At 44.9% G+C, this 219,278-nt stretch overlaps 2 protein-coding genes, 1 long non-coding RNA gene and 1 pseudogene across 11 annotated transcripts in view; 2 read left to right on the top strand and 2 right to left on the bottom strand.

Annotated features, from left to right (window-relative positions):
- Window positions 1-20,872: 20,872 nt before the first annotated feature.
- Window positions 20,873-108,555, bottom strand: ALPK2 (alpha kinase 2). 4 transcript variants are annotated; one of them, XM_067698950.1, is made up of 10 exons: window positions 106,976-108,555; window positions 67,318-70,690; window positions 64,308-64,455; window positions 59,444-59,571; window positions 59,308-59,343; window positions 55,030-55,304; window positions 53,447-53,535; window positions 41,773-41,990; window positions 36,258-36,306; window positions 20,873-21,660 (listed from the first exon to the last, which is right to left on the bottom strand). In XM_067698950.1, exons 1-10 carry the CDS (start codon window positions 108,350-108,352, stop codon window positions 21,447-21,449), a joined length of 5,907 nt encoding a protein of 1,968 aa, XP_067555051.1. In that variant the 5' UTR covers window positions 108,353-108,555; the 3' UTR covers window positions 20,873-21,446. The 4 variants fall into 4 exon arrangements, with proteins under 4 accessions (XP_067555051.1, XP_067555054.1, XP_067555053.1 ...); XM_067698953.1 differs by lacking the exon at window positions 20,873-21,660 and adding an exon at window positions 21,677-24,585; XM_067698952.1 differs by lacking the exon at window positions 20,873-21,660 and adding an exon at window positions 25,404-27,096.
- On the top strand, window positions 106,838-121,231 carry LOC137203250 (uncharacterized). 2 transcript variants are annotated; one of them, XR_010933006.1, is made up of 5 exons: window positions 106,838-107,016; window positions 108,545-108,753; window positions 110,808-110,916; window positions 114,444-114,495; window positions 116,171-121,231. It is a non-coding gene; the product is annotated as an uncharacterized lncRNA (long non-coding RNA). The 2 variants fall into 2 exon arrangements; XR_010933007.1 differs by lacking the exon at window positions 106,838-107,016 and having other exon boundaries at window positions 108,614-108,753; window positions 116,171-119,861; window positions 120,142-121,231.
- Window positions 121,232-174,912: 53,681 nt separating this feature from the next.
- The window catches only part of MALT1 (MALT1 paracaspase), a 57,684-nt gene continuing 13,318 nt past the window's right edge, over window positions 174,913-219,278 (top strand). The window contains exons 1-12 of one of the 5 annotated variants that reach the window (XM_067698945.1): window positions 174,913-175,347; window positions 184,868-185,034; window positions 194,043-194,164; window positions 198,403-198,562; window positions 200,005-200,183; window positions 200,600-200,696; window positions 201,288-201,320; window positions 204,214-204,240; window positions 205,990-206,022; window positions 209,647-209,850; window positions 217,574-217,751; window positions 218,891-218,965. In XM_067698945.1, coding sequence (XP_067555046.1) covers window positions 175,073-175,347; window positions 184,868-185,034; window positions 194,043-194,164; window positions 198,403-198,562; window positions 200,005-200,183; window positions 200,600-200,696; window positions 201,288-201,320; window positions 204,214-204,240; window positions 205,990-206,022; window positions 209,647-209,850; window positions 217,574-217,751; window positions 218,891-218,965 — 1,550 coding nt within the window. In that variant the 5' untranslated portion in view covers window positions 174,913-175,072. Of the gene's footprint in view, window positions 175,348-182,962; window positions 183,578-184,867; window positions 185,035-194,042; window positions 194,165-198,402; window positions 198,563-200,004; window positions 200,184-200,599; window positions 200,697-201,287; window positions 201,321-204,213; window positions 204,241-205,989; window positions 206,023-209,646; window positions 209,851-217,573; window positions 217,752-218,890; window positions 218,966-219,278 lie in introns of those variants that run through there. The other 4 variants (XM_067698949.1, XM_067698946.1, XM_067698947.1 and 1 more) reach the window with 4 other exon arrangements.
- Window positions 182,647-183,770, bottom strand: LOC137203248 (histone H3-like centromeric protein A pseudogene; annotated as a pseudogene).

Genomic DNA, 219,278 nt, shown 5'->3' with positions numbered 1-219,278 from the left:
AAGAGAAAGAACTGTTTACTTTAAAACCCTGGATCCCATAAAGGGAGCGGGGAAAGGCCTAAACCCCACAGAAGCTCAGGGCTGGCGCCCATGGCCACCCCCATACAGCCAGGAGAGGGGAGAACAGAAGGCACCATCCCACTGGCAGAGAAGGGGCCCTGGGCCCGGAGAAGACATGAGGTGACTGGAAGGTAGGTGCCTCCCCACACACATTCCAGTATCTTCCAACTCCCCTGTGTGATTTAGGCTGTTCCTCTGGGGGGCCGCTGACTTTGAGAAGTGAGGGTGAGCTGCCACCCAGGTGTTTACAAACACCCAGCAGCACCTAAGCAATGTGACATGTTACACACACCACAATGGAATCTGTCTGCCACGATTATTCTGCATCTTCAGAGAGCCTAAGAAAACTGGAGACTCTCCTAAAGATGCTTCTCCCCCCAGTGGAGGGAAAGGAGAAGGTGAAGGAGGGGGGAGGAGTCTAGGGCCTGGAGGTGGCATGGCCATGGAGTGGCCATATATGAAGCCATTTCCTGTTTTATGATGGTCTGATTTAACAGTAACACCAAGGACTTCAAACAAGATTCCACCCGTAGGATACCTGGAATTAGGAGGTTTGTTTGCCCAGAAGTCCTTCCCTTCCCCCTGTTTCAGGGCAAGCACAACCGCAGGGCTCCCTACATGTTGTTTCTCAACTTCTAAAACTCCAACATTGGAGCTCTTCCTCTGTCCAACTGGTATTGCTCCCTGGACAGCACTGGAAATAGCTGGACACCTGCATAGAAATGAAACTGGCTCCTAGGAACCCCCAGGCCTCAGCAGTTCTCTTTGAAAAGAGTCTATGAAGACCTCAACTTGGCTGAGAATTTGCTCAGTGATCCCCTCTCACCTCTGGTTGGCGATAACGGGCGTAATGGACACACGCATAAACTTTCCTGATTTCCCCTCTAGATGGATTTCAATGAGAAAAGAAATGCTTCCTTGCTCCCTATGGAAAAGAACATTCTATTTTAAAATTTCCATGTGCTTTCAAAATGACAAGACTCAGGCATATGCAACTGATTTCTTTTGTCTTCTAGACTATAATAGTCTAAAAGAATCAAATTGACGTCTTTAACACATCTATTTGAAATGACAGGAAATGTGGATTTGGAATTAAAAAAAAGCATCTCCATTTATCATTTGCTTTTTAAGAATCTTTCTTAGGTGCTGAAGGGTTAGGTTTGCAGCAAAGTGACACCTTCACGGTCCTCAAGACACTCTTTTCTCAGCCCTCTGGAGTTGGCCCTAGAATGTTCCCAGACCCTGGGAAATAAAATGTGAAAGCAAAGACAGGCCGCTCGTGCCCATATCTGACCTGAGAAAGCAGAGGGAGTTTTGTGATATTCCTGGTGCTTGTGAATCTCAGACATCTTACAGGGAGGTGTGATGCACGCAGAATGCTTACAGGTTGGTGAATTCACTAGAGGATTGGGCTTTGTAAAGGCTTTCTTCTCAGTGAACTCCCCTTTCCTGCCCCCTCCCCATTTATGAAAAGAAATGCCCAACTTTAAAAAGAGTAAATCCAGCCTTGCCTGTTTTTCATACCCATGAACTCAATGGGAAAACTGCAATCTGAATTGACCACAGCAGCTAGAAATGTCTAGAGATTCTGTCCAGGTTGGGAAGGTGAGGGAAGGGAGCCTGGGACACTGCACAGAAGTTTCATTTTAATAAAGAGCCATTTAGGAATGCCTGGTACTCAACCTCTCTCAGGAAGTAAGGCTCAAAGAGAGACAGTGGGAGATTTGTGTAGCTGAGATCAGAGGAGAGAAATTAAACACGATCCCCCAAGGCCTTTTCCAGCTGTGGAAAACCGCTGGCATTTGCACATCACCCTGAATTAATTTCCAACCTCTTTATCTTTAAGGATTAATTTTTTCACAGGAAATAACAGGTGTAATTATTTCCCAACCAGCTTATAAACTTTCTGAGTTTTTTTTTATTAGCTGGAGCTATTTAAGTTCAGTTGTTAAATCTGAAAATATGAAAGATTGTTTTACACCTGCAGAATGAGAAGTGACTATTTAAATTTTTTAAACTATATCCAAGTAGATCCTGGCATTAACACTTCCAATTTTTTTTTATTAGTGACATATTATTGGATGGCATTTGAAAAAAATGAAAACATTCTACTTGCCCATTTAAACTGCTTTGCAGGTTGACAGAATTCAACCGCTCCTGCAGAAACCATCAAAGAAGTAATAAAAGATGATGGCTCTTATATTTTTAAATTGTTCACAATCCAGGAACACAATAGGCACTCAATAAATGTGTCTGATTGATGCCATGATACCATAAAATAATTGTACTGCCTAATAAAGCATTTTGCTAATAATTTGCTAGGAAATTAGCCTGTGGCCCATCTCTCAGCCCAGCGCTAACTTTTCAAGCTTGTTGACAAGCAGAGTAGGAAGAGGGTAAATTCTAACCCCCCAGTTTCAGAAGAATGTTTTGCAAGAAGGAATTTTTATTAGGAAATCCACACCAAAAAAAACTTCTTAAAAATGTTTACATTCTAATTATTTTTCTCATTACAAAACTATTACATTAATTATAGAATGAATAAATGCAGAGAAGCAAAAGGAAAAAACAAAGCCATAATTCCATGGTTAATAGTTGATGTTTCTGCCCTAGGCATGTATGCCTTTTTTCACAGAAGGGGGCTCATACTGTGGATATAGTTTTGTAAACTACTTCTTCATTCGATAACATCTCTTGAATCTCTTTCCAAGTCAATAAGCATTTTTCTACAACATCACCTTAAATGACTAGCGTGGACTATGAATATATCACACTTCCCCTATAATTGGACATTTAAGTTGTTTGCAATTCTTACTGTTATAAACGATGCCTCTCTGGACAACCTTATAGGTAAACTTTCTACAAATGGGTAGAAAAGAAAATCTTTTCTACAAATTCAAGGACTTTTTCCTTGCCATGAATATCCCGGACCAAAGAAATAGAGGTTTATTTGGAGGAGGATTTTGGTAAAGATTTACCATTAACACATTAACTACCTCCTCTCTTTTCTTCTTTCCCCTGTTTACTCTTCCTTCCCTTTTCTGTCTTTTGCAGGTTAACGAAAGCTTCAGGATTTCAAGGCATACAAGGCCCACGTGGAGAAGTGCAGGAGGGCTCAAACATTGCTATGAGCTTCTGAAGTGAAATGACCCCAGGCGCGTGACCGATAGAGAGCTCTCCAAGCGTGTCCTACCAGGACCTTTGTCACTAGTGAATTGATCACCTCCCGATGATTCTTTCCAACTGAGTTAAGAGATTTCTGGAGCCTCTCGCCATGGTCAGAACATCCCAAGAGTGACCAAGAACGGGGGCTTTCTGTTCTAGTCCCTTGGGCAAAGACAAAGCAGATGAGCCCGGCTAAGTTGTTAGGAGGCGCTGTAGGGAAGGGAAGAACCAGGGATGGTTAATCACACGAGTGTGTCCCCTGCGGCTGCACCCAGCGTGCCAGGGGTTTGCGGTAGCAAAGGGGGCCAGCTGGAACTCTAGAGCTGGTATTCGGTGTGAGTCTTGCCAAATGCCCAGGGGAAAATTCCCCCTGAAGACAGCAGGTCTAAGAGTGAGACAGGTAGCGCTTTCCTGCCACCTTGCACCCTGAAAAGGCGAGCCAGGGTCACAGACAGGAACCAAAGGAGGTCAGTCTCTTCGTAGGAAGATGAGCAATCAACACAGTGAAAAAGAAAAGAAAAAACAAAGAAAGTGTGATGTTTTACACCTAAAATGAATATGCTAGATATCTCGATAAAACCGGAGAGAAAAAAAGAGGCGGGGTCAACACTCCAACCCCGCGGAAGCTGAGTGGCTTCCGTGGTGCGCTCTCAACCGACAGTCCAGGTTGAAGAGGGTTGTTTCACGGTCTGCGTGTGAATAAGGGACATTTTTACTGAAAAAAAAGGCAGAAGGATTCATTTTCAAGTTAAGAATGGGCCCATTTTACGGCCGAAGCAATGCTCTGGTTAACAACTCAGTTATCTTGGGGAAAGAGTAAACTGGCCTCCATCCCTCTCCATTTCCAGCATTTTGGGGAAAAGAAAGGCTGAGATAAAATGCTTTATTTGCTCTCATGCTCCACTGTGGGCAGCAGATCATACATCAGTCAGAAACTTTTTTTTTTTTTTTTAAACAAGAAATCAAGTAAACCAGAAGGGATTTATGCACAGGAGGCTCCCTTTTGCTAGAAAAGGAGTATTATTAACAAAAAAATGGAATGGTTCCCCTCTCTCCATTTTCCTCCTGTCCTTCCCTCCTCTCATCTATCACCCGCTACTGCAGTGGGAAACCACTGCGGTGAGTAAGATGTGACATCTGAGCCCCGCTGGATGCCTCTGTATCCAACAGCTGTTACTGAGAGTGGATTACAGCTCGTCTAAATGGTAGGTTCCCATGCAAAAGAATTGTTCTTAGACTGCAGAACTGACCACAGTTACTGATGATGGGTTGGGATAGATCATGAGGAGAGAGTCAGCGAGGATCAATGAATCCAGTCATGTTATTACAGTTTATAATGTGGGCTTCCACTAAGTATTTGTTTCCTAAAATTGATTCCCTCTGGGGATTCTTTCTCTCTTAGCCCATTTATTTATTTATTTATTTATTTATTTATTTATTTATTTATTTATTTATTTATTTATTTATTTATTTATTTATTTTTGCGGTACGCGGGCCTCTCACTGCTGCGGCCTCTCCCGCTGCAGAGCACAGGCTCCGGACGCGCAGGCTCAGCGGCCATGGCTCACGGGCCCAGCCGCTCCGCGGCATGTGGGATCCTGCCAGACCGGGGCACGAACCCATGTCCCCTGCATCGGCAGGTGGACTCGCAACCACTGTGCCACCAGGGAAGCCCCTCTTAGCCCTTTTAGAAAATTGCTGCAAACAGATTTCTCCTTCATTTCTAGAGGAAGTCTTCCTTCCTGTTGCTGGGAGGACATTGTGGGTGGTAGCAGACCACAAGGCAGTGGGTCCCTTTATTAGCCTGTCTGTTCCAGAGCACAGAAGTCCGACATCTTTGTTTCTTTCCATTGCTCAAGATGCTCCGACCCGTTATCCCTCTTTTTCTTTGCTCAGGTCTCTCTGTGGAGCTGGCGAGGCTCTCTGGTGATGCTCAGTGGCTATGGTGGAATGTGCAGGTGAAATTAACACTTTCACGGCTACCGATTTTCCTTAACAGAGCTGTGGAGTGTGACAATGGTGTTTGTGTCCAAACCATCAAACGCCATTATCACACTAAATAGCTACTGTTAGGCCATCCTTCCGCTCACTAAATGCCTTGACATCTGTTTGGTAGGGGCAAGAAGGTTCATCTTATAGCAGTGCTCCCAGGCCTGTGTAATTACTGAGGAAATTCTGGTCCTTTTGTGCTCATAACCAATATGTCATCTGAATGTTGCCTCTCATATGCTGTTGTTAAATAATTTAGCTGATGATGAATTTTCTTGTCTTCCTGAGTCAATAAAAAGATTGCAGCGTCCCCCAGAGCGCCCAGCACAAGGCTAGGCATGTGGTAATTGTTCAACCCATGCTTATGGAAAACTAAAACCGGTTTATATCTAGGTTTCGTAAAACCCATGCTTATAGGTAAAAAATTAAGTTGTGGGGGTCTTCTACTTGTCATCATAAAAAGACAACTTCTTAATAAACTTATACGTGGCCTAACTGACCTATCAGAAATTCTAGAACATGTTTGATTTCTACTGATTTTAATCAATTACCAGGCTGATTACTGAATTTGTATACAAGGTCCTTCTTCCTTATGTTTCGATGAATTTCCATCAGGAAATTATACATGAACTGTGTGTGGCCTGTCATAGCAAATCCAAACATTTTAAACCCAATGCAGCTTCTGGGACACTTGGACCAGCCGGGTGGTCTGGTTTGAAACACATTCTTTCTCTGAGAGGTGTTTAAAGTAAGAAGTAGGTTCTGTTTATGCTGGGCTAAAACTTCTCTCCCGTGACTTGGCTAAATGAACTAGTATATGTTTAATCAAAATGAAAGGATTGGAGGGACCATCAGAGGCCAGTTCATTCAACCCTTCATTTATCAAATAAGTTGTGTGTCGAGGGGCTACCACGTGCCAGGTGCTGCCCTAGGCACTGGGGATACTTTTGCGTTAAGCGTGTCTGATATCTCCAGGAATGGGCGTTCACTGGCTCACACTCCGCCTGGCACCATTCTGATTGTTCCAGTTACATTTATTAGGGAATCAAACGAGCAAAACTTTGCAAAATAATTCCAAGTCCCTTGCTGGAAAAGACCACGTGAGTGCAGTCCACATGCCTATGATACACGGTAAAGGTCCTGAGAAGCTTCCATCTGGGGAAGAGGAGGGCCATTCCTGCCTGGCCTGCGCCTCCTTCCCCTCCCATGTCCTCCCTCCTGGCATCACCCACGCTCGAGAGGAGACCCAGATGCCCCTGAAATAATTAATCCACTGACATTCCTTTCTTGTGTTTTTCTGGAGTGCACGCTAATGGAAGGAGAGTTGATAGAGGGTTCTACTGTTACACAAATCACCCCCATGCACACCGTTTCACTTGACCCAGAAAAGGCAGGGCAGAGATGCCCGGATCGGGGCTCCTTCCAAAGACAGCAGACTAAGAGTGGTCTGGTCATGCCAACCACAACTGAACGTGGGTCTCCTAAATCTAAGGTTCTATCGTTTACCTGGGTCCTTCCCTGGCCCGGTTATTCCACAGAACCTCATGCTTCACGACTGAGGCTGTGTAGAAACTGGGTTAATCCTACCAGCATTGGATCAATATCCCCAGGCCCCCATCTGCTTTGTCAAGGGATTCTGAGGGAAGCGTGTAGAATAGGAGAGGGATGAGTCATAGGATAATCTTTCCCTGAGAGTACTCTTAATGCAGGGAAAGCCAAATACTGTGAAACTCTGGAACGGTGAAGTGAAAGAGAAGGGAAGGGAAGGCACATCTAAGCAGTAGCTTGGAAGCAGGAAGGGAGTGGCCAAACTACGAGGACACGGACCAGCCAACTCAGTGACCCAGCCAACTGCTGCAGCGTCGGCTGACGCAGAGCCGCAGGCTCTGAATCATTCCCAGGCTCAGCGACAGCTCAAGGATGGCCTCACGCATTCCTCCTCCCTCCCACTCACCCTGAGATTCTGCTCGGATGGAATTAAACAGGGAGCCGAGAAAAAGGGCATTCTGTATCTTTTCTACTAGGTTGACTCACGTAAGAGCTTATTACGATTCCTGCCTGGGTCCGTGCTGCATTCAGGGTTAGGGACCCGTTCTTTCTGCAGATCTACAGGTAAGGAACACACATTGTGAAGCCGTGTCTACCAGTCCCACCGCTCCGATCTCTGATCACAGCATCCCTCGCTAGCCCAGCCTGCATCTCTCCAACTCCCCCTGGGAGTATTACTGCTGGTTGTCTGCAATAAGCATTTCTGGGGACACTTACTGACTCCGAATGTGGTTTGCAAGATGAAAGCGTTCACTAGGAAGTGCTGTTAAAATCACATGCAACCTGGGAGGCAACAGAGAACCCAGGCAGCCACGTTAAGATGTTTTCTTCCACTCGAGACAGGCCTTACTTTGTGACCCATGCCAGTGAGGACCTGTGGATCCTTTCACCTTAGAACAGCGTGTACCTTGAATGTGACAGTTGTCACTCAGGGCCTGTCCAGTGTTCCATCCATCCCCAAAGGAGGTTCCGTGAACAGCACAGCGGCTTCATGTGTACATGGCTAGTCTACACCTTTTTCCTGGATGCTTCTTAAATCTGTGTTTTCTTCTTTGTATACTTCCTCGAATCAGAAGACAATAGATTGTTAGAACTGGAAACCAGTTTCCTCTTTGTTCCGATGAGGAAACTGAAGCCCAAAAAGGTTAAGGAACATGGCCAAGGCTGTCCCATCAGTCTGCGCCCAAGGTGGACCCAGGCCTCGCCACTTCATCCTGGTGGTCGTCTGTTGAGGGTCACCGCGAAGGGTGGGCACAAAAGGAAGTCAAACAGTGCTTGCTGGCTGAGTGACTAGATGCCCCGTAAAGTCCCCTGCCCTTTTGTTCATCTGAGAAGTGTCTCCTTCCGGTTTCAAGGGGACGCTCCCTAATTTGGTATTCTAGACTTTGGTGGATGGGTCCGTGATTACATGCTCTCCTTTCCCTGCATCATCCACCATCCACTGGACAGATGTGGGTTGTGTGATGACTTTGTGTCTGGTATTGTCCTGGGCTCTGGGGACACAGAGGAGGAGACCAGGTCCCTTCCCCAAGTTGCTCTCAGTCCAGGAGTTGGATAGTCACCTAAACAAAGACATTGAGGCCTCGGGGAAGTAGATGGCATCATAGAGCCATAGTCAGGGTGCCCACAGACTTTAATTATGCCCTTTATTTCTTTTCAGATGAAGAAACACTGAATCTTTGAGTAATTTTTTTATTACTGTTGGGAAACTAATCGCTCTTGTTTATTTTGATGATTCAGTTGCCAACAGGTTGTAGACTGAGGGCACTCTGTTGAATCTGGGGGCAAAGCTGTAACGGGAAGATCTCGTAGCTTTTACTTTGCCACTTGCTGGCTGCATGAGCAGCGTGGGATCTGTGGAGGGGCCTTAGGAGGAGTTAGGGGCTGGATTAGAATGCTTTTCAGGTATGTGTGTGAAGAATTTTTCTTTCTCACAGGCGCTAGGGAAGCTGTGAACTGGTTCTTTCACAGTGCAGGATGGGTTCACGTCACAGCACCCCGTCATTAGGCCATTTCCTCCCTTCCTGCCTCTTTCCCTATCATGAAAAGCCAACCCCAGAGCCACCAGTTGGATGCCTTACTGCCCCTCTGTTTCCCCTCCCTTGGTGCAGCTCAAGGAAGCTGTTGGGTGCAAAGCCATGGCAGGAGCCCCCAGGGCCTGTGGGGAGGTAGAAGGAGTCCCCAGGGCCTGTGGGGACATCTACTTTCTTTAATATTCAAGCTTCCTTCCAAGCTTTCCGAAGGAAAAGGAAGGGTTTCAAGCCACATACAAGTTCACCAAAATGTAGTTGGCTAACGAAGATTCATTCCAAAGGTCTGGTCATAAGATAACCTGATTTAGAAAGCAGGCCACCATATGTGTTCCACAGAAATGGTTTACGTGATGCAAATTTATCACGTACTGAGAATATTTAAACACTGTGCATAGGATACACCAAGATGAGGAAGACATTCATTCAACCGACATTCAACCATGTGTTCCTACTATGTGTCAGGTGTTAAGCTACTCACTGAGAATTCAAAAATAAGATATTCTCCCCAGAGTACAGTGTATAGAATATGCAGTCTAGTGAGGATGCAGGCAAATGAATAAGAGAAGAGCTGAGCTGCAGATTCTTTGAAGTAGATACCGGATAACACGGGGGCGGGAAGGAAGAAACGCCATCTGTGGTGTGACAGAAAGGCATGAATAAGAATAAGAGACAGCACTCTGGGCCTTCAGGCAGCCACCCAATTAAAGAGAAATTCAGTCGTGACCTTGGCAAGTGAAGAGTAGATGTTTTCACCTCAATAGAGGTTGAGTTACCTTCGCGTTTCCAAAGCATTCCCCAGCAATTCCCTCCAGAGGGCAATGGAACTACGAACCTGGAATGTATCTGGTGGGGAGTTCCCCTCTCAAAAATACAGCCGAGTGTCTTTAATCGTTCTGAGATAATTTAGAAGTTTGAGTTTATTTGAAAAATAAACGTATAAGAAAATAACAGCCACACAGCTACAGAGAAAAGATCACCTTTTAAGCAAAAGAAGCACATCGTGCTATCTGGCAGGTGACTGGGGGAGAGGCGGGTTGTGCTGAGTGTGCATGTGTGCTTGTGTGAGTGTGTGTGTGGTGCACGTGTATGTGAAGAATTTTAATTTCTCCAAAAAGCCAGGTAAAATGCCTTTTACATCTTATTCAACTGGGACTTTTTCTTTCTTTCTGGAACCAGGGAAAAGCCAGTGCTATGATCTCAACTAAAGTGCTCAAGTGAGCATCCGCCTGTGCCCAGGGCTCTCAGCCCGGGGCCCCTCTCTTCTTGGGATACTGCCCCCTAGAGGTAGGGTGTGCCCCTGCATATCACAACTGCAGTGGTTTGAAAGGATTTCAAGTGCATTATCTGAGTATTCCAAACTCATTCATTAAGAGCTTCCACTGACAGCAGAATCTAGCTTTAATTTTGATAAAGTAAGTTTTCAAAGGCCTGAGGGGGAGGGGGAGAGGAGTGGAATAACTTGTTCTGTTGAGTGTCTGTGGACCCATTAAATATGCCAGACAAGAACCAGTCTTGCTCCACCTGGAGAAAGTCTCTTCCTTTTCACGTTTCTGGCACATTTAGCCCAGTCAAGACCTAATTAAAGTCCTTCTCATTTCTTAAGGCTGCCCGTCTTCCGGGCAGCACGTCCTGTCTGGTTTCCCACGTGGCTCTCAATAGTGGCTGGATACAAAGAAGCGAGACCTTCTCGTCCACCCTTTGGATGTGTGGCTACGGTATTTACGGTCCCTCTCCCTGCACCCTAACAACCCGTACCTGAGACTTTTCTGGTCCCTCCTATGTCTCTGCGTGAGCTCAGGCTCTCAGATGGGATCCTTTGCTCAGCAATTACAGTGAGTGATGTGCTGGGCTGCATAAGGCATGGAAAGGGCCCTGTATTCATCCCCAAGAAAGTGGCTACACATCACAATCCCAAAATGTAGGTAGTGTGTTAGGAAATTTTGATTGCAAGAAGCAGTTTTTTCTTAGATCATCTCAAGTGACTCATTCTTACAAATTTCACATCTTACAAATCCTTGTATATTTCTCAAGTACCTACTTTGTGCAAGGCACTGAGCTGGGGAAGGTTTTTTCGGAAGGGGCCTCATGGCAGGAAGGAGACAGGAATCACACGGGAGCCCCCAAACAGTCATAAGTCGAGGCCTCGTGTTAAGTGGACAGTCAGGATTCATGAGCACGCCAGAGTCTGGGATGTCTGGTCGCTCCCCAGACTGTAGAAATAGATCAAGTCTCAACCATGACGGTGATTCATTTGCTCCATCGTTCTGCTCTTCCTGCTGCCTTATCTGCCTCCATCCTTGCCTACAGCCCTGCTCACCTGGAACTACTGCTGACTCATGCTCTACAAACACTGGGCTCTCATGGCCCTGCTACTTCATGGCCTCTGCTTGCCTGCCTCCTTGGGGTGACTTTGCAGTTTCCTCATGTGCTATCAAGTGACTTCTCCCTCCCTGTGTCTCCAGTTTGAATCCCTGAGCCAGAGAACTGGTTATATTACCATTGGGGCAGCCTTCACTCCAAGCCAGGACATAGGCTGCTGGTCAAACTTTGGGGCAGAAAAAACAAAGGGCGTGTATGAGAAAGTCTAACGCAGAGAGCAATATGTAACCTTCACTCTGAGTAGGAGCTATCCATTCTCCAGGTGAAAAGGCAGGGGAAGAATTCTCAGGATAAAGGGACAGCATGTGTCAAGTCTTCAAGTGGGTGGAGTCTGGAACAGCCACAGAACCCAGACCCAGCTAGTATGGCAGGAACATGGTGACCTGCAGGGGATGAGGCTAGAGAGGTGGGCAGGGGCTGGCATCAGGATGGAGGGGAAACATAGGAGGAGGGAAAGCGTGAGTAGCCATGACTTTCACTGATGGGTCCTCAAGACCAGGGGTTGATAACTTACAGCCTGTGGGTCAAATCCAGACTGCCACCTGTTTTTGTGTGAACTAAGCATGGTTTTTGTATTTTTAAATTATTGGGGGGAAAATCAAAAGAAGATTATTTCATGACATGTGAGATATATATGAAATTCAAATTTCAGTGTCCATAAATAAAGTTTTCTTGGAATTCATCAACCATCCCCATTTGCCACACTATCTCAGCTGAGCACTGAAACTCTTAGATCCTGGAAAACCCCTATGTCCCAGGCAAGTTGGGATGGCTGGTCACCTGGAACACAGCCAGTTTCATTCATGTACATACTGTGGAAGGCTGCTTTCAAGCTCCAGAGGCAGAGTGGAGTAGTTATGACAGAGGCCATACGGTCCGCAAAGCCTAAAATATTTACTATCTGGCCATTTACAGAAAAAGTTTGCTGACCCCACCTCAAGATCAAGGAAGAGTGGATAATTTACCTGATAACACAGGAGAATATGACTGATTGTTACTCCCATGAGAGTGTTGACCATGTTTCTCCACTGGGAGCCGATTCATTTTAGAAAAGCTAAATTAGATCATGTTACTTCCCTGTTCAAGATCCTTCAGTGGCTTCTCATCACACTGGGAACAAAACCCAAGGATCCCATACCTCCCTTCAGACAGACCTCGTCTCCTACTGCCCCTCCCCTTGCTCATCCTTGCCACGCCCATCAGCGTGCTGATCCTCAAACATGCCAAGTGTGCTCCTGCCCCAGGACCTTTGCACTTGCTGTTCCCTCTATCCAGAAACTTTCTCCCAGACATATGCATACTTCACTCCTTCAGGTTATTCTTGTATATATTCAAAGTTGTCCTTTCAGTGAAACCTTCCCCCTCATTGTAGCACTCTTCACCTGACATCACTTGTTTATTTTCTGTGTCCACACCGTGTCCACACTGTGTCAGGCATGTGAGGACAGGGACCCTGCTATATCCCCAGCTCACACATGGTGGGTTTGTGATAAATATTTGTTGGATACGTGAATGATTGGTAAAGCCAAGAACTGCATGCATGTCTCCAGGGACATGTCCCCATTTATTGGACCATATAATTGCTAATCAATATTTCATTTTGGCCAACATCGTCCTGTTACAATTATGTGGCTGCCTGTCTCTGTCATCCACTGGCCTCTTTTCCTGACAAACACCTTGTCTTTAATCATCTGAACACCTGCTCTGTGGATATCTCATGCCAGATGCCAGCCTGAGATGTTGCCATTTCTCTTGCCCTAAGGATGGATGCATTAAATCCCAGGTCCAGGGATGGAATCAGGGTGATCCTTCAACCTCCTGAAACTGACAATGACATTTTACGCATAGATGCACTTTTCTAGGGTGAGGGTCCAGAACTGTCATCCAACGCTCGCGAGGGTCCCCGACCCCCAGGAGGCTGAGGGGCTCTGATTTTAATCAACAACAGTCCATCTGCCTAAATATACGCCAAGCTCTCTAGTCTGTGTTTCAGGCCCTCCTGTGGGGGCACCTCTGCTCTCCGATATCTTGTGATCGATACCTGTGTTCTTAGTCCTCAGCTGGTTCCACTGGGATGTTCTCTTTGCATCTCCGGAAAGATCTGCCTTCTGCCACGTTCTGAAACCGGGTGAAGAACCAGCCGGCTCCGCCGAGGCTCTTGGGCCCCCCCTAGTGGCTGCTCCACGGAGGCCATTTTCCTCCAGGCAGTGAAGAGCTCTGCGCTGAGCCACGCACACCACGTCGTGGACCAGAGAAACTCTTGCGAGGAGAGCTGCTGGCCAGGCTCTGGCAGAATGGCTTCAAGGCGCTTGTTCACGAACATACTCTGTCAAATATCTGTGCTGCGAGATTCATGTCCTGCCAAGGTTCCCTGCCCATTTCCCAGAGTAACTGAGCGGAGGCCACGCAGCTGTGGAGGCAGAGACTCGGGCTCCTGATGGGGAGGTACTCCGAGGGCACCCAGGAGCGGTCCTTTCTAAGAGGAGCTCGCGGGGGCGGGGGGACACCCTAGAGTATTTACTGTGTATCCGTAAATGGTGTAAATATATGCATGTAGTTATACGAACTGTGGCGATTCTTTTAAGCTGTTATGCAATACAGATAAAAGGATAAAGATAGAACAGACTAAAGTTATTTGGTGAAACATCTTGTAAGCACCCTGGAAAGTTCAATGTTGACTAGTGGAGAGACCCACCCAGTGAGGTGTCTCTGTCTCAAAGACAGTAAACATGCCCGAGGCACTGAGACCAGAGGCACCGAAAGCCAGCTTGAGGGTAGTGACAGCGGGACCCCAGCAAAATGGGGGCAGGGGGCAACAAAGATGGTCTGGGGGCCTCTTCTGCACATCCCTTCTTTGCTTTGATATTCTTCCTGGAGGTTGCTAGGGCTCAGATAAGCGAGGGCTTTAGTGCTTAAAATGACTGTCCAGGGGATTGGAACTCTAGAGGCGAAATGGTGAGGGCAGAGCGCAGGAAAACAGAGTACCATCCCATTTGGTTCACTACATCCTCTGGGGTAGAGGTGGTTTTTCTTCCTTATCTCAAGCTCATCATTGGGAGGGAGGCTGAAGGAAGATGACTCATGGCTGCAGGACCACATCTAATTTAAACCCTCCTTCTGCTGCAGTGAAGGGTTTGATTTATTGGTTTCCTGTAACACAGACCTGGAAACAATAGCAAAGACCCTATCGATCTTCAAGACTGTATCACAAGGCACTGTTAGCAAGATGTGTAAATGCAGACATAAAGACAAAACAGGACCCCCTCCTGGGAAGCTGCAGCAGTGCCAAGTGAATCAGTAATCGAGGGCGAACTTTTCTGTGGTCTGTTGATTCTGAGAAACAGCTGGACTACCTGCAAACAGCGGCTGCCTCTGTTGAATTTCATCTGCCAGGATTTCCCCACCTCAGCCAATTGCTACCCTGCCTGCTCTCCTTCCGGGTGGAGATGACCTGTATGCAGGGTTGGTCCCTGCCCTGTAGAGCCCTGGGAAGAGCTGCCTCGAGAAGGAAGTTGCTGGATGCTAGAATGGAACAACCTAATTTGGTTTCTGCCTCGCCCTTGTGTCCCCCCTCTCTCTCTGGGTCCCTCCAGGCTGCCTGTGACTTGCTTCTGAGCCCTTTAGAAGCGATGTCTTTCCGGTTTCCCGGTGCCCTCCCCTGCTTCCCTCCTCTCTGCTCCTCCCCCTGACTCCTTCCCGGGCAAGCACTATACTCTCCGTATTCTAGCTGCTCAAGCTGTGTCTGTGCTAAGCCTTCAGCGCCTTATAAATCCACAAAAACAAGCCGGTCTCTGAACAATCAGCAAAGCCCCTGCCTCCATCATGCCCCCAGCCTGCTCCTCCTTTCTCCCTATTCAAAGGAAACCTCCTTTCTCCCTATTCAAAGGAAACCTCCTGTGTTTTCAGGCACATTCGCTTATTGTCACCCAGTGGTGCTCCTTTTCTGCTTGCTTCTGAACCCTGGCCCTTGAGATTCTCCCCCATGGGGCTACCTTCCTTTCTTCTCTCTGTCCATCCATCACTTCTTTTTATGCCCTGCTCAAAATTCACTTCTTCCAGAAAGAAGGAAGATGAAAGAGGAACTGGTGGTTGGAAGGGCTACTGATCAAAGCTGTGCTTATCTAAAAACAGCAAGAAGATAATGCAGCTGGGCTCTTCAGCAATTCCTGGACTGTCTTTAGGCAGCAAATGCTCCTCGATGCTTGAAAGGGAGGGTTTTTAAGAGACATGCAGCAAAATTATTAAAACTTTGATTTGCTCAGCCCCCTTAATAGAGGGACCGTATAGCCTGGGACCAATCAAACATTGTAAAATGACTTGAAAACTGAAGCCTGAAAAAAATGCATTACATCAATCTACTGTATGGCATGATTTCTTCTCATTTTCCTCTTTTCTGAGTATCAATGATAAGGAAAAATATAGTTTATTTACGGTTGTAGGTCATCTTTAGGTGATGTTTTATTGTACGATTTTTGCCCTCGTGAATGGTAGAATGATTCATGAAACGCACTCCTTTATTAGGAGTGAGATATAGATATTTATAGATAAATAACTTCTCCAAGCTAAGAAGTATATAAAAGCTTGGAAGTTGTAATGATTCATATTTATTGAAAGCCACCCTTGGTCAGTTATTTTTATATGTAAATTAATTCTCATATCTTTGCAAGTTAGGTATAATTACTCATTTTGTAACCAAGCTGGACCCTACTGTGTTCTCTGCCTCTTGTTTATAGAAAGACCTTAGCCTCCTAAGCCTTCCCTGAGTTCCAAAGAGCAAATTTAGTCAGAGAAGGGAAAAATGCAGAAACCAAGGAAAACAGTGAAGCAAGACAAAATAGGAGTTTAGTCATAAAACAAAGAATTTTAGTTCCTCTTCAGGGGCCATAATATTCTGAGCCATATCCTTGAGCTGTTTTGCAGATACTGAAATCCCCACCAGGTGGAGGATATTAACTGCATGCTGACCTCAAGCACATAGACCCAGAGTGGCTGGAACCAGGAAGTTGATGATGTTGACTCTCGATTACCTCACCACCAACCAATCAGAAAAATGTCCACGAGCTGAGCATGCACCCCACGACTCTCCCTCAATCTGTCTTTAAAAACCTTTGCCTGAAATCCACCAGGGAGTTCAGGTCTTTTGAGCATCAGCTGCTTGTACTCCTTGCTTGGCAACTGCAATGAACACTGCACTTTCCTTTATCACAACCCAGTGTCAGTAGATTGGCTTTACCACAGGAGGGCAAAAGAACGCAAGTTTGATTCAGTGACAATTTATCAGATGAGGGAGTTGGGTTCAGAGAGATGAGGTCACTCCCAACTCCTTTATTAACAAGTGGTATTGGAATAGGTTTGTAGCAATCAGATTCTCTTAAGAGATAAGAGTTCAATGGATGTGATGCAGATGGAGATGTTGACGAGGCTATTACGTAGATGGGTCTGGAGTTCAGAGAGATAATTTGGGAATTGTCAGTGTATAAATATGCTTGGCTGTGACACTCCTCACTTTCACAGCTGACCCGCTGCACAACTCAAGGGGGCAACAGTCCCATTTCTCCTGTGTGAAAGACAAGGACACAATTTGGGTTGAATTGTCCCTGCAAAAACTCATACGGTGAAGTCCTAACCCCCAAGGACCTCAGAATGTGACCTGTGTTGGAGATAGGGCCTTTACAGAGGTGATCAAGTCAAAACAAAGGTCATTAGGAAGGGTCCTGATCCAGTATGACTGGTGTCCTTATCATAAGAAGGGAAAATGTGGACCCAGACACGCACCTGGGGAGAACTCCACGTGAAGATTGGACTCATGCTGCCACAGGTCAAGGAACTACCAGAAGCTAAGAAAGGGGCTGCAACAGAGCTTCCTCTATCACCGTGAGAGGGAGCATGGCCCTGCCAACACCTCGAGCTGGGTCTTCCAGCCTCCAGAAGCATAAGACAATCGATTTCTGTTGTTTAAGCCACACAGTTTGTGGTACCTTGTCACAGCGGCCCCAGGAAACTAATACAGACACCAAAGAAAGTATTGTGGACAACGTAACTCTGGGAAGCAACCACTACCTTACCATTCATGTAGAGGTAGACGGAGAAAGAGCAAGGGATGGGCTGGAGAGGAAGATGGAGGTGAGACATCCCATCAGAATTGCTTCTGGTGCTAAAATGAAAGTTTGCCTCCCTAAGAAGCTGACAGACTGGTTTTTCTTAGTATCTGATGAAGACATGTAATGTTTGAAAAAAGCCTCTGAGATGATTTCTACCTTGGTCCATGTGGGCCTCTCATAAAAAGTAGAATTTTAAAAATTCTTGATCCTGTGGTACCATTTGCAGTTTAAATATTTGTTCACTGCATCTGTCAAGTTGAAGTCTGTGCTCACATGACCACACAGATGAACCTGGCGGTCCATCTTGCCTCTCAGCTCTTATAGAACAGTCTAGAACAAGCCAGTTCTCAGAGGATTTCAGAGCTGCTACAGCAGAGAGTTGGAAAACATACCCTTTGCTGGAAGGCAGAAGAGGGTTTTGTGTCTCTTTGATTTTTTAGAACTATTGAAGCCCAAGTGGCGTCTGCAGATCTAAATGGGGGAGAAATGCCCACCTGTTCACATTTGCACACACTGGGCCAGCAGAGCAGAGCGTACACAAAGGAAGCGAGCCAGGACCGGGCCGAGGCCAGCTCCTCCCATCTGCAAACAGTTGAACACATGCCCGACACACACACAAAACAGGATGTATATTTAGAAGAGAGAACACTGTATAATTAGAAAATCATTGTTACTTCTTTGGGCACTCTTTTTAATAAGAATCTATTGAAACCCTTTGCTATTAGGACGCTTATCAGAAGCACGGCTGGGGAGGCGCTGATACAACAAGATAATGTGAAATAGTCACACGATCCCAAACCAGACGTCTCCAGAGCAGGACGCCACTGGCAAGAAGTCCTCATCTCTGCCTTCCTCATTAGTGATAAACCTGCTGTTGGAAACACCAGCCCATTTTCATGAGGTGTCACCTGCCCTTCACGGAGCTCCGCCTGGAGCCCTTTAGGCAACGGAGGTGCTTGCATGCATGTGACAACCCTGCAGGCATCAGGCACCTAATCTCCAGCTGGACCCACCAGGCTGTCCCAGCTCCATCCCGGGTTGAGTGTCTGTTGTGTTTATAGACCGCCTAGCACCTCACACTTCCAGAGGCAGATGGGAAAAACCATAGGAACTGGATGTGGTGCAAAGTGAGCTAGAACAATGGCAACGGGTGTGGGCATTTCTGAGACCCCAGAGAAACTCCTTTGGTGTAAGAGCTCACGGCACACTCAGCCTGTTAGTTGACGGTGTGAGGAAAACTGCCATTCATCTCAGAACAGAAGGTCAAGGTTTGGGTGGCTGGACGGATGGCCAGACAGCCCCACAAAGGCCATCCCTGGGAGCACTGGCTGCGACAAATCCGACTGTGGGCACCCCTTCTGTCCCTGGTCCTCCAAATGTTTATAAACAGATGAAATCAGATTATTATAAACAATAAGGGCACTTTGAAAAATAAGCTAAGCATCTGTAAAAGGAGGCAGGGGCAGCTCCCTCCAAGCCACCCTGTGGGCTGCCTGCAGAATGCCAAATCCGGGAGAAAATCCTTTCCTTTCCACTGTCTCTCCAAGTCCAAATTCAAAGCCAGCTCGGGGTGGGTGGGGGCAGGAGGGTTACAGGATGACTTTGACTTTTCATTTTGTACCTTTCAATAATTTTTGTGAACACTTGTGTTGATTTGTTTTCTTTTTTGCGGTACGCGGGCCTCTCACTGCTGCGGCCTCCCCCACCGCGGAGCACAGCCTCCGGACGCACAGGCCCAGCGGCCACGGGCCACGGGCCCAGCCGCTCCGCAGCACGCGGGATCCTCCCGGACCGGGGTTATGAACCCATGACTCCCACATCGGCAGGCGGACTCCCAACCACTGCGCAACCAGGGAAGCCCGTGTTGATATTTTTATAATTACAAATTATTACCAAAGAGAGGGTCTTTGGTCCCACCCACATTGATGTATATACACTAATTCCAATCAAAATGTGCCCTGCGCTTTGTTCTTATGGAACTTTCTAGAGCTCCACTGCCAAATACATCTGCAGGATCTCTGCAGGGAAAGCAGGCTACAGGCTGCCTCATAGAAAAAATGAGCATTTTGTCATCTGTAGCTGGGGGAGTCATTTCAGAAGAAAAGCTGGAGATGACAGATTTTCTGAAAAGATGAGCTGTGAGTGGCTGAAGAGTTTTCTCCTTCAAATCTCTTTTCAAAACAAACATCACATCACGTCCTCTTCTTTATCTAAACCCCACGCCCGTGGAGAGCAGTATTCTCAAGCGGAAGCAGCCAGGACTCTCCTGTGGAAGCCTGCTGCCTCGGAGGGACTGCGCACGGTGACCACCCCGTACTGTGAGCGCTGCTGCCCTGTTTCTTTGTCTCCAAGTTGCTCCCTCCCAGAACTGAAGCAGCTGGATGTCTCCTCCAGCCGACTGCTGTTTGAACTCTAGGCCTAGTCAGTCCCCTCAACATTTCAGGCCCTCTCTCCCTGTGATCTAGACACCCCTCCTAAGTGTGGTCCCAGGCCAGCACGCAGATCCCCTGGGAGCGTGATGGAAATGCAGAGTCTCAGGCCCCACCCCCGACCCACCGAATCAGAGCCTGCATTTTCACAAGATCCCAGGAGGTTCGTGTCCACTTTCAGTTTGAGGAGCCCCCTCAGAGGAGGCCTAATAATCCTCCCTGGTCAGGGAGTAGTTGAAGCTCTTTAAAAACAACCAGCTATCTGAAAAGGCTACATCCTGTAGGTTTCCTCCTTTGCGCCCTTCTGGAAAAAAGCAAAACTATGGAGGCAGTAGAACAACCGGTGGCTACCAGGAGTTGGGTCTCCAGGGAAGGAGGGAGAAATCGGTGGAACACAGGGGATTTTTAGGGCAGCAAAACGACCGTGGGTGACGCTGTGATGGTGGATACATGTCATTGTATGTGTGCCAAAACCCAGACAGTGTGAGCACAAAGAGTGGACTGAAATGTAAACTGTGGACTTTAATGAATCATAATGTGTCAATACTGGCTCCTCAGTGATAAGAAATGTATCACACTAACGTCAGATGCGAATAATAGGGGGACATATGGAATGGCGGTAAGGGGCCATATGGGAACTCTTTGTACTTGCCACTCATTTTTTGGTACACGTAAAACTGCTCTAAAAAATAGTCTATTACTTAGACAATAACAACAACACACTGTTGGGGCTTGAGATGTTCTTGTATTTTGGGGTGCGTGAAACAGTCGCTGAGCTGTCCTTACAGCGTTTCCTCTTGCCCAATGTGAACTGCTGTGGCCATTCTGCTCCACAGCTGGGCAGGACCCAGACTGGTAGGAAGGAGACCCCTTTGGAATGGGTGGATGGGACCAGGAGCCTGTGAGCTTGTGTGTCCCAGCCAGGATTTGTACGCATCTTCCAGAGTAATCCTACATGGGGCAGCCCTAGGTTTAGGGAGCTTGGATTTAGAGAGCAAAGTAGGAAGTGGATCACACTGGAAGCAGTGCTTATAAGAATGGGGAAAAACACAGATGCAAATATTCTGTACTCCGGGAGACGTATCAGGAAATTACTAATCCTGGAGGAATGTGAAATAGGGCACAAATTCTAAAGAAAAGTGTCTGTGCTAATACATGCATCTTACACTTTTTGTCTAAAGATGAATTTAATTAAACAGAACATTCTAACCAGATATGTGAGTAATGATGGGAAGTGGCCTGACGTTTCGGAAGCCCCCCTCCAGCTACAATAGCATAATCGACTCTAGTGCGACAGATAGACCCAATGACGGAATTCACGTTTTCTGTTGATATAGTAGCTGGATGTCCAGAAATTCTGAGGTTAGGAATGGGGGTAGGGAAGACTGGGGCTGTGGACAGACCCTGCTCAGGACCAAGTCCGTAACGAGACAGCCACGTGCAAATACACAAACAGACGCATAATGTGAGGTTGGTACAAAGGCTAACGGTAGAGACAAAGATGGACTTCTTTGAGACTGACAATGGATTCAGTCTCTCCATAAGCCTGCCCACAAATCCTGCTCCGAAATCATCTCAGTGAAGACAGCAGGTGACGGCTTTGGAAGCAGCTCGGAGCACAGGCAGCTGGGAATAAGGATCGTCAGCTCTCTGCAGGCTACGTGTTCCCTCCAGGGTGTTTTCAAATTTCTACCCACAAGGCTGTGTGCTGCCAGCCGGTGACCGTTAGTTAACAGGAGATGTTAGGTTTTCTTTCCTGCTGGGGTCCCAGATGCTGTCTTCCTCACGGTTGTGCAGTTTGGCTGAATTTTGCTTTTCCCAATGCTTGGCTTCTTCTGTTTCTGGCTGTTTTGAAGCGACTTCAGCCCCAGCATTTTACAATACTTGTTACACTGGTGTAGCGCTTTAAACTGATCAATGAAGGTCATGGAACAGTTGCCTTTAAATCCTTTGTACCTGTGGGTTTGGGTGGAGGGAAACAATTTTTTTTTTTTTTTTTAAACAGGACCCTTCACCAATATTCAAAGAAACGTTTCAGCGGGGAAACTAATGGTGTGTGAAAATATATTTATTCCTACTTTAGGCAAGAATGGCCAAATGGTTGACATAACTACTGATAGAAGAAACAAAACCTGTGGATTGAAGTAAAGGCAAAGACCAACTGGCATGAAGTAAAGACCAAAGATTATGATCAGACAAATGTTCTAGGGGTTGACAGTTCTGCCATGTCAGCATTTTATAGCTTTTTTTTTTTTTTAGTCATAGTGACTAGTGCTGGACCATCTCCATAAAAATTAGAAGATCTCTTGGTGATCTGAAAGCCATCCCATCCCATCCAGAGGTTCTGAATAAAGAAATCTAGAACTTTGGGGCTGGAAGAAGTTGAGTTTAGACCCTTCCACTTATCATTGAAGGAGTTTGAGAGGCTGAGAGGCTGAGAGGCTGAGAGGCTGTGCGGCCAGCCTAAGACAGCAAAGCAAGTGGGTGTGAGAGAAGAGACCAGGGTGCAGCCCTCTGCGTCTCCCTCCTACAGAAGGGCTCTCTCCTGTGACAGTGCATCCTCTCCTCAGGAGGAGAAGAATCTGGGCCTTTGTCTCTGGTAGGCTCCTGGAGGGACCCTGCTGACCTGCCTGGAGTGGTCTCAGGGGCTGTTCCTTTGGGTTGGGACATTTCATATTCAAATCGTCAATGGCTGTGTTTTCACATCTCGATCGATCATGGGAGGTAAGTGTCCTCCTGAATGGACAAGTCCCCATGCCCCCAAATCTCCAAAATCCAGCAAGAGAGCTGGTGAAGGGTTGCCGAGAGGATGACGATGAGGAAATGCACACAAACCACCTAGATCAGCGCACGACGTACAGTGGGTGACGTTCAATTAACGCTGGTCAGGCTGTGTTACAGTTGTCAAGGTTATAATTGGTGCAGCCGGTAGGGGCTTCCTGTGGAAGGGACGCTGAAGCTGAGATTGAAGGATATGGGATTTGCCTGGTAAAGAGGATAGGCAGGGGTGTGGATGGCATATGAGACCATCGACATAATTTTCAGGGCCCAGTGCAAAACAAAAACATGGGTTCCTTGGGCAATAATTATTAAGACTTTCAAGATGACAAGAGCAGAACATGCATTAAATGAAGCCCAGGCCCATCTGAGTGTGGGGCCTTATGTGACCACACAGCCTGCCTGCCTAGGAAACTGGTCCTGCTGGGTGTGAGTTCTGCTGCATTTGATTAATAGGGCCAAACGCTAATTGGCAAAAGGAAGTCTGCAATGCTGGCGTTGCGCTGAATCTGTAGCTAACGTGATTCAAGAAATTGGGCCTCCTTCATTTGCTGGTAGAAACCATAAAGGCCAACAGACCTGAATTGAATAAACTGGGACTTGTGCGCTTTTCCCTAGGAAACCCAAGCTGGGTTTTAGGCTGTTAAGGGCCTGAAAGATTTCTTTCATCTCTGAAGCCAAAGCCTCAGTGAGCAGCTCCATCCTGACGTGTTTGTTACAAATCCAGCCTGCCTCTTCCTCCTCCTTGAAGGGAAACGGCTCTTCCCCCTCTCCCTGGGAGCCCACAGTACATTTTCTTGTGAAAAGTGACTCCGTTTTTAAAAGCCAAACTCCCTCGTTGAAGAAAAAGTCAGCCCAAGACAGGTGTTGACTCTAGCAGGGTAGAAAGAAATGCCACTGCCAATCATGTCATCTTTACATTTCTATCTTCTTCTGTAGGAGGTCATGAGAATGGCTGAAATAGCCTGCCTGCATTTCCTTGTTGTCTGAGCACGCCCTGGAGGGATGCGAGGCCACTTGGACCTGTGATTGTCAGATGGAATGGAAAGCCTAATCCCATCCTCCTGCCAGGGAGGCCCCACTTGTCTCACACCATTCCTGAGCTTCTCAAACTAGGATGATCAAAGGCAGCCTCCCTATAGAAGCACATTGGAAACTAGTCAAGGTCATCTGTCTAAAGCTGCCTTGAGGCTTGTAGACGTTCAGGCAACACCTAGTCTCAGCAGAGAAGAATCACTCGTTGCACTGCAACCTCCCAGAAAATTTGCTAATTGCTTCTTAAGCCCAGCCTGGCAGTCAAGTGTATAATGCTGCGTAACAAATGGTCCCTTACATAATGGTTCCCACCTTCTGAAATGGGAATGGCTGAGTTTGGGACAAAGGAGCAGGACTTCTGGGCAGCCCAGCTGGGTGGAGACCAGATCTCTTCCTAGGAATCTAGCACCTTCTTTAGACTCCTCCGGGAAAGCCAGAGTAGGCAGCAGAGACTGGGGCCGATTTTACTACAGAAGGCCGCACACAGATAGGGCAAGGCCCTAGAGTGAAGGCAGCTTTGCTCAGTCAAGGAGCCCCTGACTCAGCCCCTGGCTTCCTTCAAGCCCCAGCTCGAGTGCATTTCTGTGGAGCCTCCCCCCTCTCACACCATGAGAAGAAATCTCTCCAGCATCTTCCCTGTATCCTTGTGAGAACTACACCCACTTCTCAGAATTCAGGGTATGCCTTCCCGTGCACAGACTGATCTCCCCCAGGGCACTACTTTATGTCCAAATACCTGTCTAGGGAGGCTTTTCCATAAAGGTCAAGGGAAGAAGTGAATGCATGCCGGCCCCATCCTCAGAGCTGCCTCACCTCGGCCCAGAGCATCTCCAGATCACACTGCTAAGCTTCCTTTTCTCTCTCTGTCTAATTTTGGACTCTCAAATGGGCCTCCCAGGCAATATGGAACATCCCTCCCCAGCTATCTCAGGTGTAGACTATTTTTGCTACCTAGCATCTGCAGAATTAAAAATCTTTCTCCTTTCTCAATTTGGTCTCTTCTCAGCCAGGGCTGCTGGGCTTCTATTTGATCTCTTATTCTCTCAAACTCACAGACATTGCTGCTGCCTGGGAAGAAAATAGGGCAACATCGTTTGTGTTCCTAGATCAGTTAACCCAGAGTTTTTCCAAAGGACACAAGTTCAACTACACCAAGTGCTCGTACACCCAAGAAATGAAAAATCCAGGCTCTCCTGCTTGTGGTCCACCTTGCTTGCCACGTGTGCCATCTGCCACCCTCAGGATTGGAGGGGACCACAAATTTGAAGCATCATGACATCTCTCCAGCAAGGTCCCCATTGCAGACACTCGCCATTGTTGTTCTTGTTGGATGAATGTATTGGGTCGAATAGTGTCTCCCCCAAAAGTCATGTCCTTCCCAGAACCTCAGAATGTGGCCTTATTTGGAAATAGTGTCATTGCAGATGTCATTAAGATGAGGTCATACTGGAGTAGAGCGGGCCCTTAATCCATAAGGGCATCTTACTGGTGTCTGTGTAAGAAGAGGAGAGGATATAGACACACAGGGAGAATAGCACGTGACAACAGAGGCAGAGATGGGAGCCGTAATCTACAAGTCAAGGAACGCTGAGGATGGCAACGACCTCTGGAACGTAGGAGAGAGGAGGGGACACATTCTCCCTCAGAGCCTCCAGGAGACACTGACTCTGCTGCCTGACTCTGGACTTTCAGCCTCCAGAACTGGGAAAGGACACATTTCTATTAAGCTACCCGGTTTTGTGATCATTCAATTTGGAAGCCCAAGGAATCTAATACCATGGGAGAAAATAACCTTGTATTTGAGAACTTTCTCACACATTTCCATTTTTAGAAAGCTTAGTTCTATTGAATTTTATTAACGGAATCTTTGTATCCTTATCCTCAAATTAGTATAATTTTCTAGCCCATCGCTTTAAATCATCCATCTTCTCTCACAATCTCCAAGCACGGAACAATAAACTTATTCTACTGAACGTCATCCAGCAGAGTATTTTCGTAAATATCTTGCCCCTTGGATGGGCGTGGGGCATACACATCACGCAGGGGCCTTGCTAAAGTGCTGGCTTGGAGTGAGTAGGTCTGGGGTGGGGTCTGAGATGCTGCATTTCTAACAAGCTCTGAACCCATGCAGATGCAGGGACCCCCCTTGGAGTAGCAAGGAGACTAAAGTGTGAATGATCTCACAGCATCCTTCTTTGACTTCAGAAACCTCTTTAAATCGGAAAACGGATCTCTTTCCTTCTTGACGTTTGTGTCACACAACTTTGTAAAATCACTGTCACAATCCACTTCAGGAGGAGCCAGGAGGCTATCTTTACATCCTGCCTTCGCTCCACACAGACTTATTCAGCTTTTCACCATTTAGTATTATGTGGGCTGCGGGTCTGTCACAAATGGCTTTTATTATGGTGAGATACGTTCCCTCTATACCCACTTTTTTCTGCATCTATAGAGACGATCATGTAGGTTTTGTCTTTTCTTTTGTTGATGTGGTGTATCACACTGATTGATTTGCTTATGTTGAACCATCCTTGTGACCCTGGAATGAATCCAACTTGATCATGGTATATGGTCCTTTTTTTTTTTTTTTAATGGTCCTTTTTATGTGTTGTTGGATTCTGTTGGCTAATATTTTGTTGAGGATTACACAGATTTATTCAAAATGTGTTGGAAACCGTGCTAGGCTGACTTCTTGCTTAAAAGCGAGTCCCCTTGGGCTTCCCTGGTGGCGCAGTGGTTGAGAGTCCGCCTGCCGATGCAGGGGACACGGGTTCGTGCCCCGGTCCCAGAGGATCCCACGTGCCGCGGAGCGGCTGGGCCCGTGAGCCGTGGCCGCTGAGCCTGCGCGTCCGGAGCCTGTGCTCCGCAACGGGAGAGGCCACAACAGTGAGACGCCCGCATACCGCAAAAAAAAAAAAAAAAAAGCGAGTCCTGTTTCCTCTCCTGCTGATAATGGATGGCACGGCCTTTCAGACTCACAGGAAAACCACCACTTGACAGCAATGGTCGGCTTCTCCCTCAGCTTAGCACAGATTCCCTGTGCAATTTGCTGCCTCCAAACACGCCCAGAGAGGGGAGGGGGTGGAGCAAAGCTGCAGAAAACTCCCACCTCTGGCTGCGTGGAAGAAATCGAGGTTCTTGTCTGGCTTAATAAAGGACTCGTTTAAAGAAAACTCGTGAGACAAGAAAAACCTATAGAAAGTCCCCACACATTGGTAACCCTTTTAGAAGCAAGCCAGAAACTATTTATAACAGAGGTTTTAGTCTGAGATGCTTTCTAAAGAAAATTTTAATTTATGAGGAACGGCTAGAAGGACTTGGAATTCAGGTTGAGGATGGCGGGGAGGAATTGAAAGAAACCCCCTAGTTTGGGGAGGGGGTGGGCGTGTGCCGTGTCTGTGTGCAAAATAAAGCCGGGGCTGAATTTAGGAACAGGTAGAATCGATTGTCACCTATGTGGAAAAGAAAGGGCGCTAAGGGAGCTGCCCGCTCTGGAACCATCTAGTAATTCCTGCCATTCCATCAATATCTCCATTTCTTCATGTTTGTTCATTCATTTCTTCATTCACTGGGCACCAGCTGTATGGCAGACATCGTAGGGGGATTAAAAAGGATTAATAATGTACGTGGCTCTTTTCCAGAAAGCTGGCATCTTGCAGGGGAAACGGACACGTAAACAAATAATTACATTATGCTGTGATAAAGGGCTCCAGTAACCCAGGGATGTGATTTTTTTCCCCACTGCCTGGTGGGTTCTAAGGATGTTTCATGGAGGAATAATGGCTCTGGGATTATGTGGCAGGGGTAACAGCATGGACAAAAGTTCAGAGGATGTTCTGAGCAGACCAGGCGTCCTGAGGAGAGACGAGGCCAGAGGCCGTTTGTGGAAGGTTCATAAGCCATGCTGTCATTTCTCTTGTGGGTACTCAGTGTTTCCCAAAATACGTTCCAAGGAACAAGAGCCCCATAAGATGCTTTGAAAAAAATAATAATTCTGTGTTGTAAATACTGTGAAAAATGCTATATAATCGCTCTCCTTGCCCCCTTGGGGTTCAAAATACACACCGGCTCTTGAAAGACCCTGTGAAGTCTCACACGGAGGAAACCTCCTACACTTATTCAAGCCAGGTCTCCCAGATTATTTGACAACAGCCATCTTGTTTTCACACGACCACTTTGCAAGCTGCTACCGTAAGAGTCACTGGGCCTTCTGGGGGGGACGATGTACCGTAACCAAATCCGTCGCCCAGAGAAGTTGTATTCTGCTCCCGTCTCCAAGCTGACCTTGGAGGTCCCCTCTAGACAGGGGGCCTCAGCCCCCAAACACCATGGGAAGCCCGGTCCAGCCAGCACCACCCACCCCGGCCTCCCCATCGCCAGGGCCTCCTGGTGGTCGTCTTTGCTTCTCGCCTTGTCCGGGGCGCATGCCACGGCCACCCCGGGTGTCAGTCAGATCACGGTCACACAACGGCTCAGAAGGCTCCACCTCCCTTAGAACAAAGCCTGGCCCCTTCGCATGGCTGCCAGCCTCTCTGTCCTTCTCGAGGCCGCCACAGCCCCTGCCCTCAGGCCTCCGTTAAGCAGGAGCCACAGTGTCTCCATGGAAACAAGCCCTGGCACTTTCTTCCCTACACCCACCCAGGCTGGGAGAAAGCCGGAGCGCAGCGGCACGCCCACGGTCTGGTTCTTGGTTTCTGCCAGCAAGGCCATTCCAGCAGCCCTGCACACTTGCCAGCCTTCTGCTCTGACGCCTTCTGAAGGCGCCCCAAATCCAGGGGGGCCTCTGTGATGTGAGCCCTAGGACGAGGGAGCAGAGAGGGGCCCCGGGGAGAAGAGGGGGCCCCAGATGTCTACTATGGGTCCGTTCTTGAGGCCGGGAGGCCCGTCCCCGTGGCTGTGCGGGAAGCATGCGGTCCTCGCCTTAATATCTGAAATGGAATCTGAAGCTGGGACCCAAGAGAGCCAAGGAGGGGATACGGGGGACAAGACTGCATGAAACAGGCAGTCTGAGACTGAGCTGCTGTCCCGGGCCACAGAGCTCCGACCCCCAAAGCCCCATCCTCATTCCACCTGCGTATGGGGAGCCCCTTCAGGGCCACAGGGCCCGGAAGGTAAGGCGAGAGCATCAGCCTCGTCAGAAGAGCACCTGCTCCGACGTCCAGGGTGCGGGGAGGGTGGCGTGGAGGCCGCCCTGGACAAGCCCTGAAACCCTCAGGCAGGGGCCTCTCCTCTGAAACGGACTCTATTCAGCCCCGCAGTCTGTACCCCTACGGGTTCCTTCTCTCCGGCCTTTTTAGACGCACACACAGGCCCCCCATGCCTTTTTCTAGTGGCATCTCCCTCTTCAATCCCGGTAACCTGGAGCCCCACCACTGCACTTTGTGTAGACCTTCCTGAAGCCACTGTAGCTTTTTTCCAGACAAGTCTGGCCTTCACCCAGCCCTATCCTCTCAGGCGCTCGCCCTCCTGCTGTCTACCAGCCTGTCCTGCAGGGGGCGGTCTCGAGTCCATCAATCTTTCGAGATCTTTCAGTTCAGACGTGTCTCTGAATCTGGAAGACAAACGACTAGGGGCCTGGCTGTGTCCCTCTGGTTCTGGGCATGGACCGGGCAGGGGGGTAAATAGTGAGTAGTGTCGGGGAAGTGGGAGGAAGCCCATGGCTCCAACTCCAGTCACTTCAACAGAACTGTCTTTTGTGAGACTTTGGACAGGAGGCCAAGAGACTGCCATGTTATTCCCGCTCTGTGGACAGGCTGGGTCCTGGCTGACTCTTGGGCCCAGGAGACTCTGAACACCCACTAGGAGCATTGCCAGTAGTGCCAACCTCGCCAAAATTGTGAAGAGAATAAAGTGTTCCCATCGTGGGCCTCCACATCTCCTTGACGGCAAAGACTGGCCAATAAACCAGCCACTGGCCAAGTAGCTCTGCTACATAATGTCTTGATCGGATTTAAATGAGATGCCCGCTGCCTTCCAGGGTAGGTGACAGCAGTGGCAGAATGGGAAGGCTGATATTTGGGGTGTGAAAGTGCCTTTATTAGGTCCCTTAGGCCTGTGAGACTGGTCCCCTAGAGCCTGGTGTTGGTGAGACAGCTAGAACATCCGGGATCCACAGCGACACGGGCCTGCTGTGCAAAGCACTGAAAGGATGTCAGGAAATTCTGTTCCAAATCCCTTTGTTTTCTCCCCTCCTGGAAGATTCATGCGTTGCATTAAATGGTCGCCCAGAGTCACCACACACACACACACACACACACACACACACACACAGCACACGGCCCCGTGTGCACACGGGCACACCCCCGAGCCTATTCTCAGGGTGTGTTTCTTGAATATTAGATCCCATTTCCTTCCACCCACAAGTATGTTTCGCCCCTTCCCTTCCAGGCAGGGTGGTGTCTCGGGATGGTGCCTGGGTTAAGCCTCCCAGGTGGCGGCCGCCGCTCTGTCTGCTCACAGCACACAGGGCTCCGTGGTGGGCTGCTCTTAGCATGGATGGCTGATCCTTTTTCTGGAACTCAGCTGACTGAATGTGGGAGGCTGTGTTCATTTTTCCTGTTTCATGGCTCATAGGACATCACGCTGATGCCAGGAGAGCCTGCTTTCTTGAGGCAGTTGTCCTCACTGTGCGCCTGCCTTGATATTCGGGCCCTATCACCTCACATGTGCCGCTCAGCGAGAACAAGCCATTCGTGAGTCTCTGCAGGGTCTCCTGAATTTGGTCTCCACATCAGGGATGCCTGACACATGCCACGTATCCTATGCATGACTGTTCTTTCTTCCAAAGGTAGAGCCACGATGCTGGCTGGCAGCCTGGTGGCCACAGGGAGGGGTTCCTCTGTGGTTATTCATATCGATCCTATTTTTGGTTCAATGCTTACAGACTGGGAAGAAATCTGCTCAGGGTACTTTTCTTTGTTTTTCACCAACATGAAGTGGGCTTTTCGGGGGAGAGATTACAGAAGACAAAAGCGTTGGCTCTGGTGCCCTCTGGTGGCTGAATCGCAATATCACCATCTCCCCAGAAACTCAACTGCTGGCTGGGGACAGGTGTGTGTGTTTGCAGGATCCACTGTGACATGTGCAGCTCTGCTCCCCAACAAGTGTTGGTATACACTGATTTTAGTTTGATTAGGTTAAATTTCCAAGTCTTCGGGCATGGAATTAGTCATTTTTTCCTCCTCTCCCTTCAGAGAACTCTAAATGCTCAAGCGATTTCAAATCAGAAATATGTTCGACAGTGCCGTTAGTATCTTGGGTCTGCCTAGAAAATGTATTATTCGATGTTGAAGCGATCCTATTTGCCACACTTTGTAACATGAAGTTTTGGTACGCAACACTGCCGAAGGATTGTAGGTATTGGGGTACAGCATTCTTTTTTTTTTTTTTTTTTTGCGGTACACGGGCCTCTCACTGTTGTGGCCTCTCCTGTTGCAGAGCACAAGCTCCGGACGCACAGGCTCAGCGGCCATGGCTCACGGGCCCAGCCGCTCCGCGGTATGTGGGATCTTCCCGGACCGGGGCACGAGCCCGTGTCCCCTGCATCGGCAGGCGGACTCTCAACCACTGCGCCACCAGGGAAGCCCTGGGATACAGCATTCTTATCGCTGGCTCACAGGACAATACGCCATGCTTCAGTTTTAAGGCTCATACCACCAGGTAAAGTTGCATTAAAATGAATAAGTCATGACGGTCCCCTATTTTCTTTTATAAGATTATAAATAGCTTACCCTTCAAATAGTATTATGACTTCACTAAACAAGAGAACAAGCCAGGTCCCATTTACTGGGGCGTCCGCAGTCAAACATAGGGTTCAGGTTGAGGCACAGGGAATATTTTCTTTACATGAAAATAAGTGGCTCCTCTTCCTGAAGAAGATCCTGACCACTGCCAGCCAAAAAGGGTGGACCCTAAATTTGGGAGATTTTCTTCTTCCTGGTTTAAATTTATTATCATCATTGTTAATAATTATTAAAGTAAGTCATACCTGCCTCCTCACTGTTTCTCCTGTCCATACCTGGTGTTCTTTTTCATGCGATTAAAAGAACATGTGTAGGGCTTCCCTGGTGGCGCAGTGGTTGAGGGTCCGCCTGCTGATGCGGGGGACGCGGGTTCGTGCCCCGGTTCGGGAGGATCCCACGTGCCGCGGAGCGGCTGGGCCCGTGAGCCGTGGCCGCTGAGCCTGCGCGTCCGGAGCCTGTGCTCCGCGGCGGGAGAGGCCACAACAGTGAGAGGCCCGCGTACCAGAAAAAAAAAAAAAAAAGTACCTAAAAAAAAGAACATGTGTAATGCTGCCTACATGGAGCGCTGCTTCTTAGGACGGGGGCACCTGTTCCCTAGGCTTCCGGAGACCGGGCCACTCTCCCTCTCCAGCACGGATGAAGGACGCCTGCGCAGGCTGCTCGCTAAGAATTAAGAGAAGGGGCTCAGTGCTCAACCACCAATCTCCTCTCCTGCTGTCTGGAAACCCTGTGGCATCTGCCAGGCTCCCCAGTCTTTCCTTCCCCTGCTCGAGGTTGCTTCCCACCTGGACTTCTTTGCCTGTCTGTAAGCTGCCTTTGCACTTGAACCCTTTGCAAGTCTCTCCCATTGCCTGGTCTCCATTCTGCAGCTTTGACTTTCACTCGAGTTTCTTCAGTGGCACCCCGCCTCCTGTCCCTCGGGGCCCCGTACCCCATGTAGGGCTGTGCCTATAAGCAGGCTGCCGCCTTTCCCTGCACCTCTGCTCCTCACGTGGCAAGTAAGAAGGTGGGATGGACCCAGCCCCCAGGGGCTTCCGAAGACATCTCCCAGACCCCGACCCTTGTCCTCTGGTCAAAGAAGCTTCCCCTTTTATCAGTTTTTGGAGGAAAAAGAAAAAAATGTGACTTCAAATAAAAGTTTTTTAAAAACACAATGGACAAGATGATCTAATACTCCTAATATCTAATCTTTCTCAGACACTTCAGAATTTCCTTCTCTCCCACCCCCTCCTTGGGAGGGAGGCAGTAAGTAACACTTAATAGACAACAGTGTGCACTGCCCTCCAGCTACCAGCTCTAATGGGTGCTGGGCAGCTGTCCCAGGCCAGATAAGTCACATTAAAGCTGAGAACAAAACCAAAGGGATTGGATTTCTTTTTTAAATTAGGAGGAGAAAAAATATGGTCTGGGTTCCTGGAAGCCGTTAAGATGCTTTTAAAAGATATCTTAAATCATCACTCTTATGCTTGCCTTAGTTTCTGAAACTTCTTGGGCAGGTTTCTTCTTTGTTTTGGTAGACAGTTGTTCCAAATAATGGTATGGAATTTGCCTACCCTGGGGTCAGGCTGGGGCATGGGTTGGGGGGAAGGTATTTATGAAGCATGTACTGAGCTTCAGGGACTGGATGCAGATGAACTGGGGGAATCTTTTTTTTTTTTTTGCGGTACGCGGGCCTCTCACTGTTGTGGCCTCTCCCGTTGCGGAGCACAGGCTCTGGACACGCAGGCTCAGTGGCCATGGCTCACGGGCCCAGCCGCTCCGCGGCATGTGGGATCTTCCCGGACCGGGGCACGAACCCATGTCCCCTGCATCGGCAGGCGGACTCTCAACCACTGCGCCACCAGGGAAGCCCGAACTGGGGGAATCTTCAAGACAACCCCATGTCCCCATTCTGTAGATCAGTGGCTTTGAGAATGTCAGGTCTCATGTCCACAGAGCTGGTAAGATAAGAACCCAGCACTCAAACCAGGTCTGGATGAGGCCTGAATTTTTAATGTTCTGCAAATATGGAGCCTGTAAAGGAAAGCTTTAACTTGGGAATTTTTTCTGGGGTCCAGGAAAAGTCCTTCGTAAATAGGGGTACCATATATTTTCTCAATGGGGAAACTTATCCAGGACAAATGAGTAACTAGACAGGACGCTAGGATGGCAGGCATGAAATAGTACTGTCCTGGGCAAATCAGGCTGTACTGTCACCCTTTTCATCACATGGGCCAAATTCCTATGACACCAAGAAGAAAGGCTACCACCAGAAGAATCAGAAGTAAGTGGCAGGACCAAGAACTGAACCCAAGTCTTCTTCTAAAAGCCCTGTTCTCCTCACTACATCATACTCCCCTCCTGATGTGCTCTCTTCACAAGCCCAAGGCCATGACCCAATTCCCTGACCCATATGACAGGGCTCCGGTCAGCAAGGGGGATGGAGTGTGGAGATAGGAAAATACAATTTTGTGTTGGAACTGAGCAGATTTTGAGAAGGAAAATATGCCAACTGCATCTTAGTTCTAAAACCAAATTAGAAGCTTTTGCGTAGTTGGTGAGAACTTCATGAATCAGACTTATTGATCTGTAGGTTAAAAGAGAGTGGTCCCCTTTCCACTTTTTTCAAATCCCTCTACTTTTCTCCATCCTCCATACACTAATTGAAAATTAGTGTACTTATTAAAGCACTGCTGATGCCAATGGTCTGAAATAACCAGAAAGCTCAAGTAAATAAGTTGTTCCCAGCTGTAGGAGAGTGAGCTATATTAACCATGCTATTTTATTGTCCGTGTTTCTGACACTTTGACATCCGGGGCTTTGCTGGCCCTGGAGAGACTCCCCTTCCCAGGGTTAGCCAATTCCTAGAGATAGTAAATGACTGGCCTTCTAGAATGCCTTTCATATGCCAACTAAGCAATCTGCAGCCCACTCCCACCATCTCCTCTACTGGGGTCTCACACTCTGGGCCACTATCCACCCGCCCTAATCACCCCAGGGCAGGTACCAGATGAGCCCAGACAACCGGACACCTCAGAGCCTGCTGGAACTTTTCAAACAAGTCAATTCCAAGCTTGCTTACCCAGCCCCACCTATTCCTTCCCTCCAAAACCACAGTAAAAGCTCTCATCCATGTTTTCCCCTCACTCCTTCTGCCTCCTGACTGACCCTGGTGCTTCCCCATGTGGCCCCCCATGGCCTGGCAAGCCCCCTCATCTTGGGAACTGTGAACAACTCTTTTCAGTGGCAATTGTCTCCTGACCTGTCAGCTTCATCATATCTGAACCACAAGAAAGCCTATTTTAATTGAAGTATAGTTGATGTACAATATTACATGTTACAGGTGTACAATACAGTGATTCACACTTTTTAAAGATTATGCTCCATTTATAGTTATTATAAAATATTGGCTATATTCCCCATGTTGCACAATATATCCTTGTAGCTTTTTTTTTTTTTTGCGGTATGCGGGCCTCTCACTGTTGTGGCCTCTCCCGTTGCGGAGCACAGGCTCCAGACACGCAGGCTCAGCGGCCATGGCTCACGGGCCCAGCCGCTCCGCGGCATGTGGGATCTTCCCAGACCGGGGCACGAACCCGTCTCCCCTGCATCGGCAGGCGGACTCTCAACCACTGCGCCACCAGGGAAGCCCTTGTAGCTTATTTTATACCTAATAGATTGTACCACTTAATCCCCTACCCCTATTCTGCCCCTCCCCCTTCTCTCCCCCCACTGGTAACCACTAGTTTGTTCTCTATATCTGTGAGTCTGCTTCTTTTTTGTTATATTCACTAGTTTGTTGCACTTTTTGGATTCCACGTATAAGTGATACACAACGTCTTTCTGACTTATTTCACTTAGCATAATGCCAAGTCCATCCATGTTGCTGCAAATGGCAAAATTTCAATCTTTTTTTATGGTTGAGTAGTATTCCTTCGTGTATATATATACCACATCTTCTTTACCCATTCATCTGTTGATGGACACTTAGGTTGCTTCCATATCTTGGCAACTGTAAATAATGCTGCTATGAACATTGGGGTGCATGTATCTTTTGGAATTAGCGGTTTTAATTTTTTTGGATATATACCCAGCAGTGGAATTTCTGAGACATATGGTAGTTCTATTTTTAGTTTGAGAAAACTCCATACTAAAATCTCCATTTTAAAACACACACCATCCCTTCTAAAAGTCACTTGCTTGCCCCCCCCCCACCCATTTCTTCCTCCTTACAAATGGTCCTAGTACATGGGAAGAGCAGCAGTGGGAGAAAGCATGGTAGTTCCAACCTGGAGCTTTATTTTCACAAAGAACCTCAAATAGCCTGCTCTCTCCTCATTAGTGGTCCAGCAAAGCAGTGAGAAGAGACAGTTTGTTCAAGAGATACCCCAGTAAAATGTTATCTTAGTGCTCTCCGGGCACACCCCACAGTGAGCAAAGCAACTCCCTATGCTAAATTAGGAAATCAATACCACTGACAACAGCCATAGTCACTAATCACAGCCCTTCCATAGCCATTTGCCCCTGTAATCAATCATCAACATGGGAGTCTGGGAGCCGCCTAAAATACTTTTGAGTGAAAAGTATGGGGAAAATACATTAGAAATATGCAAATTGAGTTCACTCAGTTGCAAAAATAGAATTTTAAAAGAAGCTTCTAATAGTGAAGATATTAAATATAGAAAAACAGAATATTCCTAGTTAAAAGGAGTCCCAATAATGCTGGCATTTCCCACCCCCCCCAACCATGGGCCACCTGTTAGCAATCAATCTTGAAATGTGTTCAGAGTCCTTATTTGTTTCAAAGTTAGGAAACAAATGTGTTTCCCTGGGAGGACAAAGTCCATGAATATTTTAGGTAAGTGAGAGAAGTGAACTGAATTCATCCCGAGAACATCTGTCTTTCACAGTTAGGACAAGAAATCCCCTCTGCCCACATCAGCCTAACAGCATCTGCCCGGTAGGTGTTTGGAAACCCAGAGGTGAGTGATGTGCCCTTGATTTTTTTCTTCTACTCACCCTTTAGCCAATGTTGCTATGCCAACGTCAGTCAACTTCATTCCTACACCTATGGGAAGAGAGAGCAAAGACGAGATTTGTGTTACACGGGTCTCCTCAGAAAAGAGGGACCATCTATTCACAGGGAGGGGTAGCGTCAGCCCCATCATCATTTCCCTTCCTGCATAAACACATACTTTCCTCCTTGTTTCCATCAGCAGAAGCCGACAGCCTTTCAGACGTGCATCCTGCTTTACGGGAGCACAGTGGGCAAGGCAGGCTTCTGAGGCAGCCGGCCAGGGGAGCAAGGGGCGGGGCCTGCTGCCTCACAACACATGCCCTTTACAGCTCCGGAAACGAAAGTGCTGTCCTCTGCCTGCCTGGACCACTGCCTCTGCTGGAGGAGGGAGGCCTGTCACTTGTCCCAGGAGTTCTCTCCCCAGAAACGCTCTGATTTGGGCTTAGGCCTGTTCTGTGTTCTTCATCAAAAGCGGAAGCCCTTGTACAACAGTGAGAGAGTTCAAGGTGGCCTTTGTTCAGTTCAAGGCCAAACTCCAGACACACAATTGCCCATCTCCAGAAAGATGGCATTCCGGTTCAGGACTGACGGTTTTCTGGGTCGGCTTTAGACCCAGGGAAGCACTACTGAGTTATGTGCAGACTTTTAACCATCAGCCTGGAGATGTCACGCGCGGTCTGACCTTTTGATGCTTATCCCAACCTCTCTCCATTAAGCCATTGGAAGTTGCGGGAGGAGGGGCGGGACACCCAATCAACAAAACAGCTGCCTGAGCTTCCCACGCTGGTCCCTAAACAAGCCATAGGCATCCCTGGTAGAATCCCAAGCACTCAGGAGTCCTTTTGCTTCTCCCCTCGCAGCAGGAGCAGATGGGACGGTGGCTAAGGAACCAGGGATTCAAAGAGAATGAAAGTCCTACTGTCTCGCAAGGTGGGGAAGGGCAAGGTTGCTGTCACCTTCTGCAATCGAAAAGCGCCATCCTTTCTCACCCAGGTCTGGAAGAAGGCAATCGTCTCTGATGCCCAGAGCGTGGACAGCCCCCGGCCTTTCCAGAATCTCCTTGCCAGACCAGCTACCGTTTCTGCTCCTGCCTCTCTAGGGTCGTGGCTGTAGGTACTAGCTCCGACGCTGTGGACTGCTGCCTTAATCTCACCCATGCCATCTAGTGACCGGCCTTTTACGGCAGGGCATGGGGTCCATGGTGCTACGCCACCTGAGCCTCGCCTCCTCTTCTCTGGACCCCGACTCTTGTCCCACCCGGGCCAGGCTGTGGTCACTATATTCCCCAAGGCCAGCCGGCGACTTGCTCACTGAAGGGCCTGGCGGCCCAGAAGCCAGTCTGGGCTGTGGACGAAGGAACCAGCATCCCTGGCAAAAGCCAACCCTGGGGGTCAGGCCTGATGGCAACCTAGTTCCATGGGTCTCCCTCATATGAGCACTGTTTTCTGAGGCTCAGAAAAGGGCAGCTAGGGACTTCCCTGGTGGCGCAGCGGTTAAGAATCCGCCTGCCAATGCAGGGGACATGGGTTCGAGCCCTGATCCAGGATGATCCCACGTGCCGCAGAGCAACTAAGCCCCTGCGCCACAACTACTGAGCCTGCGCACCTAGAGCCCGTGCTCCGCAACTAGAGAAGCTACTGCAATGAGAAGCCCGTGCTCCTCAAAGAGTAGCCCCACTCCCCGAAACTAGAGAAAGCCCACGTGCAGCAATGAAGATCCAATGCAGCCAAAAATAAATAAAATTAAATTACAAAAAAGAAAAGGACAGCTAAAGCGTTAATTTTCTGATTCAGCAATGTCTGCCTGGAGTGAGGCAAAAATACATGTCATGCTGTTGTTCAGACAGAAGCAAAGAGCCCTGCTTTTCTGCAGGGCACCTGGGAGCTAAATTAGACACAGCACTTTGGGGGAGCCAGTAAGCATTTTAAAAGCTTTCACAGTTGGCAACTAATTCATCTCATTCTTTCAAAGCTGCTAACAACTAAAGCACATGTGGAAATGCTTCACGTAGTTTTTATGACAGGAACTGGGCTTAAAAAAAAAAAAACGACTCCAAACTGCAAAAGCCCTCTTTGGACATCTTGTTTCGTGGAAAAGTTGTGCTTAAAAAGTACAGCTCTAAGCCGCATAGAAGTCCAATTTTCAAGAGCCATTTGGCAAAAGGTCCTTGAGCTTGGGAATTGCTTTTCCTCAATTCTCACAATTACCAGCTGTCATTGATGTTTGGAAAAGTAGAATTTGATTTTCAAAAGGAAACTTCTCTCTTGGTTTTCTAGTTTGCCAGCAATTCAGCAAAGGTTACTAAGGGTCTCTATAGGATAATAATTTAGATTATAGTGTGCAGCTATTAAACCAAGTTGGGGATAATAGTCATCTACAGGTTGTTTCTGATAGAAGGTAGGAAGACGGCAGTATTACAGTTTGTTCTCCAGAACTTGAGTTCTTGGGTTATTTGGGTGACAGCTTCTTAGGAAGCCCAGTGGTCTCTGGTGTGTGCAGATCTTAGGGCCAAATCACAGGCTCACCTTTCACCCCACTGACCTGCAGGACTCGCCACAATCTCATCAACAAGCCGAGGCAACCAGGGAGAGAATAACTTAAGAGTCTGAGAAAGTGAGACTTGAGCTTGGGTTTGTTTGGGATTTTTAAATCCTAATTCCAGTGTCTTAGTAAAATTATAAAACGTGGGGATCGCTTAGAGAATGGATGTGTTATCTTGTGCCACAGTGATGATGACAATAGTAAGATCCTTCCCAGCAGCAGCAGAGAGTAAATAAACACCCTTAGGAAACACCATGCCATCACTTTCAACCACACACGTCATTTACGTCATTACGTCATTCCACTACAGCTGTTTACTAGTGACTGGAAGCAAAATTAACCGTACGTGAAGCTCCCGAGTGTTGCTTTTCAGTAGATGAACTGTATTTAATGCAAAATTAACTCTGAAGGAGGAAAGATGGGGAAGTCTCAACAGTTGCACAGTCTAATTAACATAGCTGTCTGTTTAAGACCGTATTGTCTGTGTGTGGCAGCAAAGTCTCTTCAAAAGTGAGTAGGGCTTCCCTGGTGGCACAGTGATTGAGAGTCCGCCTGCCGATGCAGGGGACGTGGGTTCGTGCCCCGGTCCGGGAAGACCCCACATGCCGCGGAGCGGCTGGGCCCGTGAGCCATGGCCCCGAGCCTGCGCGTCCGGAACCTGTGCTCCGCAACGGGAGAGGCCACAACAGTGAGAGGCCCGCGTACCGCAAAAAAAAAAAAAAAAAAAAAAAAAAAACAACACGTGAGTGGCTATGTCTGGCTTCAACTTGCAGATCAGCCTCCCCTGCGAGTCTATAACATTGCACTTCCCAGCTGACCTCAGAGGAGTCCCTCACAGGAGCCTTTGACATTAAGGGATACTTGGAAATCTTGCAAATTTGTAAATTTGAGTTTTAGTGGAAAGAGTTTGGGGTTCAGAGTCAGAAGCAGTGTTGGAGTCTTGGACCCCTCTTCTTCTGAGTGAGCTGGGGATTAGATCATTATCTCCCAGCCTCTGTTTTCTCATCTGTAAAATGGGGATCATAACATCTCTTTGGCAGGGTTATTATGAAGATTAAACAAAAAATAGGGAAAAATGAGTGCAGACAAAAACTGGTGAAAACCACGTAAGGTCTGTAGTCTTGTTAATTACATCGTGCCGATGTGAGTCTCCTGGTTTTGATAGTGTACTGTAGGTATGTAAGGTGTTATCGTTAGGCAAAGCTGGGTGAAGGGTACATGGGGACCCCTCTGTACGTTTTTGCAATCTCTCATGCCTATGGTTATTTCAAAAGTTTTTTAAAATAGGGAACTCTTACTATGTGTCCATGCTGCGCTAAATGTCTTGCTATCTCATTTCATCCTCCCAACCACCCCACGTGGAAATTACTGAGGCACAGAGAGGTAAGTGGTTTGCCCAAGGCTAACAGCTAGAAAGTGGAGGTGCAGGAAATAGAACCCACGGGCATCCTTGCTCTTCACCACCATGATGTATAGAGCTTGGGATTCTTATACGTGACAATGTCTGACATTAGTAGGTACTCAATTATAGTTCAGATCTTTTTCTTAAAGCATTATTATTTGGAAAGGAAAAGGAATAGGAAAGCCCCTGTGGCAGAAGCTGTTGGGACCCTGCGCATCACCCTCACCCTCACCCCTTCCATGCACACAGCTCTAAGTCCAGGTACCACCACCAGCATCTCTTGGCTGAGAACATGCTCTGATAACAGGCACCTGCTTTGCTCAGCGTGGCTTGCCCATGTGCTGGTGGCAAACGCAGGGGAGTTAACACCCCCATCTAGAACAGCCTGCTGCTGGTAAGTAAAGGGAGTTGGAGTATAAATACCCCTGCTCCCTCACTCCTTGGGTGTGCTAATTCTGAGAAGTGTGTTCTGCCCAGCCTCCCCCAGTTTCCCAGGCAGGCATGAGCTTCAGTAACACAGTGGTAACCGGGTATAAGGTACCCTATTGACTTTCTTTCCCTTCCCTGCCACACTCCCTCAGTCTCCTACCAGTGTTTCCTGGGATCCCCTCCCAAATATTTGCACTTGAACATTTGCGTGCAATAAAGGATTAACCTTGCCTAAATAAAGGATTCGTTTTTTGCCCAACTTTTTGGAGGTGACTGCTAAGCTCTGATAAGAGTGTCCAAAGAGGCTAGAGGCAGAGGTCAGTCTCACGAGCAGGCAGTGACGGCTCCCTAATAAAATCTCTGAACACCAAGTCTCAGGGGAGCTCTCCTGGTTGGCAGTGCTCCCACATCACTGAGGGGGCAAGCACTGTCCCCACGGCTTCACCAGGAGGGGACAAGTGGGAATTCCCACCTGGTCTCTCCTGGACTCTTTCCCGTGTGTCTCTTCCCTTCGTTGATTTGAGTCTGTATCTTGTCACTATAATAAACCGTAACCATGAACATAAGAGCTTTCCTGAGTTCCCTGAGTCCTCCCAGGAAATTAAGGAACTTGAGGGTGGTCTTGGGGAAACTGCAACTTTGTCTCCGGGCTGTCTCTGTGGGAAACCTAATTATGACATCCCTACTTCATACACCAAATGTATTCCCCAGAATGCGGGTATAAACTGACAACATGCTGTAGATCCGCCAGCAGAGCCTGCAATCTAAAGCAGCTGTGAAAGGCCCTTCGCCTGTTAAGAGTGAATCTTACATTTTAATTTATCTTTTGGTACATCTGGATTTTCACGTGTGCGTCTGGATTTGTGCCTATTGAGGATACGGAGCGCCAGTTTTTGGTTACCTGTTGTAATGGGAAGGTGTTGCTAGAATGAATTATTAAAATGTACTTTGTTACTCCATTGAGTTGGTCGTTTAGGGCTCCTTTGTTGCTTTGTTTCTGATGAGACATTAGTAACACTTTCTGCTGGTGAAGGTGCTTATAGTCTGTACCCAGCAGACCTCTCCCTCTGCCCGCCCGCACCCCCCACCAGGAACATCCCAGGCCCACAGCATCCCTGGAGCCCAGGCCAAGCCGCTCTCCTCACCCTGCATGTCTGTGACCAGGAGGCAGCCACTTGTTTTCTGGTAGACCCAGTGCTGGAAGGTGCAACATTTCTGACCAGCCTCCGATTCTCTTCTCAAGAAGTTTATCTCCTTCCCATCCCTGATGGAATACTTCACAAATTCTCCAATCAGCTCTTCCTCCACTGTTGCGTATGGGATATTGTTCTCAGGTCGATGGATAAGGAAAATAGGAATGATCCTGGAAGGGAAGAGAACATGGGCACACATCGTGTTCTCAGATGGGAATAAAGATGGCGGGGATATTCTATCCTGACCTGGAGGAGTAGGGAGCTGCAGGATAAATCCCTGGGTTCCATCAGCTGTAGACTAAAAATTCCCCCAAAGATTGTTCAGTGGATAAAAGGATGTGTTCCTTTTATTTGTTCCTAGAGTTGGTGAGAAACTCCTCCTTGGGATGGAGTTTGATTGCTCATGTAGCAATGAATGCCTTCATTATAGGCATACCTCAGTGACCCATTGGTCAGGTGACTAATATATCCATCCATCCAGCATCTATCCGCCCTTCCATCCAGCCTTCCTTTCAGTCAACAAATATTCATTCAGTGGCTTCTATGTGTCTTCCAGACACTGTTCCAGAAAACAGCAGTAAAGAAAAGAGGCTCTGCTCTCAAGGATCTTACATTTAAATGAAGGAGACAGACCATAAACAAGCGTCTAGTGCCCTGTGCTATATGAAGAAAACTAAAGCAGTGGAGAGGAGAGAGGTAGCACAGGGTGTGGAGGAGGGGTTGCGATTTTACTTAGGGAGGTCAGAGAAGGCCTTGATCGTAAAGGATATTTGAGCAGAGACCTGTAGGAGGTGGGCACGGAGAGAGCCATGAGGACGTCTATGGAAGGAACATTGCAAGTAGAAGGAACAGCAAAGGGAAGAGGCCCTGGGCAGGAGCATGTGGGGCGTGTTCGAACAGCAGCGAGGGGCCGATGTGGCTGGAGAGCATCAAGCAAGGGGAGCGTGGTGGTTTGCGTGAGGATGGGAGAAAACGGGGAGCTGGACCTTGGGGAGTCTGGGCCACTTGAGAAACTTTGCCCTTTGTACTGAGCAGGAACAGAAGCCACTGGAGGGTTCTGGATACAGGAGTGACGTGATCAAACTTGCATGTGACAGGGATCACCCTGCCACCCTGCGTGGTATGGAGTGTGAAAGGGCAGACGCGGGACACAGGGAGGAGGCCACGTGAGAACGATGGCAGCTGGAGGTGGAGAGGTGATCAGATCCTGCACTGACCCATTCACCGTCACACCACCCTAGATGATTATCCCCAACCTGCTCCTCTCTCCTCAGACCGCCCACGCCTTCTCCCCAGCCTCACTCTCAGATGAGGACCTTGCTTCCTGTTGGACTGTGAAAACTGAAACAATGAGAAATTCTCACAGCTACACCCACCACGTGCTCCTGCCTCCCAAGGTCAGTGCCCATGTCCTCTGCCCGCCCACCATCTACTGCGGAGGAGCCCTCCTTGCTGCTACCTGAACCATCTCTCCGCTGGTGCCCTGGATCCCAACCCCTCCCTGATGCTCAAGGATATCGTTCCAGTGACAGCTCCCCACTCTCTCTTCCACCAGGGTTTCCCCCTACAGACTCATTCCCAACGGCAACAGGGAGTAATACCTCTACTCAGCCTGTGGACCTCATAGCCCACCCCCACTACCGACTCACCGTTTACGTCAAAACCCAAATCAGTTGTAGACTCACTGTCTCCAATCCCTTCCCTCCCGTTCAGTCTTGAATCCACTCAAAGTGACTTTCCTGCTTAAAGAAGCCTCGGTCAAGGGCACCACAAGCACCATGTTGCTGAGGCTAATTGTCCCTTCTCAGCCCTCATCTCACTCGCCCTCAATGGCACTGGACACTGGATCTCTCACTTCTTTTTAAGACACTTTCCCGTGGCTTCCAGAAACTCACTTCCTCTTGGTTTTCTTTCTGCTTCACTGGCTACTTCCTGTCTCCTTTCCTGGTTCCTCATTTCTCCCCAACCTTTACACCCTGGCACAGCTCTTCTCACTCTGCACACTTTCCCTACTGACCCTCCTTGTTTTAAATACAGTTTATATGTCGGCAGTTTCCACATTTATATCTCCAGCCCAGACCTCGCCCCTTAACTCCCAACTCACATCTCCAGCTGCCTACTCTCCATCTACACTTGATGTCTAAAAGCCGTCTCAAATTTAACATGGCAGGACTTCCCTGCCCTGGCACAGTGGTTAAGGATCTGCCTGCCAATGCAGGGGACACAGGTTCAAGACCTGGTCCAGGAAGATCCCACATGCCGCAGAGCAACTAAGCCTGCAAGCCACAACTACTGAGCCCACGTGCCGCAACTACTGAGCCCACGTGCCGCAACTACTGAGCCTACGTGCCACAACTACTGAGCCTACGTGCCACAACTACTGAAGCCCACGCAACTAGAGCCCATGCAACAAGAGAAGCCACCGCAATGAGAAGCCCGCGCACCACAACGAAGAGTAGCCCCCGCTCGCTGCAACTAGAGAAAGCCCACGCACAGCAACAAAGGCCCAACGCAGCAAAAAAAGAAAGAAAAAAAAAATTTAACACGGCTAAAACTGAACTAGTCATTTGCCTCCACCTCAACGTCTGTAGAGTTGATTGGCAACTCTACCTTTGCATTCTTTCCCTTCAACAAAAATCTGCTGAATAGCTTGTGCCAGGATCTCAAAGATTCAGGGGAGGGGAGACGAGAGACACAGTCCCTGCTTTCCAAGGGCAGTCGTTGGGGAGGTGCCCAGAGGAGGGACATCTAACCCCCAACTCCCAGCTAATAAAGACAGTCAGCAGCCAGGTGTGTGTGGCCTGAGTTGTGAAGACTAAGGAGGGATAAGCTGGCAGAGTGGGAGGCAAGAGGGAGAAGCCATCCAACAACTCCACGCCTGTGCTTGGTACCCACAGCTCAGGCTCCCTCCATCCGCACCCGCACAAGCCAGTCCGAGTCCCACGTCCTGGTCCTCTCTGCACCCTACCTGGCCTGGCCTGAGGCTTCCCTGACGCTTCTGAGTTCCACCAAGTGATGCTCTGCCTCCCCCCCACCCCTTCCCAGATGCAGTTAGTCCAGCACTGAACAGATCTGGTGTCACAACTGCCCGTTCCCTTTTGTCACCAGGTGAGGAATAAATTGCATGAGAGCTTGTGAAATGGTATACATGAACCCACCTCACCCACTACTCACCGCAGGAAAATACGTGTACAGCAGGGTCAGCACCCTGTTACCTAGGGACCAGCTCCAGTCAGATGCCTGTTTTCATACAGCCCACAAGAATGGTTTTTACAGATGAACATTTGCAATTGATTGGCTTTTAGGGAACACTAACTCTGAACCCCAAATGTAAGCAAAGTTACTTTAAAAAGTTAGCAAAATGCCACTTAAAAAGAAAGAATTCCATTCTTCTATTCGGAAATCTGTATAATTCATCAATAAAGATTTGTAGCTACTGGTTTTCTTTACTGTTACATAAGCATGTACGTAATAGCGTTGATTTTGCCTATGGACCTACACAGCCTAAAATAGTTACTATCTGGCCCTTTGCAGAAAGCGTTTGCCAACCCCTGGTCTCAAGTTTTGTCTTCTGTAGGTGAATTCTTTTGTTTCTTCTCTCTGCCTCAAGGTCACAAACATGTTCTTGTCTCCCCATCTTAAAAACAACCAGCACCACCCTTCCTTTGGGGGGACTTTGACCTTAGATTTCATTCTGATTTTCCTTGTTTCCTTCACTTCTTGAAAGGAGCGCCTCCATTTGTATCCATGGCCTCAGTTCCAATTCCCTCTTTGACCCATTACCCCTCATCTTCCAAAGTCCCCGCCTGCTGTGGTCATCCATTCTGATGGCCTCTGATTATTCCCCAGGACCCTTCCGCAGCATCTGACAGTGTGTGTTTAATTTTTATTGGCGTATAGTTGGCTTACAACACTGCGTTAGTTTCTGTTGCACAGCAAAGTGGATCAGTTATACATATACATATATCCACTCTCTTTAGATTCTTTTCCCATAGAGGCCATAATAGAGTATTGACTAGAGTTCCCTGTCCAATACGGTACGTCATTAAATAGATAACTAATAAGCTTCTGACAGTGTTGACCCCTTTTGCCCTCCAGAATCACCCTCGTGCCTGGACTCTGGGGACAGTGTCCCCTCCTGGCTCTTGTTGCACTGACGTTGCCCCTGAGCATTTGCCGGCCCCTACTCAGCACTGACTCCGAGCCCTGCATGTTCGTGTTTCTCCAGCTTCCATCCTTGGTCCTTCCCTCCCCTTGTTCTATGCACTCTACGCAGGTAAGCCCACCACTTGCACGTTGCTGTGATCTTTCGTCTGCAGATGCCCAGCAAACCAGCGCACTGCCTCCCTTCTCTTTCCGCTCCAGGCTTAGATGATTGAATTGCTGCAGTCTGATGGGCCACAGAGACCACACACCTCAGACTCGGCCCACGCAAAAGTATTCACCTCGCCTTACACCTACGTGAGTCTTCTCCCTGCCTATACTGTCTTCAAGTGGTGGCATTGTCTACCCAGTCTCCCAAGTTCAGAGTCAACCTTCTCTCCCTTTTTACTCCTTCCATGAAGTCTGGTTAAACACACCTACCTACCGAATGTCACGCAAGCCCATTCTTTCCTCTCAAACTCCCCATGGCCATGGCTTAGTTCCACTGTCACTGCCTCTTTCTTGGGCAACAGAAACAACTTTCAGACTGGCCTCACCACGTCCAGCCTCTGGGCCTTGTCCTTGGACATCCATTGCTGACGGACAGATAGCTCTAAGAGCCACATCCGCACAGAGGATTTTTAGGGCAATGAAACTACTCTGTATGATACATTACAGTTATCATACGTTATAGTATCATTAGACATTTGTCCAAACCCACAGAATGTACAACCCTAATGTACACTGTGGACTTAGGGTGACAATGATGTGTCAATGTAGATTCAATTATAACAGACGTTCCCGTCTGTTGGGGGATGTTGGTAATGGGGGAGGCTGTGTATGTGTGGAGCCTGAGTGGATATGGGAAATCTGTCCCCTCCATTCAATTTTGCTGTGAACCTAAAACTATTCCAAAGATTAAACTCTATTAAAAACAACAGGGGCTTCCCTGGTGGCGCAGTGGTTGAGAGTCCGCCTGCCGATGCAGGGGACACGGGTTCGTGCCCCAGTCCGGGAAGATCCCACGTGCCACTGAGCGGCTGGGCCCGTGAGCCATGGCCGCTGAGCCTGCACGTCCGGAGCCTGTGCTCCGCAACGGGAGAGGCCGCGACAGTGAGAGGCCCGCATACCGAAAAACAACAACAAGAACAACAACGTGTCTGCTGCGTTGCTCAAGGCTCCCCTGCTGAAAGCTTCTGGTTAGCCCCTGTCTCCCTCTCGCCTCGACGCTCGTTAGCTGAGCATTGAAGGTTCTTTGCATTCTGACCCCCAACCTGCCTCTGGCCTCTTTCTCTGCCCCCCTTTTTTCTACCCTGCCAGTACTCTAGATTTACTGAGCATTTTCCATCTCCTTGAAAACCTTCTTTCACAGCTCTTCATTTCTTTCTTTGAACACGCTGTTCCCTTTGCTGGCAGTTCTCCACCCTTGCTCTCCATCTGGCAAACTCCTACTCATTCTTCAACACCCTCCTCCTCCTGGGAGGTTTTCCAGACCCCCTACCTCCTTCATGTCCCCATAACTCCTTGCACTTCATGCCAGCACACTGGGTTTTTGTTTTTTGGGGCTTTTTGTTTTTGTTTTTTGTTTTTTTTTTGCAGTATGCGGGCCTCTCACTGTTGTGGCCTCTCCCGTTGTGGAGCACAGGCTCCGGATGCGCAGGATCAGCGGCCATGGCTCACGGGTCCAGCCGCTCCACGGCATGTGGGATCTTCCCGGACCGGGGCACGAACCCGTGTCCCCTGCATCGGCAGGTGGACTCTCAACCACTGCGCCACCAGGGAAGCCCCAGCACACTGGGTTTTGTCCTGCATGCCTTGCACTCCCACTGGCTGTGAGGCGCAAGAACCTATTGCGTTTTCTTTGTATTCGTTAAGTGCCCATCACCTAGCGTGGAACAAAGCCTGGCGCGTGGTACATGCACAGTGTTTGGCAAAAATGAATGAATGTTTATATAGGACAAAGTTTCTCAGTCTCAGCATTATTGAACTTTGGGGCCAGATAATTCCTCACTGTGGGGCTGTCCTGTGCATTGTAGGATGTTTAGCAACACCTCTGGCCGCTTCTCACTAGAGGCCAGTAGCACCCCTCCCAGTCACAACCATTAAACTGATACAGGATCTGATCTGACAGACTTGTAGATAGTCGGAGAAGAGGTCACCTAGTTAACTGTTGATCACACAGATGTCATTTTCAAGGACTTAAAGTAGAAATCATGATAGCCACCCCAAGGAAAAGGTAAGATGCTGATTTTTTGATGTTCATGAATGTAAAAAATATTTTTAATACAGATTATTTGTCAAATGGGTAAACAAATAGGTGTAAGTCCCTAATGCAGGCCCCTAACTACTGTCGATATATTTAAAGGCTCAGAAAGTAGGCTTCTGGAAGGGTCTAAGTGCCACACACACGCACAAAAAAACATTAATGGTGTGACAGTCACCTGCGTCCAGTGATGGTCACCTGGGTTGGGGAGGGGAATGGCTGGTGCCAGTTCTCTTAGTAAAACCACACAGAGCCCTATCATGAAAAGGCCTCAGAAGTGGCCCAGGTTTTGCGTCAGAATGTCTACGGGTAAAGATATAGAACAATTCTGCAACACTCAGCAACCAAATCCAAGCTTAGGAAAAGTCATGGGGGCAGCAGGGCCGGTGGCCTCCTTTCTCCCTTCAAAAATACTACCACAGACACTACCATCATTTCTCTCTCTGTGGGGACGTGAGTCCCCTTTTCCAGTGAGATGAGGGTGAGGCTTGAGTTGGGCACCCCGGCCGGGTCTGCACTCACACCACAGGGCGCCGCCTGCTTCCCCAGGGGTGAGAACAGAGCAGAGCGGATTCTCCCAGAGCGTGGAGAGCATCCGGGCCTGTGCTGTTTCCACCCACATCCTGCCTCCTCCTGGGAGTTCAGCTGGAGGCTACACACAGGTGTCTGAGTCAAAGATTGCTGGGAAAACATTTTTATATTAAACAGACAAAGAGGGAAGAATACAAAATTCAAGTGAATTTTAAAGACACAAAAGGTAACATTTCAAAGAAACGACTCTGCAGGCAGATTACTTCAGATTAAGCCCCCAGAGCTTTTGAAGGGAACATATTTATCCTCCTCTGCCATTTACGAGTATTTCCTTGAGAAAATGTGAGGAGGATGCCTCCTTTCCCGCCCCATCTCTCTCGGGAGCATTTCTGGACCAGGACAATGTCCTTTGAGACACCAAGTGGCCAACCCTTCAAACACCAACGTTCTCTGATTACTAATCACGGCGGGAGTCATTTTAAGCACTATTTCTACTTCTAGGATGAAAGCGTTTGTGTCTTCTTTTATCAAAGAAATGTCAAGTATTAGCCAGTGGGCTGGTGGGCCCACCTGGGGCAGAGGGCCCTTCCCAGCACCCCTGAAATCAGCCTGGGGTGTCCCCAGCCTCCCTCTGACAACTTGGTCATTTCTGCAGGATTTGGGGCATCCAGGTTGCCTCCTGAGGACGCCCTGAAGACAGCTGGCCACTGACCCTGCCGCAGGGCAAAAGGGTGTTCAGGGTTGACCTGGGTTCTTATTCGTTCCGTAGCCCTAAAAACCAGAGATGGAGCTGGCCGTGATTCAGGGTGGTAACTAGGCATGGTCCCTGCCCAGGGGGATCCTTTGCATGAAGAACGCTGACTCTACTGTCATTCACAAATTCAAAACCGGAAGCTGCCGGAATGCGGAGGGTTTTCTCTTCTAGACCCACCCGCCCAGAAAAGGGAAGCGTAGGGCCAGCTTTGCGGTCTGGAAATAAACACATCCCCACCCCTGGCAGGCCAACCACCCAGCCTCGCGCCCTGGATCTGCAGAGGAGCCTGAGGCATGGCGGGGAACCCGCTGGCCGCCCTCCCTTGGCTCGCCGCTTGGGAGCCCTTTCCCCTCACTGGCTGCCTCCGTGCAGGGATCAAGCTGAGGCCCTCCCCGCTTTGTTCTGCCCCTCCCCTTACAGCCATCTGCCAAGTGGCCACGTCTCCGTGGCCCTGCACGTCCTCCCTGCTCAGCGGAGCATCTAGAGGCTGACGGGTGGGCGTCCGAATCATCCCCACCCCTCCAGAGACACACGCGCCCCCCCCCCCCGTGCCCTCTCCTCTCAAACCCCGCTCACTTACACCTTTGCTAACGTGGTTTCAGGCACAGAGGCCTTTGAGGAAGCCGCGTGGACCTTAGGCCAGGGGCCGTTTCAGAAGTAAGGAGAGTCCTCGTGCTCAGAAAGGAAGTCAAGTTTGGTAAAACGGAGAGAGCAAACGAACAGGAGAGGAACTCCAGAGTCACAGAAAGCACATGCAAGCTGCAAATTCAAATCGACGTCAGCAGAAGCGGCAGAGGGACGGGGGCTTCTGCTGAACCAAATACACAGGCAGACTCGGCGAAGGGGACCCAAAGAAATGATCTGTGAAAAATGACAAAGCTTCCTGTCCACAAAAGATGCCACAGTGTTGTGACAGCCTAAGACCTCAGAAGAAGACACCCATACCTCCCTTACCTTCTAACCTGCCGCCCCCCCCCCCCCCCCCCACGCCGTCAGCCTGATTCACCAAGACGTTTTGCAGGCTTGGCACCAGCGATTACCACCGAGAACCAGAGGCCGGAAGTGAGACGGACAGAAGCAGCCCTGTGAGCTGTTCACCTTCCTCCAAAAGCATTCCTGCCACAGCAGAAGAGGCCAGGATCCTATCAGCATGCCGAAGACAAAAGATAGACAAGGGGGAGCTGCCTCTGGAAAGTGCTGATAAAAAGATGTCTTTTGATGGGACCAATTCTCCTAAAGTGGCTGCTCCTCCTGAGGAGGGGGCACCCGCCCTTGAAGACCTACTGCTCTCCTTGAGGGAGTTAATACAATCGTGTCAACTGCTGACACAGAGGCTGTGCTTGCTTCCTGGAGCAGAACTGTAGCCGGGCCGAGAAGACAGACTCAGCGGAATCACAGGAGGCCGGTGTGGTCAGGTGGTGCGTGGTCCACGGGCGAAGTCTCCCCGCTCCCCCACTAGGGCTGGGCTGGGCTCATTACAGTTTCATGCCGGACAGGCTTAGGTTCTTGAAAAACCGAGGAGGGGCTCTGCACTCTTCTCCCTTCCTGCCGGCAATTTTCCACCCAACACCTGGGGGAACCACATGCTGCGCCCTGAGTGTGTTCGTAGGAATCAAGCATTAGCGAAAAGCCCGCGGTGAGGCTACACCACCCGGAAAAAGGGTTCAGCTATAATGATAGTTAACGACAGAGAAGTGACTACAGTCCACTCCGTGGTGCCCCTTGACAGCAGAACTGTGGGCCGCTCCACACGCTCCACGCTTCCTGCTTACAGGGGGACACAGCCTGGCCGTTGCATGGGGGAAAAAAAGCCTGTGAACTACCTGACAGGAAGCCACGGTGGAAGTGGCTCTCTCTGCAAAGAGCCCCGGCCCTAAGAGGGCAGAGAAGGAAGGAGATGAGACATTTTACAAATATGAACTCACTGAATGGAATTAATTTACCTGAAAGGGCCTCCGATAAGTTTCTACACTGGGGAAGACGGCGCTTATAGACAAAACTTGAAACTTGGTTATGTTCACCTTAACCAATATTCAAACCTATCATCGCCAGGAATGGTTCAAACAGAAATGTGTCTTCTGATGTGACACAGTATATCACTGACAATCTTCTTGCCAAAAAGATGTAATATGCATCGCTTCACAAGGAAGCAATCAGTCCTGATTATACCTGTTGTCCCGGCATAATTAAGAGACCCCCTTGTTTGGCGTAGCAGTCTCTTAGACATAGCTATATGTAAATATTCAGAGCTATGCACTTAAGATGTCTATTTTTACTTTAAGTTTTATACATAATTTTTTAAGTGTCCTGGAATGAATGGTAAGTTACAGTTCCTCTAGTAAAAAGGGTGGTTTTGGAATAATTGGGGAAATTTTAATATAGATTGGATATTAGGTGATACTATAGCAATGTTAAATGTGTTGGTTTTGATAGCTATTGTGGTTATATAGGAATATGTACACAGAATCTACAGAAAGAATATTGAATTAACTATTAACAATTGGTCAATGAGGTGCAAAATATACAGGTGTTATACCAACTTTTGTTTCAAAAGTTTTTAAAGTTAAAAAAAAAAAAAAGAATGCTGTGTGTTTCCAGTATAGGATCCTGATTTTGGTTCGGTGAACATGGAATCAGGCACAGATGCCCTTTTTTGGACCCTTATTCCTCCATGTACTGTCCTCGTCCATGAGTTCACAAATCCTCCCACAGTAAGGAAGGAAACGTACTTGGATACCAAAACATCCTCATCTGTCTCCAGGGCGGTGACAGATTTACTCGGAAGCTGATTAAGCCCTTGTCCTTCACCCGCACAGACCCTTTCCAAGTCCCCGGACACGTCTTGATATTCATAATTGTGTTCTTTTCCTTAGAAAAGCCCCCAAGTTGTGTAATGAGTCAAGCTGCACAAAGCTTGGGTGTGCCCCTGCGGGAGGGCGCTGTGGCTCCACGCCTGGTGGACAGATTACGGGTGGATTCTTCCTCCTCAAGGAGGAACTGAAGAGGACAGAGCAGGAAGAGGGGGCTAGAGAAACAAGAACAGGACGAGTTCTCATGACAACCCAGTCCAGATTGCCGTCTTAGCGTACTTAACAGAAACGCAATTGAAAGTGGTTTTCTTTGCATTATGTTAATTTTTCTTGAAGTTGCTGAGAACTGTTTGTATACTAAGTATGTTAAGCATTTCTTGGAGAAGAACAGCAAGCATTAGACTTTATACATGGTGTGTCCAACATACCACCTCAGGGTTGTTTTTTTTTTCCATTTCGTGAGTTAACAGAGATAATGCAGACAAGAGTCCCTTCCTTCTTTCCTCTCCTTTCCCAGTTTCTACTCATATGTAAATGACTGGTCTGTCTGAAGTTTCCACCGTGCACTGGCACAGCCTTTTCTCTTCCCCTTTATGATCTCAACCAGATAAGCAGATCAGTAAATACAAGCTCCAGACACCCCAACATATGCTTGTGCCAATCGATATTTAGTCAACGAGTGGATAAAAGTCAGTGTAGTTTACCTCTGTAGGGTTCCAGGAATCGGGTACTATGCTCCTATGTTCCTGATCTCCCAGCTCATTCTTCCCTGACACACCACCATATTTATTTTCATCACAGGACTCCTGTTCTATTTGTTTATGGTTTAGACAATGTAATACCCATGAGAGTAGATACATTTTCTATTTAACATGGTATATGCATTTATTTAATTATTCCATCCATACACACATTTACTGAAATATCTAGCAAGTCTTTTTCTGCAAGCCTCTGGTGACTCAGTGAAGAACAGGATAGCAGCTGTGTGTGCCCTCTTAGAGCTTACAGACAGACAACAGTTGAAATGTGTGTCCTACTGTTTCTCCTCACCCTCTCATCCCTCAGTGCCCCGCAAGTCCCGCAACAAATTAGAGGAGGGGGGGCACAAGGGGGAATCATACTCACTCTGGCACATCTCCAAAGCCTTCCAGAGGCTGTGCTTCAGCGGCGTAGATCTTGGCGTAGTATCTGGCGGTATTCTGAACGTAGCACTCCTAGATCACCCAAGTACATGGGAAAGCCCAGTGATTAGAAGAAATTCAGAGAGCATTGCCCGGTAAGGCTCAAATTTCCCAATATAGGTTAAGCCAATGGATTTCCAAACCCATCCCTTCGTTGGGGGCACAGAAACAACAGTGAATGTAGCCTACAGTTGGCCACTTGCAGAGGAGCTCTGAGATCTGAAGGAACCATCCGGGTGAAGGTCAAGTGGTCTCTAGGGCTAGGTGTCCCTGAACTATGAAATTTCTAGAACCCGCATGGCTGAAGTTCACCCCTGAGCTAAGGGGACTGGTCCCTGGGCAGGATGTCAGATAGAGCACGGGAACTGTTGGATTTCCCATGAGCTACCCCATCTGAGGTTCTTCTTCAAAGGTGTAACTTGAGCTATAAGCAATGAACAGCTTGCCAAGATTGTTGGCTTAGAAAAGCCCTACAGAGTGGAAAGCAGAATCCAGTTTGCTTTTCCTAAGTGGGAGGCTGGAGTCTGGGGGATTTTCCATGACTGGGCCAGATGGTAGTTGAAATGGAAGGAATATTCAGTGAAAGAGAAGAACAAAGGAGGAGAAAGGAGTACAATTGCCAAAGCCTGTGCTCAGAGAAGAGGGGTTGCCTTCATGAGTACTAAGTCCCACACGGCATTGCCACATCTGAGATGACCGTGGAGGGACAGTGTTTGAGAGCACCCAAGAGACTCATCTGAGTCTAGCTTATTCGTTTTATAGGTTAAAAAAAAAATTCAGAACGCACCTAGTTTGTGAAAGAGCTAGACCCAGCTCTCCTGAAAGCTTGGCCAGCGCTGGCATGGAGTGAAAAGCATGGATGGGGTGGGGGAGGGCTGGTGATGCAGGGGGAGAAGATCGTGTTTTCCTCCCTCCCCTCTTGCCTCAAGGGTCCTACGACTCAGTAACACAGGAGGGAACTTAGGTAGAGACTTGGGTCAATCTCCCTTCATAGCTGATGGGTGGACATTGAACCTAACTCAGGAAGGCAGGAAACAGGACAAATGTTAACCCTTCTGAATATTCCCACCCTCCTTCCTTTTCCCTAAAACAAACCGAAACACTCCAGAAACTACCGCTGATTTTGGCTGTCCTTGAGATCCCTGGGAATCCTGGCATCCACTGTAATTTGGACACCCCACTTCCCATGTCATTCTGAGTCCAGGTAGATTCAAACCCCTAGGGGTCTGATGGGGCTTCCTAGGAAGGCTTCCTAGAAGTGATCCCAGCCCAGGTAGGAACTGGTGAGACGCCCCCAGACATAGACTAGTCCCAACTGGCTGGCACGAGGCCAAGAAATCATTCAGAGGCTGAGATGTGATCTCCAGCATTTAGCCTCAATCTAGTGACTCCCTCATAAACATGCCCCAGAGGGAGAGAGACACCCTCTTGGAGACACCCCCATCGATTCTGAGTCTGATTTTCATCTCAGGGTATCATGGGTCCGTCTCACACCTCAAGCAGCACTTTCAGGCCAGTTGGACCCACCTGGGCGGCGAGTTTGTAGTTCCTCTGAATGAGCTCATCATTGTTTCTGGTCCCGTAGGCAACGGCGTTGTGCACCTTGAGCACACAGGTGTGGCCGGGCTTGAAGACTGGCGTGAGGCCCTGCATCACTTTGCTGCGGAAGGCTTTCCGGTGGACCCCTTCCCCAAAGTGCAACTCCTCCGTGGCGATCTGACCGCGCAGACGGCCCCCGAAGTAGCTGTCGCTGAGGAAGTCTCCTCCGAAGATGAGTTGGCTGAATTCAATCTCTTCGTATACTAAAGATATAACACAACTTCCGTTGGACAGGAACATCCCCCAATCCGGCTCCTTGGCTAGCGAGCATTCCCACACAGGGACAATGACAAGGTTGGCCTACAGAATCTAGGAGGGGGAACCACGCTAACTCCCAACAGAGGCATAGCTCGAAGGGGAGATGGTTCACTGAGGATGTAGAAGATGGAGGTGAGGCCCCAGTGGATCGGAGGAGAGGGGAACAGACGTGGATTGGATGAGGGGGGAACAGAACTGGGGAGCCCAGGAAAGGAACTGTAGACAGACCCAGAAAACGTGAACAGAATCATGCAAGGTGATTCAAGGCAAGTTGAAAAGACAGATGAAATGTAGAAGAGGGAGGAGGTACCAGTTGTAAGACTGATCTGCTAGATCATTGATCTGCTGATCAATGTTTCCCAATCTTTTTTTTTCCATTGTTGACTTCTGCAAGGATTCTTTTTAGTCTTTTCCCCCCCAGTTGCTCCACAGAAAATTTTAATACCACAGATGTACTGTGTATCTGGTATGGCTATCTGTGCTTAACACACAAAAATAAGTTTTCTTTTGCCTCCCCAAGACCCAGTTTTGTCCTCTTGGAGGTGATACTGCCTCTGTTAAAGAATGACTGTGGTAGTCATAAGAAATAAGTGGGAAAAAACCAAAACAAGTAAAAAGAACTCCCTCTGAAGGGAAGTTGAAAAAAGGTAGAATCATTCTGGATCTACTTGTAAAAAGTACTGAGTTTTCTATCAGCTGTTTGAGTTGATTCTGCATGTGTTTCAGATGACAATCAATTCGATCAGAACGTTGCGTTTTACACTAGAGATGACCAAGTCAGACTTCTGATTGGCTGAGAGAAGAAAATAAGATGGCTTTCAATGAAATAAGATTGTTTAGATTGTAAAAAAGCCACCTTCCACTCCTCAAAAGTCGATGAAAACTCATCTTTCTGAGATAGACATCATCGATCTGGTTGTGTGAAAATCCCACTTCACCTTTCTATTTAGAATATTTAGCAAAATGTTTTTCTCTTTGAAAAATATTTTCCAATCATATGTTTTAAGGGCAGCCTATGACCAATGGGATTAGTTAAAAGTATAAGGGAACAGACTGTTCTTAAAGAGTATTGATTAGTGTCTAGACCTAGTTATTGTCAGAAAGAAAGGAGGCAGGTAGGGGATTTTCAAATAGAAAAAGGAGGTGAAAGTGTCAGTGAAAGAGTATTCAGAGAGTTGCTCCAAGGCAACTCTTTCACAAGGGCTAGCAGAATGCCCCTGAAGACTAACCTATTTGGGGTTTAGAGAGAATGGGGGCAGAGGAACAGGCAAGCAGGTAGGTAAATGGGACATTTTCCCACATAAATTTTAAAGGAGATAGGATGAAATCTGTGAAAGAGCTAAGTAATAGAACGAGAAAATTATAGAGAAGAGTATAGTTTAAGTTAAATTTTAGAATTAGGTAATGAAATGGAGAGGGAATGCTACTTATACAACCCAAATCTTAATTCTAGTTACATGATTGATGAACAATTTTGCCCCCAAGACCTCTGAGAGAATACAGGAAATGCTTTATGTATGTACACCAGAGCCCAGTAAATCGGAGCTATGTTTACCACATTGTTTTCCTTCAAAAGTCCCAACGTTTCTAAAATTCAATTGTTCTTGAAAGTTAAAAGTTTGTGTATTTTAAAATTCAAATTTAATTAACTAAAGACAAAAGTTGTTCCAGACTCTCTGCTTAGTAATAGAAAGGAACATTTTTTGTGCCATACTGTATAGGGATGGGCGTATGTGTGGGGATGAGTAATTTTCCCTAAGAAAAAATACACGACATGCATGCACTCCACCATCCTCGATAATCCTGTCCATAATTTCCAGAAATGTCCACTTAACCAGGATAAAACAATGCAAGAAAAATACATCTTAGAATTTTTCTTTGAAAGCCACGCGTGCCACCATTAAGTTGTGCTTTATTTGAATCATTCATTTGGGGCTTTTATTAGACTTTTAGTTAGTGATCAATTTGTAAAATGTTATGTTCCTCCTCTAGAGATTTAAATAAAATATTAGTGAGAGATTCCTCCAGATAAGAAAGGTGATAAAGCAGTCATTTGAAACTTCTTCATCTGAAGGTACCTGGAAAGGCAGAGGAAGGTATGGCCTCCCAGCCCAGTGAGCCATTGAAACTGGACCCACAGTCTCATGGAGAAGCAGCTGGCAGAAGGTGATGTCTTCAGGGTCTAGACCCCAACCCAATAGTGGGAGTCACAGGGCTACAATAGCGGTGACCAGCACCTCATCCTTACCGGGGTCTCATTCCTGACTGGTAAAGCCTTGAGAAACGAGTCTCTGCAAACCTAAATTAACCAGGTCAGAGCAAGAATCTGGGATGGGATGCCAAGTGATGCTACGCAGCTGATGAAACAGAGAAACCTTCCTTCTGAAGGTCATTTTGGTTTTTGATATAAGAAAGGACATTCTTTTGCATATTTAGATTCTTGGGGGGATGGGGACAGATATAGGGAGGGATTTTAAATTACACAAGTACATGACACACTAAAGATGTGTAACATTTGAATGGTTTGTGAAGAGTTGGTATTTAAGTCTGTTGTTTTGGATAAATATCACAGTATTTGCTAGACCATTTCTAAGTCGAGATCCCAGCTCCTCGCCTTTAATTACTGGACGTTACTGCATCCTGATGAGCTGTACTGTCTTGTTTTCACAGAGGTTTCAGGGTTTTTATTTGCCTTAAAAGAAAATCAGCACATACAGTGTACACTAGCCGTTTAAACTTGGCCATGATGAGAGTATCTGCACCACAGAAATTGGAAAACTGTACAAATCAGGGCCTCCCCAACCCCCTGGCAGGTTGTTAAAAGTTTGGCAGCAGATCACTGGGTGCGGATGGGCTCGTGTGTTGGCGATGGATAATTTTCCCCAAGAGGAAATACATGACCAGCATGGACTCAGTGGGTGGCCCAGAGGCAGCCTGAACGTTCAAGGACAGCTGGTAGCTTATTGCTACACCAGGAGTGCACAAGTGCCAAAGGAAAGCACAAAAATCCATCTCCCGTTTCCACTAGGATGCAAACGAATGCACTTATTCTCCTAGACACCTGACTCTTTGGGAATCTGCTCAGCTAGTCGAACTGAAAAGTAAAACAGCTGGAGAAACAAAACATGCCATGTGATGTAGAGAACAAACGCAGGGACACCAAGGGGGGAGAGCGGGCGGGGGGTGAGGGTGTGGGATGAATTGGGAGATTGGGATTGACATGTATACACGGATGTGTATAAAACTGATGACTAGGGCTTCCCTGGTGGCGCAGTGGTTGGGAGTCCGCCTGCCGATGCAGGGGACACGGGTTCGTGCCCCGGACCGGGAGGATCCCACATGCCGCGGAGCGGCTGGGCCCGTGAGCCATGGCCGCTGAGCCTGCGCGTCCGGAGCCTGTGCTCTGCGATGGGAGGGGCCACAGCGGTGAGAGGCCCGCGTAACGCAAAAAAAAACAAACAAAAAAAACAAAAAAAAACAAAACTGATGACTAATAAGAACCTGCTGTATAAAAAAAAAAATTCAAAAACAAAGATAAGAGATAACAAGTGTTGGTGAGAATGTGGAGAAAAGGAAACCCTTAAAACAAACAAACAAACATGCTGTGTACGTGCCAGAGGCTGAAAAACCCCGTGCAGATGGGCTGGATGCAAGTCTGCTGCTCCACAGGGAAAGCCTAACCCCAAAAGTGCCCCCCGCCCCCTCGCCAACACGGTCCCAACTGCACAGTCTGATCTCTTTAATAATTCACTTCTGGACCTCTGGGGCCTAACACACTCATCACAGGCCCTGTAGTCAGGTTGAAATAGCTTATGAATTCGTTTCCCAGGCATTCCTGAGCTCTCTCCTACTTGGTTCAGAGTCGACGGGAAGGTTGCTTCTACCATTGCCTATTTCATGCTTTAGGATGCACCCGTTTCCTCTGACGTCCAGCTCAGGTTAGCTTACCTTTAACATCTGGGTGACTTGAAAGTTGTTTGAGAACTGGAAGATGACAGAGAAGAGAACGCCTTCAGTACAAAGCAGCATTCTGAACTGGTAGGGGCTAGCGGTTTTCACTGGAAACGGCAAAGCTGAGGTTTACCTTCTGTGGTGAGGTGAAATTCCGTAGCCACTTTCCCGTAACCGTTCTTGATACAGCAAGAATAGAGGCCCTGGTCCTTCTGACTGGCTTGAAGGATGGCCAAGGACACAGTGGAGCTGTCTCCTGCTCTGCAGTGGGGGACATGAACGTGGGCACGCATCATCATTCTGAAGTTGCACTTTTCTAACAGGAGAAAGAAACGAACGCTTCCCTGCCCTCGTGAGGTCAGCCAACGGGCTGGCTGAAAGACAAGATTGGGATCAGCTGTTAAAGCTAACTTATTTGTAGGAGACGATCGGCGTGGTTTTGCTTCACACCCTCACTTCATTATGCAATATGAATGCACGGAAACACCTGGGAGGTTTGACTGCCATTAGTAGAGCAGAGAATGGAAAATGTGAATCCTGGGGGCTTTCGTTAACATTTCTGCTCAGAATTCCTCAGTTGTGTTACTAATCCAGGTGTCCTGGGCTCAAAGGAAACCTGAAAGTTCCAAACCCAGACACAGTAGAGACAACAGAAAGGGGGTCTTTGTTGTATATAAGGACTCATGGGCTGGAGACTTTAATAGTGTGCTCCCCTGGCAAAGACCATCCATCCATCTGCCCACCCAATCTCACGTTCCAGGACTGTGCTCTAAACAGAAAAACGTGGTGGTGACAATGATGATGGTCATGGCTCATGTGTATTGAGCACTTGGTACGTGTCAGGCATTGTGCCCATCACTTTAAGGACTATTCCATGCCATCCTTGGAGCAATCTAACAAATACTATTACTGTCCGCAGTTCACAGAAGAGGAAACAGAGGCACAGTGAGATTAAGCAAGGGGCCTAAGGTCACACAGCTGATGAGAGTAGACTCAGGACTTAAACCAGATAACCTGACTCTGGAACCCTCCTCTTGACTGTGATAAGCTGCTTCCAAGTGATTTGTGATTCCTGCCCTCAAATCGGGGACAATTGAGATTAGAGTTAAAGCCACAATCTTTGTTCCAAAGTCTCAAACAGAAAATTTACTTTGCAGTCAAAAAAATACTCAAATATTATTCTAGTTTTGTTCTATACGGTGAATTTTGTTAGACATTCACCAAGGTCACGTGTGCGCAGTGTACGTTTTGGTTCATTTCACAATTCAACAGCAAAATCCATTCATCTCAGTTGGCAGAGCCAACAGAAGTCTTCGTTATCGTTCAGCTTTTCAGTAGACTTCAAGCCTCCGATGTACACATGCCTCTTCTGGAATGGACCCGTGGCTTAAAACACAGTCCACTAAATCATAATACTTCCTCCAAGCACATCCTGAATGTATGGTTGAAAGTGGATGTGAACAAGCCCAGTTATAAGGGGAAGACTTCCTGGACAGGCTGCCAAATACTAAGTCACCGGGGGGAGGGGCGGGGGGCGTGCCGTATCCTCCTCTAGCGGCCTGTTGATCAGCACAGCGCTTGTGTCCCTGAAAGGGGCAGTCGAGGCTGGCGGCTGAACTAGAATGGTCCCGTGACAAGTTCCTTCCGGCCAAGAAGTCCTGACGCTTGGCACAGAATCTCGGTGGCCTTTTTCTGTCTTGGCCCACAGAGGCCTTCTTCTATGAGGGGCAGCTGAGGAGTCACAAAGACCTGGATTCAAATCCTGAGCTGAGCTCTGGTCTCTCGCCCTCAGTTTCCTCGTCTGGGAAAGAGGAAAGAGCAAGATCCCCTCCTGGGTGTGCATGAGTAGCAACTGACACCTGGCACGTGAAGCCTGACTGAGGGGTCTAGTCTGGGGAGTGGCCATGAGCCATCAGCGGGGGTCAGCTGCTGTGTGCCCAGTACCGGGGGATCTGGTGATGGGGAAAAAGGCACAGTCTTCACCCGTGAGGGTCTTCCAGTCTGGGAGGAGATAGACACACAGAAAATACCCATATAAACTGTGAGAAGTGAAAAGAAGTGGTCTTGCACCTTTTTGAATCAATAGGGGGAAAGCTCGGTTTCATATTCTTTTACCCTGTAAGGGACACAGGTTTTTGCTTTTAGGGGGAGGAACGGCCAAATGCACAAAGGGCCAAACGGGAGTGGAGCGTAGCTGGGGAGACAAGTGCAAGCAAAAGAAGCTCCAAGTGTGACCAGAGTTAACACAGCCAAGAACTCAATCGGCCGGAGGGGAAGGGCATCTAAACTGGGGGCTTCTCAGAAGAGCCCAGAATCCATCAGCAGCCCCAGGGAGCAGGGGTGAGGACTGCCAGCACCCAGTGCCCACCTTCCAACCTGGGTGGAGACGTCCTTCCAACGGCCAACCAAGGAGAACCTGCCTCTGATGGCAGTCAGCTCTTCCCTCCCTGCTTGTCCGGCAGCAATGATGTGATCTGTGCTCAGCTTTCAGCCAATCCACTCCATGGGGACAGTGGCCCTTTCTAACGCCCAGGCCACTCCCAAGCACCTCTCTCCCCAGAGTGGAGAATGGGTTCCTGGTTACCAAGGAGGTGCTGACGGCCAAGGTAGCACTGAAGGGTGCCAGCTTGAGATCTTCTTGGAGCCATTGCACAAGCTACCACTTTCTTCTTGGTTTCCTCAGAGAACATTCACCTTGTCCTAGCCACAAGCACGTGTCCTGACACCTAATTTCCAAAATTTAGCCTATTAAGGAAAAGTATCCTAAACCTGGGGACAAAGGCGAAAGGATGATTGTCCTTTGTGTGTCACTGGTTAATGGGCTCACCCAAGGAGAAGTTAGTTATAGCAGATGCTCCTCTGTCGGACTTTGCTATTTACTCTTTAAACATCTTTGTAAGATGTTACAGAAAAACCCGAATGAACTTTTTGGTCAACCCAATAGAACCCACCCAGTTATAACTTCTCCTGGACAGAAACCTACAAAAGATAACTCCCAAGGTTTATTACCTGTTGAACATTAACAAGTTTCGTATCCATTTGCAAACATTCCAGCATTCTTTTGCCAGATTAACTGTATAAATCCATTCCTCAGATGTTCCTTTAAACAGCTTTCCCATCTTACTCATTATTTAATGAGTTAGAGAAGGAAGACCTTTGTTACATGTTCCTGTTACATTTGTTTGACAGATCAACTTTTTGATAACTATATCTTGACAAGGCAGTGAGAGATTTCTTGGAGGGACATGTAAAGGAAACATGCAGGGCTTCCCTGGTGGCGCAGTGGTTGAGAGTCCGCCTGCCGATGCAGGGGACACGGGTTCGTGCCCCGGTCCGGGAGGATCCCACATGCCGCGGAGCGGCTGGGCCCGTGAGCCATGGCCGCTGAGCCTGCGCGTCCGGAGCCTGTGCTCCGCAATGGGAGAGGCCACAGCAGTGAGAGGCCCGCGTACCGCAAAAAAAAAAAAAAAAAGGAAACATGCAACCGGAATTAGGGGTGAAAATTTGATAACGTTTGAAAATCCCCCTGAAATATAAATGACTTAATATCAAAGGAGTTATGACTCCCAAATCTCCAGTGGTTGCACCGGGAGGGCACATGGGTGCGCCTACGCCAGACAGCGTTACCCAGAAGAATGAAGCCAACCTCCCCAAGAACTTAAAGGCCTGGGCCACGTGTCATTAGTAGGTGGCGTGCCTACTGAGGTCACACACTTTCTAGAGGGAGGCTAGGTTCTCTAAAGACACCTCAGATGGAAAAGGGACCTGAAAGATTCAAGTGCCAATTTTCAGCTTAGATCAAGAGCAAAAAACGCTGGTTCATTTTCTTGGCTGACGGCTACGGAAAGTACTTTAAATGAATAATTAGCACTTTTTTTTTTTAAATAAAGCTCTAGGGAACCACCTTGATTTTTAAAATAATCAAGCCATTTATTCTTCATTGTGATTCTTAAGCCTTGCATAAGACAAGCAGGGTAATGACGGCCTTTTAGGTAAAGCAGCTTTATTACAACCATAGTTATAGGAGATGATAACTAGATAACTAGTTGGCTTTCTGGCGTGATGTCACAGACAGGAAACTATAGCTCAAGTCTCCCATCGTTGCATTTGGAACAATTGCCAGATGTGTTCCAAGCAGACATTTGATTTAATTTTACAGGAAACTGATTTCTCTCACTTTTTCAGCCTGTGATAAGATTAGTGGGTTAAGAACACCTCCCGTGACTCAGGGAGCTGTACTAGGACCTCCTTTGGCAGAAAGGAGCTTCTGAGAGTTGTCTGAGTTAGGCTGGTTTCCATCGAACCAGGGCATCTGTTTCTAGAATGAGTCACACCTCCTCAGGTGCAAAAGACAAAGCTTGATTCGTCAGTTCACTCGAGCAAGGATTTATTGCTGGAAAAGCCTCTTGAGGAAGGTTCATTCCACACGGGGTATCCTTGGCAATGATGCTCAGTCATCTCTCCTCTCCTCCCCTTCAGCTCCTCTAACCTATGGCCCCAGCTGTAAACTGGTTTTCCCATCTTAGAGAGGGCAGCTTACCACCCTGGGTAGGTGCCACTTTTCTGTAATCTCACGGATTGTTTTTTCCTTTTGATTTACCTTCTTAGCTCTTTGTTAGGTTAATGGGAATTTATGAGAACAGCAAAATGCACAGGCATATAAAAGAGAGCTCTTTAATCTTGGGACCACAGAACCTCAGACTAGATGATTGGACAGGTTCCCCTGATTTTTAAAAATGTGATGAAAGGTTTGTGCCTTCCTAAGGCCACCAAACGTGATGGTAGCCGAGGCAAGGCAAGAACGCTTCACCGTCCTCCCTGTCCAGGTATCTGTCCTTTTGTTACTTACTCTTCTTGGATACTTTGGGTGTGGAGTTTCTGCTTCAATCTTCCTTTTACTTCCTATAATTTACTATTTTCCTTTAGAACCATGTTGTGAAATAAACAACCAACTGTGAAAAGTAACCGGGGGGTGGGGGTGGGGGTGGATAGCGCACCTTCTCTGCACTTGGGCTATCGACTTTGAATCTTTCATCCACCAGATAGTAGAATCTTCATGAATCTCTGCAAACTGGCAGCTTAATTTTACATTTCCAGAGTGGTCGGGGAACATCTCAGCCTGGATCTTTTTCAGTAATACTGGAGCTGGAAACAAGAAACTTGTAGGTCAGTGTTCTTATAAGAATTGCAGAGAGCCTTAGGGTGGGCAAGAGACTTTCCCATTTTATCACATTTAATTCTCACTACAATCCCAAGAGACAGGGATAATAATCATTACCCTCCGTTTGGTGGGTGAGGGAATCTGGTGTCTGAGGGGAGACGGTACTTTCCTCAACAGATAGAAAATGAACAAGTCAGTAACAGGAAACTCCCACTTTTCATCACTTAAAATTCCTGAGTGAGGTCTGCAATGCACGAAGTGAAACAGAACTTGAAACTTTAAAAAAATTGACGGGAGGGATGGGGGTTGTAGATACCAAGTCTATAGGACCTGGGCCAAATAAAGATGCTTTTAGATGACTACCAGATGATCCAGGTCAAAAGTAAAGCTGGGGGTTAGGAAGTGGAATAAAATTTGGACTAGCCGAGTGATGTGGCTAAGCCCCCAGGTGTAAAAGGCAACAACAGTAAGTCATTTGCTGAAGAATATTCATCCGTCTTTCCCCTTGATCACAGTTATCTTTGCAGAAAGATATCGGACATCACTGCAATCCATTAGGAGATCAATTTCATTAGCGAAAGAGAACTGTCTACTTGAATGAAATAGGAGCAATACACAATTCCCAGGGGTTAGGCTGAGCTTTTTTAAATAAGGGACGAGAGGGTGGCACACCAGGTAAACGTGTAATTACTCAGGGCAGCCACTGGGCGGCAGCCTAGACAAGAGGAGGATGGCTGACACAGCCAGGTGGTCAGAATAATTTGGCAGGTAGAGGTTACTGGAAACGTGGTGTTGGTCTATTTCACACTGAGTTTCAAAATTACACAGCTTTGGTAACAAAATGTTATAGAATCCACAGCCAAGCCCAAAGTCATCAATACCGATGCTTTGTTTGCTCTGCTGCCGCAGATGCCACTACTGTGAAATCGTTCATGTGTTAAATGTGCCTCCCATCTCTTGGCAACAGACTTGGCTTGGATATCAGTGCGTATTGAAAAGCTTGTTTTCTTCCCAGGAAGTAATAATGGGGCGCTTGGGTAACAAATTTTTGCATTAGAGAGTAGCTCAGGGTACTAACAATATTATGGGAGAAAGATTAAATATACCAAGTCCTTACTGCCGGCAAAACTCATTTCACTTCATCTGGCCCTACCTAGCTACCGGTGCTAGGTGCTCTGGCCCACGGTGTCAAGCTCTTTCTCTAGAGTCTTGACCAAGCCCACTGCCCCACCTGGGACATATTTCCTCAAGGGCCCTTCCTGGGTGATTTGCTGACACCTAAGAGTTCCTAAGGCTGCCAACCCTGTCCACAACCCGTTGTAAGTTCTGAAGACAAAACTGGGGGAGGGGAATTCAGGGAAAGGCATAAAATGGGCAGAACTAAATGAGGGTCTAGGCTAGGAAGCTGGCTTGGTCAGGAGGCCTCAGGGCTTTGGGAAAGGACACCTGTCCGTGTGGGATGGAGGGAAAAAACAAAACAAAACAGAGGGAGCTAAAATGAGGCTCGAGAGGGAAGCTAGGTTTCTCTGCGGTGTATATTCTGCCCAAGTGTTGAGGGCAAAGGATAGAGAAGCCCCCTGTGACTATAAAGCTTTGCTTGTACTAAGCTTTGAATGTGGAAAAAAAGTTTACTCAAGTTCTATTTCTTTCAGAGTTATCCAAGTCATCCCTAACATCCCAACACACACACACTCCTAACTCCTCCCCACCCCACCCCCAGAAGGCTGTGCTCCCTGTGGCTGCAGCCCTTCATGCCTGGAGACGCAACTCCGGAGATCAAATCCTCCAACGGCACCTGGATGGTCCTTTCTCCCACGGAAACAGACAAGAATTCCAAATTAAGATTTTTTTCCTCTGGGCTGAAACCACTTGAGATCTCTTGAAAACATGGTTTCATTCTCTCTAAATATGTTTTAAAACTCGGAAAGCAGTTTTGTGTTTGATCTTTTCAGCAGCAGGGGCTGTGGGCCCGTTTGCTGAGGTCTGGGAACACAGTAAGCACTGGGGTAAGAGGAAAAGCCTCTCCCCCGGGGTTAAGGAGGGCCGCAGCGCTCTGCTCCAGCTCAGGCAGGCACGTTACCTGGCTGCAGTCTCTTCTGACTTCTGCCAGGTTTCATGGGAAGGGAAAGAGCTCAGGAAGAAGAGGCTGAAATCTGGGTGATGGGACGGAGTTTGGCATTGACTCGGTTCCCCAGGTGAAGCAGAATTGACTGCAGTTACCGGGGCTCTGAGCCTCAAGTGGTCTGAAACCTGGAACAAAGACCCAGGGGGGACTTCCCGCTCAAAGCGGAGGGCAAGTTGGAAAGAAAGTTTATACTCAAATTTGGAAGAAAACCCAACATCCAATCAGCCACTTCAAATAAAAAAAAAAAAAGATTAAAAGGAGGCTGCTGGACTGTACCTAAATGTTTTTCTGTCTATTTAATTACACTAATTAGCTACACTGATTAATGCTTCTGTTTCTTTTAAAAAAATTTTTGAAGGATAATTAAACAGAAAGGCGTAGTAATCACGCTCCCTCAGTTAAGCATACCTACAAGGCAGCCTATATCAGTGGTCCTCCCAGCACATCACCCAAGAACTCGTTAGAAACGCACTTTCTCCGGAATCAGGAACTCTGGGGTTGCGCCCAGCAACCTGTCTTAACAAGTCCTCTGGGGGATCCTGAGGCCGCTCAAGTTTGAGACCCAAGGGCCTACATGCCAGGCCACTGGTCACAGCCATACCATCCGACGCCCCCCTAGTGGACACACACCTTAACTGCAAGGGCTCAGGTGGACACACGAACTTGACATCAGGTCAACAAACCCAAACGTTAACAATGATAGGAAGCAACACAGCCTCACCTGTCCCTTCGCTTTTGCGAGGTGGTCTTTTGGAGTCTTTTTTCTCATCTGTGCGTGATACCGATGTTTCGAGTTCAGGACTCTTTTTAAGAAAGATCGAGTTCTTTCTGGCGTTTTCTTTCTCTTCCAATCTCAGCCTCAGGGTGGCCACCCTGGACAGAATTTTCTTCTTTACTCCCTCAGCTACGTGTCCACTCCCTGGGGTTTCTTGCTTCCCCTTGACCTCCTCTGACCCAGTCACTGCTGGAGGGACCCTGGGGAGGCAGCCAGCTTGGGCCACCACAGGGAGGACCTTCTCCTCCCTTGACATTTTCCCACGGCCAAGGGTGGAGCCCTGCTGGCAGGGGTCCTGCAGCATCTTAGGAACTTTCTCTGATGCACATTCTCTGGACATGAGTGTTGCTGCTGGGGAGCCAGATGTGCTTGTGGGTTTGGTTTCCCCAACTGGGGGCTCCTCTATTTTATGTTCCTCAATTTTGTGGCTTCTTGAAAAGCCTGTGATGCTTTCCTCAAGAGATGAAGTAAAAAGCCCCCAAGTGAGACCACTAGAAGGGGGCACATGTTTCCCACACCCACTCTCAATAGCTCCCCTTTCCTTTAAGTCAGAAAACGCACACTGATGGTTTCTGGGCTCCACTAAATCGTTCTCAGGGAGGTCATGACTTTGACTTGTGGAGCCGTGAGTATCAACTCCAGAGGCGGGAGTCACTCTTGCAAGACCGCTAGAAAGAGGTAAAGTGGGGGAAACGAATTCTGCTTTGTTATTTTTACTTTGTTCAGCCTCTGCTAAGCGCCTCTCACTGCCCTCTTGTATTTGGCTTCTGCCGCGTCCCGTTGGAGTCGTTTCCCCACCTTTGACAGGACCCGGGACAGGCAAAATGGCAGAGCGTACGTCCCCCTTCGCTCCGTCACGTTGGCTTTGTCTCGCCCCCTCTCCCCCACTGTGCCCTTGGTCTCGGCTGATGGTGTTTTCTCTTGGAATGGCTTCCCCACTTTGCTGGGGGCACGGAACTTGAAAGATGGATGGTTGGACCTCTACTCTCTGGCCCAAGTTTCCATCATTCAATTTACTCTCCACTCTGATGGCCCCCAGTGTGGATTCAGAAGGCTCTGGTGTTTCCACCCTGGCCCACTCCACACTTGTTTCATCAGTGGGATCTACAGAGGACTCTAAGATTTCAGGGCAGGTCAGGAACTGTTTAAAGAAGGAAGGGCGATCCATCTTGAGTTGGCTTTCCTCTTGGTTTTGACTTGCACTCTTAACATTTTCCTTCCTTCCAGTTCTGGAAGCCTCTGATAGCAAGTCTGTGACACATAATTCTTTTTCATCTACAGGGTCCACAGAGGACTCCGGGAGTCTGGGTTGGCTCAAACACTGGGAGGAAAGACAACTCCAGTTTGCATGGCCAGCTAGGTCTTCACTTTTGTGGATTTCTCTGTTATTAGCAATTGCTGAGCCGGACTCAGCCTGAGGACTGCAGGCTGATGCTGTCTCAGAGGGGTCCAGTTCAGGCACGGCAGCATCAGTCTTTAGAACGTCAGATACAGCCCAGACCCTACCAGGGATGAGACCAGGTTGTGACTCCTTGCACTTAGAATCTGTCAGTTGTCTTGGTGGCCAGGTTTCTGAAATGGAAGCCTCTAGAGTTATAATCTTCACCCGTTTACCTGCTTCCCAATATCCTGGACCGCTCTCTTTAGGCTCCCCCAGAAGGGTATTAGAGGGAGACGGAACATTACTCAGAGCCTGGCTATCATCTTCCGTTATAGATTCAGCCACCATGGGCACACGAGTCCCCAAGCCCGAGCTCTGTTGCCTTCCCTCCCTGGAGTTGGCCGATGAGTGGTCCAAGAGTACCAGGTTTATCTCCCCTGGTACAGCAGACGTCATGGGCAAGCTTTCTTGGAAATTTTCGTCAAGAGAACCCTGCTGGACACTCTGTGCTGTTTCACTTCCTTTTTCTTGGAAATTCTCTTCAAGGCTCCTGGTGTCTGCTCTGCCCACGGTCTGGCTCTTTCCAAACTGGTTATCAATCTGAAGAGGGGCATTGCTACAGAAATCCTCTCCCTCTGGGAGCTGAGGAACGTGGACGTGGATTCCTGGTCCACTGGGAGCCATGCACACTAGCCCTTTTGAAGATGCAGTTGTAGAACCATTTAAAATATGACCCAATTGTGCGTTGGAAGGAAGTTGAGAAAAATTGTCATCTGGTGCCCAAGTTGAGCTCTCATCAGGGCCACCTACATGGCTGTTCCCAGCAACTGAAACAGGGAGGTATTTGGGTGGTTGGCCTTTGGTGGCAATGGTAACAGTGGATGTGTCCCCACTCTCCCCAGTCACCTCAAAACACTCAAGATTAGCAATTAATGTTGTTGGCTTCTCCTGAGGAAACTTCGCTGTTGAACTATGACTGGCCAGTGTGTCTGCAGTGACCGGGGCACTGGAGCTAGAGCTCTCGTCACCACCTTCTTTAGACCATTCCAAAGAGTCATTCTCAGAAGACAGAGGCTGTCTTTCCTCGAGCCCACCTGAGTGACTGGGGCTCAGCACCCCCTGACCAGCCTTTACCATGGAGGCCAACATGGAGGTGGAACCCTCCACCTTGGAGAGATTTTCCCCAGTGGCACCTGTACTGGCTTTCTGTGAAATGTTCCAGATGAGAGCACTGATAAAAAGAGGGAACACTGCAGAGGTTCTCTCATTGCTGCTTCCGTATGTAGACTGTGGAGGCTCAGAACCTTGTGTCTGAGAAAGAATATCCAGTGCCTTGTCATCCGAAGAACACAGATCAGATGCTTTGCTTTGACCTGCCAGCTCGAAGTCCACGGAGCAAATTTCTTGAGGCAAATATTTACCAGCTGGGGCTCCAACAGGAGAGCTCACAGTATCACACGCTTCTTGGTCACCTGCTTCAGGACGGCCTAGCACACACGCTGTTACTCTGTCTCTTGGCCCAGCACACGCAGTTTCCAAGGTGGGGACGGTATGTACAAATTCAGGGGAAGCAAGAGAGGGAGCCCGGGGCTCCCCGGGGTCAGCGCTGTTCTCCTGGGGGAGACGCGCCGACGGCTCACAGCGGGGCATATTTTCACTATTGGCTTCTGGGATGCTCAGCTCACACCCTAGGTCTCCCCAGGGACATCCAGGTGTGCTGTCTTCTCCATCTTGGTTTTCTTCGTGCCGTGGGCCTTGGGTACACCTTTCTACCTCCAGGTGTTGGGCCAATGATGCATTTTTCGCGTCGATGCCTCCTAAATTGGAGAAGGAATCTATTGTGGTCATAGTAAACGCGGACTCCTCCCCAGTAGGCTCTGAGAAAGCTGGCATTCGGCTGAGAGAGATTTGCTCCCTGACTGTTTCCTGAATTTGCACCTAGAAGATGAAAAGCGATATTAGTAGAACTGTTCCTGGGAGATCCCACAACAGGGCATAACTGCAATCCCAAGAGTGTTAATCCTCGATGACTATAATCTCAGACAATGAGAAGGAATGATTGAGATCTAAACACAAATCCCCAAACTCTAGCTATTAGAGACACCCTGAAGAAAAGTTTAAGCAACTGTATGTTCCAGGGGGTCTTGGTCAAATTCCCCATTAAAAGCAAAAGGCCTCCTGACAATCATGTAATGATTTCTTGCCCATCTCGCAGGAAAAAAAGATGGAATTACATGTTAAATTACATGTTAACTTCTTTGACCGTCACAAGAGCTTGTGAATCTTTTCAGAAGGAAATTTCACATAACCATAACAAAACATGCAGTGCTGGGCTTCCCTGGTGGCGCAGTGGTTGAGAGTCCGCCTGCCGATGCAGGGGACGCGGGTTCGTGCCCCGGTCCGGGAAGATCCCACATGCCGCGGAGCGGCTGGGCCCGTGAGCCATGGACACTGGGCCTGCGCATCCGGAGCCTGTGTTCCGCAACGGGAGAGGCCACAACAGTGAGAGGCCCGTGTACCGCAAAAAAAAAAAAAAAAATATGCAGTGCTTGTAAAGCAGCAATGAGCACACTTTGTCCCCCGAGTAGGCCATCTTGCTGGTTAATTACTAAAGAGGCATGTCTTTTGAATCCACCTCTAATGAAGTAATGGAGTTGTGATTGGCCTTCAGCACTGCCAATCATTTCCGCCCCAGGAAGGTTATAAAATCCTGACGTGCCTCACCCACTTTAAGACAGATGCCCTGCGGCAGGCAAACCATATCCACAAGACGTAGGGGGTTCAGGACTTCTTGGGTTTGGGGGAAGAGATATACAGACGGGGGAAGAGATATACAGACAGGGGAAGAGAAAGTGAGGAAAGGGGGAGGACAGAATAAATCTCACTTTCCGAGGAGTGAACCCATCATGGTACTATCTGACTGTCCTGCGACACTGGATATTGTTCAAAGAAGTAAACTCAGTCTAAATTCTTGCCTCTTGAAACTTTTAGCTCATTGATTATTTCGAAACATATCAGAATTATGCCCAGCCAAGAGAAGGGACTCGCTGATCTGGGGCAAGCACCTCCTTCTTTGCCCCCAGGACTCCTGCTTTGAAGCAGCCCCGTTCAAACGTGCGGGAATCGATGACTGGGCTTACAGAGGGGAGGAGAGTCTCTCCCCCAGCGCACGACAACGTAGAGCTGAAGTACACGTAGCTCCAGGGTCCTGACGCTTATTCCCATCAATCACGTGTGAAAATCAGTCAATCCCTTTACACACCGGCAGTAGGAAACAGGACAACAGTGTACCACTCCTGTTTCCACACTCCCCAAGGCTGCCTGCAGCCAACGATTCACCTCTCCTTTTCTCCTGCAAGGTACCCTGATGTTCATTTAACTCATCTGGTTGACATAAAAGTGCTGAATAAGAAATTTAGTTTCCTGTGCTATAAATTCCGTGAGTGCTAGGACCATTCATCAATTCAAATATTTATTGAATACCTCCAACGTGCTAGAAAGTATCCCAGGTGATGGGATACAATACAGGCAAAATGCCCATCTGCAGGGAGCTCCCATTCTAGGCTGTTTAAGGCCCGGTACAGTGGTTGGCACCTAGCAGGGGCTCCATAAACACTTCTTGAAAGAATCAGTAAATGAATGAACACCACGCATGAGTCAGATCTACTCAACTTCCCCCATTAAACCTCTAAATTTGAAAGGGTTTGAGCTTTCATCTGCTTCTGTCTTCGGGACAACTCTCTTTCAAGAGACTTCTAGCCACAAGCAGAAGAACTACTGGTTCACATCCTGTGTTTCTAAAGGGACTCTATATATTTTTTTCCATCATATGAAAATGGAAGAGGGAAAAGAAATATCTGGTAAATAAGTTTTGTTTTTGTTTTTTTAAGTGTCCAGAACTTTAATGTGTTCATGGTTTCCCCTCTATACCTGAACATCTATAACGTGTAGAGAATGTTCTTTTCGTTTGCTAATTTGGGTTTTTTGTTTTGTTTTGTTTTTTTGAGCTATAGCACAAATCTACTGAACTATTAAAAGCATAGAAAGCATAGGGCTTCCCTGGTGGCGCAGTGGTTGAGAGTCCGCCAGCCGATGCAGGAGACACGGGTTCGTGCCGCGGAGCAGCTGGGCCCGTGGGCCATGGCCACTGAGCCTGCGCGTCCGGAGCCTGTGCTCCGCAACGGGAGAGGCCACAACAGTGAGAGGCCCGCATACCGCAAAAAAAATCATAAAAGCATAGAAAGCATGGGTAGCTTCCTGGTCATGATTTGAGAGGTGTAGGGAGATTATCTGATCGAAAACACCAGGACCCTCTCCTGAGCCTTCCTCCCTGCCTGAGCTTCCACTACCTATGTCAGCCCTTTAAGATCTTGTCATCATCACAACATCAGTGCCCGACATTTAAGGACTAGCTGCCACGTGTAGAATTCTCTGCCAGGTACTGGACAATTTTTTCCAAAGGGCTCCAGTCAAAAAGCCACTGTGTTACTAACTGGGACGCTACCCACCCATTATTGCTAACTAGCGTATCAGAGTTGTAGGCTGATACACCTGGAGAGGATGAAACACAGGAGAAGTAAGCTTTGCTTAGGGTGGTTTGGTCATTGGGATATATCCTAACCATGGTGTATCATGCCTTGACTTACAGGAGAGTCCTGTTCTTACTAAGGTAGACTGATTCCTCCCCTCTCTACCTTTTAAACTAAAATCCTACTTTAAAATAGCCTGGTGAAGCTCCACACATAAAGAATTATGGCGAATCCTTGACCATGTAAAATTCATCCACTTGAGTATTTACTGAGCACCTACTATATACCAAGCTGTTCTAAGGACTGGAGAAGCCTCAATGGACATAGAAGACTGCTGGCCTTTTGGAAGTTAGGTTCAAGCAAGCAGCCATACAAATTGGTTCACTGCTGATGTGAAACTCCATAAAATGTGATTGTAACCAATGGACGTTCTCAAAGCAGAGCTTTTCACAGTCCAGTGCATACTTGCTGAGGCTCACAGCATTGGTTCCAAGGGCAGCCTCCTCGGAGGCCAACTCAGAGAAAGGGAAACCACAGGCTCACACCTTTCAAATGAGTCAGACCTTTCTTTCAGCGGGAGATCTCTTAGTTAAGTCATTATGAAAGAACTCCAGCAAACGATTCTCCTGCTGCTCAGCTATTCTCATCACGGAGTGAGTGGTGAGACTCAGGTGCTTTTGTTATGTAGGAAAATTATCCTCATTCAGGTGAGGGGGAGGAGAGTTTAGGGCTCTTGTCGGAAACCCATCGTGGTGTGTGGACTCAGGACTGGCCGCCTGGGCTTCAGCTTAATCACGTATTGCATTCGTGACCCCATGTAACCTCTTTTTTTTTTTTTTTTCTTTTTTTTTGCGGTACGCGGGCCTCTCAGTGTTGTGGCCTCTCCCGTTGCGGAGCACAGGCTCCGGACGCGCAGGCTCAGCAGCCATGGCTCACGGGCCCAGCTGCTCCGCGGCATGTGGGATCTACCCGGACCGGGGCACAAACCCGTGTCCCCTGCATCGGCAGGCGGACTCTCAACCACTGCGCCACCAGGGAAGCCCTCCATGTAACTTCTTTGGCCTCTCTGACCCTCCGTCTCTTCCTCTAAGGCTAACCACACGCACGTCAGCACCATCCTGTCGAGTGCCTGGCACTCGCTGACATTCGTTTCCCTTGTTCTGTGAGCCCCGCACTGGATCTTATCCATCAAGTGGAAGAGAAGGAATCAGTGGTGACCTTCCTTTTACTCCTGGAGCAGGACTGTTTGTTAAATTCCATCCATTTGGCCATTAGCACAACTTGTCAAGAACTGCTGTTTATCTTCCCCCACACACACACCTTGTCTCTTCAGCTGGATTATAAGCCATCTGAGAAGAGGGATCTTATCTCATACCACTTTCTATTGTTAGTCACTGAAATTAGTGTCATGCACTTCGTGGCATCCAGGACACTCCCTCTAATGATGAAGATAACCCTGCACATCATGGGGTGGGTGAAGAGACAACACACCTTCCACGGGATCCACGGGAGACACAATTAGGAGCAGAATTTCTTGGAAAGGCTAACAGCTGGAAACAATGTGGTTGTAAAATCAGGCATGTTGGATAGAGGAGGGGTTGGAGACGGTTGTGCAAGCAAAGTTTCAAGCTTCACGCTGCTTTCAAAACCAGCTTTGGAAGTGTTACTCTTTGGTCTACCCCTCCCGCTGCTGGTACTCATTCATGTTTATTCACTCAGTAATAGAGTCCTTACTATGTGCTAAGGTTCTAAAAAATTCAGCAAAGAATAACAAGTCCTGCCCTCAGAGCTAGTGAGGAAGCTGATAAAGAAGCAGTCATGGGCTTCCCTGGTGGTGCAGTGGTTGAGGGTCCGCCTGCCGATGCAGGGGACACTGGTCCGTGCCCCGCTCCAGGAAGATCCCACATGCCGCGGAGCGGCTGCACCCGTGAGCCATGGCCGCTGAGCCTGTGCGTCCGGAGCCTGTGCTCCACAATGGGAGAGGCCACAGCAGTGAGAGGCCCGCGTACCGCAAAAAAAAAAAAAAAAAAAAAGATCCCTGCAGTGCAAAAAGCAGAGGGTGCTCTCTTAGGTAACAGTTCTTAGATAATTCTCGGACAGTCCAGTGCGGTCTCAGGAGACCTCTCTACTGATGAGAGCGCGCAGGTGTGGCAGACGTTGCTGATCCTCGACCCCCTCCTCCCTTGCCACCTCCAACTAGAGGAGGTTGGAAAACCACGTATGCTCCCAGCCTCCTGCATAGCCATTAGTCAGTTCTGGCTAATGATGTAAGGGGAATTCCACTAGGGAGCTTCCGGAGAAGCTTTGCTTTCCTTATATAGAAGGCACAGACACGGTAGGTACCTTGCCTACCCCCTTCCTTCTTCCTGTGACGAACTTGTGATGCCTGGTGCTGCAGCAATCAACTTGCAGTCACAAGGCAACCAGCACGAGAATGAAAAGCCCACTACAGCTGGTGGGGCAGAAAGGATGGACTTGGGAGCTGGTAGGTATCCTCAAGCCACTGGATCAACACCGAGGGCCTTCTACCCCTAGACTTCTTGTGAAGGGAACAACAAAAGTCCATATGTTTGAGGCCGCTGGTAGTTGGTTATTCTGCTAACAGCATCTAAAAGCTTTCCTACTGGATGCTAGAGGAAAGGATATGGCTGAAGGGTGAAGGAAAGGGCACATGAGATTCACCTGGAGCCCTTCGACAGGCAGGGATCAGCGTGAAGGACAGTGTCACAGAGGGCACCGGGTGTGGCTCCTGGACAGGGTGCTGGGGAGCTGGTCAAAATGACAAGGGATCGATAGGGCCTGGGGCAAGGTGAACGTGAAGTAGAAGGTGGGCGGTGGGAGGATGGGGAAATGTGAAAAGATGGATCAAAGGAGAGGCCATGGTTCTAAAGGCCACATTCAACCGCCCAGAGCCAGAAGAGGTAAGCCCGTCAGCTCCTGGCTTCAGCTGGGCAGTCTTGCCATAGACCGCCATGTCCTCCCGTGGGACAATTTAACTCCTGTTTCTTTTTAGATGTTCCTTATCTGGACTCGATGCAAATAGCACCATGTCCCTCGATGGTTATCTATACATCAGTCTCCCCCTGGGGTTCCAGGAATCTTTAAATGGGAGTTCCCCCACTCCCCAGCCAGCCTGGGCTGGCTGCAGCCTCGCCCACTGGCTAACCTTTCCTAAGTGTCTGCTGAGCCCTCACTACGGGGCACAGCGTCATTTGTCATTCGATAGAGCAAATCCATACCACCTGGGGCTGGGAAACTGAAAATAGCCTGGTCTCCAGCCAAGGAAAGCTTAAAGGCAAACTAGAACATTTCAAGAACTTGAGTTTATTTTTAGGAGTTGCTGGGATGCCCAGAAAGGAGCTTCACTGAAGGCTTTGAATGTTAAAGGAACACAAAGTGGACACACGTCTAAAGTCCCCAATCCTGGGAATTCCCTGGCAGTCCAGCGGTTAGGACTCTGCGCTTTCACTGCCGAGGGCACGGGTTCGATCCCTGGTTGGGGAACTAAGATCCCACAAGCAGCGTGGCACAGCCAAAAAAATAAAAAAAAATCCCCAAACCCTGAAACCCCCTCCTCACTTGACCAACCCTTCTTCATTCAAGACCCTCCTGGGAGGCATGAAATCTTCAGCCGGCTGGGGTTATAATCCTGCCTGATTTCCTGGGAAAGAAAGAGTTTGTAAAACACCAATTTGATTTCTTGGGAGAGGACTGGGTTTCCATGACGAATACCATTTCCTAGAGCTAAGGGGCTCCGTGCACCAGCGCAATCTTTGCCTGGTAACATGGTGAGCCAGAGTCCCAGAGCCCAAGCCAGAAGCTTGTGTTTTTGTGCCTCTCAGGTGACGTAAGTCTCAGCACCACTACTAGTGATAATCACCAAGCCCTGTGTAGCCCTTAACACCCAGCAGGCACTGCTCTAAGCGCTTTACAGGCGTTAATACGGTTAATGTTTGCAAAATGGTATAGACATGTATGACTTTGGGACTTAGGGTTGTGTAACGTTAAGGAGAAATACCAGCTATTCTAACACATAAGACCATTTCATGGTAAACTCCCAAGTACAGTGGTCCACAAAAGCAACTGTCTTCCTCTCCCATATGGGCATCTTTGTTTTCCTGCATCTGAGAGTTTGCTGGGCGATGAGAGGAGAGCCTTGATTTCCACATATGCAGCTAGGAGCTATGCCAACGTAAGAAAAGTGGAATTGGGAAGGCTAATGATTTTTCTTGAATACCACCATGCATTTCTGAGCACTCTTCGTGTTTCTTGCTATGTCCCAAACAGACTGGCACTTGGATGACGAGGTGAAAGGCAAGTGGAGCAGGGTGATGGATGGAGCAGGGGGCCTCAGAAAAGCCAGGTGTTTATCCTGGATGCACTGCCTCATGGGAAATGGCTTTGGTGAAGTCACTGGATCTGAGGCTGTTTCTTCCACAGTAAAATGAGGGTTGGAGAGTACCTCTTGGCCCTCCCTAGCTTTGGTGTTCTATGACCTGCTGCCATGGAAACAATACAAACATTGAAGTGAGGCTTAAACCTCACCTTCCACTTAGAGCAGCTTTTAACTCCTAAGGCTTCTAGATCTACCTCGACTACCTATGAGGGTTGTTAGGGGAAAGGACACATACGTAGAGTGATTCAGGACAAGCCAGTGGCGGCCCCAGGGAGGATCAGGAAAGAGGCAGAGTGGGCTGGAGAACGCTCCCCGATCCCTAGCTCGTCTCTCCTCTATGTACTAAGTGCCCCATCTTTTGAGTGGGCTGCACTGTGTCCGCATATGGGCCCTGAATCGATCCTGCAGCGTTCTAGAGGCCCACAGACCTAGCACACGGCAATGAAAACCGTCACGGCCACACAAGGGAAGCCCAGCAGCTGTCAGCCTCTAAATGTGCTACATCCTTTCTGGCGCTGAGAAAAATGATGGCTTCGTTCAGCCCGAAAGTCTCGTTTTCCCCACAGTCTTTCAAAGAATCAAGAGCTTCCAGACCCGCTTGAGCCCCTCGATTCCCTCCTCCAGGCCCCTGAGGCCACGGAGGGAATCCCAGCTGTGGGTTCTGAGCTAGGAACATACCCAGCTGTGGCATTATTCCCACAGACCAAACTTCTCTGCAGATTTCGGACTAGGTAACAAGGAGGGGCGGGGGGAGGGGTGGTGTTAAACCTTAGGTTCCAGAAGAACATTCGCAAAAATCCGTCTCCCTTTACAGTTTCTAGAATGTGTGAGCAAAACCAAAACCTGGTAGCAGTTACCGTACTCCCCTGACAATAATACATGGTACAGCGCCAGTTCTTGTAAACTTTAGAAACAGGAAATACTTGTCATGGTTACTATACTACTTGCCTATTCAGCGAGGCTTCAGAGTGTACAGGGGTGATGCTACTTGGCACTTGGAACAGCTGAACATGAGCAGAGAGCAGGTTGCCTGTCCTGGACGGCCATTGCCAAAAATGAAAAAATGTAGGACTGGGGCTTGAAGAGTCCCTTATAGGCCATGTACTTCAAGTAAGCAGCAGGACAGCTACAGGTCCTTAGGTTAGGCTTCTGGTTAAACAGAAAATATCCCCCAAAAGAGCACAGTTCTAGGAGGGCAGCCGGCAGTTACCCAGCCGGCTGTAACAGTTACCCGATTAGAATCAGAGACAGCTTCTTCAGCAGGAGACGCAAAGTTCCCTGGACAGTGAGATCCATGAGGGGAGGACAGGGTTAGTCTTACTCATCGTGGTGCAAGGCACATAGTAGGTGCTCAAAAATAGGTCAAAGGAGTGGACATCCAACCAGTCTGTTCTTGGTCCCGTGTCCCTTTGCCGACAGAGGCAGGGAGGGTTTGTCCATCCCTTCAGAGTCTGGTTCTCGTCTAATTCTATCGAGACATTGATCTTCTACCCGCTAACCTGCCCGAGGGTCCTGTGCTTTGGTTAATATGTACTTGCCGCTAAACTAACTCTTCTTCACCGCTAACGACTTGGTGCTGTGTTGGCCTCAATCTTCAGATTGAAATGGAAGCCACCTGTTCTCTTTTGAGAAGTGTCTCTTATTTCATCTATGAGAAAATGAGGTTCCCAATACAATCCCCAAAGGAGACATCAGCATGGTTGTACCACGGACACCAGGCACTGAAAATGGGGGGAACAGGGTTGTGAATTTACAACATGCAACCAAAGGGTTAAGTTTAAACACCTGTACTTTAAAGATGAAGGCAGTCAGAGGCGAGGTGGGAATGGGGAGGGCCAGGTGCAGATTAGAAATTCAGGAACCTCTTTTGATGGAGCCGTCAGAAATCAACTTTCCCCTTGTAGACAGAAAAAGAATGATTCACCAAGAAGCTTCTGGAGGGCTTACCTGGTGGCGCAGTGGTTGAGAGTCCGCCTGCCGATGCAGGGGACACGGGTTCGTGCCCCGGTCCGGGAAGATCCCACATGTCGCGGAGCGGCTGGGCCCGTGAGCCATGGCCGCCGAGCCTGCGCGTCCGGAGCCTGTGCTCCGTCCGCAACGGGAGAGGCCACAGCAGTGAGAGGCCCGCGTACCGGGGGGGGGGGGGGGGGAAGAAGCTTCTGGAAAGCTGAAGTTATTGGGGGAAAGACTTTAAAAACAAAGAAAATGTCTAGGACTCACTGATTTGGAGCTAGAAAGCAAAAATATACTGAGCTGGTATTTGTACTTGTGGCGAAGATTCACACATAGGCCTTCGTGTGTGCGTGAGCAAACGCATTCCCTTCATGCTTTTTCTCTGGCACTGATCGTGTCTTCCTCATAAGCCCCCAGTCATGTACCGGTTTGGGGGATGAGTGGAGAACAGTTCTCTCTAAGCTGCCTCTGGTAGGTGGGTGGGGACTGGCTAGGCCCCGTGTCCCAGAAGGGAAGCAGGGAAACAGCTCCCGTCCTCACGGTTTCCCTCGGTTTGTTCTAACCCAACCCCGAGGTTAGGGGAACTCGAGTTGGGATTACGTGCCCCCATGAGCCCCGACTCCGTCAGCCCTTTTGTCCCAGCATCTGAGGGCCGGGTCCCCTCGTCCACACCCTCACACACTCCCGATTTCCGATTGTGCAGGTAAGACTCTGTTCTAAGAAGAAAGGAACTTAGAAAACTCAGTAAAGCCTGACTTTAAAGATTACTGCCCTGCTTAAATGAAAATAAAGCCAAACACCTGTTTTTTATCTGTTTGCTTTCCTCTGTACAACTCTAATCACCATCCCCATGTCATCCCCAAGGCACCCCCCTCCCCCCAGTCCCGAGATGCTTTGGAAGAAAATTGAGGCATAAGTGGAGAGACAAGAATTTTTTCTGGTAATTCCCTGTACCCACCGTTGGTAACTAGGGCTTTTTCCTAGGACTTCGGAAATAAATTACTACAAACTGGTTAACTTAACAGAGCACACATTCCCTTAGTTCTGGAGGCCAGAGTCTGGAATCAGGGTGTCCCCAGAAAAGAATCTTTGTCTTTGGACCTCAACTAATGACATCTGCACGGAATCTAATCTTTCTCACGTTCTGAGGTTCCAGGTGCATATGAACTTGGGGGACGCTTTTCAATCCACTACAGCAACCCACTTTTCCCCAGGCTTCCCCTCTGGCCCTCCTTCCCCGCAGCCTGCCATCAACGGAGGATAAAACTCAGTACAACGGGGAGTCCATCCCTTGCCCCTGCTCCGCTCTTGCTATTGAACCAAATTCCCTCGCCCAAAGCCCAAGCAGCCATAAACGCCCAGCCCCCCAGTTTGTGGAAGTTTCTCCGTGGGGCAGCCTAGCGAGGAGACCGCGGAACAAGCCTCAGAGCTACCTCGCCGGAGGCCAGGGGCTCAGGATATTTATGAGATTGAAGCAGGGCGGCCTGAGGCACGGGGAGGGTGGGGAAAGGTGATTGGAAATAAGAAAAAGGTGAGACACTTGTTCTCTCCACGTTCAAAAATGGAGGCTCTTCGCACGATCTGAGGGTGGAGTTTTCGGCCCTCTGACGTCAAAAGGTCACTGAGCGGACACTCGCGCATGCCCAGTTGGAGGGTGGGTGGTCCTAACCAGTCTCAACCAGCTCAGCTCCAACTAGACACAGCTGCCTCCAAGTTCCTGGAAAACATCTTACTGTTTATGCTACGTGCCGGTTGGAGGACTTCCCCGGTGGCGCAGTGGTTAAGAATCCGCCTGCTAACGCTAGGCGACCAGGGTTCCAGCCCTGGTCTGAGAAGATCCCCCATGCCACGGAGCAGCTAAGCCCGTGCGCCACAACTACTGAAGCCTGTGTGCCTAGAGCCTGTGCTCTGCAATGAGAATCCCGCGCAACCCAACGAAGAGTAGCCCCTGCTTCCCGCAACTAGAGAAAGCCTGCGCGCAGAAACGAAGACCCAACGCAGCCAAAAATAAATAAAGTTTTTTAAAAGTGCCGCTTGGAAGCCATGAAAGTCTTTTGTAGCAACAGTGAAAACAACCTTGATTGGTGAAGGCAGGTGAACTGGACTTGACTGACAATTACCCACGGCTTCACCCTCCGGGAGGCTGGGGTTCTAGAGCCCAGCCTTCCAGACCCCGTAATTAGCATCAACCACTTCGGACTGTTCTTGGAGGGACCTGTCTGTGCCGGAGCCCCAGGCTCTCCCATCTGTGATGGAGAGGCAGTGACTGGGGAGTCCCGTATATTTGTTGCCAGATTTAGACCCTGAACTAGAAATTTAGGAGATGAAGGGGTAAACAGTTTTCCTGATGGTTATTTTCCCACCCAACGCTATCAGTTTGATGGTAAATGCGAAAGCACTTGTTTTTAAACCATCACTTTAAAAAAAGGCCCGAAATCGCAAGGCAGTATCAAAATACCTGTGCTGACTCAGAAAGATAATTTTTCAAGCGTCAGCAGAGAGGGGAACTTACAGAATTTGCAACTTTACCTCCTGCCCTGCCCCTACGCTCAGCTCTATAAATACAGTGGAGGCCGTAAATTGGAGGGGGTGGGGGAATACGACTTCTCCCCCTTCTGTCTTGCCTCTGTACGTAGATTTAATTCAGTTCGACAAATAATATTGACAGGCACTGTGTTTGTTCTTAGCATTTACAGATGAATTAGACCCAGTGCCTGTCTCCACGTAGCTCACAGAGTAACAGCCCAGCTGGGCTTACAAACAGCTAAAATATACAGTGAATGCTAGCAGAGAGATTAGGAATAAAATGTTATGGGAGAGATTAAGTTTCCTTCAGGGAGAGGAGAAGGGACAAGGGTAGCAGAGAAAGATCCAGAATCTGCTGCCTGTGCATTTACATTTATTAATTCCTTCATTCCTTTATTCAACAGAGAATCGTGGAAAGCTCTGTACGTGCCAGGCCTCACCCTACCTGCTGGGGAAATCCTATCACCAGAAAAGATTCTGTCTTCTTAGAACCTGAATTCTGTGTAAGGAGGTAGACAAAGCCAAGGAGGTCAGAAGATACTCTACAAGGAGAGATGATGGAGGAAACAGCATGAACAAAGGCACTGGGGCATCCAAAGTGCCCATTTATCTGGAATGACTAGGATTTGGGAAGGGTGGGAGCAGGGAGACAGCTGAAGGAGCCCACAGTCTTGTTCTGGAGACTCCTACACATGGCACAGATTTATGCCTATAACAAGAGGGTCCATCCAAGTTTGACAGGGGCTAGGAAAGTGATGTTGTCATTGGTCTGAACAAGGGAATGATATTCCCAGATTTAGGTTTCAGGAAGATTGTTGCAGTAACATGACAGTATCTTAGAAGAGAAAGACAGTGGTCCAAGGAGTCTATTGCAGTGGTCTAGATAAAATTATGAAGACTGGGCTACAGTGGTGGCTGAAGGATGGAGTGTGTTGTGGATGGAATTGTGTCCTCCAAAAAGATATGTTCAAGTTGTAACCCCTGGCACCTGTGTATCTAACCTTATTGGAAAATAGAGTCTTTATAGATGTAATCAAGTTAAGATGAGGTCACACTGGATTTGAATGGATCTCAATCCAATGACTGGTATCTTTATAAGAGGGAAATTTGGACACAGAGACACACAGGGAAAATACCATGTGACCATATAGGCAGAGATTGGAGAGATGCAGCTACAAGGATGGCCAGCAGCCATCAGAAGCCAGGAGAGAGGCATGGAATGGCTTCTCCCTCAGAGAGAGCCTCCAGGAGGAACCAGCCTTGCCAAAACCTTGATCTCAGACCTCTGACCATCAGAACTGTGAGAGAATAAGTTTCTGTTGTTTTAAGCCCCCCAGGGTGACAATTTGTTATGGCAGCTCATGGAAACCAATAGGGAGAGGAAGATTCCGACTCAGGAGACACTGTAGAAGGAAAATTGACAGGATTGGGGGACTGGTTAGATGTAGGGATTGAAGATGAGGAGGACATCAAGGACCATTCTCGGGCTTCCAGCTCAGGGAATTGCGTTATAAGCTCTTGTGGGACTGACACACCTGTTTGCTGGAATACTTGATACACTAAGTAGGTGCTTAATAAATATGCATTAAATAACAAGTGTTGGCAAGGATGTGGAGAAAAGGGAACACTTGTTGGTGGGAATGTAAATTGTTTCAGCCACTATGGAAAACAGTATGAAGGTTCCTCAAAATTTTAAAAATAGAACTACCATAGGATCCAGCTAGTCCATTTCTGGGTGTTTATCTGAAGAAAATGAAAACACTAATTTGCAAAGATACATGCACCCCAATGTTCATAATAGTATTATTTACAATAGCTAAGATATAAAAGCAGCCTAAGTGTCTATCAACAGATGAATGGATAAAGAAGTGGTTTATACACACACACACACACACACACACACACACACACACACATATATATATAGTGGAATACTACCCAGCCATGAAAAGGAATGAAACATTGCCATTGGCAACAACATGGATGGATCTGGAAGGCATTATGCTTAGTTAAATATGTTAGACAAAGACAGACAAACACTGTATGTTTTCACCTATATGTGGAATCTAAAAAAATAAAACAAATGAACAAATACAACATAACAGAAACAGACTCACAGAAAGAACAAACTAGTGGTTCCCAAAGGAGAGAAGGGTGGGGGGAGAGGCAAAATAGGTGAAGGGGATTAAGAGGCACAAACTACTAGGTATAAAATAAATAAGTTACAAGGATGTAATGTACAGCACAGGAAATAGAGTCAATATCTTATAATAAATTGGTATGGAGTATAATGTATAAAAATATCAATTGACTATGTTGTACACCTGAAACTAAAATAATATTGGGAGTCCACTATACTTCAATAAAATAAATAAATAAAACATGAGTTAGCTCAGCTACCATCTTTGGGCTCGAACAGAGCCCCTGTACAACTTAGTTATTTGTGTCGAAATTGTGCAGGGGGGATGGAGATAAGGTGAAGGCAGTGTGCCCGGGGCTGCCAGGAGGAGCAGGGTGGGCACGGAATCGTGGCGGTGCGTCTGGGGAGGTACATTGGACATCGCAGCGAATGGAGTGTGATGGGCCCCACGGTTCATCTCTCTCTCTCTGTGTCACCACAGGCCACATCCTGACCTCTGCTCCTCCAGCCCCGATGAGAAGACCGACTGCAACATCTCAGACTGCTCCTCTTCCCACCTGGTGTGGGGCTCCCTCCCCTGCAACCTGCCAGGTGTCCCCAGACTCCAGTCCTCTTGAGGATCGTGCCTGGGGTCCTCAGGACCAGTGTCCCTGCCGCCTCCACTGGTCCTTCGGATCAGCCACGGGCCAAGAAGCTTCTCGGCCCCCCTTTTCCCGGAAGTGCGGAGACTCTCCAAGGATCTGCCTGGGGAGGGGCGTGGTTAACTAGCCTGGTCCATCCCACATTTGTAGAACGCCAGCTCCACACACGATGCGAGGCCCGCAGTGCGTCATCTCAGCAAGGGACGGGTCAAGAGGATGGGAACTTTGAAGGACCACAGAAAATAGGAGGTTTGAGCTGATCTGAGCCTTTCTGCGGAGAAGATATTCAAAATCTAGGAAGGGGGATGACACCGGAAGCGCCCCAGGAGAAGCCGGCTGCTCCTTTCCCTGTTTCTTCCCTGCCTTCAGGATTCCTGCCCTTGCCCTTCGCGATGAAGGTAACCGAGGAGAGAAACTGGGGCGTAAGGGAGCGTAAGGGGTGGCGGCAATTTGCTCGGGCTCGGGGTCCCCCCTGCTGCTTTGTACCTTTGACTTTCTCTGAGTTCAAATCCATCAGTATCTTTTCAAGCCAATCCTCTGCGTTCCTGGATCCTCTGAAAAGGGCAGCACAGTAACAATTACGAAGGTCAGGTTAGGACATGGAATTAGCGCATTCATCAGCTCAGAACCCTCTCGCCCTCCTTCAGTCTCTGTGCTGACACTCCTACCCCATGAGTTCCCTTGCGAGAAGAACCGCCACTCGGAAATCTGAGATGGGGAGATGGAGAGGACGCAGCAAGACCCTGACAGATGTGGGACACTTCTCACTCCCCTTCCTATCACCTCGCTGTTGAAGGAATCTTACTCCATGGTTGCTTTTCTCCTTGTATCACCTTCGTGCTCTCTCCCCAGTCAAGCAGATGGATAGGTCATTCCTCACCGCCTCAGGGCGGGACGTGGTGAGGGAAGAACAAAACCAGCCTGTATTCTAGACTCTGAGCTCCTGGGCATCAAAATGCCTAAAATGTCAGGGGGATTTAGAGGATTTTCAGAACAGTTAGAAGATTCAGAGAGGCCTGACCCCCTTCCTAAAGCATCACCCCTCCCTCTCTGTCCTGCCTTGTCTGTCTCTATAGCACCATCACTGCTGATGATACAGGTACCTCTGTTTATTGTCTGTCCCCCCACTAGAAGGTAAGCACCCTGGGTTGGGGCGGGGGACTTCACTTGGCTCACTGTTGCATCCCTGGCACGTAGAAAGAGGTCTAACATAGAGTGGGTGTTCAATTAGTATTTGCTGGATGAACAGAGTATTTTGAGCAGAGACAGACTTCCCCTGGTGAGAGAGATCTGCTGGCCTGGGAGCAAAGGAGAGGAAGGAGGCACCTGGTGTGTCTCTGCTCCCAGCTTCCAGGAGAGAAGGGCAGTGCTCTTGCCAGAGAGGTAGCAAGAGCCCCGGCAGACAGCGCTGCGTGGAATCTCCCAAGATGGGCCATCAGGCCCCTGGTGTGGCACAGAAAAAGCAGGAGACCTGAGGCTGCATGGCCCAGGGTAATGGCCACCTCTCAGCAGTGACCTCAGTGGACCAACAGCACCAGGACAGTATATGGACAGATGTCACAACCCTGCAGAACAGGGCAGGAGGACCTCCACAGACTCAGGTGAACGTTTCCCGCAGTCTGCATATGTGTGGCTCAAAATGGGAGAGTTATGGTAATTTCCTTATAGTAATGGGGAGCTGGGCTTGATTCCAGCCACCTGTTTGTGAGGCCCCTGGGTCTTGTTGGACACACGTGCCTATACCCCTTCTGTTAGTGACGTGAAGAGAGGTGGAAGGACAGGGGAAGGACCATGTGGTTATTGTATATACGTGGAAAGCACATGAAATTTCAGACTAGTGGAGTTTTTTTTGGGTGGGGGGAGGGTGCAGGTGTCCAAAGCTATTTTGAGCACAGCAGGAACATTCTGTTATTTGCCCAGCAGGGAGCTGGGTCTCTTCCCACTCTGCAGGTCAGTGATACGGGCCCCCAGAGGCTCCAGCCCCCACCTTCTTAATATTCGCATCTATATACACCAGCTTCCAGCCAATCTGGACCTTGCCGTCCCCTAACATGTCCCTCTGAGCCAAATTCACGCTCTCCTATTGGCACTCTTCATTATGGCTAATTACCGTAGACCTTCATGTGTTCAGTAAAAACTGGTTAGGTCAGAGCCTTTTCCTGTAAACTCTTTTTAGCAATTAGATTCACTCACTATATGGATTCGAAGGGAATTCACCTGAATTCCTTTACCATATGTGTGAAAGTTCACATTTTCAGGAGCCCAGCAATGAGCTGAGGTTAGTGGACCGGCAGTGAGGCTAGTGAATCGCATCTGGGTACCCACGAAGGCTGAGTACAACCAGTTTCTGGTTAACATCATGATTTTTTTCCTCTTCGTTAATGTGTGATATCACAAAAGAGCAAAGATAAGCACCGTGGAATTCAGGCCCATGCCCAGCTGTCTCAAGGGAAGGAATCTCACCTATGACTTTGAAAAGCACCGTTTTTACCAATATTATCTACTCATTGAATTGTTCCTATAGAGTCTACCCGCTCTGGAAAAGTCCTCGCCAACCAGGTGGTAAGTATTGTATCAGTTATCGTCTGGTGAGAGTCGAAGCCAGCCTTGTTCTGTATTCCCAGAGGATGGGAAGGATAGAACCTTCACCATCTCAGCCATGATGCTCAGTGCCCAATTTGGAGGAAAATATCTGATCCCCTTGAGAACTGGTCTGATACTGACCCAGTTACTGGTGTGTGTTCTAACTATGAATAGGAAGGCTATGGGCTTATTGTTTTTTAACTATCTACTTTTTAAACCAATCACTAATTTATTTGAACAGGTGATACATACACAGCACAAAATTCACACGGTATCTGGTGAAAGGGTGTAGAGTGACAAATAAGTCTTCCTCCTACCCCTTCACGAAGTCCCCTTCCCCAGAGGCAACCACCGTTATCAGAGTTTATTTTAGTTCTAAAGAGAGTTAAGGGGCTCAGCCCGAAAATGGAATTAGGAAGCTGTGTAATGTCGTGATTAGGGCTTGGAATCAGGCCAACTCTGTTCAAAGGCTGGCTGTACCACATCCCGACCCAGAGCCCAGACACCAGCAGGATTTATCCCCTTGGATTGTTGAGATAATTAAATGGGCAAAACACAGCCCCAGGCACGTATTTACATTCAATAAACATCAGCTATTCTAAGCGACTGGGCGACTGAGCTTGGAGGAGGAGGGCCGAAGGGATGGGCGGGGCACGTTGACTACTCTGTGGGGAAAGCCTTCAGCCTTCACTACTCTAAGTGCGGTCGCTGGAAATCCCTGGGAGTTTGTTAGAAATGCACGATCCCAGGCCTTCCCCAGACCTGCCCAATGAGAAGCTGCTGTCAGACAGGGTCGGCAGGTGACGTGCATGTGTGTTACAGTTTGGGAAGCACTGCCCTATGCAAGCCCAGGAATCCTTGAGGGAATGCGCCGTAGAATCCCTGCCTCTGGGGAGCCAATGATGCTGTTTCTCCCCCTTCAGACTAGGAGCCTCTTAGACTTCTCAGGATGAAAATTCAGGAGAAAAACACGTTTAAGGGAAAAGCCACTTCCCCTCCCAATCCCCAGCTTTCTTTTCCACATCCGATTTCCCAAGCCCGGTCACCTGTGACCTCCAATGCGGCTAGAATGTGTCCTCTCTTGTCCTGTAGCTTGATAGCAACCCGATAGAGGGTTTGGGGGCAGGGTGGCATGTTGTTTTCCGAGTGATACAAGAGACACAGTGGAGCCTGCCCAACGAGCTGCAGGGCTGCCAGGATGCCAACTGGGACGTGAAGGTCCTGGCAGTGGGGGGCTGCCTCAGTTAGGGCTTGTCATTAGAAACAAGGTCTGCATGGGGTGAGGGGTGGAAGGCTGGAGGGGCTCAGGGGGTGACAATCACTGCTGTTTGCCACATGTTCCAACAAGGAGTATATGACATACAGGAAGCAGCCCTTTCCTTAAAATAGCATTACGTACTATGATGGTGGTTACATGTCATTACACACTTGTCCAAACCCATTGAACGTACACCACCAAGAGTGAACCCGAAAGTCAACTATGGACTTTGGGTGTTAACCACGTGTCAGTGTAGGTTCATCGGTTGTAACAAATGTACCTCTCTGGGTGAGGAATGTTAACAGTTGAGGAGGGCAGGGGGTAAATGGGAAATCTCAATACCTTCCCCTCAATTTTGCTGTGAACCTAAAACTACTCCAAAAAAGAAATTCTATGTTTTAAAAAAGAGAGAGAAAATTACATCTTGTCACTGGATCAGCTGTAGAAGAGAAAAGAAAACCAAAGTTGAGGCCTCGGGCAGTGTGCTTTTTAAAAATCACCATTACAACAGAAATAACTTAGAGCTGGGCTGTCCAGTCCAGAAGACTTTAGCCATATGTGGCTAGTGAGCTCCTGAAGCATGTGTGGTGCAACTAAGGAACTGAACTTAAGTTTTTATTTAACTTTAGTTAATTTGCATGTAAAATTTTTAACGACACGTGATTCAGTTAGGAAAAAATTTAAGTAGGTTCAGAACAGTTTGGGTATGTGAATCCACTCTTTCAACTGTTAATTTCATGAAATCTCAATACAGATCATGTATTTCCAATAAGTAGTTAGCATACAAATTGACTGTAAACTACACACCAGATTTTGAAGACTTATAACCAAAGAAAAGTAAAATATCCCGTTAATAACTTGTATATGGATTGCATGTTGAGATAATATTTTGGTTACACTGAGTTACTAAAATATAATATTAAAGTTTACTTCACCTGTGTCTTTGAACATTTTTAACAATGTGGCTTCCAAAATAAATTAAAATGACATACCCGGCTTACCCACATACACTGCTGGTGGGAAGGGAAAACGGTGCAGCTTCTTTGAAAAACAGTATATATTTCCCCAAAGGTTAGACATACAGTTACCCAGCAATTCTACTCCTAGCTATTTACCCAAGAGAATTGAAAACATATGTCCACACAAAAACGTGTCCACGAATGTTCACAGCAGCATTATCCATAATAGCTACAAAGTGGAAACAGCCCAAATGCCTATCAACCGATGAATGGACAAAAATAGGTACGGTAGATCCATAGAACATAATATTATTCAGCCACGCAACGGAATGAAGTATTGATAGATGCTCTAACATGAATGAGCCTTGAGAATATTATGCTAATTGGAAAAAGGCAGACAAAAATCACATATTGTATGATTCCATTTACAGGCAGACCTCAGAGATATTGCGGGTTCAGTTCCAGACCACTGCAATAAAGCAAATATCACAATAAAGCAAGCCACATGAATTTTTGGTTTCCCAGTGCACATAAAAGTTATGTTTACACTATACTGTTGTCTATTAAGTGTGTGGTAACATTATATCTAAAAAAAAAAATGCACATAACTAAATTCAAAAAGACTTCAGGGCTTCCCTGGTGGCACAGTGGTTAAGAATTCGCTTGCCAATGCAGGGGACACGGGTTCAAGCCCTGGTCCGGGAAGATCCCACATGCCACAGAACAACTAAGCCCGTGCGCCACAACTACTGAGCCTGCGCTCTAGAGCCCGTGAACCACAACTACTGAAGCCAGCGAGCCACAACTACTGACGCCCGTGCGCCTAGAGCCCGTGCTCCCCAACAAGAGAAGCCACCACAGTGAGAAGCCCGCGTGCAGCAACGAAGACCCAATGCAGCCAAAAATTAATTAATTAATTAAAAAAAAACAAAACACTTCATTGCTAAACAATGCTAACTACCATCTGAGCCTTCAGCGAGTCATAGTAGTAACAACAAAGATCCCTGATCACAGATCACCATAACAAATATAATAATAATGAAAAACTTTGAAATATTGCGAGAATTACCAAAATGTGACACAGAACCATGAAGTGAGCAATTGCTGTTGGGAAAATCATGCTAATAGACTTGCTCAATTCAGGGTTGCCACAAACCTTCAATTTGTAAAAAATAAAATAAAATAAAAACCAGTATCTGCAAAGCACAATAAAGCGATGCACAATAAAACAAGGTGTGCCTGTATATGAAATGTCCAGAACAGGCAAATCTATAGAGACAGAAAATGGAGTTTGCCAAGCGATGGTGGAGAGGATAGGAAGTGACTATTCATGGGTATGGGGTTTCTTTGGGGGACGATGAAAATATTCTGGAATTAAATCGTGGCAATGGTGGCACAGCTTATGAACATACTTACACAAAGTTACATATGTGGCTTGCATGATATTTCCACTGGACAGCACTGATTTAGGTGAAATAACAGCTTCTTTCCCAGCTGTCACTGGTGAGGGTACAGAGCTTAGCCAGAGCTAATCAACATGGGGTGATTTATGTTGCACCCCCCCACCCCCCAGGGGACATTGGGCGCTGCCTGGAGACATTCTTGGTTGCCAGCTGCGGTAGAGATGAGAGGTAGAGGTTGCTACTGGCCAGAGACGCTGCTAAACATCCTACAATGCACAGGACAGCTGCACATAATAAAGGATTATCCAGCCCAAATGTCAGCAGCATCAAGTTTGGGAAACCCTGCACCAGAAGCTGCTCAGAGTTTCCCAGCCTCCTTTGCACCATCCCAGCCTCTCTGACTGCCCTGCGGTCAGAAGGTATGTTCTGGGCATGACCTTCCCAGGACACTTTCTCCTGGAGTCCATCCACTTCACAGGCATTCTCAGGCCAGGAGCTCCTCTGGACACCAGTGTGGAGACGGAGACATTCTAGGCATCCTAATTCCAGAGTGGATTAGATGTGGAGTCCATGACTCTGTCCTTTCTCCCTGAGGCTCCCTGAGTTCCAAAATGTTATACTTTATTTATTTATTTTTATTTTATTGTTTTTTTATTTTTCTTTTATTTTATATTTTATTTATTTTATTGTTATTATTTTTTTGGCCACGCAGCTTGTGGGATCCTAGTTCCCCAACCAGGGATCGGACCCCAGCCCCCTGCAGTGGAAGTGCCGAGTCCTAACCACTGGACCGCCAGGGAATTCCCAACATACTTTAGATGAAGCTGGCCTTGTTCTGGGTAGAATTACCATTTTTCTTGTTGTTTTCTCTTCTGTGTCAGCTTTTGAAGCCAAAAACATCTAGAATTTGCATAGTGTGTGTCATAAATGGGTTCCTTCTCTGATGTCTGAAGTAAAAACCTAAGGAATATCCTGACTTGCTCTGAAGTGCTTTGTTTTAAAAATTATCCTTTCTGTCTGCATTAGTTTTTTGTTTGTTTGTTTGTTTGTTTTTTGCGGTACGCGGGCCTCTCACTGTTGTGGCCTCTCCCATTGCGGAGCACAGGCTCCAGACGCACAGGCTCAGCGGCCATGGCTCACGGGCCCAACCGCTCCACTGCACATGGGATCTTCCAGGACTGGGGCACGAACCCGTGTCCCCTGCATCGGCAGGTGGACTCTCAACCACTGCGCCACCAGGGAGGCCCTGCATTAGTTTTTTATGGCTGCTGTAACTAATGACCACAAACTTAGTCACTTAAAAGATACGAATTGATTATCTTACAGTTCTGGAAGTCAGAAGTCAGACATGGATCTCCCTGGGCTAAAATCAAGTTAGCGGCAGGGCTGCATTCCTTCCGGAAGCTCCAGAGAAGAAATCCCTTGCCTTTTCCAGCTTCTAGAGGCTGCCCGCTTTCCTTAGCTCATGCCCCATTCCTCCATCTCCAAAGCCAGCAGCACAGCATCTTCCAATCTCTCTCTGACTCTTCTCCCTCCCTCTCTCTCTTAGAAGGACTTCTGTGATTACATTTGGACCCCTGGGAAATCCAGGGTAGTCCCCCATCTCAAAACCTTTAACTTATTCACATTTGCGAAGTCCCTTTTGCCATGTAAGGTAACATATCCACGGGTTCTGGGGACTAGGGCTTGGACCTAATCTTTCGGGGGCATTGTTCTGCCTACCACACTGTCAACTGAACCTGGGCAATCTGCTGGGTGGTCCCTCGGCCAGCATCCTCATGCCACAGGGAGAAGAAATTGGAGCGTGTTTGCTTTTCCAGAATTGTGGAATTTTCCCAATCAGAGTTTTGAGGTAGTTAAAATGCTGACTTTCCAGATCCTAATTCTCAGTGACTTGTGCCCCAAAATGGTCAGTGATAGACTTAGAAACTATGTGTTATAGGCTGAATTATTTCCCCACCCGCAAATTCATGTGTTGAAGCTCAGAATGTGACCGTATTTGGAAACAGGGCCTTTAAAGAGGTGAATAAGGTAAAGTAAGGTCCTTAGAGTGGCCCTTAACCCAATATGACTGGTGTCATTATAAGAGGGGATTAGGATATAGACAGACAGCAGACACGTGCACCCACAGAGAGATGACCGCACGCATGCCCAGTGAGAAGGCAGCCACCTCAAGCCAAGGAGAAAGGCCTGAGAACTAGCCAGCTCTGCTGACCCCTTGACCTTGCCCTTCTAGCCTCCAGAACTTTGAGAAAATAAATTTCTGTTGTTTAAACCATTCAGTCTGTGGTATTTTATGATGGCAACCCTAGTAAACTAAAACACGACTTTTCCATATTTATACCTTCGTATCATTTGAAATGAATGATCACTATTCAAATCTATACATATTATTTTGGTTGACAATGTTTCTGGAGTGCTTGTCACGCTTGCTGGATTGATATCCCCTTTTGTACATGGGCCTTTCAGATCACAGGGCAATGTTCAATTCAACATTTATTGAGCTCTTCTAACGACCAGGTACTGTGTTCTCAGTAAGGCTCACCACTGACCACAGGGAATTCACAGTCCAGCAGGGCAGATGAATCAGGATAGTGTGGATCTAATCCAGTGTGATGGACAGGAGAGGCTCTAAATGAAGAGCTGTAGGACTAAGCAGACGGAGTGACCCGGGGGCAGTTGAGCCCAGGTGATTGAGGAGCTAGGGGGCAGGCAGAATCCAAATCTGCCTTGGGGACAATTAGATAATTTCATAAACAATCTGGATTTTGGAGCCAATTAATGGGGTTCTTTTTCCTGAATGATCCTGGCTCTTTTCTCAAACTTCGGTGGCCCTCAGCAGTAGCAGCAGCAGTTTCAATTTGTGGTGTGTTGACCTGATTGCCTTAGGGAATCTGAATTCCATTTTTCCCACTTGAAATAAACGTGCCATGTTCCTGTTAATTAACATCTTTGAGCCTTGTGGGCAGCCTCACACTATTATTACAAGGATTGAAGGAAATAGCAAATGCGGGGCATTCGTTCAGTACTAGGAACATGAAGACAGACACTCAATAAAGGGCGATTATTTTTGTGGATGAGGAGACACTTCTGTTTCTCCCCACAGGCAGTGCAAACTTTTGACCAAGTATAGAAGCTGGGATGATGATCTAAAAGTGTACCTCCAAGTCAATGTCATCTTTTAACTACACAACTGACTGACATGGCTTATTCCTTATTGCTTAGTTTGGGTAACAATTCCATTTCAGAAAAATGCCTTAGGACAGTGTCATATACGTGCCATGCAATGAACACAAAAATATCAATATCACCATTCATAAGAACACAGCTTCCCAGTGAATAGGGTAACCTCTGGTATAAATTAGATACAAATAGAAGCTATTTTAAACCATAGGGATGATTGTTAGTAATTTACGATATTAGTGTACCAAATAGCTCCCAAATTACCTGGGGCTGTGAATTCTGAGGGTGACTTTATATCTTAGTCAGCTTAGACTGCTCTAACAAAATACCATAGACTGGGTGGCTTAAACACCAGAATTTTTTTTTTTTAACATCTTTATTGGAATATAATTGCTTTACAATGGTGTGTTAGTTACTGCTGTATAACAAAGTGAATCAGCTATACGTACACATATATCCCCATATCCCCTCCCTCTTGTGTCTCCCTCCCACCCTCCCTAATCCCACCCCTATAGGTGGTCACAAAGCACCGAGCTGATCTCCCTGTGCTATGCAGCTGCTTCCCACTAGCTATCGGTTTTACGTTTGGTAGTGTATATATGTCCATGCCACTCTCTCACTTTGTCACAGCTTACCCTTCCCCCTCCCCATATCCTCAGGTCCATTCTCTAGTAGGTCTGCGTCTTTATTCCTGTCCTGCCCCTAGGTTCTTCATGACCTTTTATTTTTTTTCTTAGATTCCATACACATGTGTTAGCATACAGTATTTGTTTTTCTCTTTCTGACTTACTTCACTCTGTATGACAGACTCTAGGTCCATCCACCTCACTACAAATAACTCAATTTCGTTTCTTTGTATGGCTGAGTAATATTCTATTGTATATATATAAACACCAGAATTTTATTTCTCATAGGTCTGGAGAACCAGCTCGGTTCCTGGTGAGAGCTCTCTTTCTGGCATGCATACAGTACAGCTGCCTCCCCATGGTCTCTCCTCTTTTTCTTATAAGATCACTAATCCCACTGTGGGGGGGGGGGGGTCCACCCTCATGAACTCATCTAAACCTAATTACCTCGAACATTGTCAGATTTATCCATTTTTCTTTCCCTTTATGCTTAGACAGACTTTCCTCACCTAGAGATCCACATTTCCTTCCATTTTATTTGATATTTTTTTGGTAGCTGATATATTTTTTTGGTATTTTTTTGAATTAAGGACTCACAGGACTTTAGTGCCTGGGAAACAGATCTTCTTGTTGAATCCCTTCAGTTCACACTGAGGAAAGAGGCCTCAAGAGGAGGAGAAATGACACAGGATGTGCAGCTGGTCACTGGCAGAACCAGGACTAGAATCGAGGATTCCTAGGCCCCAGTCTGTTTTCCTTTCAAAAACACTAGTTTTACTCTATGGCATATATCACAGAAAGATCCTTTTTGACCCACTTCCTATAGTAATGACAATAAAAACAAATGGGACCTAATGAAACTTAAAAGCTTTTGCACAGCAAAGGAAACCATAAACAAGATGAAAAGACAACACTCAGAATGGGAGAAAATACTTGCAAGTGAAGCAACTGACAAAGGATTAATCTCCAAAATATACAAGCAGCTCATGCATCTCAATATCAAAAAAACAAACAACCCAATCCAAAAATGGGCGGGAGACCTAAATAGACATTTCTCCAAAGAAGACACACAGATGGCCAAGAGGCACATGAAAAGATGCTCAACATCACTAATTATTAGAGAAATGCAAATAAAAACCACAATGAGGTATCACCTCACACCAGTCAGAATGGGCATCAACAAAAAATCTACAAACAATAAATGCTGGAGAGGGTGTGGAGAAAAGAGAACCCTCTTGCACTGTTGGTGGGAATGTAAATTGATACAGCCACTATGGAGAACAGTATGGAGGTTCCTTAAAAAACTAAAAATAGAATTACCATATGACCCAGCAATCCCACTACTGGGCATATACCCTGAGAAAACCATGATTCAAAAAGAGTCATGTACCAAAATGTTCATTGCAGTTCTATTTACAGTAGCCGGGACATGGAGGCAACCTAAGTGTCCATCGACAGATGAATGGATAAAGATGTGGCACATACATACAATGGAATATTACTCAGCCATAAAAAGAAACAAAATTGAGTTATTTGTAGTGAGGTGGACGGACCTAGAGTCTGTCATACAGATTGAAGTAAGTCAGAAAGAGAAAAACAAATACTGTATGCTAACACATATATATGGAATCTAAAACTTTTTAAAAAAATGGTTCTGATGAACCTGGGGGCAGGACAGGAACAAAGACACAGACATAGAGAATGGACTTGAGGACACGGGGAGGGGGAAGGGTAAGCTGGGACGAAGTGAGAGAGTGGCATGGACATATATACACTACCAAATGTAAAATAGATAGCTAGTGGGAAGCAGCTGCATAGCACAGGGAGATCAGCTCGGTGCTTTGTGACCACCTAGAGGGGTGGGATAGGGAGGGTGGGAGGCTCAAGAGGGAGGGAATATGGGGATATATGTATACATATAGCTGATTCACTTTGTTATACAGCAAAAACTAACACACCACTGTAAAGCAATTATACTCCAATAAAGATGTTAAAAAAATTAAAATTAAGTTAAATTCAAAAAACCACTAGTTTTCAATAATGCAGGTAATAAATGAATACAGTTTCCTTTTAAAATGTTACATTACTAATCACCCTTCTGAATGCAATATTCCTATTTCCCTCCCTGGAGTTAGTCACCATTATCATTTTGGTGTGTATCCTTCCAGACTTAAAAAAAATAATTTTATGTCTATATATATGTACGTATAAGAACATACACTATTCTGGATTAGTCTGGAGGGCATGAATGGTATCATGGATCATGCTGCACTATACCTTTCTCTTTATATTATGTTTTGAGATGCCCATCATCTGAACAGGCCACATTTTATTTAGCTGTTTCTGCATAAATGTTTCCTTAGACTAACAATTCTGCAAAACATATTATGGTACACAGCCCTCCTGGGGCCCGTGTGTAAGCTCTTCTTGAGAGTAGATACCGAAAAGTGACACTGCTGCCCTTCTTCGTGTTAAAAAGATACCACCAAGTTACATTCTTGCTGGCAATGAACCCATTTCTCCATAATCTCAATAACTTCATGTTATCATCCTTTAAATCTTTTGTCTGTCTGATGGGTGAAAATGTTACATCTTTTAAATTTATATTTTCCTAATTACTCACAAGATTGTACATCTTCTCATATGTTTAATATCCACTTAGATTCTCTCTTCTATGAACTTCATATTTATTTACTTTTACCTTTTTTAAAATTCAGTTGTTAAGGGTACTTTTCTTATCTATTTGTTTTTTATATGCCTTGGAAATTAATCTTTGTCTCTTACATGTTTGACATATTTTTCCTGGTGCGTCACTTTCATTTAATTTTGTTCATAGTGTTTTTTGTTATATAAAATTTTTAATTTGATGTAATCAAAACTGTCACATTTTTTCTTTGTTTTTGATGTTGTTGTTGATGTTCTTTACATCCCAAGAATATCTTGTGGCTTTCAAGGTCATAAAAATAGTTTCCAATACTTTTTCCAGTAGTTTATAGTTTGGGTTTTTTATATTTAACTCAAAGACCCATCTGGGGCTTCCCTGGCGGTGCAGTGGTTAAGAATCCGCCTGCCAATGCAGGGGACGCGGGTTCGAGTTCTGGTCCAGGAAGATCCCACATGCTGTGGAGCAACTAAGCCCATGAGCCACAACTACTGAGCCTACACTCTAGAGCCCATGAGCCACAACTACCGAAGCCCTCCCGCCACAACTACTGAAGCCCGTGCACCTAGAGCCCGTGCTCCGCAACGAGAAGCCACCGCAATGAGAAGCCCGTGCACCGCAACAAAGAACAGCCCCCGCTCGCCACAAAAGAAAGCCCGTGTGCAGCAACAAAGACCCAATGCAGCCAAAAATAAATAAATTAATTAATTAATTAATTAATTTTAAAAAGATCCATCTGGAGTTTATTTGAGGTCCATTGGTCTTATTTTTTTTCCCCACACGGATGGCTAGTTGTGTCAACTTTGAAGATTTTGCTTCTTCCCTAAAACTTGGCTATTTCTATCTTAAACCAAATTCCAATATATTCTTAGGTCTGATTCTGTTCTCTCAACTCACTTTGGTTTATCTACTTATCTGTTTGGGACCACTACCGCACTGTTCTGATTACCACAGCTTTAGCGTTCGTATTGATAGATGGTTGGGTAACCCAATATTTTTTCGGTCCCTTTTCAGTGAAGCAAGTTCACTTTCAATCATAGCAAAAAAAAAAAAAAAAAAAAGACCAATAAGGCATGTCTCTGGCACTCAGCTCCCACCCAAGGCAGTGATGAGAGATTTGCTACAGGGACTAAAACTCATCCTCGCAGCCCAAGGACCCTCCTCTCACCAGCCTCTCCTGCTGCCACCCAGATTCTTGTCCCGTCCCTACTCCTCAAAATAAAACTCAGCTGTAGATGGTACACCTGTTTTGGATTAGTTACAATAAATCAGGATCTGTATTTATTTCAGTGGCTGGACAGGTGAAGCCCAAGCTGCATTTATAGCAAGCCAACTAGAAAGCAGACAAAAATCCAAGTCATGAGGTTTTTGTCCTCTTAGGGCAAAGGGGTTACACTTGACAAGCCCTAAACTTCCCGTGGTTTCCAAAATCCTGCGATTCTTTACAGGAACGCCTCAAGTTGTAGTAGTCACACCAGGTCTCATTCTAGTTAAGCCCATGGCATAAATTCTGCTCAGGAGAATCACTTAAAGGGATCACTTAATTAAATCACTTAATTAATTAAGAATCACTTAATTAAAGGTGCAGATACAACAAGTCTTGGGTACAATTCAGAGATCTGTATCTTTAAACAAGCACCTTAGCAGGTGATTCCCAGTGCAAATCATCCCGGCCCCCACTTGGAGGCAGTGCCCTGAGGCCTTGGAGCCCCTGAGCAGCAGGCCTTTGTGCCCCCACAGCACAGGGGGGACTCTGTAACACGTGTTCTGTAATGAGGTAGCCCGATGAAATCAGTTACTAGGGAACGACATCAGTATAACGTAGATGCTGCGTTGGCTCATGGGCAATTTTTCCTAGGCTAAGGGCCCCTGAATAGCTGGAGTAAACTATAGAATCTTGAGCAGGAAAGGGAATAGCCTTTAACTCAGCTTTTGCATTGGCAGCAGGGACCCTTTGTAGTCATATTTTAATAAAATTAAAACTGAAGCCTGGGGGGTGGGGGAGGGATGGACTGAGGAACTAGGGCTGGGAGATGCCAACTATTACACATAGAATGGATAAACAGCAAGGTCCTACTGTATAGCACAGGGAACTATATTCAATCTCTTGTGAGAACTATAATGGGACAGAATCTGAAAAAAATATAGGTATAACTGAGTCACTTTGCTGTACAGCAGAAATGAACACAACATTGTAAATCAATTAGACTTCAATTAAAAAATAAATTAAAAAAAAATGAAGCCTGCCCCAGTGCTCCTAAGAGGCACCCTCCAGGCCTGGGTCACTTGAAGGCATGCGGCACCTCCCAGGCCCAGCTTCACAGACGGCTCCGCAGAGACCCATTTCTGTTTTCGCATCTCAGCCTCCAGCTGCTCTGACTAAAGGGCTGCCAGCACTTCCACTCAATGACCTTGTGTATATTTAATCTCTGCTGTGGCGGCCCTCAGGCAACCTGAGCCGCCTCCCTGGGTGGTCCAAGTGAACTTCTTGCATTCATTTTTTGCTTTTGTCTCTAGTTTTTAAATGGCCTGTTTATGAAGTAACCTGCGGGGAATACTATTTTCCCCAGAAGCTGTGGGGACTGTGACTTTGCAGAATATGAGGTGTTGCGGGAATGCATATACCGTACCAGAGCAGAAACAGCTTACACGTGGAGAACGCCCACTACCTTGATTTGAAAAGTAGTATTGAATAACCTGGCGCTTTGTTCCTTGGCTAAGATTGCAGAAAATCAGGTGCGAGGGGCTCCAGTATCCTTGAGGGAGCGCTTTCGTGAGGGGTACAACCTCTCAGGAAAGGTGGCCCTGCTCTGCCGGTGTGGGACCTGGAACCCCCAGGGTGACACTTGCATTCCACTCCCTGAGGGCCTTAGAACCACCAAAACCAGGACCTCTGGGGGTGGGGCTTGGGCACCTGTATATTTAGAAAACCAGGGATGGTTCTAAAGCACAGCCAAGATTCTCAATCTTAGAGGTTCAGAGAATCATTTGGGAGCTTTTAAAACCCTCAGTGCCCAAGCCACACTGCAGACAAATTACATCAGAATCTTGTAGGGGGAGTGAGGGATGGGGGCGGTACTCAAGCATCAGAATGGTTTAAGGTCCCAGGTGATCCCAGGTACAGCAGGGTTGAGACCATTGCCTTAGGGTCTCAGTGGGAAAGATCTCTTCTTGCAGACCAGGACTTTTGGAACGTTAGTGTGCATACAAATCTCCTAAGAATTGGGCTAAAATTGCAAATTCTGATTCAGCAAGACTGGGGCGGGGCTTGAGATTTTGCATTCTGCCAAGCTGGTCTGCAGACCACAAGGTGAGTAGCAAGGCTGTAGGTACTAACGAGCTTCCGTTGATTTTTTTTTTTTTAACATCGTTATTGGAGTATAATTGCTTTACAATGGTGTGTTAGTTTCTGCTTTATAACAAAGTGAATCAGCTATACATATACATATACCCTCATATCTCTTCCCTCTTGCATCTCCCTCCCTCCCACCCTCCCTATCCCACCCCTCTAGGTGGTCACAAAGCACCAAGCTGATCTCCCTGTGCTATGCGGCTGCTTCCCACTAGCTATCGGTTTTACATTTGGTAGTGTATGTATGTCCATGCCACTCTCTCACTTTGTCCCAGCTTACCCTTCCCCCTCCCCATATCCTCAAGTCCATTCTCTAGTAGGTCTGCATCTTTATTCGCGTCCTGCCCCTAGGTTCTTCATGACCTTTTTTTTTTTTTTTAGATTCCATATATGTGTTAGCATACAGTATTTGTTTTTCTCTTTCTGACTTACTTCACTCTGTATGACAGACTCTAGGTCTATCACCTCACTACAAATAACTCAATTTCGTTTCTTTCTATGGCTGACTCATATTCCATTGTATATATGTGCCACATCTTCTTTATCCATTCATCTGTCGATGGGCGTTTAGGTGGCTTCCATGTCTCAGCTATTGTAAATAGTGCTGCAGTGAACATTGTGGTACATGACTCTTTTTGAATTTTGGTTTTCTCAGGGTATATGCCCAGTAGTGGGATTGCTGGGTCGTATGGTAGTTCTATTTGTAGTTTTTTAAGGAATCTCCATACTGTTCTCCGTAGTGGCTGTATCAACGTACATTCCCGCCAGCAGTGCAGGAGGGTTCCCTTTCCTCCACACCGTCTCCAGCATTTACTGTTTGCAGATTTTTTGATGATGGCCGGCCGTTGATTATTTAATACCGACTGAGTACAACACCTGCAGTGAGCAGTAATCATGCAGGTCCAGGATGGTAATGGGTTTAGGCAGAAGTGGCACAGTGGGCTTTGTGATTAAAAACAAAACAAACGTTTGTGTTACTCCCTGGGTCAGCCGTGGAGTAGTGCTGACAAGAGGCGTGACTGCCACGTTCTGAGAGATGAGTGATTATAAACTTCGGCCCTTCCCATCATCAGCAGAGAGCTGGCTTACCCGCCTTCCTGAGTCAGTGCTAACAGTTGTTATTTGGGGTGATGCATTTTATTATGCAGATGAATTCGAATCTCAGATGGTTCTGTCCCAGATATGAAAACTATACTGCAAGACGGTTTAGATTATCAGCTTATATCTTCCTATGCTTTAAAAGAATTTTACTGGAGACCTGTGTCTGCCTGTCACTGGGTGGCCATGCACATTTCAAGCTGCCGTATACCGTGTTATTACACTGCCTGCCTAGCTACTCGGCTGCACTTAAATGAACTTTCCTACCACATTTATCACATGAGCCTACACAAGTGACACATTTCTATAAATCTTACTACACACACATACATACACACATACAGAAGCACAAGTAAAACTGGGAAAATCTGAATAAGATCAACAGATGGTATCAATGTCAATGTCTTGGTTGTGAAAAGTATGCTATAGTTTTGCCAAATGTTACCATCGGGGGAAGCTGGGCACAGTGTACAGCGCTCTCTCTGTCTCATTTCTTACAACTATATGTGCACGTACAATATCTCATTAAAAATTTCAATTAAAAAAAGGTATTAAATCCTCTTGTAGCCAGCCAAAAGGAGGCTGATATGGGGAGAAAGGACATATGGATTAAGAAGGTAAATAATAAATTGAAAAATGAAAACACTTATGAAATGTTAACTGCATAATAGGTACTGTGCTGAGCATTTAATCCGTACAACACTCTGTGAGGTGGTGGCGGTTGTTATTATTATTGTTATTAGTATTATTTTGTTTTAGATGAGGAAACTGGGGCTGGGAGAGCTTAAGTAGTTTTTCCCAGGGCACAGAGTCAGAAAGCAGTAGGGCAGGAACCAAACTCAGGTCCAGAGCTCACCACACTATACAAAGAATGAGGACAAGCATGCTGTTTCTCTGGAAGGAGAAATCATAGTTAGGGATGAGGAAAGTGCTTCAGGGGAAGTACAGTTTGAAGGACCTGCACCTTGGCCTTGAAGGAGTAGGTGAGCTGAGCTAGCAACAAGCTGAGTGATGGCGTTCCAGACCAGAAGATGGAAAAAACACATTCTGAGAAAAGTCTTCCTTTTCCAGGTAAGGTAGCCAGCGTGTACGTCTGCTTTGCCTCTCAGAGGTAAACAGAAGCAATATTGTGGAGGGTCTTGAATGCTAGGGGGATGTGGTAAGATCTTCCTGGATCTAGTTAGCAATTTGTGAGAGCTGATAAGCCACCAACAAGGCCAAGGTTGTATCTGAATTACCAGCATTCACAAGGAAGCCGAATGCAAAGTGTGGTCAGTTTAGCATAAACCAATCCATCCCCAGGGCCAGAAGAGCAATGGGTAGCAATTTCCTAGTAGAAAGGTGGTATATGAGGGGAACCAAGGAATGTACTTATGACAATGAAGGCCATAAAGTAGTTGAGACCAATGAATATTAGAATCATACATGACTATACCTGGAATTCGCAGCAAAAGCAATTCTAAGAGGGAAGTTTATAGCAATACAATCTTACCTCAGGAAACAAAAGTCTCAAACAACCTAGCCTTACACCTAAAGCAACTAGAGAAAGAAGAACAAACAAAACCTAATGTTAGTAGAAGGAAAGGAATCATAAAGATCAGAGCAGAAATAAATAGAATAGAGATGAAGAAAACAATAGCAAAGATGAGTGAAACTAAAAGCTGGTTCTTTGAGAAGATAAACAAAATTGACAAACCTTTAGCCAGACTCATCAAGAAAAAAAGGGAGAGGACTCAATCTAGTTATCTAGTACCATCTGGCTGTTTACTCATTCAATTATTGAGTGCCTATTACGTGACCAGTACTATTCCAAGGACTTGGGACATTGCAGTGAACAAAACAGTGACCGAACTCACTACCATCATGGAGCTCACCCTTTCTGCTGATTCCTGGTCAGGAAGATTCTTAACTATCAGAACCTAAGAATACATTTCCATACCGTACACTTGAGTTCCCATGATCCCAGAGAGCAATGCAAATCTCTCTGGGGTGAAGCTGGCAGCTCTGCAGAAGGACAGACACAGTACTTCTGATTTAAGAGTGAGGATGATCTTACCCCAGTGTGGCTACAAGGAAACTTAAGAGGGGCAGACTGACCGGCCCTGCCTCTGAGTTGGATCAAGAAAGCAAGATCAGAACCAAGGTGAACGATTGGCAGTGTGACCCTGGAAGATGATTCAAGTTAGCCTGGGGTACCCTTTCTGTTTTCCACTCCCAAACTGGGATTAATTTAGGAATCTTCCATAAATGTAGAGCAACTGGGGGCTTTTCAGTCTTAGCCTGGGTAAGTACTATTTCGAGACAAATCAGAACAAGATGGCTTTGCCTTGTTAGAGTGGGAAAGGAAGACAGCAAGTAAGGACTCCTGGATTCAGTTTAGTCTACACGTTTGCCTTGTTCCTGTAACGTAGAATTAGAGATATGGAATTTTTCTCAGCATGCTAAAAGCAATACACAGATGAAGAGAAAATACTAAAAGATAAGATGCTGGTCACTGTTTCTACTGCTAGTCACCTTCAAGGAAGTGAATCAGGCAAGAGTCAGGAGAGGGCAAATTTATTAATGTTACCTTCAACCAAGGATTTTTAACCAATTTTAAGTTCCCACGAGCCTCAGATGTCTGAGAATAAATATTTTAAATGTCTTTTGACTTAGTTATGGAAAGATTCACCAATCTTGGGCTGGCTTTTTTTTTCTTTAGCAATATTATAAAAAATTTGATTTAGTTCCCAATGACCCCCTAATGCTTTGGTGTCACATGTGCAATGATATTTAGCCATTTCCTGTAAATGTGGCTATGCTGCGTACATGTGTAAGAAATACAGACATCTCCTACAGTTAGAGAGTAACTTTTTGCATGGGTAAAAGAAATCTGCACTCACTATGCCACTATACCTGTGGCAGAACGTTCCTGCTTTAGTTAAGGGTCAATAAATGCCACAGGTACAGAGATCCTATTTCTAACTTGGGGCTACACGGAACTATTTAATATATAGCTTCTACTCAAATTGTCCCTTGAGTGAGAGGTCGACTCTGCTACTGAGAACAGCAGAGTGAGAAATGGCCCCTCTATCTGCAGAATGCAAGCTTTCTAAAAATTCATGTTCAGTGTCCTGAGATAATTGCCTTGGTCATGTGTGAAACCACAGATGGGACCTTGAGCTGATAGCTGGCAAGGTAGGTGTGCATCCATGAATGTGTGACTGTGTGAGCAAGAGTCCCATTAGTAGTTTGGCAGAGACAAGAGTGTCCCAGGGACCGCCCCTTCTATTTCACTGCGTTGCCAGGAAACAAGTGAGCTTCCTGGTCCCCAGGGCTCTCCATCTCAGAATTCAGGGTGACAAAGGGGGCTCCTTCCTTGAGCGCCTCTCAACTTTTGGCAGCTGAGGGAGCTAGGCATTGCCTCCCACAGTGATGGGTCTAAAACTAACATTGTCAATAGCCCCCTCTCCTTCACTTACTTTTTTTGGGCCACTTTGCTCCCCACTTCCCCTTGCTCCATACTCAACCTTTAATAATTGAAGCAATTTGCCCAGTGAAACGCTCAACATGGATAAACGACTGTGAAAAGGCACTTAGCTGAGTCAGGAAGAGCATTTTATGAGTAGAAAGGGAAATGCTATATTTATTGACATGGAAAAATTTACATTATAACTTAATTTTGTGTATTACTTTTTGGCCAAACCGCCTCCATAAACTCCTCTTGGGCATGAATCTGTGGTCATTGGTGTGTTAAACAACCAAAAAGGATAAAGCTGGCACTCCTGAAAAGAAGTATAAATGTGACCTTCATACGGCTAATTTGGCCCGTGGAACAGAACAATTTGCTCAGGAAAAAACTACCCTGGATCTGGAGACTTTTAGGCTATTTTATCACTAGGTCTTTAGAAATCAATATATTAAATTTTTACTTTTTCACAAAGGGAGTTCAATAACTTTGAATGCATTTGGGAATACTTAATTTTCTTTGGAGTATATCTAGGCTTCTATAAAAACAATACTAGGTCCCAACCACAAAGTTGGGAGAAGGGAGAACAGAGGCTGAGTAAAAATAATTGATAAATAACTTTTCTTAGGTATTTATTTCCAAAAACCAAATCTTGGTCATAGCATAGCATCAGTTCAAAGCCCATTTGGAACCCTTTAAAATTATAAATATAATAAGTTCATATCAAGCATAACATATTTGTACATTAATTATTCCCATTAATTCAATTGCATCTTTTTCAAATACACCCCCACATCAGTAATAGAGTAAAACTTTTTTTTTTTTTTTGGCTTCCTGTTGTGTTTTCTTAGCCTCTTTAATACTTTGTGGTCTAAGAAAAATAAAATAAAACAGACATTCATTCAAAAACCTACTTTGATTTTTGAGCACAGCAAAATCTACTTTATCTACTTTCTCCAGCATCAAGTGAATTCTGCAAATCATTTAGACACACAGAAATCTTTCATTCATACTACGAATTCTGATAAAAGCCAGCACTTACCAGTTTTCAAACTGCCCCGAAACATCACTAAAAAGAATGTTTTGGTTTTTTTTTTTTACAAGCTACACCCAAAACATTTGCTTAAAAACTTTCTAAATAGTGACATTGCCTGGTAAAACACACGCAGTAGACAAAATATCAAATTTCTTTTTCCAGCTGTCCAGAATCCTATTAGTGCCTCTTACTTCTATCTGTCTTTTGCTATAATTAGGATGGCTTAGGGTTTATCTGGCCCTTTTTTCAAAACCAGATTTCCTTCCCAGCAGCAGCCCCTGTCACTCACAAGTACGCTGATGGTACTGGAAGAACCATTTTGATGTACATTGTGGAACAGCAATTGTGAATGTGAAGGGAAGGGACATACACACACGTGCGCACGCACAAATACATTTTAGCTTATAATTTTTTAAAAGAGGAGTCTTACCTGAAGATGATCACTCCAGTCTGGAATCCTGCTTGTTTCAAGTACGTTTTTAACCCACACTCCTTCTCCCTGCAAGTCCAAGCTCCCTTCTTTGGAGAGTGAGCCTGGTGGAGTCTGCAGGATGTTTGCTTCTTGCTCTGCTTGGGTTGGAGTAGCACAGCCTCCTGCATGGAGCTGGGAATTCAAACCAGTCGCTTCTGCTTTGGCATGGGAACTCTCTCTTTTGTCACTTGGGGTTAGTGGGTGCTTCACAGGTCCTCTGGGATACAGGCGATTCAGGGGGGCTTCTGTTGCCCCTTCTTCCAGGTTGGGGTTCAGCTTCTTGGCTTTTCCCTTAATCCCCGGTCGCCTCGCCCTGGCAGGTTTCTCTGAGCCCCTCCGGCTCAATAAGTCTTTCCCCCCTACTCTTTTCTCAGCCACAGTCTCCAAACACTGGTTCATCCCTGATTTTCCTAACTCACCAGATAAGTGCTTCCTCTCTCTCTCTGTTACTGCTTTATCCATGTTTAGCAGATTGTCACTGGCAAATTCCTTTCCTGCCTGGTGGCCGTCTCTGGTTTCCCCTTGAATTCCTGGATAGCCATCTTCAGCAGCTTCAGGGGCAGTGGGTGGTTTATATCTCCCCTGGTCTGTGACCACAGACGTTCCATCCTGGTGAGGTCCCACAGGCAGGGTCATCCCTGTCTGCGGGGATGAGGCACTGTGCATGGAGGCTAGGCTGCTCCGTACCTCCACTTCTTGGGATGGTGAGTGATGACCACAGAGGCCAGCGGTGGCATCCATAGGCCCGGTGTCATCCGACACCAGAGGCTCACAACCCATTTCACTGAGGAAATGCTCACATCCACCCAGGCAACACTCACTGAATTCCATCTCTTCGTCATCGCTTTCTAATAAAAAAACACACTCAGTCCCCTGCAGGTCCCTTTGCCAAATTGCATTAGAGTGATCTGTCATGACGTCGGAACATTCCAGATACTCCAGGTCATTGTCTGAAAACTCCTCGGCGTAGGTTAGGGTTATCTCTGAGCAGAGTTCATAATCACTGTCAAAGTCTGTGCTGGAAGCCGGGCGGCTGACAGTCTTGTTGCCCGTGGCCCTGTCACCTGGGGAAGTGGATGAGGCTACCTCCATCAGCGGCAGGCTAAAGCTGATGGATTTCTGTACTGTGGGATTTTGATGACTAGAGTTGAAGACTTCTTCATTCGGGCCATTGGTGTCTAAGGCACCATCCATTAACCTTGATAGTTCGGAATGCACTGTCCTGTGGCCACACACATCTTGTTTATCGGGAATATTACTTGAATTAGAACAAAGCAACCCCTCTGCAACGTCCTCTGTGTTGTCGGGATCACGAGCCTCTTCAGTTTGCCTCATGTCTTTAACATCCAAGGGATTTTCAGAACTGGATGTACCAAGGGCATTATCAGCCAATAGCTGGAGTGAACACGCACCATTGAATTTGGAGGAGGCGGAGTCAGCTGATGCGGGAGGACCCGAGGCGATACTTTCTTCTTCCTTATAGGATGCTCTTTCTCATCAGTTTGATGTGTGCTTTCCTGCTCACAGGTCTCACGTTTGCAAACTGTGTTCCTGTCATCTTTCGGGTTAAGAGAGAGCTGTTGATTCTCTGACGGACACTCCGCTTCCGTGGATTGAAGCTCCACTTCAATGGATCTTCACTGCAGAGCCGCAGATCAACCCCAAACAGTTTTTAGCAGAGATTTGATAAATAGCAGCGTCGTTTTGGGTACCGCTAGGATGAAGAGAAGATACAGGTAAGTTTGCATGCCTACATTTCTTGCCTCATGGCACACACAGAAAATGACCATGGTTTTCCTGCACACTCAAGGAGATCTGTGGTTCCCCTAGGAAGGGGTTTGTGGTCAGAGGCAACTGGCTGAGATGCTCAGCAGTTTCCCTTAAGACTCTTCACGATCTTACCCCAAACTGAAAATGCTATGAATTACTCAGATGAATGGAGAAACGTTTTATATTCTAGTTTCGTCTTCTCTCCTTTTATTTTAAGTCATTCTATGTTATGGGAGTTTGAAAAAGCATTACTTTTTGGAGTAAGGTATTATACACAAATAACTAAAGTACTCTAACTCCTGTAGTGGAATAGTATAAGCAGTAACTCTTTTTAAGACCATGCTAAGAAGGCATGGTTCTTGCCAGGAGGCTGTATAGATGATACCATACTAGGATGTGTATGAAGCATAGTGCCATTTCCTCTTTAATTTAACATGATTCTAAAGCCTAAATCACAGCCATGAACCCCTCTGGTTGGAAACCAATGTCCACATGCCATCCTGACCAAGACCCGCCAGGTGTTTGGCTTTGGCCCAGCAGGGAAGAAACCGAATCCTGGATCCCACCAAGCCTGCTCTCCCTCCCTGCTCCACGAGGGATGGTGCTCGGTGGCTCCTCCCTTTCTTGACTGGAGCCACATGGAGCCTGGAGCCCGACCTGCTTTGCTGACCTTTACCATTAAGACCCTTATCCAGGCTCTGCAGTCCCAATAAAAACTTGTTATACTTGCTTTATATTTGCATTCTTATTTATCTCACTGGACCTCATTGTAATTGTAACACTGCTGATCTCACGCTATGTATTACCCAGCTCAGAGGCAACCACTTTCAGAAGGCAGGAGCTGAGGGTCTGGCTCAGACTTAGAGATGATGCTCAGACCTTTACTGACTGGTGCACGTAAAAGATGCACAAATATTTAACCCAGGAGGGTCAGTGTTAGACGCTTACAGCTACGGGACACCGTCTTCCTTATCCTCTCTCTTCCTTACTGGAGGGACCTCACTGTCTCCTGAGCTCATGTGCTCGTAAGCCCTCAGTCGTTGGGTGCCTGCTCACATAGGCCTCATTTTCAGAAATCATAGACTGATTCCAATTTTATTAATACCTTGTTTCTTTTGGTAACTTGGTTCCCAAGTAGAAGACATTCAGGGGTGGCCGAGGTTGGCCAAGCCTGACCCAAAGCTAATCTCTGGATTTGCCCTGACCAACAGCCTGGGGAGACTAAAATTTAGGGCAAATTTCCAGGGGAAACAGTACCTGCTCCTGTCTATTTCACAAAGTTATTCTGAGGTTCAAATGAAAAAAAAAAATCAATGTGAAGGGACTTGGTAAAGCAGAAATTTTATGCCACATGTACTCTGTAAGAACGTAAAAGTGCTAAAATGATAATTACTTATAGTGATAATAGTGATATATATAGTGATATATATCACTATATATATCACTATATATATATAGTGATAATTACTTATAGTGATGTGAGAGAGGTATTAGCTAACGCTACTATGGCAGTCATATTGCAATATAAACGTATCAAATCAATATATTGTACACCTTCAACTTACACAGTGTTGTAGGTCAAATATAACTTAATAAAAAAAAAAAGAAAGGATGAGGCAGTGCTAAGATCAGGTTATCGCTGGTTCTCAAGAAGTATGCAGAAGAATTATCAGGGAACTCCATTCAAAATTCTTGAATCAGAATCTGAGTAAAGGGCCTAAGAATTTACTTTTCAAGTTCCCAGATGCATTCTGCTACAAACTGTCCTTGATCCACCCTTGGAGACACCCTCATCCTCATCACCATTAATTAGGCTTAGGTCTCTTCAATTAAAGCTGAGGGAGGCATGAAGAGAAAATGACTTTTGCATGAGTTTCACATTGCCCACGTCATTCCCTTTCTGCCTCTTTTTGATTAGCTCTTGGAGATCTGGCCTCAGTCGAGAGCTTACAAGGGGTGTGAAACAGCACCATGGGCTACTAGAAAATCCCAAGTAATTGTGACTTCCTGATTTATCCAGGCCATGATCCCTCTGCTGGACAAACCAGTTATCCTGAAGGTACTATAACGTGCGTGGGAAGAAGGAAAAGGAAGAGAGGAAAACAAGACCAAGAGGCACAAAGGACCAGGTAAGAAAGCAATAAAGGAGGAAATAGAGATGATTCTCTAGAATCAAGGAGGGAAAACAAAACAAAGTTGAGAAAAATATGGAGAAGATAAATGAATTAAATATACTTAACTTCTGAATGGCTAGATTAACAGATCGGGAAATGTTATGATTTAGTAATGTGGGACTTTATGGAACGTGTGTTTTAGCGGATATAAGATTTACAAGTCATCCTGAGTACATTAAAGAGGAAAAGGAACTGGATTAAGTATAATTTACTTCTCACTGGCTAATAAGTGCCTTTGAGAGAGTTACGGTTTGCGGTTGGCATGCCCTAGTAATTATCTCTAAACATCCTAACAAGGAGGTGGAGAAAATCGGGCAAGGAACCCAGCCTTTGCTGAATACCTCCTCTATTATACAGTGTGCTAGCTGCTCCCTGTCTGCAAAACTGAGGCTCCAAGGAGCCATTTCCCCAAAGTGACAAAGTAGGTAAGTGGTGGAGCTCGGATAGGAAACCAGAGCCTCTGACTCTGTTGCTTGGCTCTGTGAATCCTGTTAGAAAACGGACATTCAGAGAAGGGAAATGATAGCGTGTAGAGAGAGATCATATTTGCAAATAAAATCTTTCTATTCTAAGTTTTCATCTTGATGGGTCAACTGACAACAAGAGTATGAACCAATATGATGGTAAGAGCTGAAGAAGGGTCAGGGAGATGGGGGAGACATCATGTCCAGCCCTAAAATGACTCAAAATCTACCGGGGGGAGATACTGCAAATTTCTCAGAGGATTTTGTGGGTCAGTTCTGTGCCAAGCTGTATGGTGCGGTCCAGGAGGACAAAGGGAGTTCAAAAAAGGGACTTCAGTGGTACCTGCTGAAATGGTGTGAACGTAGCATCAGCGTTTAGAATCTTTGCAAGATGCTGGCAGAGTGTGCCCCACAGTGATTCGACAGGAATGCAAAACCATCCTGGAAGAATTTCCCTGAACAATTAATTGCATTCTCTCCTTGCATACCTTTCCTTTTGCCTGAAGGAGACAGCAGCCTTCTTCCACTTTGCTGTGAAAATCTTGCCTGAATACTCCAGGTTCTTTCTAAGTTAAACATTTCCATATCAGAGAAAAAGGGATGCATGTGACCTTAAGTAGATGGAGTTTCTTCTGAGCTTGAACCGTCTGGAATTAGCCTAAACCAGAGGTTCTCAAACATTTTGGCAGCAGGACCCCTTCAATCCCTCAAAAATAATTGAACGCTCAAAGAACGTTTGTTTATGGAGGTTATATCCATCAATGCTGACCATATTAAAATTAAAACTGAGAAAAATCAAAAACATTTGTTTATCCCTTCAAAAATAACAAAAATTAACTCATTACATGTTTGCATAAATAACATATTTTTATGAAAAATACCCATATTTTTCCAAAACAAAGTAAAATTGGAAGAGTGGTATTGCTTTACATTTTTTCATGTGGCTTAATAGAAAACAGCTGGAGTTTTGTATCTGCTTCTGTTTTCAATGTGATACACCACATTGTTTGGGTTGAAGTGTATGAGGAAACTCTGTCCTCACACAGATATGTAGTTGGAAAAGGAAGCAGTATTTTAATGGTCTTTTCATATGATTGCAGATAACCTCTTTGATACTACACAAAGATTAGTTGCAATGTGGAATCTGAAACCATACCAGTGAATTTTTCATACTTGTTACATAGAGTCCATTGGTCTAAATTGTATTTTACATACATCTCTAACCCATGTATGATTTTGTAACATCATGTATTAGTCATTTGGAAAAACTTGGTTCATAAGATCTCCAAATATTAATATGGTTCAATATACAATATGTTTAAGATTCCCATTCCTTAATATTACTACTGATTGTATAAGAACAATTTTGAACTATTGGGAAACTATCAAGCTTATAACGAAGGATACAAGTTTTCCAAATTTCTAAATTAAGAAAATAATATAAATATTCACTTATCATAATGACGTAAGTCAATTCTGTGCTAAATGGCATGGTAGAGGTGGAAGATGGAGGGCATCAGCAAAAACTGTGAAATAAGGACGCCTGGAAGTTTCCTCCTTTATAAAAGCAACAAGAACACGGGCGAAATTTGTCTGAATCAACTTTTTCAGAGCTCTAAACGTCAGCCAAAGGCCATGTAGGTAGCATTTATTCAACAAAAAACGGCTGAATCTCAGTAAGAACAGTGAGTTTTTTGCAGTTTAACTTGCCCTAGTCCTCTCCCCCCATCCCTAGTTCCATGGTAGTCTCGGGAACCAAGAGCCCACAATCACAGTGAAAATTAGCAGCCTGGCAGCCACTGAAGGAAGCAGAACGGGGTTGGAGCAACTCCAAAGCCCAATTCCCAGGGAATCATCACGATTTGACCTGTCTGGTGCTTTCCTGGAAGACCTCACTCATGAGACTGTCTTTCTGTGACCTGATTCAGAGCTCACCCAGCATGAACAATATTTTCCCTGAGGGCATTTGTCCAAAAAATTCAGAGGCGATAATTTAACATCATGGCTGCCTGCAGCAGTGGATAACAATCGTGGCAAACAATGGGCTAACCCAAACGTTGACCTGGGAAGGAGGAGGCTGGTTTCCATCCATGCTGGGGTGGAGGTGGGGTGGCAGGAGGCGGGGAGGGGCGCTTAATTCTAGAAGTTCCTTGGGATCGCACTGACTTAGGATGGTTTTGTGCCTTGTGAGCAAGTGTTATAAATGTGAGTGAGAACTAAGAGCCCAGGGCAAGTATCCATAGGACTAATAACGCTATAAAATAAGAACATGAAGACAGGGGTTGGGGAACAGAATGTAACAAGTGCAATTAAAGACATGCAATCATTTTTTTCTTTAGCTACCAGTGCAAAAGACCTATCCAAACGGATACACTTTTATTTTATTTTTTTTAAACATCTTTATTGGAGTATAATTGCTTTACAATGGTGTGTTAGTTTCTGCTTTATAACAAAGTGAATAAGTTATACATACACATATATCCCCATATCCCCTCCCTCTTGAGTCTCCCTCCCACCCTCCCTATCCCACCCCTCTAGGTGGTCACAAAACACCGAGCTGATCTCCCTGTGCTATGTGGCTGCTTCCCACTAGCTATCTGTTTTACATTTGGTAGTGTATATATGTCCATGCCACTCTCTCACTTCGTCCCACCTCACCCTTCCCCCTCCCCATGTCCTCAAGTCCATTCTCTAGTAGGTCTGTGTCTTTATTCCCATCTTGCCGGATACACTTTTAAATCCCTACACTTCAGTCACCATCATCATCACCATCACTGGCATCATCCCCTAAGGGTGTTGTGTTTTCAAATGCATTATTTCATACATTTATTTATTCATGATTCCACTGGCACAAATAAAATAAGTTACTACTCCCCATCTGGACTGAAAAGCAGATTAGCCCAGCTCCTGTCGCTGTTCCTTTCCCCTCTTGTCTCCTGGAGGTCATTTGCCTGCTCCCCAAAAAACTCTCCCAACAATGTTAAAATTGCTGACGCTCAAACTGTGCAATCTGGCCAGGAGCCCTGAAGACAGAGTTCATAGGAGTGGAAGCTGAAACTACTGGCTAGAGGTAAGATTTGGAATCCTCTCTGAATTTCAGATATTATTCTATTTTATTATATTCCACCTTCCAGTGGAAGAAAACAAGATCTGGGAACAAGCAGTCTGCAGTGTCTCCCCACCCCCTCCCTGAGCCATGCCTGGTCGTGCAGCATGAAGGGGAGAGGCTGGGCTCAATAAATACTTACATGATGACATCCTCGTCCTCTATGCAGTCACAGCACCTGGTGAGGGTCATAATATTTTCTGACACTAAGTGTCTGTATTTTATGACTTGCCTAACTGCTGCTATCCATTTTATAAATTGACTTATTCAGAATAACTAAAGGAATAAGCAAGCCCCTTATATGCCCCAAAGCTATATTTATTATACAGATGGAAGAATTCCAACACTAGAAACACAAAGAATTTCTTGAAATTTTCCATAAGCAGCTGGACGTATTTCAAACCTGATGAGGAGATTCCTGGTACATGTACCAATTTATTTAGTTATTTATCCGACAGATGTACTGAGCCGCACACCTGGAGAGCTGAAGGGGTCCTTTGGGCCGTGCTGCTCCAGGGACTGCCTACCTCCCACCCACTCTGCCCACCGCGTCCCCTCTTTTGCTCTGTATCACAGAGTTGGCCCCTGGAGGCTGCATCTCCCCAGCTCCCAGGACCACCAGCTTTCTGCTGCATTTGACCAAAAGAAGGCAGGAGATGGGAGGGTGGGAAGACATGAGAAGCCAGCTTCAGGTGGCATTTCTAGCAGGCATTTCTACCCTCCTGTAGCTCCAGGTCCTACAGGACAGGCCCATCTGGAACTGGTAGCCCTGCCGCCTCCCTTTGTCTCTGCAGATAGGGGATGGCGGCTTCCTGCTGATGCTAATCTCTGGGGGACCTCACTGCCCGATATCAGCAAAAGTCCTTAAAAATATTAGCCAGCCAAATCCACAATATTTAGAAAAATGTATACATTCTAAACAAGTGAGGTTATCTGAGAAAAACAAGGCTGGATCAACACTCAAAAATCAATGAATATGGGGACTTCCAGATATGGCAGAGGAAGAAGTTAGTAAATCCCCTTTTCCAATAGCAACTATGAAACTGGACAAAACTGTCAAAAACCATATTAGGTTCAAGAAATTGATCAAAAGGAAAACAAATGCAAAACAAATTTGCAGCTAGGGATTTTAGCTGCAAATTCCCCTAATAAAAATGAACAGGGGCTTCCCTGGTGGCGCAGTGGTTCAGAGTCCGCCTGGCGATGCAGGGGACACAGGTTCGTGCCCCGGTCCGGGAGGATCCCACATGCTACGGAGCAGCTGGGCCCGTGAGCCATGGCTGCTGAGCCTGCACGTCCGGAGCCTGTGCTCTGCAACGGGAGAGGCCACAGCAGTGACAGGCCCACGTACCGCAAAAAAAAAAAAAAAAAAAAAAAAAAAATGAACAGTATTATAAGATCTCTGTCTTCACTATACTACACCACTACTAGCGCACACACACACACACACACACACACACAGATTATGACCATAAGAACAGACAAATAGCTGGAACAGACTAGCAACCAGAAATAGCGTGAAGGATATGGGAATATATCCGCCTGTTTGGCTCCATCACCTGTGTAACCCTGCATTTAATGCTTGGTTGCTGTCTTTCTGGTTAGACCCTGACTGATACAGAGATGATTTATTTTACAGATTTTGGAACTGAGGTCCAAAGAAGACGCGACTCTCTTAAGTTACACAACTAAAAAAAAGAAGAAATATCTCCCACGTGTAAGGCACTGAGTTAGCTGCTGTATGGAAGATAAAGTTGTTAAATTCCTACGCCCGCCTCAGGAGCTCCCCATCCAATAAGGGAAACGAGGTGTCTATATAAGCAGTACAGGACAGTACGTGCTAACCATTAAAAATCAGACCAATTATAGAAATTTGGGGGTAGGGGGCTGGCATATGAAAATGGTGTCCTGGGAACTTGAAAGCTGAAGCAGGTCTAGGAAATACACAGTAGGATTCTGGAAGGAAAGCTGGTACACGCCTGAGGCTGGGAAGGGGGCTGCCCGTTCCGGGCAGAAGGAACGGCCAAAGGTGAGAGGGGGTGGGAAAGCTCTGGGCCCTCACGGAAAACAACAAACCATGCTTCATTTGGAAGCCAGCGGGGTGCTGAGCTGAAAGTTAGGGCAACTGCATGATTTACTCTTGAAGCAGGACGCTTTAGAGAGTGAGGAGGGATGCAATTAATATTTACGCCAAACCACAGGCAGAAAGTGGGGTGGACCCAGGCCAGTGAGGACGAAGAGTCGCCCACCAGGAGGTGGGCAGGGCCCAGAGGGTGAACGATTTTCCATCCCAGACTGAAGGGTTTGGACCTCAGGCTCCAATTCACTGGGAAGCAGATCAGCGCAGTCATTTAGGGAAGAGTGGAAATCATTCTGTGAGATGCTCACCACATTGCACAGGGTACCAGGGTGAGGAAGGTGTGCTCCCACTCTCCTGAGGCCTCTGCTAAGCAGGAACACCCCATCCTCCCATGTGTCCTGTTGGACCTACGACCACATATGCCCGGCACACTGCATGGGACTTGAAAAGGGAGAGAAAAAAATGGGTGGAAAAAGACTTGTTTCCTTCCCTGGGGGAGCTACCAATTTTGCTGAGAGATAAGATTTTCAGGTATTAAGCAGGGAGCAGCATGTGATTTGCAAACTCCAGTGTCATCATATTCCAAAAGGCACAGCTGAGGCAGTGAGCGCTTCTGGTGGATTGGAGGGGAGAGGTCAGGGTGGCCTGGATCTCAGGGAACGGAGCCAGGAGCGGGTAACCTGAGCCCAGAGGGGAGGATCAGACTTTGGCTAGATGGGGACGAGGCGAGGGCATTCCCGGCAGATGTATCGGAGCTGGAACAAGCAGGTCGTGTGTAAGGGACAGAGAAGAAATGAGCTGTGTGGGGAGAGGGCCCTGAAGGATAGGCGCTGTGGGTTGGAAGCACAGAATTCTGCTCAGGAGAGAAGCGCCAGGGAAATTCTACTTTTCCTCTTCACTCAGGTGCAGTTCCGAGCAGATCGGGGAAGCGGGCTACGAAGTCAGTACAGTGTATAACGGGTAAGGGACAGACTTAGCGGCAAGCCTGCCTGGGTTCACATGCTGCCCGTCCACCATGTGATACTGGACAAGCTACTGAGTGGCTCAGGACAATAAATAGGCCTACGCCAGGGGGTGACACGAGGATTATGCGAGTTCACTCCTGTAGAGTGCTTAAAGCAGGACCTGGCACACACGAAGCTCTAGATCGGTAGTTCCCAGCTCTGGCTGAACCCTAGAATCCCTTGGAGTGCTTATAAAAAAATACCAGTGCCAGAAGATTTTTAGGGCGGTGAAACAATTCTGTATGATACTATATTGGTGGATAGATGTCACTACACATTGTCCCAAACCCATAGGTTGTACGATGCCGAGAGTGAGCCCTGATGTAAACCCTGGACTCTGGCTGGTAACGACGTGTCGGTGGAGGCTCATCAGTTGTAACAAACATCCCAGTCCCATGGGGGACGCAGACAGCGGGAGAGTCTGCGTTGGGGACAGCGGGTAGATATGGAAACTGTGCTTTCGGCTCCATTTTGCGGTGAACCTAACACTGCTCGAAAAAATAATCTATTTATAAGAGGGGGACTTCCCTGGTGGCGCAGTGGTTGAGAGTCCGCCTGCCGATGCAGGGGACACGGGTTCGTGCCCCGGTCCGGGAGGATCCCACATGCCGCGGAGCGGCTGGGCCCGTGAGCCATGGCCGCTGGGCCTGCGCGTCTGGAGCCTGTGCTCCGCAACAGGAGAGGCCACAATAGTGAGAGGCCCACATACCACAAAAAAAATAAAAAATAAATAAAAGAGGGAAAAATATACCAGTGCCAGGCCCCCCCCCCCGAAAAAAAATCAATTAAGCAGCATCTCAGGGTGAAGGGCTTTGCCGTTGGTGTTTTTTAAGCCTCCCAAGTGACTGTGATGAGCAGTCAGGGCTCAGATAGCGCTGAGCTAAATGAACATTAGCTCCGGGTCCCTAGCAAAGGACGTAGGGGAGCTAGTAAGTGGATGGCAGAGGAGGGATCTCAGCCTGGCCTTGTCCGGGGAGTGGTTTCCTGGCTTCCATTTGGCACAAAAGTGCTGAGCTTCTGACAGCTTTTCTTTTTTTTTTTTTTTTTTTTTTTTGCGGTACGCGGGCCTCTCACTGTTGCGGCCTCTCCCATCGCGGAGCACAGGCTTCGGACGCACAGGCTCAGCAGCCATGGCTCACGGGCACAGCTGCTCCGCGGCATGTGGGATCTTCCCGGATCGGGGCACCAACCTGCATCTCCTGCATCGGCAGGCGGACTCTCAACCACTGCACCACCAGGGAAGCCCTGACAGCTTTTTGAGCCTCTGGGACCAAATGCAGACCAACCAGACACTCTGAACAGAAAGGAGCTAACTGACTTCAGAAAGGAAAACATTTCATGGCCTTACTGCCAACAGACTTAGTTAACAGACGACTGACCTCTCTTATCAAAAGAAAACTCAAGCGTGGCCGCAAACCATCCCCACGCACCTCACCAACAGGCCACCAAGCCAGCTAGGGTCCCAGAAATCTCAAGGGACATTGTGACAATACAAAGACTCCTAGATTAAACTGCAAATCCACCTGTGAAAGACATGGCCTCTTGAGAGAAGGACAGAGAACAACGTATCACTGGACATAGGCTCGGAGGACCCAGAGCTCTTTCATAAAAGCAAGTTAGCTTAGAATTCCAAAGGAATGATACTGTTAGTTTATTTAAATACCCAGCATGCTCCAAAACAAACCTCGATTTTCCCATCCAAACCCGCTTCTCATCTCAAAAAAATCTGCAACTCCATTCTGCCGATTGCTCGGGCCGCACACCTTGGAGTCGGTCCTCTCCTCCCCTCCAGCATCCGGTCCAGCAGCAGCATATCTGGTGCTGTCAGATGCATCCAGAGCCTGCTGGCTTCCTGCCACCTTCTCCAGGACCACCGTGGACCAAGCCCCTGCACCCTTTGTCTGAATTACCGAGTCGCCGCCTGCAGGTCTCCCCACACTGTGCCCTGTCTACGCTATAGACAGAACATTCACCCCACAGCAGCCCAGCAGCATCCTTTTACAACGAAGCCAGAAGATATCATTTCTCTGTTTAGAAACCCTCCTGTGTGTCTGCATCTCATTCAAAAATAAGGTTCAACGTGCATAGATCATGGCCTCCAAGACCCAACAGTCTTGTCTCTGGGATTCTTCTCCTACGACTGTCCCCTCCCTCAACCCTCTCCAGCCACAGGGACCTTGCACAGTCCCACCTCCAGGCTTCCTTCTGCCCTTGCTATTCCCTCTGATGAGAACACTCTTGCCCAGGTAATAATCACGCCCCCCTTCCACTCCTGCCCATCGCATCTCTACTCCCAGCAGCTCACTGGAGAGCACTTTCCTCCCCTGACACGCCTTCCCTCCCTGGCTTTCCTTTACTCTTTGTCACCACTTTACTGGTTTTACTGGTCTGTCTCATGTGTGACTCCCCCTCTCATCCCTACTCCATGAGATTGGGGACTTCACTGTGCTGCTACTACTGTGGGTTTAAAGCCACTGCAGCAAGAGTCAACCAGCTTCCTTTCTTTTTTCTTTTTTTTTTTTTTAGCCTCGCCGTGTGGCATGTGGGATCTTAGCTCCCCGACCAGGGATCGAACCCGTGCCCCCTGAAGTGGAAACGCAGAGTCCTAACCACTGGACCGCCAGGGAATTCCCTCAACCAGCTTCCTTGAAAAAAAAAAAGTGGAGATGAAATTTGATCGGAGATTTGAACAGACAGGGGAAACTGTGATTATATGCCTGTCTACTGTTCCATCAGTTGATTTCAAACCTTCAGAAATAGAAGTTGGAGCAGTGACAGCCAAAATCCTAAATTCAGGATTCTTACAGAAGCAGAGATTGATATCACCTTGGTACACCAGCAGAGAGAGACTAAACATTGCAGTCAGTTTACCAAATGATGCCGCTTGCCTGTGTGTTTGGTCAGGACAGAACAACAATATGGAGGCCGCTGGATTGAAAAAGAACCCCTCTCACTCCTCCCGCCTCCGAAGTGGGTAGGACTTTGTATAAACAAAAACAATGCTTTTGGAAAATTAAAATAAAAACAAACAAAAAAACCCCAGGGTCTTGAACGGTACCTGGTATATTGTAGGCCCTCCGTGAATTCTTGTTTTTCAAGGAAGTACACACGATCACTCCTTTTTGAGTTATACTCCAGCACGTGTGTTAGCAGATTTTGTTTTGGAGGATGGCCCTGGTAGAATGAGATGCGTGAGTGACAGGACGAGAGCCCGGGGCCCTGTGGGGACATGATTCTTGGGTAATCCTAGCTTTGCTCCTAACCAGTTGTTAGAAACTTGGATGGGTCCCCTGATCACTCGGGTCTTGGGTGATATATAAAGTAAAGGAATTGGACTAGATCAATTGCATTTAACCAATTAAATCAGCATTTCTTGGGAGTAGCACCTGAGTATCAGTATCAGTATTTTTTTTTTTTTTTGCGGTACGCGGGCCTCTCTGTTGTGGCCTCTCCCGTTGCAGAGCACAGGCTCCGGACGCGCAGGCTCAGCGGCCATGGCTCACGGGCCCAGCCGCTCCGCGGCATGTGGGATCCTCCCGGACCGGGGCACGAACCCGCGTCCCCTGCATCGGCAGGCGGACTCTCAACCACTGCGCCACCAGGGAAGCCCCTCAGTATTTTTTAAGAGTTCCCCAGGAGTAATGTATAGCCAGAAGCGGGGTAATCCATAGAGCAGGGCCTCTCGTGCGTTACTGTGCACACAGATCGCCTGGGATCTCGTTAAAATGCCGAATCTGATTTGCCAGTCGGGGTGAGGGCTGGAACTCTGGCATTCTAACAAGCCTCCAGGGGAAATCAACTCTGAGCGACAAGGTCTTGGAGTCGCTTCCAGCTCCATGGCTCTGCCGTTATCTATGAAGAGTGAAAGTCCCTTTATTAAATTCTCAGAAAAATAGCATCTGCCACTTGACTGGTGGTTAGGGGTCCCCAGCAAACGCCCAGCAGCTGCCCCCCACCATGGAACTCAGTGGCTGTTCAGGTTGGTTTTGCTTTTTTAAAAATCTAATTGCTCGACCCAGGCAGGGGGGAACGTGCAAAACCAGACCCAAGAACTTCTCTTTCAAAAGCAGCCTTGGAGACTGTGGTCAGGGAAGAAACCCATCACAATTTAATTGCTTCTCTTTGCCTGCTGCTCTGTCGTAGGAGCCTTGGTGCTAGCTGTGAACCTCTTAGACATCTTCACCGGGCCACCTCATTGCACCTCAGCCTCGCTCCCATCTCCTGGGGCCCACTGGGTGAGCAGGCCCGGTGCTGGCAGCAGACAGGACAGCAGGGCGCTGGCACAGGGCCGGGGGGAGCAGGCCCATGCTGGGGGAAGGCTAGGCAGGGTTGGCAAGGAGGAAGCATTCCCAGCCCGCTGGGGCAGCAGCCCAGGGAGTGGGGAATGACATGGCCAGAAAGGGGGCAGCCACAGAGTGACCAGAAACTCAGGCTCCCTGCAGCTTAATGGGTGACAAGGAGCCACTGACATGGTGGCCTTGGCCTACAGCTCCTGCAGGAGGCCTTTTAACATTATTCCCCACCTTCCCAGCCCCTTCAGCAGCACAGCCGCTACAGTGCCAGCAGGCTGACCACCAAGAAGCCACCATAATTCAGATCCTTCCCCCGGGGTTCAGATGGCTGTCCGGAGAATGGCTCTATGGGGGAGGAGAAATTAAACTGACAAGCACAGATGAACAGGAGCAACGCATACAAAGTCCATTGAATTTGTACACGTACGTGGAGCCTTCACAAGAGAATGAAGACCCAAAGAAGTGACCAGAGTAGGAAGCTTTTAGACCTTTTAGACGCAGAAACAATAAATTTGTGAAGAACTGACAAGACGAAGGGTTTGGGCTGTGGGTGGTAAATGGTGAAGAGGCAACAGGAAGAGAAGGGGGAGTTTAACAAGGTTTGTTTGTACAGAGTTCTTGGCTCCAGTTTCCCCATCTCAAGGCCTTCCCTCCTCCTGGTACAGGGGACACACCTTTCACAGGGGAGTTTTAGGACCTGTTTCAGGAAAGAAAGGCGAGGGGAGAAGGTCAGAGTGATCCTCATGCTTCTTCCATTTAAAAAAATTCCCTCAACTTAAGATCTTCCATATGCCAAGGTACCATATTTGGGGGTAGCGTGTCCTGAACCCCAGCAGCTCTTTCCTCTCCCCTCAGATCAGGACTCAGTAAAGAATATAACAAAAGCACTATATGCATTGCCTAATTCAACCCACAACTCTTTATCGAATTCCTGTTGAGAGGGCGCTGGCCACTGGAGGTCCAGCAGGAAACAGATCAGACAAGTTTCTGCTCCCATGGAACTTACCTTCCAGTTGGGGGAAATTCACGACAAAGAGAAATACAAATAAATATATACCATGCCAGGAAATAACCCAAGTGTCCATCAACGGAATAACAACTCTGCTAGATCCAAACCATGAAACTGAGAAACACTGCTCAGCCATAAAAGAAATGAACCACTGACACACCAAATGACACAGGTTATTCTCGAAATAATTATGTGGAAGTGAAAGAAGCCAGCTACAAAAGAGTACATGCTCCACGATCTCATATATATACAAACTCTAGAAAAGACAAACTAGTCTCCAGTGACCAAAAGCAGATCAGTTGTTGTGTGAGGATGGGTAGACAGAGAGGGCAGGAAAGTGGGGTTGCAAAGGGGCATCGAGAGATCTTTTGAGGGGATAGATGTGTCCACTCTCTTGGTGGCGGTGATGGTTCCATGTGTGTGTGCACGTGTCAAAGCTCACCGAACTGAACACTTTAAATGCACAGAGTTCACTGTATATCCAACATACCTACGCAAAGCTGTTAAATGTGTGTGTGTACACACACATACATTACGTCACATGCTACATGAAAAGGAAAGCAAGATAAGGAAGGCAGGATACGCTGGGGGCAGGCAGGGAGTGCTATTTTGTTTCGTTTTTGTTTTTTTTTAATTTATTTTTGGCTGTGTTGGGACTTCGTCGCTGCATGCGGGCTTTCTCTAGTTGCGGCGAGCGGGGGCTACTCTTTGTTGCAGTGCACAGGCTTCTCATTAAGGTGGCTTCTCTTGTTGCGCGGCACGGGCTCTAGGCACGCGGGCTTCAGTACTTGTGGTGCACGGGCTCAGTAGTTGTGGCTCATGGGCTCTAGAGCGCAGGCTTAATAGTTGCGGCGCTCGGGCTCAGTTGCTCCGCGGCATGTAGGATCTTCCCGGACCAGGGCTCAAACCCGTGTCCCCTGCATTGGCAGGCAGATTCTTAACCACTGCGCCACCCAGGAAGCCCGTGAGTGCTATTTTTTCTGACCAGATGGCTGGTCAGAGAAGATCTCAGTGAGCAGGTGATTTTGAGCAGAAACCTGAAGGCAGTAAGAGAATTGGCCATGGGGTTATCTGGGGAGAGACCATTCCAGGTAGAGGGAAGAGCAAGGGAAAAGGCCCTGTGGGCCTGAGTAACACTGGAGCTCAGTCATGGCTCAGAACTGAGTTAATACTTCAAGATCTGGACTGAATCATTGCGCCAAGCTTCACATACAGTCTTGCATCTGTCCTGCCTACCTGGGTAGAGTCCATGTCTTTGGACGGAGCCTGGCTCGTTAACACCTAAATAAGCAGCGGTCACACTATACCAGCTCTGGAATCTGCACTAAGATTCTCACTCAAGAATTCCAAGATCTGCTTGACCTCATCTTCTCTGAAACGGGCAGGCAGCCTGACTGCACTTTCAAACTCTTATGACTGAGAGTGACTAACTGTGTCAAACGAATCACAAAAGACCTCAGGGTAAAAAGAGTGAACATTTACCTGGCATTTGCTAAGTAACAGGCACTGTTCTAAAAACCTTACGTGTATTATCTCAGGTCATCTTCCCCCAGCCTTGCAAGGTAGATACTGTTATTATTCCCACTTTACAGATATAGAAACTGAGGCAGATAGAAGCTAAGCTACATGCCCAATTAAGAGGCTGACACTTGAACCTGGGCGCTATGACTCTGGAGCCAGCCCTTGTAAGTATCTACACATGGCCTCGCAGAGTGCTGCAAATCTCTGATTCTTTTTTTTCTTAAATAAATTTATTTATTTAATTTATTTATTTTTGGCTGTGCTGGGTCTTCGTAGCTGCGCAGTCTTTCTTCAGTTGCGGCATGCGGGGGCTACTCTTCGTTGCGGTGCACAGGCTTCTCATTGCGGTGGCTTCTCTTGTTGTGGAGCACAGTCTCTAGGCACGTGGGCTTCAGTAGTTGTGGCACATGGGCTCAGTAGTTGTGGCTCACGGGCTCCAGAGTGCAGGCTCAGTAGTTGTGGTGCACGGGCTTAGCTGCTCTGTGGCATGTGGATCTTCCCGGACCAGGGCTCGAACCCTTGTCCCCTGCATTGGCAAACGGACTCTTAACCACTGTGCCACCAGGGAAGCCCAAATCTCTGATCCTTAACCAGTGGTCCCCCATATACCCCCACTGGCCTGGTCCAAGCCTGTCCCTGCATGTGGTTGGGACACCTTCCATATCTGGGGCAATCCTGTAGACTGAACTATGTCCCCCTAAAATTTATATGTTGAAGCCCTAACTCCCAATATGATGGTATTTGGAAACGGGGCCTTTGGGAGGTGATTAGGTGGGGCTTTCGTGACAGGATTAGTGCCTTTATGAGAAGAGACACCAGAGAGCTTGTCCTCTCTCCCCACCCCAACCCCCGCTTTCCCTCTCTATCTTCTCAGTCCTCAGAAATGTCAGCCCATGATTCTGTGATTACAAAGTGAGACTGAACCCCAGTTGGCCCAAGAACTTCCCTCATGTTATTGGTCCTCTCTAAGTTCTCAGAAGGTGTCGAGGCAATGGCCTTTCCCGAGCCATTCAGCGTGTGTCCAATTTCCAGTGACTAGTGCATCTTTCTCTGGCTGTCCCACCATCTGGGGAGGGGCTCAGGGACTGACCTGTCACCTGCCCCCAGACTAGCATAGATCTGCCCTGAGAGTCAGCACCATGGTGGGAGCAACTGCCCAAGTCTGGTCCCCAGGAAAGGATGAGCGAGCACACAGGAAAAGCTGAGTGTCCCATGGCGTGGTTCCCATCACCATCCACTCCACTGAGACACTTACCTACCAAAGTTAAAACCAGAATGTGGCGATGAGCAGCAATTATCAGCACGGACCTATCATCCTGGGGACCAAATGGGTGTTTCTTGTCACACCCTTGGGACTCACTCCAGAAATGTTCCAGGCAGTGGTCTGAGGAATGGCCACAAAGCGTATCTGCTGAATTCATTCAGGAAGAATGCCGCAGGAGCCCGTCCCAGCTCCGTGCTGGGAACACAGAGGCCTTCCTGGTGCCAGAAAGCTCTACCACTCCTCCTTAAGACTTGTGACACCTACTTAAGCTCACGGGAACACGAAGTTCACAAAATGCTTTCTGACCTTGGATGAAATGCCTTTTCCCTCTTAGCCAAGACATAGCAAGATTCAGTCATCTTTATTTCTACCCAGTGGGTCCTTGATCAAACGTGTTAATTATATTTTATCCTCCAAGGGGCAAATAGCAGAGAGGAAAAACACTGCCAAACTAAGCTACCTTTCTTTTTTTTTTAAGTTAATTTTTATTAGAGTATAGTTGCTTTACAATGTTGTGTTAGTTTCTGCTGTACAGCAAAGTGAATCAGCTATACGTCTACATATATTCCCTCCTTTTTAGATTTCCTTCCCATTTATGTCACCACAGAGCACTGAGTAGGGTTCCCTGTGCTATACAGTAGGTTCTCATTAGTTATCTATTTTATACATAGTATCAGATTCCTGGCGTCTGTCTGTCCATCCAGATGTGAGGAATAACTGAAAAGGCCGAGACGTCACGAAAATCACAGATTCCACCTTCTAAAAACCATCCAAACAGGGTTTGGAGTATAAACACGTATGACAAAAACATCTTCAACCCTGTGTCTGGGTTACAGCTCTCCTATTAAATATCCATTTCCTTCTTGTCTTTCAAAATTCTCCATTGATTCTAACATTTTCAAAACTATTCATATAAAATTATTCTGGCTCTAAACACACCTGGTATTATATGCTAGGACAGAGTAATTCTTTCAGAGTAATTCTGGGAACACAAGACTTTCAGGAAGTGATAATTAGTAACAACGAATACTTGTTGCACTGATCTGCACACTTCGCTGATCATTTTGCGTGAATCATCTCAATACATCATCACAAACACTCATTTTACGGATGAAGAAACTGAAGCTCAGAGAAGTTAACTGGCTTGCTCAATGCCACACAGCTCACAAGCAGCAAAGCTTATTTTAAACTCTTAAGGGTACAGTAGATTACAAAATGCGCCCACTAATTCCTCTCACCCAGTTATGTACACCCTGCTGCAATGTGACATTCCTGCTCCACTCTTTAAGAGGTGGCCTCTCTCTTCCTGCCTCTTGAATCTGGTCTGGCCCTGTGACTTGCTCTGGCCCAGGGGACGTGGTGGGGATGGTGTTGTGAAGGAGCTCAAGAGGGCTTGCAGCTTTCTCCTGGATTGCTCCCCTGAGACCGACACATAGGAAGCCAGTTCCAGCCAACTGGAGGGTAACAGTCTACGTGGAGGAGAACTGAGGTGGCCCAGCCAACAGCCAGCATCAACTACCAGACCTGTTGGTGAGACCATCTTGGACCTTCCAGCCCGGCCAATCCCCAGACTGACTCAAGTCCATGAGTGAGCATGAGTGGGTCAGGCAACTCCAGGGGAAGAACCACTGCCAGCCCACAGATTCGTGAGAAATAATCAGCTGCTGCTGGTGCAGGGCCCTCTGTTTTGTTTTGTGGTGGTTTATTATACCGTTTCTCAACCTCAGCACTACTGGCATTATAGAATGGCTGGTTCTTTGCTGTGGGATGTTGCCCTGGGCAATGTCAAACATTCAGCAGCCTCCTTGGCCTCTACCCCCCGGATGCCAGTAGCACCCCTTCCCAGCTGTGACAATCAAAAATGTCTCCAGGGCTTCCCTGGTGGCGCAGTGGTTGAGAGTCCGCCTGCCAATGCAGCGGACACGGGTTCATGCCCCGGTCCGGGAAGATCCCACATGCTGCGGTGCGGCTGGGCCTGTGAGCCATGGCCACTGAGCCTGCGCGTCCGGAGCCTGTGCTCCGCAACAGGAGAGGCCACAGCAGTGAGAGGCCCGCGTACCGCCAAAAAAAAAAAAAAAAAAAAAGAAATGTCTCCAGACATGGCCAGATGTTCCCTGGGGGCATAAACATAAGTGACCCAGGAAGTCTTCATATTGATTTTTTTTCCTTCAAAATCTTGAGTAAATACCCAGTTATGGTAGAGTTGGAAAAACGTTCTTTGCCCTTTGACCACAGATGCCTCCCAGGTGGCCTGGATGAACTCAGCTGCTATCTTCTTGGGAACCAGCTCTATGTTATCAGGTAAAGCTGGTCAGCCCTATGCCAAGGTAGGTAAATAGCATTTTTTTAGAATGCTCAGACACACCACGTATTAGTTTCCTAGAGCCGGCATAACAAGCTACCGCAAAGAGAACAGCATAAAACAAAAAGTTATTCCTTCCCAGTTCTGGAGGCCAGAAGTCCAAGATCAAGGTCTCAGCAGGTCTTCAGCTCCCTCTGAAGGCTCTCTGGAAGAATCTCTCCTTTTGCCCCTTCGCAGCCTCGGGTGGCCGCTGGCAATCCTGGGCTTTTCGCACCTCACAGCTGCATCGCCCCAATCTCTGCCTGTCTTCACGTGGCTGTTTTCACACTCCATCTGTGTCTTTATAAGGACACCAGTTTTCAGTTTTCTCTCTTTATAAGGATACCAGTCAGGACCCATATTAATCTAAGTATGATCTTATCTTCATTTAAATAATTACATCTGCAAAGACCCTATTTCCAAACAAGGTCACTTTCTGAGGTTCCAGGTGAACACGAATTTGGGGCACCCTGTGCAACCCATACTCATATGAGCAGACTGGCTTGCGATGACTGTGCAGTTCTTCCAGCCACTGTTCCCACCAGGCCTTCTGCAGGGTCCGCCTCCAGCCCAGCCAATGCCAGGGCTGAGCTGACGAGAGATCAAAAGGGGCTGCTTGGGCTTCCCTGGTGGCGCAGTGGTTGAGAGTCCGCCTGCCGATGCAGGGGACACGGGTTCGTGCCCCGGTCCGGGAAGATCCCACATGCCGTGGAGCGGCTGGGCCCGTAAGCCATGGCCGCTGAGCCTGTGCATCCGGAGCCTGTGCTCCGCAACGGGAGAGGCCACAACAGTGAGAGGCCCGCGTACCGCAAAAAAAAAAAAAAAAAAAAAAAGGGGCTGCTTCTCCATCCCTCTAACCCTGTCGGAGCTCCTGCCCTGGTCACCCCCCTCACCTCCCTTCTTTCTGCCTCACTTGTAACCTGGGCTCGCTCTCAGCCCTGGTGGACGTGACCGTGACCATCCAAAGAGGCCTCCTTGCTGCGGAGAAGAGTGTCTCTCTCTAGGTGTGGGTTCCTGGACAGATTTGTATCTGTTGCTTTGCTGCCTGTCTTTAAATTGTGTTCATAAGAGACCACAGTTCCCCATTTGTATACACGTCCTCGTGACTTGCTTTCACTATGAGGTAGAAAACATCTATCAATATTTGCATTTTCTTCCCCTCTCCCGACCCCTATGTCTTTAGGGGAAAAAAAAAAAAAATTTCACGCTACAGTGCAAACCATACTGTTATCATTGATGTTTCTCTCTCTTGGAATGCTTTCTTGGCTTTCCATGTCTTTTGTCTGCCAAGCACACTTGACCTGTGGTAATGGAAAGGTCACAACAGCACTGATCAATCTCTCCAAGCAGTCTCATTTGCCCAAAGTACGAGATTAGGGTGGTATGAGGAGGAGCACGCAGGAAGGACGGGGGAAGAGGTGCTACCTGGTTGAGGAAAGAGGCAAGATGAAGAATGTGGATAAATACGGAAGCAGGGCTCTTGGCCTCAAAGCAGAACTGCAGATCAGGTTTATTAAACCAGAAAAAGCTGGGAAACACGGAAACAGGAGCTTTCAAATATCTAAGAACTCAGACTTAATGACTGAAGGACTAAACCCAGGTAGGTGAAGCAAAGTACTTTTCTTTGGGAAACTATGAGCTAATCAGGTGATTTATGGTGCATTGATAATGGCAAGAAAATTCAAGACTAATATCGTAACTAACAGCTCACTTTCAGTCTTTGAAAGGCATTTGCACAACATCCCACCCATTTTCTTAACCAGCACTTAATAAACGGGTAGAAGTCAAACTACTTTGCAGATGAATGTTTTCGGGTGCAAAGTATTTTGCATCTTGGACAACACATTGCAATCACCTGGGCTGGGGACTGACTTTGTCAAGGGTGAAGGACAAGCGTTAGTGGGTTTTATTGCCCTGCTCATGGGCAGCTACAGCTCAGAACTACTAGTGTAGAAAGCCCGAACTTTTAAAGATTATTAGTATCCCACATATTTACTACTAAGCAGAAAAGAATGCAGTCACATCTTTTGTTATCTTGCCCTACCATTCTCCTTGCCTTAGGACTGAATACTTTTTCCCAGTAGGGGTCTAGTTTTCAAAAGAGCAGGTCAGGAACTTGGAAAGAGTGCATTCTGTCACATTTAACCTTTCATTTTTACGATAAACCACTGCCCTGCTGGCCTTCAGAGCAGAGAATGAGGACCCCCTGCCCCTTCCACAGCACTAGCTCCCTTGCTAAGTTTCTCTTTCCTGTGTTGGCCTCTCCCATGTAACCTGCCCACCTGACCCTGGGGCTTCACCATGGCTACTTCTTAACTTCCTTAACACCCTACAGATGTTGGGTTTGCCTATATTCCTGGTCCTCTATAAAAAAACAAATAACAATAGCAAGTCTCAATTCCTAAATGGTATCTCATCAGTAACAGAATACACATTAAGCTTCCCTTCTGGCTAAAAAGTGAGTATACTATTTTAGCTTAGTGTAAGACCCAAATGAGTCAATCAAGACATATGTACCGCATGCTCAGAGGAACAAGGGAAGAGTAGAAGATATACAAGTACTCTGTGTATATCCTCAAGGATCTTGCCATCTAGACCAGGGGTTGCAAACTATGGTTCACAAGCCAAATCTGGCCCCCAACTGCTTCTATAAATAAAGTTTTATTGGAACACAACCATGCTTTTGTGTGTGTGTCTGTGTGTGTGTGTGTGTGTGTGTGTGTCTGTGTGTATGGCTGCTTTAGCACCATGCTGGCAAAGCTGAGGAGTTGTGACAGAGACCATCTGGCCTTCAAAGCCTAAAATATTTACCATCTGGCCCTTTACAGAAAAACTTGCCAATGCTGATCTAAGCAAACTAACAACCACAACTACAACAGCAAATATATATTTGAGATGGATAGATAGAGATAGATAGATAGATAGATAATGTATTAATGTGAAACAGAGAGGGTTCCTGCCTTTAGGAGGCCCACAGTCTACTGAACAATCATTAATCCTGAGAAGTAAATAAGCACCCAATGCGGGGACTGTGCAAAGGAGAAGAGGATGTTTGAGGCTGGGTACCAGATCCATGGGTAACTAGAATTGCCTGTGAGCTGTACAGGTAGATTCTAAGGTGAATGGGGTAAAGAGGAGAGTGGGGAAGGCCTTGGCAAAATTGGAATGAAGAGGCAGGAAGTCCAATCCATGGCTGAGGGGCGGCCGTGGCAGGTGGGCTGCTTCCCAGGCTATTGGAGCGTGAGGGCATGACTTGTTTACCACTTGTCGTCCCTGATGGACTTGAGGTTTTATGTGGGTGCAGACAATGTTCACATTGTTCACTTCGACCCTGGCATTAAGCAACATGCCTGCCGTATAGTAGCTGCTTGATGAATATAATTTAAAAAGTAAATAATGAATGAATAAACGGATGTCTGGGATTATCAGGTTGATATGCCATAAGCCAGTTGAGTCAGGCATTTCAACCATGGTAAAATGGCCTCTGACCTTACTTTGAAACAAAGGCATAGATGAGGAGATAAGAAAGCTTTTATTAGCAACTACTCTATAACAAGCCTTTTACACGCACTAAATCATTTAATTCTCTCAGCCACCATTTTAGGGACGAAGAGATTGAGTTTCAGAGAGGTTAAGTAACTGGCCAAGGTCACACAGCCAGAAAACGGCAGAACTAAAATGCAAACCCAAGTCTTCACTTTGTTATTTTCAGCTCCGAGGCTGTGTACACACAGCCATGCCTAGCAGTCATTTCCATACCATGCTCTGCAGACCTCAGTCTCCTCAGAGCCACCGTAAGGGACATGAAGATCAATCCAGCAGCACTGGGGACCAAGAGCACAGACTCCCCAGCCAGCTTCAACCAGAGGAGTTTTCATTTCTCTACTTCACACATGGAGCTTCCTGATTTCATCCAAACACATAGTTCTTGGGGGAACGAAAAAGAATGAGAAACCACTATACTGGACCACGCTACTTCCTCAAACCAAGCCAGGAGGTACAGTTTCTAGCCTTAACTCCACCACCAACTTGCTATGGGGTCAGGGTCCATCACTTCTCCTTCCTTCCATTCTTACACAAGAAATGTTCCGCGACAGATGCTGAAATCCCATGAAGCTTCTTAACTTTCCAGAGAGAATAAGATTAAATGAAGAGCCCATTTAAGGAATGGAAATGGCTGGGCCACCTTGAGTAAAATTCTAGATAAAGTTGTAATTCCATCAATGACAGCAAATTAGAGGAGTGTGATGAGTTACCAGGCAGAGCTCAGCAGAGTCACTGCTGGATGCCTTGTTTGATGACTGCTAATCGCATCCAGCAGAACTCAAAAACCAAACAGGAGCCAATCTTTTGGCCTTACCTCATAGTAACCAGCACATGACAGAACATGGGTCTCTTAGTAAACAGTCCACAGAGGCACATCCACTTACCAATAGAGATGTAATAGATGAATATATTGATTCTCAAAGAATTCACAACTGGAGACAATGCCACACTCATCTATGGTTTGACCATTCTTATACGAAGTTACCTCTGGCTTGGGCTGACCTGACGATAAAGAAATAAGAATATTCTTATTATGTGAAGCATCTTTAGAAAAAAAATCATAAAGCTAGGAATAAGAATGGGTGATAAAAAAAAAAGAATGGGTGATAAACAATAGGGATAAACATGCTGTATATGTCACTTGGGGAACTAGAAAAGCTTCCTCTCATTGATAAAAATGCATCCTTTGGACTCCCCTGGTGGCACGGTGGTTAAGAATCCGCCTCCAATGCAGGGTACACGGGTTCGAGCCCTGGTCCGGGAAGATCCCACATGCCGCGGAGCAACTAAGACCGTGCGCCACAACTACTGAGCCTGCGATCTAGAGCCTGTGAGCCACAGCTACTGAGCCCGTGCTCTGCAACAAGAGAAGCCACCGCAATAAGTCCGCACATTGCAACGAAGAGTAGCCCCTGCTTGCCGCAACTAGAGAAAGCCCGCATGCAGCAACGAAGACCCAACACAGTCAAAAACAAATAAATTAATTTTTAAAAAATACATCCTTCAATAAACACTATTGGGCATGTTACATGCCTAAGATGATGCGGTGCTGGGGTGAGAGTGGGGCAGACAAAATGAAAAATGTTGCTCCTAATCTTAAGACGCTATTAAGAAAAACTATCTAAAACTTAAAAAGAAGCCAAAACTGTGGATGGTATCTTGTTTCAGTGTCACATGGGGGCAAAGGTCCATCTAAGAGTTATGTAGGGGAATGTACTTTGTTTCATCAATGATTACTATTGATTAAAATTCCCAGATTTAGTGAAGTTACATATAAGCTTGTAGATTTGCATTCAATGGAGATGCAAATAATCTCCGTCTAGCAGACAAGATAACCCCACAAATTATGGTTTATTGCCCTGTAGGACATTAACCAGTGTTTTATCTAATGCAGCAATCTTATCCTAACATTTCTTTATTAAGTTGCCTATAAATACCCCATTCCTCAAATGTTCTTTGACCAGCCTTAATATTTTCTGGTTCCCTCTTTATTCAAAGAATTGAATAAAATCTTTGAAGTTCACTCTGTATTTGCATGGGAGTGAAAATTATACTTTAACAGTGCTCAGAGTTGAGTGTATGTTATGGTACAAAAGAGGGAAGAACAAAGTAGATTAGCTAAAACCATGTCTTCCTAAGGATAAAGGAGTTTGGAATGTAGGTTTCCCAGGCTGGTACTGTGCACATGTGAGTGACATCATCACAAAATTGACCTACGCTTTCTCCCTCAGAAGGGGTTCATCCTCCCCTGGTGATCATTAACCGGATGTAATGCTAAGGGGCTAATCTGGTAAACCCCCCAGGAATTCCATTCACCCCTTGGGATCCTTTTTCCCCTTGTGACAGACAGGGCAGGAAGGTTTCCAGTGTGTGCCAACGAGCTTTCTCACTAGCTTCCATGTCATTGAAAATGTATAAAATGTACCATCTATACCGGAGGAAAGCCCAGTATTTGGGAGCAATACACCATTCTGAATCCATCCCAGGAACATTCTTGTGTTTCTGTCTTATCACACGATCTTTGGCGAGCAACCCCAGAGATCATTAAGAGAAAAACTCCATGTTCTCCTAAGGTTTAGAAGGGGGAGAGCTAAAAATGTCAGGGGTGGGAGTAACAAGAGTCAGTGACACCTGTACCGTGGACAGGACCTGAGGGGGGCTCAGGGACCCTCTCCCTTCCTCTCTATGTCTCTTCTAATTTGGGGTCTCCCAGCTGCGCTACCTCTTTCCTTCTCCTCCAGGTAAGCACGTGCATAGTTGATCCCTGGCTCCAGGAGCAGACAGACCTGCGTGCAGGGACACATCTCCAGCAGCTGCTTACCTGAGTCTCTTTCAAACAAATGACTAAACCACCAAAAATGAGCTTCCCTGAAAACCTATCAAGGAAGCTGCTGATCATATTTCATTTCTGCCTGTTCTTATCAGACTTGGGTTCCCATTCCCATCAGTTTTATCAGATTCCTTCTCAGGAAGCATTTAATTGCTCCTTTTGTGTGTGTTCCTGACTTTTATTGAAGCCATTATATCAAGTATGCATGAACTGAGCCTGGGGAACTCATTCTGATCTCTTGGGCTCCAGTGTTTCATTTCAGCCAGAGCAGGGCTGATTGAGTCCTCTGGTTCCTTACTGGCTGACTGGTTTTTTCCCTTCGTGTGGTATAGAGCTGAATAATCAGCCGCAAATGAGACTTGCACAGGGAAGTGGTATTTGTACCTTGTGGGTGGTTCTCTCTTCTCCCTCTACTTGCTGGAAATCTCACCCAAAAATCCTACCCTTGTTTTTTTTTTTTTAAAAGAGTCAATTTTATTTAGTTATTTATTTTGGCTGCATTGGGTCTTCGTTGCTGCACACGGGCTTTCTCTAGTTGCGGTGAGCGGGGGCTACTCTTCGTTGTGGCGCGCGGGCTTCTCATTGTGGTGGCTTCTCTTGTTGCGCAGCATGGGCTCTAGGTGTGCATAGGCTTCAGTGGTTGTGGCACGTGAGCTCAGTAGTTGTGGTTCGCGGGCTCTAGAGCGCAGGCTCAGTAGTTGTGGCGCATGGACTTAGTTGCTCCGCGGCATGTGGAATCTTCCTGGACCAGGGCTCAAACCCTCGTCCCCTGCACTGGCAGGCAGATTCCTAACCACTGCGCCACCAGGGAAGTCCCTACCCTTGTTTTTTAAGCCCACCTGCAGGTTGCATATTGAGAGCCACTTTCAGAACGTTTCACAAGTATCTGGCTAATGTGTGAGGGGGCCGGTAGCCAAGGTTAGGGTCCACCCAAACACCGGGGCTTCCTAGGGAGACAGGGGGCTACTCTGAAGGCTCAGTAGTGGACTTGAGCCCATTCCTCTATCCGGATGCCTATGGACAAACACCGAGAAAGAGGGGGGGGGGCTATGCTCTCGGCCTGGGGAGTCTGGGTGCACAGTCCTACACCCAAACATCCACATTGAAAGGTGAGATTTTATTTTGACTTCTGCTAAGGAAGCACAGCCATTTCAGAGGCTGGCTCTTCTCCTCTCTGGACTTAGAAAAAGGGATCGGGGGCAAAAAGTTTTCTGTCATCCCTCAGGAAAGGCCATCAGTGCCCTCCATGTTTTCAAGGGTAGACATAATCCAGGAAAGAAAAGAAAACAACTCACAAGCTACAGTATACCACTTCCCTACCCAATTATTTCACTTCTATTTTCTTTTAATAATAAATCCCTTTTCCCACGGTGGGCACCAGTTCTGGAGTTCTGGATTATTTATTCTCCAGTCAGGGGGAATTCCAGCCCTCTGCTTTCCCTCCACTGGGCATGTATGTCTTGGTTTTAACGTTTTCACTGCTGACCAGCATAGCTGAAGAAAGCAAGCAGTGGGGAGATGAATTTAGGCAGGCTGGGGATATCAGTAAAAGGTGATAAAGAAGAGTTCAGTAAATTGTCTAAAGTGAAGTTACTCATGCCATTCCCATACACCACAGGAAATTAAGAGTGGATTCTAAAAAAAAAAAAAAAGTTCTGATGAACCTAGGGGCAGGACAGGAATAAAGACACAGACATAGAGAATGGACTTGAGGACATGGGGAGGGGGAAGGGGAAGCTGGGACAAAGTAAGGGAGTGGCATGGACATATATACACTACCAAGTGTAACATAGATAGCTAGTGGGAAGCAGCCACATAGCACAGGGAGATCAGCTCGGTGCTTTGTGACCACCTAGAGGGGTGGGATAGGGAGTGTGGGAGGGAGGCACAAGAAGGAGGGGATATGGGGATATATGTATACATACAGCTGATCACTTTGTTATACAGCAGAAACTAACACAACATTGTAAAGCAATTATACCCCAATAAAGATGTTTTTTAAAAAAAAAAGTTAGGGAACAAAACATACCTTTTATATATATTTATATTCTTATTAAGGATTAAATACTTTGCACAATATGTGTGATTAATAAATATATGTGTGTGCAAAAAACAAAAACAAAACAACAAAACAAAAAAGAGTGAATTATCTGAAAAAAGAACCAGTGTGGGAGTTGCCTAACCAAGAATCACAACGGGTAGTAAAGGAGATCACTAAAACGTGTCCAGAAAGGTATTCAAAGAAATCTTCTAGAAAAAAAAATCAGAGGATTCAGTTGCTCAATCAGTGACTCAGAACTAACTTCCCAGGTTATTTTCCCAGGTGATACTTTAACAATGCCCTTGTGAACCAAATAACCTGGTCTGCAGGTAGGTTTCAGAGGGTGAGGAGCTAGAGATGCTTACCCGATATTATTCACAGAGTCTGACTTCTCAGGAACTTTCTGGGAAAGCAAAGTAGATAAAAATCAAAGTGTGCGTCTCTGGGGCCCTCCTGAGTCCGTCATCTTTCCATGCCACATGAACCTGAAAAATAAAAATCCCCAACATCACCACTTGTTCTGGGACATCTCTGACTTTTCTCAGGAATTCGAGAAACCCCAGCACTCCATGAGTGGTACTTAGGGAGAGAAGGAGCGTGGTCCCTTGGCTGGGGGCTGCACTCAGTCTGGCGGGTGGGTTGGGAGTCCCCAGGCAGGCTTTCTCACCCACCACTGCTGACATTCGGGCCAGAAACGTTGTTATGGGGGGCGGTCCTGGGCATCGTAGGACGTTTAGCGGCATCCCTGGCTTCGACCCACTAGAAGCGATAGCACCCCTTCCCCAAGTGGTCACAATCAAAATTGTCTGCAGATGTTGCCAATGCCCCAGGGAGGGCAGCCATGGTTTTAACCTCAAGTCCTAGTGGATGGCAGGGCGGCCACAGCCCCGTCGGAGAGGGAAAACTGCATGAGCCTACGGCCAATGCCACCTCTTTCAACGTTTTTTTCCCATTGGACTCAAAAAGTGTGTGCATATTTGCCTCCCCAAAGAGGAGTTGATTCAATACAAAGGAATCGCCAGGTGGGAGGTATTTCTCCAGGTGAAACTGGGAAACTACAGCTCCTTCTGAGAAGCAGGCAGGTGCCCCGGGGAGGGCGGCAAGTGGGCTGGCATTTTTGAGTAAGCGCAAATTCATCAAGTCGGCATTAAATGCTTGCTTAGTCACCAGGTATGTTATTTCACCTAATCTCCTTTAAGTGACCTAAACGGTTATTAATACCACCTACATCTTACAGATGAGAAACCTGAGACTCAGAAAGGTTCGGCAGTGTGTTCAAGATCACCTAGCTCCAGTGGCCAATCCCCTGGGGCCCCCTCGTAGCCACAAGGGCTGACATCTTCAGCGTGTGAGGCAGCCCTGGAGCTGTGCAGCGCACAACTCACAGCAGCCCTAAGAACACCAGCCTGAACCCAGAGGACCCTCTCCACTCTGTCCTCTGGCTATAGTGCTAGCTTCATGCCTATCCTTTGTGGAGCCCCAGGCTTGGAAATAACATTTCGCTCTATCCAAACAGTGGAAATTTAGAGACAGTCTTAGATTTAGAATCATCTTCCACGTAAATATATTTTGTGTATTTATTTCTGGTGTGGTAAATTTCCCACAACTTACACGTTTTGTATCTCCAACTAATATACGATTTGGACGTGGCATATAGTTAGGGTCATCCCAGAGAAGCAGCAGACTACAAGTCAGAAGTTTTAGTTCTAACATTTCCATTTGTCACTTTTGATGCCGTGCAGCTTGTGCGATCTTAGTTCCCTGACCAGAGACTGAACCTGGGCCCCCTGCAGTGGAGTCCTAACCACTGGACCACCAGGGAAGTCCCTCCATTTAACATTTTTGAGAAGCAACATAACACAGGTGGCTAAGAGTTCTAGAGCCAGGTACTCCGGGTTCAGATTCTGGCTCCACCCTTTTCTAACTCAGTAAGCGCGTCACCATTATTTGGTGGCTCAATTTCCTCATCTGTAAAATGAAGGCATAATAGTTGTATATTCTTCAGAGGTGGTTGTGAAGATTAAATGAGCTATTGCCTGTAAAGCACTTAATCCTCTAACGCATGTAAATAGTCTAGGAAGAATCTGTTACATGATTGGTTTTCAAGATGGTAATCGGTAGGCTTTAAGGAAAGATTTCACTCATTTCATCAATTTCCTTTTCTGCTGTGGGTTACCACAATGATTTTTTTTTTAAGTGATATACTAATTCATGTCTAAAAATTTCTCCTAGTATAATATTCACCTGTAATAGTAATTTACAAGACATGACTATTCCCATTCCCAGGGGCCACTGCTGTGGATGGAGAGAGAACAAAGGACAAATGAAACCGTCAAGAGTTGGGGTGACGTCGAAGACCTTGTGTGCCATCCGTGACTCCTCCCAGCTGACAGCTCCCTGATGGCAAAGTCCCACAGGTTACAACACTGACAAACACGCTATTTGACTCACATAGTTGGTTCAGTCACCACATATCCTGGCCACGGGGCACTGACTATAAAGGAAAGGACAGTTAAGTCAGGCTGTGGTTCATGTTTCCTTGCTTCTCCGAAGGCGAGAACCCTTGAAGACAGATTTAGCATTCTCTGCTACAGATGGATAACTAACGAAATACTGAAATTAGCAGAGGGGGCCAAGGTGGGGTTCATGGACAGTCCTGGAGTGATAACATATCAACTGGAATGAACACAAGATTTGCATGTTTTTGTTTTTGTTTTTTTAGCTGTGTAGTCCAAAGCAAGTTGCTTTCTTTTTAAAAATTTTTGTTTACCTTTAATTAGAGCCCAAATACATACATTTGTATTCTTTAAAATACACAAAAAAGTTGGTCTCCCACAAGCACTATCCCTCCATCTCAGTACTTTCTCAAGAGGAAGGGTTTTCCGTCCTTTCAGGCATTTTTCCATCCATTTACATATGAGTCATCTAAATATATATATCTTTTTTTTTCTGTTGTTGTACATACGTCATTAAATTGTACATACTTGCCATTCAGTTGGCTTATCTTACTTATCAAGTTTCGGCAGTCTTACAAGGTCAGTCCAATCCATAAAGGGCTGCATTATTTTTTTTAAATGCTTGATGATATCAGCATTGCATAAAATGGCAATGCCATGCTTAATCTGTCTCTTCTTGTGTTGACGACGTGTAGCTTGGCTGGAGTTTTTCAGACTTACAAACGTGTTTCAAAAAACTTCCTGGTACATGCCTCCTTGGGCACATAAGTGGTTCTCTAGACTAAATACCAAGAAATGGAATTGCTGGATAAGAATATTCACATGTTACATTTCGAAAGATACTCCACGATGGAGTATCTACTCCTTAAGATAATAGGAGAAGGATGTGATGATGAAGGGCCCGGATTCCTGGGTTCAAATCTTAGCTCTGCCACATACTAGCTTAACTTCTCTCTTCCTCAGTTTCGACTGTAAAATGAAGAGAAGAGCAGTATCTGCTTCCTTCAGTTGTTAGGAAAATTGAGTATATGTACAAGCTCTTCTGAATAGCATAGCAAGTACTATGTTAGTGTAAGCTGCTAACAAGAGCTTTGGGTTTAATATCAGCAAAATTACAAAAACATCTCCCTCTCACATTGGTGGAGAACAGGTAAGAGGTAATAGGAGAATTCTTTGGACATTTCAAGCCCTCGAATGATGCCAAGTTTTGTTTTGGCCAATCTGCCCTCACACAGATAGCCAGTGGCATGGCTGCTGTCAACCGAAGGGGTCAGGGAAGAGCTCTCAGCCCATTTGCAGATAATGGGTAAGCAGCTCTTCTGGGGCTTGCAGGAAAGCTAGCTGTCCGTGCTTTCTCACTGGGGACAGGAGGGATTAATCCTGACGACTCAGCCTAATCCAAGGGCAATTGGGTTCCTGAATTGGCCATTGTCAGTTACTCCAGATTTGGATGCCACACCCACTGTCACTTAGTACCCAGTCCCACCTTAGCGGAAAAGCACCCTTCACAAAGATGGGTTCTGGAAATCTGGGGAGGCAGACCAGGTGTGGAGAGACAGTTAGCATGTTTGGGATGCCTTCTATGCGTCAGCCCCCAGGCTGGGCACTTCATAAACATTATCTCATTTAATCCTCACAGTGCAACTACCAGGAAGGTGTTCTATCTTGTTTCACAGATAATGACTTGGAAGCTTAAGGTGACTTTAAAGAGTTGATGTAACAAACCTAATTCCTCACTGCCTGCAAGTGGCAGGGCTGGGATATGAGTCCAGATCTGTTGGAGCGCAAGCGTCGTGCTCTTTCTTGGGTATGATTTTAGGGTTGTATGTGAGAAATAGAGGCTAAATAAATGAATAAATAAGCCCATGAAAAGACGCTCAACATCATTAGTCATTAGGGAAATACAAATCAAAACCACAATGAGATAGCATTTCACACCCACTAGGATGGCTATTACAAAACAGAGAGTCAAATGTGGGCGAGGCTATGGAAAAAAACAACCCTCAGACACGGCTAGCGGGAATGTAAAATGGTACAGATGCTTTGGGAAACGACTTGGCGGTTTCTTCAAAAGTTACACATAAATTTACCAAAAGACCCAGAAATTCCATTCCTAGGTATCCACCCAAGAGTAATGAAAACATACGTCCACACAGAGACTTGTACATAAATATTCTTAGCAGGATTACTCATAATAATCAAAAATTGGAAATAACCTAAATGTCCATTGGAAACAACCTAGATGTCCAACTAGTGAATTGACAGACAAAATGTGGTCTAGCCATACAACGGAATACTATGGATAATTCAAAGAAACAAAGTAGGATACATGGTACAACACAGATGAACCTAAGAAGAATTCTCATTATACTCAGTGAAAGAAGCCAGAAACAACACACCACATAGTATATGATTTCATTTATATGAAACGTCCAAAGAAAGCTATTGAGGCCAAAAGTAGATTAGTGGTTGCTGAAGGTGCAGGCAGTGGGGAGAACACTAATTAACAATAAACATGCATGCGGAATCTTTTAACTTTTTATTTTATATTGGAGTATAGTTGATTAACAACGTTGTGATAGTTTCAGGTGTACAGTAAAGTGATTCAGTTATACATATACATGTATCTATTCTTTTTCAAATTCTTTTCCCATTTAGGTTATTACAGAATATTGAGCAGAGTTCCCTGTGCTATACAGTAGGTCCTTGTTGGTTATCTATTTTAAATATAGCAGTGTGTACATGTCAATCCCAAACCCCCAACTGTCCCTTTCCCCGACCCTTCCCTGCTGACCATAAATTTGTTCTCTAAGTCTGTGAGTCTGTTTCCATTTTGTAAATAAGTTCATTTGTGTCATTTCTTTTTAGATTCTGCATATAAGCGATATCATATGATATTTCTCTTTGTCTGACTACACTCGTTACGACAATCTCTAGGTCCATCCATGTTGCTGCAAATGGCATTATTTCATTCTTTTTAATGGCTGAGTAATATTCCATTGTAGGTATGTACCACATCTTCTTTATCCATTCCTCTGTTGGTGGACATTAGGTTGCTTCCATGTCTTGGCTATTGTAACAATGCTACAATGAACATTGGGGGGGGATGTATCCTTTCAGACCATGTTTTTCTCTGGATATATGCCCAGGCGTGGGATTGCAGGATCATATAATAGCTCTATTTTTAATTTTTTAAGGAACCTCCAAACGTTCTGCATGAGGAATCTTTGGCAGGTGAGAAAAATGTTTTAAAACTGATCTATAAAGATGGTTGTTCAACTAGATAAATTTAACTAACAACATCATTGAACACTTAGAAAGGGTGAATTGTACAATATGCAAAACATGCTTCAATATAGTTAATTTTTTAAATACAGACAAGAAGGAGACAAACAAGTAAGCACCTAATATTCATTGCAGCATTGCTTGTGATAGCAGAAGACTGAAAGTAATCTAAATGTCCATCAACAGGTACCTGGTTACAGTATAACTATACAATGGAATTTTACATTTCTAACAGCAATGAGCATTAAAAAAGAATAAGGCAGTTCTGTATGCACTGATATGGAATGATCTCCAAGATATATTGTTGAGTGAAATAAAGTATAGAAGAGAGCGTAGCGTATGTTATCACTTGCATAAGCAAAAAAAGGAAGAATAAGTATTATAATATGCTTATTTATACACATAATGATTCTAGAAATAGACAAGAAACTGGTAACCTGGTTGCCCCTGGGAAGAGGCCTGAGTACCTGGGGAAAGGAGGGGATGCTAGTTGGGAACATTGCTTGTCTTTGCATATCCTTTTGAATATTTTAAATTTATAGATGTTACCTAATAAACAAATATAATTTAATTTTTAAATATTAACAGTGAGTGACTCCATGTGCCCGAGACTGTGCCTGGCACATAGATACGTGAACACACTGAGCTATAGCTGCTACTTGGCTCTCTCTGGATTTGTTTTGAACTTTTTTTTTTTTTTTTTGGTGCGCTAGAGAGTCTTCCCATTCCCCTCTCCTTAAAATCTGTGGCAGTTTGAAATTCTTTAAAGGAGGGTAAAAAAATAGCTCAAGGTTGCTGTGACAGGGCGAGAGAGAGTCATGGACATATACACACTAACTAACATAACGTAGATAGCTAGTGGGAAGCAGCCGCATGGCACAGGGATATCGGCTGGGTGCTTTGTGACTGCCTGGAGGGGTGGGATAGGGAGGGTGGGTGGGAGGGAGGGAGACGCAAAAGGGAAGAGATATGGGAACATATGTATATGTATAACTGATTCACTTTGTTGTAAAGCAGAAACTAACACACCATTGTAAAGCAATTATACCCCAATAAAGATGTTAAAAAAAAAAAAGAAAAATAGCTCAAGATTAAATAAAACCTGTGAGTTTAGTAACTCCCCTGATTTTACAATTGAAAAACACCCCTGAATCACAGGCAGGTCAAGTTACTTTTCCAAGGTCACACAGCTTGTTAATGGCAGAGTCCAGGTTTCTTGATTCTGATTTTCAGCTTATTGAAAGGATACATGTCTCTGCCTTTCTTAAACGTGTCCTCCTCCCTCAGGGTAAAAGGAAGCGAGGAAAGATCATGACGATATAAACACACAGTGCATGACCATGTTTTAATGAGACCAACTTCGGTGAATTAATTGGTTAAAATCGCTTTGGTTTGAAGTTGAATGAGGTGAACTGACCATTGTGTCCAATCTAGGCAAGTGTCATCAAGGTCATCACTAAGAACACATGTGATAAAGAAATCCCCTCTCTGGCTGGTCCTCCACATTTCTCCCAGACTCCCTGTGTCCTCATGCTTGCTTTCCCTACAACGAAAAACCCAGAGCAACTGAGTCATCCCTCTTTGGAGACTGTTTATTATTAATGGACCTAGAGGTGACATCCTGTGAAATTTCAGGCATCAGCCAGTGTAGGGAAGGACCTGGGAAATGCTAGTTTCTCTTCTGTCCCGCTCCTTGCTCTGTAATGGGCAGGAATAACACTGCCTCTGGTGTAATGAACTGAGCCTGGATTAATTATGCTGAACAAACCACCTCTCAGTGAGCCAGCACAAAGAAAGCCGGGGGACCGGGGACACGGCGCTGTGGAGAGCGTCAATATTACCTCAACCTCCTCCTACCACCATCCTCCAACCCAGCCAGTCAGAGGGTCTTAGGAGAAAACCTTTTATTTTTGCCTCCAATTGTTTTGTTTTCGGAAGAATTTTTTTAATCGTTCTTTATCTTTTTTTTTTTAAGGTAAGAGATAAGTAGCTTCATTCCACTCAAAGGCAGCACTATTCTGTGGGAGAATAACTTGTCTGCGCTGAAGTATAAGGTAGGCCCATCCTAAGTCTTTGAAGTAAGAATGCTGCCCATTGCTAAACTTATGACTAAGGGTGGAGTTCGTGTGACTTTAGAGACCTTTCTCCAAAATATGCAAAACCTCCCGAAGCAGCCATTTCGCTTGTCTTCCTAACTCCATTCCACGCCTCTCGCATCACTCAAACCTGGTGACGGGTGGGCTGGACTGCGTCCTTCCTGCTCTGTGGGTTCTGATTGGCCTAAACTGATCAAGCACTCTTGCTCGGGGATGGGTTCACTAACTAAGGTCTACGCCAATCAGCACATGGCTTTCTGCAGAAAGTAAATTCCGCGGTTATCCAATCAATGCAAAGCTTAAGTCTTTCACTCTGTCCTCTAACCAGGAAGAAGAAAACGTGCTGACTCCAAGGAAGGTTGATACCAGCTGAGACTGAAAAAGCCAGCCTGAGGTTGAAACCAAAGCACACAAAAGAGCAGAGTCTCCAGAAATGCAGAGACCAGACCTGGGATCCTGACCAAACTTCTTGGACTTTTTAGTTGCGGGAGCAAAGGAGAGTTGATTTTTTGATTGTTACTTCTAAAAAGCATACAGATGCATACATACTTCCCCATGGTACCTAAAATTCCTACCATTAGCCCTCCGTTCCAGATTGCTATGTCGGACATGCCTTCAGCAAGTTACAGACAGAAGTAAACGATTTAAGTATAGACGGCTTAATCAAAGAATGCTTCTGCAAGAAAGTTCTAGGAACAACTAACCAAACCAACTGAACAAATTTCTGATTTCCACTGGCATCCTGTCTCTTTCTGACCTCCGTATTTTGTCTTGGTTTTTGTTATCGTTGTTTCCTTTACGGAAAAAGACCACCTTCCATCTCTATATGTTCATATCCCACCAGTTTCAAACCCCAGCTCAAGTGCTGACTTGTCCTTGACGCCTCTCCCATAGCCTCAGCTGGAAAAAACAGCCCCCTCCCAAATAATGGACTGCTCACCTCAGTGTGTCCTCTCCACACTCAGTATTCCCAGCAGACATGCTCCGCTGCAGGCTGTTTGCCTGCAAGACACCTGATAGGTTTAGCTTTTGTGTTCTCCACAGCTGTTGTGGCTGGGCCTTCTGCATCTCTGAGAAGTAGGCAACTTTAGTGTTGAAAAGAACAAGCGCGAATAGGTTTTCTTCAGGAATTAGAGGCCAAAGAAATGGCTAAAGTGGTTCTCAGAGTGCTGGTCCCTGGACCACACCATCAGCATCACCTGGGAACTAGTCTGAAATGCAAATTCTTGGGACCTTCAGAATGAGAAGCTCTGGGTGTGGGACCCAGGAAAATGTGTTTTAACAAGCTCTCTAGATTCTGTTGCACTTTGAAGTGTGAAAACCACTGGACTAGAGAAAGGTCTTGAACTACTGACTGAGGAGCGAATGAACCTTGTTTTCTAAGAGCAGGAATGAAGGCCAAGTGACGATCAAGGTGAGCTGAGTGGCCCCAGACGTGCTGGTAGCAGCCATGGAGGAAATGGCCCTGGGAGGGGTAGGGTACTGTGTATTCAGAAGTGAACTCCCAGACTGACGTCTCTTCAACCTGATGTCCAAAGTCTGCCGGCGGACAGCAGGATGGGCCAGGTGGGTGTGCATTGGCAGAAACCTCAATGAAGGCTCCAACATTTTTAAATGCTCTTTTCTCTCATATAGGTTGGGCACTTATTCTTTCATTTTTGCCTCCTAAGACGACATGATTACTTTCTTCCAAGTTTGTTTACAGTTCTGAATTTCCAAATTTCCTTTTTGCAGAATTAAGCACAGATTAACAGGGTTCCTTGCAAACCTGTCAGTAACTCAAGCAAAGAATTTATCCAGATACCCCGAGGTGCCTGGACAAAAGCTGCGTGCTATCTCAGTCAAGACCACAAGGGCAATAATAAAGACGATGGTACAGCTCTTCAGAGCCATCCCACGAGCCCTGCTTGTGATTCTTGTCTTCTCCGTCCCTCCATGCCTGTCTCGCCCTCACCCCAGAACAAGGGAGCACCTGTTCATTACGAACCTTTATCACTGGCCTTGAAATTCCAGCCATGGCTCCTGAGATGGCCCACCCAGCTGCCATCTCCCCTCAGCTCCCCCAATGGCGAGCCCATTTCCCAAGCATCCTCACCGCCCCCCTACCCCCAATCCCCCCACTCTACAATGCTCACGTCTGAGCGAAAAAGGGAATCAATGCAAGGCTCAACTATAATCTTTGAGGAAAGACAGGTTTGTGCCTAAGTTTTCACAGTAATCACAGGCATCATCTTGTATGCATGGACTGACCTTTACCTTCCATTCCCATGGATATGTGAAAACTCCTATTTAAATATCATACTGATATGTATTAAACAGCATCATCAGATGATACTGATAAATCTCTGCTTTTTAGATAACAAGTACACCATCAACTGTTTTCAGGCAAAAATAATTTTTCTTATTTATTGCAGATGCATTCGAAAACATAATGGTTTTTCTTTTGCTCTCAAATGTTTTCAAGTATAGAATTTTCTTCAAAATATCTAATTTTCTATGTTATTTTTGTTTAATCGTTGCACTGGTGTCAACATATGTAGTTTTTATTACTTTAGTGATTTATGTTATGAAAGCATTCTGAAATTGTAGCAAAGAAAAAGAGAGAGAGAAGCTTTTTAATTAAGGGGAGGAACTAGGAACTAGTCTTTGTGGAGAAACTACGATGTGACAAGACCCTTTAGGTATATTTATTCATGTAATTCCCCCATCAATCCTGTCAAAGTGGATGTTGTCTTCGTTTTACAGGTGAGAACACTGGAGTTCAGACAGGCTGGAAACTGTGCTAAAGTCAGGATCTGGTTCCAGATCTGCCTCCAGAGACTGGGCTTTATTCCTCAGCTGTACCCTGCTTCCCCAACCTCCATCTGGGTTAAGATACTCGACTACGTCCTCTTTCCATAGGCTGATATCCACAGGTAAGTGTGTGTGTGTGTGGGGGGGGGTGATGAAAAATGAATTAAATTGGGGGGGGGGTGTCTTTGCAAGTGATGAAAATAGGAATTCCACCCTACCTAAAAATCTTCCCCAAATTGTGATTACATGTTTTGCAAAAACTTCAAAGGACAGTGGAGTTTGGGAGCTAAACTACATTTAAATTGGTTTTAAATCTGGATTTCCAAAATCTGATCATGTTTCTTGACCATCAGTTGCCTTTTACTACAGGATTTGTCAATTTGTCCATTCAGAAGGCAGCTCACAACATCCGGGGTTTCAGTTAAGAAGGATTACAGCAAAGAAGCTCGTTCCATCTACCCTTACCTAGTATGCTGTTATAAAACGTTTCTGACCGTTCCTGGTTAACTCATCTTCAAAAATGAAGGCTACCTAAGGAAAAGTTTGTGGATGGGAAATAATTAGCGCAGAAGCAGCTCTAAATGCTGCTCTTGCTTTTATCTATTTTTAAATGATTGCCAGATGTCTGCAACTGACACCCTGAATCGGTAGTTTCAAAGTTTGGATGTGGTCGTCAAAATGTAACATGACAGTGCTGCTGTTTTATCGATCTTTCTGGGGTTGACTTTTTTGCCTTACATTTTTTCAAAAAGCTATTTAACAACTCAAGTATAATGCCTTGCCTATAGTTAACAATACTGTATTGTACACTTAAAAATGTATTAAGACAGTAGCTCTCAGGTTAAGAGTTCTTAACCCAATTTTAAAAAAAGGAAAGAAAATATTTGAATGACTCAGTGGATGTCTGCATCAGCCATTTTGAAATGCCTGATAGCTTTTCAGCAGCTTTCATTCCCACTGTCGGACAAGATGCTGCTGTGTCCCCTCAGAAAGTGCAGATTTGCAATCATCCACATAGTCCAAATAAAAGGAATAACTTTTGACTAAAACACTAAAGTATTTCAGGCAGAAGGACCTAGGGCCTGAGTTACCTGGGTCATTACCTCAGATTTTCATGACACTTTACTTTGCAAAGCCTTCACAGATCACTCCTTTGAGCCATCCTAGATGTTTATTTTTTCTAATTATTGAGATAGCCATGAGGTGAAAGAATCTTTTAAAATTATTGTCAAGCCAAAATAAATAAACAGACATTAAAAAATAATAATGGTTTCTCAAAAGGGTCAGAATGGCCCAAAACTGAAAAAGGAGAATTTGGCCACTTTAAAACCCTGTAATGTACCCACATATGCTCTATAGACCCCACTTGTTTCATCTCATTCTAGTTCACAAGGAAACAATCTGCTTTGTTCCCTGTTGTAGAAAATGTAAACAACTACATACTTAAAGCACAGCCATTCCTCAGGTAAAACCCAAAATCTAGATACTTACTTTTCAATACTTTTTGTCCAAGAGACGCGATAAGAGGGCCGGCTCAGCTGTGGGCTCCCCAGGCTGTGTGTGAGGCATTGATTGGGAGTCCCTGTTCCTGGGATTGGGGATTCAGAGGAGTTACAGGGTTCAGGGTCTTTTCCAAAGTTTTTCAAAGCGCAGTTGGGTCTGTTTCCAGAAAAGCTCCTATCTTCCTAAGAGGGAAGGTTCCGTGCCCAGGGAAGTTCTGGAAGCAGAGCATTTTTTTCCCTGCCCTTGAATGAACTAGATCATTGCTGAAGCTGGAGAATACTTTTTAGCATCACTGTGATGAAACTCGAGGGCTGTTTCTGCAGTAGGTGCGACATTTGTTGACGCTGCTGGGGAGGCCCTGGCAAAGCGGCCTGATGAAATGCAGCCCCGGGAGAGCGGATGAAACCCAGATGAGCTGTCACTGGTGGCTTGGAGACAGCAGCGTTTGGCAGGGCCCATGCAGGACCTCAGGTTCAGGTGCTTGCCTCTTAGAAAAGCAAAATCTCGCTGCCTTATAAAGTGATTAAGGTCAGAGTAACACCAGAGTTCTCCTACCAAGGCTATCAGGCACTTGAAATACACATAGGAAACCTGAAGGGGGGTTGAGGGGGAGGGGTGGTGAAAATAAGAGTCATGTGTTGTTCATTTAGAGCTGGTATTACAGTCGTTCTCTGAAGTTCTCTGAGAAAAGCAGAAGCCACAGCAAGGCAGGATCCACCCTCCTCCCACAGTGGTCCCCCCTCTCCCCACCGCACACCCCTTTCTGTCTCTCTCAGACACACACACACACACACACACTCACACACATTCTCTCTCTTCCTATTTTGACTGCAGTAGTAAGAAGAAAAGGGAGGAAGACCCGAAGAAATCCAGAGGAGAAATACCATGAGCCCTTTTTTTTCAAATCGTTCATGTTGGTAGAGTAGGTTTTGTAACGTGGACATTTCTTTTCTTGAATTTTGTCCAATTCCAAGAAAGAATGTAGAAAATCCAGAAGTATCATTCTGTAACCACTTTGCCTCTTTGCAAAAGTTATTTTAATGTACCATACCTGGAAACTGACAGCTGAGAAGGAAACCTCTTATGAGACTCACAGCTAAAATTAGCAGCTTCAAGTGGGGTGACTTTGAAAGGGGCGTAACTGTAAATATTCACTCCCTACGGGGCACTATAATCCTCAAAAGCAAATTGTTTTAACACAGAACAGGGCATGCATCACTATACCTTGGTGGAATTAAACTTCTCCCAAGACGAAAAATCATCATCTAGAATTATTAGGTATCAAGAGTACTGTGGATGTGTTCTATTTATTTCAGTTTTACCTTCATTTGAGAAGAAAGATACTGGAAGCTGAGAGACTTTAAAATAATGACAGTCTCTTTTGGAACACGTTTCTATGAACTGCAGCAGAATGCAGAAATTACCAAACTTTTGTGATTGTAGATATCCGCTGGATTTATTTAAAGCCCAATCCTCTTCACAGAAGAAGGTCCTTTCCAGATAAGAGGAGATAGCTTTAAGGTGAGATTGAAGAGAGAAGAAGGTTGTGATGATAAAAAATAAACAAATGTTATCACACACAGCAGGACAGGATAAAGCCAAAAGGGAACCAGTGTCCCAACACAGTAGGTAAATGTGATGTGATCGAGAAAGAAGAGTTGCCTGGGAGTTCTTAAATGGAAAAGTTGACACTCATTATGAAACTTAATTTTGTTCTTCACAAACAATTTGAAAGATGAACTCCCTCAAGTCCTATATAAATATATATATATATTTATATATATAATGGATTAGTCATCTCACAGCCTGCAGCAGTGTAATTTTTGTTTTAACTCTTACATTTGGGGAAGCAGGAATGGAAGGAAATCAGAAACAGAGACCTTGGGATTAAACTCAGGCCAGGTTCTGAATTTTTTATGATTATTCGAAGGAAGGAATAGAAGGAGGGATGTTGAGAAAAAGAAGGGCATATATTTATTTGTGTCCCTCTAATAGCATCAAAAAGTATGTGTTTGTGATTAAAAATGAAGACCTAAAAATATTTGGCATCATTCCAAGTGAAGTAATGTGGAACAGAGAAAATATATTTAGGTAATCTCTTTTTCTGAAGCTACAGGAGAAGGAAACATGTTTCATTTGAGAGGAGATTTTCCATCTAAGGAGCAGAGCTGGAAATGTATTTTTTTTATCAGAGCTGGAAATGTATTTTTTATTTAATTGCTTCCCTGAAAGGCCTCTGGGGCTGTGTTAGTCCCTTGGCGTCTGGAATGAGAATGGGTGCCGTGCAATTCACCAGCCACTCTGGGCTTGCCAGGGACTGGGATCTAGTCAGTTTCCAACGAATATTTCAAGCAAATCCATTAGGTTCTTAAACTGCTCTTCGCTCCCAAATCTTGAACTGAGGTTAGTATGTGAGGGGTTTATCACTCACTTTATTCCTCCTGGCACAGAAGGTCTTCGAATGCTCGCGTCTAATGGTACGAGTGTTGAATGCCCTTCCCAGCAGAGCGCGTTCTTAGCTGAGGTTTGGTACCAACCACATGTCAGGTCAGATCAGATTTTCTGCCACGGTCCTTGGCCAAGCTGGAACTGGGCAGTTCAGTCCAGCTGCGGGGAGTGGTCAGTGTCTGGGGAGGGTCCCCCACCACGGAGAGCAACAGTTCATCCCCATCCAGGGTCCAAGTTTCTCAGAGCTTCTGCAGTATGTGTGGTTCCTTGCTCAGTGGCCATGACCTAAATCGGCCTTTGCAACCTTCATTCAGTTCCCTGTATATTAAACGGCTGCTAGTCACTCAGGTGGGTCGACTCCACAGGTACTCCTTTCCCTCAGGTACAATGGCAAAAGAATTAGTACTGTAAATAAGATTCTGTTCTCTTAGCGTTTTTCATCCCAGGGAACAGATTTCTATAAAATTCTTCATGAGAATATGAAGTTTTAAACTACTTGCAAACTAAAGATTAAAAATGCAATTTTTCAGAATTCATTTATTCAAGAGGAACTTTTCCAAACATATGAATGTTGTTTGGAATTCATTTTTCCCCAGGGTATCAAAATCATAAATGGTAGTTAGGTTCACAGAACACCTTACAGAAGTACTGTATTTAATCCATCGTGTTCCTAAAGTACCTATTTCAGCTACCTAAAACCCCAAGTATCAAAACCAGGTTAAAATTCAATTTAACTGCATATGACAGTCTAAGTATCTGAAAAAAAAATCCGAACTTCCATGATAAAGTTCCAGCACAGTTATTCCCGTGCTTCAGTTTCATTTTAAAACAGCCACCAAGAAAGCACTACAACTGTCAGAACAGGAGAAAATTCCAATTTTTACAAATTTGTAGGTTAAGCCCGAGGTCCAATTTCACAAATACTAAGTCAAATTAATTACTTGAATGGTGTATGGAAATTTAAATTTTTAAAAATATTTGTGGGAGGGGCTTCCCTGGTGGCGCAGTGGTTGAGAGTCCGCCTGCCGATGCAGGGGACACGGGTTTGTGCCCCGGTTCATGCCGCGGAGCGGCTGGGCCCGTGAGCCATGGCCGCTGAGCCTGCGCGTCTGGAGCCTGTGCTCCACAACGGGAGAGGCCACAACAGTAAGAGGCCCGCGTACCAGAAAAAAAAAAAAAAAGTTTTAAAAAAAAAATATTTGTGGGACTTCCCTGGTGGTGCAGTGGTTAAGAATCCACCTGTCAATGCAGGAGACACGGGTTCGAGCCCTGGTCCGGGAAGATGCCGCGGAGCAACTAAGCCCGTGTGCCATAACTACTGAGCCTGTGCTCTGGAGCCCGCAAGCCACAACTACTGAGCCTGTACGCCACAACTACTGAAGCCCGCATGCCTAGAGCCCGTGCTCCACAACAAGAGAAGCCACTGCAATGACAAGCCCCGCACCGCAACGAAGAGTAGCCCCTGCTCACCGCAATTAGAGAAAGCCCCCGAGCAGCAACGAAGACCCAACGCAGCCAAAAATAAAAAATATAAAGTAATAAATAAATTTTTAAAAAAATCATTCACTTTCAGTGAGACATTAGTGAAAATAAATTTGTAATTTAAAAAATATATATTTGTGTATAGTATGTATAGTATTTTATAAAAGTTTCATTTTTAAGGCTTTCCTTCTGATTATAAGAGCAATACATACTAATTACTGAAAATTACATCCCCATCACTAAAAATTTTTAATATTTTGATTTCAAAAATTTCAAATCTCCCGCTACCCAAAGATAACCACCATTTTTGTGTATTCCTTCTACTCTTCTATTTTCCGTTTGTGCATGCTTACACATACAGTTTTGTTTTCTGGTTTTTTGTTTGTTTGTTTGTCTGTTTGTTTTTTACTTAACATGGGCCTCTCATTAAGAATTCTTTAGGAAAGCCTACATACTAATCTGTTAGATGACTGTGTTATACTTTATGTAGCTAGTGTTCTACTGCTAGATATTTAGATTGCTTACATATTTTTGCTTTTATAAACAATGATGTGATACACATTCTTGTAAATAAATCTTTGGGCACATCACTCTTGTCTAAGGATGTTAAAAGTGGTATTGGTGAGTCAGAAGTTACAAATATTTTAAGGTTTTGAAATATACTGCCAAACAAAACTATCAGTTGTATTGTGCTATGTTTCCACCAGCAGGTGTAAGCCCGCCCATCTTACTGACAGAGTAATTACTCTTGGCACTGAACACTATCACTGACAATGTTTTTGCCATCTTAGAAGCACAATTTCTTTGATTGCTAATGAAGTTAAATAGTGTTTTATAAGTTCTTTGGACCTTCTTCTTTCATGAATTGTCTTTTCAATTTCGGGGGTCAACTTTGCTATTTGAGTATTTTCCTTTTGCACATATAAAAGCCCTCCATATATAATTTCCTGCAAATAGGCTCTACCTTCCAATTTGTGGCTTTGATACATAGAAGTTATGAATTTGTGAAGTTTTGATATATAGAGAAGCTATGAATTTTTATTTAATAAAAACTACACAGGAAGAAGGAAAAGGGATTTGTTTTTTAAAGGGTGCAGAGTTTCAGTTTTGCAAGATGAAAACATTCTGGAGACCTGTTTGACAACAGCGTGAATATACTTACCATTACTACATTGCGCACTTAAAAATGATGAACGTGACAAATTTTATGGGGTTTTTTGGACCACAAATTTTAAAAAGCTATCTCTTTCTTGTGGTTTCTTCCTTCGCTTATTAAGCCCCATCCCTACATGTACTTATCCACTATCCCATACTGCCCCAAGGCAGAGTAGAGATTAGAGTTCACATCGAGCCCTTCTCCCTCTTTGTCATGTTATTTGGTCTGTGCTAACGTACCCGATCAACTTGTGCCTTTTCTCTTAGACTCCCAGACATCTAGGATTCTCAGTTTCCTTGCTGCTTTAGGGGCTTCCACCCTTTACAACTAAGAGAGTGATATACGTATAGGTATAATAGTTAGGATTTTGGTTTGAAAACTAGATTTTTCCCCCCATTAAAAACAGAATGAAATGGGAGTTAGGACTTTCAGCCATGACTGAATGAGGAGGCTAGAAAATCTTCTCCCCAAAAAGCAAATATAAATATAGACAATAAACCATTTTAATGCTCTGGAAATCAACCAAAGGCGTACAACAATAGGAGAAGCATTTATGGTTGAGAAACATCTCAACTTTGGCTACTAACAGTGAGTCTCTATGACATTCTTGGCTAGAGCTGCTCTCACTCCCCCACCCAGCTCCAGCATCACAGAGGTCCTGCCGGGGCAGGCTGTGAGCACTGCCATGTTTATTGCCACAGTTGAAGGGGGCTCACTGTATCTGGAGCAGTGGACAACACCTGTGCCCGGCAGTGTTCTCAACGGAAGTAACTCTCGGCAGCAGATGAGTGGAGAAGGCCAACAGCTCTAGCAGCATGAGGATGGGGTTGAGGTTGGGGTAGGCATCTGTCTGGCTCGGGCTGCGTTCATGTGCAGTGGAGACCAGGAGGGACCCAGCTCTCCATCCACACATTCCCAGCATGCACAGAGGAGACATGAAAGGGTCCAGCGGAAACTAAACATTAGGGCAGACTCAAACATGGCTGAAACTTGAAGGCATTCCCCTACCCACAGATACACTGGCAGAGGATGGAAGTTTTACTGGCTCAAGGTATTTGAAACACAACCTCTGTCCAGTCATTCACTGGCTGCCCACTAGGCCATGCAAACACAGGAGTGACTCCCAGGAAACAAAGCTTAAAAAAATTTTTTTAAGAAAACTGAACAGAAATATTTGTCCCCACATACTTTGGGCATGACAGATTTCACAGTTTTATCTCAGGTAAATTACTAAACTAAAAAATAAACCGAACAGCAATAACAACAAGAGCCTTGGGGATCGGGGGAGATAACTGGAACTCAGAGCTACCACGATATATTGGGTTGGCCAAAAAGTTCGTTTGAGTTTTTCAGTAAGACAGTACAGAAAAACCCAAACGACACAATTCAAAAATGGAATTAATAATTATATTCACAATAGTGTCAATAAGAATAAAATACTTAGAAATAAATTTAAAAGACATATAATGAAAATTATAAAACATTGAAAAGAGAAATTAAAGAAGATTAAATAAATAGACATTCTATATTTATGGATTGGAAGACTCAGTATTGTCAAGATTGCAATTCTCCCCAAATTGATCTATATATTCAACACAATGCCTATCAAAATTCCAGTGGTACTTTTGTAGAAATTGATAAGCTGATCCTAAAATTTATATGGAAGTGCAATGGAATTAGAATAGCTAAAACAATTTTGAAAAAGAACAGCAAAGTTGGAGGACTTACACTACCTGATTGTAAAACGTGTTAAAAAGCCACCGTAATCAAGACAGTGCGATAGTGACGCACTATTATATAGATGGGCAGTCACTATATATGTATCAGAATCGAGAGTCCAGAAATAAGCCCAGAAATAATAAAAATCACATTTATGTCAATTGATTTTTGACAAAGGTACCAACGTAATTCAACAAAAGAAAGGATTGTCTTTTTTTATTTTATTTATTTACTTATTTTTATTTTTGGCTGCGTTGGGTCTTTGTTGCTGCGCACAGGCTTTCTCTAGTTTTGGCGAGTGGGGGATACTCTTCATTGCATTGAGCCGGCTTCTCATTGTTGTGGCTTCTCTTGTTGCGGAGCCCTGGCTCTAGGTGCGTGGGCTCAGTAGTTGTGGCTCTCGGGCTCTAGGGTGCAGTCTCAGTAGTTGTGGCACGTGGGTTTAGTTGCTCCGCAGCATGTGGGATCTTCCCCAGCCAGGGATAGAACCCGTGTCCCCTGCATTGGCCATCAGATTCTTAACCACTGAGCCACTGGGGAAGTCCAGGATTGTCTTTTCAATAAATGATGCTGGGACAATTGGATATCCATATGCAAAAAATCCAAACTTTGAAACTTACCTTATACCACACACAAAAATTAACTCAAAATGGATCACAGAACTAAATGTAAGTGCTACAATGATAAACTTCTAGAGAAACACATAGGAGAAAATTGTGACTTTGAGTTATACAAAGAGTTCTTCTATATGACACCAAAATCATGATCCATAAAAATTAGGAAATTGAGTTTTATCAAAATTAAAAATTCTTCTGCTTCAAAAGACATCATTACACACCACAGACTGGGATATGATGGAACTTTTGGGGATGATGAAACGCTCTGAAACTGGATTGTGGTAATGGCTGCACAACTATAAATATATTCAACATTGTTGAATCATACACTAACATTTGGAGCATTTTATTTTATGTAAATTATATTTCAGTAAAGCTTTTTAAAATGTACAATAAAAACAGTTAATGGATCCCTCGCCTATCCTTTAAAAATTTTTTTAATTTGTACTTTATGTACTTTCCAGGTTATTTGAGGTATAATTTGTATATGGTTTGCAAATATTTTCTCCCATCCTGCAGGTTGCCTTTTCACCCTGCTGATTGTTTCCTTTGCTATGCAAAAGCTTTTTAGTTTGACATAATCTCACTTGTGTATTTTTGCTTTTGTTGCCTGTGATTTTGGTGTCATATTCAAGAAATCATTGTCAAGATCAATGTCAAGAAGTTTTTCCCCCATGTTTTCTTCTAGGAGTTTTAAGGTTTTAGATGTTACATTCAAATCTGTAGTCCATTTTGAGTTACTTTTTGTGTATGGTGAAAGATAAGTGTACAGTTTCATTCTTTTGCATGTGGTTATCCAGTTTCCAGACACTATTTATTGAAAAGAATATCCTTTCCTCATTGTGTGTTCTTGGCACCTACCTGTCAAAAATTAGTTGACACTATATGCATGGGTTTATTTCTGGGCTCTCTATTCTGTTCTATTGGTCTCTGTTTTTATGCCAGTATTATACTATTTTGATTACTATTGCTTTATAATATAGTTTGAAATCAGGAAGTATAATGCCTCCAGCTTTTTGGTTCTTTCTCAAGATCACTGTGGCCATTCAGGTCTTCTGTGGTTCCATATGAATCTTAGGATTATTTTCTTCTGTTTGTGTAAAGAAGTCTTTGGGATTTTTGTAGAGATTGCATTGAAATTGTAGATTGCTTTAGGTAAGTATGGACATCTCAACAATATTAATTCTTCTAATCCATGGATACAGGATATCTTTCCATTTATTTGTGTCTCCTTTAATTTCTTTTATCAGTGTTTTATAGTTCTCATAGTACAAATCTTTCATCCCCTTGGTTAAATTTATTCCTAAGTATTTTATTCTCTTTGATGCTATTGTAAATGGGATTGTTTCTTAATTTCCTTTTCAGATAGTTCATTGTTTGGTGTGTAGAAACTCAACTGATCTTTGTATGTTGATTTTGTATGCTGCAATTCACTGAATTCATTTATTCTACCAGTTGTTTTGTGGAATCTTTAGGGTTTCCTACATCGTGTCATCTGCAGACAGAGATAATTTTATATTCTCCTTTCCAATTTGGATGCCTTTTAGCTGACCTTCATAGTGACATCAAAAACCATAGGACCTATTTGGTAAACCTGTGACTTTGAATGATTCCTTTGGATTTCAATTCCCATGAGCCCAAGAAGCAGATACCCAGCAGGGAAAAGCTCCTGAACATGATATTCCTCGTGACAGATATCCAGAGAGCCAGAAGTCTAAGACAAGAATGATCACCTCGTGTGATACTTGCTCATTTGACAGTGTCATCATGCTGCTCTCTTATGCAACCAAACAGCCCAAGAGCCCGTCCTCCAGCACACGTAAAGGTGAAAGGCAAATGTAAACTGTGTGTGCCCTAAGGAGCTCTGCAAAAGTCAGGGGACAGAGCTCCTGAACCCTTGTACCATGTGTTACCCACTGGTCAGGTAGCCTTGCAGACACTGATGCCCAAAATTCTGCATTAATAACATGCATTTTTAAAGCATAGTAAAGCTGATCTTAAATCAGGGTTTTGGGCAAAATATTGTTTCCTGTTCCTACCATTTACTTTTATATTTACATGGTCAATTAAGAGACCAGTTAATTCTACTTAACAGATAAATTCAGCAGGGAAGTATGTTCCTTATCTGGAGCAAAACTTCACAAAGGAGGTTCCCCCCAACACAGCTTTCTGTAGCACAGCTGACCCCCAGTTGCCTTTCTCCCTTTCTTGAACTTCAGAGTCGTGTCCAAGCTTCATGCAGTTAGATCCCTTCTCTTGGTGTAAAAGGTTCCCGTGGCTGAGTTCTGGGCTCAGTGTTGCCAGCCCAGCAAACTCCCGTCTTTGCTGCCCCCGTGAGAGGGCTTGTGACTACACCCTTGAGAACACGGCCCTTCCTTCTCTTTACATTTCACAGTCCTCTTTCTCATAAGTTGTCCAAACCTGTCTCCCTGAGGACAAAAAGAAAACCTCATTCCAGGTAGGAAGATATCATCCCAACCTGCAGATGTGGCTGCACGTGATAGTGACAGTAGAACAACCAGTTAGCATCTGCGTGTGTTACACAAGCACTTCCCCACGTTCATTTACTTTATGAGTGTTCACTGGAGTCCATTCATTTCTCCCCAGCCCCCCGCACACCCTAGCGATGGGACCACAGCAACTGCCTACTCACCACCCCTTACCGGGTCGACCACCATCACCACCACTTCCCAGCACCACAGCGCCACCTGAGCCTGCCAGCAGAGAGCCACTAGACCACTCTTCTAGGAACCCTGCTGTTCTCCGCATGTCTCCCTTGCTTACAAATCTCCTACGATTCCCCATCATTAACAGAATAAGGCGAAAACCTCTCAGCCTGACGTTCCTGAGTCCTCTCTTGTCCTGTGATGAAACCGACCCAGAAGCAAATTCTGAGGGAAATGTAGGCCTTGTTTCCGAATTATTCCTGCTCTTGTGTAGGGAGCGTGCCAGGCTTGTCTTCAAACACTCGTCCTGCCCAGGCTCAACTTTCTTGTCAGTTTCAGCCGTACCTTCACCTCTGTCGACTGGTAACACGTGTGGATCAGAGCTTAATCAATGACACAGACTGTCGGTGGCACATGACATCAGCACTTCGGAGACTTCTCAGGGAGAATATATTTTATACTGGTGTGAACCTGGACCATCTGAGAGCTCCTTCCCAGGACCAGAATATCTTGACCCGTAGGTAGAAATGCTTCCCTGAACTCTGCTCCTCCCCTATTGGCCCATCTCTTCACTTTTCCTCAAACACACTCTATTATCATCTCTCCTGTGTAGCTTTGCTGACATCTGTCCTTCCACCTCCTCCCGGCAGCTCCCATCCCAGCCTTCCTCAACCTCCCTCCTCTGGGTATGTCACTCATTTGTTTTGACACTTTGAATTCCCCGAATTCTTAAAGTTCATGGGGATGGTGGGAGTTTTTCAGTGAATACTGGGCGGGAAGATGTTGTCCTGAATTCCCTTATTGTACCATGTTTGTGGTTTCAGTTTTTAAAAATATTACCTAAATCTCTGATACATTTGGAACTTGTTTTGGTGTGATACATGAATTAAGGAAACAATTTGTCTCAACACCCAGTTATTCAAAATCAAATCTCCCCAGTGATTGGAAATGCCATCTTCATTATAATTTAAGTTCTCATCTATTTGGGGTCTCTTTTTTATGGCTCTACATTCTGTTCAACTGATCTGTCTAGCCATGCAATGATGTAAAACCATTTTAGTACTTATGGCTTTTTAAATCTATTTTGATATTTGCTAGAGCTGGTCTTTTTATCATTATTCTTCTTTTTCAAAAACTTCCTGGTTATCACCTGTTTATTTTTCCACATGAACTTTATAATCATCTTGTCTGGTCTCCCTCCACCAAACTCCTGTTGTTGACATTATCAGATCTGAATTTCAAAAATCATTCTGGCTACAGTGTGGAGAACAAGGGTACATGAGGGAAGACCAGTGAGAAATGCTAGTGCACGAGTTCACAAGAGATGTGAGGGTAACCTGGACCAGGAGGGTGACAGTAGAGATGGAGAGAAAATAGGATCAAGTGATACGGAAAAATTAAAATTGGCAGGACTTGGTGATGAATGTGATTTGACAGTTTAGGAAGAGGTAGGTGGTTTTCGAGTCTTGCCCGGAGCAACCCTGGGATTTAGTCCAGTTCTATAAAGACCCCAATCTGGATCAATCCAAGGGTGCACTGTTAGTTTGGGAGTTGCCCTGAAAAGCAGGGTGCTCTTGGAAAAAGACCTGGGGCTCTTCTGTAAAGAGATATCATTGGTTCAGACAAGATACCCCAAAGTGAATTGCTTCCCCCAACCCGTATCAGGAATACCAAACCAGTGTCTAGAGCATTTCACAGGCTGTGGGAGTGTACCCATGACCTCAAACCTCATGGCTCTAAATGGCAACAGTGTATTCTGAGACATTCTGTTACATCATATTTGGGGACTGCAGAGCCAACTTGTGGTTAGTGAAGAAAAAGTACAATACTTCAAAAGTTTTCCTTTCTTCAGTTCCTCAGAAAGTGAAATTACCATAAGATTCCACTCCTAGGTAGATTACACCCAAAAGAATTACAAATGGGGACACAAAGAGATCCTCATATACCAACGTTCATAGCAGCATTATTAGTCACGATAGCCAAAAGGTGGAAACAGCCCAAATGTCCATCATCAGATGAGCAGATAAACAAAATGTTCTATAGCCATACGATGGATGCAGCCTTCTAAAGGAAGGAAACTCTGACACATGCTATACAACATGGAGGGACCTAGAAAGCATTATGGTGAAATAAACCAGAAACAGAAGGACAAATATTGTATGATTCCATTTATGTCAAGGTACCTAGAAAAGGCAAATTCATAGAAACAGAAAGTAGAATAGAGGTTACCAGGGACTGGAGGAAGGGGGAAATGGGGAGTTACTGTTAAATGGATAGAGCGTCTGTTTGGGATGATGAAAAGGTTCTGGGAATATGTGGTAATGATGGTTGCACAACGTTGAGAACTTAATGCCCCTTAATTGTACAATTAAAATTGGTTAAAAGGGTAAATTTTATGGTATTTTACCACATTTGGAATGTATAGAAAAAAATCACTATGTTGCCTAACAGAAATTAACATATTATTATAGGTCAGTTATACTTCGAAAACAAACAAACATGCAAACAAACTCACAGAAAAAGACCTCGGATTTGTGGATGCCAGAGATGGGGAATAGGGGGAGGGGGAACTGGAGGAAAGCAGTCAAAAGGCACAAACTTCCAGTTATAAGATAAAGAAGTACCAGGGATGTAATGTACAATATGGTAAATATAATGAGCACTGCGGCGTGTTTTACATGAAAGTTGTTAGGAGAGGAAATCCTAAGAGTTCTCATCTCATCGCAAGGAAAACAATTTTTTTCTATTTCTTTAATTTCGCGTCTCTATGAGATGACGGATGTTCACTGAACTTATCGTGATCATCATTTAGTGGTGTATATAAGTCAAATAATTATGCTGTACACCTGAAACTCATACAGTGCCGTATGTCAGTTATATAAACTGGAAGAAAAAATGGTAAATTTTATGTTATGTGTATTTTACCAACTTAAAAAAAGAATATATTTTTTAAAGTTTTCTTTTCTTATGAAAGAATGTGTCATAATAGAGGCACCTCCACTCACCACTGAGACAAATTATGATCATGTTATTACAGCTATAAGTCGTATTAGCTCTCTGAGACCAAGGTTTTGCAGAGTAGGCAACATACTCTCTTACCTCAAACAATACAAAATATTTTGGGAAACAAACTATATAGCCTGCATCTCCGGAAATCCCCTCCCAAGTGGCTAACCACAAAGGGAGGAAACATAACAAGGTGAAACCAGAAGTTTACAGTCAAAACTTAGAGTCCATGTTATTTCGTTGTGTACTAGACCAATGCAGTGCAAACGTGCACTCGGGAATGATACGATTGCAGCAGTGAAGCTTTCTCTGCCTTGGTCTTTTCTTTATGCCATCATTTAGGGATAATCTTGTTCCCCAATGTCTTTTGAGGCAAATAGGTCTAAGGCATTCAATTAAACAGAAGCTATTTAAAACTCACTTGGCAAATCACCTGAATATTAAGTTAACAGAATTAGGCAGTATCCTTTGAAGAGCTCTGAAGACAGCTACGGATGAAACTGTGTTACTATTGATAAAGCTGATGTTACAGATAACCACTGAGCTAGAGACTAGCAAGCTGCCAATGCTACTTCCATGCAAAAAAATATATATTTGTTCCAGAGGACACCCTAAGAGGAATCTATCATAAAATGTAGCAGCATCTAAATGCAAGAACGATCAATCCGTTGAGTGAATAGCAACGTTTTCCAGAAAAAAGAAAGCATAATTGATTAAAATTGTACAAATAAGTGGATGTAAATTATTTATAGTGATAAAATTCTTCGGCAAATTTTTCTAACCACGTGGTCATTACTATATTAAAGGGTGTGCAAAGGTTCAAGTGTTGGCTCAGTGACAGTAAATGAAGGGTAGGAATAAAGGGAAATGCTTCTCAAGAGAGGAAGGTAATAGCCCTTTCAAGTCGTTACTATGTATCATGAAGATATGTGAACTTTGAAATCTACAAGTTTATGGATATCAGTGAGCTTGGGAAGATACCAAGTTAAGGAAGATAAGTGTAACAGGATGGTAAAATGAAATTTTCAGCTGAGGCCCCTGAAATAGACACCACATTCTAAAGAGGTACCAGAATACTGCATGCAGGATTTATAAAGCAGATGGCATAATTTTAAAAATAACCACTACACACAGATTAGAAGGACCAAAATTTGGAACTTCGACAACACCAAGTGTTGGCCAGGCTGTGGGCAACGGGAACTCTCATTCATTGCTGGTGGGAATGCAGAAGGACACAGACACTGTGGGAAACAGTTTGGGGTTCTTACAAAACTAAACATACTCTACAATCCAGCAATCACACTCCTTGGTATTTACACAAAGGAGTTGAAAACTTATGTCCACACAAAAATCTGCACACGGATGTTTATAGCAGCTTTATTCACAATTGTCAAAACTTGGAAGCAACCCAGATGTCCTTCAGTAGGTGAATGGGTAAATAAACTGGTACATGCAGACAATGGAATACTATTTAGCACTAAAAAGAAATAAGCCAGCAAGCCATGAAAAGACGTGGAAGAACCTTAGATGCAGACTACTAAGTGAAAGAAACCAGTCTGGAAAGGCTGTATGATTCCAACTACATGACATTCTGGAAAAGAAAAAACTATGAACACAGTAAAAATATCAGTGGTTGTCAGGGATGAGGGTGGAGGTTGTTAATAGGGGGAGCACAGAAGATTTTTTAGGGCAGTGAAAATACTGTGTATTATAATGATGGCTATATGTCATTGTATATTTGTCTAAATCCATAGAATGAATGTATAACACCAAGGGTGAATTTCAAGGTAAACTGTGGACTTTTGGGTAATTATGATGGGACAGTGTAGGTCTGTCAATTGTAAGAAATGTATCATTTTGGTGAGTGATGTTGATAACGGGAAAGGCTATATATGTGTGGGTACCAGGGGTATATGGGAAATCTATGTATCTTCCTCTCAATTTTGTTGTAAACCTAACACTACTGTAAAAAAAAAAAATTAAGTCTAAAATAATTAGTATGAATTGATTGCTTATCCACTTAGAAAATATTTTTTTAGAAAACCTACTGGGTGTCTTGCTAGTTAAAGCATCTACAGAAAGATGTCGCGAAGCTAGGCACGGTACCTAAAGGGTACGAAATTGGCTTAGGCAATGAAGAGGTTCAGAATATGCCTCTCCAAAAGATACCAAAATATTCTGTATAATGATTATTTTAGGCTGAAGACATTTGAGATTCAACAGATAAACACACACACACACACACACACACACACAAAGCCCTCTGGGAGCTTCCCTTATTTGACTAAAACCAGTAACTTCTGGGAAATAAGGCTGCCATAAATTCCTCTGCAGGGTGATCTACTCCCAGAAGAAAGAACAAAAATAAAACCTAACCCAATTCCCTTCTCCAGGGGATTGTTATGACCCTGAAGAAGATGGAAAGACTACCCATACCTGTATAGACAAACGTTATCACAAACTTTCTCCTCTCCCATCTAGTTTTCTAAAACCCACTGGCCTTTCTTAAAGAAACCTATTTGTTCTTCCCATAAGAAGCCTTTTCTCTCCCCTCCCCCTCTTCTACTAAATTAGGTATATAATTCTTTAAGGCCAACCAGTTAAGGAGGCATCGACTTCCTTTGATGGTTCCCACGTGCACATGAAATAAACATTTTCTCCGGATCATCTGTTGCTTACCAGTGTAATTCGCAGGACCCAGGTACTGAACATAAGAGGGTAGAGGAAAAGGTTTTTTTTTTTTCCCTCCCCTACAGCAAAAAAGCAAATTTGTTGGCTCAGCCAACTGCAGTAAAGGAAAGATGAAAAGTGAGCTGGGCCCCGGCGGCAACCACAACCAGGGATGGAATACTTTCTCCACCTCTCATTTCTGCTTCTCTCAGGGCACTGGTCACTTTCTCCCCCTATGGGAAAAGTCCACACAGCCGGTGGGGACATGACCACCAGCCAGCTCAGGCTCATACTTCACAGGTTTGCCACCTGAGAGAGCCTGAGACCCTCTTCATCAAGGTGAAGGTCAGAAATCCCCAGGACTGGCCAAGCTTGGGCAACACGCCTGCCTCCGGCCCATCACTGGGTTGAGGACGCAGACTGGTAAGAAACTGGGGGCTCCCAATGAACCATGTATTGAAAAGCAATATTTCTGAGAAAAGAGTGCCACTCTAGGCAGACAGAACAGTCCTTCCAAACAGCATTGTGAAGACCTCAGAAACACAGTCAGGCCACCTACATGGCTCCCTCGGCATCCTGAACCCCCATCTCTTGGGTACCCTGAATCCCTGGCTTTCTCCCCTAACACTGGTTTGGCAGGAGTGGGTGGGGAGGGGCAGAATCCTGCCCTGGATCCCAGCCAGTCATCTGGAGCCTTTTTTAGCTTGTCTGTGCTCCACTCCCAGAGGGCTAGACCCTTCTCCGTTCTACGTTGCTTTATTCAGACAACTTGTGGAACCACGTTGGCCAGCGTCTGAGACACCCATGTCTCTACCACATCGCTCCTAAGCTTTACCCCAACTCTGCACTCCGTCGACTCAGTGTTGTTTGTCTTAAAAACCCAGACCCCAAATGAAACTGCGCCACACCCCTCTTTGGAATGGATCTCAGATTAGAAAATTATCGATTAACAGTAATAAGAAGGGGCAAAGACCAGCCCTTGTTTCCCCAGCCCCTGCCCACCGCCAGCCCTGTCTTCATCTCCCCCTTCTGCTGAGCCCCACTCTGCGCTGTTACCCGTAAAGGTGTCTCTGCACTTGTACAGACTGTGTGCCACGCCCTGCAAAGCTTTAGGGAGATAAATTTAGACATAAAACAGGAAGTAATTCTCTATGTCACTGGAGAAGTTATTGTCTCAAGATGTTTTAAAGCTAGAGTTGGGGGGAGCAGTTCTCAAACTGCTGTGGATCGGAATCACCTGGTGGGCTGGTTCAGCCACATCTTCCTGGGCTCACGCCCAGAGTTTTTTTCAGTAGGTTTGGTGGGGGGCCTGAGAATTTGCATTTCCGAAAAGCTGATGCAGTTGGGCCAGGGCCCTCACTTTGAGAACTACTATGGTAGAGGCTTAAGAAGAGACAGAAAACCTCTCTACGCCACAGAGCTCTCATCTGAAATTGAAGGTGTTGGCCTAAGTCAACTGAGGTGCTCTTTAGGGCTGACTTTCCATGAATATCGTGTTGAACAGGTGACCATATACATACTTGTTCACGCTATTCTCATTATCATGAAATAATTATTGATTATTATGATACCATAAAAATTTCCAGTAGCTTCAGTGCTCTGATCTATATACAGCAAAACCTCAGTAAATTAACTTCATTAGAGTCACTCAGTGAAAAGCTTAGAGAATATTTTAAATAAATGCCCTTTTACTCATAATTTCAACTAGCCTCCTACAAAAAATGTTTCAAAGAAAAGTTTTCATTGACGTAGCTTTACAGAACAAATGAATGATTAGCATGTAAGGATTAGCAAATAACTAATGTTTAAAGGCCTTAAGTATGATTTAAACTGTTGCTTGACTAAACATGCACCTTCTCCCCTTTCCCTCAACCAATAAATATTACTTGCATTTTAATTTAATACGGTGTCCATTCTCCTGAAACAGCATTGTTTGTTCTCGACATCTAATTTGAGCATGTAACTAATGTTACAATTTAAACCTTCAGTCATTTAAATATCGCCCCTCTGCCCCCCAACAAATAATCTTATTTATATGTTCATTTGCTTAACTAGAAGTAGTCCAGGATACTGGAAGAGCTGTGATCACCATCCAGGGCTAGTCTTTGATCACGTGCTCTCCTCTGAGACCTCATGCCCTTCCACTCAGAACCATAATGTTGAAGGGGGCTTACATAGCATCTAGTCCACACCCTCGATCTGAGCCACAAAATATGTCCTCAGGGCACCACACCTAGGAAGTCCCAGGCTCTGATGGACAGCCCAAGCTGCCGGGAGCTTTGAATCAATTCTTGGCACATAACACCATGTGCACAGTAAGATCCCTCCATCAGTGACCCCCAAGAAACTGAGAACAGGTCACCCTTGGAAGCACGGAGCAGAGCCAGCACTAGTGTATTTTCACCTTTCCACCTGAGTGTGTTCACCTACAAAGGCTAATATTGTCATTCAACTGGGAATAGTCATAGGTGTCACATTTTTTAAAAAGTAAAATTATATCAGTATTATCCAGGAAATAATCATGCCTTCACTGGTCAGACTCCTTTCACTCTCTGAGTCTACCATCCCTAATTCTAGAAGTTTACTTCTCTTCGTTCCTGGCCCATCTCTAGGGCTTTTGATAAGTCTCTGGAAAACTTCTAAACTGCATACACCAATATAGAAATCCTAAGGTCCAAAATCTTGCTTTGCCACTTTTTCATGTTTATAAAATTTCTCTCCTCAGCTAGATCATAGGCTTCTAGAAAACATAGGTTCTATTTTATATTTTGTGTCCCTTGTCTGCTGTGTCTGAACGGACAGCCAGGATCTGGAACCCCAAGTCTCCTTGCCAATGTCTGCTTGTTTCCCAAGGGACATATATATGGAAGAAGGACATGTTATATAGGGGACATTGCCTGCAGTGTGTTCTCATTATAATTGGGTAAGTTATCAGCCAAAATCCTCATGGTGGGACTCCACCTTGATGGAATGGCATAGACTAATGGGGAACCACTACTTTACCTCAAGGCTTAGAGTAGAGCTGGCCTCATCTGCTCTCTCCATACTTCCTGTCTTCCGGGGGCCACCCTGACCTCACGTTGCTTTTCAACTGCGTGTCTAACTCCACCCCACCCGGTCTAGTTGGCCTTGCTTCCAAGGACTGAGAGTTGGAGTAGGGCGATCACAAACAAGATAGCAGGATGCAACAGGACCTAATAAGCAGACTGAGCCAGTATTTATACAGAAGAACAGAAATACAAATACCAAGGAAGATAAAAGGGATGAAAGATTGGCTGAAGGTAAGTCAGGATCAATCAAGGGATGATGTATGTCCACCATCTAGATGATCCTTTAAAGGTAAACTAGCTAATTTTTCATGCACCAGCACTATGGTTCCCCCCCCCTTTTTTTGGCTGAACCACACACATGTGGGATCTTAGTTCCCCCAAACAGGGATCGAAACCGCGCCCCTTGCATTGGAAGCACAGAGTCTAAACCACTGGACCGCCAGGGAAGTCCCAGAGCTATGGTCCCTTGATCGAGACACTCTTAACAGCCCTGGGTCTTTGGAATCCTGGCTGGACAGGTCAGCTCTGAGCCCCTCTTGGGGAAGGAGTGGAATAAGTGGGGACTAGGGATGGTGAGGGAGCAGTGCCCATGTTAGAAGCTGGGAGGAGCTGGATGCCAGAAGAATAAAGAGCCTTTCTCCCTTAGGAATGAGCCTAACAGGCAGATCTTCACTCCTTTCTCCTGGACCCTCTACTGGTCTGCTTTGCTTCTCCCACTTTTTTTTTTTTTTTTTTGCGGCACGCGGGCCTCTCACTGCTGTGGCCTCTCCCGTTGCGGAGCACAGGCTCCCGGACGCGCAGGCTCCGCGGCATGTGGGATCCTCCCGGACCGGGGCACGAACCCGTGTCCCCTACATCGGCAGGCGGACTCTCAACCACTGCTCCACCAGGGAAGCCTACTTCTCCCACTTTTAACATTCTGACTGTGAAGCGAAAGAGAAAGAATCAAGTGGCCTTGGAGAAGTTGCGCCTCTGCCTCCCGTCAGTAGTTCCTTTCCCACTATGCCCTTGGTTTCATCATTGACAGACAAGGAAGTGCTTGCTCTCCAAAGATGGAATGAAAGGCAGAGATCCTGGGCTCTCCCTAGAGCAGTGGGTCTCACCTTGGTTACATATTAGAATCAGATGGGAAACTAAGAAAAAATTCTCAGTAACCAGGCAGCATCCACGAGCCAATTAAATAAGAATCTTGGGTGTGCGACTCAGACACCAATGTATTTTAAAACTCCCCAAATGAGTCTAATATACAGTCAAGGCTGAGCACCTCCACCCTGGAGATTAAGCATCCCTTCTGAAACCTGGTTGTACCTTAGAATCACTTCAGGGACTTTTAAAACTACTATTTAAAAAAAGAAAGAAAAACTAAAGACACCCCAGACCAATTAAGATCAGATCTCTGGGGATTGTGAGCCAGGTATCAGTATGTTTTTAAGGTTTCTCAGGTTTTAAGGTTCCTTTGTGTGTATGTGGTAAACCATATACAACATAAAGTTTACCATTTTAACCATTTTTAAGTATATAATTCAGTGGCATTAAGTACATTCACAATGTTGTGCAACCGTCACCACTATCCATTTCCAGAACTTTTTTATCATCCCGAACAGAAACTTTGTGTCCATTAAGCAATGACTCCTTATTTCCCCTAGCCCCCCAGCCCCACTCTATTCTACTATCTGTCTCTATGAATTTGCCCATTCTAGGTACCTTACATAAACGGAATCATACAATATTTGTCCTTCTGTTTCTGGTGTATTTCACTAAGCATATGCTTTCCAGGTTGTAGCATGCGTCAGAATTTCCTTCCTTTTTAAGGCTGCATAATATTCCATTGTGTATATGTAGCACGTTTTGCTTTTCCATTCATCTGTTACTGGACATTTGGGCTATTTCCACCTTTTGGTTACCGTGAATAATGCCACTACAAATATTGATGTACAGGCATCTGTTTGAGTTGCTGCTTGCAATTCTTTTGGGTATATTCCAGAAGTGGGATTGCTGGATCATATGATAATTCTATGTTTAACTTTTTGAGGAACTGGGCTACCCTCATGTGATTCTTATGTGCAGTCAAGGATGAGGAACACTGGCGAGGCCAGCATCCCTGTTATGTCCTAAGAGAGTACAGATTGGTAGTTGGTAAATATTATTGGATTAATTTCTTCATAAATTGCATTGTAGCCCAACGCAGTTGTTAGTGTCACAAAGTCAAAAGACTGTCGGGGGCTTCCCTGGTGGCGCAGTGGTTGAGAGTCCACCTGCCGATGCAGGGGACGCGGGTTCGTGCCCCGGTCCAGGAAGATCCCACATGCCATGGAGCGGCTGGACCCGTGAGCCATGGCCGCTGAGCCTGCATGTCCGGAGCCTGTGCTCTGCAACGGGAGAGGCCACAACAGTGAGAGGCCTGCGTACCGCAAAAAAAAAAAAAAAAAAAGACTGTTGGGTGGCTTAACATAGTTAGCATCCTTTTGAAAACCCCAACAAAGTGTCTCACGGCCATGAGAAATATCACGTCAACTGCAGTTCCTGCCTTCAGTTGAAATGTGTCCCCAGTGATTTGCTACTGCTGATCATTTAAGTATCAGAGTTTCTGATCTGCTTTGTAGATAATACATGATTGGCATTTTAGATAGTAAATAGACCTGATAGACCTGATTCAAGACTTTTCCTATCGTAATGTTGTATCTATCATGATACCTGGTATTATTCCTCAGATATGTTTTCTTGAATAGGAAGGAGAAAGTGGCAGTGTATACAGGGGTGTGCTGTACACGGGAATGTCTTCCATCTCATAAAGCGCTGCTAAACTAGCCACTGACAGCCTCATGGGAAATCCCTTGTATGTGAGGAGGTTTTTGTTTTGTTTTTTCTCTTGCTGCTCCACATGGTACTTTCTCCTCCACGTTTTCAGCCCTCCTTCTTGCTGCCAACAGAGTACTCACCACTCCCTTTCTTTGCCATAAGCAGAGATTGGATTTAGTCAACCCTGTACTCTAAGCACTGTAAGAAAGAATTAACAAAGATGTAGAATGTAATGGGTGTCCTAACTAGCTCATCTGTCTGGGTTATCTATGCTTTTCTTTGCCTTTGACTAAGGTATCTTGCAACTCTGAGAGATAGAAGTTGTAGAAAACTGATACTAATGCAAATAATTCTTGATTATAAATAGATAAATTCTGTCGGGGGAGGTTCAATGGATTTCCCTCCTCCACTGTGGAAGAAGTTGTTTTGCATCTATTAAGCTAATTCATCTCAGCTCCCTGCTGGGCTTACATATTTATCTCACTTTTGGATTCTCCTTTGAAGTGGTCACAACACCTTTCTGCTTCCCTCATTCACTAACGTGTTAACTAAAATCTTTGACTTATATTCACTGTACATTCGTTGAGAGTCATGATTTTGACTTTCTTTTTGAAAAACCATCTTATCCAAAATCTGAAACACCAAAAACACCAAGTGTTGGCCAGGTTGTGGGCAACAGGAACTCTCATTCATTGATGGTGGGAATGCAGGACACAGACACTGTGGGAAACAGTTTGGGGTTCTTACAAAACTAAACATACTCTTACCCTATGATCTAGCAATCACCCTCCTTGGTATTTACTCAGAGGAGCTGAAAACGTATGTCCACACAAAACCTACACACAGATCTTTACAGCAGCTTTATTCACAGTTGCCAAAACTTAGACACAACCCAGATGTCCTTCAGTAGGTGAATGGCTAAACAAACTGTGGTACATCCAGACAATAGAATATTGTTTAGCACTAAAAATAAATGAGCTATCAAGCTATGAAAAGACGTGGAGGAATCTTAGATGCATATTATTAAGTGAAAGAAGCCAATCTGAAAAGGCTGTATGATTCCACTTATATCACTTTCTGAAAAGGGTCAAAATATGGAGACGGTAAAAAGACCAGTGATTGAAAAGGGTTGGGAGGGAGCAGAGATGAATAGGCAGAGTACAGAGGATTTTTAGGACAGTGAAAATACTCTGTATGATACCTTAATGGTGGATACATATCATTATACATTTTTCTAAACCCACAGAATGTACAACACCAGGATGAACCCTAACGTAAATTATGGACTTAAGGTGATTATTACGTATCCGTGTAGGTTCATCAGTTGTAACAAATGTACCACTCTGGTGGTGGATATTGATAATGGGGGAGACTGTAAGTAGGTGAGAGCAGAGGGTACATGAGATATCTCTGTACCTTCCCCTCAATTTTGCTGTGAACCTAAAACAACTCTAGAAAAAATACAGGCTTAATAAAAACAAAACTAAATGAAAATCATCCCTTAACAGTATTTGGCACAGAGCCTGGCACAAGGTAGGAATCCAATTAATATTTGTGAATGAATGAGACAAGTAAATGTAATCTCTGCCCTGGATGATTCATCATGAAGGAAGGGTATGGAATATTAATGCAATGCTTAGCTGTTATTCCCAAGTTGAAATTGAAATAGGAAAATCCCCCCAATCCTTTGAGAGATGGCGGCAAGAAGGGGCAGCAAGGAAAGTGGAGAACCTTGTGTCAGAAAGTGGCTTGCGTGGACTCAACACAGAGGCTCAGTCGGAGGTCACAAAGGGCGATGAGCATGGAATAAGGTGGGAGACAAGGAATGTCATTTAAGTCACAGGACTCCTGTTTCCTTTCCCTCTGTTGTATATAGATCCCAGGACCTCTGGGTGTTCTCCTGCACTGGGCCTTTGAAAATCTGTCCAGATATAAAATAATGGCATTCTGGCATTTTTGGTTAGAGTACCAACTCTAGTCAAAACACGTAAAGGAAAAAAGAGCTATGGGTCAGATTCCAGATGTGTGAGTGTTTTAAAGATGACATCAATGGATTTCTATAGAATGAAACCACAGGCTTCCTGCAAATCGTCTGGATTCACAAAGCCCTATGTCACTTTCAACTAAGGAGGAAGAACTCCCAAGTATATTATCCGTAGACATGCATGAACTTTCAAGGGGCATTTAAAAGTCAGATCTCCACTCTGTTTTTCTCCTATCTTTATAGAAATGTAATGGCTGATATAGAAAAGGTACGTGACTTACTGTTTATTTATTTTTTTAATATTTTAATTTTACTGGAGCATAGTTGATTTACAATGTTGAATTACTGTTTATTATGTTTTTCCAAAATTAACCTGGCAACTTTGAGAGTACTAATAAACTCTGCATCTACTTCTCCCAGACACTTTCTATGTGTACATATAGAAATTATCTCTCATTTAATTCTCGTAACAATCATTTGAAACAGGTACTATCATCTTCTACTCTTTACAGATGTGGAAACTGCAGGTGAGAGGTTAACTTGCCTAAAGTCACACCATTAATGACTGGCAGCATCAAAATTCAAATTCAGGGCTAACTCTAAAGGTCACATTCTTTCTACTGTACCATTAGCCCCCATAAGAGAACCACAGGAGTGAAATTACATTGAAAAATATTAACATTTGAGGGCTTCCCTGGTGGCGCAGTGGTTCAGAGTCCGCCTGCCGATGCAGGGGACACGGGTTCGTGCCCAGGTCCGGGAAGATCCCACATGCCACGGAGCGGCTGGGCCCGTGAGCCATGGCTGCTGAGCCTGCGCGTCCGGAGTCTGTGCTCCGCAAGGGGACAGGCCACAACAGTGAGAGGCCCGCGTACCGCCAAAAAAAAAAAAAAAAGTAAAAAAAAAATATTAACATTTGATTGGGAGGAGAAAAAGACCAGTCATAAAACGTAATGTTAGTCCAAGGTAGAGGCTGGAGGGTGACGGGTGAGGCGAATGCATAGGATATAAAATTGCTAGGTGAAAAACAGGGCCCTGACTCGAGTGAAATGAGGGAGGCACTTGTCTTGAGGCAGAGGGGAGAAGCAGGGGAGGGGGTGGGAGGGCACTGACATCATCATTACCCAGCTGAGCTGTACTGGCTAAGATGCACCTGGTCAAATTGGGAAGGATACTCACAGGGTAATGAATGAGCAGGTGCACAAGCAAAAACTTGTGTATAGTACACTTAGAAAAAACTCCCTTGAATCTCAATTTTAACAGACTAGAAGACTAGACTAACAAGGACCAGACCAATAAAGACCAGAAGACTTGATTTCCATACTTGGTACCTGAAGGTAATAGACTAATATTTGTTCACTGACTGAGGACAAAAGCAGAAGGCACTAGAAGTAATTGGAAAAGGTTTACCAAGGTCAAACCGAGTATGAAACAAGCATTTGCACTTGTAAGAATAATGCTGATAAGTTGGCATTTATTATCTACTACTTGCTAAGCAGAGCTAAGTGATTTACATACATCAACTCCTTTAATTCTGGTAACAACTCTATATATACTATATTTTCAGCCCCATTTTAATAGATGAGGCAGAGAATTAAGTAACTTATTCAAAGTCATAAAACTAGAACCCAGCAGATCTTCCTGGATCCAAAGTTTGTGCACTTAGCCATTATACCGCATTCTGAACTCTGAACTTATACTGGATTAAAAAAAAATCACTGGATAGTGACTAACTGTGCTAGAATGTGGTGGAAGCTGTGTGGAGCTACCACCCTGAAAAAAGGTAGTGAGAATTTGGGTGTCCAAATTATTGCTACAGAAAATCCTGCTGTCCCGTGTGATGAAAAAGTTAATGCCACCAGAAACTGGACCAGGAAACCTTCTGTCTGGGGGCTACCTGGCTAGTCACACTTTATAAGTTACTTGCTCGCTTTTGTCCCAAACTATCCTCTAGTTTTCAATGGGGCAATGGCCTCGAATATCGCTAAGAGTGGTAGAGTGAGCTCAGGTGCGACTGCATTTGTTATTTCATCTAATCTGCATCCTTCCAGGGAAGGGCAACCTCTATAAATCTGTCTGCTGTGATTTATGAAGATTCTGGATGGCAGTCTGACTCGGAGGAAACCAGGTGATTCCTGCTAAAAACAATCATTTCCAAGATCGAATTAGGTTTAAATACACCATAGCCCAGTTTTGTTGTTGTTGTTAAAGTCTAGGCACAGATTTCAGGCAATTTCCACTGAGTATCTGGATCTCTAGCACCACTTCCCTTAGCAATGCCATACACATCTAATCCTAAAACGAGGAAGCCTCCGCTGAGGCTGCCCAACGCGGGTGCTGGTGGCGTCGCCGGGCACACGCAAGTCACTGAGTCAGCAGAGCGCGCCTCTGGAGGAGCGGACCCGCCGGCGATGGAAAGCCACGTGCTCCCCTCCTTGGCGTGAGGCAATCCTCCTCCCACAGCCTCGGGAAGCCCCGACGCCACAGGCTTCCTCGCCATAGTGGTGCCGCCCGACCGTAGTTCCTCCACCGCTTCCTCCTCCAGCTGCCACCACTCGACCCTTCCTGCTCAGCAACGACTCCACCTCCCACCCGGGTTTGAAGCGCGCGCCTCGCCGCGGCCCAGAAGAGGCGGCGCGAAGGGCGGGGGGAGGTGTCGCGGCCGCGCGCACGCGCGCAGTGGGCAGCCCCGCCCCCGCCCGAGGCCCCGCCCCCGGAGCCGCTACCGCGGCCAGCGGGCCCGACTCACCCAGGCAAACCTGCCTCTGCGGGGCGGGAAGCGGCGCTTCCTCCTCCGAGCACGGTGCAGCGCCGTCCAATTAGTCCTTCCGCCCCTGCCTCCGCGGCGCCGCGACGAGCGAGGGGGCGAGCGGAAAGTGCGCGATGCGGCCGGCGGGAGCAGCGGCTGTCGCGGGGTCGCCGGCGCGGGACATGTCGCTGTGCGGGGAGCTGCTGCAGGCCCCGCCGCCCCTGGCGTCGCAGCCGCCGGCGGCCGCGCCCTCGGGGCCGCCGCTCCCCGCAGCAGCCGGCGTGACCCTCAACCGCCTTCCGGAGCCGCTGCTGCGGAGGCTCGGCCGGAGCTTGGACCGAGCGCCCGAGGGCCGGGGATGGAGGAGGCTGGCCGAGGTGGCAGGGAGTCGGGGGCGCCTCCGGCTCAGGTGCGGCACCGGGGCCCGGGGTGGGGTGGGGTGTAAGGGCGGGGCGGGGTCACGTGGGGGCGTACTTGGGCGGGGGGCGCGCCGGGAGAGTGAAGTGGGCGCGGGAGAGGGAGGGCGGACGCGGCGATGGGTGAGGTTGGAAAACAGCGGGGCCACTTGAGATGGTGCAGGGGCCGCTGGGGGTAAGGAGCGCGGAGGGAAGGAGGTGGGAGAACTTAAGTAACCTTCCAGACAGAGAGCCTGAACCCAGGAAACTCCTGGGAATGCAGAGATTCGTGGTTGGACTCCGGCAGTGCACACCCTTTTCCTACTCTCCTCCCCTTTAGCTGAAAGAGAGAAATCGAGGTTGACCAAAGAGAATATAAAGAAAGCTATCTGGAGACCATTACGTTAGGGCGGTAATTCCAAAAGATTAAAATACACAGACCTAGAAGACCTAAGGGACGTTAGGAAGGGGACGTGCAGGTAGATAATGAAGGTGAAGGGTTTGAGGTGCAAGAATTCATGAAGGTTTTAATGTAGATGTAGAGAGAGAAGGATAGTGGGAAAGAAAGAAACTAAACTCACCGTCTTCCTCCATCAAACCAACTTGCCAGGTTTTCTTCCTGATTTCACCATGAACATTAAACCATTTTCCTATTACCAGGCTTGGAACTGGGCTTAAGACTCTCAGGACTCCTTTACACTCTTACGAATTATTGAGAACCCCAGAGAGTTTTTGGGTTTTATTTATTTATTTTTGGCTATGTTGGGTCTTCGTTGTTGCACGCGGGCTTTCTCTAGTTGCGGCGAGCTGGGGCTACTCTTCGTTGTGGTGCGTGAGCTTCTCATTGTGGAGCACGGGCTCTAGGCACGCAGGCTTCAGTAGTTGTGGTGTGAGGGCTTCAGTAGTTGTGGCTCACGGGCTCTAGAGCGCAGACTCAGTAGTTGTGGCGCACGGGCTTAGTTGTTCCGCAGCATGTGGGATCTTCCTGGACCAGGGCTCGAACCCGTGTCCCCTGCGTAGGCAGGTGGATTCTTAACCACTGCGCTGCCAGGGAAACCGCCCCCCCCCCCGCCCGAGAGTTTTTAACGTGGGTTCTATATGTTACATACATACAACATATACTGATATTTACCATATTAGAAATTAAAATCAAGAATTTTTTAATATTTAAAGAGAACAATTCATTACATGTTAACAGAAATGACGTGTTTTTGTGGAAGAACAAACTTTTCCAAAACAAAAAATTTAGTTAGAAAAGTGGCATTGTTTTACATTTTGAAAATCTCTTTAATGTCTTGCCTTAATCCTAGAGAACCGGCATCTTTTATGTCCTTCTGCACTGAGTCTGTTGCACTGTCACAGGTCAGGTAACACTGGATATGCCAATGTCCATTCTTGAGAGAATGAATGAAAAAAATAAATAACATCTTAGTATTATTATGAAAAGTCATTTTGACCTTGGGCATCCTGTGAAAAGGGCCTCAGGAACTGCAGTAGGGCTTCCCAGACTACACTTAGAACCACTGCTCTAGATCACTGTTACGATTTGGGTCTGCCTTTGAACCCCTTAGCAGTTTTTTTAACTTCTCATATAACCACACTTTGTCTTGTACTATAATTATTTGTACACGTCTTTATAAACTCCTCGAGAACAAGAAGATTTAAGATCCTATATGTTATGCATAGAACCTATCTTAGACACTCTATAAATAATTTTGAATTGAGAGGGGAACCATTCATTCAAAATTAAGTTTTTTGAGTGCCTGATCTTTGCAAATGTTTCAGAAGATAAAACGATGTCAGATATTTAGCTCCTACTTATAAGGGCTTATGCAGTAATAGACTGTTATTCTGAGACAATCACAAATAATATGTTAGAGGCTATGTTGGGTGTGAATAATAACAGTGGGTTTTTATCATTTATTAATCAGTTAATATATATAACAGACAATGTATTAAGTATTTAATTCTCACCACAACCTTGAGTTTCAAAGAGTTTGAGGTTAAACCAGAATAATGATGATTTGGGATTATTTGGCTGTTCAATGGAGTAATGATGTGAGGATGGAATCAAGAAGTGGTAAATTTGCAAAGTTGAGCAGATGGCATACTTTTTTCTTTCTTTCTTTCTTTTTTTCTTTTTAATTTTTTGCTACTCTGCACGGCACGTGGGGTCTTAGTTCCCCAACCAGGGATCGAACCCATGTTCCCTGCATTGGAAGCACAGAGTCTTAACCACTGGACTGCCAGGGAAGTACCCCCCCTTTTTTTTTTTTTTTTCTGTTCTAGGAAGAATACATTGTGCTTTTGGCTGTGCAAAGAAAATCCAAGATACATACTATTATTCTAGGTCCATAGATTTCTGAATTTCTAGACTTACAATAACATAAACAGTTGTCTTCTTTGTGGGCAGGGGGCGGGGTCAGATTACCAGATCTGTGATTGGTTAATTTGTGAAATTAACTACTACTCTAGTTAGGGAAGGCTCTGGCCTTTCCTGAAGAAGGTTCTCCTGAAGTGAGCACTCCTATTTGGCCATGAAGGAGGGAGAACATCAGTAAGGCCCTGTCGCTGAAGAGGCATGGCTGATGGAATCTAAAAGTAGTGGATACCTGACATCAGGTGTTCAGTTTTCCTCCCTAAGCCTTCAGTTAAGTTTTATTAAAGGCTATAGAATGGTATTAGCTTTGTTTGAGGAACTAATGGAAAAGTTTGAGACCACTTCTCTGGTGAAGGTAGTATGGAGAGAGGGCAGTTGCCCAGCAAGAGGAGACAAGCAACAAAGGGCATGAAGTTGTGGAAGCTGGGGATTTCAGGGTGGGAAGTTTACTGGGGACAGATGAGTTTGGCCAGCCTTCCAGGATGGTGAAGGTTAGCTCAGAGTAGGTTAGTTGTGCTGGGGAAAGTGGAGGCCACCCTGAAGGTTGGAGAACTGGAGAACATTAAGCTCACATACCTGTTGAGATCAGAAGAATTAAACTGACCTAACAAAAGGTTAGCCCTGGGAACTTGGAGGCTGGGGAGTGACAACTGAGGGGGCAAGGTAAGCTGGCGGTGCTTTTTCTATTTAAGACTAAAACAGTGATTTTAAAACGATTTCATACCGATGGCAAAAGAGCATCTACAATAGTAAAAGGTCTGAAAGGCATTTTTCTCTAGTGTCAAACACAGGAATTATAGTGAATCTAGTCCAAATGGATGACAGTTCCCACGAGGATGTGCAGTGCTTTCTGCAGAGTCGCTGGATTCACAGCCCTAAAATCCCAGAAGTTTGCCTATTCTGTTTCTTTTCACTTTTTTTCCTCACTCTATACGACTTTCCTCAGACTAGGTAAGAATTTAATAAATAAGCCACAGGAGTTCCTTCTGAACTGTCCCATCAGGGATAAGGAGTGTTTCCAGATGGTTATTGGTGATTCAGGATAAATCCTTACATATAGTTTAGTTTTCCAAAACATGAACATGTGGGAGTGCCCTAAACAAACTCAGCCCTAGTTCCATTCCAAACTGCCTGAATATTGAATGCCCTTTGCTGTCAGTGTAGATAAGCACAGGTTCTGAGTGTCTTGCCCAAGCAGTGTGAATTCTGCGGAGGCTTGGAACGTTCGAGCCCCAAAGATGGCAGAACTTTCAGGAGGCTCTAATAGTGTGTAAATTCCATGAAGGAGGGAGCTTAGAGATGGGGCTTTGGGACCAGGGAAAACAGTCAGCCACTGCATACTTGCTGTGTAGAAGGTGCTCTTTTAGCTACGGAATCCTGCCCTTGAGCACTTTATGATAGGAAGGTTTCCTCCTGTCCCTATCTCTTCAGTCTCTACCTCTTCATCTTTGGATTTTTGGAATGCCCTAGGGCTTAGGCGTTGTATCTCTTTGTCTAGGCTTCTTCACCTAATCCCCACCTTGGTGTTATCCTTAAGTCCTCCTAGCTTTACACATATTTAGGTTGATTACTCTCAGTTCATATCTTCAGCCCATGTCTTTGCTTTGAACTCCTGGATTCATTCGTGTAGATCTCCTCTTGAATGACTAATAGACATCCTAAATGCAACACGTCCAAAACTTAACACGTCTTCCACCATAACCTCTTTCTCTTGCAGTCTTCTGCATTTCAGTGAAGGGCAACTACATCTGTCCAGGTGCTGAGGCCAGAAACTTCAGAGTCATTCCTGACTCCGCTTTTATATACCACATCCACTGCATCAGCAAATCCCTTCTGCCATACCTCCAGTATGTGTCTAGAATCCTACGTCCACTGCGACCACCCTGGTCCAGGCCACCATTATCTCTCACCTGCATTGTTCCAATGGCCGCCTAACTTCTCCGCCTCCTGCTTTGCTCCCATCCCAGTCTATTCTCAATATAGCAGTAAGAATCTTTTAAAACATTAAATCAGGTCTTATCCTCCCTGTGTTCAAAACCCTCCTATTGTTTCTCCATCTCAGAGTAAAAACACCAGTTAGCTACCAGTGAGCTCTTGGAACTGATATCCTGTTAGTGTCTCCCTCCCTCTCTCAGCTCTAGTCACACATGCTTTCTTGCCCTTCCTTGAAGACAGTAGGGCCTTTGGACTTGCTGTTTGCTCAACCTGAGATGTTTTCCACGGATGAACCACAAGACAGGCTCCTTTACCTCTTCAGGTGTTTGCTTAAAAGTCACCTTCTCACAAGAGAATGACAAATATATGATATTGCTTATATGTAGAATCTAAAAGAATGATACAAATGAAGTTATTTACAAAATAGAAATAGACTCACAGATGTAGAAAACAGACTTATGGTTACCAAAGGGGAAAGGAGGGAGCGATAAATTAGGAATTTGGGACTAAAATATACACACTACTGTATATAAAATAGGTAACCAACAAGGGCCTACTATATAGCAGAGGGAACTATACTCAATATCTTGTAATAACCTATAATGGAGGAGAATGTAAAAAAGGAATATATTTGTATATTTATGTATAATTGAATCACTTTGCTATACATTTGAAACTAGCACAGCATTGTAAATCAACTATATTTCAATAAAAATTTTAAAAATAAACAACATTGATTACATTTTTTTTAAAAAGGTCACCTTCTCAGTGAGGTCTTCTCTGATCACACTACTTAAAATCACCCTCTACGTCTGCTCCAGCCTTACCTATCCCCCTGCTTTGCTTTGTTTTTCTCCAAAGCACTTAGGACAGTTGGATGGATGGATGCACAGGTCTCTGTGTGTGTATACATATCTGTCCCTCTCCTGTAGAAAAATCCAGGAGGATGGGCGATTTTGTTTGCAGCTAGAAAAATACCTAGAAAAAATGGTTGTCCTATTTTAGGTGATTAATAAGTAGTTGTTGAATTAATGAATAAGGATTCTGAAGTGTAAATGTACCAAGAGAAACAAAAGAATCTAAAAGCAGTGCCATGGTTTGTACCCTAAAAGGTGTATAATATCAATATGTTCTATTTGATTATACATTTTAAAAAGATAAATATAGGGGTTTTTTTAAAGCAAAGTCTATTTGTTTCAGTAAGAAAGCAGTCTTTTTAATTAAATCAGAAATTTCAAATTAGAGCTGGTAGAAACCACTTCAAAGCACAGCCTGACAGGAATGTAACTAAAAAAGGAAAGAAAGAAAAGTTGAGTATGTATAAACATCATCTTAGCTGAAAGCCGGTGCCCATGTGGAAAATCAGTAAAAGGAAAGAAGAGAGGGCACCTTGTTTTTCTCCAGTGCCTCTTGTATTGGAAGAGAAGTCGTTGTCTATTTCAATTTGATTTTTCTTCATTTGGTGGGGGGAAAGTAAAATTGTTTTTAGTTTTCTCCATATTAATATAAAGATTAAAGCACCGTTTGGTTGCATCTGACAAGACGGCATCTTAATTTCATGTATCAGATCTTGATAACCTTTCTGAATCATAAAAAAAAATAGCATACAGCATCCTTGTTTTTATAAATTTCATATTATAATTATTTGAAAAATGGGTAATCCTTATATTGTGTCTAATACCGGTTCCTTGGGTATTCCAGAGACTAGTAAAAGAAAATTTTACAAAATATTGTAGCAGCACCTTCTGCTTTTGTTTTTGCTACCATCGCAATCACCATTATTTCATAAAAGAAAGGACACTTTTAAAAATAGGAAAGATAATCTTAGGGTAAAAGACAGTCTTATTGTCCTTACCTTTATCAATTTGCCGTGGACTTCAGTTTGTGCTGCCAGAGTGTACAGCCCAGAATTGGGAACGGTTGATCTGTAATATGATTATTGACATTTAACAAGGATAGACTATTGAATATACAAATTTAGCTAGAATACCTAGAAAAGAATACCTAGTGACTGGAGGCTTTGGAGGACACTATCTGGTTACCAAAACAGTAATAACTCAAAAACAATTTTTAAAAAAATTATTTTATTTATTTATTTTTGGCTGCATTGGGTCTTTGTTGCGGTACGCAGGGGCTACTCTTCTTTGCGGTGCGCGGGCTTCTCATTGTGGTGGCTTCTCGTTGCGGAGCATGGGCTCTAGGCGTGTGGGCTTCAGTAGTTGTGGCACATGGGCTCAGTAGTTGTGGCTCGCAGGCTTTAGAGCACAGGCTCAGTAGTTGTGGCGCACAGGCTTAGTTGCTTCGCAGCACGTGGGATCTTCCTGGACCAGGGCTCGAACCCATGTCCTCTGCACTGGCAGGCGGATCCTCAACCACTGCGCCACCAGGGAAGTCTCTCAAAAACAGTTTTTGTTTGTTTGTTTGTTTGTTTTAGTCATAGATAGGTAAGCTTTATTCCAACGTCTACATAAAAATGAGTTGATGTCGAACAGGAAACGGTTTTTCCAAAGGGTTAAAGTCTATCACACAACAGAACTTGGTCCTTTTCCCTTTAGTTTGTCTCTCAGTTCAGTTGGCTGATGCATCATTATTCGTGTCCGCCCTCACTAATCATTTTCACCACACACAATATCTAAAAGTCTTCGGGTGGTACTTCCCATTTCTCTGGAGATCTCTTAAGCTGTTTTCAGTTACAAGAGATGGGCAAGGTTTTTATCTGTTCTCACTCTACTCCACCGGAGCCAAAAACACATCCCTGAATTCTCTTGTTCAAATTGTGGCTGTTGGCAAAGCATTCAAATGAAGAACTTAATGCTAACGCACAAAGGACACAGTATAATCTCTGTATAATAGTGACTTCGCTTCAACCTTTTCTCATTAAAGAATTATTTTTATTATCTCTCCACAAGGGAGTTATAAAAAATACCTGTAAGAACATTGAAAAGGCTCTTAAAAGTCCTGGAATGAAAAATTCTGCAGTATAAATTACGATACATCGTCTATGACTTGCAAATAAGAATAAATTCTACAAGCTAGAATTTCTGAATGATTTTGATAGGAATTTACCAGAAGGAGCCAGAACATCAAACCTTAACGATTTCCTGTTTTCATCCCAATTGAGTTTTTGAAAAGCTGTATAATCTGTTGACAGGCACAGTCCACACAGGAACTTGCTGCTGCCACTGATGATGAAATCAATCTGAAGGACAGAGATTTGTATGCTGGACGCGCCAGGCTCTTCCATGCAACTGGTTGAAGTGGTCTTCTCTTATTTTTTCCCTTATGCTTTAAATAAAAGTAAATATACATATGGTAAAAATTTAAATGGTACAGAAAGATCTAAAATAATCAGTAAATATCCTTTTCTCTCATAACCTAGAAAATCTGGTGTCTTCCAAATCATCAGGCGTATGAATAATTTGCAAAGCGAAGTCAAACTTGTAGTCTCTTCATCTGAAAATTATTCTCAGGACTTTTGGAATGTGTTGATTCTGTCATGTATTACCTCTGTTACAGAGGAAAGCCATGCAGTCTTATTCTTCTTAAAAAAAACCTAATTACAAAAGCAACACACACGCTCTGCTCAGAGACAGCAAGTCCAGGCAGCACCTTGTACTCCGTGGATCTGGCCCTAGTTACGGGCAGAGTCCCTGGTATCATCCAGAGTCATGGGCGGCAGGAGCTCAGCCGAGCCCTTCCTGATGCCTCGGATCCTCCTGGCCAGCGGCACATCCTTCGGGAACAGAGTGACGCGGCCGGCATGTAAGGAGAGGAGATAGGCATCCTCAAAGAGACGAACTAGAAACGCTTCTGCTGCCTCTTGTAGGGCCAGCAGGGCCTGGGTTTCCCAATTGAAGTCCACACCACGAGTGAATTTAACACGTATTTCTCTTGCCAGGCGGCAGAAGGGGTTCTTCCTTTAACAACAGGTGTGTGCTCTTCTGAAGAGTTCGGATCTCCTTCAGAACCCGATGTCTCCGGCGAGCAAGTTGACGGGAGGAAGTGCCTAAGGATGGGCCCGGCCGGAGGGGGGCAGGGGGGGGGGGGGCGGGCGGCGGGAGCCGGGCTCGCGGCGCGCCTCCTTGGGGCTTCGGGCTTGCGGATCCGGCGGCGCGGGCCCATGGTTGGAGCTCGGGGTTGCGGACCGCGGCTCCTTCTCGGCCTTCCGGGTCCAGCGGCAGAGGCTGGCGTCCAGGGTCAAAAACAGTTTTTAAGGAAAAGCTAAAACAGTTTTAGAAATAAGCGAAATTAGCCTTAGTCTCCTTTTAATATTCCCATATTTTTATTGCATAATAAGAGCTAGCTTTTATTGAGTGCTTATTATTTGCCGCACACTGTGCTAAGTACTTTTTACATGGATTGTCTAATTTAATTCTAACAATACTGTGAGATAGAATATTAGTATTGAAGTTATTTTGGTTGGATCCATTTTCTTCATGAAATAACCTACTTTATCACAGAATTATAAATCTTGGGTGACCATTATATAAATGCTGTGGCAGCCTTTTACTAAAACTGATCAAAATGAATGTGGACTAACAATATTTTAAGTCGTATGAAAGCTTGCTAACTAATCTTGGCTCTGCCGCAGCTGTGGTACCATTATGTTTGACCCCTTCCATCCAGGCTTCCAGGCATTTCAGTTATAAATAATTCATATGGGCAAGAAATTTTAGGTATTGAGGGATTTTAAAAAGATATATATATATATATATATATGATAGGGTGTCTGCTTGCAAGGAGTACTGTTATCTAGTTGGGTAAAGAAGACATGCTTGTGAAAGAAAAGCTCATGATTTTAAGACAAAATTGTGTCGAAACATATAGAACAGGAGTCTGCAAACAACAGCCTGTGGGCCATATTGAGGCCACTGCCTGTTTTTGTATAGCTAAGAATGTTTTTTATATTTTAAAAATTATAAAACAAAACAAAAATCAAGAAAAGAATATGCAGCAGAGACTCTGTGGCCCGTATGAAGCCTAAAACATTTACTCTCTGGCACTTTACAGGAAAAGTTTGCCAACTTCTGCTATCCAAGATGAGCATCATTAGGAGACCGTGTCTAAAGGGACAGCAGCATTCGTAATGTAAACCGTTTTCCCCACCACGCAACAACTTGCTGTGTATTCTCTACAACACCCATGACGGGGCCAAACACATAGCAGGCAGGTCATAGTGAAGAAAATCTGTTGACTTGAATTAAATTTGTTGTTTGCAGTTGTCTAGACTTGGAGCAGTGTTGTCTTAAGGTCCTGGAGCCTGAAGGCAGCCCGAGCCTGTGTTTACTGAAGCTGCTGGGTGAGAAAGGCTGTACGGTCGTGGAGCTGAGCGACTTCCTGCAGACAATGGAGCACACTGAGGTCCTTCAGCTCCTCAACCCCCCAGGTACGTGCTTCCCGGGGGCACGTTCTCCAGGAGTTCATGGAGACAGACTCAGAGGAAAATATCTCATTTGACCAAATGAATTGTGTTAAGTATTTTTGAAACATGTGAACATATGGAGCCTCGTTTTCCCCCCCAGGTTGAGACTAAAGAACACATAAAAAGCAAATACAGTGTATAAACATTTGTTGGATTGTTTTCCAAAAAAACAGCTATAGAAGACATTTTGGGGACAATTGGAATAACTTGAGTGTAACCTGCATATTAGACATTAGGGAATCACCATGTGATGATGGTGCTGTACTTCTATAGAAGAATGTCTTTATTCCAAGGAAGTGCATGTGAAAGTGTTGAGGGGAAAGGTTTCTATAACTTATGTTAAAATAGTGCAGCCAAGAAAGTAAATACACACATTTATTTATGTATATGAATGAGAGAAAGTGTAACAAATGTTTATTGTTGAAGTTTTTTGCCAACATGGTGCTTTTGAAATGTTGAGTAACTCAACCACATGATTTTTTTTTTCCTGAATATACCAATATTGTGAGGTTGCTCACTTCCAAGGTCAGATTTGAGGAACAGGAAACAGTCCCACCTTTCCACAACTGTGGATGGAGTTGGTCAGTTACCATGACGTCAGCAGGAGGGACCATGTCATCCAAGTCACGTGATGGCAGCGGCGCTGCAGACCTTCTTTCTTGGGGGCTTGGGGAATTAGAGACACGTCTTGTAGTGATGTACTGACAAGTACACGTAGCAGAAACCCCAACTCAAGTTGGTGTAATAAAGGGAGCATGCTGGTTCCAACAGAAAAGTCTTGAAGCAGGTTGGGCTTCGAGAAAGGCAGGGGGCAGCCCTGTTTCCAAGGAGTTGGATTTTGTCTTTGCTCTTCCTTTCTTGTCATTGGCTTCCTCCCAAGGCTGACTTTCTACCTAGTCATGGGATGTCTACTAGCTGTTCCTTGCATTAATCTTCGTCTCAGCAAAAAGCGTAGGATTCCCTAATAAGCTAACTAATTTTGGCCACGTGCCTGTCCCTGTACCTGTCACCAGCCAGGGAGTTGGAATGTGCCAGTTCCCCTGGCTTAGAGCCAGGAGTGGAGTGGGTTCAGTTAGCTTTCCAGAAACCTCATGGATCGCCAAACAAAATTGGATGCTGGGCTTGTGAGGGGGAGCACCTGAAAAGTCTACTACAAATGGAAGGGACCCTGGATTGTGAGCCAGGAAATCTGGACTCTCAGGTTATCCCTGGCTCTACCAGGCCTAGTGTAGATGAGGAAGTAGGTCCTCTATAAACGCCTCTCTTGTGTTACCCACTGTATCTGATGCTTGACAAATGTTTCTCAGTGCCTCTTCATACAAGAGGCCTGGGATAATGCAGATCCCATCTAGATGCAATTGCTTTCTGTCACCAAACAGTAAATTATTTCTTCAGGTGACATTTATTAATTTTTGTATCCCCAGTGTCTCAAAAGTACCCAAGAGTTGTGGCAATTGAAATCTGCCAGTCTAGGGCACTCAGCCTCTAGGTTCTCAGACTTTATAGACTTACCAGGGCCTCTAAGGAACCTCTCTGGGAATTAACTATAACTTTAATATCTCATTACGTTTTTCAATAATTGCACTTAATCACTCCACCGTTGTTGCCAAGTCAATAAAATGAGAGTCAGTGTTCTCTACCTCTCAGACTTGGAGGAGCTGCTGAGATGATGCTGTGTTGAGTTGCATCTAGGTGACCACGGAGGCTGCACACACATCTCATGATCTGTGGTGTGATCACTGGCCTGAGATCAAAGGTTTCCAGGTTTTCACAGTTTCCCATGTATGAAACTGAGCTTGACTGAAATTGAGTCACATGTTTATTTGTGTGTAATGATGCGCCTGGAATTTTTAGCAGTATTCTCTGTTTTGACGTGATAGGCCAGCAGCGAATACAGTGCCATCCTGATAAACATCAGTCATCTTCTTGGGAAAAATCTGTTTCTGCTCTTTGAGTTTCTCTCCAAATACTAGGATCAGCGCTTCACCGTCAGTGTCCCCTGTGCAGATCGTTCCGATGTTGGGCCAACGGGCTTTTTCAGTTATCCCCTGGGACTCTTTCGTATTTGAGGGGAGAATAGGAAAAAGACAGCAGTTTCTACATGACCACTTATGCACTATTTCTGTGAAGTTTTATGTCATATTAGGCATATCGTATTCATTAGCTATATAGTATTCATTAGAAAGCAGTTGTTACTTGAATGTTAATTATTGATTTAAGAGGAAATATTTGGGGATCTAATAAAACTCCGTAATTTACAGTTAGCTTTCTACCTGAATCTTACTTGGGTAATCTAAAACTTACTGTATTTACACACATTAGAATATAGAAATATAAGAATTTGAGAATAATTTTTATATTTCAATAAAGACATTGAGAATAAAAACTACTGTAATTATATTAAGAATGCAAGCTCTGATAGAATCAACTTAATCTGGGATTTTGCTCATTCGATCAACATTACTGTATTCTAATACTTCTGCTATTCCAGGCACTGTGCTTGGTACTATGAATTAAAACAATCGTTCCTGCATGTTCAAAATTCATCGTGTAGTAGGGGAGACAAACATGTAACTCATCACGTCCAGTACAATCCTAAAAACAAGTATGTATTAAATCTCATTTTTTCTTTTCAGTGTATTCCTGAATCTTGGTGAAAATAAAAGGAGGAATAATCTAACATTTTCTCTCTTTTTTTTTTTGGTAGCGCAGTTTCAGAAGAAGACATTAGTTCTTATTCCACAAAGAGCCTGATGACTTTTATCTGATTGTCGTTATAGAGAGCTCTGGTTTTGGGTGACTAAGATGCTGTGAACCTCTGAACAGGTCTTTCAGGCCTAAATACAAGGAGAAGGGGAAACTTCAGATTTATTTTAGTCTGATTTTGTCATATTCCATCCCAGTTGTTTGTGGGATGACAGCCAGAGATGGCCATAGAAGATGGCTGCGGTACCAAGTTTCTTGGATGTCTTTGCTTTGGTGGCTCAGAGGTAGCTGGGGAGGGTTCCCCCATCTCTAACTGGAACACCTGCCTTGATCAGGAGCCAACTTCAGTGGTCCCTCATTTAGCATGAGGTCTAAGCCAAGGTTAACTCACCCCCAAATTCTTGTGCTCCATGGGCTCTGACATGTAATATATTTTTCAAAAGGTTGTGGTTTACTGTCTTCTGCTTTCCCTCTGATTGGGCTTTTCCATAGCACATGGGTTGGCCAGCTTGCCTCTCAGACTGGTCTTGCCTGCCCTTTGTTAGAGAAATGGCTTATAATTTTTGTGGATGGATGGTGTCCCTCTGCATTTTCCAGCTCTGACTCATTGTTTCCCTACTTTTATTCCTTTGGTCATTTCAGTGGGAATTGAAGAGGGGCGGGATGTTAAATGAAGTTGCTGAAATTGTTTTGAACCAGAGGTCTGTAATGATTTTTTTAGACCTTTATTTATTTTTTTATTTAAGGGTCAAAGACTCTGATCTCAAAGCAACCAAAATTGGCATCTGTAACCTTGGCAAATACAGATAAACTTAGATGTGCCATTTGAGATGTTTTTGTTTTGAGTGAAACCATTTGAGTGCTGACTAGTAGCCTCTATCAGCTAGAGTCCTGCACATCACGAGACTGGTTGTCAAGGAAGCCGTGCTCTGACCTGGAATCGGCTAAGCAGAGGCTAGACAGTGGGGGATGTTTAGAGAGCATTAACACGTTACACGTGGCTTTCATTAGATGGATTCCCAAGGTTCTTTCTGCTCCAGTTCTGTGATGCTGCCATTTTATTTCATTCTTGTATGAAAGGAGCTTTGCTGCGCATACATTTCAGAAGTGCTGGCAGAGTCATGTGATTTCACTGACATCTTTTCCATTTTTCCCCACCCCTTTTTCATATCAATTCATTTTTCTTCTTTAATTCCTTGTACTATACTCATTGTTATGTTTCTGGTACCAATTTTTTATTACTTTTATTGTCTCTAAGACAAGAGCGAAGATAGTTGAATATTATTCTTTCGTTTCCAGGATAGCTTTACTTCACATTTTATCTTCGCAATTCTGTGAAAGCCCAGAACAGTACTATTATGAACATTTAAATTTTATTTTATTTTTTATTTTACTTTTATTTTTTTAACATCTTTATTGGAGTATAATTGCTTTACAATGGTATGTTAGTTTCTGCTGTATAACAAAGTGAATCAGTTATACATATACATATATCCCCATATCTCCTCCCTCTTGCACCTCCCTCCCACTCTCTCTATCCCACCCCTCTAGGTGGTCACAAAGCACTGAGCTGATCTCCCTGTGCTATGCGGCTGCTTCCCTCTAGCTATCAATTTTACGTTTGGTAGTGTATATATGTCCATGCCACTCTCTCACTTTGTCACCACTTACCCTTCCCCCTCCCTGTGTCCTCAAGTCCATTCTCTACGTCTGAGTCTTTATTCCTGTCCTGCCCCTAGGTTTTTGGATTTTTTTTTTTATTTAGCTTCCATATATATGTGTTAACATACGGTGTTTGTTTTTCTCTTTCTGACTTACTGCACTCTGTATGACAGACTCTAGGTCCATCCATCTCACTACAAATAACTCAATTTCGTTTCTTTTTATGGCTGAGTAATATTCCATTGTATATATGTGCCACATCTTCTTTATCCATTCATCTGTCGATGGACACTTAGGTTGCTTCCATGTCCTGTACATTTAAATTTTAAATGCGAGCACACATTTATGTGGAAAAAGAGATGACCAGAAGTTATCATTTGGCCAAAATCACAGTTGGTTATTGACAAAAGTAGTATCAGAATCCGGGTCTCCTGACCCTGACCTGAACTCAGTGTCATTTCAATAATGCTAGGAAGTTTCTGGATTGTTTGGGAGGCTTAGTTATGGATTATTACCTCAATTCTCTCTTTGACCCACAGACTTCCATTTTTTTCTTCTTGCCAAATTAAAAAGTACTCAACTACTAGATCTTACTTATAAGGGACTCATCTTGTTCCGTGAACAACAGAAATTCCTGAAAGCAAGATATTAAGAAGTGAAAAGAGGCAAAGATCATATAAATGGGAATAAAATTAAAGAAGAAGAGAGCTAGAAAGAGAGTGGTGGTGAGGGCTGGAAGGATGGGTTTCCACGCCAAGGTGTTAAAGGGAATTGTCGATGATGTAGAAGGATGAGGGGTGTGATGTAGGAGACCAGGTTTAGCCACAGTAGATGCAAATGTAAATTGACCTGTAAGAGGAAAGTACACAGCCAGTACACTGCTTGTGTAATGAGGGGAAGTTGTTAGAGGAAGAGGAATGGTATTTATTCTGGGACTCTCTGGGGTGCTTTTCAGTAATAGTTTTGAAATGTTCAAAATAACGTTGAGGGAGAGTTTTAGATGGAAGATGATAGAAAATGTTTTTTGGTTCATGGCCTCTGAAAATGGATGCGCTGTGACATACCCAATAGATCTGTTCCTGGAAAAGCTGTGAATTACTTCGATAGTAACTGCATTGTAAGAGAGAACAACTCAAAGGGAATCTATGATGAATCCTTTTGTCAGGTCAAGAATCACCCTAATTTATCTGTTTAGTGATTCCTGCAGGGGTTGTAGTTTTATTGTGTAATGTCTTGAGCCGGTTGCTCTACACAGGTGTACACGTGTTGAAAGCACAATCCCCATGTTCCATCAGACCCAGTCAGATTCTCTCCGGCTTACAGGAAATGAAGTAACCTCTCTGACTTCTTTGCAGATGTTATCTGAAAAATAGGCTCGTTTGCCAGGAAGCTGTGCATTCAACCTTTAAAACAGAACTTTCGTCTGCCTTGGTACACCGTCCAGAGCTCTGTGTCATCTTCCCTCTTTACTTTGTTCAGCACATTCTGCCTAGTGGGCGCTGCGCGAGGGTGGTTAGAGGTGACCGTGGTTCCCTGTCGCACACGAGACAGGGTGGAAAGAAATATGTGTGGTTAAGACACGGGAGGTGTTGTGACTTCTCTCTGTGCTACTCACCAGGGCGGGTTCCAAATCACACTGTGCCTTTCAATTCTCAGTCTTTGAAGCAGTAGATAATAAAGACATGTCTTTGATTGCTTCTTGAAGACTTAGACTACTAAAATTGTTGGTATAGGACAGATGTATCAACTGTGAGTTTGAATGTCTGTTAAAAATCATTCAGTCTTGTCTCCCACAAAGGAAGCTTTTAGAACATCCTGGTCACATGGGCGCCTTCCTCTGAAGTCATTCATTTCTTCGTAAGACCCTCTAGAGAGAAAGCCTTTCAGTTTCCTTCATTCTCATCTCTTGTCTCTTTGTGTAATAGCAGAGGATCTTGGCCACAGTACATGTGTAAGCACTGCCACGGCACAAGACACTGCACGGTGCCTGACAGCCTCCTTCCAGTAAGAGAGGCTCACTGTGGCAGAAGATGGGATTAGCATGGGAGATGCATTAAGAACCATCAGAAAATGATAACTATGTGAGGTGATGGATGTGTTAATTAACTTGATTGTGACAACCATTTCACAAACGTATACCTATACTGAATCATGTTGCACACCCTTATATATATGCAGTTTTTATTTGTCACTTATACCTCAATGAAGGTGGAAGGAAAAAAGAACAATCACTGGGATAACCCAAGGCTTAAAAGGGTTTTAAAGCCCAAGAAACCTTAGCTTTGCATCCTGGTTCTGCTGTTTTACAATGAGAAGAAAAGGAATCTCAGAGAAGTTAACAATTTACACAGGGTAATTTGGATGACTTTCTGCAAATGACGTAAGTTCATTTTCCTCATTGTAACATAGATCTAGTTAATATCTAACTCACGTGATTATTTTGAAAGTTAGAGATCAAAGTGCTGGGCATATGGAAAGCAGCCAGTAAATTGCCGTTATAGTAATTTTTGTTATTATTATACACATTCTTTCAACAGATATGTGTTGAACACCCACAGTTTCACATATACCAGGCACTGTTCTAGGCGTCTGGTAAACTGGTGGCTGAGACAAGAGCTTCTGTTTTAGCAGGTGACACAGATAATAAGAAACGGGACTTGGGGTGATTAGTGCAGTGAAGCCCACAAAGTGGGATGAGTGTAATGCTGGGTGGGAGGGGGGAGGTAGCTCATGTTTCCTGGACCAGCTGGAGACCTGGATGATGAGAGAGTCTGTCAGGAAACAGTGGGGGTTAGGGGGGAATCCAGCAGAGAACCAGGAGGTGGAAAGGCAGGAAAGAGCTTGTCTTCCGAAGGAAAGAGGCCCTCGCGGCTGGAGTCTGGTGGGCACGAGGGCCTCGTTGGCCATGTAAGGAGCTTGGGTTTCATTCTAAATCCAATGGGAGGTCAGTAAAGGGTTTTATCAGAGGAGTGACATGGATTAATTTGTTTTAAAAAGACATTGGGCTGCTGGTTGGAAGTAAGGAATGAAAGTTCGCCGGCTGTGAGAATAGTTCAGTTCGGGAGGGGATGGCGGCTTGGATTAAGCTCATGGCATTGAAGATGGTGAGATGTGGAAATGCGTAAGCGACAGGCCTCGCAGCTAAATTACACGTGGGGAAGGAGGACATGGGCAGGAGGGGTTTGGGGGGGCTGCTAAGTTTCCGTCCTGAGTAACTGGATGCTTGGGGTGAGGCCGGGGCCTGGTTTATCTTCCCTGAGATGGACAAGACTGGGGGCTCTCGTGGAGGAGGAGATCTTGTGTGGGATCTTCCCGGACCGGGGCACGAACCCGTGTCCCCTGCATCGGCAGGCAGACTCTCAACCACTGCGCCACCAGGGAAGCCCAACTCCAGGATCTTTGACAGGAAGCTCCTGTCAAAAGTTTTCCAAGTTCTGATGCTGGTAGTCATTTCTCAGATGAGAACTGTTTGCATCACATGTATCAAATTTATATCCTGCTGTTCTGTTTCTGTACCTTTCTGATTACAGAATAGTTTTAATGCTGAATCACAGCATTGACATTCATATGCCCTTTCTTTTTTAATATTTATTTTTTTATTTAGGCTGTGCCAGGTCTTTTTTTTTTTTAATTTGTTTATTTGTTTTGTTTTTATTTTTGGCTGTGTTGGGTCTTCACTGCTGCGCACGGGCTTTCTCTAGTTGCGGTGAGCGGGGGCTACTCTTCGTTGCGGTGCGCAGGCTTCTCATTGTCGTGGCTTTTCTTGTTGTGGAGCGTGGGCTCTAGGCGCACAGGCTTCAGTAGTTGTGGCACGTGGGCTCAGTAGTTGTGGCTCGCGGGCTCTAGAGCACAGGCTCAGTAGTTGTGGCGCACACGCTTAGTTGCTCTGCGGCATGTGGGATCTTCCCCGACCAGGGCTCGAACCCATGTCCCCTGCATTGGCAGGTGGATTCTTAACCACTGCGCCACCAGGGAAGCCCCATGCACCAGGTCTTAATTACCACACGCAGGCTCTTAGTTGTGGCAGGCAGGATCTAGTTCCCTGACCAGGGATCGAACCCGGGCCCCCTCATTGGGAGCACAGAGTCTCACCCACTGGGCCACCAGGGAAGTCCCTCATATGTCTTTTGAAGACATTTAAGTGGTATTTAAACTCACAGTTGTCTTACTAACAGCGCACCTAACTCAGTTGAAGGGCTGGCCGGATAAGCCTTTATGACTAAGTATTTCTAGAGCTGGCACAGAGAAAGCATCGTGACTGCTGTATGCAGACAGCTATGATAAGGCTCATCCTGGTTTCAGAGGCGTTAGAATGTGGAAAAAATGTTTCTCAGAATTGAAGAAATATGGCAAACAATTTTTTCCCCCAATCGTGGGGAAGTACAGTAGATCAAAGTCTTCTGCAGGTGAGTTCCTTTCCTCCAGGTTTTATAGAGCCTGGAACTCACAAACTCATCATCTGATGGAGAAGGAGATGTGAATGGGTGATTTATAACCAGGATGAATATGCAGGTTATTTCCAAAATATTTCTTCTTTTGGTTTCAGAAACATAAACAAGGAAAACCCCTCTTCTCTGACTTTATATAACTTTTTTTTTTTTAAGGAATAAAGATCACTGTAAACCCAGAATCCAAGGCAGTCTTGGCTGGACAGTTTGTGAAGCTGTGTTGCCGGGCAACTGGGCATCCTTTTGTACAATATCAGTGGTTCAAAATGAATAAAGAGGTAATTTTTTAATGTCTTTTAAATGCCTTTTAATTCCTCTGTCATGAGAAGAGAGAAAGAAAATTAATTAGCCTGTTGTCTTCAGTGTGTTTTTAGGAGTTTTCTTTGAGGATATGATAGGTCCTTGTTAAAGGATCTGTGTTATTACCGGAGTGTTTATTCAGTAATCATTACTTTGGTAAGCAGTAATAAAATCAGTTCTCTATTCTGAAAATTGTGGAAAATCAGGAGTACTTGGGGCAACAATGTTAACAAACATGAAACATCACCAGTACATTCTAAAATATCTACACAAAATCCTTTACAACAGATTATGTTCCAGTCTGAATCTTTAAAAGATTTTCAAAGCAACATGGAAGGCAATATTATTTTAAGCATTCCCCATAACTGTATTATATCAGAAGATTTAGGCTTTTATGGTAGATTCTGAAGTAAAACTCAGGTCGGTAGAAAGGGGCATTTATTCCTTTTGTGGAAGGATTGTATCCCCATGCCACCCAACCAATAATTTAAAATTGCATATTGGAATCCTCTTGTCTTAAACATTCTTTGAGCACTCTGCTGCTGGGAATTTCTCAGTGGTCTGGCCACGTTGTGTCCCACTGTGGTGGGCTTCTCTCTTCTCCCTCATTCATCTCCCCTTGCTCCCTTCCCTCCTAGATGGTACCTTGAAACTCCATTATTCTTTTCAGCCTGTTAGTCACATAACTAAACTTTCTTTCCAACTCAACATTAAGACTCCATTTGCAAATTTGAAACTAAGTTCAAGAGCTGTTCCGAGATGACAATCTTTCCTTTGATGGGATCAAAGGATCCCATCAAAGGAAACGTGTGGATTTGCACAATTTTTAATTTCCGTCCCTCACACACAGGTGAGGTAAGGCAGATGTGAACTGCAGTAACAGGACTGCGCTGGCACCAGACAGGCCTGTGTTGGATCCTTGACTGTTAGTAGCGACTCGAATTCCTATCGTCAGGGGTTGAGAGAACTTAATTGATGGGATAGTTTATGTGCCAAGGCTCTCGAGAGATGGTAACTAAAGTTATTTTTACCATATTTTCTCAATTGCAAAGTGGCTTTCATTTTAATAAACACCTTTTGAGGAAGAAATCATGGACAAAACTTACTCTATTAAGTATATCATTTGTGAACTGTGTCCTGACTTGAGAAGGGGAGGAATGTAGAGGGTGAGCAGTGCGTCGTGGATTTGAAGAGTTGCAATGGATTTTAAAGCCCTTACCAGTTGAGTTTTGTCAAACCACACTTAGGTTCATAGTCTATTTCAGGAGATACTCATTTAACAACTACTTGTTGGACACCTGTTTTGTGTCAGGCCAGGTTCTAAGTCCAGGATGGTGAAGCACCGACACACAGGGGCCCTGCCAGCTCCACTGGGGAAGGACAGTGAGCAAATAAGATAACTCTGTGAGTTAAGAGCTGTGAGAAAATAAACAGGGTGATACAAAGGGAGAAGCCACTAAAGGTCTTAAGTAGGAGAAGTAACATGATAGAATTTTTGTTTTTAAAACACCAACTTGCTGCTTGAAGGGAAGCAAGAACAAAGCAAGAAGACCAGTTAGGGGCTCCCCTGGTGGCGCAGTGGTTGAGAGTCCGCCTGCCGATGCAGGGGACGCGGGTTCATGCCCCGGTCCGGGAAGATCCCACATGCCGCAGAGCGGCTGCGCCCGTGAGCCATGGCCGCTGAGCCTGCGCGTCTGGAGCCTGTGCTCCGCGACGGGAGAGGCCACAGCAGTGAGAGGCCCGCGTACCGCAAAAAAAAAAAAAAAAAAGACCAGTTATCTAATGCCTACACTGGACTAGAAATAACAGTAGTGTGGATTAGGACATGGCAGTGGAGATGGATCAAAGTGGGTAAGTCACTTTATTTTAGAGATAGAGTTCATCAAACCTGACAGATTAAATGTGGAGCCTGAGGGGAAAGGAAGAGAGCTCAAGGATGACCCTAGATTTTCTACTTAAGCATCTGGGGACCTGTTATTTACTGAGGTGTTAAGAGACCGGGAGAGGAAGAGATTAAGGGCAGAAACTCAAGAGTTTGGTTTTAGACATGTTAAGTTTGAAGTGCCTATTGGATGTCTAAATGCATCTAAGTCAGCTTGGGTACCTCAGGAGACAACATTGAAAGTTTGTTGGGACTTCCCTGGCAGTCTAGTGGTTAGGACTCGACGCTTCCACTGCAAGGGGCACAGGTTTGATCCCTGGTCAGGGAACTAAGATCCCGCGTGCACGGCCAAAATAAATAAATACATAGATAAATGTGTTAAAAAAAAAAAAAAAAGAAAGAAAGTTTGTGTAGTGGAGGAGGAACCAGTAGAGAGACTAAGAAGAATTTGCAAGATAAGAGGAAAACCAGGAGAGAATGGTATGAAGCCCTTGGGAAAGTATTTCAAGAAGAAAGGGGTGGTCAGCATTTTCAGTGCTGCTGAGAGGTATGTGGGTCAAGGGGGGGTGTACTTGGGATTCTTTTGTTTAAGATATAAAGGTACTAGAGTATGTTTGGGGGAGTGATACAATAAAAGGGAGAAATAGATGCTAAAGCAGAGAGAAAATTGCAGGAGCAAAGTCAGAGAGGATGAGGGGATTGTTGGAGAGGAAAAAACCTTTCTCCCACCCTCTCATGCTCAGTCCCTGGGGGCCTGTGAATTAACAGGCAAAATACAGATTAACAAGAGAAGTTTATTCATATGGGAAATTACAAAAGAAGTAGTCCTGTGATTGGTTACAGTTAGAGGAAAAGGGAGGAAGGAGATAAAGCCTCTCTGGGAAGAACAAATGGGTTTCTTTAGGAAATAGATACAAAGGGGTTTCTAGGAGAATAAACAGGAGATGAGAAAGTTTGTGGTAATATCTATTCATGCAAGTGCAAATGGTCTTTCCATCTTCCTCATGGCTATTTAAAACTTCCCTGGAGAGGGGATTTATTGTAGGTTTCCTCTTGGTCTTCTTCCTAGGAATAAAAGCCACCCTGAAGAGGGAATTTATGGCAGCCTCATTTCCCAGAAGTTTCTGCTTTTGGTCAGATAAGGAAAGCTCTGATAAGGCTTCTTTCTGCATCTGTTGAATCCTAAACATCTTCAGCTTGAGCTAGTTTACATACCAGCTTTGGGACTCTGAGCGGTTTAGGATCCCCATGCAACCCAAGCCCAGGTAACCTTTGTTAGGAAGACACGCTTTCCATTTTAACAGGAGGGAAGAGAGTTACAAATAAGCACAGACTAAAGTCAATGGCTGAGAGAAGTGGGATTGCAGGAGGTTTGAGGAGAGAGAAAGTCCACAGGAATAGCCTAGTAGGAAAGCAGACTTAGTAGGTTCACGTGGTTAGGATGGTCAGGCAGTGCTAAGGCAGCCTCCATCCCAGTTGTCAGATCTTCAGCGAAATGCTCTCTCTCCGGTGCAGGTTCTGAGAGGAGAGAGAGCCGAATTCAATTGGTTGGAGTTTGGAGACGGAGAGCTTATTAAATAAAGTACTTTGCAAGGGAGCCAATATATAATGAGGCACTTGACAAAGCCCTTTGACAATATGCCAGAGTTGGGTGGTGATGATAAATTGATGGGAGCAGCTAAGGTGAAAGAAAACTTAACGTGGTGACCAGAGCCCAGGAGTAAAAGCTTGGGAAACCCTTGCATGGACCTTCCTTCCCATCACTGATAGGCTTCCCATAGCCCTTCTCCACCCAGACCTTGAGAGAAGCGTATTGGTCACGGCATCTATCCTCTGATAGAATTTTGCAGATGAGGAAATGAGGCCTTGGGGTAAAATAACTTGCTCTTAAACTGACAGCTAATTTGATCAGAACAGAAATAAAGAGCCAGGCCTAACTTTCTGTGATCCCTTCACTCCATCATGGGTTGGTCATGTTGTATGACTACTTAGCTCATAAATGTTACAATTCTAGATTCGTTAGATACTAATGATCAAACAATTTTAAATGACAGATTAGATACCTTTCTATTAGTGAGTTTGGGGAAGATATAAGGGAGAGAGAGAGCCTAACTCTCTTGTTAACAGATTTGTAGAAGACTGATTTTCTAAGACTTCAGTCCCAAGTTACTCAAAATTTTGTTGTTTTTTAAGTAACAGATACTTTAGAACTTGGGGGAAAAAAAGATATACTTTGCAAAGTTCCAAGAACATCATACATTTTGCACAGCACGTTTTTATAAGGTGTGTTTTGATGAGTCATTCATTTTTATCCTCTCATTGATTCTTTCACAGATTCCGAACGGAAATGCATCAGAACTTATTTTTAACACGGTGCATATAAAAGATGCAGGCTTTTATGTCTGTCGAGTTAATAATAATTTCACCTTCGAATTTAGCCAGTGGTCACAGTTGGATGTTTGTGATGTCACAGAAGTAACAGAAGGCTTCCAGAGTAAGTGATAAAGTAACTTGAATGCTGGGATGGGAATTGCCTTTTTTAAATTTTATTTTAAATGTTTACTTTTAAATAAATAATTTCAAAGTATCAAAGATAGTACTCACATATGTACTTCACCCAATATAATGTCACCAGTCGATAATATTTTATGCCATATCCCATGTGATGGATAGATAGACAGACAAGACGGACATGCAGATGTCTTGGGCTGACATGACCTTTCTCAGTTTGGCCCTGCTGCTGACCTATTCAAACTTGCCACCTTTCATGGGTCTGAATGTTGTGGTCTCTGGTTTTGGGGGAGAAGAGAAATCTAATGCCGTCTTGCTCACTTTTCAGTTCCTTTCTATACTTTTTCTCCCAAACTATTGTATTACTTCTAAAAAATTGTGTCATGGAATAAAGACTATCTATAGAGTTGAAGTAGGCGTGACAGGGCATATAGTGCATCATTTGCTGCAGTGAAGCATTTCATCCAACTGGTTTTCTACTTTTGCCATCCATCTTTTTAGTCCAATAACCAGTATTGATCAAGGGAAAAACCCAGTGTACTCTAAAGAGTAGCCATCAGGTATTATTTTTTCACACAAACAGTCAAGAACCATATTTGTCATTTTTGCTAGACAAAAAGAATGAGGGAAACAGACTTTTTGTGGCCAATTTGTCTGTCTTCCATTCTTCTCTCAATTTAGCTTTTCCTACACCCGAATAAAGTCTCTAGAAATAGTCATGATTAATTGAGTGATTTATGTTTCCCTAGAATGTTTCTGTGCATGTAATTAACTTTAATATGTTTATAAATGGAATCTTATTCATTCAACAAATATTATTGATCACCTGCAATGTGCTAGACACTGAGTTTCATTGTTACTGGATCACATTGACAAGGCTTCTGTCCTCAAGGCCCTTAGAGAGTAACAGATGAGCATTCAGTAGATAACGCTTAACCCATGCATATTTATTCAGTGCTAATAACAAAACTCCTAATTTTAAGGCAAGTTAAATGAAACAGCAGAACGTAGAGCTTTCTGTTTTGAACAGAAACATCACTCAAGGTGTTTCTGTCCTTTGCTCCCACCGAAAAGACTCTGTGGCCAAACACATTTAGGAACCACTTAAACTGTTTTCCCCTCTTAAATACACAGTGCATACTAACACTTGGAAAACTGAGAAGTCCTGCAATAAAGACAACTGTTTAACTTTGTTTAACCCAGAATGTTCTAAACTTATTTGTCTATAGCATCCTTTTATCCACAGAACATCTCCTAATATTTCTAGATGTGCTACAGTTTTATGGAACATCATTTGGGAGATGCTATTGAAGATTGTAAAAAAAAAAAAGATGGATGAACTTGAAAATATTTTTTTAATTAAAAAACATTTTTTTAACCTCGAGATTTTATTTATGTTCCGTGATATTTTTCTTTTAATTTAAGGAAGTTTGGATGGCGTCTCTGACTCTAAGTTGCAAATCTGTATTGAACCAAAGTCCCAAAAGTTGATGCCTGGCAGCACGTTGATCCTACAGTGTGTTGCTGTTGGAAGCCCCATTCCTCACTACCAGTGGTTCAAAAATGAATCACCATTAACACATGAGACAAAAAAGCTATACATGGTAGGAAGTTGGCCTTGGGGGTATTTGGGGGGGTTAATATGTAAAATAGTATAATTGAAAATTACAGTGAATATTAAAATTCATATTCTCTGGGGTGTTTTAATGTTTTCAGTATTTTTTCAAGTTCTTTATTATCTAATATTAATTGATTCTTATGTTTGCAAAAGGGCTAGAACACCAGCCCACATGTAAGTGCTTGTATGAAAAATGTCAAACTGAGTATTGCATCAGACTCACCACTGTTAGATTCATTGTATTATTTGCTTGCTAATATTTGACCTAATGAATGGAAATCATCTAGGAATGTCTGAAATGTTAGGATTTGTAGGTTTAAAAAAAAAAAACTCAAAATAACTTTCTCCAAGCCACTTCAATTAACATTGAGGAAATGCGAGCATGTTCTAATATTGATACAGGTGCCTTATGTGGATCTGGAGCATCAAGGAACCTATTGGTGTCGTGTATATAATGATCGAGACAGTCAGAACAGCAAGAAAGTAGAAGTCATCGTAGGTAAGCAGTATCGCTCAGTAATCTGACAAATGGAGCCGTATAAAATGAAGTGTTTGAACGCGGAAATTCTGTTCACCCATTGAATTTAATGGTGTGTTAAACAAAATAACTGCTGATGCTTAAGTAGAAATTTGAGAGCATACATACTAAAACTCCTAGTCAGGATTCACATACAAAGAGCAGAAAGAACTGTAAAAAAGGCTATTTTATTGAGACCGTTTTCATAATTTTTTTAGTTTTATAGTTTATGTTAAACATTTATGGCAAAAATGTATTCCTTAAAGCTTTAGCTAAAAAAAAAAAAAACCCTTGATTTAGGGGAAAAAGATTTTTAATAAACCATTTTTTCAAAAAAAATCACAGGCATATAAAGAAAAGAATGATTATTAACCAACAGTCCCTCTATGAAGTGCATAATGTGGGGGTGTGTTCTAGTTAAGCTTAATGCATTTAGTTATGTTGTCAGTAGGAGGAGATACTGATGCATATGTTGGTTTGTCAACATATTTGTGCTATTTATCTCTGCTTGATGGCTGCCCTTCCTAAGATCATGAATTACAATATATTCACATTTGTTTTCTCTGAAACAAGGAAGAACAGATGTGGCAGTGGAGTGCACTGAAGGTAGTGTAATCCTTTGGTTTGAAACCAAATATCCCGCATGCTGGTTCCTCTTGGGATTGGTGGAGTGCCCTGGTTTACTGAGTGCAGTGATGGAAAAAATACTAGCTATAAGAAAAAATTTTGATAGAAGGATACTGTATCTTAGTCTTTGAGGGTTAATAAATTACCAGAGACACTATTAAACTGACATTAATTAAAACGACTAATTTTTATTGTAAAGCAATTATACCCCAATAAAGATGTTAAAAAAAAAACAACTAATTTTTAATTGATTTTCTATTGTATATAAAAATAAAGTTCCTGGGACTTCCCTGACGGTCCAGTGGTTACGACTCTGCGCTTCCACTGCAGGGGGTGTAGGTGCGATCCCTGGTGGGGGAACTAAGATGCCACATGCCGCATGGTGTGGCCAAAAAATAAAAAATAAAACAAAGCTCCTGTACAACACCTTATGAATAGTGAACAGTTGCAATTAATTCTTAATGTTAATTATCTTCATAAAATTTGTAAAAATCCATGGCTATACTGTCATGGATAGTTGTTTAGGTTATTTTATCTGTCCTTTAGCCATGGTAAGATGCCTCTCAAATGCAAATGTAATTTCTATAACAGTTTCAGGACAGGAGATTTATTGTTTAACGCATGCTTTAGCAAATATTAAATATCCTGTTTTAATATAAAATTTATAAGATCCATTTTTTGACGCTACAAGGCTGAAGACTATATATTATGGTAAAAATGACATGGTAGATTAAAAAGAACTGAAAGTTATTTTGACATAAACTTTTATCTTGTTTTAATTAACCAAAGCCTTGCACATAAGTTGTAATGAGTAAATTTTAAAACTTAAATTACGTTCCCCTAGTGTGATGTCACTGTTTTGCAAAATTAGGTTTGTGGATAGCAAAGTATTTTTTCAATTTCTGCCTCTTTATTATAAACCCTTAGGCTCTACTTGAGCAAAGTAAAAAAATAATGTTAAATCTTACGTTTCCTGGTTTTCCTGTCCTTCATACTGCTATGGTGTCACTTTGAAATACTATAAGTACTGTTTTCATCCCAGTCATAGTTGCGGACAGGAATTCTCTAGCATAAAGCAGTTCTAATCCTGTGGCCTATGGGCCCTACGTGAGGGAATCTATGTAAAGAAATCCTAACCAAACTCTTCTTCCTTCTCCTTTTTCAGCTAATTGCATGATTTTTAAAACCTCCTAACATTGGAGACCTCTAAGTATAAACATAAACTAGCATTGCTGTTCAGCTTCTGGGTAATGCATGTATATTACCACCTAGCTGCTTCTTTACCTGCAAGATTCTTCCTATAATTTTTGCAGTGGCAAACACACTATTAAGTAATAACTTTCAGATAAATCTGTTCCAAACACAGATGAAAACCCAACTATGAAACTACTCCAAAAATTTCAGATGGAAAAATTAGATCCAACTCTTCTTTCTAAAGAAGTCTTCAAAGTTGAGGCATTTTATAGTTGGTGGAGTGGCACATGTTAACAATGTCCCAACATTACCGTATCTTTTTTTACCTGTAGAACATGATGTGACCTATTTTATGTGCTTTGTTAAAGATACTTGATCAGGAGAAGGGGTAGGGGGTTGAACAGGTGGAGCTCAGGGGATTTCTTTAGGGCAGTGAAAATATTCTATATGGCAGCTGTAGTGGTAAATACATATATGCAGGTTTTAAATCGTTTAGGAAGGTCAGAGGAGGGGGATCCCAGGATGGAACACAGAATATGACAGAAGAATCTAAACCTATTGCAAGTGTATGAAGCAACCTCACTGATTATGGGATGGAAGAACAGGTGCTAACCTAAGTACCTGGGAATGAGTGAACACAGAAGGCAGAAGAAATTGTACAGAACCCTGTACTCTAGCTGATACGACTCTGTAGTTGATTTTATATCTCATAGAAGTTACTGCATAATATTTTATGAATAGTATAGCATTTATAATTTATTGTGAATGTTAATTTTTATCTTCACATAATTTGTAAAGGAAAAATAGATGGCTATAATGTCATAGGTATTTGCTTAGATGATTTTCTTTCTGTTAGCCAGGCTCTACAGGCTAACAATTCTGAAACCACTATACCTCCAAAAACACATTCCACCAGTGTAACCAGGAGAAAAACATCAGACATCTCCCGATTTACAGACATTCTACAAAATACCTCACCGATAATCCTCAAAACTGTCAGTGTTATGAAAAACAAGGAAAGTCTGAGAAACTGTCACAACAAAGAGGAGCCCAAGGAGACACAAGTAAATGTGATGTGGTGTCCCGAATGGGGTCCTGGAACAAAAAAGAACTTTAATGGTTCATTAATTGTGACAAATACGCCTTACTGACAACAGATGTTAGAAATAGGGAAACTAGGTATGGGTGTCTGTAGAAACTCTCTGTAGTATCTTCACGATAGTTCTGTAAAATCTTGAACTGTTCTAAAATTAAAAGTTTATTCTCAAAAATATCATTTGAGGTTTTTAATTAGTTTCATGAAGTGTATAGTCGAGGCCATAGACAAACCTGTCTCGTGATTGTTTTCATCCAATAATTGGCCAGCATATCTAAAACTCTGATCAAATTAAGAATGAGTCTATTTAGCTTTTTGTCATTTAATGAAAGCAGTAATAGCTCAGGAGTCCTAACTGATGTCCACAACCACGTTCTCTCCTCTTCACAATTTGACTGCATGACTTCTCCTTTATGGCATTTTAAAAGTTCTAACCTGATAAGACATTATAACACGATTCAACAGTGCAAGAATCAACTTCTTTTGTCAGTCTTACTATCTGTGCTAAATTGGCAGATTATTTAAAGGTTATTTAAATCTATTTAAAGATTATTTAATCTATTTTCTCTTATTTTATTTTAGATGAATTAAATAATCTCGGTCATCCCGGTGAGTAATACAAACATTAAAACATTAGCTTTAGATATTTAGTTATTGAATACAGTAACTTAAAGATGCTATAGATATTCTCTATCCTTGTGAATAACTCTGTGTCATCAAAAGGCAGTTAAATGGGGAAATGCTTGCTCTTTAATTTGAAAGACAAGAAGCAGCCTTTGAAAGAGTGACAGGAGTAACATCTCTGAACTCACCAGACCCCTGGGTCCTTGTTCAAAGCTGCTCAGTCATTGAACACATCTGAACTAGTTGGGTGGGTGTCTGTAACGGAAGTAAAATTACTGTTAGTGCTGTACAGATGAGTAGTTAGTCATTGACCATTAAGGGACTGACAGTTGGCAGGAGTAGTTATCATCCTTCGGCCAGTTTTAATCAGAACAGATTTCTGAACAAGTTAAGCTAAAGGGAAGCCTTACCTGAGATGAAAGGCGTAGTAATAATGAGGACTCCAGAAAGACCGAGGACACCAGTCCAGGCTGTGGGCATTCTGAAAGGCACTGATGGAACCTGTGACTATCTGAAAATAAAACCTCACAGGAGAACAATAAGAAGGTACTTATATGTATCAGTTAATATATGTAGAGATCCCTCTTATTTCTTGACATGTGATTTCTCATAGTTTTAGCACCATGACTAGTTTGCTTAGTTTTGTGCCCATATTTTGTTAAAAAACATCTGTTATTGTGAGTGATGATTGGGCTGTGCTGATGACACATAAGCCAGTGAGACAAACCAGAACGCCACTGTTACCCTCATGTCATTCCTGCTGTGCCAGCCTTGAGCTCCGGGAAGCCCCTGTGAGACGTGCTTCAAGCACCCAAAACTAAGTGGTGTTGGAGAACCACCCTCGTCATGTAGCTAGTTGCTTCTCTTGATCTGGTTAGGAATCCCCTTTTCCTAAGTTTGTCTGTTATTTCATGCCCTTCAATGAACATTATGAAAAGCTATTTCAGGAAAACTTTTGCAAACCAGCACCACTAAGCTTCTAAAATTTTCCTGACCTCCTCTTTCATTATATCGTTACTCCTCAAGAATTAGAAACACCAAGAAATTTAGTTAAAAAGAATTTAATATATTTTTAGTGGATTCTCGTAGCATATATATTATTAAAAATGCAAACACTCTGTCTATAGTAAGAGACATATTACTGACTGAACTCCATCTTTCCCTGCATCTCTTCCTGCATGGTCCTTGAGAGTGGGAGGTATTTCATTTTATGTATAGTTGATGGCAAAGAGCGTGACCACGGAATGAGATTTCCTAGCTTGAAAACATTGGGCAAGTGACTCAGTCTTTCTCTGCCTCAGATTCCTTATTTGTATAATGGAGGCAATAACAGTACATACCTCAAACTGAGATGATTTAAATCAGTTATATTTACAGCACATACAGCAGGCCCACGCCATCGTTCAGCAGATGTTAAATTCCTGCTGCTGCTTGCCACCACCAACCATTTTCAGATTGTAATTTCTACCTCACGTGTTAAAGAGTGTCACCCCCAGCTGTGGTAATCAGTTACCAGAGACATTCTCCTGCCCCGATTCCGACTCTTGTCCATCTAGGTACATGTTTTTAATCAAGAACCTGAAAACCTTAAAAATCATAAATTAGCTGTTAGAAACCACATTCTGCCCTTCGGTGCTGCAGATGTGATTGTTCATTGTTTCCGTATCTCTCTAACCCCGAAGATGGATCATGGATAACAGCTCCTTATCTTTTTGCATTTTTACCTTTCTATAGATAATAAAGAGCAAACAGTGGACCAGCCTTTGGGTGAGTAGAGCTTTAAAATGCTTCATCAAAATATAACTGTAGCATGTAACTCTTTTATGGGGATCATGAAGGGACTTGAGACTTTTTAAATTGACAACTTTTATAAATATTTGAATAACATCGAAACCAAATGTTTTATTTTGGATATGTATACAAGAAATTATAGAATAGGAGACTTTAAAATATTATGAATTCAGTTTCAGGGACCAGATCAGCTTCTGTGGAGTGATTTCTGTGTTTGGCAATGTGCAAACAAATACACATATAGACAATAAGAAACATGGATAGGTCACATAAACACGAGTAATACTATATCTCGGTGGAGTTAGAGGTTAGGAAAGCACGAAAGAGGCTGCCATAGCAGCTCTACATGTTGAAGGATGAATAGGAGAAGGGCCTTCCAGATAGAGGGAACATGAAATCCTAAGTAAACTTCGTAGAGAAAGAATACAGCGTGCCTGTTGTATTTGGGGAGTTGCAGGTAACAAACGATTCTCTAGAACATGAAGAGAAGGAGCCTGGAGAAGCAGGGTGAGACCAGGTCTTGAGCCCCATTTCTCAGACAAGCTATTGGAAGGAAACTTGATAGAGGGGTGAGATTTGTCCCTCTGAAAGGCCAGTCTAGTATCGGTGTAGAAAATAAACTGGAGGGAGGCATTGTTTAGGTTAGGAGAACAACTGAGACTGTTGCAATGGTCTAGATAAGAAAGAATGGGAATCTAAACCAGGGTAGTACCAAGACCATGCAGAAGAAGACAGAACAAATTCAGAAGACCTTGAGGTGATGGAATCAGTAAGCTGTTTTCATCACCTCAGCATAGGGTATAAAAAGTACAGCGGAATCACCATGCCTGCTCCAGATTCTTGCTGGACCACTAGGCAGGTGGTAATACAGCCCACTGAGTTAGAGAATACAGAATCAAAAGCAGGATTCAAAGGATAGATGACCCTCATTTTGGGACCTAACCGGTTTGAGGTATCTGTGTCGCGTCTAGGCGGAGATACACAGCAGGCAATTGTGCACGTGGATCTGGAACTCTAAGGAGAGGCCAGGCTCGGAGATACAGTCATGAGCGTCATCAGCATAGAGGTGGAGGCTGACACCGTGAAGGGTAGCATAACATGGGATTGCTCAGCCCGTGGAGAAAAGGGCACTGACTGGGGAAGGGGGGTGGCCCACACAGTGTTGAACAATTAGCATCAGTTGTCACTGATCAGATAGCATATATAAATTCAGGTTTCTAGATTCTCCTGAAAATGGTAGATTTTGAGTGAGCGCTGTCAGTTGTGCTTAAATAGTAGCTGTCCCTGTAAAAGGGCATGTGCCCCTGTTTTCCTGTCATGTAATATTCTCAGTCTACTTCACTCTCTCCCTCTCTCTCCTCCACTCCTTCCCCACATGGTCTCACCAGGTAGTTAAATTTCTTTACATGGTGGCTGAATCCCCAAACCGGAAACTCTCTGGACTTAAGGTCGAGACCCAGAACTGGCAAAGTGTCACACTACATTAAGCTCAGAGAGAACCACAGGGCAGCCCAGATTTGGAGCCGGGGGCAGGGGCCAGGGTGAGGGTGACCATACTGCTTAAAGACAAGGAAGCCATGGTTCCGCAGGGGCTGCCTCTTACCACAAGCTGGAAAGGCAGCCTGGATTAGAATATGAATGGTTTTGTCTAAGGAACTTGGACTTTATTTTGTAGGACATAGAAATTAAAAGATCTGATGCATGAAACCAACAAGGACTGTATATTCACCCAGTCAAAGTTGATGTTAATACTCAATCGCTGATAGATGGCCAAAGGTTTTTTGTTGTTGTTGTTGTTTTTGCGGTACACGGGCCTCTCACTGTTGTGGCCTCTCCCGTTGCGGAGCACAGGCTCCGGACGCGCAGGCTCAGCGGCCATAGCTCACGGGCCCAGCCTCTCCGCGGCATGTGGGATCTTCCCGGACCGGGGCACGAACCCGTGTCCTCTGCCTCGGCAGGTGGACTCTCAACCACTGCGCCACCAGGGAAGCCGCAAAGGGTTTTTTATTTAAACACTTATATAGCACTTAATATGTACCAGGTCCTTTTCCAGTTGCTTATGAATATTAACTCTTTTTGGATGAGATGAGTAATACACTATTAGAATAATCAGACATAAAATTATTGATGTAACTTGTACCAGTTTTTAAAGAATACATTTCATTAAACTTTGGAAGATGTCTAGGATCACGTAGTTAAAATCTCTTTCTGAAGTTGTTTTATCCTGTTGCTTAATCAACTGGTGTTTGTGTTTCCTTTTTCCAGTGAATGGTTTGTGTTCAAGAAGTTGTGGGTGGCTCTTACAGTAAATGTTTTTCTACAGAAAATTTCTTCCATTTATTTTATCACTTGAAAACCATCATAAGTCGTTTATATAGTTGCTATTTTGAAGTTTTCTTTGATTCCTCACTCTTGTCTCCTCAACTTCAAATTTTACTGTTTCTTTCTCTGTCATAGCTCTAAAGTCTGACTTTTCCTTTCCCTTTCTACAACCAATTCCTGGAATGAGACTTTGTCACCTCTCATTTCGACCACTGCAGTCTGCTTCTCTATTCTAAATCCACCCCAGTTCACCTATCGTTCAGGAACTGGTTTACAAGTAGAGTGGGCAAGGTAAGTTCCCTACCCATCATCTTTATTACCATCAAGCTCAAAGTGCTCCAAGACGGTTTAGGAACTAGCTGTTAAAAATTATCCTTGGGGAAAAGTTTTTGAAGAGTTATGGTCAATTATTGATACACACATTTTAAGCCCATAGTTCTCAAATTGCTGAACCCTTGCATTCTTTTTTTTTCTTTTTAATTTATTTATTTATTTATTTTTGGCTGTGTTGGTTGCCGTACGCGGGCTTTTCTCTAGTTGCGGCGAGCAGGGGCTACTCTTCGTTGCGGTGAACCACCTTTTGTATGAGACCAAAGGTGAACCACCTTTTGTATGAGACCACGTCCTTGAGCAAAGCCTCAGTTCACTAAGGTCACAGATTGAACTGCTAAGGTATTCATACAAAAAGTCTTCGTGCAGCCCTGAGGTAACCGCATCCCACCCAAACACGAAATTTTTTTTAAAGAAGCTAACGGGAGACAGTACATCAACTGAAAATTTAAAAATACAGTATTTGTGAAACTCCTGCTTTTCCCTCCTCTTTGGTATTTCCCCTTATCTGCTCTGATGGGAATTCTTCCTTTCTCTCTTTTTGGTATTTCTTTTGTTTCTAGCCTGTTCCATTGTCAGCAAAACAGAACCTAATTTGATGGGAACCCAATTCCAAACATTCTTTGTTTAAATTTGCTCTAAAAGTCTATATTGAATATTCTTTCCTTCTGTTGTAAATCAGTAAAAGTATTACTTTAATATTAGTTACTATTATGCTTCATATACAGCTAATATCCTTTGCCTGGTTCTCAAAAGCATCAATTAATTTCAGTTGTTTGATTCATCAGCCTCTGTATTCCTCAGTAGAGTTTATTGGTCTGCTATGTAAGGTGATCACTCTAAAATGAAATTAAATAATGAAATCTTATGTGTAAAGCATTTTATTAGGTTTAATTTTTATATCCTCCTTTAAATTTCTCCCCCTCCCCCCCCTTTTTTTTTAAATAGCAAAGGACAAGGTTGCTCTTTTGATAGGAAATATGAATTACTGGGAGCACCCCAAGCTTAAAGCTCCTTTGGTGGATGTGTATGAATTGACCAACTTGTTAAGACAGCTAGATTTCAAAGTCGTTTCACTGCTGGATCTTACTGAATATGAGATGCGTAATGCCGTGGATGAATTTTTACTGCTTTTAGACAAAGGAGTCTATGGTAAGATGTTTATCATCTTTGCTTTTATAATTATCCACTATTTTTCTTGTATAAGTTAGGTTAAGAGTTAAAAAACAGAAAGGCATGGTAAACGGATTGTTGAAAAGTTTTATTCTTGTAATAAAAGATGGATTTTGATCTTCATTCCATAGTTCCATATGACTAATTAGCTTGATGTCTTTACTTTCATGTGTCAAAACAATGTTGTTCTTATTAGAATTCTTACCTACCTTACGTGATTTTGTTTTATTGACTACGAGAGCTACAGTAAATTCAATGACCAAATAGCAAATTGTATATTCATATATGTTAAATATTACTCTGTGTGTGTGTGTGTGTTTAGCGTACAAAATGCTGTAACCGAATGAACATTTCACGTTTGTTTCCTTTTTCTAACTATTGCATAGTATTTTCAGGTCTTTTAGTGGGAACTACAATAGAATTTAACAAGAAAATGTTGGTGAGTGAGACATATGAAAACAATCAGTAAACTAAAGTTTTATGCAGATGCAGTTAAAGATGGACCTCCACAAAAATTCTAACAGTAAATTTGTAATGGCTTTTCTCATTCTTTTAAATATGTTAAGAACACTACCTATATGTCAGTGATTCTTTAAAGAGAGAATATGCTGTCAGTAGTAAGCAATTTCTTTGGTAATTTCTTTCTTTTAGTGGGCATGACCACAAGCATGGAACGGCCAAATGTTGTGCTATGAGCCATGTTTCTCAGATTGTGCTCACCACGATGTTGTGTAATAACATTCAACTGCTGGGAAGGTGACATCTCCAGGCCTGTTGTCAGGATGCCACCGATAAACAAAGCGTCGATTTGGCTTCTATACCTTTCCAATTATTTTACTTCAATAATTTCTAAATTTAGCCTTTTTACTTCTAATTAGAGTCATATGATGAGGCAAGCTTGGTACAATTGCTAAAGGTTCTCAGAGTAGAATTTTTAATGGAAGAAAAGATTTTTTTCCAAGATTTAACACATTACTGTATGTGGGATGAGGGACAGTCTTAAAATCGTACTAAATAAGTTTTAAATGAGTTTCTTCTTAAGTAATAAGGATTACAGTTGTTAGGCAAGGGAATCAACAAATTAAATCTCTCAGATTTGGGATTTCAACTATTATGCTGACGTTTTAATAACATAATCTTGTTTATGAGTATATAAAGTGATGAATCTGGGTGAATCCGTTCATTTGTCTTATGAAAATATGGTAGAATATACGATACTAATGTGCCTTTGTGGTAGTTGGTTTATATTTTTAGTCTCTAATTAGGTGGTTGGTTGATTATTTTTATATTACATAATATATCTCCATTTTTAAGTGCATAGATGGCTTAAACAGGAAAAGGCTTCTAAAACTTCCCCAAAAGTAAGGAGGTAGAAGGAAAAAATATTTACCGACTTAGGTTTTGGGATTGGTGAAGTATTTTAAGAGTGAGGGAATTTTATGAAGAATTATGTACTTGATTATTTGTTCTCATTTCTTATTAACATTATCACCTTGGCTTTAAGTCCTTGGTTTGGCTTTTTAAATCAAAACTTTTAATTGCCCCTGCAAGCTTGAGAACCAGAAATATTTAAAGTTCTGGCAAGAAGAGTTCAGCTTATGCTGAAGCTTTGCCCCAGTATGAAAACCTCAACTTGGAATATGGAATAAATAGGTATATTAAAGCGAAATGGCAGCTTAAGAAAGCTGGAAAAGATGTTTACATACTACTGATTCATGTCTTAACAGGGTGGCTGCATTATATTTTGAAGTATTGTGAATATCCCAAACATCAGACACATCTACTTTCAATGTAAGTGTGGTAGAGGCCTGAGGGCATAGGCGTTTCCCCTGGACTGTGCCCTGTGTCCAGCTGACAGCCCCGGGGGGCCAGGAGCACTTCGCGGGTAGGGGAGGCCAAGGCAGAGTCATAGGAATTTCCCATTAGATGTGGGAAACACAGGCATTCAAGTTTATGCCCTTTTGTACTATAGTGCCCTTGGGTTTGTGAGAGAAATAAAAATTAACAGAAAATAAGTAACTCAATTTTTAAACATATATAAACATTAAAAACACAATCTAAGAACAGGAATAACTGACTTAAATACTACATGTCCTTGAAGATAAATAAGGATAAAGATTTCAGTTGTATACATAAACTAGGATGGAGAATAACTACATATTTGGCTTGATATCCACCCTACCTAACACCTTTTTACATTCGTCACTTGCTGCAGCTTAGATATGCTTTGATAGAAAACAAGACTAAAGGAGTCCCCTAGAGTCTGTCATACAGAGTGAAGTAAGTCAGAGAGAGAAAAACAAATACCGTATGCTAACACATATGTAGGGAATCTAAAAAAAAAAAAAGGGTCATGAAGAACCTAGGGGCAGGACGCGAATAAAGATGCAGACCTACTAGAGAATGGACTTGAGGATACGGGGAGGGGTAAGGGTAAGCTGGGACGAAGTGAGACAGTGGCATGGACATATATACACTACCAAATGTAAAATAGATAGCTAGTGGGAAGCAGCCGCATAGCACAGAGAGATCAGCTCTGTGCTTTGTGACCACCTAGAGGGGCGGGATAGGGAAGGTGGGAGGGAGGGAGACGCAAGAAGGAAGAGATATGGGGATATATGTATATGTATAACTGATCCACTTTGTTATACAGCAGAAACTAACACACCGTTGTAAAGCAATTACACTCCAATAAAGATGTTTTAAAAAATGAATAAAATACAACGCTAATGTCAAACCTGAAAAGAAAAAGAAAAAAAGATTAAAGGAGTCTGGTCAGAATAAGGCCAAAGCCTCATTCACTCTAGAGGAATCATTCACGTCAGTGTAGCTCAGTGGTTAAGCAACGAACCTGAGAGTAACCAACCCCAGGCTCAGCGCTCTGGCTTTTCTGCTTCCTAGCTGTGTGACTATGACCAAGTTATTTCACTTTTCTAAGCCAAAAAGGACTTATAAAATGGATAGACTAAATTAATGAAGTTGTTCCAGAATAAGTAAGATAAAATAATCATCCCTGTGTCTGGCACACTAAAAGCGCTCAAAGTACTGTAGCTATTGTTGTCATTATTTTCTGAATTCAGATTTTCCTTCACCGATAGATGGGGGATTTGGACAACATTCCACTTCAGGCCTCAACAGAGAAGCCCAGCTTTCATCTGGTATTATGTATTACGGTTCAGTCTAAGATTTCATTTGAAAAACAAGAAGGGGTTTTTAAAGTGATAGTGTGGTGAAGTGATGAAAACCAGCACACCAACATTTTATATTTTCTGAGAGTAAAGTTAACTAGAAAGCCAGCAGTAGATTATAAAGAGACAGTATAACATAGCACAGCAGTTACTCTGGCTGGCATCCCACTTCCGAGTTTATCACTTATTAGTCATGTGACTGTGGGTAAGCTATTAAACCTCCCGGTGTCTCAGCTTGTACATCTGTAAGAGGGGGATGGTAACATTGCCTACCTTATTGTGAGATATGTGTTGTGAGCATTATGAGATAATAAAAGTAAAGGGCTTTCTTCCAACAGTGCCTGGCGTGTAGTAAGAGCTATGTAGGTCGGTGGCGGCAGCGGTGGTGGTCATGGTGGTGCATGTTCTAATCAGAGCCCTGTGCCAGGTGCACTGCAGCTCAACTCAAGTGGGAAAAATCTTCCATTTAAACAATTATTTTCTCTGTAGGCAAAAATAAATATCTGTGACAGACTATATTCTTAGAAATCATATTCCCAAGAAATAAAATTCCCCAAAGATCTAATTTATAAGATTGTATTTTTAACCACATTGAATTCTTTGACATTTTAAAAGAGATCTGTTTTGTCCTTCTATCCTTGAGTAATGAGGGTAGTTAATTAAACGTACAAGTAGTACTACAGATGGAATTTTTAAAATACAGTCATTTGGTCTAGTTATTTAACATAAAAATGCTTAATCTCCTGCAGTATGATTTGTACGTAGACTTTGATACAAAATTCTTGTTACACTTTTCATGAATTATTCTGCAGTGGAGAAAAGGTATTTTGTTGTCAGTGCCTTAATATCCGTGATTGCAGAGCTGAGCATTCAGCACTGAAACACTGGACCACACACTTAGCTTTTCCTGGATGATGGAGGCTGAACCTTCCCTTGAAGTTGCTGCTTCTCCCAAGCCAAGTCTTGCTTGAGCCAGAATGTGTTAAGTGATACAATGGGAGCAATACCCATGCTTTCTGGTTGGCTGTCTCTTAATGATATCAGTTGTAGAAATGGTACCATTTCTACTGAAAGTCAGACTCTTTCTAGAAAGGTCTCCAGATCTACCTCTGCCCTGACCAGTTTGCATTGTTAATTTAATACAGTCAAGAAGTAATTACTGGGGCTTCCCCGGTGGCGCAGTGGTTGAGAGTCCACCTGCCGATGCAGGGGACACGGGTTCGTGCCCCGGTCCGGGAGGATCCCACATGCCGCGAAGAGGCTGGGCCCGTGAGCCATGACCGCTGAGCCTGCGCGTTCGGAGCCTGTGCTCCGCAACGGGAGAGGCCACAACAGTGAGAGGCCCACGTACCGCAAAAAAAAAAAAAAAAAGAAGTAATTACTGAGTTCCTGTTATGTCCCTAGCCCAGATAAGGAGTATTCTAGGTGTTGAGAGAGATACAGAAAATAAAGAACATGATCTATACTCCAAGAAAATTACAGGACTTCCCTGGTGGTCCAGTGGTTAAGACTCCAAGCTTCCACTGGGGGGGCGTGTGTTTGATCCCTGGTGGGAGAACTGAGATCCCACATGCCGCGTGGCCCGACCAAAAAAAGGAAAGAAAATTATAAGTCCCTTAATATAACGGGAGGGGGAGAAGACTGTAAATGGAATCCAAACACCTATCAGCTACATGATTTTAAACAAATTGTTTAATCTTTTAAAATTTGATTTCCTCACTTATTAAATAGGTCATTTAATGATTGTTATATGGGTTAAAATCAGATCATGTATATGAAGGTGCTTTGAAAACCATGAAAATGCTACGCAAATATAAAATTCCTGTTTTTATTACGATCACTTTTATCAGAGAAACTATATCTACGTAGAATCGTAAAATGTCAATAAAGCAAATACTGTATATGACTTTAAGCGTCAAGAGTGCTGCTGTAGGATTTCCCAGCAGGGTGAGGCTGTAGTGTGTTAGAAAACTAGAGACCAGGTGATAAGTTGCCAAGGGTTCTGAACCTGAGATAAGCCTGGAGCCTTGGTGAAGACTTGGGTAGATGGAAAGGAGATCGTGACCTGAGCAGGGTCATGGAGGTTACAGATAAGCATGTCTTGCTCTGGAAGCAGGAAAGAGAGAGCAGAGTCAGATTTTGAATACTTGACAGAGTATAAATTTTACTCTTTTAAAGTATACAATTCTTGGGCTTCCTTGGTGGCGCTGTGGTTGAGAGTCCGCCTGCCGATGCAGGGGACACGGGTTCGTGCCCCGGTCCGGGAAGATCCCACATGTCGCGGAGCGGCTGGGCCCGTGAACCATGGCCGCTGAGCCTGCGCGTCCGGAGCCTGTGCTCCGCAAGGGGAGAGGCCACAACAGTGAGAGGCCCGCGTACCAAAAACTAAATAAATAAATAAAGTATACAATTCTTTTAAAGTATACAAGTGGTTTTTAGTGTATGCACAAAGTTGTGCAGTCACCTAATTCCAGAACATTTTCATCACGCCCCCAAAAAAAACCCAAATCCATTAGCGGTCACACCTCAGTCCTCCATACCCCAAACTCCTGGCAACAACAAATTACTTTCTGTCTCTGGATTTGTCTGTTGAGGACATTTCATATAAATGGAATCACTCCATGTGCATCCTTTTGTGTCTGGCTTCTTTCACTTAGCACAGTGTAGTTAAGGTTCATCTGTGGTAGCGTTACTTTTACGGCTAATGAGTCGTCCACTGTGTGCATATAGAACATTTTATTTATCCATTCATCAGCAGATTGGCATTTAGGCAGTTTTTGGATATTACGAATAGCACTGCTATGAACATTCGTGTGCATATTCTTCTGTGGACACTTGTTTTCAGTTCTCTTGGATACTTCCCTTGGAGTGGAATTGCTGGGTCATATAATTCTGAGTTTCGTTTTTTGACGAACTGCTTAACTCCAAAGTGCCTGTGCTATTGTATATTTCTGCCGGAAATAAACAAGCTTTCCAATTTCTCTACATCCTTGTCAGCATTTGTTACTGCCTTTTTGATTATAGCCATGCTGATAAGTGTGAAATGGTATCCCATTGTTTTGTTTTGCATGGTTAATGATGTTGGGCATCTTTTCATGTGCTTATTTGCCATTTGTATATTGTCTTTGGAGAAATGTTTATTCAAATCCTTTGCCCGTTTTAAAATTGGATTGTCTTTTTATTGTTGAATTGAAGAGTTCTTTATATATTGTGCATACAAAGTGTCCTTACAGATACAGGATTCATCCTTACAAATATATATGTCCTTATAGACAGATAAGTATTTTCTCCCGTTCTGTGGGTCGTCTTTTCACTTGATCTTCATGGCTTAGCGAATTAAACCCACTCCCTTTGTCGTGATTTTCAAAATGCTATCTGTGCACGCTTACTTTCATTTCCAGTGATCATTTAATTCCTTGCCAGGCTAGTCTCCTTTCCATTAGCTGTCATTCCAGGCCCAAGCTTTGTTTCTGTGCATCCTGCCTGTAACGCACCTTGCTTTCTCGCTGCCTTTCCAGATCGTACCCTTTCTCTCAAGACCGTCCGTTATTGCTTCACCTTACACTGATATTCCTCTCTGCCCTTTATTCACTTCATACAGGGTTGCCCTCGTCACATGATATATGGTATTTAATTAGATGCCGACTCTTCTTTAAGTAATAACATGAGCGTGCCTGAATGAATTACAAGACCCTCAGGGCCAGGAACTCTGTCTTCGTTTCTTTTTCATTGTCCTCACTGCCTACATGATAATAGTCAGGGCTCACTTGAGGTAGCATAAACCCACGCTGAACATATGGGTGTGCCCCTTCTGTCATTTTTTACCCAAAGTGATACATACGAAATACCCATTTTTCTCATTTAAATAGGAGTTCAAGAAAAGTAGGCAACCTGGCTCCTGCCCTCTAGGGCCAAAGGAAGCAAGTTTTCTTGGCCGTTTAAAGCCACATTCTTGCTAGGGGTTAGGGCTGTAACTACAAAGAGTTAGAGGGGCCTCCCTGGTGGTGCAGTGGTTGAGAATCCACCTGCCAATGCAGGGGACATGGGTTCGAATACTTGACACTGCAGTGGCTCTTCCTCTGAGTTGTGTTTATTCCTTCATCCATTAAATACTATACTCCTGCTGTGTGCCAGGAATGCGCAGATAAATGTAAGACTACCCTGCCCTGAAGAAGTTTCTGGTTTCACAGAGGAGACAGATGAGTCAGCAAAGAAGTCCTTAGCCTTTTTTTGTATTTTAACATCATGAGATAAAACTGCATTCCATATGATACCATTGGTTACAAATGTATTACCTTTATGAATTAAAATACACTTCTGGATAGCATCTTGATGTTGGTTGAAAATTCAGTACTTAAATGAAGATGGTTGTCAAAATAATGTAATACAAATTCAGTTAACACTGAGTTGTGTTTATAGTTGCACATCTCTTAAATAAGCATGCATTAACGTCTTTTTTTCTTAGAGAGTGCTACATGTTCAGAGTGCGATTTCTCTTTTTTCCTGCTTTTCAGGACTATTATATTATGCAGGACACGGTTATGAAAACTTCGGGAACAGCTTTATGGTCCCTGTCGATGCTCCAAATCCATATAGGTCTGAAAATTGCCTGTGTGTACAAAATATACTGAAATTGATGCAAGAGAAAGAAACCGGACTCAATGTGTTCCTGTTGGACATGTGCAGGAAAAGGTAAACTGTCCATTCTTTATATACTGAAACTTGTTGGTCAGTTAAATATCAACCTTGAGAAGTTAAATCTAAAGGCAAACCTCTGCATGGTAGGAATCACTTAAGTTTGTGAATTTTAGCTTATAGACCGAAAGTGATGAAGAAGAAAACTAGAGGAAAATATATTTTCTGTGTGTGTTTTACTTTTTCCTGTCTGCTCTAGGACAAAAGTGAAGAACAAAAGGGCATGGGTATTTTCTCATAATAGAAAAGATACAGGGGCTTCCCTGGTGGCACAGTGGTTAAGAATCCACCTGCCAGTGCAGGGGACACGATCTCCAGCCCTGGTCCGGGAAGATCCCACATGCCACGGAGCACCTAAGCCCGTGCGCCACAACTACTGAGCCTGTGCTCTAGAGCCCGTGAGCCACAACTGCTGAGCCTGTGTGCCGTAACTACTGAAGCTCGCATGCCTAGAACCTGTGCTCCGCAACAAGAGAAGCCACCGAAATGAGAAGCCCACACACCACAACAAATAGTCGCTCCCGCTCGCCACCAACTAGAGAAAGCCTGAGTGCAGCAACGAAGACCCAACACAGCCAAAAATAAATAATATAAATTAAAATTTAAAAAAAAAGAAAGAAAACATACAGCTCTTCAGCCTGCCTTTAGAACATTTCTAACAATCCCTGCAGCTGTTCCTCCAGGAATTAGCAGAGACACCATGCATGGAGTGAGGGCCTCTAGTTAGTCATGGTATTGCAGACAGAGAAAGTTCAGCTGAAGCATACGTCTGAAGATTTGGATCCCACTTGTCTGCCATTGTGATACTAAGGAGTGGAGCCAGTGATGATTCTACTCCGATTTAGTGTTTTGCTTGCTCAGCTGTTACCAATCAAAATCCAATGGCCGAATTCAAACGTAACTCCAGTTTTAAAGCTAACAAGAAAAAAGGTGTGAGTCTCTGCTGTCTCAATAGTTTAGGAGCCCTGGATTACTTTTGGTAAATATGTAGCTAATAAGATAAAGGAATTTGAACCTATAATTTTAAGTTATGTGTAATAGGATAGTATCATGTTTGTTATTGATGTTCTTTTAAGAATGCTGTTTTAACTTTTCATATTTATATCTGTCCTTCTCCTCTCCTACCTTTTAAATAGAAATGACTACGATGATACCATCCCAATCTTGGACGCACTAAAAGTCACTGCCAATATTGTGTTTGGATATGCCACGTAAGAAACTTTTACGTTTATGTTGAGGATTCCTTCATTCTTCGATGACTTCTTTTTGATTGTAGATTAGAAGCCTAGAAATATCCATAGCCATCTAGGCATAAATTTGCCTCGATATTTTTTTTTTTTTTTGCGGTACGCGGGCCTCTCACTGTTGTGGCCTCTCGCGTTGCGGAGCACAGGCTCCGGACGTGCAGGCTCAGCGGCCATGGCTCACGGGCCCAGCCGCTCCGCGGCATGTGGGATCTTCCCAGACCGGGGCACAAACCCGTGTCCCCTGCATCGGCAGGCGGACTCTCAACCACTGCGCCAC

This window comes from Pseudorca crassidens, chromosome 12 (assembly GCF_039906515.1).
Source record: "Pseudorca crassidens isolate mPseCra1 chromosome 12, mPseCra1.hap1, whole genome shotgun sequence".
NCBI lineage: Eukaryota > Metazoa > Chordata > Mammalia > Artiodactyla > Delphinidae > Pseudorca > Pseudorca crassidens.
This window is presented reverse-complemented; position numbering and strand designations above follow the sequence as displayed.

Coding starts and splice junctions, on each gene's coding strand:
- ALPK2 (XM_067698950.1), bottom strand. CDS start 108,352: ATGAGGCAAACTGAAGAGGCTCGTGATCCCGACAACACAGAGGACGTT. Junction 59,344..59,443: donor ATTTCACCTCACCACAGAAG/GTAAACCTCAGC, acceptor GTCATCTTCCAG/TTCTCAAACAACTTTCAAGT. Junction 55,305..59,307: donor AAGTCACCCAGATGTTAAAG/GTAAGCTAACCT, acceptor TTATATCTTTAG/TATACGAAGAGATTGAATTC.